General features: G+C 29.8%; 1 protein-coding gene and 2 long non-coding RNA genes across 9 annotated transcripts; 1 reads left to right on the top strand and 2 right to left on the bottom strand.

Annotated features, from left to right (window-relative positions):
• The first annotated feature begins 16,183 nt into the window (after positions 1 to 16,183).
• rsh (Rap GTPase activating protein radish) lies at positions 16,184 to 239,586 on the top strand. 5 transcript variants are annotated; one of them, XM_071893236.1, is made up of 27 exons: positions 16,205 to 16,396; positions 21,940 to 22,017; positions 45,785 to 45,968; positions 104,439 to 104,785; positions 117,863 to 118,070; positions 148,646 to 148,798; positions 182,870 to 183,043; positions 184,683 to 185,044; positions 193,647 to 193,775; positions 193,986 to 194,073; positions 194,642 to 194,900; positions 200,403 to 200,523; positions 206,170 to 206,238; positions 220,853 to 221,128; positions 221,186 to 221,594; positions 222,376 to 222,701; positions 222,762 to 222,901; positions 224,038 to 224,199; positions 224,254 to 224,498; positions 226,706 to 226,942; positions 227,020 to 227,184; positions 232,600 to 232,757; positions 233,780 to 233,889; positions 233,941 to 234,123; positions 235,193 to 235,386; positions 236,492 to 236,642; positions 236,707 to 239,586. In XM_071893236.1, exons 4-27 carry the CDS (start codon positions 104,485 to 104,487, stop codon positions 236,872 to 236,874), a joined length of 4,788 nt encoding a protein of 1,595 aa, XP_071749337.1. In that variant the 5' UTR covers positions 16,205 to 16,396; positions 21,940 to 22,017; positions 45,785 to 45,968; positions 104,439 to 104,484; the 3' UTR covers positions 236,875 to 239,586. The 5 variants fall into 5 exon arrangements, with proteins under 5 accessions (XP_071749339.1, XP_040580854.2, XP_071749338.1 ...); XM_071893239.1 differs by having other exon boundaries at positions 184,683 to 184,810; XM_071893238.1 differs by lacking the exon at positions 45,785 to 45,968 and having other exon boundaries at positions 16,184 to 16,396; positions 184,683 to 184,810.
• On the bottom strand, positions 153,651 to 171,596 carry LOC121129219 (uncharacterized). Of its 2 annotated transcripts, XR_011783468.1 has the most exons (3): positions 171,457 to 171,596; positions 171,069 to 171,115; positions 153,651 to 153,786 (listed from the first exon to the last, which is right to left on the bottom strand). It is a non-coding gene; the product is annotated as an uncharacterized lncRNA (long non-coding RNA). The 2 variants fall into 2 exon arrangements; XR_005868371.2 differs by lacking the exon at positions 153,651 to 153,786 and having other exon boundaries at positions 170,991 to 171,115.
• LOC139907126 (uncharacterized) lies at positions 172,144 to 175,156 on the bottom strand. 2 transcript variants are annotated; one of them, XR_011783467.1, is made up of 7 exons: positions 174,722 to 175,156; positions 174,235 to 174,625; positions 174,021 to 174,162; positions 173,876 to 173,963; positions 173,528 to 173,642; positions 173,027 to 173,321; positions 172,144 to 172,970 (listed from the first exon to the last, which is right to left on the bottom strand). It is a non-coding gene; the product is annotated as an uncharacterized lncRNA (long non-coding RNA). The 2 variants fall into 2 exon arrangements; XR_011783466.1 differs by having other exon boundaries at positions 173,538 to 173,642; positions 174,722 to 175,152.
• Positions 239,587 to 288,358: the final 48,772 nt, after the last annotated feature.

Consider the following 288,358-nt stretch of genomic DNA (forward strand, 5'->3'; position numbering starts at 1 on the left):
TAATGAACAATTCCAACATGTAAAAATTAATAAGATAACCATTTAAGCCATAGATATAAACCAAAAACTGTAGTGACATAAAATATGCAAATTTGAAAAATATTGAAATTTTGATCCTTAAATCTTGTCCATTTTTTTAAATCTTCTTATAAAATTTAACGAGGAGTTAAAATGGTGTCCCGATCAATATGTTAAAAGTAAACAACTCTGAATTTTCTATTGTTCTCTCATATACAGTTGTGTATCTATTTACAACTATTTGTAAGTATATCTTTTACTTGCTAATCTGTCTACTAGTAAAGAGTACTTTAATATGAATACTGTCAAAGGACAAAAACCAAAGATACATGTCTCATCCTGTAAAAAAAATTTAATTCTAAATGAAAGAAAAAAAATTACCTTTCAAACCCAGAGGGACATTAAACTGCCGTAACATTTACATTTTTCATTAAAACATGGCAAAATTTTAACAATTACTCAAATATTAAACAAACAATAAGAAAATTAAATTATCCATGCATGAAAACCATATGATAGGCAGAATCTTGTTTTATCGAGTTCCAAAAATGACATAGTTTGAAGACTATATAGCAGGAATACAAAGTCCTATGACAAAATATTTTTTTACAAATTTTAGAGATCCACTATTATTCTTTCTAATAATTTAAAAATATCTTAAATAACATGAAAAATAATGCAACGGCTTATGAATGAAAATATGGGACACCAGTGTCCCTGTCGATGCAAAAGGATTAAAAAGCGTGGTGGAAGTCAAACATTAGTCGTATAACCTTGTATTTTTATTAACCATGCACACCCATATAAATATATAAGAAATCGAGCATCTCTTATTAAGGTTAAATTATTTCGGATCTCTTTTTTTTCCCCTAATTCCCGAAGAACTTAAAGTCTTTCCGTCTTTAATTAATGAAGATCGAACTAAGCAAATGAAAAGTATAACTAAACTTAAAAATTTGTCTCTCTGTTTACTCAAATGTTTTTAATATATTAAAATTTTATGACATTTTCTTATGTAAAATATTCATGTTCTAAAAATACCTAATCTTTTACATTATTATATTTACATATCCCAACTCCAGTCTCTTATTTGATCCATTTAGAATTGTAAAAATCAATCATATGAAGATAAAGATATCTCAGACAAACTAAAAGCAACGCAAAATATAACTTTTAAAGTAGATATATTTTAATTAGATATATAATATCTACTTCTTTTCATTTAATATTGAAATGATTGTCGGAATGATAGAAATAAGATACTATAACTATGTAATACTATATTTTTAATACACATTAGGGTGAGGTAAATAATAAGACTAAGTAATGGAGAGATATATTTTTGAAAGACTGCAGGATTCAAGTACTTTTATTTGTAAGTCCCAATTTGATATCCAAATACACGGTAGTAATTTCTAAAGTGATAACATATTTTTTGGAGTAGTTTAACGTATTCATATTGCTCCATGTACCAAAGAATATTATCCCTTGCGAACATAGACAACAATTCACTTTCAAAACAATTCCTTTGAATACATTTTTAGGGAGTTTCTCAAGGTTTTGTGAGGACCAAAGGCAACTTTCAATGGAATTATATTGATTGAAAACCTTTTCCCAACGAAAGAGTTTGCTTTTGAGATACTGCAGATCACAAATTTGCTTAATCATTTAACCTTGTTATTAATTCAATTCAAAGGGTCTTCATTTCCCTATTTGGTTTATAGGTTTGCTTGGGGCCCGCAAATATGATATATTACCGCTCATTCCCATTTAATCAGAAAGAGTCAAATGACAAAAACAGTTAATTATAGACAATACATTGTATTTTGTTTTATACCACACATCATTACATCAAAATACAAGAAAATAAACTATATTTCATTGTCAACTGTTGGCTCTTCTACATCTTTTACTCCTATCGGTCTTCTGAACGTGAATCAGGCAAACTCGAATAAGCTCTTAGTAAACTCCTGTAAAAATTCCCCACAATTAGTGAAAAACTAACTCTTACCAATTGATTTGACTTAGTTTTTTCTGTTCATTATCAGAGAAAAGGTTCTGAAATGCAATTAATGTAACAACATGCTGTACGATTGAGGAAGTATGTACTTGATTTTCTACTACTTTTGCAAGTTTTCCCTCTGATAGAGATTTTCAATTATATTCAAGCTAGACCATGACCCTAAGTTGCTTCTTCTTCATCCCACCCCCTTGTTATTAAACCTTTATGGGTTGGGTCATTATCATGCTGTAGAACTCATTTCATAACCAATTTAAGTTTGTCGTCCAAGATCCTCCCTTCAATGCGGTAAGTTTGTCCTTTCTCCGTAGCAGAGAAACGCTCCCAAAACATAATGTTTCTACACCAATTTTTGATTATGGGATGTTGTTCTAGGAGTTATACACAGCATTTTCATATTTTAAACATATTTTTTTGTTAATATAATGCCTTTCACTGTTTATGAATGTTAACCTACCATAACAATTATAGATCCTTCCTTTCTTTCTTTCTGCAAAATCCTAAAAAAGTGGCAAGGGATTAAATGCTTATTTTCTACACAGTAAATAATATCTGAACCATAAATACAAGGAAAATATTTTTGGGGAATACTGTTTTACCTATTGTTTTTCCTTTTCTTTGAAAAATATCCGTCATAGTTTTGAATAAAATAACAGTTTTGTTAACCACAATAGAAGCCAAGAGAGAGGCTATAATCGAGGAGTCCTTAACGGGCAAATATCGACCAGCTACCTTGAGGAACCTGAAGAGCCTGAAAGTTAACCCCATGCTCATCAAAAGAAATAATGAGAGGTGCGAGGAGTCTCAATCTATCAAGAACAGACCCAGATAAGGCACCCATGGTCAAATAGGACGCCCGGAGTCGTCAAGGCGGGGATTGCAAGAAATCGCAGGAGAAAACTCACCAAGATGGCCAAGGATTTCAACAACAATGAGAGACCTTATCCTAGATGACCTTGGGATGTATCCCTACAATCGAAGAGGCAACAGCACCTGTCAAGTACGGTCAAGGCTAAACGGCTTGAGAGGAGCATTGTCATTCTTCAGAAGCTGAGACTGGCTAGGCTCCCAACATTTTGTCGAGTGATTATAAGTTTTCCACTGTGCAACAGGTTTTTAACCCCCAAATGGTCGGATTCTGGCTAGAAAAGGTAATCTCTGTGACTATGGAGTCAACAGAGTGCAGTGCAGAAGGCACTGTCTGTGATGGTTTGTGTCGGGGGGGACTGAGACAGGAATGCCCCCCTTGGTGTTTGTGGAGAGGCTGTGTGAGAATCAACACCAAGGAGTACATCAGCAGCAACATCATGGAGGAATGTCTTACTCCCTGGGAACAGTAGCACTTCCATATTGAGCCATATACCTTCCAACAGGGTGGTGGCCCCTCCCACACATCCAGAGAGACGAAACGGTGGTTTGAGGGTACTTTGAGTGGCTTCAAAAACAAGACAGTCTGGCCCCCTCCAGCCCGACCTAAGCGTCATGGAATACTCAACGTGATCCATTCTTGAGAACAGAGCCTGTTTGACCCCTAGCAAGAATTAGGAGGATCAGAACGCCAAACTGGTGGGTGCCTGGGACTCCATCCCCGTTGACATGGTGTGTGCAGCATGTAAGTATATCCAGAGAGACTTTGGGGTGGGGGCAATGCTAAGGTACTTGTTATGGAGAGAAAGCAGTGATTCTTGGCATACTGGACAAACCACTGTCCATCAGCCAACTTACTTGTCTTGTTGTCATGTTACCACATCATAAGAATGTCTTGATTCTCTCTATTTGCTCTCACATATGATTCCTGAGATTATGAGTCATGGGTTTTCACTTGTACAACCCGTGGGCCAATGCATGTCATTAGCTATTAGAAAAGATCCTTAATACTCAATGAAGCGGTGGTGATGTCTAATGACCTACATTTTTGACCTGCGTTTCACTTACAGTTATGTTATTATAAACCGTGTATTATAGGATATCAAAATGGATTGTATATGCTCAGGCGAGTGGTGGTCCGGGTGTTCAAGTGAATCCCTGGTCCCATAGGTGGATCATAGCCCACCACAACCATTTCACCTCACAATGTAAATGAAATTAAAATGAACATTGTCCACTCTATTCATTTTATAGATTGCTCGGACATTTTGCACATTGCCCGCTCTGATGGGCATTTTGAAAAAGGCTTAATGTTCGCATTGCCTATAACATATACATACATACCTAATCATTAAGCAAGTACCCCTTTTGCTGTTGTCCCATATTGTGATTAATTCGTCATTGCCTTATTGGTCATGATATTTACGATAATTTTAGAATATTATAAAGTGTAATAGTAGATCTTAATAATATTTCATAATAGGACTTTATTTTCTTTCAGCATAAGTCTTCAAACTGAGTCATTTTTTGCAATTCGACAAGAAGCATTGTAAACATACTCTTTTCATGAATAGATAAATTAATTTATTTCGCTAATTTAGTATTTTCTAAAATAAGGAATACTTGTTGAAAATTTTGCTTTGTTTTAATTGTAGTATTTGAATTCTTAGACATGAAAATAAACAACAATAAGTACATAGCGGCAAAATTCATTAAAGTGTTTGCCCTTACACGTTGGAATTATCTTCTTCTTTACAACTTCTTATTTCAAGTATTACATTACATGCAAATTAAAAAACTTTTTGTAACTGTTGTGTTTATTGAATAGCAAAATATTTTTTCAAAATAATTGATTGACGACAAATATAATACAAGACGACTCTTCAGTAGATCTATGGGCTATATTCATCCATATATAATATATTATATTTGTATTTAAAAATAAAATATATTTCGTAAATGGAAAAAATTAATTGACATTTACAAATAATAAATTAAATTTTATTCACAACTGATATAGTAGTAAATGCATGTATTTATTAATCTCTGTTTATTTGCTAAATATGTTTGTATTGTCCATATTACAGGAGTGTTCGAAAAGTAAATTAACTTTGTATTTTTAGGAAAAAATATCTATTTATTCATCAATATTTATTGGTGAATATCCAGTGAATATTGTGGCTGAGGCATGATTGTGTTGGTTTTTATTTTTGGGAAAAAATCTCTGAAAGGCAAAGATGAGTGAAAAGGGACATTATCGTGATGCAAGAGCCACGGATCGTTTTTTCACAATTCCTGACGTTCTCTTTGTATTTCTTCTCGCAAGCCGTGCATAACTTCAAGAGAATACTCGTCATTTACCGCACACATATATGATAAGACCTCCTGATGCACTACGCTACGGTAGTCTAAAAAAAACCAAGAGATTGTAACTTTGATATTTGAACGAACATGGCGCGCTTTTTTTGGTCTTTGCTCATATCAGCTTTTTCCATCAGGCTTTGGTTTCGATATCGTAACCATATACCTGTGATTCGTCACCCTTTGAGCAAATTAGTATTATCATTGACTTTTGTCAACAGCTCAGGAGTGATGCTCACACGACAATTGTTTTGGTCAAAATTGAATAGTTTCGGAACAAACTTTGCTGACACTCGTCCCATACCCAAAAAGTTTGAAAAAATTATATGGGACAAGCCAACTGATATGTCAATATCCTCAGGAACTTCTCCGATAGTGATTTGGCGGTTTTCACAAACCATTTTCTTCCCGACTCAAATTTTTCATGTGTTGATGACGTGCTTGGGTGTCAGAGAAAGGCTCGTCATTGACATATTCCCGGCCATCTTGGAAGAATTTGTACCACTTATAAACATTTTTTTTTAACTGAAGAGTTTCACCGTATGCCACTTTCAATATTTCAAGTGTTTTGGAGCACTTAATTTCATTTTTTCACAAATTTTGATTCAAATTCTTTGATCCATGTTTTTCATTAGCTAAAAAATCGCCAAACACACCAAATCTTTTAACTGTCATGCCTCTCATGAATAAACTAAACATATTATTTCGATAAAACAGTACATATATGTTTATAGCGAGTGTACTAACATAAAAAAAAACCGAGCAGACCCAATTTATGTTGCCCAATAAATTTGAAAAGTGACTTTACTTTTTGAACATACCTAGTATGTATGTCTGTACATAAATGGACCTCATATTGCAAATTAGGCACTTCAAAATTCAGATAATGTTGCGTATTAGATTATATGTATTAGGGTAGTTACTATGCCCCATCCTCTTTTGATCTTGCTGGTCATTTGCATAGTATTGAGCTTTGATATACTCAGGCTAAATTAGCAATTTCACAAAAACTGGCAAATATCTAGTCTTGGCACATTCTAATTTTCGATAAGTTTTGTTATGCAAAATATCCTTTGTTCTGAGTTTTTTTTAAGTGTATTTTTTCAATAACAAAGGATTATTAGCATTGTTGATCTAGTAATCTGTATGTACATAATGGAAATACAAAGTGCTAAGATATTTTATTAGAGTGTTATGGTGAAGAGCATGTATATCTTAAGGGATCAAAAATATCAAGCTATAAAGAAGTTTTGGTAAGTAATTAAGCAAATGTGCAACCCCTTAAAGTTGAAAATTTCCTTTCAGTGAACGAAAAAGTGAAAAATGAAACAGCTCAACGTGTTGCAAATCAGATTCAATGTTTCTATGATAAAGCAAAAATACCAACGATCAATAAAAACAAAATTCTTCCCCAGCTATGACAAGAAAATTAGGCTGAACAGTCTGAAGAAGACCAAAAGAACATTTACCTTCGGACCAACAGACAAAATTTTTGAAGCTACTTTATATTTACAAAATGTGAGAAAGTTGTCTGAGAATTTGTGAGAAGAAAAAAGAATACCGTCAGGAATAATGTTTCAGTCACAGCCTTGATGAAAGTAATGCCATTATTGAGCGAACCAAGCAACGCTGACGTAAAGAGGATAAATTAAAGTAATGCTCAAGCCTACAAATATTGTATTGAAACAGTTCCTGGAAAACCCCCAATCTATTATGAAAATGCAAAGGGATTAGAAAGCTCTTGGAAACTCTACAAAATCACATTTGATTGGAAAACAGATTATTCATAATTGTTTCGTGAAATAGAGGAGTGAAATTACTTGTTTTTTCCTACACTATCACACAAAATAACCAATATACTCCAGGGATAGGGTAACTTTTTTTAGTGTTACCCAAAAAGAACTTGTAGTAAAATTCAGGTTTCTTTCCCTCACGTAAAACATACACTCGCATTACCCCCCTCCCCCCCCCCTCCCTCAAAAAAAAAAAATTAAATCACCCCATTTGGGGTAATTTACCCAGGTTCCCCGACTATTGACCTACTCGGACAGAGAATTGATAAGACTACATTTCATTTATTGAGTGATTGGAAATATACAGGATTTGCTGGGGCAATGGTTTATGACACAACTCCATTAAACACCGGAAAACTTTGGATATTGGAGAAAGATTAGGAACATATTCTGGGGATTTATTAAAAATTAAAGTATATAAAATTCCTCAAGTTTCTTTATTTGAAAAATTTAAAAAAGGCCTTGAAATATTATCCTACGGAAAAATTTTCAATTCATAGAATAAGAAAAGAAAAAAAAACACAAAAAAAATATAGTTTTACATTGCAAGCAAAATTTTTGGAGTTTGCCTATTCAAGTGGGGATGTAGATCTTAAGGTATTAAAAGCACTAAGATCTAACTTTTATTCCAATTATGGAATGAATTGAATTGTTTATTGCTAGAAAAGGTATCTGCTTTAAATAAAATCAGATTGGTATAAACACCAAATTTATCATTAAACATGTAGTCTTTCTACTTTTAATTCTACCTTAAAAATATAAATTTACTGAGAATATTAATTATAAATAGGTTTTATAAAACAAAAAGGTTTCAGGTTAAAAATATATATATATATATAAATTGGTTAATGATAAAATGTAATTCATTGGCATAGGTGTTCAACATGAGAAAGATACGCCTTTTAACGGGAGAATACAAAAACTTTTTTCCTTTCTTCTTCACCCCTTCATATTTAGGTATGAAGAAAAAGAAGAAGATAGCTATAATATTCTTGTCACTACAAGGACAATAACGAATTTATCTTGCTCATACTCCTCTATCTGGGTGAGGTAATTCTGAAATGAAAAAAAAAAAAAAAAACCAAACCTACAGTGCTGCCTAGATAAATCCGGACAAAATTCATAAAGTCACTCCTAGGTTTTTGGCAGGGTTGAAGAGGACCAAACCCGATGATCCATCCTTGAATCAGCCAACTCTGGCTAGGAGGCAGGGTGTGACTCGTAGTACCATCCAAAAGGCATTGAGAGAGCTTGGTATAATCTCCTACAAGTTGTTTGTGCGTCATCTGTTGACTGAGAAACAGAATTAGGTCAGGTTGGCACATTGTAAGACTCTGCTCTCTAGGCTCAAGACGTCCAATGCAGGTCACACCATCATTTTCTTAGATGAGTAAATATTCACTATTGAACGTAAAAGGAACTCTCAAAATGACAGATAGCTCTTCACGTTCTAGAGCACCAGCTCCATCATGGTCTTGGACATCGTCACCAGCACAGGGAAAGTCATGCCACTTTCTTTTTCAAGAAGGGAGAAAAGGTCAATTCTACTGTGCATATGGAGTGCTTAAGTTCCACTGTGCTTCCATGGGTGCAGGAAAACATCCTTGAGCCCTACGTGTGGCAACATGACTCTGCTCCCTGCCACACGTCCAAGATCATCCAAGAGTTCAACAGGACCAAATTTTACGATTTTTGGCCCCGCAAGACCTGACCATTCAACTCTTTCGATTGCAATCTGTTGGATTATTTCTTCCAGGGAAAGTTGGAAGGGGAGGTCTGCTCAATGCACCACAACAGCGTGGACAGTCTGAAGGCAACCATGAAGAAGCTGTGGGTGAGGATATCGGCATCAGATGTGGAGAATGCCTCCAAGGGCTTCAGAGGTAGGATTGAGAAAGTGATTGCCGCTGAGGGTAGTCACATTGAATAAAATAATACACAAATGTCAAACAAATAATTGTTTTCCACAATTTTAGAAAGAAACTTTTGAATTTTGTCCAGGCTTATCTCGGTAACCCTGTAGAGCTCTCCACAATGCTTGCTGCATAGCAAACATGTTATACTCAATTAAAACGATAACCCTACGAGGTCAAATTTTCTAAAGAAATTATGTTCTACCTGGTACAATTTGAAAAATTAAAACAATTTGTACATTTCTTTGTATATTGTAATATTCCTTGTTAGATAATTGCCCAACTTCTGCTCATTTAAATGATTTTAATCTAAGTCATATTGTCCTAGAATATAAAATGTAGAGCCTATATTGTCAAGAGTTGTTGCAAAAGCAATGAGGTTGCATATATTGTCTTGACAGGAGAATTGGTTATATTAGGTTATATTAGTATTGTTTAGTGAGTCTATCAATAGCGGCAAGAATGAGAAATAGGAGCAAAATTATCAAAGTAAAAATCCATTTGGAATGCTTAAATAGAGATGGAACTGGATTGGAAAACCAAACTTTACTCAAATACCTAAAAACATCCATTCATTTCAGTCCTGCATATAATTCCTAAATTTATAAAGTTCGGTTTTTCCTTTATGACGTGACTAAACTATATTTATTCTTTTTTAATCAATTATAGTACTGACAGCCAGAAGGACTGACGGTCTTAAAAAACGGTCCCAAGAACTGTTAGGGCCGTTCCTAAAACAGGACTGACAGGACCAAATAAGTAAGGACTGACACATTGTTATTCTTGTTTTGTATCCAGGATTCAAAGAGAGATGTCTTTACGTGTCAGTTTTTTCTTTCCTCTTTTCCTTCTTTGGAAACATGAAAGTTTCCAATAATTAAATTTAAGTTGTTTTCTTTCTTTAAGACATTTTGAAATGGTCATATAATGATTTTATAATATTAAAGGTATTGATTCTCGCTTCCATTATATTGCTGTATCCTTTTTTCTTCCATTTTCCTGGAAGTATGCCTTTGAGTACCAGTAAGGCAACCCCTCGACATGGGTGACTCCAATTTCCCTTGCATGTTTTAGTTTAACAAATATTATACGTTTGATTTAATTCGTTGGAACATGAATTATTCATTATCACCGTATCTGAGAGGGCTACTATCTTAGAATACTTTTGAACATTAAGAAAGTCACAAAGTACGAAATTCTAAGAACATTTGCACTCAGTATTTGTAAATTATTTAGTCTTCATCTTTGGATGTCATTATATGATTCTTCCCTTGTTTCATCATTTTAGTTAATTTAAAATAAAAAAAAATCCTTCTTACATGCAATTTTTCTCTGTTTTTTCCTCTGAGTCTTCCACGTGGAGCAATTTAGTTCCAATTTCTGTAGTCTTCTCATCTTAAGTTCTAGACAGTCTTGATCGCATTTGGTAGACATTTTTATACAATTGCCTTCACTTATTATATGTGCCAATATGGCATTAATTTGAGCATTGCCTTGTTTGGTTTGGGTACTTTATATCAAAAATTGTTGTGTCTATGTAGCATCAGTTGACAGGTTTGTCAGTTTTTCTTCTACGGTTATTCATTGGTTTTTCATTTTATTTAACTTTTTAACATTTGTATTAAGTTTTTCTGAACAAAAAGTACTCTATGGGAAAGATGAAAATTACATTATCCAGCGGTATGTAAAAATAAAAGAAACCAAAAAAGAACGTAGTTAGCCAGACAATTTTGAAGAATTTTTTTAAAGATGAGTAGTTTCTAGCAATGATATACACAGAAATGACAACAATAGGGATCCCAAATTCTACTCCGAGTCCAACAAGAACTTACACCTATTTCTCCACAACAAATCCTCAGTGTTATTTTTCGTATTTCACGTACAAGAAATACATAAAATTATAAATCCAACTCCGTACATAGCAAAAACATAGGTACGGATTGGAAATACTCCGTTGTCGATCCTCAAATCCAATCCGAGTCCAGAAAGGACTTACACTTATAACTCCCAAGGAGAAACCCCTCATTGTTACTCTCTATCATTCATGAGCAAATGCACTAGTTATTTCGTTATACTTAGATGTTCTCTCCTCAAGAATGAAATAATAATGATAGCAGCATTGGAAAATAAAAAAATCTGTTTAGATTTTTACAAGACATTTTATACTTTTCTGGTAATCTTGTTTATATCTTCACTATTTATTGATATGTATTTGATAGTGTTAATATGCTAAATAAAAATTACTGACTATATATATATTAGCATTATTAGTTGATAAAAAACAACCAACAACCTATATAAATATTTCCTTGCTCCAAATAATTGAATGCCGAATTTATAAAAAAATAATTGTACGAATAAGAGTCAACTATTGGCTGAATAACTCTTGTGTATAGTCGTACTGCATAGCTACTTGATTTCTATGGAATCTGTGATTTTTATTAATCAGATCAAAAGATAAATCAAATGTTCCCCATCCTCGATTAAGAACCACTGTATTAGCTCTAAATAATAACTTGATAAAGTATGAAGTAATTAACTAATAATTATGCGTTTGCCGAAAAAAATAGAAAATAATATTTTCTTTATTTGATTTTATTCTGTTTAAAAGATTAACAAACGAAAAAAAACCCAACTATGATGGGTTATTGCTCTTAAATATGAAATTAGATGAAATCCACATCTATATAAATATATTTGTAAATTAGAGTTTCTCATTTCCTAGGAAATATCAGGATCCTGTTAGAAAATAATAAAAACTATTAAAAATAAATATTCCTATTTATATTTGAAGCAGAAGGAATACCTTTTAAGCTAGTACTTACCATCTATTCTCGATATCCATCCTCACAATTAGTGTATGGTGTGTTTATTTTTAAAAACTGCGTGTCCCAATTTTGTAGATTAATTAACACAATCCGACCTGCAACAAAAATACTGGAATATTAAGTAATTAATCATTGTAAAGATTTTCTTAGAAATCAAAGTTCGAAGAAAAGAGGAAATATCGACTTTTGTGTTTTGAAAGGATCATATATAGGCAAAAGGTCGGAATAGAATTATATAAAGAAGTTGAGGACTTGGTTGGAGAATACACTTGAGGGAAGATAATCCAACGTAGGTTTAATAACAGAACAGAATACTTAAAGGTCTAGAGAGTTCTTCAAAGAATGGAGAATGTAAGATAAGAGGATAAATATTCAAAGATTATGTTCAATTAACAAAGTAGGATCATTGAAGACGCAAAAGAAATTGCTCCAAATCTGAAAGATTACTACGAAAGCCTTTATAAGTGTAGAAATTGTAATGAAGATACTTTGCCCCTGTAATGTAAGTTCAATACATCAGATTTTATTGGAAATATAACTTATTATATGGCTAGTGATGGAATCCTGAATTTAAAAAAATTATTGATACCCAAATTGGCACGGAGGAGATTTTGAAAAATTATGAAAAAAAGAATAAGTCACTTGTAATTTGAGGGGTTCATATGGAGTTTTACAATACCTTTAGATATTTTATAGCTCTAATAATGAACTGAATAATATTTTAAGAAAGGACACTTTCCAACATTTACTGGAAACTTTAATATATTTAAATGAAAAAAGATCCCATGTAGATACAAATCTTAGAAAGATTACTCCTTTAAATAGTAGTTATAAAATTATAACGAAAATTATCATTGAAAGTTACAGAATGGTTTTAAGCAAAATTACGTATCAAAATTGGAAGAGTTTGTCCTCTGTACACATATAAAAGACGCAGTGAGGAGTCTGTGGAGAAAAAATAAGCTACTGGGATAGCAATCGAATTTGAAAAAGCATTTGACTCGGTTTCACACATTCACATAATCAAATCATTGAAATGTAAGAATTTGGGATACATTTTTATACGGTATGTGTGACATTGATTTCGAGAGTGTAATCTTGTAACTTTGTCAAAAGTCGAGAGACATTTCAAGATCTTACGTTTTGCAGATAAGTAGACCCTTTTTCTGCTTATCTGTTCATAATTGGACTAGAAATTGAAACAATATATATTAGTGACCAAATTTGTGGGATATTGGTTAGATACATGAATGTGAAGACGGAAACAAAAACCTTTGCAATAAAAAGAAACATAAATTATATAATTAATAGAAATTCTAGAAGGCTTTGGAAGAAAAAGTGGATTACAAATAAATACAAAGAAGACTTAAGTGATCACTATGGGAAAAGAAACGGAAAGACTACTCATACTAAACTATTAGGTATAAAGGTTCGGAGATCAAGTCACCTAAACTTTGAGAAAATTGAAAGTAGAATCAAACAAATGTGTTTTCACTTTCAAAATTACCGTTTGAATTTGCCTGGAAGAGTACTTATATGGAATCAAATGATCGTGTCAAAGATAAGTCATTTAATGTGTTTTGCTCCATATACTGAAGAAAAAGAAAAAAATAATCGATGAAGAGAAGTGAAAATAATCTTTGATGTGAAAGTCAAGATACATTGTCATGTAACTAGACTTCCTGGGAAAAGTTCTTGTGGTGGTTTGCGACTAGTGGGTACGAAGAAATGTTGGATTATGAGTGTTTTTAGATGATTCAAAAGATGGAATGGGAGTCAATGTACATGGACAAGCATAATAAAGGTAGATCTGAATAAAAAAGATGGTTATAACCTTCATGACTAACCTGAATATAGATATGACTTTATGAAACTATTTAAAACGAAAAGATAAGCTTTTAGAGTGATATAGGTGCTTGCAGGGTCGAACATTTCTGGAGGATTCGTCTAGAACATTTTTTACTGGAACGTATCCACCTTGTATGTATTTGCTTTGAAACGCTTTTGCTTTGTGACATTTTTGACTTCTTCTGTTTTTACCTTTCTAGGTTTTCGTCTAATCATTTTTTACCATAGATAATACAAAAGGCAATGCTAATTCTCTTTAGTTATATATCCCATTATAGGCTTGGTTCTGGAATGTTTACCATTTCATTTCACCAATGATAAATTTGACACAAAGAGATAAGCAAGCTTGACAATCACAATTCTTCAAATCTTAATACGTAGATTGCAAGGCATTGGGAACTCCTACTACGATACGTTACAAAAACAAAAAAAATCATTGGGATTTATACAAAATCCATTTCTTCATCAAAATGGGCTGAACAAAATTTATATTTAAGCTTGTAATTTGATCAATGATTGTACTAGAGTAATAAATCAAGCCATGAAAGTATGCCTACATTTGTAAAAATGAAATATAATTTATCTAAATACTATATTAGCTTACATATATATTATGCATATTTTGTGACTCTATGTGTGAACCAACTCGTTTCTTTGTGGCAATTAACCATCTTCCTATTCCTGTGAGGATATTAAATCCAGACAAATGGAGGACAACATAGTTTCAAGACCCTATCAAAATATAATCAAAATGGAGGATATTAATTTTTGTCAATGAAAATATAAATTATAAAAATAGAATCAAGTCTAGTGTGTACTGATGAAAAAAGTAGGTATTAAAAAGTTTCAATAGTCAAATACCATATTTTTAACATTTTAAATTGAATTTATCTTTTTGTATTTATTGTTTTATCCTACTATGCAAAAAAATACTTAGTGTGTCAAAGATATAGATATATGTAGATAATAACTGTTTGTGTCATAGGGTTGGCTCGTGGCAGACGTCAGGAACTTGAGTTACAAACTGTGACCACATTACACGCTTTGAGCTGCAGGAGTTAATTATCATTTAATGAGGCTCATGAGACTATCCTACATTGATTGTTGGTGACCTTAGGGAGTGAGTGAGGAAACAGTCTGGTTTTTAGTTCGATCCGAAAGTAGACTAACTAGCTTTTCGAGTGATTGCTGGAGTAAGAGATCGAGGTGTCAGGGAAAGGTCCCAACTAAGTTTTAACCTCCTAAATATGGTACCTACAAGCCAAGTTCCACCTCCACTGTCTGATGAATACACCAAAGATAAATCACCAACTACAACTAAGGGTATTGTTTAAATCAAACGTAAGAAACGGCACCTTATGATGAAGATCGTCACAGGAATGCATTCTGCGAGGTTCTCAAGAGACTGGGGCTCTTCTTAGAGTGTACAAAAACAAACAAAAAAGATCTATACGTTACTTTTGCATTAAATTTTTTTGCCTGTCCTTAATAGCTTCTGTGAGGATAGTTGGGTTAACATCAGTCAAACTGATTGAATGAAACGGGTGTTTTTTAAGAGTAGCTTAGAGCAGAATAACAAATACCTACGATTCATTCACACGTAACTCTGTCAAAAACTAACCAAGAAGACTACAATCAGAATCTGCTGCATTCGAATACATACATCTATGACTTCATCAGAGACAAAAAACTATAAATATACCCAAAAATTACTTAATAATAAAATTTTGATTTGCTCATCTGAGAAAGAGCGGCAGGCTTTTGTAGTTTCTCTGGTGTTAAAATATTGTTAGGAATACATATTTACATAAGATCATACTAAAATTTACGCACTCTTGCGACATAACAACTATTTGTACCATTTTCAACCTAAAAATCCCCTTTCATTTAATTCAATTTTGAATAAAAAACCATAAATGCAATTCAAATATCGTTTTTTGTGTTGAAAAGGAAATGGAGTAGTTTTCATAAATATGACAACTTTTGCAGCAAAGGTGTTGCAAAATAAAAATGAACCCCATAATTAATACAGGGGGAGGTGGAAAAGAAAATTCCTAGATGCGCTTCAGAAAGTCTTTCGTCAAGTCAGTTCTACTCCCTATTTTCAAATGCAATTTTGTGCATCTAATGCAGAAGATATTTCTTAATAAAAACAAATTTATAAGCAAAATCTATGATTTTGTCAAATATAATCTCCTCATCCACTGTAAACAGATGTGGAAAATACTAAGCACTCTTCAGATTGACAACTAGATAAAGTCTCGCACTCGTCTAAGGTCATTTATTTTTACAACTCTATGCATAAAGGTAACCATCTGTAGATATTCTTTATTATTCATCCACAGTCTCCTTTCTCTTCTTCCCCTCCGTATTTTTTTCTCTCCCTAGTATAATATATTTTTCAAGGAAGATTTTGGAAAAAAATGAAGAGGTAGAAGAAGGAATAGGAAAAAAAAAAAAGACACAGCGCCCCCAATGTACCTCCCCCTCATAACCACTAAAAAGATAAAAAAAAGCTCAAACATTGACGCTCTTATACTACAAAAATCCTCTCTCAGTAGAGTATTTTTAGCTTCAAGAACAAGAGCCCATATTTTTTACAAAAAACAATATCGAGAGGCGTACTAAATACTTTAACAATCATCATTAAAGGAATATATTTCATGTTACTGGGTTTTTATTCTAACTCTTATTTATTTCCTACTTCGTCGTTAAGTTAAATCCTTCGAATAAAAAAGAAGACAAAAAGTAAGTTACCTTTATAAAATATTCACTTTCAACAAGTACATACACAATATGATCCCTTGATTTGTGCATTAAAGAAACCCTCATTTTTAATTATTTCTTTTCATTATCATGAGGTATATTGTGAGGGATGTAAGCAATTGATATCTTTAAATGGCATCCGTATATGAGGAATAAGTATGTACATGAGGAATTTCCTATTAATAAGGCTTGTAGTCACGTTGGGTGTATAATGACAACTAAATTTTAAGGACATTTTAGTTGTAGAATTTATTTCTGTATTCTATTTTTTATTTTATTATATGTATTATATAAAACAACAATTATTTACTTTAAATTAAAGCGTTTTTACTTATTTTTAAATTGTAATAATCAATTAGCAAATAAAGGAATATGAATACACTTGTACTTTGCTTCACATATATCTCGTGGTGTGACAATTGAATGTTGTGGGCTTGTATGGTTTAAGCGTGTTTTGTTGAAGGGTTTGATTTCACTTACCTATACTCACCTTTGTGTAAGCCTTCCTTGATACATAAATATATTATTTATTTGATATGAAAAAGATAAACTTTTGTGGCAGAGTTATAATTTATTTTTATTTTGGAGTTTAAATGCTTATCTAACAATTTCCCTTCATATCGTGCAAAACAAAAATGAATATGGTTTTTTAATCTCATAGAAAGATTCAAAGAAATTTTTAAACATGAATAGTGGTAAATGAAAATAAGAACATTGTTGGATTCAAATATTACTCCCACCCGAATAAAAAATGAACTTAACAAAAGTTGAGAAATTTTTTGAGAACTACTTTATCTATCTTTAGATTACCTGATAAATTCTCTAAAAATTAATAACTGAAATTAATCCAGTGGTAAAATAATTGACCTGTATCTAGATGATGTGACTCTTATAGTAGAGGCTAAATCAGAAAGAGCAACTCATTAGAAGGGTCGAAGTTATCTTTTAAATTCTAGGAGAAGTTTGAGATAAATTCTGGTCTTGTAGTGAGCAAAAATAAAATTGTATTGCTACCAATTGGTAAGTTGACTCGGATATCTTACACCCAAGTTCAATCTTATATAATACTAGAAAGCTTATTGACTTATATAATACACAAGTATTTATATAGATCTTGTATAAAGCTGCCTTGTCTCTGATAATAAGAGTGTATTTGATTAGATATGAAAAAAATTGCTTCAAAAGTTATTTTATGAATCATATATTCCTTCATTAAATAGGAGCAACTTTGAGCTGGACATGACAGGTGTTCTACTATCTTGCCTAAAGTTTACGAAAAGATTTTTCGTAACTTACTTGAACACGGATCTTGGTTGGAGGTCTAGTATTTCCTAGAGCTGGATTTTGGAGTCTTAAATTATCAGGTGGCTCCATTTTCTTCTTTTATTGACGCATCTCATAGAATTCCTTGGATGAACGATGTGGTTTATGACTCGAGCTTAATAATCGTAAAACCACATAAAAATGTATCAGAGAATAATATAATTTTGATTCATGATCTTAAACAATAACGATACTTTCCCAAAAGGGAAGCTATTCTTTACTTTGCCAAGGAAAACAGCAACACCCTATCTGTTGACTTCTTAGCCTATTGATTCATTTAATCATTGCTTGTAGGAAATATCTCCGTATTTTAAGTATAAAAGGACGAATGAACGCGCTATATAATTAATTCAAATAATAATGTTTTTGCCGTTGACAAGGAAATTCATTGCCAAATTTTATGTGGCTACGGCTTCAATAGTATTTAATGATTATTGCTAAGACAATAAATTCAGTGGTCCATGCTTTTGCTGAATGTCCGTTTTTGGTTTTAATATGGAAGTTTGTAGTATATTTTTTATAGCATACAAATATTCTACTGTCATTAAAAAGTGTGTGTGTGTATGGGGGGGGGGGGCTTTATGTTATCGATATATACGTGTTAAACATTAAACCTTAGATGATCCTGAGACTTTTTTGTATTTGTCACCTGTACAGTATTTTTTTATATTTTACAAGGATGCTTTTTTATTCTTGAGGAGTTAGGATCGAAGTATACAAATTATAACACTTATAATTTATTTAAGAGTTATTTTTATATTTCCTTGTTGGAGGACTTGGAGTAGAATTGAGGATCGGCAAAGAAGTAATTCTTATTTGGGTTCTAGCTTGATACAGACTCAGATTTGTATTGATTTCCTTCTTTACCCTCTCAGAGTAGCTTCCAGTTAATTTAATAAAACGTCAAGACAGCTCTTTTTCCAACTATATTTCAAAGAGTCTGGGTTACTATGTTCATTTCCGGTTTCTTTGCTTTAAGTACACTGGTAGGTTATATTTTCTAAAACACTAGTTATAGATCAACTAATAACGGAAGTTGGAATAAAAAGAATTCACATAACTCAATCATCAATCAGTCGTCTACCCTTGCAATTTAGGAACCTTTTCATACAACTTTACATTTGTTATTTATTAAATTTTGTAAATTATAAATAAAAGTTAAATAGAAAAAATAAATGGAAATTGAACTTTACATTGACAGCAAATCCTGAACTTGTAACACGTATAAGGTTTCAATTTTATAATATGATGCAAACATTTCCATTTCACATAGAAAATTGTGTGGTAGGTTATGTTTAGGTAGTAACATCTCTTGGAAGAACACACCCCAACTTTCAGCCAGATTAGTCAATTTCTTTCTGGTTGGTATACGTTTGAATATAGGAATCGGTTATAAAGATTATGGCGACTGTCATATTCATAGAAATATACAGGTACAAAGTTTTCTATATCGGGATCCTGAGAAACCTTTTCTCAGGGATTTCTCGGAGTGTGACAGATACGAAAATTGAAATTTTATATGAAAATTTACTAAGGATTATAAATCTTATTTCTCAAAATGGTCACCATTGGCCTGAAACACACTGCTGCAAGATCTTATTGAAGCCAGAGCACACTATCTGGACTAATTCATTGGACATGGTCTCCCACTTCCGATCCACATCAGCCTTCAGGGCATTTACATATGTATAGGGAACCCTTCCTTTCTCCATGTCAATGGGCCCACAGAGGTCGAGGGGGGGGAGGGACATTTTATCCTACCACAACTCTACCAGGTTTTTAGAAAGCCAATTTTGTGTCTTTTTTGCTGGGTGGCTGACAGGATGGTTATTTAGTCTCTAGCCAGGACTTCACCTTTGTCCTCATCACTTAGAGGTATTCCTCAGCCCCTATTCTGATCCTAATGCTGAACCAGTTGGATGGTATCCTCTTCATGAAGTCAAGGAGGACCCCCGAAGAAGTAGTTCAACGCTTCATTTGGCCTCATACTGGGGCACAGTCTGGGAAAATATCCTTCAGTGAATTCCCACAATCTTAGCGATGGCTGAAGATTTCAATTAGGAACAGAAATGATCGATAATCCTCTGTTGATTGACCTCTTCAATATTTCCCATTGACAAAAGAGGAAAATTCAACTAGTAAATGTGTTTTCCTCTCACAAGAGATTGTAAATGTGTCTCAAGTAAATGATTTGTAAAATGTTTTATTTTTGAAATATAACATAAATAGGGGGGTTTGAAGCAGTAGGAGATGCAAAATTGTTATGGATATCTCATATTTTGTTCAGAAAACATGGATTGAATTAAGATGCAAGTTGGCTTTTAGACCAAGAGTCAGTTTGTGTACAGAGGGGGGGGGGCAGTATAATTCAGTTATAAATTTATCTTCCCTAATTTTGATTCGAGGTTTCATTACAACGACCAACCGACAACTAAAACGCAAAATCCCAGCACATGTCCAGGATCTGGAAGGAACTCTGTAATAGGAGATTCTCATCAAGATGAAAGCCTTATTAAAAATTTTATTCAGACTTCATTTGGCATTGATTTTTATTAAAAACAAATGATTGGTTTTGGAGAAAATTACAGGGTCGCACCCTTTGTTATATAATCTACAAAAATATTTTATGTAGAAAAAACTTTTGGAAATGGTCCTTCCATAGTATTGACAACCCTACATTCGAAATATGATCATTGCACTATTAACAATTAAGACAAACATAAATAAATACCTATCTTCAATATAAAAAATTTATGATGAAACTTGTCCTTTGGACAAAAAAGATTCAGGACCTTTGTTCAAATATATGACAGAGGAAATTGAATTAAAGAAAATATCTCTTATACCTAGATAAACACCCGCTCAGTTAAGGCGTGGTGATAATTTTCTGATTTTTGATATCAGAAAATTTGTTCATTGCTAGGAACAAAAAATATATTCTTATTAAAAAGGTTCAATTTTTTTTTTTAAATCGAGATTTTTGAATATTTGTTTAGAAATACAGTTTAAAAAAATTAAAAATAACTGACTTTTCTTGCTGATTGAACATAAAATGAATGGCTGTCAACATATAACACCTCTAAAACTATGTATGTCATGTGGTAAAAATCCCGTGGCTGTAGTTGTTTTTTGATGAGGCAATCCACTTTTAACAAGTCAAAAATTTGTATGAAGAAAAAAAAATGAAAAAGCTGTGATTTTTATTGTCATTATTCTTGTTATTATTTTTTTTAACCCATGTAAGAAATGTGTAAGGATTGTGTTAAATTCAGTTAGAATGTTTGTTTTTGTTTCTCAGATATATAAATAAAAGTATGCCTGTTGGCTATAAAAAGAAAATGAAAAAAAATATTGTTATTCCTTAGGACAGTCATTACAGAATTGTTTGAAGTAATTTTCTCCTTGATTTTATAACTATTTTTTTAAAAGAAAAATTAACCTTAGGATGGTCAATAAAAGAGTACTTGTTCCATGTACAGAGTAATCCATAAAAATTTACACTGTGCTTTTAGTTAACTATTGATTCCTATACTTTATTATCATATCAATACCCTAGAACTTGATAAATATAGCTCGAAGTCCTATTAAATAGTAAAGATATCCCTAATACTCACTTAACTAATATAAAAAAGTCCTTAGTTGTTCAAAAAAAAAAAAAAAAAGAAGGTAAAAAAGTGTGAGTGCTCCATGTACAGAACCAATAATGAGTTCTAATACTTTCTGGAGGACCACAAGCTCGATTTTCCAATCTTTTTTTTCTAAATCCCCATACATTAACTTAAAAGGACCATAATAATATAATTTTTAGTAATTAAGTACATTTAATTACCATTAACTTATAATTATGGCTAGTCAGCAGAGTTACATTCATTTACTCATGGAATTTTTTGGATTGTAAATTTTATCCCAAAATGGAAGAGTTGCTTAAACGTGTTGTTATAAAATTACAACTATGACAAATATTATAGTCTTTAGACAGTTCAAATGAGTTCACCAAGTGGAATTTATCATCAAAAATTATGATTTTCACCACAGCAGGTTACTTGGTTGGAGCTGATGCTTCTCCAGATAGTATTAAAACTAATTAAAAGAGTATTCCTTGCTTTAATTAATCATAAATATATTTTTTTTAAACAAACCATTTATTCTTGCCTGTAACATATTTTATAAATGAATTCCTAACTTTCAATATTTTATTTCAGTGATACACACCAGAGGAAGATATTTCATGGCAAGAATTACAAATTGAGGCTTTGCTACATATATTTAGTTATATTTGGGTGAGTTTAAAATCCGTATACGAGCAACAACTAAGTTACAAAAACCAAGAAATGTTTCTCATATTCGTAGTGCATGCAAAATTTGATTTAAAAATATACAATTAGTATAACAGAACGTAAAGTGACAAAAAGGGCGAGTTGACAATTCGACGTAAGGTAAAGTCGCATGCCGCATTCTTTTGTAGGCTTCGTCAAGCCCATAACTTATGTTCAAAAATAATGAGGCCAAGGAATGTGTTGCATTTGTACATGGTGACACCGACTACACGTCTCATTGAATATATAGATATATGTTTAATCTTTCATTACTTCCTTGTGCGTATTCCTCCACCCCAGGGACAAATGACTCCTTCTCTTATTTTATTTGGTATACATCGTAAGGAGAGGTGAAACATTAGTCAATTAGTTAACTGATGCATATACATCGAAGGTATCATGTTCAATAACCACAAAGAGTAAATACAGTTTAATATTGGGAAAATATCTGTTTGAAAGTTCTCGTGTTAGGATTGAAAGGGAAGTAACTGAGAGTTGATGTAAAAAAATATAAATGTATATGCGCATTTAGTTAGCTATAAGGTGAAAGTACCCATAAATTACATGTGGATTTTGATGACGCCTGATAAAGCTTTGCTATGCAACTACTTTCCTTGCATCGTATTGTAAATCCCGCTTTTAGAGAAAATAATACATAAAAATAAATAAATCAGTTTGTCTGTTTCTAGCTCAATATATATAAATATTTAGGAAATGATTCAAAATTTCTTCTAAAAGTTGTCAAACTGCTTTTTTATTAAATTTTTTATCTATCTCTTTCGTGTAATGACTTGAGTAAAGACTAATACAATAAATGGCCATGAATAAAAAAAGAGGGAACTGCTTTCCTAAAGAGCCCGAGTGACCAATGTTTTTATTTCTATCGTCTCTAAAAAAACCTTTATGTAGAAAAGAATGTTAGTTTGTTCACTAGCAATACTTTTTTATTTCAATAAACTTTGAGCGAGCTGAAATTTTCCAAGAAGTATTATAATTTCCAAAGATGGTTATATGCGTACTTTTGATCATAAATTTGCATTAATAATGGAAAAAAGAGCTATAGCCAAGAATTGAAGGGAGTTGGAGAAAATTGAATTAAAATGTAATAACTTTCTTCAATGCTATAAAATAAATGTTGTGAAACGGCATCCACGTGATCCTTTTGGTTCAAAATGTTAAGTTACCATAAAAATACTTTTTTTGACAGGTCTCATTCAAATGCAAAGTTTTATAAAAAGTACTGCTGGTATAATAAATTAATATAAAATGTAGATTCAATTCACACCGCAACATATTATGAGGAAAACAGAACATATATACAAGGTTGTAAAAATATTAACTTAGACGAGTCTTTTTTTGGGTGAGGGGAGAGGTATATATATTTGGGTATATATATTTTTTCAATCACTGCAAAGCCCTAAACGGTGCACTGCAAATCCCCAGTTAGGAATAATTAAAACAAGGAGTAAAACTTCATCCAATCAAATTTAATGAAACGTCATTACTTTTCTGATTCAGTTTTTAAAATGTTCCAGTTTTTTATTTGTAATGCTAGATATCTATCCATTTTGGGGTTGAGTCCAAAAATATTATTATTCCAGAATGTAACAAATATAGCTAATTATCTAAATAGAACAGGAGTAGTATATAACTACTTTTGTTAGAACATGTAATTGGGAGTATATAAAGAAAGATATTTAGTTTATTTGAAATACAATTTTTTTTTCACAAAAAGTACAACTAAAAATTGGACTATAAATATGGTAATTATTATCCATGTTTTAAAAATTTGGATTATTTCTAATGAAAAAAATCAATTTGGATGTAGTAGTTTGTTCTCTTTTTAATACAAAGATTTAATAATTCAATAATTATCTTAGTAAAAAAGTTCCTAATTGAAATATAAACGTAAACGAAAGCTGGTCGAAAAACTTTATTTAACCGTATAACCACCGATCTCAACAAATTTCCTACATAACTTTATTTTATTTTTATTTTCCTAAATTGAATATAGATTTATTACTCATGTAGAGTGCAACAAACTCAATTTATTTCTCTAATAATTATAATTTAGATTATGTAAAAATGTGTTAGTTCCTCGAGAGAAACTTGTCTTGGGCTGAACTTTCCTTGTGGTGAGCTTGCTTTGTGATAAAGTGTTAACTCCGACTTTCCGCTTATTTTAATTATTTTTCCTTATTAGAAATTAATCACCTAATTATGCTCCTTAGATGGAATCAACCATCCAAAATGATTTCCCTTAATGATTTTTTATTGATTTCTACATTTAATACTTAATGAATGCAGTGATGATGGATGATGTGTTGTTTACATACACTCTCTTGGAAATTGATTTCTTACTTCTGAACAAACTCTTTTAATGTTGAACGTGTCCATATGTCAATAAAAAAATCTCAAATAAATATTATCTTTTCTACCCCCTCCCCCATTTTTGTTAATATTCTATATTCTTTGTACTAATAAAGTACAGATATTGAAATATTCTATATATTTATAGATATATTAAATTAATTGATTGACTTGAAAATATGGATAATTTCTACAACTGCTTTTTCAATATTTTTTGATATATTTTGACATTTCTCTATGTTTTCAGGGACCTATTTGTGTTGAGTTTTAGTATGTAAATCTTAGATCAGTCTATACCTTTTTTTTTTTACAAATAATTCTTCAAACCTTTAGCCCGTCTCTTCAAATCCTTATAGAAACATTCTTTAGGGTTTTTCAATATTCTAAAACAAGAATGTGTATTTTAGATAATTTAGTATGTATTCAAAATAATACATAATTGATAATTACTTCTTGAATATTCGAGAAAAAACTAGGATATTGAATAATGAAGATACGTTTCTTTTGAAAAAGATAAAAAAAAGCGTCGTTATTTTTTCGTCATTTTCGTAGTCTATACAATAAAAGCCAAATAATAACGGAACAGAAACCACTGACGTATAAAAACAATATTTGGAGTCATCCGACGCATGATTTTCTTGCAACTATATGTAAACTGAGATATAATGTAACTCCTCCAAGTAAGTCTAGAAATGCATTAAAAAAAAAGTATAAACTAAAATTTTAATAAAAATTACAAAGTCATGTAATTCTGCTAAAATATGCCACATTGAAAATCAAAATTGGTGTCTTAAAATATATAAATAATTCTGCCATGGCTATTGAATTAAATATTTGTTTTTTTTTCGATAGCATAAAAATATTGTATGATAATTTGGTACACAACAGCAGTAAACACTGGACATATAATTGGGATTGTAAGCGTGTAAAAGACAATACCAAATGGCTTTTAGGGCCACAATATGTTAGTTTCAACTGTTGGAGTCTACTTAGAGGCGAGCTTTATAAAGAACTGTTGTGCAAAGTTCTGCGCCTAGCTGGAACTGGTCATTAAGGCAAAATGTGTCTATTTTGATTGGGAATACAATTAAGGTGTCCCTTAATTGTATTTATGAATTAAATTTTTACAATTTTGATAATAGTTTTAGAAGTATAACAATTTTTGTAATTTTCAAAAAGTATTGCATTTTAGAAAAAGGAGCCTGAATTTGTACTTATTGTTATTTTCCTTTGCAAAGTAGTCGTACTATCTTAGATAAAAGACATGATTTCATTTATAATTCTTAATAAGATGATTGTTTTTGACTCAAATTACAAAAAATCAATTTCAATGGGATTTTTCACCTCTTTTTTCAAAATTTGATGTGTTTGGCAATACGGAAGCCTGAAATCCTATTGGAAATTTGAGAAGTTCAATAAATGACATTCCCAGATAAAACCAAAATTAGGAAGATGTTGTGAAACTTATGGATGTAAAAAAAAAAAAAGATTTTTTTTTAAATTTGAAGTTCATTTGAAAAAATCATCTTGAATAATTTAATTTTTTTATTTAAAATCGTTCATTTCTGTTATTTATTAAAACTATAAAAATAGAGCTGAATACACGTATAGAGGTATATGTTTTTTATAAATTACAAATTTTTACTTCCCATAAAGTAATTTATATATATATATATATATATATATCAAGCCAGTCCTTTGTTGTAAGTGCTTTCATAAAAAATAACACACATGTCGGTGTGCGACGCCATAACCTTCGTTTTACAATAGGCAAGAAAACTAGTTTTATAAATCAGAAAAGTTTTTTTTGGTATATAATAATAGTACTCTTTCAAAGTTTTGTTTTACATAGTTTTGAAAATCATATGAGACAGGTGACGTCCCCTATTGTCCATACATTGAATAAACCGAGCTTCTATATTATTTTTTTAATGGAGTTGCACTAAGTAAGCATAAGCAAATATAATAGTATTAGAATTACTCAATCTGACCTAGGTATCTTCTTTGAAATCCATATACCGGGTGCAGCAAAAAAATCGTTATACTTCGTTTTTTGTGAATGCGGTCAAATTGTATTTATGAGATGTTTATATCAGTTAAATAATTGGTCTGACTAATTCATAATCAAAAATGAAAGTTGTGTTTTTGCTTAATTTGTTTGTTTGTAAAACTAGTTAGGAAGCTTATAAATTCTAACAACACAACACATTAAATTTTGAGGGTTCAAAGGTCAAGGCCACACAAAAAGTACTCATTTTTGTAAATATTATTTGAGGATTAAAAATAAATTTATTTACGGATTTTGATAAATTATTGTAGGAAAATAATATTTGTCAACAGTAAGAGGCCATATCAGTTAAGAGGTAAGGATTCATGGCCAGTGATAAAAACACCATGACATCTAAGCAGCATTTCTCTCAAACATTATTTAACTTGTCAGAATTTCTGCGTTATTTTCGGATTTTTATATTTTTACACACCAGTACGACATGTTTTATGCATCACTAGTTTCATAGCATTTTTCTACATGCATTTCTTGAGCTGATTTTTAATCTGATTTTTGTAATAGCACGTAGAGTTTTAAAAATACAGTGGTTTGATATTTTATCGATTTTTTGAGATTGTTGTATAGTACTTATATCAAATTTGGAACAAAATGTCTAATTTTGGGAAAACAAAAAACAATTTTCGCATACATTACTCAAGTCTTTTCCAAGCATCAGTCAAGTTCTTAACTCCATCTTTATACACAGACGACTTGTTTCAAAAAAAAGTTTTCACATGTCCATTTGAAATCCAGCCAAGCATTCAATTCCATTGGACATTCGGCTTTATGAAATTCAGTATCATTTAAAACCTCCCTTGTTTCTGGCAAAACACAAAATCAGTAATAGCTAACGTTAACATTTCGTTCAAGATAATTGTTTTCCTTCAGTATTGAAGCAAGAATTTCTAATTTTTCTTAAGAAAGACACAAGTCTCTAATAAAATCATTCAACTGTTCTTGGCTGAGGATTTTAGGCTCTAAAGCTGTACCTTTGTACCAGATGATCTGGAAACAATAGTTTTACATTTAGGACTTTCCATGTCATCTATGATAGAATCTGACCGGTCATCTGGGGGATTGGACTCACAGTAAAGTAGTAATCATCATGTTTTAATGGTTTACGTGCTGACTCCAGATATTAAATCTGGTGTTTTTTTCCTGGCAAAACCCATTAAGTTCTCACTTCTAAAAACGTTCAGATATTTTTAATTTTTTATATTATATTATTATTTAGAAGAATAAAAGGGTGGAAATTTTGAAACAATTTATAAATTTAAAAAAATATATTTTCAATATAAGGAGTCTTAATCAAATATATTGATTTTCCACAAATAAATAAGAACAATTATAAAAAAAAAAATCAGTTTCATAGTAGAAACTATACGTACTAGAAGAAATATATAGATAGAAGACTCGGAAATAAATATTTTCCTATAAATGGTTGTTTGTCACTTCGAATCCTTGTCACTCCTAGAGAAGGGAATTAAATACATATAAATTCCCTTTAATAGATTTTTGTATGTCAGATGAATTAATTGTATACTTTAATAATATCAAGGGATGGGCTTTAAGTTGAGACATAATACATTGGAATGACGTAGCTCAATGGACAACGCGCTTGGAAGAAATTAGTCTATTGAACTCATTTTGTGTAGGTTCGCGCTCCTGCAGTTCTTAAATACATTATGTATTTAGACTTCAATGAAGATTCTTACGTCAGATGGAATAAATGAGATATTATAGGGTTATCATATACATAATCACTGCAACTCCATCTGACCAATTAAAAGAACATTTAAAAAAGGCAGCTTTGGACTCAGCGTCAAAAATGCTGTAAGATACACTTTAAAGTATTTGTGATGAAAATTCTATGTCGATATGTGTAATTAGATCAATAATATCTACTTCCTTCGATTTAATATTGAATAGATTGTTTGAATTATGTAAATAAGATACTATAACGATGTAATACTATATTTTCAATACACATTAAGATGAGATATATAATAAAACTAAGCAACAAAGAGATAGATTTATGATCCACTGTAAGGTTCATGTCCCTTTATTTGTAGGTAAAGTAGTATTTTATTTTTTGGAGTAGTTTAACGTATTCATAATCAAACAGTATTGCTAGCCAACACCTACTTTAATTCACTTTAAAAAAATCCTTCGAATACGATTTTTTGAGTTTCTCTAGCTTGTGTGAGGACCAAAGGCAACTTTTAATTTAATGAGATTGAGCTTTAAAAAGGACAAATTTACTTTATCCTTTCACTAAAAATAAATTAAGATAGTCTTCATTGCGCTATTTGGTTTATTGTTTCGCTTCGTCCAAGCAAATATTACGTATTAATACAATTCGGAATTTAAAAATACGGACAGTCAGTTTTAATCAGAAAAAGTTAACTGACAAAAATAGCTATTTATCCAACTCAGTATTACCTTGAAAAAACAATAATTATTAATATAACTTGTTGTCAACTATCGGACCTTTTACTTCTTCTCCTCTTATCAGTGTTCTGAACGTTGATTAGGTGAATTAGAATTAGCTTTGGTTAAGCTGCTGTGAACAATTCTCAACAACTATTGAAAAATAACAAAATGCAATTTTGTGCCCGTAGTGTGAAACACACATTTATTATTGTGATTTAAACCGTAGAACAAAAAAATGACTATTAAAACGTTCAACCTTCACAGCTTTTTGCCTTTAAAGTATTTTTTTTTACATTAATTTTTTGTATAACTACTATTCAGTCACATATTTAGACATAAAATAACAATATAGATTAAAATCAAAGTTAATAACAAATTGATACGAACATTACGGCATTTGAAAAATGAACTAATTATTACTTTATTTAGACTACAATCAATAAAACATGCATATAAGCACTAAAAAATCGAGTAAAATCAAGGACCTTACAAAGGTTAATAGAAAAACAATGTTAGACTATCATATAATCGGGCTTTCTAGAATTTGCAATCTGACGTATTGCCCCAATTGCTGGGCAAGATAGGCAAATTTTGACAAAAAACACAACCACTCATAGTTTATGACGTCAATATTGCTAGAATTTTCAATTTTATTGATCGCACAGACTGCTGGGCAAGAAAAACAGATTTTGACAAAACACGCAAAAACTCATCTACTATGACGTCAATATTAAAAGCGTGGTGGAAGTCAAACATAAGTCGTACACGCGTTATGGTATAAACTTGTCTTTCTATTAACCTTGGGCCTTACTTAGAAGCTAGTATATATTTTCTTTTTCTTTAAGTGCTCTACATCCTAGCTTCTGAAGTTATACAATATACCTTATATTTCAATTTAAATAAATTTAAAATTAATGAGCTGGTTAAGTTGTGTAAATATGGATTACAATAATCTTTTTGGAGGAAAAGTTGAATCGATGATCACTTTATAACTTTCAATTAATCAATTATTTTGAATATGAAGCATCTATAAACTTGTTTTAATCCCATTACATCTAAATTTTAAATTTATTATTAATTATTATTTATAAACTAATTAACGATTCAATTTTTTCCGATTTATTATTGTAATCTATAATGTTCTTCTGATCGAAATAAGGCACCTAATTGTAGTTATACCGTAACAACTTTATTTAAAAATCGGCTTTCAAGGGTAAACCTGTGAATATTGGAAGTTTTAATGGTCATATTCGTGTTCTATGTCTTAAACAACAATAACAAATCTAGGTTTCAGACTGCGGGCACTCCATAAACTTCATTTTGTTGCAAAGTGTATTTCAATACTTGCAAATAATTGCCTCGTCATTTTCTAACTCCAATCAACAGAATTCTTGCTTTTTTTTTGTTCCTTTTTGGAGAAAAGGTTAGGGGTACACTGAGAATAACCACGAGCTCTTTATTGGAGAAAATAACTATTAGATTCCTTACAACTTTTTAAGTTTTTCCACTAATAAAGATGTTCTATAACATTGAGGTTAGGCCACTCCATGACCTTAATTTGCTTTTTATTGAGTCTAAGCCACTTCATGATCTTTTTTTGCTTCTTCTTGAACCAACTTCTTTGTTGTCATGACGATGGGTTGTTGGGCCATTTTCATTCTTTCGAACCAATTTAACGACCCATTTTCTGTTCTTTGGCAAGTTGGTTGACCTCCAGGATCATCCCTTCTATGCGGTAAATTTGTTTTTTCTTCGTAACAGAGAAAAATAAGGTTTCCACTTTCATACACAGCATACCATGACAATTATAGAACCTTCCTTTCTGGACAACCCTATAAAAGTGGTAAGGGATCAAATGCATTTTCTCCACGGTAAGTTATATCTGAACGATAAATACTTATAAAATAGTTTTAGATTAGAACTTTTCCTTATAGTTTCTTCCCTATAAAGATATTAATTAATATTGACAAGTCAAAGGGATTCCAAGTGTTGTAGGAGACCTATATGTAATATTGAGGATATGTATATTGAATGTATACATACATATTTAGGTATGTATATATTCAATCTTATTATTCATTAGTTTACAGCATATGAATAAACTAACATGCATAACTTTCCTCTGAGTCTTTTATTAATATGTACAGTCTATATTCTTGTTTATTGGATATTGTTTGTTCAAAGAGGAAATTCCTGAAATGTTTGATCTGGAAGGTAGGGGAAAGGAAATACAAGATCTTCGATATTACGAGTATTTTCAAAGTGAAATCCATTGTTTGCTACTTTGGAAAGGTTTCATTTACTAATAAATAATTTAACAATTTTTCCCCTTCAATTTGAAGCTGTCAGAGAAATAAAAACAAGTAATTTTTGAACAATAAATTTCTTCATTTGACAAGGATGAACTAAAATGAATGCAAAAAAGAAAAATCCTTGATCAGAGCTTCCTGACACCGCAATGAGTTATGATTAGTTCCCTTGCAACGTCCCCTATTCGAAAATGTCCCATTACCATGATTAAAAAACTGAAGGACAAAAACAAGACCCTTGAGAGAAACCGTAAAACTAAAAAACCTCAGAAGTGTAGGAAAAAATACATGGCGAATTTTTGGGCCTAGTCAATGTGACCTCCTTCCTCCCGAGACTGCAACCGTATTGACTATATGCTCTGGGGTTCCATAGAAATGAAAGCTTGTGCCACCTCCCATGTCATTATGGATACCTTAAAGGGTACCGCGGAGAAGGAGTGCGCTGACATGTCGGAGAAGTACAGAAAAAAGACTTGAAGGCCTTCAAAAGTCAATTGAAAAAGTGTTGTCTGATCTGAAAATATGGAGATAATAAAGCAAGATAGATTTCAATAATTTTCAATTTTGTCAAAGTTTTACAGCAATAATGTAAAATTCCATAATATTTCTATTTTTGTTAAGTATATACAGCTGAAAGGACAGCTCTCTTATAAAAACATATAATGGTTGCGAATACGTCATACAATAAAACTACCCAGAATTGTAATAAATGAGTACGTTCTGTGTCAACATAAAAATGATCTTAAACAAAAAATACAAATGTGAAAATCCTAATTTATTTTTCTAATTATAGATACATAGAGACAAATATTTGATAGACATATATAGGAGTCAATTATTGGGACTGTATCAAAATGTGGAGAAGAATTTAAATAAATAAAATTGTTTTTAAAAACTATACCAATGTATCACTTTTAATTTGTTATAATCATTTTTGGTGTATTTAAGTGCAAATTGCGGTGCACACGAAGGGTTGATAAGAACAATTTAATAGTAGAAATTGAGGATCATTTGTCTAAGAATACAAAGTTGATTAACACTCAATCATTCTAAATTGCTTTTGGATTGATGGGCCACATATAGGTATCACGTTTCTTAAGTTAACAAAGAACAGAAAAACAAACATATCCTATTAATTCGAATAAAGAAATGGGAACAAAGAATATGTAGTAAATCAATGCAATGGAAGCTATCTAATATAATTATGTTTTAAATGTACAATGTTCATCTACACTATGTCCAAAAATTGAGGGTGGTTTAAAAAAAAAATCATGAAATAACCTAAATAAGTGATTTTTTTGGTCGAAAAACTTTATTTACTTCCCAATATGACGACCTGTAAGCTTGATAAACTTTTTTATGGGTTTGTCATCCCTTCATACAGATTATTCATAGTGTCTGGATAAATTTTTTCCCAAGCTTTTGTCAGTTTTTTTTAATTCATCCTCTGAAGTTGCTGGCGTATTTTCATTGAGTTCCCTCTGGACCAAGGCTCCCAAATTTTCAATGGGAGACAAATCAGGACTGTTGGCAGGTCATATGCCTTTGCCCCAGAAAGAATCCAAGTTGTCTGAAAACCCCTTTTGTGCCTTTTTGTAGTGGTGAGCAGGGGCACGAGGAAAACCTGATCTGTTTGGGGATTTGAGGGATGAAATAGCTCAAATGGACACACATCACTGAAGAGGATACATTTCCAGTCATCTGCAGTGCAGTGTTTCTACTCACGACAGAATTGAAGCAGGACCTTCCTTTGGTTTTCTTTTTGGGTGCAGACGAGGTTTGTATGGCAAAGTATACAAAGAGTGGCTTAGGTTGTTGTGGTTAGATGACTTGGATATTGGATAGCCCTTTGAAGTCAATCTTACTACAAGTTACGTTGTGGATTGCCTCTTTTTGGTCAAAGATTTTGAAATCCCCAGTTTGGGAACTTTACCCCACCAATTTTTGGACATACTGAATGGAAAAGTTATGGCCGTTAAAAAAATTCATGATGTTAAAAGATGCAGCAAAAAATCAACAAAGACATATTTATACAAACGTAAATGTATATACAAATAAAGAAAGTTATTTCCGTTCCTAAAACAACAAAAATTAGAAACTTTTATCGAAAAACAACAACAACAGCCTGACATCAACATTATCTTACATACATCTACATTCTTATATGTACATATATATATATTATTCATTGATGTAACGTTTTTTCATTCAAGATATAAGAAAAATGGATAATTGCATGAGAATAACATATTATTGAACCTCTTTTACTTCCTTTAAAATCTTTACGCAAGTACTCCCCTGGGATGTTGAGTAAAATGACTCGCTTGAAAATGAATATGCCATATAATTTTATTTTTCCAATATTTTCAAATTCTAAGTCGAAAGTTAAATTGACTTGGTCTGAAAAATTGCTACGTGATAAAATTTGACAAAAGAACAAAGTTTAGGTCAATCCGACAAAGTTTTGATGCTCTGGAATAGTTTATAAGTACTATTTAGTTGGTATTAGTTTTGTAATATTTCTTTTACAAATATGTTTTATACACAAATGTCTTATTATTTTATGTTAAGTAAGGTACATGTTTTCACGAGTTAAATCATACTTTTCAGTGATAATTTCCGGACGCAAATTAATTATAATTAGACACAAAAACTAACTGTGATAAGGTATTTTGAAGCTGTATATCTTATAATTTGAAGTCATAGTACTAAATGAAACTTAATTAAAATTATATTTTTGATAAATAAATGGTAGTATTTGAATTCTTAGTCAGAATAATAAATAAAAATATATAAAAAGGGGAGAACATTCATAAGAGCTGTCGCACTTTTTTCTTGGAATGATATTCTTCTTTTGACTCTTCTGATGTCAGGCGTTACTGTGAAATTAAAAAGTTCTATAGAATGGCTGCGTCCATTGAAAAGAAAAGTTCTTTGTTAAAATAATTTTTTGACAGTTGGTAAACACAAGATGACTCTTCCTTAGATCTTTGGGATTATTTGTATATCCATTTTTACAAACCATTATACATTTTGTAATTTGGTTGAAAATATTTCTACCAATAGCTGCCCTTCTGCCTCCTTTGACAGATCCAAAAAGAAAAGCCAAGAACTTTCCCACAAATTCAAACTCCCTAAAATCTTTGTCCTAAGCCTTCTAAAATCCATTGTTTTCACACAATCCGTACAAAAGGTTTATTATTTGGTGAAAATATGAAAATTCGAATCTTTTTCTATAAGATTGAAAATAGCAGAATCTGTTTTTATATATAGTAATAATTTTTGATTCGTAGACATTGACAAAATTTAAGAAATTATTTTGTGAGGCACACTTTTGTCTAGCCACTCCAATATTTAAATGAAATATAAAACTTTATGCACATAATCATCTGTGAACAAAACGAATACTTTTGTACATTGATATCTTATAACTGTAAATTCATCCTAGTTGAAGAAAAAAGGATTAAGCTTTATAGATTGTAGAAAATAAACTATATCTTAATCAATAAATTAATATAACATATTATACACAGACACTCCACTCTACTCCCTTTTCATCTCTCTTTTTTATATTCATCGTAGTGGTAGAGAAATATAAAAATGCATAAGAAATATTCTTTGAAACTTGGACAATTAGTTCTAGAATTTGCAAAAATATATAGTTATAAGATAAATTTAGTTAATTTGTTAATTTAAAAAAATTCTAAACGTAATAAAGACACTTAAAAATAGCTTTTAAACCTTTCGACCAAAGGTTGTAAATTATATATTAAAATCCTTTTTGTTATTTCTATCTTCAACTGCTTAACAAACCTTTGAATGATTAAAATAACTAAAACCACCAAAGACTTTATATATCTTTTTTTAAAGGCTTTGAAAGTGATAAATAAAAATTGGGGCTATATTTGGAATTAGGGATCAAACTCTATGAAATTGATCTCATGGCACAAAAAAAAAGGTATGACTTTGTTAAAGGTGGTTGATTATTAGTCGATTGTTAGCAAAATTTGCAATAAAACCACCCTAATTTGGGATCATTTACCCGTACAAAATATATATTTATCCAAATAAATGAGCTTTCTTAAATATTCTACATCATAAATTTAAAAAAATAAACTGAAAATAAGGCAAAGTAATTTAAATTTTACAACTTTCTAATTTTATATGACCAGTCTTTGCTGTGATAAATGCCTCGATACAAAGGTGGAAACTGCTAAAATCCTTCTAAATATTTATCTCAGAAACCTTGTACTAAAAACAGGTAATGTCTTTCATGAAAGACTCCTAATTGTGTATTAAGAGTAGGATTAGACCCTCTCTTGACGATACTCCACCAGAAGTAATCAAGTACGTTGAAATAAGGAATGATTGAAGGCACTTATTCGAATGACAAGATTTTCCTAACTCGTCCAGATGATTGGGTCGGACTAAATTTAGTCTTCATCTTGGCACTGAAGTTTGCTTCTGTCTACCGTTTTGCACAGCAAAGTCTTTACACGGACGTCTACAAACTTACTTTGGTAATTTTTGGCCATTCTCGTATGAAGGAGGTCTGAGGTTGTCCTTCGTTTTGCTTTCTGCTTTACCCATCAATCATTTTTGAAAATAATGTACTCAACTAAATATAAAAAATAATAATTACAGCTTTACATACCCGTTTCGAGTAATAAGCATAGAAATAAATTACTCTCAAACATTTTGTAACGAGTGCTTACAAAAGTTATATACGATTATTTAGTATTTTAAGGTACACCCTGTATGCAGTAGCTTAGTTCAATAATTTATTTTGTTTAAAAGTATGTTTTTGATACATATATATATGTATATATAAATGTTATTTAAGACGATGGATTCATTCAATCATAATTCTATTTACAAATATAATTTATTTCATAAATGGATTGAAATGCAGAAATTAATAGACGTTTACAAATAATAAATCAACTTTTATTTGTACATATATGTATTCATTATTCTCTGTTTATTTATTCAATATTTTTGTACATATGAATGTCTGTGTATAAATTGACCTCATTTTTCAAAATAGGCACTTAAAATTCCAAGCAATTTTCTCTATAAAAAAAAAGTAGGTAATTGAAAGCTTTTTTGATTCTTATAAGAAACAAAAACTTAAAATGTTATAATTTAAATGAAATTAAATTTTTCAATTTTTTTTGTTCGAAAAATTTAATTTTTGTAAATAGCTATGAATTTTTGAAATTTTTCTTCACAAAATGTAGTATTTGAATCTTCTTTTTCCAAAAAATTAATTTTTTGTGAACAACAGTAGATTTTGAAATTTTTTCGAAAAGAAATTTTATTCTTCGATTTTTTTTCCAAAAAAATTTGTATAATAAACTTTCTGGGAATAGTTATTATTTTCCAAAAAATTTAAATTTTTGTGAATAGCTGTGAATTTTTTGTCCAAAAAAATAAAATATTTTCTAAACAGTTTTTTTAAATTCTTTGGACGTTTTTTGAAAAATAATCAAAAGAAAAAAGGCCCCCTCCTGAAAAATATAATGTTAGGGGCGCCCCTGATGTCTGTATGTAAATTTGTCTTATTATCCAATGTAGGCACTTCAAATTTCAAACAATATTGCTTATTATACAATAAATAGGTAATTGTGTGCTTTTTTGATGTGTATCTGTTTTCAATAATCAGTTCTAGTTCAACAAGAATCAGGCTTGGAAATTGAATGGAAAGACGTACGGTGTTCTTTTTTTCCATTCATTTTTCGAACGAATAAAGACGAACGGGGAAAAAATATGAATATTTTAATTTTTTTCCTAAGATTACTACATCTTTTTTTCTTGATTATGGGTTTAATTATAATTATTGTCTTTGACTATGGCTAAAATATTATTTATTTAGTCAATTTTTTTTTTCTAACCGTTGTTTTGTTTCATTGCACCATTCATTGGAAAATTAGTCATCTTAAGATAACCTTCAAAATCACAAATATGTTGTAATTGATCAAATAAAAGGTATTATGGACGTTAATGCATTTATTTTTTTAGTATTTTTAAAATAACTAATTTAATCTGTTTATCCGAAACACAAAAATATTATACCGACATTAACACCTTCAATCTTTATTACTCCTCAATATGAAAGTACTTTGTCTTAATTTTTAACATCTCCTTTTTTTCATATACATACTTGAATTTCTTATTATATAATTTAATAACAGGTATTTAAAAGTATCAACTTTTACACAATACTGTACTCTCTAATTCCTGAAAATTTAATTATATTCTCTTAATGCTTAAGAAAGTTTTGTTGTTTTGTTGAAATATTATATTTTATTAAATCATAGATTTTGGTGTAGGAAATTCGGGTATACAAATATGTTCCAACGCACTGCAGACTAAAAATGATCATTATTGAAAGAAAAGAAATGTTAAAAATGAAGATAAAGTACTTTCATATTGTGCAGTAATAAAGATTAATGGTGCTATTGTCGGGTTAAAATTAATGTATGTCTCAGTTATTAATTAAATCGAAACTTCACAAGATATTAGATAAATAAACGTTTTTTATACATTATAACTTTTATTTGATCCATTACATCCCATTTGTAAGTTTGAAGGCTATCTTAAAATGACTTATTTTCCAGCAAATGACGCAATTAAACAAAGTAATGGATTGAAAAAACAATTATACTCCGTGAAATATTCAGAATTTGTCTAGATTATATAGAACTGACATGAATTTGATTTCTATTATTTAAATAATGAATGGAAATCCCTCAAACCATTATATACTTCCGTGCACGCCTCCTGCAAGTTTTTTCTCTCTCCATAAATCGGCGTTTTATAACATACTTACCTAATTTGCTCTATTTTTGGAGAAGGTAATACATATGATTGAATATTACATTTAGATCTTCATCGAGATGCAAGGTAATTAATTTACACAAGCTCCAAAACACTAAGAAATCAAACTGTCAATAATTATTAAAAGAACTTTCGGAGAGACATATGTTTTTAAGACCCTGCAACAAACACAGCTTGATGAATGGGCCTAGTAAGCCGTGGAGGATTTATTATTTACAATATTAAATTCCAATCATTGCACTCATTATTTTCATACTAAGAAATGCAGTTATTAAGTGGTCAGAGTAGTGCATTCACGTGGGGGGCAAGACTAAAATATAGAAAAGTGAATCGGGCTTAATTTGATCCTCTCACACGTCAAGCCCCCCCCTACTCCAAAAAGTATTCCATCAATGTCTCTAACAATAATTAATAATAAAATCTACGAAGGAGGGTTTCGCTTTTATTAACACTATAGGCAAACTTTGGGTATATCAGAGATGAACTCACAAGAGAAATTTAGAACTTTTTGAAAAATCAGCAAAGCAAATAAAACCGATCAGAGGCCCCCCCCCAAAAAAGCCAGAAAATAAAAACATGAAATCCAACTGGGCCTGACAATTAAAGACAGACCACACCCTAGTTCTATGGGTATAACTTGACCCAACTATAATGTTAGAAAAATTAAGCTCCCCCGAACGTTGTGTTAGGTTCCGGGTACCTTTTCTTTTCTTTTCTTCCATTACGGCACCCCTGAATGAACAGCACACTTAGAATTTGCCTATATTGTCAAACTTTCCATTAAATAAGGTAACTCAGAAAAAAAAAATGTCAGTTCAGCTATTTTTTAAAGGAGGGAGGCTCTTGATAATAAATTGAAGGTTGCCTTGAATAAAAGTACTGCCATTTTTTTGAGGATATTAAAAAACTAAAACAACTTGAAGAAATTGTACACCATCTTATAAAAATTGAGAATATCATTTTAGGACACTTAGGATTCCCAGTTTTGCTTTTAGTTAGCTACGTCCTTCAGGCCTATTTTTATATATTACGAAACCAAAAGGGCTTTATATATTAATGGTTATTTTTTTTAGGTTGGACTTTTTACAATAGATTAATATTAAATAAAAATTCAAAAATGAATGATTGAACGGAAAAATTAAGGAATGAACGTCGAACGGAGAGTTTTTACAAAAGGAACAAACGAATGGAAAAAGAGTGAAGGTGTACAAGGCAGACAAGAGATTATGTATAACTACCGAGAAAACCCTTATTGTTAATCCCTGTCTTTCATGAGCAAACGCTCTCATCAGTACTTTATAATTACGTGTTCTCGCCTCAAGAATGAAAAAATAATAATAAGAACTTAGAAAAATAAAAAAATCTTCACGGTTTACCAACAACAAACTTGCACGTTCAAAAAGTACTTAAGATTTACAATTCTGGCTATCTGTTGAAAAATTAGTGTTTTCCAATTGGGGGTTTTAACTAGAGTAATGACCACTTTTGTAATTAATTACTTTGGTGATGTAAATTGGTTGTTTTTATTTAGAGGGACATACTTATTGTTTCGTAAAAATGATTTTATTAAAATTACGTAAATAATTTTAAAATTTTGGAGTTAAATAAATTTCTTCATTATTTGTCCGTCCATTGTTGGGTTGACTCCGCAAAAAAAACTTTTTTAATCACTAGGGGTGTCGAAAGTACTATGATTGTTATTCTATAGCTAACTTCAAGAAAATCTATACAAATGCACTCTTTTAATTAAATATTAAGAAGGTGAATTATGTAAAAGGGCACAGAAAATTGCATACATCATAACAAAAGACGTTATGTATTATTATATATAGTTTCTCAAAAGTGGCATCTTGTTAGGGAAAAAGTTTTCACGTATTCAAGGAAATATCATGAGGCTATAAGGGTGTTTCATTACACGGTTAATAAAATGAAATCAACTATTTGATTATAATTCAGAATGAATTTTTTTGCAACTTCATGTTTATTTGCACCATCTCTAAAGTATCAATCAGAACAATTTATAAATAGAAATGAAAGACCATTAGAATAACGAGAGTTGAAATACTTGTAGTAAAAAAACTACCTCTGAAAATCAGAAAAAGATTAACGGTAGGTGCGTTTGCATATTCATCCTTTCTTTTCCTTTCGTGTTAATTTATCGCTCTTAATTAAGCACAAGAAAGAATTGACAAAAATCTACTATTTGATGTTTTTTTTTGTTTTTGTACGATCAAAAATCTCCGAACAACAAGCAAAACTGTTGAGGGTATGCGATCTCCTCTGTGTACAAGTCGATCTCCTACAAAAAGATCTTCAAGATTTTTGTTGTTCTGAACAGGAAAAATAATCGCTTCTTGGCTAAATCAAGAGCTCAGGTCCAGGAAACCTTCAAGACCATACATCCAGCTCAGGCCATGATCCTCGACCTTGTGCCATTTAACTGCAGCAAGATATCTCCATACTACTTCAACACCAACGAGAAAGTCAACAATGACGTCTACTAAAAGGTCCTCAGGTACCATGTCTTGCCATGGTTGAAGAGCACGTTCCCCTGGGTTAAAAGTGTATTTATTCAAGACAACGCCCGGCACAAAAGTTTAAGAAGGTGCAGCATTTCTGCAGAGATAATATGGCTGTCTTCTTTTTCCCTTCTGTTCTTCGTCCTCACCCAACGTGAATTCCTTTAAAGGAACATTAAAAAAAAAAAAAAAAAAAAAACCTTGTACTCCACCGTTTGGTGCGTCTTGGAGGGCAAGACGAAAAATAATTCTTATTCAAATGTTAATGATCTGAAAGCTATGATCACGGAGGAGTTGAACAACTTGTCTCGAACTACATCAATGTCATTTGTGCTTCTGTTCGTCTCCGTATTGAAGCCATCCTTCAGAATAGAGGGAGACATATCAAAAAATGTGTTGAAAATTGTTAAAATACCAACTTTTGCTGGAAAAGTTTACCATAGAAATGGTACAAAATAAAAATATGTAGAAATGAAAACGACTTTTTAATTCTTGAGTCCTCACCCTGTAGTTTTTAAAAAAAATGTATAAGGCTCTCCATTTCAATAGCATTAATTCATTTTATCCCCCTAAATCATATAACAGACAGCTAATATTTACAGGGTACTTAGTTCAGGAGTACCATATGTAGGTCTCGCTCCCAACTTCTCCTCTAGGTCTTTTTTTCTTAACAAATCTGTCAACTCTAGGGATAAATATAGTGAGCTATATTCATTTTTGAGAACAACTCTACATGTTTACTTTCCTGTTGACAGACCTCATAATATCTAATTAGATGTTAATTTCAAAAGATTTACCTTTCACGTTAGACCAGAAAGTTTAATTAAAAATATCTCCCCCACAATCTTTTATTATAATTAAAGCATTGTATATATGTATTCAAACCAATAACTGGTTTTATATTCCTCAAAAGTGCATTGAATGAATGCATCTTTTTTTCTTCTTTTTTGCATCCATTTTATCAAATTGCCTCCTTTATTAGAATTAGAGTTTTGATTTAAATCCCATATTTACAATGGTATTTACTTTGACAAACATCGCAAGCTTTACATATATAATTTTTCTCTTGCTAAATTCCCTGTAATTTTACAGTTTTGATACGCTCAAAAAAATATGCAATAGAACATTTATTTTTCTACATAACAAAAACGACATAATATTTTCCATATTTGAATATTGTATGTAAATCCGCCCAAAGATAGAATACAATGCTTATCCACAAAGATGTAAGGAGTGGGGAGTAAAAAATAAGCTGTTCATTTATTTTTAATACTGTGTGAAATCCACTCTGATGGTTAAACAGTTTGTTTTGAAAAAAATAATTTCCGTTGAAGGAGCTTTTGTTTCGTGTATTATACATATCACTACGATCAAAAATGAACGAGTAATAGACAGAAGGGTACCCAATTTCTTTGATAACCAAGTAAGCCAAAAGGCCATGGCTAAGCTTTCTGATGTCAATGTCAACACAGTCTACCGTATCTAACACGTTAAAACACCGGTTGGGCACCAATAGATCTCCAGGATTTTGTGGCTACAAAAAGAAAGATGATGCCTTCATCAACATTCTAATGGTATATGACATAACAACGTCAACCCTAAGACCATCAGGTTGATAATTTGTGAGGTTTTTGGCCTTAAATCCTATTTTCGAAGACCTGGACATCTCCACAGACAAAAAAGTTAACGCAGAAGAGATTCAAAAGTTGCAACCGCCCCGTTCCCCAGACCTCAACCCCTCTACTATTTCTAATGGGATGCCTTTAAGAGGAAGACGAATGTGACCCATCCCACCAAATGCCTCCATAGACAAAATTCCAGATTTACACTAGCATATGTGAACAGTGCTTTAACAACTTTATATCAGCGTTGTTCTGCTAATGGTTGAACTTTATAGGTAACTATTTAGATTATGTTCGGCATATGAACGCTATCTTATATTCATTAGTTTTTTGCTGATAACTTTAACACAATAAAGTTGTGCTAGCTAGCATTTTAGCTAGACATAAGCTCACATTGAGGATTGAAATGTTTGTTGGATGTATAGAGAGTTGGGTCTCAAAGCTTACAGCAGCATTAGACTATGATTTTATCCGAGTTATTTACAATTAAAAGGTTTCAAAACACAACCAAATGAGAGCTGAAGCAAAAATAAACATGTTTTTCCTTCTTTCCCATGTACCTTAATGTAAAAATATTGGACCGGCAAGAAAAAGGTAACACATGTGCAATCCCCTCTGCAGCGGTTTCACAGCCAAGAAGCACCTATGGCATCTCTATCCAGACAACAACGTGAGGAAAAACTGAGTGCCAATTGTCTATCAAGGTTGTCTTTATTTCCTTTTAAAAAATATAACTCATCACTATAGTTGTAAAATATGTATATAGCCTTAAACGAGTGCCTTACTTTTTGTGAGTGCAACCTAATTACGCTTATTATTTTGTCATAATATTTTTTTTCTTCAATAATAATATAAGTATTTATATCATTTCAGTAATAATCTACACATATACTATGCTCAATAGTGATTTCAAAATTTTATAATGTGACTCAATTATAATTTTTTTATTAATTAATTCTTAAATAATAAGGAATAGAAAAAGGAAGAAGAACTGGTATACCCAAATATGATCTCAAACAAGTCATAAATGAAAGATGCCTATGAACATTTTTCTCCCTTTTAATCTGCCCCTCCAGAATTACGAATACTCCTTGCTCAAAAACACCATTGATCCTGATTTATATATTTTTTAGCTTTTCCAGAACTCCAGGCATGACTGAGCCGTATATATTATATGGCCTTTGAGATTATTGCCTCAATCTTATATCAATCTTTATCCCTTAGACTGGTGGCCACAATCCAATTGCAACTTTTCCCCTCAATCCCATAGGCATCTGGCATGCGTAGTATTCCTTATGTGAGCTATGAATTAGCAATTACACAAACTATGCATTTCTTTAGTACAGAACGAGCACAGTCTTTCGTCCTGATTTTTTTCAATTTATTCTGGAATAAGGACGACTATTCATTCCGTACTGAATTTTTTTTTTTTTCAAATTCATGATGAGGGTTCCCCTTAAACAACATTAAGGCTATTTATCACGTCTTCGTTGAGTAGGAGCTCGTGTCTTTGATAGCTGCTATCATAATTTTTCCATTCTTGAAGAGATAAAATATAAGTATGAAGTAATCCTTAGTGCGGAAAAGACAATTAGCATTGGCATTCTTAAATTATTATTTAATTTTCTCACCTATATTTTCTCAGAGTTTCTTAATTATTTAATTTATCTACGACTGCACAATGTTATGTTACGATAATAATCAATGAATTCATCTCAAACACTTAAAATATGCATTAATCAACGTATTAATACATATAATTATCATTGAATACTTCATATTAACATATTGATAATCAAACTTGATATCACAATAGGAATTAGGGGTCTATACAGTGTGATTAGCATTCCTGCGTTGGTTGCCCATGCCTAACAGGCTCAAGGCTGTAACTTCTTAAGGAGGCAGACATTCAGTAGTACTCATACTATACCTTAGCTTTCTAATTATAGAAAAAAAGTTATATACGATTATTCATTTTACAGGATATTAAACCACGTTTATCGATTTTTTTCCACACATGAAAAATACATCTTCATAACTCATTTATTTTATATTCTTGTCCTTATGAATCTGTGGTTAAACATTGAAGTTGCTCTTTCGAAGAAAGACACTATCATTTAAAAAAGAAGATAAGTTTTCAGTGGTTTTATATATAGTTTTATTTTCATGTACATAGTTGGTTCCATTATTATAACAAAAGAAAAGTTACGATATATTTTAAAATTTCTTTGCTTTTCTTTTTATTAAATCATAATATACAAATATATTAACGTAAATGTATTTTATTTTGTAACATTAATATATTTGTCAAAAAGAATTTATATATTTATGTATGAAAAGCCCTTTTTTGAAAATGAACATTTTTTTACTCAAAGATTTAAGACAAGAACCCTTTATCACGTTAAATAACTCTTGTGTAGTTTAGTTATTAATGCACTGTATCATATCATCGTAAAACAGCATTATTTTTTTGTTGATTTTTCAAACAAAAGATTAATAAAACATTAGAGGTTATAAGTGGAGATGCGAGAAATGTTGAGATGAGAAGAATTGTGAAAAAGTCTAATGTGCCGGTATGTAAAAAATTAACAACCCTGACAATTTGAAGAATCTTTGTGAGAAGTGCAGCTTACCAGCCAGGAAATTTTATTAGAGAATGGAAATAGATACAGGTTATACTTAAGGTCATTAGGAGGATACATCTGTAGGAATTACTCCGATTTTGATCATCAATTCTACTCCAATTCCAAGAAAGACTTACTCTCCTAACTCTCAAACAAACCATTATTTTTACTCTTTATCTTCAATAATAATAAATAAAACTTACTCCCAAATTTGAAAAGGAGGGTTTGTTTATGCTAAATGCAAATGTCTGTGTGTGTATATGTGCCTGGAAAAACTCCTACTAAAAAAATTAATGGATTCTGCTGAAATTTTACATATGGCTTCTGAAGGCTCCAGAGATTGTTTTGGCAATTTAAATAATTTCTAAGAATGATACCCTCCCTACCTCCCCTGAGCTTGCCCCAATCGACTATTTCGACTAACTTACTAAAATACCTTTTTATATAATAATTTAGCCTGTGGTATATGTGGTAATTTTTGCCTCAATGAGATTTTTGCCGCATAAAATATTTGCCGCTTCTTAATGTTTTTACATATATATTATCGGTTCGAAATCAATATGTAAATCAGATTAATTATGTAGCTCACTAAGAGAAGAATAAAGAAAGGACAATTGTATCAATATGATTTACTTATGATTTATCTACAATGGATTAATGAATTGTATAGTCAGCCCCGTTTTTATTTGATTTTGATATGTTTTAAATATCACCCCAATATGAAATAATTCCTTAAAATATCACAAGATGTTGATATAAAATGAAAAGTAAGACATATACTATCGCATTATAATTGAACAAAGTTCAACAAAGAGTTGAACAACAAAAATTTCTCATCAGAAATGATGTTTTTCACTAGAACGGATTGCGTAGTTGTAGCTATTGCACCTTCCTCATGATAGTATTATAATTCATTGACAATTCATTTTTCATTATTATTTATTTCCCTTTTTTCTTTTTCTCCTAGTCATATAAATAATCGAAAGAAAAAAGTAAAGTTCGAGCCGATGATGTAAAAATATAAAATGGAGGCCAATATTTCATGTGGCAAAATCTCTTAGAGGAAAAATAGTCAGCCCCAAAAATGAAGGCGGAAAAATTACCGGTCAAGATAATTTAGTATTATCATTCACAGATACTTTAAAAAAAAGGTAAAAAACAATTATTTTATTGCATTAAGTAAGGTGGTATTCAGATAAAAATTTGATATAAGCACTCTGTATATTTGCACAAATAACACGTTATTATGAATTTTGTATTAGGAAAATGAGGCAGAGATACGGATATTCGTCTATGTTTGTACATATTTTATATATGTAAAGATAGAGCAAAGAAATAAATTGTAGCTTATTAATATTTATTAAATACAATATAATATATTCTGCACACAAAAAATTTAGTGATAAAAATACCCATTATCTAGTTTCTAACATCAAAAGAGCTAAATTATATATCTCAATATTGCCTTTAAGTAAAGAAAGGGATGTATTAACTGACTATTCCTTTTCTTTAGGTTCAGCAATGTCTTGTATTATATTTTTATTTTTAAAAGAAAAATACAGAAAATAAAAATATTTACTTCTTCTTATTATACCAAAATAAATTTTTATTAAAAGCAGAGACATAAATGAAATACAAAGTCACAGTGCTTAAAAAATTAAATAGTTTAAAGATGAATGACAAATAAACCGTAAATGTTGAATTAAAACAATACTTAAATTAACCATGCACTCTGAAAATTGAATAATCCAATTTAATAAAGTCTCAATTCTAATAAAATCAGAAGCTAAATTCAAAAAGTAAAAAAAACCTTTTTTTATTTTCATAACGAGAATGACTTTCACTAAAATATCAGTACAAAAACTATGAGTGGAATAAGAAAATACTAAGTTGGGATGTGAATATTGTCTTACTTATGACAAAAATACAATTTAACTAAATGAAATACAAACTCTAAATATATATGACATGGATAAAAATAAAAAGGAAAATAAAACAACACTAAAAATCATTTTTTATTTGAACTACTTTTTAAAAGTTTTTAAAAGTCCAAGTTAACGACCATTGTCGGAAAAATATGCCAAAACGTAGAATTCTTTAGCAATTACACATTTCAAATTTATTGGGTTTTTATAGTTATTTTACAATTTAACATTAGGGGGGGAGGAAAGTACTTATTTTACAAGTCCAAGTCAAGTCTTTAGTCTTTTTTCACATCTTAGAAATATTATAACAAATATTTTCATTGAGTTAAATTTTAGTCCTAAAATATTGTTATATAGTCCGGCTCGAGGCCTCTAATTTCTTTTTGAGCTTATTTCAAATGCAGAGTTATAATTTATAAAACTATATAATACTCACACATCCGGCATGAGGATAATATGAAAGTAGTGTTTGGTTAAAAAATATAAGTAGAATCAACTTTATTTTTTAATCCATTCTTTAGAAGGAGAAAATATGAAAAACTAGCTAAGCTGCCTGCGTTATGCCTTTATTACGCTGACAACCTTTTCGAATTCATTGGGAGGAAATACTCGGATCACCCCATAGTCGGAATCAAAATAGAACTCCATAAGTTATCCAAATAGGATGCAAGCACTCTCAGAGAGTGTTTACGAAATACATACATCACATTAAAAGTATCTTAAGTGGGAATTCCCAAACAGAGATTCCACTTACGACATTGGGGTTGCAACCATTGTTGTTGATTTTTGCTGCCAAAACTTATAACTCAATTAGCCTAATTAATAAAATGGGGTTTAAACGGTTCCGAGTAATTTTTGGAAAGTTTGTACAGGTTCCCAGACCCGCAGCGCCTTATCAATTTGAATTAATCTCTACAACTGCTTCTGCAATGAGGACAAACAATCAGATACAAATATTGACTCGTTTCAATACTATTTAGATCCAAGGAAAATTAACCTCTCCGTCAAGAAAGGTCTGAGTGTTTTCAAAAGTTCGCTTTTGTCTTCAGCAGATAAATCGCTGAAGTACCGGATTCTTTCTGGTACGATTTTTTTATCGAAGAAAAACGAAAATGTTCTTTTTGTCGAATCGTTGATAGACCAAGTGGCCATTTTATATTTGATTGTACCACACTTGGACCTTGGTTCAAAGCCGTTGTTAATCTTCCATACGAACATTGCGACTCTTATTATTTGAAGAGAAACCATTTTGTAGCCTTTTATATGGAAATGAAGAAAAACTTATAAAAGCCATTATCATAAAAGTTTACCAGATTTTATACCCAAAGCGGAGCTCCTAGGACAATGACCTTTCTGGCAAATTATCTGTTGTGAAGCTATACATAAATGTTTTTAATGTTTGTATTACTTCTATATTTTTTCAAACGGATCAAACATATAACTATATTTCTTTTTTTTTTATTATTCTACTATAATCATATATCTGTTTATAAGATTCTAGTTAAATATGATCTTAGTTTGATGTGCAGCTTTTTTTTGAAGTATTATTTATATTTACGTTATTCCTGATGTTTGATTTTAAAATTTGAAATATAGATACGCCTACTGGCCAAAAAAGAAAGAAAGAAAGAAGCTGCATGTGTGATTAATCCATGTGAAAGAATACAATAGCTAAGCTTACCAATTAGAAAAGGAAAACAAACGGTTTAATGCATGGGCTCTTTCTTCCTTCTTGTTCATTATTTAATAAGTCGGGGGGTTAACATCTCCCACTAAAAGAAGAATACTTCATTATCCTTGATATAAATTGTTTTAAAAATGGACATATATAATATAAATATCTTCCCTGCACTAATTCTATTTTAAATGTAAAAGGTTCCCTTTTTATAGCAGTAATTCCTTTTCTGCCCCCCCATTATATAACAGGCAGCTGATATTAACCAAGATCTTAATTCAGTAGTACCATATGTCTCACTCCCACCTTCTCCTAGTGCTGTTACACAAATTCCATCTCTATCCCTATGTCTATAATTCCATTCTTTCGAGTCCAATTATGTCACGAATCTTAAAAATATGGACTTTTTTCAAAGTACTCCCCCAAAAAAAAAAAAAAATTAACAAATTGCGACTTTGTCCTGTTCTAACAAGAAAAGTTATTTAAAAATTATAAAAAACATTTTGTCAAAACTGTAAATGTTTTGTCACAAAGCCACCATTTAGAAATTTGAAAGTAACGGCCCTGAACTCCGGTATCATTATTCCTGTATAGCAAACGACATTGTGTAGTAACATATACTTCTGTTTCTTATTGCACCTCAAAAAGTGCTTTAAATGCGAGTAATTACACAAGTAATTAATGTGATTGTTTTTGTTTTTTTCTATGTATATTGATTTACTCATTTCATTTCTCACCTATTCAACCGAAATAAAAAGCCTTTGAAATATATCTATATCTTATACGAAAAATACTATGCTTAAAATAAAAACGTAATTAATGATTAGGGTAGACCTGAAAGTGTGGCAAAGGTCATTTTTCTCGAATATAAATAAAAAAAACTAATGTCACCAAATTGACATAAGAACTGTAAATTGTAATACCATTGAATGCCTCATGTATTATTGTTGATGAAGTCATAAATCACAAAAATGATTATTAAAATTTTCCATGGAAGTAAATTTACTCTTTAACACGTTTTTAGAGTATACTTTTGATTCAGAGCCATATTTCTAATTAACAACTATATTAATAAAAATTAAAGATATTCGGCAGATAAAATAGGTGTAAAGTTATCTAGAATAAAGTTCCTACAAAATATGTCTTATCATACAAAAATCAAGTAAAATGATGACTCTTATTTTTTGGATATTTTTTTCAATTGCTTTATATATTAAGTAAAACTAAAGAAACTTAAAACTACAACTAAATCAGATTTTATGTCCAAAAAAAATAGTTCGATTTTTATTTCAACTCTTAGTTTTTTTATTGAATAGTTAATTAACAAGCAATGTCAGATTGCATAAAAATATTCCAAAATTAAGTATAATTGAGACGATTATTTGACTAATTGTAACATATTAATTAATATTTAAGAGGCAGAAAGATTAATCACAATTTAAACATATTTCAAATCAATGAATTTGAAGTGTATTTATTAATTGGATGTAAAGCCTCTAACCAACTTATTTTTATTCATATTCAGAGCTTTTCACACAACCTTTTTTATTGTTTATTTATTTAATATTTCATAAGAAAATTAAAAGTTAAACTAAAAAAAATAAATTAAAAGTCGAAGTTGACTATTCAGCAGACAAATTAACAGCTAAAAAATACAATTTAGATTTGTATGTTTATCAATAAGGCTGTGGGTACTATTGACTAAAATAAATATTATTAGTATTAACTTGGAATGCCTGTTATATAATAGCTATAACCATAGATTCGAATAATATATTTTGCTGCTATGGTAAAAAATAGAAACCAAAACTTTACTTGGTCACCCAGACAATTAGAAACATATTTGGGGTGTAAAGCAGTTTAGCTGTCATGAAGTTTCATCAAATTTGCTGCAAGAAGCTGTGAGATAATGGCATTTATGCAGAAACCCATATCAAGAAAGAACTTAGGCAGAAATTACTCAGATGTCAAGCTCCGCACAAAAAAAAATCATCTTTCATGAACTGATTATTATTTTATGCTTATTGTTCCCTCTTCAAGATTATAAGAATAATGATAGCAGCCTTGGAAAATACAAAATCATCTTCAGGTTGCAATTAATAAAAGATTGCAATCTTCCATTTTTATATTGTTTTAACTTAAACCCCTAGACACCCATAAAATATAACAGGCGCCGAGGCTCCAAAACTTTTTTATTGCCTATCAGGTGCCTTTATCAAAGGACTATATTATCTTATTTCCTTTATGTTATATTTTTTCTCCATATTTTTAATTACTTTTCACACGCTAAGTAATCTGTAACTATTATGGTTCTTAGTTACTAAGTTAGCTTATTTGAGATTATATTAATCATCAAAGACATATTAATTAAAATTAAAACTAATATTATAACTTGTATGGATAAGACATCCTTATATATGTATGAGCACATAAGGTGGATCTTATTTTAATTAATACATTAGAAGTAAATTGAGAAAATGTTTAATTAAGAAAAAAAAAATCCCATCAAACTATAATAAAAAAGTTTGATGATAAGATTCCAGAGATACATTTACCCACATATATCTTTGATGTACTGTACCTACAGAAATAACTACACAACCATAGAGCTGTAAATTTAAAGAACTTTAAAGCGTGTGAGATTTTGTGCTGTGTGGAATTTAGATATTGTTTTTTATTTTCCAAAGCTGTTAATTATTCTTTGATTTTAGTATTAGGGAACATTCAAGTACAATGTGATCTTTGACTGAGTGAGCTCATGAAAGGCTACAAATAATTCTAATGATACATTTGAAAGGTGAACTTGTAAAAAATATAAGCTATCGGTATATACAAATTTAATAAATCCAAAATTAAAGAGGCAAAGGCATCGACAGGAATTACTCTAATGTCAATCCTCAATTCTACTCCCAATCAATTAAGAACTTACTTGTATATCCTTCCAAACAAATCCTAGATTTTTCATGAGTTTACGCACTATATACTATATAAAGAAAAAGGATATCAACCTTGAAAAATAAAAAGCAATGTTCAGGTTGCAGCTACAAATATTATCGCAATCAACTAATGGTATATTTTATAACTATAGATATTGCTCTAAGTCATTCTTGGAATCATGCTATAATTGGGGATTAACATCGGAATTATTCCTACATATGTTCATTCTATATACGGAATGGCATTTCTGTTTATTTCTTTTTAGTTATAGCTCCTTCTAGCTATATGTCATAAAAGCTAAGCTGCTGTTCTTAAAAGCACTATATAAATTTTTAGGATTACCACATTAATTCCGTTTCTTTTTTTTTTTTTTTTTTACATACAAGCAATTCGTATTTGCTACAACCCTTAATATACAATTCTCCTGAAAACAATGTGCGTAGGTTCGATATCCGGTTGCTTTTTGAAAAATAAATATATATAGAGTACCACAGGGAAATTTTCTGGGATCTAGAAGCAAAACTAAAACCTTAATAACTTTTTATTTGAAAAGTATAATGAAAAGTTTTGTTAATAAAACTTTTAGCAATCAATTATGGCAAAGAGTATTCAATATGACCACATTCAGCTGCTGCACATATCTTTCCAACCTTGCTCTCTAAGAAGCTCCACACACTAAAGTCTTTTGATTGAGATCACGACTGGAAGAGGGCAGAAGGTCATTTCCAAGAAGTCAGCAAAGTGTTCATTGCAGAAGTTCTGTGTCTTGAAGGCTGTATGCTTGGAGCACCGTCTTGGGCCCACACATAGTTGTTCTCGGTATATTTAGCCTTCAGCCAGGGCAAGATTTCCCAACTCTGGAGCTTATATTAGGCATCAGTTCCAATTTTCTCATTGGCTTGAAGAAGAATGATAAATTTTCTTCCTATCAGAGGCCACGACTCCCAACCACATTGTTTGGGCCGGACATTTCTTCCTGGTGGTGCCCTGGACTTATCCGGTTTAAAATGCTATAAATCTGTTGTTTCTGCGGTTCAAAACCCGGCCAACTGTGAAGATCTTCTTGTCTGAGAAGACCTTCACAGTTGACAGATGACTTTTCCAGTAATTTTGAACTATTTTGCATCTATCAAGCCTTAAGGCCTTCCTCCTGTTGGTGTGGAGATATCTGGGAGTCCTCAAAAAGCTCTTAAGGCCGAGGTCATCATGAACAGCCATCCTGGTTGTGATCTTGTCCATGTTGAACTCGTCAGCCAAGCAGTGCATTGATGCTTTTGGCCTCCAGGGACTTGAGAAATGTTTCTTCTCGATTCAAAACATTTCCTTCACTTCTTGTCTTACTTTTGACTCTTTTTTCATTCTCATTGGCCACTCTGATGTTCCAGACTGTCCTCAAGGTCACGCAAACAATGTTTGATTTTTTTTTGGATTAATATCATCGTCAAGAATATTCGAAATCCATTGCCTTCTTGATTCTTGTTTACTCATTTTTTCTCCCATTTTGATCAATTCAAAACAAGGCATAAGAAAAAAAATGCTAAACTTCGATTATTTTAATTTGATACATAGAAGGGAGAATAAAGATGAAGAAGAAGAGAGAAAGGGAGGAGCAAATATTAATATACACAAAGGAAGTCAAGAAAAATAAAAAGGCAAAGAAGGAATACGGAAGAAAAATAAGGCCTCATAAAAAGAGTTTAACATTCAATTTTATGGGTACTCAATGCAAAGATAATAATTTACATGTATTTTCATATGAGTATTATTATTACTTTTGTTCCTATAGTCAAATAGGATACTAAAAACACTTATATTTACAGTCAAGATAAACCTTTGTTCCGAATAAAAATATTTTTTTAAGTATATCTACAAGGTTTGGTGCGTTATGTATTTGAGCAAAACTTTTAATCTCCTGATATAAAAATTAGGCAAAACTCTTTATCAGATCAAATACACCCTCAATGAAGAGCAGTTGAAAATCTACATGGGTATGTAATAAATCACCTCTTCAAATATTATTTGATTCTGGGATCTTCAATAAATCTCAGTTTTACGATAACAACGTCAAAGAGATAATGGAGACTATAAGATGTGGTCAGTTTGTAATCTGGGAAACGTCTGAAAAGTGAAAGCTAATACTGATAGAAACCCTTACAGTTTTATTTCGGAAATGGTTTAAGGAGATCGCTGTATCAATAATGTGAATAACTCAAATCGGTCATCAGGCCAAAAACTCGTTCCTTTCAAATTTTGTTTTAGAATGATTGAAAAACGATATTTTATAAATAGCTTCAAGATGGAAAGAATCCGGGAAAGCCGTTTACATAAATATTTTTCGTGTGAACAGTGTAAACGTCAATTGTTAAAAACAATAGTATCGTATCTCACCAAATTCGTTTAAAATATACGCATAAAAGAAACTAAACACTATTGAAATTTTGCACGTGGAGAAACTCATTGTGTTATCGAATGAGAAGAAATTGAGCCTCAAAAAAAAAAAAAAAAAAAAAGGAAGGCCTCTGTATACAGACAGATGACTACATATTCGTCTTTTAAAACCTGTAGGCCTTCACAGGCTTGGAAAAAACTCTACTCGCCCAAACAACGATGATCTATCAAAAAATAAAGAGCTCCAATACAAACCATCGTTGACACCCAAGATTGGCTTAAAGCACGTATTCCTTTGTGGGAAAAAATCAAGGGGTTGCCGACTTGGAGTTGAGATTTGATCCTCCTAGACCTCCTTGTGTAGGATTACACACGAGCTGAAGATCAGATTCCGCTTTTATATTTAAATTTGAAAGATCTTTGTTTAGCTGATTAAGTTGAAATGGGTTAAAGTTTTCAAAGGCATATGGAATATGTGTTGTTTAAAACTCGTCTTCTGAATGTATTTTATATCGAAAGTGGCCATGAAAATACCAATTTAGCTGTTATTGTAATTTTGCCATCAATTAATTCATTACTGTTTAAATTAAAAATAATGAGAAGAGTGACACATAGCACAGTGGACAACGCGCTGAGGAGAAGATATTCTTCTGAAAATCAGTGTGTATAAGTTCGAATCCTGATAACCCCTAGGGAAGGAAATATACATATTATATGTATATCGACTTCAAAATCATTTTCAATTTAGATGGAAATGATTGTAGTACTATAATTTCTAATTATAGGTAAATAATCGATGCAGCTTCAATTGACGAATCAGCGTAAAAAATTAAGATGTTTAAAACATAGGGCAACTCCTTTAGATGTATTTTGTGTTCATCATAGTGTTTTAGGAGACACATATTTTGGACATTTAACCTCTTGTACTAGCATGAAAAACTCACCCATGATGCACTCATACGGAATCGGAATGCTCTCATTGTAGTGCACAACACTGTAGTCGTCTACGGAAATTTCACCGCGCTCTTTTTACTCCCGGAAAGTTAATCCCAAAAGAAGTTCATCCCGAGAAAAATTCATACCCAACAATATATATACATATATTCGGAATATATCTTAAAGAAAAAAGTCAACTTTGATGTTGTATTTTATTCTACTTTTAATACAAATGTCTAATAGGTCAGTCATATAATAATAATCTTACATAAAAGTTCCTCTCATTAAAGTTTGAACTTAAATTTCTTTAGCTTAACGAAAATATTTATTAAGCCCTTGACCTCCGATCTTAAGAAATTTGCTACCTAACTATTGTTTTATATAATTAAATATGGATACATATATTACTATTGTAGAGTACAACACGCTCATTTCATCGTCCCTAATAATTATAATTTAGAGTATATAAAAATTTAATAGTTCCTCGAGATGAATTTGTCTGGAGATTAATTTTCCTCGGGATGAACTTTCCTTGCGGTGAACTTACCTTGCCATAAACTTGTTTGGGATGAACTTTCCTTGCGATGAACTTGTCTAGGAATGAATTTTCCTCGCGATGAAATTGTCTAGGGATGAACTTTCCTTGAGGTGAAAAAAGGGAAGTGAACTTTCCTGGGGGTGAAAAAAGCGTGGTGAATTTTCCTTTAACCCACTGTCGTACCATTTCAAGTATGGTAGTACCCCAGTATCACCATGGTTACAATAACATTATTGTGCAATTACAATGTTTGATTCACTCTAGCCAGTAATTATACTCAAAAAAACAAAACAAATATAACAAAAAAGTATACTTTATTAAGCAATTGTACGTCAAAATAGCACTTACCAAATTTTTTTACTTAAATCTTACTCTCTTTCAAAATTGTATCCCTCTATTGCCTAGTTTTATTTATATCTGATCATAAAATGTATTAAAAATATGTTACTGCATCGTTATATAATTTTATTTTCATAATGTATATATGTATTGTATAATATAATATTATTCATGATTTATTTCAAAAAAGTAGACAGATGCAGATTTTAGACATTAAATAAAAGCTGTTCAAAATTCTGAGTTACGTTCCTATGGCTATGTTTTATTCTGATCAGACCATACCAAACTCCTGGGGTCTGGAGGACAAGTTAGTTTTTTCTCAAATAAGTTAATTTGTTTTTAAGAAACAAAATGGATTCCCTTATCTCAATTTTGTAAGATATAGGTCTTCCATTCGATAATCCAAAAAAAAAAAAAAAAAAAAAAAAAATCGATTGTACAACAGAAAAAGGGAGATCGTATATTGGATAGAAAATATAAAAGGGAATTAAGTAAATGACTATAACAAGGGCAGAAAATGAATAGCGAGTTAGTCTTATTAAGTATCTTCATTTTGATGGAAGAAAGAACATATTTCTAATTATTTTATTAATAATGTATAATTGACCATAACTATTTTGAACACATTGAAATGCATAACTTCAAATTAATGTCATTTTGTAGGTAAAACGAATAAACCAAATATATGATAATAATAAGAACAAAGTCAAAGTCTATTTCACACTTAAAGTAAACAAATTTATTTGAAATTCAAACATTTGACAAATAACATATAGCAGAAACTATTGTTAATTTTTAAGGAAAAATATTTTAGGGCTAGGTTTGTGTTCTTCAGAGTGCCGATTCTAGTTAACCCTAGTTACAAGCTGTAATTTGTATAAGTTGCAATATATAAAATGAAATTATTAATTTATTATTAGTCACTTTTCAAAATATGTAAGGAGATAAATTTTAATTTATGAGATTATTAAATTAGAAAAAAAACACAACAACTTTAAACGAAAGTTATTTTTGTTTTTTCCTTTTGTATTACATCCAATCAAAATGAAGAGTATGTAAGTCTTTGATATATTCAACAACACATAGCCAAATTTATGTTCTTGTTTTTAAAGCTTTTTTTGCATTATTTTTGTTGGAAAATATAAATCTGGAATTATTCATATATTTCTCAAAATATATGATCGATATTTACTTGTATATTGTAAAAATAAGATCAAACATTTTGATTGGATCCCCCTATTTTATTATAGAAATATATATTAGAGCTAATTACCAACTATTAATTGATACTATCAAGTTATTTTGAACTATTTAAATTACATGTTTCTTATATAATTATAATAAATTTATCTGTGGGCATTTGAACTTATATTTTCGTAACTTGTGTTGAAATAGTCAAAATTTACAATATAGTTATTTATGTATCATCATAGCGTATGCAGTTATTGCATTATACTTCCATCCAAGTACTGTGAATCCTTCATTTAAAATTATTCATCTCATTTTTTGGTTGGATCACAACTTGTACACAACATATTTAAATACAACTAAAATATTTTCCTGTTCATTTTATATCTAAAAGGTTCTCTTTTTTATAGCAGTAGTTCATTTTCGCTCCCTAAAATCATTTAACAGACAGATGATGTTAGTAACAAGTTTTAATTCAGTAATGCTGTAAGTCTTGCTCCAGCCTTTTTTTCGCTCTCTTCATAAATACCATTCCTACTCATCTGTAACTTTTTCACATTATATTAAACTTTTGAGGGTACATTCTAATTAAGGCTATATATTTAAAAGTTCAATAAAAAAAGGTTCTACCTGAGTAATATAACAAGTAGATGATGTTAACAAAGGTATCCAGGTAATAAAGGTGGTTTCAAAAGTACCTAAGTTATGCTCCTGCCTTCTACTTGTGCTCTACAAGAAACCATGTGGTATAAGTTATACTTATTTGCTACAATCCGACACTATTATGTAAGTATTGTACATCTTCCTTTTTTACAAGAAGGTCTCAAATTATATAAGACATTCAATAAATATTGTATAATGTCGTATCACCCTATCTAATTTTGAGCCATTAATTTAATTTCTAAAAAGGAGACTAGATGTTGTTGGCAATATTTCTATCTGTCACATGGGAAAATAAGAAAAATTGGAGGAAGAATGACTTTTAAAAATTCCTTTTGGGTATACTTAAAAGAAATACACTATATATTCCTGTTTGTGACATGAATGAATGGATTTATAGTTTATAAGGTATTGAATATGCGATGAAGAATATTACAAAAAAATTGAAACCTCATAATTTGGACTTTCAAAAAGACAGAGGTTTTAAAAAAGTATAGTGGGACATTTAATCAAACATATATCGCGGGCTTATCTCACTACTTTGTTATAAGCTTTCCATATTGTTTAGCTGTGAGCAAGTCCCCATTATAAATTGAAAAATAAACCAATACTTAGGAAGAATTGATTAACTACTAAGGTTTCACATTTCCTAAGATATATGTTTGAATAAAATACTGGGAATTTTTTTTAAGTAACAGAATTCTAGCAAATATTGGGATCCGTTATCAAATAATAAATACCCTTAAATTGAAGTATTTTTTTATATATTTAGAGAAAAAGGAATAGTTTATATGTTAGACTCACTCATTTAATAAAAATTCTTCATTTTATTCTTTATTCAGTCTACCGGGTGTAGAAAAAGTACTGAGACTTGCTCTAAGTAGTCATTAAAATACTCATAATTGATTAGGATGATGTTGTACATAGAAAAATCATTTTATAACTTTTTTTATTACATATAACAATGCACATATATTATTCATCTGGCCACCATCAGCCTCAATCACAACCTCCAACCGCCTCTAGAACCCTTTGCACACATTGGCAACGTATTCCATTTTCTTATACATTTCAATTTTTTCCAAACTAAAGGTCGATTATACATTTTTAATAGGTAAATGGCTTTATGAATAAAAAAAAGCCTTGTCACCTGTATAGAATAATACTTGATGCTTATGATAAAATGTGTCATTTAAATTAAATCATTTTAGTTTGTACATAAAATACGAATGAATTGGCTAGATTATTATTATTATTTTTTGATCAATTAGGATCGAGAAAAGTAGGATAATTAGATAAAAATATTTTATAAATTATTGTTAATAATTCATTTTTATCCAAATAGAATATGGAAATAAAATTTTATAACGCTTTTTTAAAAACATTTTAGGGTGAAATAAAAGTAAAACTAGGCTATTTAGGGAATATTTTTGATAAACTTTAAATTTAAGTAAACTTTATTGCTTGGCACCATTTCGACATCCAATAACTCACTATTTTCTTTACTATTATTGATAAAAATATAGTAAATATAGTTATAAAAATTTGTTTTTAAGCCCCCAAATTGATTACCATCAATACGCTTTACATCTCAAGAAAACACTCAATAAATTAAAAAAATAACATTTGCTAAGTGTAATAAAACGATTAGGTTTGTAATGTGTTTTTGCCCTCCTGACAACGAAAAGGTTTATGTTTTGATCTATTTGTTTCTAGAGTTTAGTAGTACATGATTACTGACATACATAAAAGGGTATAAATTTTACTAAACTGATATTGCTACCGGTAATTAAAATACCATTATTCCATTCCTAAAAATTGGCTCTCCAATGATGTAACCACACAAATTTCTAAACATTTACCAAAGGGAATTTTTCTTGGAAGTGCCTTTCGTAATTATTGTATGGCTTTTATATTTTTATTAATATAGCAAAGAAAAACAGTCAGAGGTTGCATTGTATACAGTACTCCTTAATATATATCATAACATTTTGACCAATGAAATAACATTGTAGTACTATTAATGAAGTGCTCTCTGATGTATATCATATAAATAAAGTTGATCTTAGACATACTGCCGGCGTGTGCTTGTATAAAAAGAGTACTGTTTCTGTTTGTTACTAGTATGAGCCTGCCTAGAGTACTCATAAGTCATCCCATTATATTCATTTATTTTTTAAATTCTTATTATCATTCTTTTTTCTTGAGGAGATAACACATATGTATTGATATAAGTATTGAGCAGTTACCTGTGAAAAACAGAAGTGACAATGAGGATTTCCTGAGGAGTTATTTTGTATATTACTAAAGCAAACATTTTCAATTACAGGCACTACCTCTAGTAAATAATGTGTCAAAATTTTAGTTTAGCATAAATTATATAGATTTAAAAAAATATTTACAACCAGACCAATGTTGAGCTGTGTAGGATTGCAGTTCCAATCAAGGACAAACACACTACTTCTTATTTTATTTTAAAAGATTATAAAGCCCTTTTTGGTACCTTGATTATCCTTTGAACTTTTTTTCTGCAGTTTGCAAAAGAAGAAAAAACTACAATAAATCATAATAAAACCATGAAGCAAAAGTTGTAAATAAAAAAGGGTACCCATAAAGAAACGTAAAATCTATACTATAATGGGTATAAAACTAGTTTTAAAAGTAGTGAGACTGCAAATCAAACGATAAACCGTAGTTTTTAAACACTGTGGATATGAAAATCAATAATAATAGTTGCATTTATATTTTGTTTATCAAAAAAAAATATATATACAACTTTTTGTATTTTATATAATATTTTCGTCTAATAAAATTTGTTCTTATATGTAAAAAAAAAAGCCTGTTAAATATAATTCTGGATAAAATGAACCTAAAATATTTACATTATTACAAACAATACCAAAATACTTATTATCTGATATAACAACATAAAAACAATCAAGAAAATGGAAAATTCCCATTTTATTTTTTCACAAAATAATATATCCGTAAAGCCCAATATTTCTGAGTCATATTCCCCTACTTAGCTTTGTATTCAAATTTCTGGGAAAACTTGAGTTATCCAATACTATTAGAGTTGTATATTATATAACCCATACATGATTTTTAAAACTTACTTTGGCCAGATATGATCTTTCAAATAACTTATATCAATCTCTAATTATTTCATTGTGACGATAACGTTTACTAACTTTAAAAACAATTTGTGACACAATCAAATATTTTATAAGAATATTTTTTTATGTGAATCAACGATACTGAAGTCCACAAAAGTTTACCTTTGCAAGAATCGTTTAAATTCTTCATTTAATTCTAGTAGTACATAAAAAACTTATTACGAATATGGAATTAGTTCTTTTGTATATATAATTTTGTTTTTTTCATAATTTTCGATTTGAAATCTTTGAGCATTTTTAACCCGTTAATATTTTTATAAAATCATGATTAAACAAAACAATCTTGCAACTAAACAAGATTCTTAGAACGTAATAAACTTTTTGTAAATATAATTATACATTGTTTTACTTCCAATGACCTCCTTTAATGAAAAAAACAATTAAAAAACTAAGGCTCATTTTTTTTAAAACAAAACCCTTTAACCCCTTGCTAGACCGTTTGGTAGAGCACATCTTGAGTCACCATATCTTCGATATATCCATAAAAAATACATTTTTTAGTTAAATGCATAAAAAACATGCACGTTCTTTAGAGTACACTTTTATCATGAATCGACATATGTGTAATAGAGGCCTATAAAAAAACCTTTGGGATATGTTAAAAAAACAACATTGATTGTTTTTTGTTTTTGTAGGACGTTCAAGGGTGAGTTTTGAACATGTAAGTTACATTTTTTGAGGATGGAATGATTAGATATAAATTATAAGTACATATTTAAAATCACTTTACAATTTTGCAAAAATAAATTAAATTTTATTTGAATTATTCATTTGCCTCGTTTCCAAAAAATGTGTTACACCTATTCAAATTAAAAATATCAAAAACTGAATGTTATATGAAAACACGAATTTGTAATCAATGCGTCAAGTACTACCAGAAATAAATTTGTTATTGAAAAGGTTATTTTTTTCTTGGTTTTTTATTTGTGGAAGCATACAAATTTAATCCAGTCTCCGTTTTAAGACAATTAAGTTTAGCTTACTTTTATATTAATTTAATTAAGATTAGGACTCTGATATTTTTTTATCTTTTAAAATGATACCTGGTATTTTCGAAGGAAAAGTTTGTATTTTTTAGTACAAGTATTTATATAAAAGAAATAGTTAAAATGAATTCCCTTTACCCTCAAACTAATTGTTTTAAGTTTATTTTAATCTTTTTCAAAATGTGAAATCTTGTAGAAATCGATTGCGATATATATACTATTTAAAAGTTTTTGCTATTTTTTTAAATTTTTTACTGTTTTTAATTGAAAGTTTTTCAGAAGCAAAGAACAAAATAGTTGAAATTATTTTATTTATTTCGTTAAAAGTTTAGATTTAAAAAATATAATTAATATTAAAAAAGTCTGTTAACACTTTATTTCCTTCTTTTTTTTTTCTTTGAAGCTTGTTAACGTGTACAGCAGTTGTCAAGTTAATATTTAAAAGGCAATGAATAAAAAAAAAGCAAATCAAACCAAAACTCTACTTCATTAAAATTTTTAAATGATTTCATGATATGTTATGTTTAAAGTTGATGTACTAATTTCCATTTTCTTTTCTTTGATTGCATACAAACAATATTGCAGTTTTACGACAACTGCCTGCTGTTTTAGCTTATTTTTAGATCTGAGTAGAAAAATCCTCTCTTTCTAATGACCTTTCAAAATTACTTTTAGCTCTGCTGCCAGTTATCATATTGTTTTGGCCATAGTGTTTTACATTCATATAACAGATACTATGATGTTTCTTTTTTTTTTTCTCTGTAAAAGTAGGAAAGTGTAACGTTACTTAAAAAATGCTTCGTGGTAAACGCCTACGTATGCCTATGTTGTAACTTTTGTATTTTATATATTTTTTTTGAAATTATCTAAGCCTAAATATTATTTATGTGATAAAAGAGACCACTTACGACGATATGGCGCCTTTTAATGGATTGTGTCCACCCAGGGCCAGCTCAAGAGTATAAATAGTGTGCCCCACTCTATTATGGTGTGAACCTCAATATTTGAATATTACTTATTAATAAAAGTACCCAAAGTTGATATTTTAGAGATTAAAACACTCAATGTATTGATTGATCTCATTGTTAAAAAATTTCCAGCCACTATGACTGCTGAGGTATCATCTACACAAGAATAAACGGATTCAATTTACACATTCTTATATTTTTGAAAACTTCGTTATCCTTTATTTGTAAAAATATGGGACACACAGCAACTATTGTAACTACGGGATCCCTAGCTTGCATCATTCACTTGGAAAGAATGATAAGAAATTGATAAATTTTATTAGAAAAGGGCCATATCGGATCTTAATTTAAATATATGTTTTAAACTATAGTAAATGTTATAGATAATCTGAAGTTATCCCACAAATTTAAATAAAAAGCCTTTAATGGACTCAAAAATATCTATCAAATATTGGAAACTAAGTATATTTGAAATAAAGAAATGTATTAGGACTTTCAAGATTGTTTTATGTTGATATATGTACATACCTGTTGAATTATTTCATACATATTCTCTACATCGAACGTGAACTGTTTTTTCTTCCTTTTTTTTGACAAGCAAAAGTTGATTGAATTAGGGATTTGAATAATAACAATTGTCTAGTAGATGTCTAAAGGAATATACATTTTTTTTAAATCATTGCTCTGATTACACAAAAACAAATAGATCAACTTAAACAATTATTAAAGCTATTTAAACTTTCATTATCTACTTGTTTTATTTCAATTCACTCTTTCATTCAATAACAATTCTTATCTAAATCTGTATTATACTGATTACCTTTAGTTGGTCAAAAAAGGAGAAATAATTTTATTTTTTTTTAAATCATTTCGATTAAGTCAATGGGATTCTGTGTATATTCAGGCAAAATAAAATGAGGAAAACGCAAATTATTTATTGCTTAAGGCTTTCACAACAACGAAGCCGACGTTTTGTTAGACCTAAAACGATATTTCTCGAAAACAGTCCTAGAATGGAATAATATGGTTTATGGATTGTTGTGTGGACATTGTACATCGAATTACTAATTTATTATAACCTTCGTTAGTGAACATCATTTTTACTTTGTTAATGAACCAGGAAATAAAGTTACCTCAAAAATGAAAGGAATTTTTATGATATATAGACAACATAGACTCAAATTACGCTATTTAAATTTGTAATATTTACTAACTACTAAATCCATTTTGCACTTGTAAATAGCAATTAAAGGCTTAAAAACAAAATATGATTTGTGATTATTATAATAAAAATATAAAATAATATGTCTCATAAAAACTTCAATGTAACATTAATTATTTTTAACAAATTTGAGATAACAAAAATGTATTCAGCAATTGTGAGGAAGTTATTATTCAAAGAATAACCGCTGATATTATATTAGTATGTATCAGTGTGTATACCTTAAATTGAATAAATAGTAAATAGAATGTGCAAAAATACGAATAAAAAGTTTACAAATTTATCATATCGTCAAACTTTATTTAAAAATTGACAAAGTGTAAAGGAATAAATCCAAGAAAATACAACTTTACTAGAACAAAGTGCATATTTATATTTATGGCAATAAAATATTTGTAAAAGGGATTTTTGCAAAATAAATGTAAAAATAGTGTTTGGCACAATTTTTATTCAATATGTGATCTCTCACCTCTAAAAAGGGCCTCAATACTAGACTTAAATTCATTTGCTTGCCTTTACTATGTAGTAAGACTCGACCTATGCCCATTCCTTTTTGATATAAATCTCTATAGACTAAAACACCTATTAGGAGTAGCACATACCCTCTCCTCCAGATGGTCCTAGATATGTAGTGGAGGAGGGCAGCCACATGTTGAGGTCCCAAAAGTCCGGAAAGTTGTACCTCAGGAAGGCCTGGATCATAGCTTTGGAATGTCCCTGAGCTTTTGTCTGATCCAAGATAGAACTCTTTTATACAGAAGTTTAATGTAAGCATTTGCATTAAGCAAATCCTTCTTCTCAGTTCTTCTCTTCTTCAGTTTTGCTTATTCCAAGTGAATCAATGGTGACTTTTTTCACCAGAAAAAGGCAAAATATTGCCGGAATTTTTGTTGGCTTTGAGAAAATTTAGAATCTTCTTTGTTTTTTCCAACCGTTTCAGCTTTTTCTGTCATAATCTTTTTTTGTAAATAAATACTTCAAACCTTTTTCTCGAACATAAAAAAATAAACCTTCACAAAATTTACATAACAATTGTATAATATCCACATAATTATTTTGAAAAACTTCTTAACAATACACTTTCTTTATAATTTGCATCTGAGACCTTCAAGAGCTGCAACAACAAGCGGTTGCAAACAGTCCCTTATTTTTTTAACCCCAAAAAGCTATAAGCACAAAATTTACATTACAATTATATTAAATATATAGTAGAGATTACTGTGTAAAAAAATCAATAATTTTGTGAGCTTTTCTTCTGAAATATTTAATAAAAACGGATTTGGAAGGGAAAAAGTAATTATTGGAGAAGCAATATTTTATAATCATGCAGTGATTCTAATTTTTTTTTTTCGGAAGAACTTATACTTGAATTATTGATTATCTTGCAAATTTTGATATAATTTTATCAAATAACCCTTATTGTTGTGGAAATTGAAATCTTGTAATGCTTAGTAAAAAAGGAACAGTTTTGCAATTGTTACAATTTCCAGGATATTGTTTTTTTTATTTAATATTTAAAATAGTTATGTTTCATTATAAGTGGGCATACTAAATCTAGAAAAAACCTAAAAAGGGTTGTGATTGTGTTTTTATTTGATCTTAAATACTCATCCGTGATCTATAATATAAATATTAGTGTATCCTAATATGTTATAATACATAAAATGTAAATAATTCAGCAACTTAGAGGGTCAGTAATTTACATTTCAAAAAGTATTATTTAGTCAAAATTTCTAAACCACTAACTCAAATTCATTTTTCAATCAGTTGCACTACAAAGACAGATGCAACATTTGACGCGTACAATTTGTGACTAAATAAGAGACGAATGTAGTATCTAAATAACTAGATTCGAACCATAGCAAATTTATGTTGTTCTGTTAGATAAATTTTACTTTGTCGAATCAGTCCAGCTTCGGGTAATTGATCTACTAACATCATATTATATTATAAAAATATTACTTTCAAATATTTTTGTAGAGTTTGCCGTACCAAAATTAGTATCGGTCTTTCCAATTTTGTTTTGGCTAAAAATGTAAAAAAAAAAGTAACATACTCCTTTTTAATGATAGGATTTTTTTGAGTGGTTGAGGGGGAATGCTAGTTCAGAAATTGGAAGTCTTTTTGAATATAAAACAATTTTAATTACAGGATTTTTTTTTTGGAAATTTGGAAATTTTTTAACAAATTAGGGAGTTACAGAATGGTTATTTTGGTACTTATATTACATAAAAGAGGCGTTTTCAGAGTGTGGGCTGTAGCAAACCCCCCAAAATAAATATTTTTTTTTTACTAGAATTTTTTAGTCAGGATGAAAAAAATTACACGAAAATAGGGTAAGTTTTTTTTAAAGATTTATTTTCTTAAAAAAGTTATGTTGGGAAAATGATGTTGCAGAGCAAAAAATTTAAAATTAAATTTTGAAATTTATTTCAAAAAGTTAAAAATTTTTTTTTCGTAAAAATTAATTTCTTGTAAACAGTCTTGCATTTTTAATTGTTTTCCAAAATTTAATATTTGACATGTTAATTCTCAAAAAAATTAAATTTATTTAAATCTTTCATGCAAAAAGGGTAATTTTCTGTGAATATCTATGAATTTTTGAAATTCTTATAACATTTAAAAAAAAAAATTATTCCAAAAAATATATTTATTTTTGAACAGCTGTAGATTTTTGTAATTCCACTGTCATATTGCAGGGGCACCTGTAGGATTACATTTTCAAGAGGGGCTTGGTTTTGGAATTTTTATGAAATAAAGTCTACAAATCTATATCGATTCACAAAAAAATTGAAAAAAATGAAATTTCAAAATCAACAGCTGTGCCAAAAAAAAAAACAATTTTAAGCAAAAAATTACGAATATGCAATTTCGAATTTTAAATTTTTTCGCTTTGCTGTTATATTTTCCCCGCCTAATTTTTTTTAAGGAGGTTTTGTCTCATGTAGAACCAAGGGCTGTACTAAGGAGGATTTGTTGGGAGTTAAAAGTGAAAGTACTTGTGAACTGAGAATAGAATTAAGGATCGAAGGCAGATTATTTCCAGCCTATTTTTTTGCTTAAGATGAATTGGGACTTGTGTATACTTCTTTCATCACACTGGTAATTTGATTAAACGTCATGAGAACTAAGCTTCTCTTCTTTTAAACATTCTTCATCTGTAATTTATTTAAATGTTCCTTTAATTGGTTAGATTGAGTTGTACTGAATAATTATAAATAAACATGATAGTATTACATTTACTCCATTTCACCTAGGAATCTTTTTGGTGAAATCCATATATAAAGTATATTTCTTTCTCTATGAATCGCTTGAGCGTGAACACACATTGAATTCAATAGAATAACTTCGCCCGAACGCGTTGTCGATGAGCTACGGTGATTCTATTGTTATTTTTAGAGGGTTTTTTACATACCAAAAATGCTTACAACTTTAATCAAAATATTAAGTCGATGCATTATTTTTCAATAAAACCCCCATGTCATGATAGGAACATAGACAAAATGTAAAATAATGATATATTGTATGGAGATTACTGAGTAAGTATTTTTTTAGGAGGTGAATCACGCCTACGTGTATTGACATATATTTTAATTTATTTAAAAGCAATACATGTATGCATTTATCTATGCTTATTTTAAAAGAGTTGAAAAATTTCTCTTTGTAAATCAGGATAAGCATGAATCAGTTGTATTTTTTCCGTGTTCTATTTTTCAACATACATATATGTTGTAGATGGAATAAATTGCTTTATATTTAGGCATTGCATCGCCGTTCATAGAATTTAATATATATATCAATACGAATTGGTCGTCTTGAGATTAACGGATTTAACCTTTCCGTCAGAACTGATTTTCCTTGAGATGAGCCTAGGGTAAATGTCCTGAAACTTTATTTTTTATAAAAAAAATGAATATTTCAAAATCGTAAATATAATACAAGAGTGGGTCGTCACCAGTGTCTCCCCCTCAAATCCAAACGTAAATACTTTCATAGGGATTTTTTAAACACCCAAACATAATAAGTATTATTATGAATACCTGTAAAATGACTTTTCCTTTACAAACATTCTACATAAATTTAGATATGGTTGCATCAACAAAAAAATAATCTTGAACAAAAGAGAAAAAAAAAAGAAGATAATTTCAATAATTCATAGACATATTATAGGCATTGTATTCAGATTTGTGGGAGAATGTAAGATACCCAAGAGTTTTAGCTATAATTTCAAACCTGTATTGGATGAAGAAACTTATATTGACTCCTATATAATCCCTTTCAAATCAAATCTATTAATTGCTCCTTCGTTTATCGTGATGATCAATTTTGGCTACTGAAAGTGGAATTTGAGGTCTCTTCAAAGTATCAATTAAAATAATTTTTCATAATTCGTCAAAAAATACAAAGGTACATCATATACCATTTTGAGAAAAAATATTTTAGCTTTTTTTTTTGTGTTGACGGGCCACATATGCAGACTGATGAACACTTACACCATTTTAAACTTTGTATTTACTCTATTTTTTGACTAAAATGCATTTTAAATGATGTTTATAATGGTTTTGAATAGAATACTTTAGTGTTTTTAAAAAAAAAAAAAAAAATAATAATTACATATTAACCTTTGAGTTAAAGCTTTAATAAAAAAAAGAAAAAAAAGATGAATAAAAAAATAACTTTCTAACTTATAAAAAGTTTTTGTGGTCATTACTTTCTTTGTTTGTAGTAGTATTATTTCATCTTTCACAACTTTTGTGTAATCTCATTATTCTAGATGAATTATAATATAAATTTACATTGTTTGTATAACATGGATGAGAATGTGACAAAATAATGAATAACACAACTTTACTAAATATTTTCTTTTTGACTGATATGGTATATTTCCTATGGCTTATACTTCTAAAAACATGAAAATTAACTTTAATACTCAAAATTTATGATTTTTGACCTATACTATCAATAAAGTTCAATTGTTTAATAACGTTTTTAAAACTAAGAATCTAAAATAGTATTTAATTAATTTATATTAATTATAAAAACGTAATATCTTTTTTTTGCAACAAAAAACGATTTGTATCATTGTGATCAAAAATTAGAAAGTTATCAGACTTGAAAAAAAAGCAACATTTTTCATTTACCTTTTCATAATTAGATAGTGTTTTCTCCAAATCAAAAAGAGATAAAGAAATAGTTTTGTAAAATATGAAGTTGCCAGCATGTACTTACAAACTTTACTTGACTGTTAGGTCTTTTATTGATATATAGTAAGCCAAAAATGACATTCAATAATGTCAATTTTATTATTAAAAAAAAACCAACCTTTGGAGGCAACAAAACACAAAATTTGGGATTCTAATGAACTTTTTCATACTAAAAGAAAAATCTGCAAAAAACAACATTTTATTTCAAAAGCAAAAAAAAGTTTAAATGTTGTTTATTTGAAATATTTTTTTTTTAGAAAATATTGTTTTAAGACATTTATTCAATTTTACAAAAAAACATTATATAATGCCATTATATACTTCTAAAACTTAAGAAGACGTATGTTTGTGAAGAATGTCACAAGCCCATTACTATTCTTTTTGAATGCCCAATACATATCAAATCACAACATAATGATTATAAAAAAAGTACATGCCCAACATGAATTGAAATTAGATATAATTAGAAATAAACATTTTGTTTCATAGTATTTGAATGAATTGTTTTTAACTACATAGATAAATAGTTATAAATCCAATGATGAGTTTTGAAAAAGTAATAAATGTCGTTCCAGAGTTTCTTTTGCCACAAATCCTGGCAGAACCTAACGTCTTTTAACTACTAGTCCCAAGAGGCTCTGCTCTGGCTTGTAATTAATTATTTTTTTAAAATCAGTTACATGTTTATTAAACCCGGATATAATGGCAATTTTATACCAATTCAATATCCTTCTCATCTTAAAAAGTCCAATTAAATAATTATCATTCTTAGAATTATTTGCAAGATGTATATTTTTCCTGCAGTTCAAAAGTTAATAATAAACATGTCTTTTCAAGCTTTGTCTATGTGGTAGAGGTCATTATGGAAACAGTCATCTTGTTTAGCAAGATATTTATCCAAAAATACAGATAATTTTATTACAAATTATACGCTTGAAATATGATTGAAAGGCCTTGATAATGCCCATACCATTAAGCAATTTTCTAATCGGTAAATATCTCAAACTCAATGAAAAGCAATGTATTTTCAAATTTTGAAAAATATCATTTAAAGAAACCAAAGAAACTATATTATATTGTTTAATTCTTTAACGAGGTTTTTGTAGGTAAAAATGAGCAAAAATATTATGTAAGATTATCTATCACATGAAATATATAAAAATGAATTACAATCACATAATTTTTCAATACGTTAAATTCATTGAAATGAACAATCGAAGAGTTTAATTGATCAATTGATTAAAAGTATGGTTAAAAAATGATGAGTCTTTCCAATTTGAACTCTTATAAGAATGGAAGGCTATTATTACGAAACCAAAATAATTTCTATAAAAGTGATTGAATCGTCAATAGTTAATGGTTACACAAGGTAAAAGGGAAAAAAACCATATATGGTAGTTTTTAGGTAATAAATAATAATTAATACTCTTTGGTAAGAGCTGTTTGTGATACAATTTTGGAGAGAGAATAATCAGATGTACTATATTGAAGTTTGGAAAATATTATAGGCAACGAGGTACCTAAAATCGTTTATTTATAGCTTGTCAGGTATTTTTTATACAAAGATGGCGACTGGGCTCTTTTCAGCACTAGTATTTATAAAGAAAATGTGGAACTTATATCGTTCGTTATCAAAATGAATCTACTTATAAAAAAATATGTGGACAAAGAGTGCACCTTTGAGGTGGACAAGGTATTCATCCATATTTCTTGCATCTCTAAGTGGCACACTTTGAACATTTATAAAACACATCATCTTAGAACGAAGTATTCATTTTACAGGATATTATTCATTTATGTACCTAATTTAATTTAAAAAAAAAGAAAGTCATCAAGAACTGAATGGTTGTTTCCCTAATGAGTAAGCACATAAACAAACAAGGATATACACATATTTTGAATGTTTAACAAAAATAGAGCATAAAAATAAATTCATGATGAGACATAATTTTCTAGTTGATCATGCCTAAGGTAGGAACTTTAAACTCCTTCATGGAATCGCTGTAGCTCATCGACTACGCGCTCAAGAGAAGTTATTCTCTTGCATTCAATGTGCGTTTGCGCCCACGCGATTCTAGAGAAAGAAATATGCTTTGTATATGGATTTTACCAAAAGATTCCTAATTTAGATGGAGTAAATGTAATACTATAATGTTTACTTATACTTAATCAGTACAACTCAATCTAACCAATTAAAGGAACATTAAAAAAAAAAAAAGTCCTTTTTTTTTTGTTGCTTTAAATGATACATTTCAAATATACACCTTTTCTATAAATAATGACATTACATTTATTCAATTCAACTAACATTGTTCCTTCCTACAATAGACTTTAACTCATCTTTTTTTTTTTTTTTTTGATATAATTACGGTCTAAATTGGTTTAACCCTAAAAAAATGCACTTCTTCGATGCTGTATTGTCTTGAATTGTTTTTTGTCAGCATCTCCTTTGAACACAAAAATGGAAAAATCAAGCATTGACAGATCAAAACTGCATGGTGGCCAATCATTCGTAACTTATGTTACCACATCTATCATGCCTGTATACCAACTTTACGTTTTAAAATATTGACCCCTCTACAATTCTCCCTTTCAGAATTAAGAGGTTCCATGGTTTGCCATATTTCTTGTTCGGGGAAGCGAAAATGCTATGTATTCATTTTTCTTCTACCAAAATTTCAATTACGCTCTCCAACAGCAAAAATGGTACAAAAACAGTATATGCTTTATTTAATAGAGTTTAATCCCCTGATTCCAAATAAGGCCTTATTTTTTCTCTCAAATCCCCGTGGCCTTCAAAAAAAGGCCAAACATTTTTTCTTATTTTTGGCTATTTTTAAGGTTAAAAGCTGGTTTAAGCCCTCGGTGTTGAAGATAGGTATAAATTATCTAAATATATTTTAAAGCTGAATGTTAAAAAATTCTAAAACCATTTTTAAAATGTATGCATCTTACTTTTAACTCGAGTTATCTTTGTTTAAAGTGGAGAATAGGTGCTTTTTGTTCAGAGACTCATAGCTTCAAGACAAATAGATTCAAAAGCTTAAAAGTATTACATTTGAGCTAAAAGTATGAACTTTAATTTTTTTAAAAGAGCCTCTCCACTAACACTTGATATCGTTGTCAATTTGAGATAAAGCCACGGCAATATTTCAAGGAAAAAACTCAATTTTGAATTGATCTGATAATAAAAGTCCATAAGTTTTCGTATGCCCCAGCTAGAAGAGATAGAAACAAAGACAGAGCAGAAGAAAAGAGATAGAAACAAAGCTTCTGAATAAAAATCACCTATTTTCCACTTTACACAAAGATAATTTGTATTTTCACTCCTAGAAACAAGGAACATTAAAAATTAAGGAGTATCTTTATTTTGAGGAGGAGAATTAAAATTCTAAAAAAGCTTATTTAAAATAATACCTTTCCTCTTTTTACTCGCTCAAAAAAACAAATAATAAAAATAACACAAATAAAATAAAAAAAGTTTGAAATTAAACTCAAATATTCAAATAAGAAAGCCAGAAAAGAGTTATACTTTTATTCTGGTCCCTGGCCGACTTACCCTAAAACTTGTCCTAAAGCCAGTTACAGTAAAAAAATATTATCAAGGGCACCAAATCGAAAGAAGATCAAAAATGGATCTTCTAAAAAAATAAAAGATAAAAAATTCCTCGAAAAACGGAGGTTATTAAAAAAAATATATTTTTACAACTTTAAATTAATAACTGGGAATATTTTTTTGTTATGAAGGTTATAAAATATTACCTTTAGATCTGTTTAGTGTGAATGTTTGTATATGAAATAAGTAAAAAAAAAAAATCATCAAAAAACAGAGGTAATAAAAAAAAATATATATTTTTGTAAATATGTAGCATATGACGGAAAAATTTACAAATGACATCCCAAAAAAATCATATGGATTTGACGCAAAAACTGTCCCTTGATGGTACAATATTTTCTAATCACTTGATAATTACTGAAATCAACTAGTGACACCATTGCTAGTTCAATCAATCACAATTTTTATAAAATTAATAAAAACATTATTGAAACCTTAATATAGAAAATTAATTTGTGTACTTTTTTTTCTAATAGTTGTATTGGAATATATCAGTCTAAAAAATGTTTACCCTGCATTGAGTTGGTGTAACTTTGATAGAATTTACTACAAGAAACATACATAAAAATGACCTTTATAACCCAAAGATAGGGTTATCCTTTTTGTACTTACAAGGTATTTTCTCCGAGTAAAAAAAAATATACAGGGTTTTCCACTAAGAGGTGTTATTTTGGTATTCAAAGAAAAATTGCATTTTTATAGATAAATGATCGGATGTTAATCTCTATTTAGAGAGAAAGCTATGTCAAAAATAATGCAAAAAATAATCCAAATTCCCGCCAAAGCTATACTTATAGGACCGTATCCTTTATATGCAATTTTCGATCACCAAATCGCAAAGTGGCTGTTGTATGCCCTCAAAAACTCTACGAATTTTATTTTTGAGGTTTTGAATCGACGTTGGGATATTGGCGTAGACCTGTTCTTTCACCTGGCTCCAAAAGAAGAAGTTACAAGGTGTTAAATCACAAGATCTCGATGGCCATTAGCGATCACCTCTTCTAGAGATAAGAACGTAAAATAACGAGGGTTTCTGTTCTTGTGTGGCATGTGGCGCCATTTTGTTGAAAGAAAACGTAGCCCAGATCAATACCATCCAATTCCGGCCATAAAAAATCATTTATCACCTCTTGATAGCGCAATCCATTCACTGTAACACTTTGGGCTACCGCAGAATTATTTTCAGTTGTTCTTGAGCGACGTGCAGGGGTTTTATTCTTCACATCACTAACCTTTCCCTACAGCTCGAAAAGGTGCTTCATGACGACCCAAAAAAAATTTGGTTTTACAAACTTTTTCTGCCATGTTTTTCCCATTTTTATAGTGAATTTGAATAATTTCAATGCGTTGTTTCAATGTACAATTGTACATTTTTATTGTATTGTACAATTTTTATTACGGGCATAGTGTTTACCTGTCAAATGTAAACAAGTTAGAGCTTCAAAAGTGAAATCTACCCAAATATTAGGCTATTAAAAATAACACCTCGTATTGGAAAATCCTATGTAAAGAAACAACTAAAATATTTTTTTTAATTGTAAAACATTTTCCTTCTAAATATATTTAATATTTTTCAGTTTTAATGTAATGCTGATGTTAAAAAAAAAATTACCTTTTTAGGTCCAAAAAGTAGGAATTTTTTAAATCGCAGTAAAAACAATCAGGACCACACAATCTTACCCTATGACGAATTCTTTTATCTATTCTTTATTAGTGCTATTGTTAAATACTATGGAATTGAAAAAGAAAACATTAATGATATTTAACATAAATATACAAAAAATTGAAATATTAATAAGAAGGGAAACTTTTTCTTTACAAACACATTTTGAAATCTAATTCATCACTGCATAGGTACAAGGGAAAGTAAAAATACAAAAAACTTTATTTATATACAGACTTTTGGATCATAATTTGCTTTTGTTTCACCCCAATATAAATTATAATGGTTTTGCAAAGAGTTACACAAAGTATAGTTATTTATATGTCAAAAAATATTAATTTGATCTATTTTATATTAATGAAGCAAAGTCTTTTATTCAAAATGAGAACATTAAAATAAAATATTGTTTTTTTCGAATAGAAATGAAGTAAATTATTTATTTAGAAGAGCCTTTCATTAAACCATTCCACCCCCTCTTCACAAACAAAAATTCTAGCACCGTTTTTGATCGTAGAAATGGGTTTTAATGTCAAATTCTATTATGGATAGCCTTTTCTATATCCTGATTTATTTTACAGGCATATCTTTATTTATTCCACTATGTCATTTTAGAAATGTACTTCCAAAGCGGACAATTAAATTAATATCCCCCTTCAACTCCCATTTAACGCCTCCACGACCCATCTTAAGCAGATATTACATTTTCACTGATATCATAATTTAAAAAACAAAACAAAAAACACACCATCTCCTATTCTAAGTCTATTAACTCATCAGTGTTACTTTTGGTCATTCATGAACAAGCCCATACTCGTAATAACACTTAATAATTATATGTTTTCTTCTCAAGAATGGAAAAAGTATAATAACAGCTAATATTGGTTAGAGAAAACTAAAAACCAACGTGGTAATTTTGACAGTTTGAAGAATTTTCGGGGAGAGAGAAGCTTAGTTGTTATTTCATTTAATTAAAACAGCTGCAAGCAGCTGCAAGAAGAAGAAAAATTACACAAATTCCAATCTGTAGAAAGCAAGGGCATATAGAATTAAATTACTCCCGATTTCGGTTCTCAATTACAAAATTCATCAATGTCTTACATTTAAAACTCCAGAACAACCCCTCATTAATACTCTCCGTCTTTTATGAACACATGTATTAGTTATTACTTTTTATAGGGGTTTCCAATAAGAGGTGTTATTTTGATATTCAAAGAAAAATGGCATACGGCCCGGAAACTTTTCCCGTAAAATAGCGATGGTTTCATTACTTGTGTGGCACGTAGCGCCATCTTGTTGAAAGTAAACATTGTCCAGATTAATACTATCCAATTCTCCCAAATAAAAAATCAAACTCTTGGTTCCGGTTAGTGATGTGAAGAATAAAACCCGTGCACGTCACTCAAAAACAACTGAGGATATTGCTGCTATAACCCAAAGTTTAATGATGAATGGATTGCGCTATTGGGAGATGATAAATAGATTTTTATTGGGGGAATTGGATGGCATTGGTCTGGACAACGTTTACTTTCAACAAGATGGCGCTACGTGCCATACAAGAAACAAAACCATCATTTTTTACGGAAAAAGTTTCTGGACCTTCTTATCTCTAGAAGAGGTGATCGCTATTGGTCACTGAGATCTTGTGATTTTGCACCTGGTAACATTTTCTTTGGGGCAGATGAAAGATAAGGTCATACCTTTGTCTTCACATTGAAATAAACATCCAATCTTTTATCTCAAAAAAATGTCATTTTTCTTTGAATATCAATATAACTCATCTTATTGGGAAAACCCTATACTTAGACGTCTGTTTTGAAGAATTAAATAACAATGACACCATCTTGAAAAATAAAAAATGTAAAAATGTGTAAAAATATTATGTAAGATTATCTATCACATGAAATATATAAAAATGAATTACAATCATTTAATTTTTCAATACGTTAAATTCATTGAAATGAACAATCGAAGAGTTTAATTGATCAATTGATTAAAAGTACGGTTAAAAAATGATGATTCTTTCCAATTTGAACTCTTATAAGAATGGAAAGCAATTATTACAAAACCAAAATAATTTCTATAAAAGTGATTGAATCGTCAATAGTTAATGGTTGCACGAAGTAAAAGGGGGAAAACCCCTATATGGTACTTACTATATGTAATAAATAATAATTAATACTCTTGCTGTTTGCAAGTACCTAATTTTTGAGTAATACAAGTTGATAACTATATAGCAACGAGCACGTTTGGGTATTTTTTAGCGTTTTACATTTAAAAAAAAGGAGGGTCAACATATATTTAGGGCTATAAACTTGTATTGAGTAAGTAGGAGTAAGTGTGTTCATGAAAACAGGAAGGACGACCAGTTTGCCTAGTGGTAAATGAGCTCCAGGGAGTAGTGTTGAGATAAAAGTCCGAATGATTAACTCACTACAGACGATAGTTATTTATTACATTTAGAAACATTATTGGGATAAAGTTTATATACATATATTTGAGTTAAATAAGATAATTAATTTATAAAAAAATCTCAAATTATCCCTGGGACCCCCATGGAAGATCGTTTATTTATTAACCTATCGCCAGTACCAGTATCATTGAGATATAAAAAAAGGTTATTGTAATTAAATAAATAAAATTTCATCCAAAAGTATCATAATGAGTAGTATAATTGCTATTATTTGTGATAATTATAGAAGCCATGTGCAATATTGTATCTGAAAAACCAAAATTTCACCTTTTCCTTACACATTGGAAATTTGCAATGTCTTAAGTAAGGGATAAATCTAATAAGGGGAAGGCCATTTTTGATTCTCAAGTTTTTTCAAGGGGATTCTCTATTAAAAAATTAGATGGGAACTCGGCAAATATGTATGATAAATTATAAACATGACCGATATACATACATTTTTTCTAGCTTTCATAAGCCTCCAGTCTTGAACAGCAGAAGTAATATTGACCAGTTAAATATATGCCACAACCTATTCCTTCGTATAATTTTCCCACCAAGACAGCTGCTATTGCATCCATGAGATCAACTCCTCCTATTCCCTTCCTATATTTAGAAGCCCTATCAGAAAATCTCAGGTTCCTATGCTTTTTTAAACTCTATTCTATTCTTTTTGCTTACAAAATTGAATACTTATGAAATTATCTGTAAAATTTAATTAACAGTCAGGTTTTTCCTATGAACAACATATATTCTTATAAATCAGTATGCTTAGCCTATTTGTGAGAGTCTAATTATTTAACCACCCCATGCCAAACTGAAATGAAATTGTAAAAATGGAAAAGATTAAAATTTATTTTGGAGTAAAATCAAAAAATTATAGTAACATTTCCATTGAAAATTAAATATATAAGCCTTATCCTTTACTTAATATTTTCCTTTCCACAGAAGTCAACATTTTCATTTAAGTAGTAACACTCTCAATTTGAACTAGACTCTTGAGTAATACGGTGCCCCAGTAACTTAATTTATACTTTTTTTAATATATAACATTAAGTAAAAGACTTCAGATTGCAAATCAACAAAAATTAATTAATAAGTATTGAATGTAGATTGAAAAATGAAAACTTTTATTTAGTGGTAAAAATTGACGCTGGAAATGTGTCTAGATCGAATAAGAGGTTCTTGGCATAAAATTGAGATAAGAGTATATGGAAGAGTCTTCAAGGTTTAATGTCCAAAAAAGTGTTTGAGTGACCCGGGTCGTACTTTAAAAAACGAATACACTTGTAAAATAAGCCTTTATAAAGCTAAATAGTCCCCTAAAATTGGAGAAATTGTGGAAGAGGAGGAAAATAAGTGGTCAAAACAAGACTTCCATAGGTCATAATTCCTGTTCTGAAAGACCCAAAGGTCAACTTGAAGAGGAAAAACACCCAAACAAACTTTCCTTTATATATATATATATTGTTGTTTGAAAAAAAGTAAAAAAAGCAAATATCAAAGATAAATTGGGAAAATAGCGGAGAGAGGCAAATCACTTCCGTCTCCCTTCTAAAATATAATGTACATTTTTTACATTTATGCAAGTAGTTGCATCCAATTTGTGTTATAATATATTGAAACCAATAAAATAACATCTTACTTTATACATTAAAACATATCCATTAAATTAGGCATTCTTTCATGATATTATATTATTTTTTTATTTCAAATCTAAATTTACATCTAAAAAGATTATATTCTTATGTATAGAATTTTATTTACATATAATATACATATATATGTAAATTAACACTTTTTTCCTTCTCTCAATCCTAATTCTATTACATTACGTAAGTACAAGGGTGGTCTGAAAAGTGTTCAATCTAACTAAGATACAAGAATTTTTTTTTTGAATTGATTTTTTTTCAACATAGTCTCTTTGTAACTCTTCCCATTTCTTCTAGCGATGCGTCTATCTCTGTAACCCATCTAAATAGTACTTGGCGTTTTTCTCTGCAAAATAATTATTTACGGGACCTTTTTTATGTTTTTGGCTAAATGACTCCGAGTTGGATTGACTTAGACGCGTCAAATTTAAACACAAGTCTTTATTTTTCTGACTTGTTTGAATTTATTTATAGATTATAATTCCAAAAACCAAATTTTATGACAGCCTGGAACATTAATTTTGCCCATTTTTACAAAAACACTCACTCATACGATTGTTACATAACAACTACGTGGCCAAAATGGTTGAGATATTAGTGAGTAAATGGCAACACATGCTGGATAGGCGTGACTAGTTTTTATTTAAGAGAGATGCTATCTTCATGTTGAGGTTTTAAACTTTTCAGACTATTCTCGTAGATACAAAGTATCCATCAGAAAAAAAGTTATTCGCAAATAGGTTATTCATTGTGCCTGGATAATTTGTTGCCTTTTATGTTTTTGTTGGGGATGTACCACGAGTTTAAGTTGTCAATTGGTACTCGAGTTGTATGGTGTAAAAAACACTATGAAAATATTCGAGCCGAGTTTTTGGTGTCTTTTTTTGTGGTTCAAAAATATTGGTACCTAGTAAAATTAGCAAATAATTTTACTAAAACCTTTTTTAGCATGATTGTTAAAAAATTTCCATGAGCTTCACAAAATTTTGAGCAATTGTCAAACGCCAAAGTATAGCCCTGGGTGAAATCTATAAATCGACAAGGTATTAATCCATATAATAATAGGAACTTGCAATCAAAGGCTCAATTGTGCCCGATACAAAAGGGTTAAAAAGTGAAATATATTGAATTTAAATAATTTGTAAAGATCATAACTTTTCTCTTATAAACAAGTAAAAAAAGATTAAAAAATTAATTTGTAATTATGACATTATTATTAAATTAGGTGACATTTTAAAGTTTGGTGATTTTAATTTTACAATTTTATGAGAATTGTGATTTTTCACTTTCGCAGGCCTCTTCTTTGATTTTTGTATTTGATTATTATAATCTAATGTTTTTTTTTCATACCAATATTAAAAATAGCTTAAATAACTTAATGAAAATATTTAGAAAACAAATAACCTTCCAAGCTAGTAACATCTAAATGACGAGGCTGATTTAAAACAATATAACTAAAGCAAAAATCAAACACAATTAGGGGATGGGCTGATTTTAATATTAATAAAGATATTTTTTAATTGGACATTACAAAACTAAAAACTTTATGTACAAATATCACAGAATATTAAAGTAAATCCCTTTGAGGAATTAGACCTCTTATATTCACTTGATTAATAAATTATTGATGTTCTTTAGCTTCTATAAGTTCCCCAACAACTTTTACAATTTGTCTTGTTTCTTATACGCTTTGGTATAACATAACAAATTGCCATCATTATATTAATATTCCAATCTATGATTATGTCCATTAAGAACTCAGACAATTCAAATTCAGATTTATATATTTATTCTTCTTCCTTTATGAATGCTCATGAAAGATTTGTTTTAAGTTATTGAAATTTCGTTTCGAAAAGGTTAATAAAATTCTGAGTCAAATATGTTTTTCTGCATTTAAAATATCTCTTACGTTCATAAAATTATTTGAGCAACATAAGCTTTGGAAATTTCAAAAAAAAATTCTCGAGCGGATCTGAAGGCATTCTTTCAAGAAAGACATACTTAAAACAATTTTCCTGCAACAAATAAAATTCTGTTTTACCCTTACATGTTTGTTTAAGAGACAAAAAAGTCTCATTATATAACACTGGATGTGATCCTTTAGTAGACAAGTACCATTTATCCATGAATCACTATCTACAAAACCTCTGAAGCTCACCTTTTTCCTTTAGTTATTCAAAAGTTTTTGTTTATTACTGTTGTGATTCTTTGGACTTCGGATAATCTCATTAATTACATATTTGAGACTCGTAAAAAGGAAATAAGTATATTTATGAACAGCAACAACACGTCAATAGTCCTAATTTCTTCATTGTTGTCATATGGGATTCAAAATGTCAATTTTTTCTCCGAGACAGCAAGTGTATTTACTTATGGTTGTAGATGATACTGAATATCCCTCTTCTTGGGGAAGGACTTTCTGGAAAGGAAAATAAAAAAACACCAAACTAATCCCTCATCAATTGGAATGACCTTTCTGACTGCCCATAAAATTAATAGGACGCAAATTTTCCTAATTTACATCATACGAGGGATTGACCAAAGTATATTCCAGTTACTGCAACATATATCTACGATATGTTTATAATCACGCACGCTGAGGTTTTCGAGGAAGAGTTATCACTTTCAGCTTAAGTGCACGGAAATATGGGGATGCATAATATATGAGTTGATTTTTTTTTTGCCAAAGAAAAGATACTGAAATCATTCTGGAAGAATTTGGATCTATAGTGGTTAGCTTCAACTTTTATTTTATAAACAAAAATCTTGTCTTTTAATATTTCTTGTGCAAATTTATATAAGATATCAATATAATTTGAATACTTAATATTTTATTTTCATTTACACTGTTTTCATATTTTGGCTTCAAAAAGAAATAAGATTTAAGACTTTAAAATATGAGCCCTTTAATTCATTACAAGAAGGTGAATAACCTCCTTCATAGGAACTCTCAAATTTGAATTTTAAATTAACTACTTTGATCAAATGGAATCCAATTATTGAAGATCTAACGAAAATTATTTACAGTTTTTGATAAGCTAGATGTTATTTAAAGGGATAGTCTAATTTTTTTTTAACTTATTGATTTCAAAAATAGACTTAATAACTTCTAATTCTTTTCTCTATACTTTGATAATACCATTTTTAATTGCTAAAATACGTATTTGAAACTTCCTGTTTGTTTTGTTTTATAGTAAATGTATAGGTAATAAAGACATTTTATGTTTGAATTTTTACAATTATTATTGAAAAGACGTAATTACTGCTTTTAATATGTTCAGTAAGTTGAATTATTTTTACATAATTTTTAATTATTAACTTCATTTTTCAGCCAAATAACTCAACCTCCTTTTGGAACGCAATCCAAATCCATTATATTCTTCTGTTCCGATAAAAAGGAAATATTAAAATACTCTTTAAAAAATGTAGATATTTAATCAAGATTATTTGTTGTTTTCCTTACAGTTCTTCAGCTCAAAAAAATAAGATTTTCCAAGTTAAAAGCTTATTGATGAAACTAAATACAAATTTATTACAATTGTTATATCTCTTAATTATTTTTTTTTTTAACTTTTTTTTTCAAGTAAGTTTAGTCTTTTGAATCTTATTCGATTCTATATTGGAGTGTAATTATATAAAAAATTAAGAGCAATGTTAAAATGAACTTACAAAGCATATTATTTCGAGATATGATGGATCTGTATTTTTCAAAAAAAAAAAAAGTCATTTTTGCTAGAAAACGATAAACAGAAGCCTTTAACATCTTTTTTAGCAACTTTTCTATGTTCACAAAATGGAACTATGCAAGTGGATGGGATTTAGATTTTAAAAAAATACTATTATTGTAAAATAAATTGAGAAGATTTATTCAGATACTTATGGTAGCAAGACCTAATTATAAGGGGGATTTATTTTAAGTGCCGCTACACATTATGGCAACAGGCTCGGTTTTATTTTTATTATCTTTTTTAATTACAAAGTTTTCCAATGTAAGACTTTGAGCTCACTTAAAAAAAAAAATCATAAATACAACTGTTTCTTTATTTCATTAATCAATATTTTTATGTAGAACTCTGAGGTATTCTTGACTTTTAAAATTTTTGCTCATCCATCTCTATAATAATTCATGTCTTATTTAACCAATTTCATAAATATGTTCAATAATTTTAATTATATTTTGAAAGATGATAGAAACTAATGCAAATTTCGATTCATTTGCCCCAAAAATAGAGTCTTAAGATTGATTATTTCTTAATATTTACAAAATGTTCCTTAGAAGGGGAATGATATTCTTAAAGTGAATATGTCAAAAATTAGTACAAAATTTTAGCCTTTCAATATTAGATCGATGAAATACTGAAGGAGATTATGATACTATAGTTTTTCTATATAAGATGAACTAATTTAATTTTCCTTTAGTTTGTGAGTATATTTGGCCAATTTTCTACTTTCTATTTTGTGAAGTTCAACAATATGTTCAAACGGGGGTTGTCCAATAAATGCATCATCAATATTGGGGTAATCAAATATTTTTCTTTTGAAAAAAATATTAAATATATTTTTAAAATTATGAAATGGATTGAAGAGTAAAAACAAAGATTGTCAATATCTAAAAGATGAGGTATTGGCACTTAAAGTAAACCACCACACAGAGATGAATACAAACTTCTATTAACTCCAAGAACAAAATTGGCAAAACGTAATTGATCATATCTATCAGACCTTCTTCTTTTAAATTCTACACGGGAGTCAATGAGACCCCGTCCTCATAAGATACGACGCAATATGGTTGTTATCATAGTTTTGGTCGTTATTCCATTTTTTCGTCTTAAAATATTACCTCCGTGATATTCAATCCTTTTTTCTTTATACATGTCATCAAGTATAAGGCGTACAGTTTTTTCACATTCATTTAATTCTCGGTACCTTGCCTGAAGGTATGTTACATTCTCTTTATTTTCCCCAATATTGGCATTAATAATTTAAGATATGTTATTGATGTATTGTCTAAAGTGAATTCTTTTGTATACACCTATATAAATTGGGAAAGCAGTTCGTACATAAACTCCCAATTACAAATAAAACTTGAGGAATATATCCTTCAAAATTTAGATTTTTGAATAAGTTCTATTTGATGGTTTACAAACCCAATTATTCATATTTTTTCTTTACATAGAAAATCTTCAATGTAAACGTTACGAAAATATATCACCACGGCTGAAGATAGTTTTCCTTCTGAATTATTATATAGAAAAGCCATCCCGCTGAGAAAATCACTTATAGATAAAAACATTTGAGATTTCATAACATATAGTGGGGCTTTTATATATATATATTTTTAAATGACACAGCGCAGAAAAAGACATATCTATATATTTAAAGACTAGGAGTTATAGAGGGAATTTTCATTCAAGACTCATTGATGAAAAACAGAGCATAGTCCTTATAAAAAACTAGAAAGAATATCTTCTGCAAATTTCATATTTTTTTAGTTTCAATTTGAGTTCATCTGATGATGAAACAGAGTCAATGTGTTCAAATTGATAAATTTGTCAGTTATTAAATAAACTAGCTCTTGAAATAGCTGAAGTTTTTACAGATTTGGAAGAAAATAATCATCTCTTGAGTGCTTGAAAAAAGTTGATATCTAAATGAAGGGGCTTAATCTTTGGTTGTCCAAGGGAGTACTTTTTTCTACTCATGTAACAGTTGGGGTTCTATTCCAACTGAGGGGAAATTGTACAGAGATACATATTCTTTCAAAAAAAATTCGTAAACTTTGTTACTGTCAAGAGAACTACACTTCTTGGTCATTGGGGGGTACTTATGTATTTCTCACGAGCCAGAAGCTAAAGTAGGAAATCTCAGCTAGTCTGCCCTTTTGCTGTAGGTGCGCTTGAGCATTTGCTTAGAGGGTTCTAGTATTAAATGATTAATCCGACCTTATACCGCTTCTATTTTTAACCCTAATCTAAAAACAGTTAAATTATGTAACACCTATTTTGAAGACACGATTAACTGTAGTATTCTTTTAATAAATAAAGTTAGTACTAAATCGGTGTCCAATAATTGTCATTTTGTCATTTCATACCTAAAATGCGGTATTTACACGTAACTTGTCTCAGCTTCGGATTCCCTCTTTTTATACTTTTAAATGATATAGATCAAAACAACTCCGATGTCGGTCTTCAATTCTACTCTGAGTCAAATAAGGATCTACAATTACAACTCTGTAACAACTCCTCAAGCTCCTTCATGAGCACACACGAATGTTCAATCAGTTTTTGGATAAAATCGAATAAAGTTCATAAGGAAGTTTACAGCTCCAGAGTTAAATATTAATGACAACAGCTCAGGAAGAGAAAATTTATTCTTCAGATTACCAATTTAAAAAAAAACAACGGCCTTCCTAAAGAATACCTATACAAGATTAATATCACTACTTATAACTCCAATTGTTACTTTCCGTTATTCATGAGCACAGACTCAAGTAAAAAATTTATATATGGATTTTTTCTCCTCAAGAATATAAGAAAAAAGATATCATCTATGGAGAATCAAAATAAAATTTCTAATGGACAAATTGGAAATGAATCTTGCACGCGTTATAGGTCATATTGCATACAACTTTATGTATATATAGATACTTTAAATAATATGTTCAACTCAAATTAACCCTTGTTCAACTTTATAAATCCTTAATGCTAACGTTTTATCCAAGCTGTGACGTCATAAAATAAATTTGCTTATATAGTTTTACAGATTTTTAATAATTAAAATAGTCAATAACACTTTTAAATTATTTCAAGGCCCTTTTAAAAAAAAAAAAAAATAGAAAAAACCCATTACTAAGTCATGTGTTATATATTGTTTCTTTTATTTTACATTTTATTTGTATATAGGTAGTGCGTTAACATATAAACAATCTTGACAAAAAAAAAGAAAATGAAACTTTCTTAATCTACTGTTTGATATAATTCTTATAAACTCATCGATGTTTTATTGACTTATTTTGGTCATATATATATTCTAATTTATGGGAGGGTATGAGATACTCAGGAATTTTATTTAAAGTCTACATTCTTCATTTAATAAAATATGAGACATTTTTTCAGCTCCGACATGAGCTTCATATAGAATATCATTTCATTTTTCTATAATTGATGAATAATTATAAGAATTTTGATTGTCTAATTTTTTTAATTAAAATTAAATACTTTATCTTAAACAATATTTATTATTTTTATTAGAAAAAGACAAATCTATTCCTTTTATAGGATAATAAATATGATGTCACTATTTGCTGGATGTCACAATTTGAAGAAAAAAACCAATATTATAATAAAAATAAATTTTAACTTTTTTGTCAACAATTCGATATTGAATTTAATAATAATCAAACCTGTTTGAGGCGATTGACAAATTTTACTTACAACTTTGGAAGATTTGAGTTTGCAAAAGAAAATATACAAAGGTGATGTTAAATGACTATTTGATGATCTTTGCCAAACGCTTTTCTACAGCTGTTTCTTCTGCGTTCTTGTTTTTAACCCTATTTTCAAAGTAATAAGAAAAAATTGCAAATGTTACGATCTTTATGGCCCCTTCATACGTGAATCAATACATCTATAATATTTTGAATTAATTAAATATGGGTTCAAAGTCATATTAATGGTAAAAGGCGACATAAAAATATAACTTCTCGTAAATGTAGTATTTAAGGATTTTCTTAGGATGTTCCATTTTTAGGGTGATCTATTAATTTGATACTTTATTGTATTTTGGTGACAAAGTTATGTTTCTAAAGTTTAAGTCTTCGGAGGGAGTTTTTATGATCTCTTTAGCCATTCAAAAGTGATTTTTTTTAAACATTCTATATTTGTTCAGAGGTTATGTTGCTGTGTATCAAAAATTTCAGTAAAGCTTCCTTTTCTCAAGTAATACAGAAGAATATAATTCTGATTTCCATAATAAAGAAAAACAAGTTATACCCGAACCAGCCACAACGTATACTTAAACGATCAAAAACACTGTAATGACTTCCAAATAGAATCAAATAAGTATCAAAGCTTAATCTTAAAATTTATTGCAAGTTGCTGAAGTAATCAAAATTACTGTTATGTTGAGTATCAAAATTAAATGTACACATAGTTGATCAATTCTTACAAAGAAAAAGAACAAATCATTAATATTTTTTATAGAAAAATAATTCAATATTGCTGAAGGGTATCAAAAATATCATAATGAGGTTTTTTTAATATTCTTAATGTATAATTTGGAGATTTCTTTAGGATTGATGTAGCTATGTTTAAATTCATTTCCCTGATGGTATCCAGATTGATTATGAGTAAACGTGTACAATCTACATTAGGGTAATGACAATTCTTTTATTTATGGTAAACCACTCACAAACTAGGAACTTTTACATGTAGTTGAAGAATATTAGTAGCATTTCTGAAAAAAATGAAAAAATCCCCCTTCCGGTAAAGCAAAGGAATTGGATAAATCTTTCATTTCAAATATTTACTAAAATATACACGAAAATATAGCGTTATTTTTATTATTTATAAATTTTTAAATAATTGATTTCAAGTAGCAAAATTTACATTATTTAAATATATTTTTTTCTATGAGCATCAAATTTTAACATTTTTCTATTTTTAAACTTCAATATATATCTCCTTTATAAGTTTCACAGAGTTTTCTGGATTTTGGTTCAATCTGAGCGTATTGTTCACATTTTCAATGGGTTTTCAGGCTATTAATTGCTTTATCTTGAAGAAATATCGGTCAACAATATGTATATATATATGAGGTCAACAATTTCATATATTTTGATTTATTGTAACTTCGTGTTTAAAAACAACATACTAAGTCTATATATTGCACGTGAATTCCATCGTGTTGGACATAAATTCGAAAACATCTTCCACTTGATTTGAGGCCAATGAGAAATACTTGCATATTGATGGTGAGCCTAGAATAGTTCATATAAGTAGTTGAAATCATTTCGCCATCCTGGGTTTTTACTTCTGTTAGTTAGCTTCATACATTGTTAGTTGGTTATAATCTCTTAGAAGGGACTCGTAGTGCAATGGTGTATTTTGAATAAATAAGTAGCTCAATTCATGTCTGGTGGATGGCTCGTCATTCTATGTTTTAAAAATATTTGGTGTTGACATCCAATATATTGTGGTGTATCAAAGTCTTTATATATGAAAATGTCATGTATCACATTTATATACCCAGTATTTACTACTATAGTGTTATAGATTATCATGCGAATATTTTCTCAGGCATCTTAATTTTCAATTAATTAATGCAATTAATTACATATGCCCTTGGCAAGGCTATTTTCACATTTTAAGAACACAAGATTGATTTCCAAAATAGCGTATCTTAACATTACATGATATCTTTTTCCTCATAGTCTTTTACCATCAAAATGAATTCAATAATAAACTCCACTCTATAATTTTTGAACAAAACCATGATTTTTATTTTCTGGGATTCTCTTATCACTCGTGGGGATACATTTGATCTCGTTCGAATATAGTTGCAAAAACATGATGCGTCTTTTAGGTAGAAATATTGTTACTGCGCGTCAATAAACTTTCTGTTATGGTTTTGCTCTTCCTTTATGTATTTTGTATTGCGGAGATGAAGATAAATTGATTTGGACGTAGTCAAATAATCATCGCCAGGCTCAAAGACAGTTAGTTGTAAATACTGAGTTTGGATTTTTGGTTTGGGTAGGTGTATTGATTTTAAAGATGTTTCTTTGACTATAGAATAACCGAAATTGTCTCAACTCTTAAGCTGAGTCTAGTATTATACCTATTTTTTTTTCAAATTGAGGTTCTTTTTTTAAATAAGAGCTTTAGAGAGAGGGAAATCAAGAATTCATTTCCAAAGAAATTCTGAATTTTTAATTATAATTTTGATGCCATTCTGTATCGTTTTTCACTGCTAAATAGATAAATATATTTTCCAATAGTTTAACAATTTGTAGGCGTCTGATCAAGATTTAAAAGTTGATCAACCATTGGAATATTAAGAGCTCTTTTTGACTTCGAAAAAGAAGATTTTTTTTTTTTCCAAATTGACGAATTGGACATATTTCTTCAATAATAAATTTAATAAATTTTTTATCGTTTCTACAAAAAAATAACTATATTTTTATATATTCTATCTTTACTAGTTTATTAAAAATCATACAATAACTTCCATTTAAGACTAACGCTGTTTATTTGGTGTATATTAAATTTCTGAGTAAATTACTTTATTTCAAGATATTGCTGCCATTGCAACTATTACATATTATATGAAAAAATAATTTAAAATCTTCAAAAATGGGTGGAAGTTTTTGATATGTTCAAAAAAAGATATCATTTATGAGATTTCAAACAATTATTCCTCGTACTTAAGGGGTTTCATTTGCTAAATAAAAAATATGAATTACCCCAGTGTACATAAATTGGCGGTCAGAATTTACACACATGCTTCTCTTCTAAAAGAATTTATATTTACCATAGGAATTAAATCATTCAATGTAAAATTTGGATCATGATTTCAATGAATTATTGGTTCCAGTTGATTTGTATTCAACTTTAAATGCGCAAGATAAAGAATCTTTCAAAGTTGTCATTTCATGATAATTTCAACTTCGAATGACATCAATATCATGGAACTTTGCAATTGTATTTAGTAATATTCACATTAGTTTGTTTAAGAAATTATTTAAAACATTTCTGAAATTCGTTTGGTTAGATATAGTTAATATTCTAATCACATCAAACTTTCCAATTCAAAAGACATCCGTTCTATGTCAATGTAATCCTTGGGTTATTTTTTTGGGTAAAACAATAACTTTTACAATTCTGTTTGAATTAATTGAAAGGCTGACTGAGAAATGTTAAGAAGAAATATAGGTTTAATTGTTTTCACATTAAGATACAGTTCTTTTATTTTAATCATAAATTTATTGTATTAAATGTTACTAATCGAGGAAAAATTGCAATAAATAGACGTCTAACAATATAGAATTAAGTAGCAAAACGTGTACATGTAATTAATGTTAATTTTCCAAGAAATGTTTTTGTGATTATTGTGAACCATTCTGGTTCAGCCATCCTTTATGGCTATAACAAACATTTCGTCATTATGACTGAGAAAAATACTGGGAAGGATAGCATCTCAGATCTTCAAGATTCTGAAGTTGAGGCGGCGAGAATTATGGACATTGTGCAGTGATCCAGGAGCCTGGTTTTCAGGGCGGCCAAGATGAAAAATGATGAAGATCTCTCCAGCAAAGGAGGAAGTGCATGGAACTATTTAAAGAGAGATCTGGAGTTCCTGCTAGCTTGGAGAAGAAGATCAAGGAGGACCACGCCAAATCGACGAATCACCCAACCAATAACTTCTCCATGACTTTTTTAAGTGAATAATGGTACTATTGTACTTTCGTTATAATTGCATGATGTAGGATCTTTTTAAGGGACGTCAAATCGAAAAAGTCGTCCTCAGAACTTTTCCTCCAAAAGATTATTCCACCTCTTTGCAACGACAATAAAAGCTGCCCGGAGAGCTTTGCAGTCATATAAATGTGAAATGTAATTTCCTCATCTACCGTACAGAAAAAACTCCACTCCTCTGGTATCATAATAGAAGACACCTCAAGTCTACCTTTACAGACTCTGTAACTAAACTACTTTTCAGCTGGAGACAAAATGGGGTTCGTAAAGCCTCGACAAATTTTCTTTCCAATCATATTCAGACCTCTTCGTCTCCCAACACTCTCGATTAATTTGATTTCAGACCTTTTCCGCAATGACCTCAGATCTGATACTCTCAAAAAGGAAAGAGCATTTCTAAATGTACATTCTTTTTTCAGATGTAATTTATTGGGGTTCATCTTCATGTCAAAAATGATTTTTTTATGCTGTATCTTAGCCAAAAGCCCGTTACATTTTCTAAGATCCCCTACGGTGTTAACATTTGGAATGTTTTGCAAAGAATTAGGAATCGGTAATGTTGAGCCTCTCAGAGGTATATTTTGACCCAGCGATAACAGCTTCTGGATGGTCTATTGAACATCACAAAGAAGGGAACTTAATAATTCGTGAATGATAAGATGCTGTATGATTGGTTGTATACCATCTTTAGCATTATCCTATCCTAAGACCTCGAGATGTACTGAAATGTTCCACAAGTTTTGTTCTTTTATACATTTCAAAATCCATTCCGCCTGAAGTGCCCTCCAAAAACCTCTAAAATCCCCAATCCTTCAAGTCCCTTTGAGTTATATATTCGTTTGCAAGAAATATTTCTCTTTTTCTCCAGATCTAAAAAGGATTTCATGTAACCATCAACTTTTTAGCATACCATTTCGTCAAAACCTGTTACTTTGATAATATGAATGACTTAGACATTATATATCTATTCTACTTGTCTATACCTTCCCCTCAATGAAAGCCTAGACGTTATATACTTGTGGTGTGGAAGTATATCTTTTTTAATAGTTACTTTGTTGATTGAAGAAGCCCCGTTACCAATTGTTACTCCTAAAACACTGATGTCAGTTTTCACCAAATGACAAAAAGTTTCCAAAATAGCACTGTTTTTCGAGACAATTTCTGTCTTATATTTATTGATTTCCAGACCCGAGAGTTTTCAATCCAAGACAAGTTCCTAAACATTTCTATAATTACGGCAATGGTGAAGACTCTTCCAGCATTAATGATGGCTGCAGTATCATCAGGATAGGCATATTTTGATTCTCTTCAACGTACTCTGGTCTTATGTCTTAGTCTGTGACTGCTTATAGTCCTAAAAAAGGGATCTACTGCAATAATAAAGAGAATCGCTGCAACGAGGTCTCCCTTCTAACGTCCACTGCCAACGTTAAAATTGACCGTACTATAATATCTCCAAAATATTTTGATTTCAATGTTTCTTTAACATGGCGATGAGAAATGGTGTCGAATGCCTTTTTAAAATCAAGATCTAAAATAGAAGTCTTCTCATCATTTAGCAAGACCATTTGAAGATGAACAATTATATTTTCAATTTTTTCCACTGTAACGAACCCCCGTTGAGAGGTATCTAATATGTCAGGCAGTATCTCCTTTAGTCGTTTAGTAATGACATATGAGAAAATTTTGTACAGAGTATTATGAAAAGTTATTGGTCTAAGGTTACTAACAAATCTTGTATCCTTGTTCTTTTTTGGAAAAGTTATGAGTAATCCATCGTTGATATATGTCAGAAATACGCCTTCCATAATAATATATTCGAATAACTCTTTTAAAATAGGCGCAAGTTCTTGAGCAAAGATTTTGTATAATTCAAAGATAATCCTAGACGGTTCTGGAGATATTTCCTTTCTTGCCACAGTTTTGGATAGAAAATACTATTTGTGCGTCAGAAATATGTCTTTCTGTGGTAGATACTGATTCGGGAATATTGTTAAGTGTATTTTTAGTGCAAGTTACTGAATTTTTGCATTCTCTGCAACAATAGAGCTCTTCGAAATCATCAACAACTATATTGTTGATCGTTGAAAGGTTCTTCTATAGTTTATTATTGGAGTACCGTACATTCAATCGCCCAGATCCATAAAAAAAAATTCCACAGTTCCATTCGGAAATTTTTGCACTTTCTTGCCAGTTCTATTTTTCTAAAGCAATTAATGACGACGCAAATGTTCCATTGGAAAACATTGTTAAAGACTATATTAGATTGTTACTCCTTGTTTAACAAAATATATATATTAAGCTTCTAATTTTTATTTGGTTGTTTTTAAATGATTTTTCTATTATCACGTATTTATTAAAGATTATTGACTGTTCTTTAGGTTATCTTTGTTAGTTTGTTAAAGTTGTACAGAAATAAATGGTAGTTTTAAAAAAACTTATCCATAACTGTTGGAGCCATCAGAGGGTCGTGGAAAGCGATTAGGGATTGTTCATATATACTCGGACCCTACGCTACCTTCTGATAGACGTCATGAAGGACAGGAGGATCGAGAGCTAAAGAGGCAAAGAGATGTGGCCTCCTCCCTCACCATAAATGAACACTCTAGACTTTGCTGTGTGGACACTTTGGAAAAAGAAACCAACAAAACTCTACGCACAAATACTGTCTCACTGAAAGGTGCCATAGTGGCTCCTTGAGACAAATTGTCGGAGGTGTTTGTCATCAACTTATCCAAGGCCTTCCAGCGACGTGCAAATCCTATGATTGATGCTGAAGGTGGCGATATTAAATGACCAAGTTAACTAAATTAAATTGAAATTAAACTTTAAGTTAGCCAAATTTGAGTGTCACAATAAAAGAATGAGAAATTGATAGTTTTGCTTTCAATAGTCATATTGGGGACAATAAAATAAAAGTTTTAAAATATAACTAAAATTCTTAGGGTTTTCAACTATTCTACTAAATATGAAAACAAATCTTATAATTAACTCAAATATGTAAATGGAATATTGACATGTATGAAATAAATAATTAATATGGATTTTTATTATACATATGTGCGCGTCTAATTCTAAACACTCTGAAATTTTTAAAAATAGTTAAATAATTCTGTAATTTTTAAAGTGGTAGATGAATTAATTTATTTAGCATGAAAGATGAGAGTCTTAGACACATTCAATCTATTCAATATTGCCACCCATGTTCTCAACTACCAACTCCAGCCGGGACTGGAACTTGCTGCATAACTTGGCGATGAATCTCTGGTTGAGGTTGGATCAGGCATTCTTGAGGGCAGACTTCATCTGTTCCTTGGACTTGTATTGGACTCCCGACAGCATCCCGTTTAAACGCCCAAACACTGCGAAGTCAAGCAGCGAACAATCAAGCAAGTGAGGCCTTTTTCTTAAGCATGTTGAGAAGAACTTCGACCTTGCAAGTCGTTTTTCCTTGTCTACAGGCTTGAGGGCTTGACGAGGGATTCTCTTTTAGACCTTAAGGCCAAGATCTTTCTTAACTAGCCAGTCTATGGTCCTTCTGCTGACGTTGAACTCCCTGGAGAGGCCGCAGACGGTGACCTTGCCTCTCTTGGCCTCGACAGACTTTTTCACGGCAGCAACCATTTCGTCCGACTTTCGAGGCCTTGACTTAGATCTTGTGGTCGCCTCAGGAGTACCTTTGGCTACCAGGCTGTAAACGGTGGTGCGGCTGGAGTTCAGAACCAAGACAATTCTAATGGGAGTTTTTCCCCGCGCGGAAAGTTCCAAAATTGCGACTCGACGTCTCTCTATATTATCGGCTGTTGTTTCACCGTTGCTATTTAGATTTTGCTGGTGTTTTGTTTATAACTAGTCAAGCCCCTTGCCTCGAAGTATAATCCGGATTCAACTCAATAAAATCACGAATATGTGCATGGCGTAAAACTTAAAGGAGTGTTCAGTTTTAGATGCGTACACCATTTTTTTTTTTTGGCTTTCATTATTGTTGCAGTAAAAGTTGTTAACTCATTATAATAAAAATTTTACATAAAATTAATTACTAATAATTTGGTATTATTATTTAAGAAAGTTAAATATATATTTTTTTAAATTTTTAATTAAATACATAACAACTTCTTTAAATTTTAAATACTCGTATATATTAAAATATATGTTAATACTGACTTAAAATTAGAATAGACAAGGAAAAAAGTACGTTCAGTATTCAACAAAGATATAAAAAACCAAAAAAACAAAAAATAGAAAGCCCAGTGAGTCTCTAAAATGATATCCCATTTTTATAAAAAGACTAATATGCTTACAAATTCCTGATATAACTGTCATTTAATTCTTTTTCATAGAAACGTTAGATAAGGATATTTTTTTCTTCTCTAAATATGAAAAAAGTAGAATAAAATTTATAGTTTGTATTATATTTTAATTATAAATAGATTGGGCATAAAAAGATATAAATTATGTTTTTATTCTTTTCATGATAGGCTCAGAATAATAGGAAATAGGAAAAATTTCAAAACAAACCATATGGGTGAAACCTATTCATATTTGGTATACTGGAACTTTATTTTTTCTTACTTGCAAATTGTCTTATTTTTTTGCTTTGTATTCTTTGTTAAAAAGGATATCTAAAGGTATAGACATACCCTTTACAATTTTTGTACTCGAGAATGTCATTAGATTAGCCACAAGCAGCTATGAGATGTAGGAAATGAACACAAACCTTTCCTCAGTGATTCATAGACAAAAATTACACGGATGTCCAAAAATCACATCGAGTGGGTTGTCACATTTATCATGCTTGTACACCAAAAAAGATAAACAAAGAACTAGAGGAACTGCATGTCAGCTGAATGAAAGGAGCGAACAACGTAAAAGAAGAATAAATGACATACTTAACACATCAGTCAATAAGTACCAGACCTGACTACCAGATGGCGCCACTAACAAAAAAAATTTTTTATTTTTTTTCGGAATTACAAATATTCAAAAGGTTACTATCAAAATTGGATGACGTTTGATTTATTATTTATCGAGTTACAGCGGTTTATGTGACACTACTTTTGTGATTCTTAAAAAACGATGGATTCAAAGCCATTTCGTTTGTTGATTTATCATTGTTTTTTGATGGGAAAAAACACCGTTCAATCCCAAGCTTGGCTTGAAAAATGTTATCCAGACTCTGCCCCATCGAAAACAATCCTCAAGCGATGGTTTTACCGATTACAAATGTTGTTGTACGCACACCAATGATGTTGAACGCCCTGGTCGGCCAAATGAGGTGTTACTCCGGAAAGCATTGAAAAACTCTGAAAATCACAATGTACAATCGCAAAGTGAAGTAGAAAGAGATAGCTGACACTCTGAAGTTATCAAAAGGTAGTGTTTACACCATCATACACGAACATTTGGGTATGAAAAAGTGTTTTTTTCATATGGGTGTGGCACGTCAGAGCAAAAGTAACAACGAGAACATGATTCAAAGAGCTGTTTGGAGATGTTCACACGAAATAAGAAAGAGTTTTTGCATCACAATGGATGAAACATGGATTCTCCACATCACTCCAGAATCAAAACGGCAGTCTGCTGAGTGGTGTGCAGACGGAGAAACCGTCTAAAGACTCAAATATTGGCTGTGAGGGTCATGGCCTCTGTATTTTGGGATTCGGATGGAATTTTATTCAATGACTACTTGGAACATACCAAGCACCTACCAAAATGAAGAGGTTATGTGATTTAAAATGTGCCTTGTTTGGAAGTACAAAAAAAATTTCGTTAAATTTTCTTTACACCAAACAAGAGACTGTTTAAATCACCGAACCTTTTAATTTTGAGAAAAATAGTTGATGATGGGGTTTGTAGATTGTAATAAACATATTCCTTATACATCACTCCCCAACAACTCTTAAGTACTACTTTCTGCCATTTATCTGAATACCAGCTTGATACTTAGATCTCCCTCTGCAAGAACCAAACAAAAATAATAATAGCTTTAGAAAAAAAGAAACTGTTTATGCGGCTAACAATAAAAAAACACTCTAAAAATTCCTATGATTTACATCTCTTTATATAAAATAATGTATATATTCCTAACAAAATGTATGGATATCCATTTGTATACCTAACAATAGAAGAATAAAGTTAGCAAGTCATTTTATATTGAGAAACTTTATCAAAATAAAAGTAGAGGAGAAAGTTGTGAAAATCAGAAAAAAACAATATCACATCCTATTTTTATGTAAATATACAACTCTTTGACTTAGTTTTTGAGACTCAGAATATTTGCTAAGTACATATATACAAAACTAAATTCTCGAAAAAGAAATATTTTTATTCAAAGTACATAGATTTGTATATTGACATATATAAGACTATTTCTTAAGATTGTTTATTTCTAAATGTTTGGACAACCATCCAGACCGTTATGTGCCATGGAGTATTTAAGCAGCCTTTTAAGACTTGCCTTTTGAAAAATGAAATATAACGTTTTTCAGAAAAAATATCATTTTTTCAAAAAAACGTCATGAAACTAATTATAAACAAAGTCTATAAAAATTATTACTTTTTGTATTATATAAGGTCAAAAATCCCTAAATTATATATTAAAGAATGTTAATATAGTATTTTTGGAAACAAATTTAAAATGCTTAATCTCAATATTGGCCCATGGGACGATATAGTCCAAAAATATTAAGTTTGCTTCAATTTGAAGAAATATAAATTTTGAGCCATATTCTAAATTTTGAGAGGTTAGGCAGGGTCTTTGGGGTTACTAAATTTCATTTTTTTCTTTTATAAAATCCTTTGCACCTAAAAATAATCAATCTAAGTCCAAATAGAGCAATATTTAAAACTTAGCCACTTTAGATGTGTAAACAATGATTCCCAAAAGCCTAAAAAATCGTTTTCCTCTAAAATAATAATTTCTAATAAGAAATGACATACAAATTATTGATGTACCATGTATAGAAGAGACTCTTTTTACATGAAGTTTTTATAACTTCAACGCAACATCAATATTTCGAAAAAAAGAACCATTACTCCCAAAAACCTGAGCAGATTTGAAGCAACAGATATTAAATCCTTTCTGATATCTCTTTTGGTGGAATAGATTATAAAATGTTTTAGAGGAAATGATTTTTGGAATTCTACTTTGTCTTCACAGTGTTTTAATCTTTTATAATCCAACTATGGGGTACTTTCAATAATAAGCGATAAATGGAAATTCAAATATTAGAGCTCTTCTCTTAACACAGTGTGGGACACTTTTTATATTCTTTAACTGACCATGGGTGGTTACACTTCACTAATAGGTGCTTCGGTAGAAATTTCCGCTTCTCTCCAGAAAACACCACATTCTTCTGGAGGCTCTTTTTCGTCAGAAAAATAATCATTTAGCATTGACGACACATACAAAAATCTGTAAAACGCAAACATTACTACATATACATAGTTATGCGGTTAAATTCTATCAAAAAAGTACCAGGAATCGTTAATTTAAGTTGCCTGCGCTGAAGGCATTATTTTTCTGGGTCGGCAAGACTGTCTTTCATTATAATGCCAAGTTTGAGCACGATCTCTAGACTAGTTTGCTTGCAACAACTCGATAAAGCAGTCTACCTCATTAGTGCTTCACGATTTTGAAAAAGAAAATAATTATTGAAAAAAGAGTTTGCTTTAAATTTTGTGTTGCGAACGAAATTTCATGTGGTGACGCGTTGAGAATGTTAGAAAAGCTTTCGGTGAATCAGTTTTATCAAAAATTCTTGCATATTTGTAGTACAAAGTGTTCAAGGAGGTCAAAGTCGAAGTTGCTCAAAAATCAAGGCGATTGATGCTCTTTGTTTCCTTTGATATCCGCGGTTTGGTGCATCATGAATTATCTCCTAAGGGACAAACGGTCAATAAGGATTACTATTTGGACGTACTAAGGCGTACCTAATTATGGAATAACAAGTTGTGGAATTTACACGACAATAACGTGCCATCGCACGGAGCCACGATTGTGTGCAAATGCAAAGCTAAACACGCAATAAATACCATCAATCAACCACTATGTATATCCACCTCATGGAGCACCGTGATTTTTTTTTTTTGAATACATAATAATTTATACTTTAATTAGTATTACTAAAATGAATTACTCACTCACCTAATTTTTGTCACATAAAGGAGTGGAACATTAAAATCTGAACAATTTGAATTGTATACCTTGACAAGATATAATTTATTTATTGACAATATAATTTCAACAAAATTAATACGATAAATATATGTGTGTCTGAGCTCTTTTAATTATAAATGTAACCACCATTAACGGTAATTATGGCAGTGTTAGAAGGCCTTGTACCCGCTGTTCATGTAGTCCCTTGTCATGGCGTTGTAGTGCTGCCTGAAAGAAAATTTGAGGGCCTGTGTATTTGGATGAAGAATACTGCAGGCCTTTCTTTCAACATGCACCCAAAAGGTGTAGTCGAGGTTGCTGGCATCAGGATTGTAGGGGGAGGGCATAAGTGTCAAAAAAGAGATCATAGGAACTCAAAAGAGTCTTACAACGGAGGAGATGGGTTTCATTCATTCTTGGTGTCAAAAGTCACCATCACAAGGCTATTTTTTGTTATTTCTCTGCATAGTCTGGCTTAAATTCCAGATATCTCTTGAATGGGCCTAATGGCCATGATGGATTTGGTCTGGGCTATTTTCTTTAACTCTTCCGTGTCCGGTTTTACCTTTTTGACATAGTTATTATTTCTTTCCAATTTTTTGGACATGCTGACAGCGAGGAAGTTGGTACTGGAGACGCCAAATACTTGGAGTGCGCGAATAGAAGTTCGTCAATCTCGCTCAAGTATTTTTTTCTTTACTTTTCCATTCGCTAGGGAACTTAGGTCTGTCTTGTTTTGTAACTAATCCTTTAATATATCGAAATATAAATTAATTTCAACTACTCAACACTAATTTATTATTTAATTTGTAAGTATTAAGATTTAAATGTATTTATAATCAACTTATTTGAAAAAAAAAAAACTTTTTTCTTAAGAATTTTAAGTAATGGATTTTTTCCATAGCATGATTAAATATGGAGTGTACTTTCTTGAAATAAGCTCTTTTTGAGTAATATGAAAAACAATGAATGTTTTTATTATTAATAAGTTAAATGATTTCCCATGAGATTGTATCAATGTGAAAAACAACTTTTATAAAAAAAAATATTTTTAGAAGAAGGTGTTATCACTTTAAATAATAAGAAATGTTTTTACTAGGAATGAGTTTTGTGTATTTTTTTTGCAACCGAGTGGACACAGGTAATTGAACTTTGGAATAAAGCATAGAGTACCGAATATTTACCGGGGTAATGTAATACTCTCAAATTTTCTTTATTACAAATCTACCATTGTAACTAAGTAATACTCATAAGTGACTTTTGAGTGATAGATGTCAAAATTGAGGAGCTATTGGCCTCCAATTTTTGGAGGATAATAGCAATGAAATAGTGTGGGATTATGTTGGGATTAATATATGACGCCGTTTTTATGAAATTAACCCTCCTCTATCCAGCTTTGAAATTGTTACAACCAAAGCTATAAGTTAAATACTCAAGCAGAGCCCAAGTGATTTTTTTTAAACAACTAAACCGAAATTATTTATTTTAATTAATTATTTATGTTTCATGAAAACTTAATGTCTCTATCAAGATTACAAATGAAATTTGCATCAATTCCTTTGTTTTCAAACCCATCCTCCAACGGAGTCTCTACTAAAATATACATATATCCTTAAAGCAGATTATATATTCGCATTTACAGTAAGATAAATTTTTCTATCCTTAACAAAAAATTGATCCAAAAATCTTTATCTTGAGTGGAACTTATCTCTGACTTAATTTCTTCAACTAATAGCTCATAAGTAAGACTTTGAAAATAATGAGCATAAAGGGGTGGATCCCAAATAAGATTTACAAATAATTCTGAAGATTTAATTTATAAATTACATTTAAAGGCGTGGACTCGAGACGGATAGATCCACAATCTTTCATCCTTTATATTTTATTTGTCTATCTGAAAGTCTTTTAAGGGAAGTGACTGTCCAAGAATCCAAGTTTTTATCAATTTTATATGTTGACTACGAAAATACTTTCTTCTACTAGAGTTGCTGAGGGATTTAACTATAGAGCATCCATATATTCCCTTGAAACCAACAAGGCAAATTCTGCGAATGTAAAACAAAATCGCATATTTCAAGATAATAAAGATTTTAGTAATTATTTTTTTAGTAGTTAAGACATTTTGACAATATAAAATTATTTTTTTTCGCTTTGTTTTAAAGCTTTGGTTGGCGATGAGTAAGAGTGCAGGAAGCAAATAATTAATAATCATATTTGAAGTAATTGTAAACATTTCTTTCTGAGTTTTCCAAGCAGATAATTACGTCACAAACAATTATACATTTCGTTTGCTAACTCATAACTTATATATTATACATTTAAGAGAAGGACTCAATATTTCAAAAATAAATGTACCCAGAAATGTTTGTATACAAAAAAGATAAAAAGCTTAAGTATAAAAAGAAATACATAACCTTTTAAACTATCAAGGTCACATCTTTCATTGCTGTTAATTTTCACATGTATTGGTTCATTCATTTCCTCCAAAGTTGAAACAAGAAATATATGAAATATGTCCAAGAAAGCTGATGCAATTTTGTAGTAGCAATCTGAACAGAATTTTATATATTTCAAAGCTAATATGATAATTATTTTATAATTGAGAAAGAAATATTAAAGTATAAATTATTAAATAGTGAATGAACTCACTAAAGACTAAGAATAATTTTGTTGGACCAATTGGGATTTATTAGCGTAAATCCTTGATGGACTAACTCAGAGTAGAATTGAGCATCGACATTGAAGTCATTCAAGCCTATATGTTGTTGCTATATAAGGAGTAAGATTTGTGCTTATTTCCTTTCTCTCACGGCTGTTTGCAGAAGATCTAATAAAACGCTATGACAGCTTATTTGCTTTCCTCCGAAATATTCTTCAAATTGTCATCTTATAACGTTTATTTTCAGATTATTTTCTTTTTTCGTAACTGCCAGACCTCTTTTATACAACAATGTTCAGAAATTCCTTGTTTTTATATTTGGTTTCTCTTAAGGCTAGAACAAAAAACAAGTTATTAATAAAACATTACCAATCTTCCCATACTACGCACATAACCTTAAAATCTCATCAAATGATTTAATTTTCCGATAATAATCGACATATTCATCAATTGTCAATCATTTTATTGATATTTTTATACATTCTATTGAATAACCCTTTCATTTCACTAAATTATATATAACTTTTTTTATATTTCAATGTGGAAAAGTAAATTAATTTTTGAAGCGACATAGCTCTATAGACAAAGAGCTTGATAGAAATTACTCTCTTGAACTCAATGGGCGTAGGATTGATTCACGGTCGCTCCGACCGAGGGAAATATAACTATCGCACTATTTTTTCAAAGACAATTTAGGTTAAATGAAGTTGTTATATTACGATAATATTTACTTATACTTAATCAGTGCAACTCCATCTGACGAATTTTATATAGCATTAAATAAAATAAGTAATTTTTATAGCTACAAAACTTTATCAATCAATTCTTATATAGCACTAAAAAATAAATTCTTGCCCTTGGTTTGAGAAGATATGTCCTAGATGGATTTTACCCCAAGAAACATACAAATAACCTTTAAGGCACAAAATTTCAGGGATGCAACATTTCATATATGAACAATAATACTTGATATTTAAATAAATACGCAAAAATCTGTTTTCAAGCAACCAATCAAAATTATAAATAGAAAGATATTTTTTAAATTCTATATTACAAAGTCTTCAGTATACGACAAATTAGCATTTTTGTCTTTGTAAACAAAAATAAATTTTTTTCAGTGTTTCAAAGAAAAAGGTCAAGTTTTTTTTTTTTTAAATTGTACTTACAAAGCATTTTCTCCGATATAGAAAAATATACAGATATACTCCCAATTTTTTCTCATACTTCATGTTTTTGTCTTTTATTTATATCTTTCAAGGCCAAAAATAACATTAAATTATGTATATATTGGCAAAAATATTTTATTTTAAATTACATTGAAGGGCAAAAGCAGAAATTTCGAATTTTAAAAACATTTTATGTTTTTAGAGGTAAAAGCAATTTAAAAAATACTGTTTCCATAAGAGTGTTCCAAAAAAGTTGGTGAAATAAATAATTGTTGCTTTTTATAAGCTTCGAGCGAGATATCGTACCTAAAAATGGTATTGCAGAACAATTTATATAGGTTAAAAAAACGTCCACTGTTGATGCCTCTTCGAAAAAAAAAAATTATATTTATTGTCTGAAGTTAAATTATATTTTTAGTTTTTTATGAGAGGCATAATAGTTATAAGTATTTAATGCGTTCAGAGATTTTTTACTATTGACAAAACATAGATCACAGAATTTGCATGACATTTTGTGTAAAAAATAAAATGAAGTCCTTCAAAACATTTGAAATGTTGATAATGGCATACCATGAAACTGCACTGAGTAAAAACATATATGTTTATATGTACTATAAACTCTTCCTTATGGCTAGAAAGATGTCAATGACCAGGCTTGCTCTAGACACCAATGCACTTTGAAAACGTTAAATCAGTAATAACAACAATTTAACAATAATCCATCATCTTTTGACTACAAAAATCTGTATTATTTTAGATTATAAATTCAGATGTATAAAATATATCGGAGGAAAAGTATGCTATGTGTATAGTGATGTTTGTAGTATCATATGCGACAATTGGTGAGGATAAATATACTTTTATATTGCTAATTTTTATATTTCTATACTATACTTTTACTCCATGGAAGCAATCTCGATATGATTTGAAAAAAGGGTTAAAAAAGCTTAATTTACTTCATTACAAAATGTGATATCATGATGAACAACTTATAACTGTGATGTCAATCTACATGATTAAATATTCTGTTGTATTGTGGGGTATGAAACAGGTATTTAATCTATGGGTACATGTAATAAAAATATACAAAATGAGATTTAAAGAAGGAGTGAGAAAGGAAAAACCTACGCCATTTTTTTTTTAAACAAGAGTAATTTTGCATAAGTTACTTGTATGTAGATTTAATTAATCTTGTTTAATATTCTTCATATTTCATGTTTATTATAATAAAAGCATACTTAATATGTGAACTTGGTTCATTGCTAATTTATTTTACTTTCCTTTTGATTAAATTTGCATTTAATTTTATTGTTGCAAATTTAACTTCCTAGAAACTCTTTGAGTTAAATTAATGAAATTAATATATATGAAGAATAAAACATAATTTGTTCGCAAAAACTTTTACACTGTGTCCAATTGGGCTTATCAATTACTTTAATATGCAATCTACGACGTCATTTTAAACCATCTGATAGATACTTGAGTAGTAAATAGTTATAAAACTGTATTAATTAAATAATTGTGGAAAAATTGAGTTCGATATTTTTTTTTGTAGCAATAAGAAATGTGTTTTTAGATATTCTAAAGATAGCTAGAGTTTTTGTAGTTTCAACTTTGACGGGATTTTTTATGTTTCAATGCCGTAATCATAATTCTATAATTTTTGAGGAGGGATCGTTTAAAGTATTTAAAATGATTAAGTTCATGAATGATGGATATTAATACTGATGATTTCTTAAAGACATACCTATAATTGTAAGTCATTTTTGGAAACAAAGTATAATTTTTGTTTATTTCCTTCCTCTTAAAGTTGCTTGCAGCTTGTGATGTACTATATAGGTATATGTTTTGTAATAATATATAAGTAGTCACAATCTGATCTTATATATATGTTATAGTTAGAAGATACTTAAAGAAGAAAAACTAATTTTACCGTTTAGAAAACGAAAAACGGTGGATGTGTGTGTTCTATCCTCTTTATTGTAAATTATTTAAATAAGTTGTGGTGTTATAAAAGAAGAATTCTTGCCTATCCTTGCTGTTAATTGATTTAAAAATCCATAATAAAATAATTATATAAATAGACTAACAATGCTCCTCATTCAGTAATACCATATATCATGTTCTCACCTAATCCACTAGCTCTTAGACAAATCCCATCCTTAAAGAGACTACAGCTGTGGAATATATATATTAGAATAAAGACCTATATTCATGTATCAAATATCTTCCACAGCTAATCTAATAAACATCGAGCTGCTCTCCTAGAAAACATTTTTTATATTGTCGCAGTTCCGTTGCAATTTTTTGGGTTCTTTTATTTTACATACCGGAGGTTCATATTTTATTCAACTCAAAAATGTATGTTTTACACGTAACTAATTAAAATACTTATATTGCATTATTATCTATTAACCCTATTTTGAAAAATAGACTTGAGTATGAAGTATAATTAAAAAGAATTTTACTCAACTAATAATTCCATAAAGAACCAAATTTCTTTACTTCAATATTATTGGTGTAAGATGGTGCAACTGTACTTGTCTATCTAAAAAGCTACTATCTAGGTCCAATTGATTAATTTATAGTATTATCTTGATTCTTACCTATTACTCCTTAATATATATATATTTTTCTTTCAGATTAAAATTCGAATAGTTTATATAGATTAATCTCTAAAACATCGAAATGACCTGCTTTGTGTGCAATTTACCCATACTAAGTCATCAAGTAGGACTTGTTTGGCAGGGTTCAAATGGCGTGGATGACATTCTTCGTGATCAAATAGAAATGGATATAGTTCAAGGACGTCTTGGAAATAATGCTGGGAAGAGAGATTCCATTGCACAAATCACAACCATTGAATCTCCCTTTGATTGTTATAATTCCCCGCCTGATGGTCGATCTGGAAAAAAGAGAAGATCCTCTTTGGCACATCTTGGAGATATTTTTAGAGATTGGAGTCTCAAGGATCGTGATAAAGGAGGAGGTTTGGTCACTTTACATTATATTTATTTATGAGATTGCTTATTAGTTACAAAAACACAAATTTGATATAATGATTGTTTTAAAATATTATACTTGTGTTAAACATATCATTATATTTAATATATAAGTTCAGGGTTTCTTTGTCCCGAATTTGCCAATTTTAATAAGTTTACAAGCCGATATATGACTCCTTCGAGACAGAAAGATATTAAAGAAACAATCATTTTCTATAACTCCAAACAAAACTATAAATCTATGTGAAATATTTATAACTTTGGAAGATGTCGCTTTTAATAATAACGTATGTATTTTTTTATTCATTTTGCAGTAATAGCCTTGTTAGTTCAATTATATACAGAAAAACCCAAGAAGACAAAAAAAAACCTCATGTAGAGTGTAGACCACTCCTTTGGGCAAATATTAACCACATGATCTTTGTTTTACTACTTGCCTCATGGTTTTACTATCCACAAAATGAAAAATATATTCAATAAAATTTATATCAGATTTTTCCAAAACATATGCTACAATACTAAAGATTGCTTGTAGGAATTAAATTTTGTAAGAAAAAAAAGCTTATTGTGTTAAGGATGTAATATATTACTGCTAAAAAGTAAATGAATAACAAAAAAAGTTATTCTATATAACTTAATTATAGAATTTGGATGAATACTTAGAAATTAAACTAATTTTCAAATATTAACAATATTCCTTTATATCCAAACAATTTTCTAATTTTTGTCTCTTGGAAACATTCACGATACAACTCTAGAACTAACACAAGTCAATAGAACTTTTCTTTTTCAGTTAAGCTTTTATTTCAAAGCCTGTAATTTTTAATATTCGACGAGGGGTGTCTGAAAAGTTTCTGCCCTAATAAAGAAAAAAAAAATTATGAATTTTTAAGTCATTTTTCAACATACTCTCCGTGTAACTCTAAACTCTTCTACGGGAGATGCTCCCATTTTTGTTACCCGTCTAAATAGTACTCGGGGGTTTTTATCTGCAAAATAATTGTTTTTGAGAATCCTTTTGTTTTTGCCTCAATTACTCCAAGTCGGATTGAATTATACACGTCAAATTTTAACACAACCAGCCATTATGTGACCGCTATTGTTTCAATCTATTTAAAGGTTATATTTTCAAAATCACAGTCTTTACACGTCACCTGAATACCATGCAAGAGTTGATGACAAACTTCTCTGACAAGTTGTCCCATGCACCCATTATGTGAGATATAGCGGACATGTGAGAGGGTTAGCCGTGCTGAGTCCACAAGTAGTTCCCCTACTGTTAATTTGTCTTGGGCCATGGCAAGAAGGTGTACCTAAACATTTTATAATAGGCCTCATGCCCTATTTTTCTGTCCAGCCTTGAAAAAGAAGGGAGGCGTATTTTTTCCAGCAGAGGCCATCAGAAGACTATTGTTGGGAACGGATATTTGGTGTTGTATGCTCCTTGTGCCTCTTCTTTTGTTTTCGCAAACCAGAAGTCGTTCCGGCAGTTGTGGAATTAATCAACTGTGAAAATTTTCTTGTCTGAGAAAATTTACACAATTTACCCATTTACCTTCATCCATGTGATGATTTGTTTGCACCTCTCGAGCCTCTTGGATTTCATTTCCTCTTTCAGAAGGTGGCGTAAGGTCCTTGTGAAAGAAAATAATGCCAAGTTGTGCTTTATAGCCTTTCTCACGGTCCTATGAGCTACAGAGAAGTCTTACGGGATCCCACTTTATATTCTTCTTCAAACTTAACAAAAAATTCGTATCCCTTATTAAAATATGCCATCCACTTCCTGACATCCTGGAGAGGTATTTTCTATAATATTTCAACTTGCCCAACTTAAAAACCAGGCTCCTATAACACTTAATAATGTTTGTAATCTTCATCTTATCCCCTCCAGCATCTAGGAGATCTGAGATGCATTAGCTTTTTGCTGGTTGCTCGCTCATGAAGATGAAATTACTTAATGATTAGTTTAGTTTGTTTAAGTAAAAGGACGGTGGAAACAGAATATAAAAAAGAATAACTAAACATTTTTATAGTAATGAAAAAATAAACATTAATTAATAGTCTATGTCTTGCTTCCCTACCCTGTATATTTATTAACATTGTAGTAAGCTAATCCAATCTAAAACCCTGTACATTTCGTAAAAACATAAATCAAACTAAAAACACATCTAGCATCCATTTGAAGAATGTTTAAATTTTCCTTTTACCTTGTTTTAGACTGGTACTGTAAAACAAATAAATATTTGGTTTTGAAATTTCAAATTATATGAACTTTTTACACGTGTAAAAAAAATAGTATACTTCTCACTCTAATTTGAGGTTGATAACTACGAATCTGTTATTGATTTTCATATCAAGTCTGGTTGGTAAGAATTTTCAATTTGAATTGTTAGATTATTTTAAATCTTTTTATGGTTTTGAAACAACTTTTGAATTGGTCAATAAAATCAATAGTACATCAGAAAATACAACCTTAACTTTGCAAAAATGTATAACATCTTTGCAAAGAGTATTTATATTTTATTTGGGATTTTTTGAAAGTTTATTTTCCTCTCACATTCTTTAAAAAAAATTATAATCCATCAAAAAATAAAATTAAAGTAATGTCTAATCACTTTTTTTTATTATATTCCTAATTATTATTAAAAAAAGATTAATTGATTTTCAAGAGACTCATAACTCGCACAAACTGAAATGTGTAGCTAAATCCGCTATAAATATATATTTTAAAATCAGTATTTAAAAATCATTTTCGTCCACTCTTAATATTGACTTTAAAAAAATTAAAAAATATATTTTTTTAAATATCAACAGAGCAGTTATGGATTTTTTATTTACAAATAATCCCTATATAGTTTTAAAAATTACAAAAATTCCGTCACCAGATATATTTTTTAAGTATATATAGATGTGGTATGATTTGTTTACAAAGTTATACAATCTGAGGCAATATCAGGATGGACAAGGTTAATCCAGAGTAACTTTAACGGCTAATTATGAGACCTGTAGAGACCATGTGATAAAAAATTCAAAATTTGCGACAATTTAAATGTGTTCGCTGTATAATTTATTACCAGTTTTTTTATTTTATTATCTCGTCGTCCAACTATGAAAAAAATAAGGAGAATTTCCATCTTTTCTCGCTCGCCGCCCGAGACACTCCACACTAATTCCTTCTTAAAATATCCTAAATCAACAGTTAATGACGTGATTAAGGCCTTTAAGGAGAAAGAAGAGATTGAGAGAGCAGTACATTCAACAAGATCTGATAAAATTGGAAATAAAAAGGTTATTAGCTGCAGAACAATCAACAAGATCTGATAAAATTTGAATTAAAAGGTTCATAGCAGCAGTATATTCAACAAGATCTGATAAAAATCGAAATAAAAGGTTTATGGCTGGCTTAAAACGATGAATTGATACACATCCAGACATGCCCATCGCTAGGTTGGCCAACGATCGAAAAGAGATGAAAGGGACACCAAAAATCCCATCAGGATTGACCTAGGTTATTTGTCTAGAGTCAAAGTGACAAAGCATCTGCTAACAAACCTGAATAAGTTAGACAAAATGAGCAAATGCAGGATTCTTATTCACAAAATGAAAAGCAAAGGTGGTTAAGTTTTTTTTTGTTTTTTTTTGACGATAATTCATCACCATTGACGCCAAAAATAACCGTAGAAACGATAAATTGATCAATCTGGACCCTGGTGAAGACCAACCAGTCATGAAAACAAAGAATGCGGCTTCGGTTATGGTCCTGGTGGGCATCAAGACACGACAATGAAGGACTTGGATAGGGACAAGGAAAAAGGGCATTTCAGGCGCCATGTATAGATCGTGATCAAAAAGGAAGGCTTTCATTATGAATAATTATTTTACATTTAATGTGGCTTACAAATCAATAAAAACTATTTTTTTTATCTCTTATAGAAATCTCTTAACAAGCCGTTAAAGTTATTTCGGATTTACCTTGTCTACCCTGAAATACATAGACTTGCTTAAATTTAGCACAGTATACTTATAAATATTTGCTATTGTCCGGATATATTGAGAAATTATATGAGTCAAGAATTTTTTTATTACATTACTTCTAGTTAGTAAAATTAACAAATTTAGTTAGGTTAAACTTCTGTCCAAATATTTTTTTAAATGCTTTTGACAATTCATTTTTTTACGTTTCTTAAAGAACCATAAAAATGTCTAAATGAAATGTAGCATCTTTGCCTATCTGTCGGTTCACCTGCATATCACAGCCAATGAGCAGCTACTGATATCTACAAAAATTTCAAATACGTTTATTTACTTGGATTAACAAAAAAAGTGCCAATTTTGACTATCTTAACCTTGATGACCTTTTTTAAGAAAGAATATTTATATAGCCAAGCTTTATGAATTAAATAAATAAAACATGTAAAAAATATATATATATTTCCATGAAAACTTAGTAGGACCTAATTTTATAGAAAAAAATTACCTCCGAGGTCATTGTCCACAGTGTGTCCCTACGAATTGTGAACGAGTTTTCCCAAGCCCAATTTTATCAAGATTAACAAAAAGTACAATTAGTAAGACAATGATACTTTATATATTTATTTTACATCATATTAACTATTAAAACCCTTGGCCTCTACCATGGCATTGTTCCTAAACCTGAATACAATGCAGGTATTCTTCACGTAATCCTCCAACATTTAAGCTCACTCCTTTTCCACAGAAGCCATTAGCATTAACTTGGGAGGTATCATAAGCCGTCTTTTCGATTGCACCCTAAATCTCATAATCAGGAGAGTTGCAGTCTGTTGAAGACCAAGGCAAATTAATATGTGCCAGAAATTCGCCACATTTGTCTTAATACCACTTTTGATTTTTTTTTAAAAGCTCTTGTTATGGTCCAACAGTTTTTTAATCTCGGTAAAGAGACACTTGGAGCAAAGTACCGATGCAGGAGATCTAGACATAAATCAAGAGTCCTGATACTCGGGTTATTTTTGTCTCTATCTCCGTTCACCTTGTCTGGTGAGGAATTTTTTTTTGAGAATAATTGTTTTCATTGCTCAACCAGCCGATATTATGCAACAAAATGAGTAAAATATTTAGTTAATAAATAAAAATTTCATTTACGATCCGCTGGGACAGATTTTGATTTTTTTTTAAACCCACAATGTTGGAGAGAGAGAAAGTAATATGCGGTTAAAAAGATCTACAAATTTCATATGTATATGAAAGGAGATGAATTATTACATAGAATTTTATCTAATTTCTATCCATCTTTGATTTTGTTATATAAAATATTCTGAATGTATTAGTAGCTTTTTCTATTAACTTATAAGAATATTGTATTTCCATAACAAATTATTTACAAGAGTATCTTAAGCATTCTATGATATAAATACGTATACAAGTATTAACATTTGTCTGGAAAAAAATAGTTTTAATATTGTTATTCACCATATTAGTTGATTTAATATTATTTTGTATATAAGTTGTAACTTGGATAAGCAAATTGTACAGTTGTAAACATTTAAAAGATATATAAATATACATGAAGACTTTAGAGTATAATGCTATAATTGAATATTTCGTGGACAATTAACATATTAGTAGTTTAATTAGAAATTATTTAAATATAAGTATTATATATTGTATAAGTTTGCCCAAACGTCATATTTTCTCTTTCTATCTCAAAATTAGACAAAACGACACTGGATAGTTAATATTCAATCATTGATACCTTTTAATTATAAGGAAATATTATTATAATTACAGGGTACACCTAATAGGTGTCATGGAGAGGAACTTCTAAGCCATCAAATCCATTAACTCTTACAACTGAAAATGACTTTAAACATACTATATAAAAGTAAATAATCCAATGATATGCTAATCCTAACTTTAAACATGATTGAGCAATATTGATGGATTGAGTCTCCTTTTACTACAGTAGTATATTCTTTGCTGTACTTAGCCCCGTTATTTCCTTCTTATTAAAGGGTTGCAAGGATTGAATTTATTTTGCTATCCGCTGTTGTACTCTGAAATTTCGAAATGCAAATATGAAGTGCGTGAAAACTTATACAATATATATGTATTCTGGGGTACATTATAAAGTTCATATATCTGGGGTTATAAATACATAATAACCATGTAATTTGATTTAATAAAAATGAATGATTAAATCCTACATTTTGAGGCGAAAAAATAACAACTTGTACACTTTTCTTATATAAATTCCAACTTGAAGACCCATAATAACTTGCACAGAGCATATAATAGTTTTTTTGAACAGTATATCTACATTATCAGTCAAAATAGAGAACCTTATTTAATCATTTCTAATTTAAATGAAAAAATAATCTATAAACAACTTTTATACATTTTCCCCTAAAACAAATATTTCTCATAAAAAATGTTAAGCAAAGTATTGAGGCATAGCGTATTGTACGCACTTTTTGTACATTCTATGTATAACTTAAAATCTAAATTTTATTGTACAAGTGTTGTTCAACGTGAAATTTTTATTGAATATATATATCGTATAATATTTACCCATGATGGTGCGTAGCTCTGGCTGTGGCTAAATTGTATTATTTTTGGTATGTTTCCTCTTTAAAAAAAATGAAAGATAGTACTAAAAAAACCTACATGTAATGTAACCTCATAGGCTTAAGTAATTAATTACTGTAATATGAGTTACTCAATACTCATCTATGGAATTACAAAAAGAAGTACAACTTTCAGTTTTTAGGAACAAATAAAAGACGTGCTACAGGTAATACAATAACAATTTATTTATCCTTTTTTATAAGAAATAATCATTATAGGGGAAAACTTTACTGCAATTTGAAAGGTTTTTTATGCATTTAAATAATTGTTTAAAATTAATATTTCTTCAATTTTTAGTCAAATGAATCTTATTACTATATCTTCCCAACATTTCAAAAAAATAAGTTAATTAAGAAACATTACAATATTAATGTTGTTAAGTATGTGGCTTTGTAGAAAAATAACTTGTTTTCTTTCTTTCATTTACTTCTTACTTTGTTTTGTAAACTTACAAAAATTAGACAAAACAATTATAAACATATTTTTTATATTTAACGTTGATGGAGTATACTTAAATTATTTGGGGATAAAAAGTAGATTCAATGGAATAAGAAACATTTTGTATTAATCTTGGAGTGTATAATATCCTAGTTCATTATCTGAGGGTTAAAAAGATTGGATTTTTTACAGACTGCAAGTCCTCCATCTTTGGAATTCTGCAACTTGATCTAAAGCGCTTATATAGTCTACTATAAAGAAAACACATAAAAATTATTTATTTCATGTCACACATACGTCTTATCGAATACTTTTAAAAATATATATATGTTTAATCTATCAAATATACCAATTCAGTATGAGTAAATATAATAATAATAAATTTACCTCATGTGACCTGGGAAATGTCTTTCGAGTCAGTATATGTCATATTAAGAGGAGTGATTGTGAAACGAACCTTGAGTACATTTAAATAACTTCTCCCGAGTGCGTTGCCCATCGAATACCTTTTTTATTTGAATGAACTTAATTGAAATTTAGAAATTTATTTATCAAAGCTTTGATTTCAAAATTTAATATGTTTCATGATAAATTTGCCGTTATTAAATAGAGTCTTTGGTTTCCTTCCCCCAAAAATTCATGTAAATTCTTGTCCAACAAATGAACGAATCTGCCACCCTTACGCCTTATAGTGAATTTTAGTATGTATTAAAAAGAAGTTCTAAAATCAAATCAAATATATCAAACTGGTCTTACAGTTTCATCTTTTAATTGTGTCTCTGCACGAAGTGGCAATATCCAGTTTTCAAATTTAAAATTGTTCACCTGCACTAAGCAGTTACTTTTGCAGCTTCTCTAGCTGAAAGCTGAATTAATTTTACAATGTTTGGAAAAACATTTTTCGACTTTCTTACGTATAGTGTAAGACTTGCAAGCCATAATGTCATAGAAATATGACATTAAACATATTTTTTTTTAAATTACTACGAAAGAAAACGGATTTTGTTCTCTAGAAGCGACCGAGAATTGAACCAACGCACCATAGAAAAAAAAACATGGATTACTCAACATCTGGAAAACTATTCACTTTTAAAATCATGGAAACTTTCTATTAGAAGTATTTCTGTTTTGATTCAATAAGCTATATAAATATAATCTTTTATCGTGAATTACTTATAAAGAAATATTATTTTGTATAAAAATTTATTTTATTTCAATACGTAAAATCTGCCCTCAAATTGTATGGTTCCTTGTTGTCACATAGGTCAAAACAACTTATGGAAAGATAATATGTATAAAATTCCAACCTCAAACATGAAAAGACGTATCTTAAGAAAAAGTGCTATACTATCTTTAGGATTAAATACAAAAGTGGCAATTAAAGAAAGGACCAATGTAATGCTAATGGCTGAGTTGAGGCGTAAACGGATAAATGATAAAATATAATTAAGGGTGCAACAATTTTTAATTGAAGATGATATTTCAAATTTGTTGAAGCTCAAACAAAAATTAGGTATCAATTGTGTGCCTACAAAAATAGTAATACATGATAGGATTTTCAAACAAAATAATAATTATAGAACTGAACAAGAAATTAGTTTATTTGTTACTTTATAGGCGAATTACTCTACATCGAGGGATCTATGTAATCATGATTTATTCCATTTAAAAATTATTAGCATTCATATTTATATACATTGTAGTATGTAGTAATACATCAATATCCAGAAGGAAAAGTTGAAGTTGCTGCCATATTAAATTATCAGAATTAATTTGAAATGAAATAAATATCAACCCAACTTCATTAAGTGCCGTCTCTTCAGTTTGAGTAGTTGCGACAATAACGATTTCTGCCATTAAAATAGCCAAAATATGAACGAATTAATGCTTAACATGTTGAATAATCCACACTAAGGTTCTTTATCTATAATATAAGATTAAAATTCCTGAGGTTAAAAGTACATATTCAAACTGACATCTTCTATATATATATGTACAGGGGAGGATGAATCATCCTGGATAATAAACTCTTCAAAAATGAACCACAAACATATAACCATCTAAGAAATCCAATCAAAAACAATATTTCCAACATCTTTAATGAATTAAAAAAGGGGAATCAAATCAAAACACAAGAGGTGAGACATAAATTATTTAATGTGAAGTCATCCATTGATGAAAACTGGTTAATCAAGAGACGTTTTTCTCCAATATAAGAGAAATGTGATGAACTACACAGGAACTACGCTTATAACTATGTTATGGATATTCCTTCAAAAATGTCTTCCTTCGATGTGGTTGAAGATATTCTCACTAATAAATGCAATCTGCAATTAAAAATTAGATCTGAAAGGAATAAAAGAAAATCTGGTTTAAAAATTATCTCTTTTTTTTAATATAATTGATCATTGCTTTTGAAGGACTCCTTCAAGTTTCACCACCAAAAAATTAAATTTTCTTACAAAATATTTTCCCAGACGATCCATAGTTCCATGACGGAGTACTGAAATCACTAATAGAGGTTTATCAATGAACAATCGGATATCGTTTATGATTCATCACTTTTCAACAAGGATTAGGTATTCTCTTCTACAAATGTCATTTTATAGAAGAATTCTTTATTTTAAAAGTATTAATAATGAGATTGCGTGGCCTGTGTCTATCCAGATGTTAAGTAATCCATATATAGAGACGACAAGTTAAATTAGAGGCAAGTGAGGCAAATGAATTTTTGAATTTAAATCTTGTGTAGAAGAATTCAGTTGCTATAAAACGAACAATGTGTAGAAAGTCCTAAGTAACATTTTACTGTTTCTTCCTTTGTTAATAGCTGAAATTTAGAAGAATATATATTCAAACTTGTTGTCTCTAAATATTTATTTATATATATTACGCATATTTAGTTCAAAAGAATTAATATATTCCTAGGGCAATGTTATTATAATTATTCAAACGATTTAATGGTAATTGTATCATTCTAATGGCTACAAATACCAATAAAATGAGAAAAGTAAAGATAATTTTCTGTATGTGAATGAGAGCCTAGGGGTATGATAATAATACGTAAACATCTAAGCCATACATTACACAATACTACCTACATAATATGCAATAGCTTTTGAAAAAAATATGTATATACTAAATGTATTCCTGTAAAGCAATTTATGTTGATTACAATTTTAACTCGAACAGGCACACGGTAGAGCGCAAACTTCAGTTAAAAATTTAGAACAATTTAAGTTATATATTTATATTTCTAACAAACGTTGATTTAACATTTTTCGTAGCCTTGAATTTGATTTTTTCCTTTAAATAAATTAATGTCCTTGAACTGCTTACGTGTGCAATATGTCAGGAAATTGATGTCCTCTTTTTCAAACATACATTAATGAAAATAAATTTAGCATTGTGCCATAATTTTATTTCCCAATATATCCTTGCTTATGTTTTATACATTTTTTAATGCATTTGAGCATACAATCAATTAAATTTGCTCACAAATCATCACCGGTGTAATAGTAGAGTTAAGTTTCATGAATATGATAACGTTTTGAAGCAAACAATTTCAAGAAATAGGTCTACTAAGGCCCCTAGAGGCATCCAGGGTGTCAAAGGGAGATATATTGGTGGGGATATGCGAGGTAAAAATGTAACAGAGATTGCACATGGAGGTTCAGAAGAAGTCTGGAGGAGCTCAGAAGCGAAGGAAGAAAATAAAATAGAAAGTCCAACGAAGGATTTATTAACGGTGGAAGACGTGGATACGGCAGTGTACAATCCTAAATAAATAAATGGCGAAAATGATTTAAGTACCTCTGAAATTGACACTTGTGAAGACAATACTGAGAAAACTAATACCCTATATGACATGTATCCTGATTTTATAGATAGAAGTAGAGAAGAAACGCTCGAGGTTGAAGGGGTTCAGATTAGTACAAATACGAACAATGAATGGAGGGATGGGATAATCTAAACTCCACTGGAAAAAGATCAGGTGAAGATATTACTGTGAAGACTTAAAATATGTAGCAACATTCCTTTGAATACGATCGGCAAAGGAGAAGATGTGAATAAAACCTCTACCGAGCGTTTTCTTTCTTTTTGGAGGCAAGGACGAGCCTAATTCACAACACAAATTAATTAGTGGACTGTAATTCTAATTTTATGCCACGGTCTTCAACACACACAACGACTACTAATATATATATATATACATATAGGAGCGTAACTCGCTCGTGTACATAATAAGAAAAAACGACACCAATATAAAAAAAAAGGAATATAAATGATACAGTGAAAAACCAATATAACGAATTAATTGTTACAACTTCGCTATCCAAGGTGAAACAAGAGTTGTAATACAGCTACGTAAACCTTCAAAACCTTCTGCAAATCCTGATTTCATTAAACACAAGAGGAGGAAAAACCCGTATTTCCCGTCACGCCTTAATGATAAGTTTATTTCGTGATAAACCTGAAATTATATGCATTGAAGATGTTAAAGCTCCTACATCAGCACCTTGTACTTTGAGAAGCCCTATTTCTATTCCTTATAATTATCATTACTTTTCACAGGCTCTGAAATAGGGGAATACTTTCCCTTATTTTCAAAATCAATCGAAGAACATAAATGTGTTAAAGAATTATCAAGCATTGGTGATTGGCATAAAATTTTCATTCTAACAAAAAGTGATGGTTTCTATTTAATTAAGGTATATGGGCCTACTGTGAAATGTCCAGCCTTCTTTCAATCTATTGTAAATAATTGTAAGAATGACTTTTATCCCCTATCGATCATTGGAGATTTAAATGTTGTTGGTTGAGTTTCTTACCTCTTTGCAACTTAATGTCCTTCATTTCCACAGTAAGAAGGTAACGCAAGGTTGTTGATAGCCCCGGCCACTTACCTCTTACTTATGTCTTTATGAACCTTTTGAGCCCAGCCAGGAAGTGACCAGTCCCCTTCTTGGCTTTCTGTTAACCAAGCATGGAATGGGAGAGCCTTTTATCCGCATTCAGACACTTGCAGACCTTATAAACGGCGTTCCTGGCATATTTTGTACTTTTATGATTGCTTTAGCATCGTTGCTGGCCTCAAACAGTTCTGAAATCCCTTAAAGTTAAGTTAGAGCTTAACAAGATAAGTGTACTATATTTAAAAAAGACAAATAGGAATATGTCCGGAAACCTTTGAAAACCCCTGTACATTCATAAAGCAAATTTTGTTTTGATGGAGGTTTTTCGTAACGAATGTAAGAAAAAGAAGCCGTAATGTAAAAATAAACACGTCATTATAAAAAAATGAAGAGGGGAAATCATATTTTTACTTTAAAAAAAAAAATTATGTTGTCTAATTACTCCGAGCAATGTTGGGTACTCTCGCCACTATATTACTATATAATAATAACAAAAAAAAAACCTTTGTAAAACTTCCTTACTTTTGTATTTTGACAGAAAAGTAACGGTTTATATCTAATATTCTTGATATCGAAAACACGAAAATGGTGATTCTGATACATAGTCGATTCTTGCGTGAGAAGGGCATAGACAAAGACAAACGTCCTTTTCTAAAGAAATATCTTCAATTATTGAAGGATGAGTAAACAAGAACAGTTAAAAAAATATTATCTAGCCAAATCAGGATAAAATAATAATAGAAACCTCATAAATATATAAATCAATATATTAAATTCGAATGTCTATGTTTGGGTGTGTGTCTTGTTACTGCCTTTATTGTTTGCTATATATGAAGTAGAATAATTTTAATTTAATTTTAATTTCTTAATGTCTCGGGCAACGCCAGTTGATTATAAGTGAGACTGCTTACCGTTGCTACATTCCCTTCCCCCCAGATCAATAAAAGAAGAAAAAAAAGCTTCAACTTATTTTCTTCTTTCCCCTAAGAACCTTGGTCGATAAAAATTTTAAAATTTGTTTATTTTTAGGATGACCCATATTGTGGAAAAGTCACTTCATGATGTTACAACATGATTAATAATATATTTATACACATATTTCAGATTCTAGTGGAACGTCACAGCAACGCCGTGGTACATTGGCTGATCTTGGTCGAACTTTTGGAGGTGGTGGTCCTCGTAAGAAAGGCAATGATTTGGATTTTTTATCTAAGATAAGTAAAAAGAGAAGAGAGTCATCTGCTGATATAACAGTGTACAGAAAGGCTTCCCATGCAATCGGAAATCCAGACTTGAAAACGGAGATGAAGACGTAAGTTACATGATTATATATATTTAGTCCATAGGCTGTGTACACTAAGTCGTCAAAGAATACTCTATATATTCAACACTCACTCCTTTTTAACTTCCTTTTTGTTACGAACTAAGGGCTATTTTGTAGAATAATTTAATTATTAAATGAAAGGAAAAATTGTACTATGCATGTCTAAATATTTAATCTATATATTAATTTTATCATATCAGAATAATGATAAGTAAAAAAATCTTTTCAGTCCTTAAGACATTCATTACAAAATTGTTGTAATTCATTTTCCTAATTCATTTCAAAATTATTTTACTAAAAAAATAGCCTATAGCCTGTCACAAAAATAGAAGAGAAATAAAGAGTTCCAGCTCCATAAATAGAATATTACTTGGATACACCAACATTCGAGTAGAATTATAATATGGAATTACAGTTGGAAAGGGGATTAGAACATATTGTCCCACGATTTGGTGGTTACAAATGCCAGTTTGGGAAAATTAACACAGGATTCTTAAAATAAAATATAATCCCTCTAAGTACTTTGATTATTCATACAAAGTTATTTCTATTCTGGCTCTGATATCCTCAATTAAGGGGTTATTGAGTCCAAGGGCTCAAGTAAATTAGAACTCTTTTTAAAATGTAAAAATTATGACCTTAATACGTTCATATCGTCAGAGGGATTTTCAAAGGTGGTGTGACATTCCAATAGATTATTAGTTTAGGAGAAATAGATATCAGTCCCTAAAATTTTAATTATAGATGTCATGACTATAAAAAAAGTTGATTAAAAAAATAAAATAAAATATTATTTTGATAAATACTACTAAAAAAATATCAAAAAAAGGGTAAAGCAAATTTTATTGGACCCCAAAAGAAGGATTATAAGGTTGGTCTTTTATGTCAAATAAATCCATAGATTTGTTCTTAATTTATAATACTCGTAAAATTGAAATACTCAGAACTTTTTCTATACAAAAATATTGAATTCCTTAATTTGTAGTTGTGAGTTTGCTAATAGCTTCTATTTAGGAATAAGCATCTTAGATCTATAAGGTTGAATAACTTATTTATACGAAATATATATATATATATTTAATCTATCATATTCCATGTGCTCATATGTACAAGACAGGATTTACCCTTTGTTTGGGAAATTATCTTTGAATAGGTTCCTAGGAAAGCAATTTTTAAGGAATGGGATCCCCTGTATAAATAATAAATAATTTGAAATTTATGTTTTTATTTTAAGAAGAAGAAATACATTTTGAGCTAGTCTTAATTCTTTTCGTATCTATTCGAAATTTCCATTTTGATCATTATCTTTATAATGATACGCTGTTTGTTACTTTTTGGAGACCGGAGGTCCCAATTTGTAATTTCCGTAATCATGATTGAGGTACTTACTAGAAGAGCTGCAGTTTTTTTAATTGATAAATACACAACTCCACTTGCAGGCTAAAAGTCAACTACAGTCTCACTAGAATCCTTTTAACAGTTTTATAAAAATATTCTGAAATGATTCCTTTTTACAAATCATTTACATGACACATAAGTAACATAATGAATTGATTCCCAGTCCTTGTATCCTTTTTCCGTGTATTAAACGTGCATTGTATTATGTACATAAAATTATCACTATTCAGGGTGCACAAGCTATATGTGACGCAAAAAAAATCTTATTTTAATCGCAATTATATCTCCAATCAGTTATCAAATTAAAAAATAAAACCGAATTAAGAAAACTTGAAAGATTCTGATGTACTTTATTAAAAAAACTACCTCCCGCCTCAATTACAATATCTATACGTGGACGAAAGTACAAGTAGGCCTTCGCACCTTGGCCCCTTTTCAAATCATGGAATTTCTTCTTGATCCATCCGATAATTTCGTCCTTGGTGTTGCAGGGGGTTTGGTTGGCTTGTCCGTCAATTGTGCCCCGCACATTAAAAACCATCAGAGTTTGAAGGCCAAATGTACGGGAAGAAGATCTTGTCAAATTTGTTTTTTGAGTAAAAAATACTATTTTTTTATGTTTGGCAGGGAGCTAATTTCTGTGACCACATGTAAGATCTCCTATTAGCAACCATGTTGCTGCAAACTTCCCCTTGGTCTCTAGCACGTCCATGTAGGGATCAGAGTTGACCATGAGTCCCTTGTTGTCTGTTTACTTAAAATCACCTTTAGAGGCTTGAAATTCCCTCTGCACCTTGTGAACGAACGTTTGGCCGAGTTCCAGAGCTCAGACAATCATTATATTGAAATCCCGCCCAGATTCCAAGGAGTATTCCGTGGCTTTTCCAAATATTTAGGATAATGATTTCGTCTAATGATTCTGGGTTTTGTTTTTCCAATTGGTGCAGGTTTGAATAATCTATCTAAAAAAATCAGCTTGCGGTAGTGCCTGTGTTTGCTCAAGAGAGCACAACAAAGTTACTGTATAGACAACCAGTGCACCCTGTATATATTATAAAAAGAAAAAAGTGTTTCGGAAGTAATAAGGATTGTCGTTCTGGTAAAATTCCATTATTGGGAATTTGTTGGTACTTTGTTTAACATAAAAACTTTAAACCAAGTTATTCTTCAATATGCACTATCGTTTAATTTAATGAACTATAAATTATTAAGTTAAGAATACTGAGGGGTTAAATAAACCAATATATCTGAATGTAATAAGTTTGATATTGTCTTTATTTATGTTCATATTGGACCTTTTATAGTAATTCTTTTAAAAAATACAGTACTTTAAAATCCTCCCGTCTTAATAATAAAAAGGTTTAATTAATGAAGAAAAACGAAGGGAGGAAGACAATATTTGGGGATGGAGCTGTTTCGCGACAGGTATATAAAAATGAAAATTTAATAAGTTAAATTGATTAAATTTAACATTTTAATAATGTCAATTTTTATAAAATATTGTTTTAAATATTTTGTTGAAACGATGACAACCATTATTAACTCATTTAATTTTCAAAAGTTACATACATTTTAAAAATTGTTTGTATTTATTTTAATTACAGCTTAACAAAAATTATAAATTAAGTTTTATATATATTTGAAAAAAAATACAAAACTATAATCTATTCCTAGAAGCCAGATCTCATTTTGAAACCATTGGAGTGATGCTTAATTTATTTGTTAAGTAAAATTTGATAATATTAATGATGAAAAAGTATTAGATAAATTATGTCAATAATAATAATGTATATTGATGAAATTTAAAAAAAAACAAAAAGTCTGTAAACACATTAGCCTTGAGTGTTATGTAAAGCAGGTGGCATCATAACTTCCTTCTTCCAAAGTATTACTGGAAAGTTATATAAATCAGAAAGTTGTAACTTTGTTTTATATTAATGTTATACATTTAAAATTTTGGTTAAGGCAATTTTAAAAATCATATAAAGTAGGTGACATCCTTCATTGAACGAACCCAACTTTGGTATTTTATTTTTTGTTTAATCTTAAATAAATTTCCAATAAAATTTTTTAGAGAAATTATTATTTTTATACAAAAAGATGCAAAACTAAATTAAAAGCAGATCTTATTTATAGTTACGGATAATTATTTGATTAAATAATACGTATTTGGTCAATAAATTTGGATTTTTGGGTATACATCTTGGTGACAATTGCTCAATTTAGACAAACTGCACCAATTTATAATTTGATAGAATAGTATCAAGTAAAATGTTATGGGTAAAAACTATGCTAATCTGCTCATAAAAGTTATTTCACAATGGAATTAACACCCTTTAAAAGCAGACTCGTGAGTCTCTTTGCAATGTTAATAAATACTATTTTTTTACTTTTTTGTGCAAAAGTAATGCATAAAAGTTTTTTGCAATTTTCTTCGCGAATTTATTTCATTTTGGCCTTCTCATCTGCACAAATATTTCATGGATTATTGTTGGTGTATTAATTGAAATGTATAATTTTTTTTTTTTTAATTCATAATAATACATTTTATTTTGGTAACTTAAATTTAATTTTCAGTACACCCAAAAGTTCAAAACAAATGACTTTGTGTAAAAAATTGACGATAGTTTGTTTAAGAATATATAATTTGGTACCTATTTATTTTGAGAAAAATTATTTTAGTTTGCTTTGATGTTGACAAGCCTCGTATATATGCATTTAATTTTATATATTTAATAAATGTAGCCCCATATTTTTGCAAACAGAGCTTTCCCCCAATTTTTCTACTTATACAAACAACATTATTATTCGTTGAAACCGTTCCTAAAACTTTTGAAGGTTGTTTAATATTCCTTAATATTTATATCTATCAGTTTTGAAAATTTAAGAACAATGTATTTCGTATTTTTTGAGAAAATTGATATCCAATGTCAAATTTTCCATTTTTTATTGGCTCAAGAAAAAGAAATTTGACCTTCAATAAGCCCTCAAACAATTCGAACTTTGATACATATATTTAAAAGTGAAAGTGTAGAACAGTATTATTACTTATTGTCTGAAAAGCTTCAATAAAAAATAATCAGAAAAGTAAATTTAAATATGGTTTTGTATTTATTTTAGTTACTTTTGTAGAAAAGTAATTTTTTGTATAAAATACAAGAAAGTCAAATGCACTTTTAAAAAAAAATAAGTTTTATAAAAGTACACAAAATTTGTCATTAATATGCTTATGTTACTCCCTTCCCCCCTCGAAAATTACTCCTTCCTATTCAAAATAGGAAAGCAATTATGTACACGCTCTACATGTACTTCGTATGTTACGCACATTTCTGAAGATTTACTTTAAATATGTAATAGAATAATTTTGGAATTCAGGAAAAAGGACTCAGAATATATTTAAATTCTATATTCTAATTATATAATTTCATTTTTATACTTGTTTAATTCATAAAGGACAATTTGGATGGGAAGGTGGGGGTTTCAGAAATTGAGGAGTTACGTCATCGGTGGGACTATTTTTGGTATGGCGTAGTATTTCTACAAGATCCTTTTTTAATATCCGTACTGTTTGAATTACGTCAAAATGGCAGTCTTAGCGTTGATTCCAGGGGCTTATTGACTCTATAATTACGATTTTTTTGGCGATTACCAGGAAAGTTTATCATTTTTTTTATTTCTTGTCTTGTTCTAAAACATGTGCAGTATATGTAAAAGTTTATGATTTTTTTATTTTATAATTCATTCTATTCGAGTTCAGTTCAACATATAATAAATCAAATGGTAGCCAAGTCTCCAAGCATTCTACCCAAAATGTAAAAAGCTAATTGTTATTTAAATGTAGCTAATTTTCTAGTTAATTTAAAATTGGCTCTTTTGGCAATTCCACCTACATCTAAAGACAAGTGTTTCAATTAGTATTATGTCGGATCTTATATACGAGCAAGGGCCGTGGTTCAGTCCGGTCTAGTCCTAATTGGTAGTCCTTTAAGAAGGAAAAATCGATCCCTTGTGACGTAATTGCGGAATTTAATCGTTTTTTTAATTATTCTGTTATGCTAGTAAAAATATACATAATATCTTCGTATGATATTGTTTAAAAATAAAAAAATAATATTCTTTAGAAGATTAGAACAATGCTCTCAATAAATAGTTGAAATTACTTTTTTTATCTTAATAAATCAACGACATTTTGCAAAAATATTCAATATACCAACTGTTAAGGACTGGTCCCATGGATCAACGTTCTTAAGGACCGATAAGACAGGTCTTAAGACTGGGGTGGACTGGATCAAATAAAGAAAGGCCGACTCAACACTAATTTAATCATATATGCTTTGCTCTTTTATGAAGAAATTTTTAGTAAATATTATAAAAAAACTGGAATAAATGAATGTATGTAGTCAAAAAAAAAAATTCCTTTTATGCTTTATCAGAATGATCAATTCTCAAGAATCCTAAAAAAACAGATCATTTATCAACACAACCCAGTACCATTATATCACGGAAGATACGCAACAACATTAATTTAGAGAATATAATCTAAGAAAATCATACATTTTAACTTGTTAAATGGGTTTCTTTCTATAAAAATTGTAGTTTGAAGTTTTTCAATTTTTTTTGTTCAAGCAAAAACTGTTTAAAACTTATAGATAATTTAAATATATGTACATTATAAGTACCAAACCACACTCAACATAATTATAAAGAAACACTTCTTTCCAATATTTACTCAAACTAAATAGTTGTTGATATATAATTAATATTACTCAAATAAAGTATAACTTTTAATGACAAGTATCATTGACTAGACTGTCTTTTATTAGTTATTAGGCACTTAAAAGTGTATACATGATATGACAAAAGCAAATTTTATTACTTTTAATATTATCCTTAAATTTTGTAATTTTGGGAGTTGTATTCTTTTTCCGTAAGACGACTCCTCTGTCTGTCACATTTTTTTAAAACTAAGAGAAGTGTGGTCTAAAAAGTTTTCTACCTCAAGATGTCAGCACTTGTAAATAAAAGCTACTTTCATCGGTCTAGTATCTGTTGATAGTTGCTCAACAAAGTTTCACCCATTTTGGTCCATCTATGTAACTTGTCCAAATAGTATTTGGCGTTTCTCTCTGCAAAATATTTGTGCACACGACTCTTTTTTACTCTGAGTTGGATTCACTTACACGGCTCAAATTTTTAAAGGCAATAGGCCTTTATAGGTCTGCTATTTTTTGAATATTTTCAAAGGCAACACTTTCAAAAACAAATACCTAATGACAGCTCGATTTTGTCCGTTTTCACAAAAACAGTCACATCAACTCAATCAAACGACTGTTACATAACAACTTAGTGTCCAATTTTTTTAAAGCAATATATATATATATATTGTGTTTGTAATACACCTTAAGGAAAACTTAAGGGGTGTCTGTCCGCACCAAAACTGAAATATCAAGATTTATAAGAAAACTAGTTAGTAAATTTTTTTCAGTTCCAACATGAACTAGGCTTTTTATTTGGTAAAGCTTTTATGAAAATTCGTTTTTGTATTCAGTTTTAATGGAATGACACTTTATTAATTTGAGAGTTATTGACGAATTTCATAATTAATTATTTAGGAATTTTTATAATGTTTTTTTTTGCGTTCTTAATATTTATTTACATCATATAAAAACATAAAAAGGGAGATGTATGCAAAGTGCAAAATGTCTTATTCTGTACAAATCATGTCGGGTGTGTTAATAAAAAAATTCCAAGAAATTTTTAAAAACAAGTCAACAAAAGAATGATTTTCAATTCCATATTCAATTATAATTATAAATCCTTTTAACAAATATATGTTTGCAATTTTATTACTAAAAATATCGATAAAATATAAATATTTAAAAACCCCGTTGTTTATCTAATTTTATTTGAATATATTTTTTTTCATTTTTTTATCCAATATTAATTTTTTTTTCGACCAGTCCCTTTAAAGTGCCGATAATCAAAGCCTATAACAATCAACTTATAGTTAGTATTTATAAAATATAAATATTACCATTTTTAGTAAAAGTATAATCTCAAAATAATATGTCACACAAAAAAAAGATTTAACTAAAAATTGCTTGAAGTCAGCCTCACTCCATAAAATTACAAATATTAGCCAATCAATAGTAAAAAAACTATGTTTGAAAATGTCTAGATTTGGTTTTGAGATGTAGATGGGTTTGTTATCAAAGAGTTTCAATTCGTAGAAGAAATATAGCTTTTATTCATTTATGGACATACAAACTTGCCTACAATAACATATGTAGTTTTTTCAGGTAAAATCAACAAATTCTCTTTTCTGTATTGTCACAAAGTGTTTTTACTACTTTTTATGTGTCAGGCCAAAGAGTTACATAATTATTTGATATAAATTGACGATAATCCGACGAAGATTACAAATGCAAACCACACTCAATTTTGAGAAAAATTATTTTAAGTTGTTTTTGTGTTGATGGGCTGTATTTTCAAAAAAAAAAAGAACAAGGATAGTGAGTAAACCTCTCAATTCTTCCCTAAAGCATCTTAATGAATGGCGTGCTTAATTAGGAAGTAAGATATGAAATTAAATCAATCAAGACTTTAAGAATATCAGATGTACTCGAATAAGAAAATCAATCAATCTTGATTATAATTTATTATAAATCACTCTAGCGCTCAATCACATGTAATTATTTAGTAATTTCATTTATTTGATCATATTGTTTATATATATATATATATATTTAAGCAAGTAACAAAATTATTTTAGAATATATATGTAAAATAATTTTAAAGAATTTGAATTGGAAACAAACCAAACACATAAGTAATATTTAAATAAAATTAAGAATGCATGAATGAGTAACTATGGCTCTAAAGAACACCTTCTCTAGATCCAAATATCTCAGGGAGGGAATTAAAAGCCAAAAAAACTGAGAAAGTCATAATTTTGTATGAAAAATAGCTTGGAACATAACAAGCAATGTTTGTTTCATCACACATTTGTAAGCTACAAATAAATTTTTAAAAATCCGAACAAGTATAAATTGTATAACGGGTGGTCCATTAAAATCTGAACACTATCGTCTTGCAGCTAATTGCATTTAATATAATAATACATTATGATAGCTAAGATATTCTCCTCTTAGCCATTTTTCAAATTCTCAGAATGACCGTGTTCAATTTTTGTGTCCCTTTTTTTATACGCGGCTTTTTCCCTTTGTCAATCTGAAAAGAGTTTTTTTTCTTCAAAAGCTGTTACCATAATTATGTTGAAGACAACACATCTAAACATCAATAAATCATTTGTGTTTTGCTCATGAAAGATGAGGTTTGCTCGGTATTTATAAATGTAAATTCTCGTTCGATATGGAGTAAAATTAAGGATTATCATAATGGATTTTCCTACCTACATATATCATTGTCTTATACTAAGTGGAGGTTGTGTATATTTCCTTTATATCAAGACTGCTTGAAGCTAATCTAATGAAATGTGATGATAGCTAAGCCTCTACTTAAACATTCTTTCAATATTCAACGTGACTACATCAATTTTCAGTCTCTTTTTTATTTCAACATATCAGTGTTTCATTTTACTTGAATATCTTGTTAACAATTAGTTCGTTTTATTATACAAGAAAACAAAATTTCAACTTTTTTTTCCTTTTGATAGAGATGTTGTGTTTCTGACTGATTTTACCCCAAGAAAGGTAAAAATGATGAATAAATTGCTAATAAAAAGATAATTGATTAAAACTCATAATTTAACTTTGTTTGTCGTATTTGATTTGCCATTTATCTTGTTGAGAAAAGTGTATGACAAAAGAAAGCTATTTGATGACAAAGATATCATAAAATATTTCATTTAGCAATTATATTGATTATAATTATTTCCATCACTTCAACTTTACTTTTTTGTACATATAAATGTTAAAAAAAAGGAAAGATACACTCCATATAGAGAATCATCTCGATGACTTTCATTTTTTTGTAATCAATATTAAGTCCTACCTCCATATTTACCTATAGCATGACTAAATATCTGTTAAAACATACATACGTGTATAAATAGAAAGCAGCAGGATAATTTCAAATAGCAGGAAGGAAAACGGCACATCCATACTTTTAATATACATATACGTTATTATATGGAGGAATGTGAAATTTAATGTAAAGTAGTTTTTAATGGCTGTATTTCCCCTTATGTGGTCATATAATGAGAATAAATGGTATGCCAACACAAAACAAGCTCTCATTATATTTGACAAAATTGGGTCTGAGTTACATTTGTCTTCTTCTTCTATAAATTGTCAATTTCCATCAACGTATTATTGTAATGAATCCTTTGTAGTTACCACTAATACATCGTCACAATGAACTAATTAGAAAATGATAGATTATATTAGAAGGAGCCGTATGATCCAGGCCACATTAAGAATCATATATCAAATGAAGCCACTAAACTATTGGTAACATTCTTGAGTATTTGATTTCATCCTAGGAATGTGAATATTTAGTATATTATTGCCCAAAATATATTTATAAATGAGATCTATTTTTCTTCCATATTTTCTAGATTGTTTTTATGTTAACCCACCACATGTACTTGTACTAGTATATTTGATATATAATCAATTTACATATAATGAAATATAAGCTCCATATACGCTTAGTTACCTTTATGCAACACTTAGGCACTTTTTTAATGTGTACATGCATATATTGATATATATATAAAGTTTGAATTAGAGAACGCCTTGAAGAAATAAAAGAAATTATAAACCTAAGAGGAAAAATTTGTATTAACAATGCACATACTTTGTGCTAAGGAGAGACAGGAATAGTTTCAAGAGTTTTTTTGTTTTTTCTCATTCAATTATCTAACGCTGGTTTGGCTTTGATTTGCGAAAAATTAACACTACACACCTGTACCTGTTATTGATTGAAGTAATTTAAAAATTAAACCATGATTTAATTCTATCAGAAATTGTACTTTAATACTATCCGATAAATGTTAAAGTTCTAACATTATTTTTTTCAAAATCAATTTTGAAGCTTAACCCGCTTTTTTTTGTATTAATGTTTTCAAAGTATTTTTTGCGCATATGCCATTTTTTTATTAAATATGAGTTATGGCTGACTCAAGTTCAAAGTTCTTTCGAAAACTCCCAAACGGGCCCTTGCGCCTTTTCAAGTTTAAAATGTTACAAATCTTGCTTCTTTGATAGATAGACATCCTGACAAAAAGTTATCCAAATCGGTGATGGTAGGAGAGTCTGCACACTTTACATGAAATGCCCCTCAAAGGAAGTGTGTGACATTCATTTTAATAGAAAAAAAATATTACCCTCAATTCGGATAGATTTACAATTACCTTTCAAATCCAATGTTCATTTTTTGTCGTACGTTATTGTTAAAGATGAAATTTTCCAAGAAATACATTCTAGTTGCATTAACTTTGCGCTGCCTCATCCCTATTCATTTTCTAATTTTTGAGATGTGTAAAGGAATAAATATAATTAAAATACTTTTTTTTTTATTAATATAATTTCACCTGGAGTACCCAGACTTGTTCAAGAATTTCTTTACATTGCAACAGTTCCAATAGTCAAGTTTGAATTAAAAGTAAAGAAGTTTATACAAAATAATACTTTTTTGGTTAAACAAACAAATATAATTTGGAAGGTGATTAATTATTTACTTTCAATGTGTTCAAGTAGTTTAAAAAAATTACAGGGTCCAAAGTAAAAGCCGATGGGCGGGGGTTCATTAGGAGGCAAGGTTATTAAGTTATTACAGTCAGTCGCTATCATGCATTGGAATAATAAATAAAATGCGTAACCCGTTGAAAATAATTATAGCCTAAAATATATTCACAGATATTTGTTTAAATAAAATTGTTTCAATTTATCTTCTAAGTTTTTATTCTTGGGATATATGGAAATCAGTTAATTGCTTCAATTCATAATAAACAAAAACTATTATTTCAATTCATTTTCATAATTTGACATTTTGCAATTTTTTTAAACACAAATCATTCCATGGATACTAGAGAGCTAAAATGTTTGACATAAGATCAAATATCATGCAAAAATTCTAAATAAATACAGTTGGTCTATACCGGGTAAATGGTACCGTATTTATTTTGAAAAAAAAAAAAAATTTTATTAAGACCTAGAAAAAATCGCCAATAACTAGTTACTCTATTAACAAATTAACCACAATTGAATATTAACATATGTTTCAATTAAATTTTGCATGTTTTCGTATAAAATAATCATCCCTCAAAAATTGGATACGAAGGCACAAGGCCTTCACCCCCTGGATATATTGCACTTGAAGCTGTTTCTAGTAAAATTCAAAGAGAGGCCTTCTCCAACGCCATGCAGCGGTTTTTACCCATAAATCTAGGGCGAATCCGGAGGATAGAAAGTGTTTCTTCTAAGAAGAACACAGATACATAGTTTCATGTTATTTACTTTTTCCAAATGGTTGCACCTATGTTGTGAATGGTGGAGGACATAGGATGGCGCCATTTCGGAGTGAGACTCGCCCAGCTGGATTGATTGGCTTGTTGTCGAGTCACCTTCATATGATGAGTGTCTCAAAATAGAGAATAGTATTTCCAAATTCCAGGAAATATTCTCCACGGCAAAGCACACGAACGGGATTATTCCACACGGAATCCAAAGCTGCGTGTCCGCCTTAATTAAAATAGACTCCTTCTCATGTGGAGGCACACCACAAGCCACGTAATAATATTTCATGATAATGTTTAGAAATAGAAACCGCTCAACGTCGTTGTTTATTAATCTTGACCTTCATCTCTATCTCTGAGAATTTTAATAGAAGATTTACTTGTTATAAGCCTCTTCAAAAGAGGGGGGGGGGATAATAAAGACATGGAAGTCCTTAGAACTGATGATTGATATCTTTTTACTATAGTTAATTATATAAATATTAGTAATTTTATACTATAGATATGCTCATAAATCATTTTTTAATGGATATTTATGTACCAAAAAAAATCCCCGGAAAATCTAAAATCTTTATATAAAAAGTAATTTAAGGAGGAAATAACCATCAAATATTAAAACCCAAACTTTGGTTTGTTCAACAATGTGAGAAGTTTATTATCTTTTATGATTATTTAAAAAAAAAATGTTTATTCATTCTAAACGATACGTATATTTATAAAAGAACAGAAAATGAATATCAGGACGTTACAATGAGCCAATCCAAAGGACTCAGTTTCGCCTGAAAGTTTATTTAGATTTCTTTGATCCGCATCATAAGATCAAGGCAATTTTTTCTCATTCGTAGAATAAATGTAACGTGGTCTCCATACCCTATTCCTTATAATTTTAATGATTTATCAACAAAAACATAGCTGTTATAAATAATAATTCGGAAGATAAAAGAAGAAGACCTAATTACGAGAAAAGTTTATTTAATAGCTCTTGATTTTCCTTTTCTTTTATTTGGTAGACCAAAAAAAAAAAAAAAAGTAGAAAATTTATGGGCCATTATAAAAAAGTTTTAATATACTAATGTAGCAGCAAAGACATAAAAAAAATTATTAATTTTTATTCGAGATATCTTATAAAGGGTTGATTCTATCTAGTGGTACACATTTTTTTTTTTTTTTTTTTCAAAAGTTAAATTGAAACGAAATGTTTTGTAAGGAATATATTTATTTAAACAAAATCATCTGAAAATAGTACTCAGCACAACTTTTATTTAATATTTAAGCCTCAATGTGAGGCATAAATCCCTTGCAGACCTTTATTATGTAGTCAAACTCGAGATTGCTACACTCTTTCTTGATGGAAACCTCTAGAGACTGGGCACTCCTTCGAGGAGTTGCATATCCCCTCTCATTCAGACCCCTCTAAATATAGTAGTGCATTCTTTTGTGTCTGGAGTGGGTGGCTACCATATGTTGAAGTCCTTAAAGTCCCGAAAGTTGTCTCTCAGGAAGGTTTGGGTCTTAGCTGTACAATGCCACGGAGCTCTGTTTTGAATAAAAACAAAGTTGTCCCTGAACTTTCCTTTGTTCTATACCAGAAGTTCGATGTAAGCATCTGCATTGAACCACTCCTTCCTTTCTACAACAGGAGGGTAGACTTTGACGTAAGTGGTTCATTTTCCGCCATTGCCAGTCACAAATCGCTTTAGAAATGACGCGTTTTTCCCTTTCCATTTAGTCAAAATGTAAAATATGGCGAGTTTTTCTCTTTGAGGCCTCCATACTTGTCGCACGATAATTTACGACTGAACGGGCCAAGTGCAGAACTGTCGAAAGGAATTTGTAGAATACATTCATATTTAAAAAAAGGCACAATAAGGAAAGGCGAAATGACTTCTTCTCCAACCTAATCTTAATATTATACTACTCTGACATTTACGATCCTGTCAGAGTATTTATTGTTTGAAATATACTAAGTACTAAGTCATAAATAAACATAATATGTAAAAGAAAAACGAAAAAGGAGGATTAAGAGTAAATATATAACACAAAAGATGGTAGAAACACAAAAGCTCTTAAAAAATTAAGAATTTATTTTATTTCACAAATTCTTCAAGTACTTTTACAACTTTTTTTAAATTTCCGTTCGAAGTTAAAGCTAACTCTTTTACTCACAGGGGACACTATTGTTCCATAAGTTCAAAGTTTCTTACTTCAAATTTTCTTTTTTTTTGTGTTTCATGGCTAAGATAATAAACTATATTTCATATTTCATAATGATTCTGATAAGTAAATTTTGAATATTTTGTAAACATCTGAATATCATCATAATCTTACATTTTTGAAACATTTGGATTTACGATTTTTTTGATTTAAATTGAATAATATCAGTATGATCATGGAGATCTTTAAAAAATCAACAATACTTTGGAGTACCTCATGGTTTGACTTTTACTCAATTTATGTATATACGTTTATTTAATCAGAAAAACACAAAAATGTTAGATATCAGTCCACTATCAAAATCGTGTTCATATTTACTTTGTAGTATAATGTGAACAACATATTTATTAGAGATATGACAATGATTGGAATAGCAACGACGTAAAAAAAACACAAAAATGTATTTAAAGTTTGTCCTTTTGAACAATTATAGAGTCAATTTTCAAATTAAAAAACAAACACTTACTTGATATTTTATGACTTAAATTATCAAATGTATTCCATCTATCCTTTCCTCCTAAGCAATTTCAAAAAAGGATGTCTTTTATTACTCACATGTATAAATTAGTTTTCCCTCAGTTTTTCTCGTATATTCCAGGAGTTTCTATCAATTAATTATTATTAACTATAAAAGCAATAAGTGGAACTAAGAAATAAGTATAAATTGATTACAAATGTAGAAAAGTTTTAGATTGTGCCCTCAACAATTATTCTTTTTTCTTTAGTATAAGAAAAATTATATCTCCAATTTAAGTAGGTTTTGAGCAAATTAACAACCATAAAAGGTTTTAAAAAGGTCTGTGGTTTTTACTCGGTTACTAGAGTATTTTAAAGGGCTATATCATGTGTTTTTCTTTAAAGTAAAACAAAAACTAAAAGAATTGAAACAAATGAGGCAAAGGGGGAGTGTGGGACTAGTTGTCATGACATTTACTTAGTAAATTGTAAATCTTATGTCACTGTGACAATTGTTGCTCTTCTTTTCGTAATGAAAATTCTGAAGGATTGATTTAGGAAATTTAGATATTAACATTGGTAACCCCGAAAACTTAAAATGGCTTCACAATATCTCATTCTACCATTCCAGGAGGAGATGTAAATAAATTTACTTTTGTCGTCCCTGAACTAGGTACGTTTTCTTAAATATCTATATCTTATTCAGAGAATAGGGACTGAAGGATTGAGTTAGACTTTAGAATTAGATATTTTTATCAAATTAAAGCAAAATATAATTTGATGGAATCAGCTACGCTAAGTGTAGTGTTAGCCAGGGTATGAGTGGTATGGAGTGATTTGGTGGGCAAGGTATATGGCATTGAATAAAAAATTTCAAATCTGAAAATGGTAGATAAAATTATTACGTCCCTGTGAAATCACACCTTCTCAACGAAATCCAAAAAATGTTTGGAGATATAATAATATTCATTCAGACTTCCTATAATATATTATATGCCTGTAGAAGTGTAATTGAGATTTGATTTGTTTCGTATTTTTAATGCTTCTTTTATTAGTCAGAGGGAGTTGTACTGATTAAGTATACATTTTAGTATTACATTTACCTAATTCGACCTAGCAATCTTCCCTAAAGTCTATATTGATAAAGTATATTGTTTTCTCCAGAACCTACGTACATTGAATTGAAGAAAAATATTTCTCCAGAGTGCGGTGTCCATTGAGATTCGTCGTTCCATAAGTTTTAAACCATAAGCAGTATCTTATACTAATTTCAGAGCATTGTTAATGGTACTTGAGTTGTAATTTTAGTTTTATTGTTGATGGCATCGGTATTTATTATATCTTAAATAAGAGTAAAAAATATTGTTGGGTAATAAAAAGTATTCGAATTCGAAAAAAAAACAACTTAAATAATCTAAAGCCATTTTTTTTCAAAAATACTTTCAGTCACCCTATATATTTTCTTGTGTAGAATTTTACCTTACTTGCCCTGGACATTAAATCAATTCGAGTAATGATGAGTCAAGTGTCTAGTATCGTTCAAAAGGATAGAGAAAAAAATATAACAGTCTATATTCTTATGAAAATAAGATTTGATATATTAAAAAAACGAAATCAGACATTGAAATTCTCAAATTTGACCCAACTTTACAATTAGTATATTGTTTTAACACGGATTCCATACGATGCAGAACACAAGAACTAGAACTCCAACCAACTAAAAAAATTTGACTCAATTCCAACATAATTATTCTTTGTTAACAAAATATAATGTAACCAAAAATATAATTTATATAATTCCTGATTATCACACAATTTTCAACATTTCAATTTCTACGGTTCTATGATATATCCCTCTTTTACATCTTTTTGGACATGTTCAAAGTTGCCCAAAGTTGGGAAAACTAACAGGTACTAACTTGGCCCCAGATCCTCATTGAATTCAATCTCATTCATCTCACTAATTAATTAACTCCATTCAACTCTTAAATTAACCCCATATATTTTATCCTCCATTAAGGATTATTTTTTCATAACATGGTTATTAAACTGGGTAAAATAGAAACGCAAATAATAAAAAGTAATAAACAGTTAAATGATTATACTAACTATGTTACTTACATTTTGTATTATTTTTTTTTACTAATCCATTCATTTTGTACTTTTGAATATCAATTAAAATTATAAAAATACCTGTTTAAATAAAGGGGGTTTCAATAGGAACGCTCACATTTTACGTCAATTGGTTTCGAAAACGACGTCATATTTGTTATTGTTTCTTTAACAACTGTCCTCAGAAATAATTGTAGTTTTATCATGGAACAATACACACTCGAGCAACGCTTGCAAATTATTCAAATTTATTACAAAAGTGGTGAGTCTTTGATCCAAACTTTAAGAGCGTTAACACCAATTTATGGTCAACGTAATCGACCTGCAAAATCAACAATTCAACGTTTGGGGAAAAAAATTGAGTTCAAATACACGCTACATAATGTTCCTGTGCCAGTGAGACAAAGAAATGCACGAAGTGTAAAAAATATTTATGCCGCAAGCGCATCAATTCAAGATGACCCAAATTTGTCTCTTACGCGCCGTTCTCAATCGTTGGGCATCTCTGTGACATCGTTGCGGCAAATTTTGCGAAAAAATCTTGGCCTACACCCGTATAAGATCAAGTTGACACAAGAACTGAAGCCGCTTGACAACTTCAACGGGACTTTTACGGGAATTCGTAAAATGGGCTGAAGGAAAATTCGAAAATGATCCTGATTTTCAACGTCAAATCATTTTCAGCGATGAGGCACATTTTTGGCTAAATGGCTTTTTTAACAAGCAAAATATGCGCTATTGGGTCGGAAAAAATTCATGAGGCGCCATTACATCCCCAAAAAATTACTGTTTGGTGTGGATTGCATGCTGGCGGTGTCATTGGGCCGTACTTTTTCGTCGACGATGACAATAGCCACGTAACTGTGAATGGAAATCGTTACCGCGCCATGATAACCGATTTTTTTTGGCCTGAATTGGAAGATATGGACTTGGACAATGTGGTTTCAACAAGATGGTGCCACTTCACACACAGCAAATGTTACAATAGATTTATTGAAGAGTAAGTTTGGTGAGCGTCTTATCTCCAGAAATGGACCAGTCAATTGGCCGCCTCGGTCGTGCGATTTAACGCCTCTAGACTATTTTCTTTGGGGTCACGGGAAAGCCCTGGTCTACACCAATAATCTGTCGACGTTAGAAGAGCTCAGAACAAATATTCAACGCGAAATTGCTGCAGTTTCAGCCAATTTATCCGGAAAAGTAGTCGAAAATTGGGTTCAACGATTGGACTTCGTAAAACGTGCACGTGGGGGTCATTCAAACAACATCGAATTTCATTCATAAATTAACTTGAATGTATTTTAACGGCAAATAAAGAAATCGTCGATATCTCTAACAGTTTTCGTCTTATTTAAAAAAAATTGTGAGCGCTGTTAATGAAAACCCCTTTATAAAACATTGAGAAAAAATAATCTTCACTTCATGAGCTTAGAGGATTATTAAATTGTATTTTTGATAAAAAATTATATTAATTATAAATAAAATTATGCCAATTTTTGGATACCATTTATTATCACATATTTTTTGATGAAGTTGCGTTTATTTTATAAAAAATAGGTACAGTATTATAATTTTGTAGCTTTTGTTGTTGTCTTAGTCCTTACATGAAAAAAAAAAAAAGAATTGACTTTTAAGTGAAACAGTTAAATAAATTAATTAAACCACGATTAAAAATATCTAAATATACGAATAAAACCTAAACAATGCATTATCAAAATAAATAAAGAATTGCAAATAGTCTGATTTATTGTTTTAAGGGCATACTGAAAAGTATTAGCGATAAAATTTAGATTCAAAGAAATAAGAAGTATTGTCATAAATCTTGCAGTGTGTGATATCATAGTTTACTAACAAACAGTTAATACTCGAGTTAAATAACAAGAAAAAAATTACTCTTGGCATGTAAATTCAGAAAATATATCATGGCTCAGGATTGGGTATACTCAAGGCTCCCACAAATCTGTAGTTATGAAGCACAAATAGGTAGTTATCCCACAAATATGATGACAAACAATTCGTAGAAAAACTTGATAGACAATTGAAATTTGTCAAGTTATCCTGTGTGCCAACTAGCTTTCTACGTATCATCTTTCTTTTTCGATTCAAATGAATCAAGGAAATACTGAAAATCCATCAAAGTTATTTATTGACTTTATTTAGATAATGAAACTCTACCTCATAAATCTTCATGCATCTTCAATGCACATTTAATTTCCGTTTTTTTTTATAGATGTAAGACTATGAAGTCAGAGTATGTATTTCTAATAAATAAGAATAGTATCCAATAAATACTTTTAAAAAAGTATTAGGATAAAAATCATATTTAGAAATATGACACTAAGGGATCTAGTCGTATCTAGAGACATTAAAGGATAAGAGTGTGTAAAAGTAGGTGTAGTTTTCAGAGAAGTTTATAATAAAGTGGACAGCTGGTAGTATCCCGTGCACTCAACAACAGATGCATAAAACGAATAATGGTCTTGTTAAGTTTTTTGATCCGGCAATTTGATATTTATATTAGTTTGTATAATAAAAGGTTGCGTGACGGAAAAATACATCGCAGAAACTCGATAAAGTCTTCAACTGTTTAATTTATATCCATATTTAGCTTGTAATGATGTCATTTGTGTGTCAACATATAATTGCAACAATAGATCTTAATGTTCTTAAGTTCTGTTCCAAAGCAGATCACGAGCAAGAGAAACGAACTTTTAAGAACGTTTTTAAGTTTGGAATAAAGTTTTTGATAACTTTTCAATGAAGTATTACTGTTTTTGATAACTTTTCAATGAAGTATTACTGTTTTTGATAACTTTTCAATGAAGTATTACTGTTTTTGATAACTTTTCAATGAAGTATTACTGTTTTTGATAACTTTTCAATGAAGTATTACTGTTTTTGATAATATCAGTTATCATGGAAATGCTAATTAACTTCATTCTTAAGACCTTGAAACTAAGAGTAGGATTGAGTTACACATCCAAAATTTCATATTTAAATTAATATGGAGCGACAAAGTACTATGCATTACAACTTGATCGTCTAAATATTTATATATCAAATATTTTGAAAAGAAATAAATATAGATTTTCGCGATGGGGTGACAAAATTGGATTTGGAAAATAAATAATCTTCTTCAGCAGAACTTCATAGGAATGTATTCCCTCTTTTTCCTGAGAGCTACAACGATATTCGATGGGTACAAAAAAAAAGTAACTCCGGCATTTGGGAATCAAAAAGCTTATGAAATAAATAAAGATATTATTGTTAAAATACCCATGTCCTTAAAAATATACCTATCAATTGATGAGGTTATAGATGTAAATGACGCAAAATATGATCGAACAGTTACTTAATTATACGCAGTGATATGAAATGATTCAGTATAGGCCTTCATCAAAAGTTGGAGTTCCTATAATTTTGAACATAAATATAGATGTTTCCAAACTTTTAAGCATTACAAGATTGACTTTTAAGAAGTGTTTCATGTTTTAGAAGAAATTATCATTACGGGCAGCATTGCTGGATAAGTTGTTTTTATCACAAAGATACAATTAAAATTTTCAAAGATATATAAGTAGCTTTGTATATTTGTTTGCACCATTGCATTATAAATTTTTTATTTAATAGATGTGTGTGACAAAGGATTTGGAAATTTTTTCTAAAATAATTATAACCAGATAATCAAAAACCTAATATTATATGTCAGTTTTTTTTTTACTTTATTTCAAATTCTTTTTTAAATGTTACATTCATCTGATTAAAGACAAGTATGCCACGTTATGTTGGATAACTTGTTGCAACGAGAATCCACCTTCATAATGCCCTCGGCTTCACGGGTTAAGAAGCATTAGCAGTCCTAGGTAGTCCTAGTCCTAGGTATCAATGCTGGATTCTCATGAGGTCACTCCTGCCAAAGCAGCCAGCGCCATATGGCCAGAATTAGCAAGAGAGGTGAATTTCATTAAATGTAGCTTTCAAATAATACTAAAAAATATGGTTTTACCAAATCTAGTTCTTATTTATAAGCCTTTAAAGGGTTCCCAATTTATCTGGATCACACTGTACAACCAGCCAAATATTTATAACACATATTGATTCTATTAAAGACTTATATTCAAATTTGTGCGATGAGTTATAACACCCAAAATTATTTAAAATTGCTTAGAAATTTTTATTTGATTTAAGAAACTTTCTTTCAAGTGAAATCTATTAATTTCTAATTTTTGTTTTTGACGATACATTTTTTTTTACTTGAAGAACAATTTGCAGCCCCTCAAAAAGTTTCATAAGAATAATTTATTCATAGAATAGGCGACAGTTTGTCAAAGAACAAAAATATAAGAAGCACTCAATTTTGAGAAAAATAATTCGAATTCAGTTTTGTATTGATGTGCCACATATATATGAAATGTTTTCCTTTGTTTTTATTATAAATTATAGCAAAAGTTATACAACTATGATCAATTAAGTCCCTACATAATCTCTGATAAATAACTTTATAATTAATTTATAAATTCATCAATCACTAACTAAAAATAAATTTCAATAATGGTATTTTAAAATTTTTTTCTTAAATGTTAGTTATGAAATTTGATGTCAAAGCCAAACAAAAATACATGACTGATAGATTCTTAAAAATACAAAAACACAAAATTTATTTTGTTGTGATACTATTAATCGGAGCTCTCAACAACTCGGATTTATCTCGTACTCCTGTTTTTCAAAAAAAAAATGTTTGGATTTTAAGTGTTAGTAAGATTTCCCTGTATCTATTGCGCCTTACAACTACGGTCATTTAAAAATAAATTCATACTACATATATGACACTATGCAACAATATTTTCTTCCACCCAATAAAACCTACATTTATTACTGTTATTTAAGCCATAGAACAAGAAAAAGACCATTAAAACATTTAAGCGGATTACTTTTGCCTTTATAATCTTTTTTTAAGATCATATTTTTAGGATATAGTTACAATTATAAGCAATTTTTGAAAATGTATAAATAAGATGAAATATAAATAAAAATTCAGGAGAAAACCAATAGATTAATAAATCATTTGAAAAATGCAATTAAGGTGGGGGGGTCTAAGAAAAGGAAACAGAAGAAGGAAATTATATCTTACATCCCCCAATTTGTTTTTTCAAATAATAACTTGTAGGATATATTTAAATTTCGTTCTGTGTATGGGTATTTGTAAAAAATTTGGGCATTTTTCAAATTTGTATCTTATTTATTTTTTTAACTCAAATATTTTTTTTTTTTTTAGATAGGAATATGGAGAATGTAATGAACATGATATTTACAATTGACATATATTGCTATATCTTTGTATCTTTCTAAAAAATAAATAAGAGTTATTGGCACTTATAGAAAAAACAGAAAAAAATCATTCGAAAGATGCAATATTTTAAAAGTCATATTGAATAAAATTCCTAGAAAATGTGTCTAATCATAAATACAAAAATCCAGTATAATGAAAGGTCTTAGTTGGAAGCTAGTAATTTTTGTATATTTTTTCAAAGTGCTTAATATTATTGATAAAACAACAGAATAAACGATTTACTACAACTTCATAAAGATTTGCCATTCAAAATTTTTTGAATTTGATTAATTTTTTCCGATTATTAAATAATAAATGTAAAATTGTTTGAAAAAAAAAGGTTCCAAAAGAAAATTTAATTAAGCCGATTATTAGACTAATTGTAAAAAGTAATTAAGGAGATTAACCCCAATATAATTATGTTTCATATCCAATGTATTTGAACATAAACAGATTAAATGTAAGTTCTATCGACTTATTTATATTAAATTTTGAACTCTCCATGCAACCTTTTTTTTTTTTTTTTCTTATTCATTAAATATTTCATAAGAAACTAAAAGTTGAACTGAAAAAATTAATCAAAGGCAACTTTTCTTTGTGAGCAAATCTTTTATCAATATTAATATAAAGTTGTAGTTTAAAATTTATTCTTTAGTTATAATATTAAGCAATTTAATAAAAACGTATGCTTCCAAAAATGATCATTCATTTTACTTGGCTTTTTGTATGATTAGACAATTTTGTAGGAATTGTAATCAAAAGAACAAAGAAAATAATTTATCTCTTGAATTCTGGAATGTTTTTATTAATTATTAATACCATTAATTTTCATTTATATAGTTACTTAACTTTGAAAAATAACTCTGAATTAAAAAGTAGTATCTAAAAACGTAATATTTTACATCAGGTTTTCAAGGCTAAGCCTATTGTGGTTGAAGTTATTACTGTACATTTGCGTATTTCACACCTTAAACAAAAAATGAATGTTAGTTTTGCTGGAGGGAGTTCCAAAATCTGAATTTGTTGCCTTCTGCAATTCATTAAATTCAACGTTAATTAGATCTTAAATGATGATGTTATATAGTTTTTACTATTAGTTTAATGCAAATGATAGAATATATGTATTGTTAATAAATGATGCCTAAAAAGCATTACCTGCAGGCTCTAAAAAAATACAGTCCGCCCACTATTAGTGTTTGATAAAATAAAGAAAATGAGAATTGATAATACAATATTGGTAAAACTAGTTAATACAATATGGGTAAAACTAGTTCTAAATGTATTATTTTTCTTAAAGTATTAAAAAAAAAAACACCTCAAATTCACAGGATCTTAAAATGTACAAAAAATATTTCAAATGATTCCGCTTAAAAATTATTTCCCTGGAAATAAGAAATGGAACTAGAAACACAAACTATTGATGGAGATCCATTTAGTTTTAAAAAATATATCCCATTACAATTCTTGTCTGATATGCTTGAACCAATAATTCTCGAAATGGGAGCAAGGGGTACCAAAAGGATGTCTGTGACTATGGGAATTAAAAGTGTCACACACCATTCAAAATATTAGATTTTATAAATAGAAAAAATCATTTTGTATTTCCTTGTTTCCATAGTTATATAAAATTACGATGTAAGGTTAGGATGTTTTTATTATTTTTCTATACATGAAGATAAACATATCAAAATTAGTGAAGTTGTGCTAACAGGTACATGTTTAACTTTGATACAAATAACTCTTTAAAAATTTCAAGTTATTTTACATAAAAATTTTCAAGGTCATCGTCTTAACAGACCAGTTATATATATATGTATAGAAAATTATACATTTTTTCCAGGAAACTCCGAATTTACTTTTTTGCAATCAAATTATTGATTTACGAGAGATGGAGTTCTTTATTTTTACCATATTTTCTGAATATAACTTAAGTTTTAAAAAAATAGAAAATAAAAGCTATGTCCAACATTATAAACAAGTGATATACTATCAAATAATCCTCTTTTTTTTAACTTTGTTAACTTCTAATCAAAATTATAAAGTAATGAAGTTCATTTTACTTTTTTCTGTCTATATAATTCATAAAATGAGTTTAGAATTTAAAAAAGTGAGTTAAATTGCCCAAATTTCTGGAAAAAATTAACATATTTTTAAGATACCGCTTTGGAAGCTATGATAAAAAAAACACGATTTTTGGCAAGGTGATACTATTACTTATTTAGAGAATGTTACTAAAGTTTCATATTCATCAGAGCTGGGATTTGTTTATATATTGCTGTTCAAGTACTTGCTAGTGTATTTCAAATTTTTTTTGGGAACCAAAATTAAGATCATAAGATATTTAAGTATTGTATTTTCAACTTCATTTTTGAAATCCTCACACTTCAAAATAGTTAAGTACCAAGTTTCAAGAGATCAGCTTTTTTGGATAAAAAAATATACAAGAAAAAGTAGTGTTTGATAAAATAAGACAATTTTTTTCGTCTGAGACGGGTATCTATATCTTAAAAATGACTTAGAATTATTTGCTGAAATTTTACACACTAAATTTAATCATGAGTTGGAGCTTGTGAGTCATCATCCAAATCTGGGAGGGTCGGTGACATACCCATGTCAATTTGACATGGAATGACACCGCTTATTGTTATCTAGGTCAAGGAATTCAAATGGAACTGTTTCAGTAATTGTGGATGTATATAAATTGAAGTTTATTTAATTAGCAAAACAAAATGGTGACTCCTAGAAGATAAAGTAGTATATTTTATCAAAAAATAAATAATAATCTCTGAATAAACTGTTTTTTACGTGTGCACAAAATTCAATAAACAATGTTAAACATAACAATAGACTGGCTTCATTTTAAAAAAAAAACAGTACTTTTAAGTTCAAAAATTTGTGATAAAGAGTTTCGTCAGAAAAGTCAAAGCTCATAACTTCAGCCTGGCAAAAAATAATTTTTTGATAAAAGATAGCAAATTGGCCTGTAAAAAAAACATATGATCTTATCTTTTAAAGTAAAATAGCTAATAAAAGAAACATCCATTTTTATCTCAGCCTGCGTTTTTTTGGACACGTCACATATGAAAATGACTTTTTACAAGCTTTTAAATAAAAGTGCAACATTCTCAATCATTTTGAAATCCTCTTCTAACGTTTCTTCAAATTCAAAAATACTCATTAATCCTTAAAATATCCTTGTATGAAGGAAAGAAAAAAGAATCTGCTCAAATTTTATTTTCTGACTAAAATTCAGGAGCCTCGTAATTAAAAGACATTTTTCTCATTCTATATGAATTATTAGGAATAAAAAAAATACTGTTTCCCATAAGACCAAATCATTTTATTTCAGAATGTAATCAAGGGAAAGAGGATTAGTAAATTATTTCTTATACTTAATTATAATATGAACAAGATTATTTTTTAATTATATGAGTAAGTAACATACATATTTATAAAATATTCTTCATTAATATTCATCTGTTGTTCTCATAAATTAATTAACTAGGGACTACAATATAAAGTTAAGTCCTTTATTAATCAATAATAGTAATATAATATTTTTCAGTCACGTTAAGTTAAAAATAAGCATTCAAAAAGTAGGGATGACTGGGTACAATAGTAACACTATTCGGTACGAGGCGCAGTTCACCTTCACGGTACGCTTTTTGGTACATAGGGATCCTTTCAAATCTGAGTACTTACTTATTCAATAATTAATGAAGGTTGAGTCATTAAAATAAATTTATAATTCGATATATGAAGGTATAAACAATTAGTTAGAAAACAAAACAAACTTGAGCTGTTTACCTTACGAACAAGTCTAGAAAGCGACACTTGAACGTGATTGAAGAATTTCTTTCGTGTACTCCAAGCAGTTAGACTTCACACGTTTACACCACCCAGAAGTGCGAAACATTGTAGAGAGAAAAGAGATCTCTCAAAAAGGACGAAGTGGATCCGGAGGCCATACAAGTGATCTCGGGATTGACACCAGACTGTCCATTCAGCTATCAAAAGAGCGTGAGAGTCGAGAGGCCACTTTTGACTTCAGAAATGAATGAAACCCATCTCCTCCATTCCAAGACTCTTTTGAATGAGTGTTTTAAGTTCTTTTGAATTATTTTTTTTTTGACACTTTTGAACCCCCTATAGCCATGAGGCGAACCCCTTCGACGGCACCTTTTTGAAATGCCTGTACAGACCTTCATTCAAACACCTAGACCCTCAAAGTCACATTCAGCCAGCAGGGGGACGCCACAACAGAGGACTACATCTGCAGTGGCTACCATACCTTCCACCGCCACCTGGAAGCCATCATTGCCGCTAAGGAGGCTACATTAATAAATAAGAGAGCTCAGATACACATTTATTTTTTGTATTAATTTTGTTGAAATTCTGTTGTTAATTAATAAATAATATGTTGTTGAAGTTTGATATTCAAAGTGTTAAGATTGTAATGGACCACTCGGTATAATAGTATAGTTTTTTTTAAAGCATTAATGCAGTCTTTTTAGGTTTTAAGATATTTTATAATTTATTTTATGTATAAACAAATTATTCCAAAATATACTTAACTTCTCTAGAAAAATTAACGTTGATATAAAATATACTTGGGTTACATAATATTTATAAATTTATAAACTGTTTTACAAAAAAATGACCTTCTCTACATTTTCCAGTAATAAAGAAGACCGATTAGGAGTCAAAGTAACGCTAGCTGTCAAAAAAATAATCGGCTATGTCTAGATATACCCTTAGTTGCGAGGTATGGTGATGCTAATTTAGAAACTTTGGGAAATTTATTTAAATTCTCCCTCCACCATACTTCTAGTCATTATCTCTTCTTAATATTTTATTTCTTTTGACTCAGATTAGTAAGTATCACCAATTATTTTTGTCTTCAAAACTTTTAGTGGGCGGCAATCAATCATTTATTTCACCCAGGGGATGGAATATTGTTGAATTGACTACGTCGGATTTTGATTGATAGATCTTTTTAATAAAAAAATAAATACATAAATTATTTCAAAAAAATAAAAAGAAGCTTTAGGATTAAAATCTCACTTCCGTATTTAAATCTATTAATAAAAAATTTCATAATATCAAAATATTTTATAAGAGATTATATATTATATACATACTGCTCAAAAAGTTAAAAAACGTACCAAACCGAACTGCTGTACAACCTCGCATCGTAGTACCTAACCCTAATATTTTACATAAATTGCATTTAGATAAATGTTGCAATTGTTGCCATAACTAGGCACGGTTGCTACAGTTAAATACAACTAAGTTTGAATTAGAAATGAAGAAAAATAAATAAATCATATTTTGTTAGGAACTAAACATTTTTATATATTGAATTATATTAAAATAACAACCAGTTCTTAAGTGTTGTCAATATAGTTCTTGATGTAGACCTTTAATTTTCCCATGTAGTTATATAATGTTCACAAACTTTTCCCTCCAATTTGCTCTAGCTTAATGGTTCTGAACTTGGTTTCGATCGATCCCTAGGGGTTCGGTAAGTCAGTTTTAGGGGTTTGGGGGAGGTCAAAATACATATAATTTGTAATAAAACAATCTACTTCACCCATTAAGAAGGGTTCCATGAATATTCACTAGAAACTGGTTGGGTACAGTACCTCCAACAAGATTAAGAACCAGTGCTATAAATAAAGTAGAAACAAACTTTTTTGGCTTCTAAGAATATTTAAGACCACTAAAAAATCAAAAAAATGTTTGTTGAACATGTACAATGTTCTTTTTTCTGTATGAACTGGGGTTGATTCCTATCGAAACAAATATTTTTATGTGATACCAGCAATATTTTAAGGCTTCCCCTTGTCCTTCATAACTTTAAGTACACATCCGTGTTCAGAGTTTTCTTAAGATCAAAATTATGGGGTGTCATAACATGGCCTTCATTTCTGACGACTCCCAGTGACTTCGTGGAGACTAAGCTCTTTGTTATGAAGATACCAGGAGCTTAAGTCTTGGGATTTGACATCCATAATCTGTCATTCTGACGGTTGAATATTTGATCCAAAATAGACTTTTTCCCAGCACTGAAGAACACCAATTTTCTGATGTTTAAGTCTCTTCAATACCTTTGTTGAAATTTGCATGTTGGTAATTGAAATGAATAAAATTCTTGATTGGCAAGCTCAGTAAGGATGAATTCAGTATGCATATCAATTGAGCAGACCAGCAAGAAATCTCAAGCTCTGACTTGTGTCTCTTCTTACTTACTGGACTTCTTTTTTTTTTTTGAAACTCTGCCTTACTCATCAAAGGCCTTAACAAAGTCGCTTACTGCCTTCCCGTAGTATTTTATTAGAGCTTTGATATGAAGAGGATTGGTTGTCCAATGCGTGCAAAGTTTGCATATTTTTTGATTTGTTCCATAAATACAAATAATTCTTCACCATTACATTTTAGAAAGTTGAAGTTTATGGTATTTATAACCTCACATAAAAAAATAACCATTATTTAAATTTATCGTGGAAACTTTTATGTTACTAACATTGTGTATGCTCTATATAAACGTACCCTATAGAACTATCCACGAACTCCCCTATCAATATTCAATTTTGTCAACGTATACTGATCACCAAATACGATCTAAAAACTAATTTAAGTGATGTATTTACTCTATTCTATATTATGTTTGACAAGTAAAGAACATTGTTTTTCATTCATTGTGTATTTATATAATAACGTGATTACTCTTGTTCATTTTTTTTATTACTTATTCTTGGAATGAATTAGAGATTTGTAGCAGAGTTGTTTATTCAATTATCTAATTCGTAGTATAGAGCCTTGATTGTACGCTATTCCCATTTTTGTTTCAAAAACAGGGAATACAAATTAAAATATCTTTATTAAAATTGTTAATAAAGTATTAATTAAATACATTAATCATTCTTACCAACGAAGCTGAGCAAAATTTTTGTCTAGGTTTGTTTCTTAGTTTTATTGTGTGTTGTTCACCAGGAATACAGGAAAAGTTATAGACCAATATAGGTAGAACTTTGCGCGAAGATTCTATATGGTCATGGTAAGAGGTCATTAAATTTTATGAAGAAAAAGTCAATGTTAAGGTAGCAAAAAACGTAAAAAATACATTATTGATCATAATTTTTGAAGATATTGAGGTCACAAATTGGTGTCCTTATTTAGACTTTATAAAGATGCATCAGAAAGTAAAAAATGTAGTTTAGGGGAAATTACCATTGACAGAGGTTTACGTTCTACCAAGTGCGAATTCTAATTGATATTAAATTAAGCTTTGACAACTTTTGTCCACCGATTTCACAACAAAAATGTGCAAAAATGCTTAGCTAATAAATTGATGGAAGTTTGTAAATTGAGAAAATAAATCATAGCTCAGGACTGAATTAGTAGTTATAACCAGGACTGTTACTAGCTTTCATTATTTGGGAGGGGGGGGGGGAAGAAAGACAGGAAATGGGTTTAATTTCCGTCAAAACAGGACTTTTATTCCCTCAAAAGCCCAAAAACTAATTTATAGGAACATACTTGATTATTTTATAGGTCTATTTTATAAATTTTAGACTGATCCGTTCGACCATATTGGATTGATTACACTTATAATAACACCAAAAACAGACTTATAAATATATATAGTATATGATAAAAATTGTAGGGAGACTTTAATAACTGTTGGGTGGGGGATCAAGCCCGTCCTCCTCCAAAATATTATCGAAAATGGTAATTGGAGACAATAATATTAAAGTTGGTAGACTATGATGAATTATTTTTAAATGTATAAATCATTATGAAATACTACATCCACTCATTTTCTATCTCTCATTTTCATATTCTTGTTATACTGGTAGATGAGTTATATGAACGCATAAAAATCATCTTTTAAAACCTTGTTCATAAAATTCCAGAATTTATTAATTACTCATGAACTCTCTCATTGCAAAAGACGATGTGCTTACAAGACGTAAGTCACTGAGTAAGTGTATCCACAATGTTTTCCAAATGGTGGGCAAGCACATTAAATACAATAATAGTCAATTGTGGAATAATATTAAACCTGTTAAACAATTTTAGGACATTTTCTAATACGGATTATAATTTGTCAGTAATTTAATTTTTTGATAAGATAATAATTTAGGACCACCCTAAATTATGAATTATATGAACGATACTTTATTTAAGATCATTAACAAACTTATATTATTATTTGTAAATTCATATACGATAAAAAATAAAATAAACCATTTTGAGCTACTATACAGATTCATTCTGTTGCATTAGGGAAAACTGTGTTACTAACATGTGTCGTTTTTAAGGGTGTTAAGACACAAATAATAATATGTGATCAATTATTATTATATTTCTTCGATACTGATAAAAAAACACTTTTTTTATCAATATTGTTATCTAATGATAAAATATAAATCTTAATAAAAAACTATATAGATCTAGCACAAAATAAAAAAAAAGTTTTTTTATTATTAATAGCAAAAAAATATCTGATATTTGAAAATAATAAAATAAATGAGCCGAATAAAAAAAAATGTATACAATTCATTACAGATTTATTTCAACCCATCGGTTTGCAACATTAGATGGAGGAAGTGGGTTTTTTGGAGAGTCAAGCTCTGGAAGTCGTAGGAGCTCTTTGGAAATCCCCGGAACGACATCCAAACATGGGGGACCTCTGAAACTATTCAAGCGAAAGGAGTCTAGGTATTTATTCCAATCAGGTTTGAAGTTAGAAATGTATTGGTTCTTAATATGGAACTGCTATTTAAAACGTCTCAAATTTTTAAGTACCCTTTACAAATCATCATTATTACGAACATTATAATGCAATGCGCTTTAGTTTAATAAGTGGCATTATTCTAGTAAAGTTTTAAATATCAATGATAATCATTTTATTCTTCATTCAGACCAAATTAAATTATGTATTATTGAAATGAATATTGATGATGATACCATTGAATAATTTACAAATACTTGTATAAATACGTAGATCATTTACAGTTGTTTATAAAATGGGTAATGATTGGAATGGTATGTATGAGGAAAAATTATATTATAAGTTTGGGTGTTTTCTTAATTTAATGAATCCATTTTTGGCTTTTTGAAGAACAATCAATATATTCTAAATTTAAAAAAATGAATATGATTACAGAATATAACTTCAATTTGCCACTAGGGAGACCTCCAAAGGCACATCGAAGGTTCTACACAAGCTGATAATGGAACGGTCTTCCATGGCTGCCCATTGCTTATTAACATTGGCCTTCAATTAGTCCATATTTGGTTAATTGGTAGCACAACCTTTCTTTTTGATTTTTCACCATACACTGTCGTTCCAAGGTTTCAGACAAGGAGATTGTGGGTGTTTATGAACATCTTTGTGTCCTTGATGATTTCCTTACCCAATTTTCCTGTGTAGAGAAGTTTGGTAACCATTTCACGTTTTACGTCGTGGTTCATGATAAATGTGACTTGATTGAGGTTACGAAAAAACAAAAATAAATTCAAGTAATTTAGCTAATCAATGGTTGTGAAATTTATTGATTTAATAACTTATTATCACAATCTGAACCCTTAAAGATTTGTCCACAAATTAATACAACTATTGGTATATGATAATGTTATTTATTATAAATTTTTATATGAGGCGGCTTTAACAACCAATTCCTTAAATTTAGGAAACATCTTTCGACTAATACATCCCAATTTGTAGTAAAACTAATTAAACAATACGTATTTCAATGTACATAGTATTTTTTTATTTTAACTACAGATATAACGAATCATTATATCTATAGCATTTACTTTACATATTTATAAATATCAATTTTCATATATACATATTACTGACTGGAAAAATAATTAATAATTAATAATTGTGCTTTAAATGTTGGACGTTTAAATTGAAATTTTTTTTGAGTAAGAAGTGGTAGTCCTTGTTGGACTCAAAGAAGAATTACAGACTGGCATTCGAATAATTTCTGTCTATTACCTTGCTAGATACAAAATATGTGATTTGTGTTTATTTTCTTGTTGGCATAGCTTCTGGCAGCTGATCACATAAGAGGTCATAACAACAAAGTTGTTTTTCTATCAAACACTACTCCTATTGTCAGGGTCACTTTTCATTGTTCAATCTCTTTTATTTTTACATATTTTATAGAACTCTAAATATGCTTTTACGTAGGTGACATTTTTATTGTAGTTGGAAAAATAAGAATGTTCTTTATTTTCAAAAGATGTTATAATTATTATTTTTAAAGCAATAACATTTTTCAATAAATTAACCATTTGTGAAAAAATAATTAATATACAAATATTACATATATATATTAAATATATATATAATATTCAATTGTATTACTATATAAGTTATAACATTTTCAACAACGTATTTGATACATCATTAAATTATAGGGTTGATCTTTTCTTGTAGTAACCATTGTATCTTCTCGAATTTGTAAGGAATAAAATTTGAACACAAGGTTTTGTGAGGACATTTATCATCTGAAAAAAGTGCTTGGCCCAAGTTTTATTCAATATGTGAGCCATTAGCTCTATGAAATGCATCAATCTGAGGCCTAAATCCAGTGGAGACTTGACTATGTAGTCAAACTTGAGCTTGGCCTACTCCTTATTGATTGAAACCTGTAAAGACTGGACACTCCTGTGAGGAGTGGCACACACCCTCACCTTCAGACGCGTCTACATAGAGTAGTCTATGGGGTTAACGTCTAGAGAGGAGGGCTGGCACATGTTAGATGATGACACGGAGCTCCGTCTTGAGTGAAAACAAAATGGCCCCTGACGTTTTTTCTGGCCCAAGGTAACCCTTTCTTATCCAGAAGTTCGTTGATTGAGTCGCTTCTTCCTCTCCACAAAAATGGGAAGGCAGACTCCACAACGCTCAAAAACATGGTTGCGAATGCATTTTGTTGTTCTGGAGAAATGTCTTACTCCAGCAGAAACATTGTCTGGGTGTTTGGTTGTGATGTAGCGGTTGTTCTGTTTATTCAAATTAGCATCAACGCTGAAAAAATTCCAACCGTCACAGCTTGCTCCGTTCAGAAATAAGATGTCTTGTTGTCCTTCCTCCTTGATTTTCCACCAATGCCATTCCGAATTGAAATAATAAAATGTGTAGCACTAAATAAGATAACCCCAATAAATCTGTCAATATGTAATATGCATATAAAAACACATATGGATAGTTGTTTTTTTTGTTGGATTTTCAAAATTCAATAGAATTCACATACAAAACAAATTGCATATAAAAAAAATAAAACTTTAGTCAATAATGATTAATATTTAAAAGAGAATTACTTATTTTGCACATATTTGGTCGAAAAAAATTAAAACAATCGAATTGCAAATGAAATGGAAAAATAATTATTATTGGAAAATTAATACTCTTTGGTAGTTTTTATTTATTGTATGATATGTTCCAAATTATACACAGTTATATTGGTCGTGTTCAAGGCAAAATGCAAATATAATTGTAACTCATTCATTTATTCATAACTATTGGAAGTTCCCGTCATTGGTTTGTGCTATTTGTCAAATATAAACTATAACATAATAATTTTCTATGCCCTTGCTACACACATCTATTGTGACGCCAATTGAAAAAATTTAATTTTTTCATATTTATGCCGAATTTTAAATTAAGCCATATGTTTAAGATTTATAAATGTCTTGTAGAAAATTTAAAAAAAAAATAGTTTGGGAGCATTTATTTTTCCTTTCAAAATTATTAGAACAAGAAGTTTTAATGGCAGTATATGCGAAGGTATTCCGAATATCTGTGTCGACTTAAGAAATTCGACATTTGTATCCATAATCTCGAACCCACTACTAAATTATTATTATGATTAGAGTTTATGATTTTATTTACGATCTCGTGTGAAAATATCAAGAAGATCAAAAAACTAGTTGAAAAATGTTTTTAACATTAGGCTTTATAGTTTATTTTTCTTCCACCTGTGTTCCTGATTTGATTATTGTATGATTTTTATTTTCATATGAACTCATATTAATAAAAGAATTCAATTAAATGTTTAAATTATTGATCAATTATATATAATATCAATAGATCATGTAAAATTTATTTATCTTCGATTATATCTACAGGGTTTAAAAGCAAAAAAGTAAAATATTCGCCATATAATTAACGAGCATTATTACGGAAAAACTGGACACTATATAATTTTTTTTAATTAAGTTATCCAAAACTTCAACTCCAAAGAAATTTAAAAGTTCAAGTTGTCCACAATTTGCAGCAACTCATGCTCCCAGACGAGGTCATAAGTTTCTACATGATCTTACATTTAAACGTAATCAATAGAAACCCATTCCAGACATTCCGAAGTTTTTAAATCAATGAGATGACCGTGGTGGGTCCTACAGGGCTTCCTCTCAATAAGGCTACAAAAGTATTCATCTATTTAACTGTGTTTAATAAATCTGCACAAAGTCAAAAGTTCTTTTTACAAGAGATTAATTTAGATATAAAATTTATTTTTTGAAATGCTCCTTCCCCTCTTTAGTCAACACTCTTCCACGAATAAATGACAAAGTCTAAAGAAATAATGACTACATGAACTGTAGTTTTGAGATAGGCCACATTTTTGTGAGGAGTCCTACAGAGACATAGTGAAAGGGCGAAAGGTCAGGTGATGAAGAATCCCAGAATACCCATTTCCAGGATGCACCAATTGTGGAGCAATGGTCTTCTGTATAATTCAATGGAGTTTTGATACCAAACATAACTGTCTTCTGGGTAGTTCGTGCACATCAAAGAAGCTTAGAGTTCCTTAGCAAGGGTTAGTATGTTTGTCATTGGATTGGTCTTGATTGTCGTTCATAAACTCATCAGTGCGTATTTGTTTGTTCTCACACTATAAGGCCTCTGTTTAAGTCTACTCCTTAAACTTTTATTTTCTTACAAAAAAAGTATCGTCATTTTTAACAAAGAAAAAACACAAAGAATATGAAGAAAAATAGGCTACAATAATGATTAATGACACAACTCAAATTACACATTACCTACAAACATTTAATTATTATCATGATTATTTTAATCATAGAGCCATTTATTCTTCTCAACATAATATTCACAATATTAGAGTTGATAAAAATTTTGGGACTAGGGTTAAAAACACCAAAGAAGAAAACATAACATAAATAAAAACCATCATTAAATTCAATATACATATGAAAGAGATGAAAGGTTGAGTTTACGTATAATAATTATTTTCTCTTCCTTTCCCTCTTTGAATATACATTATATAACATATAAATACTAACCGGTAAATATTACCACGTGCCTGAATAGAAGAGAGGACCTCGACCCAGTTCTCATAACAATTATTTATAACTCCATCGTTCAAAACGGCTCCAGCCCCCTCAATTCTCCTTCAATGAAATCATCGAGTCCTAACGTCCTTATTATAGTCTATTATTAGTCTAAGTGAAGTATAAAATGCAGATAACTTTCATGATGACTACTTAAGCTTCTTCACAGTTGCAACAAACCTCCTTGGAGCTGGGAATGATATGGCTAATATTTAAAGTTGAGATTTTTGCATGCAGAAGATCTGACACATGCTGTCATGCTTCTTGAAATGAAATGTGGATAGGAAAAACGTTGAGGAATCTAAATCATCAAGTTTGATCTCTGTAACACCTTCATTCTATAAGAAAACAATCGTTAAAATAAAAATTATAAATATATTAGTACTCAAAGGGATATTTTCCCTTTGCTTACCAAAACTATAGAATAGAGAACATATAACGACATATGTAGGTTATAATGAAGGGTTTTTCATGATGTAAAAAGTTTTGACCATTGTGAATGTATTTATATAAAGAAAAGACCGTATCTATTTTCCTCTTCTTTATATTCAATATATATAATTGTACATAACTACTTCAAAATATAGGCAACATTGTACATACGTACAGTAGGGTGAAGACGATATGCCTTTTTTCAAACAAACATGTTTGCTATTGTGTATAAATCTAATTAACACAATATTAATACTGAATTTGAGCCTAAAACCAATTAACTTTTGGACAAAAAGTAATTAAAGCCAGAAAATCACATATTGAGTTTTTCAACGTGACTTAAATCCTTTTCACGATAAATATATATTTGGTATTAAGATACAATAATTAGAAAATGTATGTTTCAGAAAATCACATATTGAGTTTTTCAACGTGACTTAAATCCTTTTTATGATAAATATATATTTGGTATTAAGATACAATAATTAGAAAATTTATGTTGTTTTTTTTAAATTAAATTTTATTACCAAAAAATATCAAAATTTACTTCATCGACTGTGCTCAATGGGTTTTTCTTTTTTTTTTACATCCTTTTAATAAAATCTTAGTGGTGTATGTTAAATTTTACAACATTTTTAACAAATTTTGTTATATCTATTTGTAAATTTCACTCCAATATGTTTCAAAGAAGTTGCACAAATTTGTTCATTTTGTCTATACATGGTACCAAAAAAAAGAAAGAAAAAATGTATCCCTCAAAATTAAGGAATTTGTTTTCACCAGTGTCACCCTAATATATGTTTATATTTACTTAATATATTCTTAGATATATATTTTCCCTAAATACGTAAATTGATTTTGTTATTCAGAGTTGTACAACGTACATACATATATTTTGAAGATACAAAAAATAATTTATTTCATTCCATATATCGATATCGTGTGCAAATATAATAGATTACAATAATTTGCGTTCTTTTGACATTTTTTTGAAGTACCTTGGTGCATTAAGAATACTAGTGAACTGTTGCACTTCGTCGGACAAAGAAATTGTTTCAATCATCTTCAGCAAAACAGAAAATAATAACTAACTGTAGTGAATACATCATGGCCTTGCTGTGGTCGTTATATGAAATATATATATATCATAGAGAAAGGTTGAAGACAAATCATTGGTTTAATATAGTTGCTTATTAAAATCGTGATGTACATTATCATTGTGGGGCAAATTTTTTTTGAGTATTATAATCGTGAAGGATCATTATGGTACGCAATATGATCATTTCATTGCAAAACAATTTTATCGTGTTCAATTTCATTGCCATTAATAAACATGTTATATTCGGGTCATCAAACTATTGAATGATATAGAAAATTCCATCGCAATCACTTTCTTGGGCATCAGGGACCCATTCTAATATACTATCATACATCCCGTCCCACAGGATATGCAAATAAAATTCGGGGCCCGAAAACAATGTAAATTTCTTTGTTGCCCTAAAAATCAGGAACCCTTCTAGTATTCCAAAATACACCCTAAACCACAGGTTGTGCAGGTGAGTCACTGGACTCCAACGTCAAACCCCTTTATATATCTTTAACAAAACTTTTTAATTTTTTTTACCTTAAATTTATTCATTCTCGGTAGATTACATTCAAAACATGTATGAATAAACATTTTAATTTATAATTAGGTCTAAAAAAAATAGTTATCACTATAAAAAATAATATTGATTTTTGAGAAATATAAATTACTTGACTAAAATATATCTATATAGGTATATTTTAGTCAAGTAATTGCATGTCAAATGTACACACCCTTCTGCCATCACCATCACCGATTTTGATAAATTTTGGTCAGGATGTTTATCCCAACAAAGAAACAATATGTCTAAAATTTTAGACTTGTGGAGGTGCGAGGTCCGTTTGAGAATCTCTCAAAGTATTGACGCCTTCGAAAGGCCTTTGTACTTGAGTATGTCATTACTCCATTTAGAATAAGTCGATTTTATATTTTTTATTAAAATTTTTTAAGAGTACGAGCTTCAATTTATATTTTATACAAAAATAGCATATGCTCAAAAAAAATTATGAAAATATTATTGCAAAATATAAATAATAGGGCCCCAGCCATGCTTCAGAAATGATTCAGCCAAATTTTTGTAAGAAGTTTATCCTACTAATATTCTATATGGGTGCAAAGTGCAAAAAATTAGAGTGGGATCTCAATGGAATCATCTTTAATCAGGCCTATAACTGGAAAAGGTCAAAATCCCCATACTAGTAAATTCTGTCTTATTTACTAAAAAAATGAGATAAATATATTATCTATACAAGTTTTGTAATACATATAAGTCTACTGAAACTTTTCCAACTTGTATAATTGTAACAAATACACGTACTTCAGTGGGTTTTCCTAGTCTTATCCTGTTTGATTATGATCTGGTTCGATGTATATCGTGAATTTAATAATTTATTGGAACACATGTGTTGAAATTAAGAGAGTACTTGTATTTTCTTGTTGATATATATTTGCATTTTTTGTTCATTACATATTGACTCATTCGTCTTTCAAATTTAGTTATAAAGTATATTATTATATAGATTGATATAAAGTGATTAATTTTGAATAAATTTGTGGGAACTCCTTTGTAATTTTAAGGATAGTAAATTTGCTTCTCTCCGACCTTTAGAATGCGTTCTTAATGGTGCAAGTGGGGCACACAGTATATGTGTTTGTACTACTCGCCAAAGTGTAAAGCTTATGATCATGGGATCGATAATGCTGGATATAACTGAATATCACTCTGACCGTCACATTATAGCTTCTATAGTTTACTCACTGTCGACAATACACCCCTGGAACTTTTATTACAAAAAACAAGAAAAAAAATCTTTGCCCTGACTCATTCCCAGTTATTTCCGACTATAACTGTCATGATGTCTTTTCAGTACATTTGTTCCAGCAAAAAATAATAGGATATTTGAAGGCACGTTCGGATTTATAAAAAAAATGTATTACTTTTCCGACTGTTGTGCAGGTCAATACAAAAAATGTAGAAAAAATTTAAACCTGATATGTCATTAAGTGGATTTTCATATCCCTGCTGGGTGGGATATCCTAGCCACTAGTAATGGCAAAGTGCCAGTGGATGGAATCGGAGGAACAATTAAAAGGAAGCAACAAAAGAGAGCCTTCGCCGCCCTTACGATAATCAAATCACTAAACCGATTCATTTGTTCGGGTTCGTTTCTAACCATTTAAAATCAATGAAGGGTGAATTTTGTACACATACTGACTACAAAACTGAGCATAAATTAAGTTAAGCATAAGTTAAACAAATATTAGGAATCTTGATTAAAAAGGATGAATATTTTTTTGCTCCAGTAGCAATCACTACTTTTTTTAGATTTTGGACCCTGATGTGCTCTACTGTATGCGTCATAAGTCCTTGTACACTTTTTACTTATAGGAAACAAAGAGAAAACTTGTCTTAATATTAATGATACAAAAAAAAAAATATATTGAAAGGGAGATGTACGATATTTTAATGTCTATTATTTTTCAAAAATTCAAGGCGGGATCGAAACTTAGGATATAATTTCCTGTGGGAGTCTGCCAGAATGTAAGACCATTCCTCCTACACCTTGGCCTTCATGACCTCCACGCTATGGATGTTGTCCTTACTCTCTACGGCGCTCCATACTTAGTAGTCAAGTGGGTAGTTGGGTGGCCGCATCTCCTTGGACCAAAATCCGTCCGCCCCTTATTTCTTTGTCAAATAAATTTGGGTGATCTTGTAAGTCTGGCACAGTGCTCCATCCTGTGTCCATCCCCAATGTGCAATGCTGTAAGTTGCTTTGACGGCGGGAAGCACCTTCGTAGCTAAGATAATTTTATATCCATTGGCCTTCAAGTTCACTTTTATCCAAAGAGGTGGAAGCACTTCACCATCTGAACCAATGACACCGAATATCATGTAATTCACTGGGTGTTTAGAACACCCAGTGAATTTTAAATCGGGAAGGGCGTCTTTTGGGGGTTTGGCGATGTACGGAAGGATGTAGGAGTTGCTGACTGTGTCAACTGTGAATTTTTTTCATACAAATGCAATCATGCAATATTTACATTTTCTACAATCAAGCTTTTCAAGATATAAATTGCTTGTTTAAATACTCGATTTTTAGCATTAAAGCTTTGCAAAGAGAGTCGAAATAACAATAAAGTCGTCACAAATTTTTCTTTAATAATTGGAACATTCAGTATGATGAACTTTCTTACAATTTTGAGAGTTGGGTAACTGGCAAAAGCATGAATTGTCGAATTAAACAGTTTACCAAAATCCTTTTAGGGAGCCTCAAAATAAATGCAGCTTGATGAAGTTTGAAATATATCCATTCATTGTACAAATCTAGTAGCTCATATATTCTGCTTATGTTTGATACGAATAATTCATTAGCAAGTAGCACGGTACAGGCTCTTTTATGTGGGAAGGTAAATTTTCTGTTACTGGACACTGAGCCATAAAAAATATTATGAATTGAAAAAATAAATCTTGATACAGGCCCAAATTCTAGCTTTTGTTGGTCTACCTTATTTTTAAACAAAAACATTTTTCACAATTCTGACGCACAATGTCAAGTGTTGAGAAAGATGTGAAATTCTGAGGGACCTTCTAAATAATTCGATGATTAGATTCTATGAATGGGGAATACATTAGAATCATATTATTACTCAAGTCAGTTTCTAACATCAACCAATTACAAATTGGGGTAGAGGAAATGTAATAACGCCATTCTGTTTCCGCTTTCTTTGATAAAACAATAAATATTTTTTCTTGATATACTTTTGCTATAATTCTGGACTGCATGGCCATTAGCTAACCCACTTCTTAGTATATGTTAAGTCTTTCAGAGCAAGTAAGTAGCTCCAGTGAAATAACTTATTCACCCAACAATCTTCTTCTTCAATTGCCTTCTCAGCGAGGAAAGGGAATAGCTGTGGCCTTATAGAGTATATTAGGAATAATTAGGAAATTATCGAGGTCAATCCTCTTTTGAAGATTGAAACTTCTCCATTGATAAATAGAAGAACCCGCTTACTTTTTCAGAATGTCCAGTTTAAATAACAGGCACCTTTTGTATCCTAAATAATTTCAAATATTTCCTCAGTGTCCTTAATTAAGCAACTGTCAATTTGATTATCATTACAAAGGCTCGATTTTCCAAGAGTAAGCACAAAGGGTTTTTTATAGTTGACTATCAAATATGAAATAATTTCAAATCACTTTCATTTGTTTTGTTAATTGACCCTCAGATCTGGCTTCTAACGTCAATGTGACATCGTTGGCAAACATATCAATTATATTTCACGAGATTCCAGAATCTAATTAGTTAAATTTTTTTTTTTTTGCGCCCTTGCCAAGGAATTTAACATATTTTTTAAGCCTAGTAGTTCAACTGCACTACCCATGTGCGGAGCTAATTTTGTTATATTAAACATGATCCTTGATGCTTAGATAACAGCTGCAGATAAATTTAACATGTCTCAGAAACCAAATACTCGACACTGGTGGACAGGTAACAAGGTCTACAATTGAACAATTAAGATGGGGCAAATGAACAAAGCAGAGTAACAGGGATAATTAAAAAGTTGTATAGATTTAAAATTACAAAGTATATCATCATTCACAACAACTATAAGCACTTCAGTAATGGACATCGGACGATATTTAGATGAAATATAAAAAAAAATCTTCAGGCAATTTCCTTCTTTACGCAACGGAATGGCTTCTTTCAATGTCATCAAAAGCGGTTAGAAAAGATATCAGACTGGCATCTCCGTCATAGACTACAAGGATAAGAAGCAGAGCTACGTACTATAGATGAAGACTATTTGAAGACCCTATGCTTGAACACGGGTACAAATAATAGACGTCTACGCGAAGAGTTTCTCTGTCAATGTGATCCAAATTATGATAAGCTAATCCAGATAGCCATGGCCTAGTAGGTGACTTCATTTATGGAGGAAAAAATGAAAAACAAGCAAGTGGTGTTGTACTTTCTACTTACAAAGTCAACAACAAAATCAGACCACAAACAAGAAATATCATAATCCACCCAAATTATAAAACCTTCGAAAGAAATTAATATGTCCGGGATTCCCCTATTTATCCCTATTTCCCGGGTTTGGAAGGAAAGTATCCATATCAAACAAGAATCTTTTTTTTTCTTATTCTTCAAAGTGAATTTTTTTTTACAGTTTTGAAGTTTAGATCTGCTCAACATATTAAAACTTTGTTTCCAAAAAAAGTTTATAGGACCGACCCCAACTTTTCTAATGTGTAATAAGTTTTTTATGGCACTCAAAATTTACTGACATAATTGATTGAGACGTAAAAATTTACTTACAAAATGAATGAAGAATTTACTATGTATGTTTGAGATGTATACATTACGTTTGCACTTATTAATCGACCACAATAACAGAATGGATAATAAATTACACAACAAACTAAAAAGTGTCTCTGCAAGAGAAAAACACAAGTTAAGGATAAGGCAGTATGTGAAGTGACTTGTATCATCCTCTTCTAGAAGCTAGAAAGTAACTAACTGAGACACTGCACAGGGCTATTTTATAACAGGTTAAAAATAGTATGATGAACTGTTGCTATGATAAATAAAAAACAAACCATGAATGAACATGTTCGACCTGACCACTTGAAGAATATTTTATAGAAGAGCGGCATATCTTTCTTGATGTCTTATTAAATTAACTGAGAGAAGCAATTAGATGGCGGAAATAAATACAAGCCCCACTCCGTTACGATATAGGCAGGAATTACTCGGATAGCGAATCCTTGTTTCTACTTTGAGTCCAATAAGAACTTATAAATATAACTCCACAACAAAGAGTTATTAGTGATTACTCTAATCTTATCAGCTCTATCTTCAATAATAAAAGAATATGGATAACAGCTTTGGAAAATTAAATAAAAACCTATTTATTCACATAGAATTTAAAAAACCGCTTCATCTTCCATGATTATATTTTTTCATTTATGCGTATTGGTGATATTCAATGTGCTTGTTTAAGCTGTACCTAATATTTATTAGAAAAATAATATATGTACATCTATCAGCAGATTAAATGGTAGCCAATCATACTGTATATCCGTTCATCGTTAGACAAGATCCGTGATTGTTCTAAATTTCGCTTCCATAATACAAAGGACTTTTATGGAGTATAAATCAATCCTGAAGTGATATATCATTATTCTAAAAAAAAAAACACCTTATTTTGAATGAAACTGATTTATCGATAAACATTATACAAACTCATTATAAATAACACCATTATTCATTACCTAATAATCAGGTGGAGTTTTTACTATTTTTATAACCTGCAGTTATAATAAATCATTTTTGATTGCAGTACTTTAGTATTTTTTCATCTACTACTTATTATGTCACTGTTGAGGATTAAAAGTTTATGAATAATAGTATCAAGTTAAAACAGATCTAAATCTTTGAAAAACTTACTGTTTTTTTTCTTTTCTTTCTTTAAAAATTCTGAACAATAAAAAAGAAACAACACAAAAAAAGATTTTCTAATTTAATCTGATAATTGAGCACTATAAGATAAACAATCCAACAATTTGTATTATTTTTATATCAGCCATAAAAGACGAAAATGGCTGTTAATCTTTGCAATAATACTAGCTTTGGCCTTTAAAGCATTTTAATACTTGTAATAGGTTATTAATATCTTAATTCAAGGATATTAATCACAATTTAAATATGTTTCAAATATAATGTATTTAATTTGTATATATTGATTATATGTATTAAATGAATTAATTTTTTTAAGTTAATTCTTTCTCCCATGAATTAAAAATAAGTTAAACAAATAAAATAATCTTCATTTTTTTTTTGCAACGGTTTGAGCTTAAGAAACATATCCCAAGAAAGAAAAAATTACGAAATGTTGACACATTTTGTAATTTTTTTCAAAATGTTGCAATACTATGAACCTAAGATCCATAATTGCTACAAAAATAAAATTATTTTATTTTAACATTTAATAATAACCATTATTCTATTAATTTATTTCATAAAACTCAATTTTTATCCTTATTCTAGTGATAAATAATTTACTAACAACTTCTTCGACATAATTATATAAAGGTTATTGAAACTGAAAGAATTGAAACAATTGTAAAACAAGTAAAGTCTGGTATTTCCGCTGCTGAAATCCTTTAATATTTATCCCTAAACACATATTAACACGATAATTCTTGCAGTAGAATTATTTTTTTGATATTTTGGCTAAGAGAGACTATTTTCTGAACTGTTGTTCCTAGCAACCTTCATTACTTCTTACAATTCTTCAAATAATTGACTTAATTATACTTAATTTCAAAATATGTTCACTCAACCTTAAGTTGCTTGTTTATTGAATTATTTAACAGAAAATTAAAGGTTAAACTGAAAAAATCAATCAAATAAGAATTGTGGGGGATTTTTTTTGTCTTACGAATGAATTTTAGTAGGTAGGATGTTATTTGTTTCTGGGAAGTAATTAGTACTTATTAGGAGTTTAATTATCTTATTTGTAATTGTAGGGATTGGTATAAGTTAGGATGTCTATCAAAGATTAACCGAGTTCTTCTAAATTGCATTAGAAAAATAATTGTGAGCAAGAGGGAAAAATTATATCATTCTTTCATAAGTCCTTACGATAATATGTATACAGGAATTAATGTAATATAATATATATAAAATGAAGTAATTTATTACTATTATTATTTATTAATTTATATTAATGAATTACTACGAAATGATATTCCTATTTAGGTTAATACTTTTATACATATATTACAAGGTATCAACAAAATTTATATGTTATTCCAAAGTTTCGTAAAATTATATTAAATATTTACGGAGTTGTTTAATTTTAAAAGTTTCATTGAAGAGTAAAGTAAAAAATTACATTTATTCTTGAAAAAATGAAGCGAAAATTAATAATATGTATATTCTAAAACTACAATGGCACCATCTACATGAAACATTAATAAAAAGTAGAAAAGGATTAAAGCATGTTTGTAAAAATGGACGATTTCTCGATTAATATCTTACAGATCAGTTTTTTTCTAATAACATTTTAAAAATGGAAAGAAAATACATTTTGTCAATATAATTACAGACTTATAATTGAATATTTTCAACTGTGGGTAAGAAATCGCGATAGCATTTTTTGCAAATTAGCATTGCGTATTTTTATACTTAAATTATGTGTGCATCTATTTAAACTTAAACTTAAAGAATTATTGGTAAAGCTAAACCTTTCCTACTTGTCTTTAAAAAATATACAGAGCTTAACTAAAAATTTGCTGTAGCATAAACAAACATATCAGCGTTATTTTTAATCACAAGACTTTATTATGCTCTCTAAAGAAAGCTGAGACCAAAATAAACTATTTTTTTTATCTCTCGTCTCTATGTGTAAAAATGTTTGTAGGAACAGCAGCAAAAATAGTAACACGTGTGCAATTTCTTCCTGTTAGAGAGTGGAAGAAGGCCCGTGGTATTTCCATCTACCAAAAAATATGACCAACGTCTAGTATTTCTCCATGTTGCCCTCCTTCCCCCCTGATGTCAACTCCCTGGACTTTGCAGTTTGTGGAGTCTTAGAAAAGAGTGTATGCTGTACCTCTCATCTAAATTTGGATCCACTCTGAGATATCATTATGACAGCATGGTACTTACGCGGGATTCATCAACAAGGGTTGTTGACCGGCGTGTCAAGGCTGTTATTCCTTATGAAGAAGGATATATCGGATAAAAAACAAAGCCAAATATATATATATATATTTATTTTTATTCACGGTCCTTTTATATGTACAAAGCAATTACATAAATAAATATACATAAATAAACATTTTAGTTTAAAGTAATTGCTTCATATAAAAATTTCGAAAATTTCTATGACATAGACCAGTTTAGAAATAAAACACAATATAGCCCATTTCAAGCAGTCAGTGTATTCTAGTGGGGGAAGTTAAATGTCATTGATTTAAAATTTAAAAAAAATGAAGCACATCAATAATATTAAGTAAAAAAACATCATTAATAAAACACATTGATAACTGATACTATATAAAAATAATTGAAACCAAAATAAAATCTGGAAATCAAGAGACCAGGTTAGAAATTCTAAAACGTGTGAGGATTGTCTTTAGTAGCTTCTTATGCTGGAGGGATACTGATGTATAGAATTTTACATCTTTGCCGCCAGGATTCAGGACGTGTCATCAGCATTGGGGATTTTCAAGGAAAGGGTAGTATATCTGGCAGCGGATGCCATAAAAATTGATTTAATTTTGGGAAGGTATATTGGCTCATAGGATGTAAACCTTCCAGCAATTAATACCTTAGAGTTTAATATAGCAAAATCAATGGCTTTAGACTTCTGTGTATTTTATTTAAACATATCAGTAACTGGTTTAGAGTGGATTTGTATTCTTGATTGATTCCATAAAAATTACATTTTTCGTAATTTTGTGTCCCCACCCAGTATTTTTTCAAAAAGTAAGTTTTTTGAATTCTTACTTTTATTTTTTTTTGAGATTAGGGTCCCTCTAAAATACAGATGTATATAAAAATTTATTCTTCATTTTTCTACTCTTATCTATGTCATGAATGAATAAAAGTTGAGTCAGCAATAAATAAGTACAAATCTATTTATATTTGTCATCTTTATTTCAATATTACTCAATTGAAGTTTCTTTGTCACTTAAAAAAAATCTTTTTTTTAGTTCTTCAAACTTACATAATTAAATAAAAAGGAGATATATATTTATTTAAAGGAAATCTTTTTGACATTAAATGAACACTTAGAATATAATACTTTAACTTTATTTTGACTAATCCCTGAAAATGTACAATACTATAAGTAAATTAATTCCTGACATTTTTCTAGATCATTGTACGCCTAAATTAACTCTACAGAATTGACAGAAAAAGATGCAAAATTTAACATTTTTAAAGTTTGGCATAAAAAATCACCAAATTGAAACTTTAAAAAAATATATATAAATAGTATATACATTTTATATAATTGTATTGGCTTTACAACGGCCTAATATGAGGTCGAAACTTTGGCATACCTGGATAATTTCTGTTTTTGTACAGTTGGACCAAGCATCACGAATGGATGATTTTAGGGTCTCGACTTTTGTCTATCTGGTGTTGTTGGACCTACTTTTCACTACTCGCCACCAATATTAGTCATCGGGGTCAATGTTTGGGTTTGAGGTAGGCCACTTTGACTTGTACCAATAAGTTTAGAATTGGTGGCATAATAATTCAAATGTTTTAACGACAGTGTGACAAAGGGAATCATTTTTTTGCAATATATAGTTTCTTTTGAGGTTATTGGCCCGATTTCAGGGTAAAACAACAAAATTGACAAGGTACTATCGGACTCCCCAGCTCCAATTTTAGCTCTCACCTTAAAGAAATATAGGGAAAAAACTTTTCCATATAACAATATTACTTCAGGGACCATTCTATTTTAGAAAGATAGCCAGGGACTTATCTTCTTTATTTTGAAGACCATTATTCATTTTTGTGGTTGTGATGACGATCAATATTGACATTTTTTTCGGACAGTTAAATCTCAAAAATTGTATCTTCTAAACCGAACATTTTCTTCCGACCTGAACCTATAAACCATTATATAATGTCTTCCGAATCCATATAATCCCGAATCACCTTGTCAATTTCATACACAGTTCCAATGCATAAGTCAAAAATGGTGGATATTTTTTAAGGCACTTATACGTGAATCATTTTGAGGAACCGTCACCTTTGATGATAATGCAAAAAAACTCTTTATTCAACGGATAAAAGTAACCCCTTTCTTAAAAGTTTATATACAGGGAGCGGGGATCAAATTGTCGCCTACTTTAAACCTTGATAACGACATTATCAAATAAAAAACCGGTTACCAAATAGGAAAGCTATTCTTATCAGCTGACGATACGCAGTTCAGTTAGCATCATGCCGTCATCATATGTTGAAATAAAGAGCTATAAGTGGAACGAGGAGCTTTCGAGGTCCGCCGTAGTCATGGCATTGGTTAATAATGGAGGTGAAATCTCCAATTCAACGATTGTTTCAACCTTAGGAGTGAATTTACGGACTGTTCAGCGTATCCGTAAGAAGCTAGAGGACACCTGGGATGTTGATGCCATCTTAAAGAGGGCACCCAAGGAACTGTTATGACGTCGTAACCAAGGATTTGTGGCCTCCTAACTCTCCCGACCTTAATCCTTTGGACTATTTTGTCTGGGGCTATGTCGAGAGACATCACCATAGCACCAAGGCCAGCCTGATGGACTCCATCAAGGAGGTATTCGGCAACATGGACAATGAGATGGTGCGTCTTAGAGAGTAAGGCTGAGAAGACATCATACATAAATGTGCAGGAGCTCAATGCCAACATTAAGAAGCAATAGGCCAACCTGTCCGCCTATTATATTCTGGCAACCTTCACCAAGTTCTGACCTCGTTTGGAGGCTGTAATAGAAGTTGGAAGTGTCTATATTGAATAATTCTTGCCAATATTGATTTCTAAAACTTTTTACAGAAACATTTTTCATTATACTTTTCTAATAAAAAGTTATTAAGGTATTCGTTTTCCCTTTCGTATATAAACTTGGAATCTCCACAAGCTCACTAAAAATGTAAATTCACAAATCTATAGATTACTTTTATAAATGAATCAAGGTGCTATAAGTGATAGTACGATATGATCTTGAACAATTTTATATTTCTCAATCTTTTCTCTAAAAAAAAATGAGAAAAAAGGGACTAAATCTGTTCGTGATACAATTTGCACTATTTGTTATATAAAATCAAAATTAATCATGGATTAGTAAGCAACAATTTGCATTAAATGTTCATATCTTTTCTAAAAGACAAATATATATACAAAAATCAAATGCATATAAAAAATACAGCATGAGTTTTCATAAGGCTGTGATACAGAATTTGAGGAACACGTTGTTCTTGTGATAATATAGCATTTTTACTTTTTGTAAGATACACTAAAAACAACACCATGTTAGGGGCCTATATTTAATATATTACTTCAAAAAGTACAAAATAATCGTGAACAAACTTCATAAAATGGATTTTAAATGCATAATATAAGGTAAACATTTGTATATAATACAATTTGATTGATGGAAATAGTGAATTTATTGTCTACATTCCATATAAATAACACTGTTTAATTATGTTTAAGCATCTTTTCAGTACATAGTAAGAACCTATCATATAAAAAATTTACAATTCAACAACAAGAAAATCTTCCAAAACTACCTATACAGATTAAATAGTCTTGAAACTCTTTCGATTTGAGTTTTGGAAATATTTCAAACCTTTTTTAGGTTTGAAACAACTTTTGCATAAGAAAAAAAAGTAGTAACCAAGATGAAAGTTGTTGGGAAAAATTTAATTCTAAATAAAAATATGTGGTTATATTTTACGTGCAGTCATCCAATCTTGATAAAATGCAATTTAAAAGTTAAAAAGTCACCATATTTTATGGGTTTTCAATTAAAAAAAAAAAATACGCCACGGGTTTTCAATTCTTTTTATATCAAATTAATCTATGTAAAGAACGAATAATGAAGGTTTCATTTACTAAATAGTGGCTGTTTCTTGGAAGCCTATTTCCTCATTAATGTGGATTTGAATTTATTATTTTGAACCAAAAATTTGTCAAAATTAAGAGCTGAAATTTTTAAAATCCTTTGATCAAGAATTATAGTGTCAAAAAAGAAATTAAACATTTTCAAAGGAAAATAAGTTTAACAATACAGTTTTTTACATTATTTAATAACATCTTATTGATTCTTACTCAATAAGTTTGGTATGTTTAAAAGTCTTCATATTTCGAAATACTGAAACTTGACATTCGTGCTGCACAATAATTTCGGGCACAAAAGTTTACGTTTGGTGGTTTAAATATTCTATATTTTCTGATGCCCTAATTTCTACTATTATCATTTATTTTTTGTAAAAAATTTAGAGGACCCTTTATCATTTAAAAAACTATTGAGGGTCCAGTGGAGTAGCTTACACATTTTTAGGAGGCTCAAGTATTTGTGAACTTTAAAAAAAATAAACTCTTCCAATTTTTTGTTTCCGACATCAAAGCAAATATAAATAGGAAATTAAAGCATAGATACATAAAAAGTTCTCCCATACCGTAATCACTCATGTACATCCAAAGTCATGATTTCTAGGACTTATACATATACCTAATATTATAGGTATATATATTGAAAGTGATGAATGACTAAATAATGTAGCAAAACATTTTCGTAAAAACCGAAAGAAAAGTTAGAGATAATATGATTCAAACGCCTGAACGGATTCTGAACAAACATCATAAACTTATTTATCACCATATGTTATCTATTATTTTGTTTGTAGATGGGTATATGTATTAACATCATGTACAATCTCAACTTCTTCATTCCAAATATTTGCTTTGTATATCCTTAAAAGTAATAAAATAAACATTTTTTTACATGGACAACATAGCTCTTTGTTCCAATTAATGGTAAAATTACTCAATATTTACTTTAGGATAACCTTTAACCATATTGAACACTTACATAGACAGGAGACCCAAAACTTATAGTAGCATGACAAAATTACGAATAACGTGATTCTTATAGAACCAAAAAAATTGAGTTGAAAACCAATTTGTGAAATACTATATTTATCTGTTTTAATTAATTCAATATATCATCCTTCAAAAGCAATATCAACATTGGAACGCAGAAAAACAAATTAGCAGTACTTGTCGATTAAGACCGTGTGCGCGTAACACACTGTCTTCATGGTAACTCGGACTGAATCCAAAGTGTGGCAGAGATTCGTCTCTTAGACACTAAAAACTTCAAAGTCATGGGGGGTTGTCAAGGTGTAGTATGGCCACATGGAGGCCAGCCAGAAGTGAGGCATATTATTTATATAGATGTTTTTGTCCTTGTTGGCTGCATGGGGTTATAATTAATTACTTGATGCTCTAAGCAGTCCAGATGGAAATAAATACGGTATTTGCAGCCTTCTGGACACTGACACCAGAAGAAATCCCACCCACGTTGTCTTTTTTATGTTTCTCCGACATTTTTACACGTATGGACACGGAATAATAACAAAATTTGTATATTTTTGTTCCAGCTGTCGTTTAAAAGCATAATATAAACTGGTAGTTAAAAATAACGGTGTTTAAATTGTTATTAAATACTACTTAAAGTTTTGGATTTCAGCTCTATATCTGTAAAAGACGGGTAGGAAAATCTTAGCGATACCAATAATTCTAACTTTACATTGATATAATTTTTGTTAACTGGAGATTGAAATGGTTTTAGTTTTTATTACTGAAATTATCAAATTAGTAGTTATGAGTGATTTATTTACTGCAATAATTTTCAATATTGAAGAAACGTTTAATTTAAATCAAATTCAAAAACTTAAAGATTAAAAAACCTTAAAAATATATGTAGTGTATAAGTATATTTATTCAATACTTTTTTTGGAAAAAAAATGGAATAAAAATACCTAAAATATACATTTGAAGTTGAGTAACAAAATATGATCCGGTTGGCCTTGGTTGCTGTTGAAAGTAGTTACCATGTCGTTATAAATAATACACCTTCCCCGAATCCTCCCTATACCTCCACACAGTCCAATAACAGACATTGAGTCTATGTATGCTGTCCCACCGACTTAGTCGGAGTGATCGTGGTTTCCACGTCTTCCAGGATCCCTATTTTCAGCCGTCTACCTCTACTAGGGGACTTTTCAAAGCTCTTACCTGATGCCACCATTCCTTTAATCTTGAAAAAATAAGACTCTGGGAGCACCCTACGACATTAATGATCTACTCGGCCGTGGAAAAAATCAGACACCCACGTATTCTTCGCATCCATACTTTTTTGAATTTTGCAAGTTTTATTTTATTATTTATTAACTGGAACAGTCCAACCTTTAAGAAACACAACCTAGTATTTTAAAATATTTACCCTAAAATAATCAAGATTGATTTGAAGTCAAGTTAACATTTTTACCTCTCACCCATTCGATATTTTATAATATTACTAGGCTCAATTATGTGCTTGGAAAAATGAATAAAAGTGTGTCACTGATTTAATATAGGTAGGTCATAGAGAGTTGACCAAAAAGTTTAAATATAATATTATTCTGCCTGCGCTGAATATTTCAATGTATTAAATTGATACTGGATTCGTAGAGATCCTATTGTAAAAAGGTTGGCTAATTGCTGAGATTATTTTTATTTGATGACTATATTATAACTAATTATGATACTTAAAGGGTCAAAAGATTTGTATTTTATTTTGTATTATGTGATTATTAAAGTTTTATTAAAATAATTACAATGTTATTTATATACCAACAGAAATATTTTATATAAGCTAAAAAAATCATTTTGAAATCATTTTATGGGTGACGTTTTTGCTTAAACTACTTTCATAATCAATATTATATAAATTGTACATTCATCTTACTTAAAAATTACTAAGGATATGAGGTTATTAAAAAAGTTTTACATTATTGTACATATATTGAAACAGTTTCTAAAAGTTATACACTTTTCGAATAAGATGATGGAAGATTATATATTAAATTTTTCTCAGTGAGAAATCCACTGCCTCATAACAATATTGTACATAAATATACGTGATAGTATTCCCCTCCCAAGGGTCACTCAGAAGAATTTTTATTGCATATGAATATATTTTTATTATCTATATTCATATCATATATGTATATATATACAATACATAAAATTATTATAATATGCATTTCTTGGAGGAATTGCATTATAATAACATAAATAAGCATTTTAGCTGAAAATGAGACCCTCTATCAATAACTACAACTAAAAATATCAAACATATATAGGTATTTTAGATTTTTTTTTAAATAAAACCATTTCACACGTCCTTACTTTCATTGTACTTTGCAACAATTGTATCAAAAATAAACAAAAAAAGATCTCAAATCACTTGGCAGTTACTTTTTATAAAAATTTGTTTCAGTTATGATATTATTATTCAATAATTATTTATATATTACTCACACCTCAACAAGTACGAATTCGATTTCCCCCATTAAACTTTTACAACCCTGATAAGAGGGGAGAAAACAGAAACATCAGCATCTTAGAACAATTTAAAATGTAAATTTGTATGTTAGGTCATTCCGCCAAATATATACTAAAAAAATTCGATTACTTTTCGAAAGTCATAATTAAAACAGATGGTCGTTAAACCATGATATGCAAGGATTAGTAGATATATATGTAGTAGAAATATTATATAAATTAAAATTTTCTGAGAGATGATTATATATATATATATGTTGAAGTTTGATTTGATCAAACTTCATTACTTCTTCTTTTCCTTCTTGTTATTATTATTATTTATCTAGAATATAATCAGTAGATATTTGAACTTTAAATACTTTACATTGGTGACTCCGACGTTATTCGAAAAATGCCCCGAAAGCAAACTTCACCACTTGTGTCTCCCCAAAAACAAACATGGTCGATTAAAACGGAAGAGGCGAATTTAGCAATGGCCGTTGCGGAGCTCCACCTTCCTAGGTTCTGTTATTCGGATGTTGAAGACTAGTTCCGGAGAATTGAACATGGTTTTGCGTTGAGGGGGATTTGTCATACAAAAGTTAAATATAGTCTTATGGCGTCAGCATTGCCGGGTGAGGTTTTCAATATTATTCCTATTAGTGAGGAGAATCTCACTTATGAGGGAGCGAAGAAATCCATATTAGTCCGATATGGGCTATCATCTTCCGCAAGGATAAAAAGAGTAGTCGACATGATGGTTGATACTTCCGGGCTCTCGACCATGGAGATAAAAGATGAGACCGAACGTCTTCTGGACGAGGAATACCTAAAGAATTTACGTAAAAGTGTGATTAAAGAGTGCCTCTTATTAAGGAACGCTCCAAAGGAACAACAGGGATATTTAAGAGCACAATAAACACTTACAACTAAGAATTTAGCAGAAATGTGTACGGCTGCGAAGGAAGTCAGTAACACTTCCATTTCTACTGTCGAGGATCCATCTTCTTCTCCCACTGTCACACCTTTGATTAAGAAGATACCTAGATGAGCTTTTTCGAAGTACTCAACATCTGCAAAATTTAAAAAAATTTGTTATTATCATTCAAAATTTGGGTTGAATGCAACTGTGTGCTCTGGTCCTGATTGTCATTTTAATTCATTGATTCAAAAAACACTAAATTGTCCTCGGTTGCATGGGACCGAAGCATTAAATAATCCTTCAAATTCCTTATTAATTGAAGACAATATAAATTCAATCCTTTTTCTTGTAGATACGGGTGCCCAGGTATCCGTTATATCCCCGACGAATGGTAAAGATTTCATTAATGTTAAAATGCCAACTATCTTTGGTTATGGAGGGAATCCAGTAGAAGTTCTCGGTACTAAAACTCTAAGGGTGCAAATAGAAAATCTATGAACTTTCCAATGGAAATTTATTGTTGTATCTAGAGGCCGCCCTATTTTAGGGGGTGATTTTCTTCATTTCTACAAAATTAATATTGACTTATTCAACAAGAAAATGTTTTTTAATGATCCATGCGTCATTTCAGAATTATGAGAAGCCCAATAGTTTCAATCTCAATACCCTGAAGTTTGCGATGATAAAAAATTCGCTGAATCTTACCCAGCTCATGGAGTTGAACATCACATCGAAACTAAGGGCTTTGCAAAATACCGCAAGCTGGATGGTGTTAAACTCAATTTTGTTAAAAACTAAATTGATGGACATCTAGAAAAGGGAATAATTCGTCCATCTCCTTCAAATTTTTCATCCGCGATTCATGTAGTACGTAAAGCCAAAGGAGGCTGGGGAAGGTGTGCAGATTATCGTCAATTAAATAACATGACGGATCTAGATCGGTTCCTCTTCCAAATTTAAGGGATTTCGTGGCCAACCTTAGAGGGATGAAATTTTAGTAAAATGGACTTGCAGAGAGCTTACAATCAAATACCCATGAGTGAAGACTCCACCAGTAAAACAACTATAATTACCCCATTTGGGTTTTATGAGTACTTGAGAATAACACTTGGGCTTAAAAACAGACATTCCAACGACTCTCCGATTCTGTTTTGAGGGGAATTAAAAATGTCTTCGTGTATCTTGATGATATATTGATTGCTTTTCGGAGAAGGGGTGAACATTGGCAGCTCATAAGTGGGACTCTGTTGAGTTCCTCGGACATTCTATTTCACTGGAGGTGTTTAAACCTCTTAAATCGAAAGTTGAAGCTATTGCAAGAATTTCATCTCCAAAATCGAACGATGATTTACAGATATTTTTAGGTATGGCTCAATTCTATTCACAATTCATCAAAAATTTGTCAAAATGGACAGTGATGTTATATCCAATTTTTAAGAAAAAATTTAAATTCATATGGAATGATGAATGGGAAAGAGCATTTCAAGGTAAAAAACACAGTTGATCTTCAAGTTCTCAATTTTCATTCTTGGACAACTCGTTACCTTTAGCCCTTACAACAGATGCGTCTGATACTGGAATGGGAGCCGTTCTGGAACAGAAAGTGAATGGGCGCTGGCAACCACTAGCATTTTTGTATAAAGCCTTATCTGAAACGCAAAAGAAATATTCAACTTTTGATAGGGAATTACTTGCTATTAAGGAAAGCATTAAACATTTTCTGGTTGGACAAAATTTTAGAGTATTCATAGGTCATAACCCTTTAGTGTCGTCGATAGACATCCACAAACCCTCCTGGACTCCAAGACAAATCCGTACATTTGCATATGTAGCAGAGTTTAATTGCAGGATTGAGCATGTTTCAGGAAATTTAAAACCTCACCGCGGGTATTCTTTCGAGAAATGTCAACAACATCAAATTAGTCCCAATTTTCTTCAGGATGTCATTGAAGATCAAAGACTCCATGACCCTAAATTGTTAAATTTTAAAGTTAGACCTTATCTCAAGTGTGTTTTAGTAACTTTACTTGCAGTCTTCGGCAACGAAGACTTATTTCGTGTCGTAGTGCCCTCTCCAGAACTTCTCCGACGAATTATTCATTCAAACCACAAAGATAATCATCCGGTATTCTAAGGGATTAAGAAGGGTATCACTTTTCTATGCTTGGCCTAAATTACGTTCTGATATTAAAAAATTTACTGAAGAATGCATCGCATGTCAAAAACGAAGCCTTTTAGAACCTCCAAGCCCACTTCCTTTTTCGATCCACCATCAGCGAGACTTGCCTTCCTCCACATTGATATAATTGGCCCGTTCACACTCGTCAAAGGACAGCGCTATGCCCTGACTGTGATGGATCAGTATACAAGGTGGCCGGAAGTGATTTTAATTCCATTCCTAATATCACCTCTAGTACAGTGGCTGGAGTTTTCTTGGACGGTTGGATATCAAGATTTGGAGTACCTGACATCATTGTGTCAGACAGGTACGCAATTCACAAGTGCAATTTGGACGTGTGTTTGCAGGGAACATGGAACCGTTAATAGGACAACCACATCATATCATCCTGAATCAAACAGGCTTATTGAACGGTTCCACAGATCGCTAAAAACTGGGCTCGTTGTACGAATACTAGAAGAGAAAGAAAATTGGATGAATGATCTGCCTGTTGTTTTGTGGGTATTGAGGAATTCAGTACCAATGGATCAAAGATCTAAAGTTACATACTGGTAGCTCTGGATCTTTGGCTTCAGGCTTCTTCGATTTGTATCCTATTCCTAAGATAGATGCCGATGTGGGGCGCCTCTTCGAGACGATGGAGAAGGTGGCTCACGTTCCCCCACGAGTAACCCAGAGAGAAACGTTCGACAATCGTCTGAGAAAGGCTGACTACGTTTTTGTTAAAAATAAGCCAATCAGAGAATCTCTTTCTCCAACCTTCTTGGGTCCTTTTAAAATCCTTGGAAAATACGATCGTTATTTTAAATTGGACCTGGGCGGCTAGGTCCAAAAGATAGACTCCGTCCTGCTTTTGGAATCGCCAGGATCCTACCAGAATTTCCAACTGTGCTCGTTACAAGATCCATTTTATAAATTAATTACTCTTGTTTTTATGTATATATTGTTTGTGTGATCTATTGTTTATTTTCTTTTGTACTAGACAATGAGAAAAAAAAATTGTTTTTTTTTCTTCTTCTTTTTCTTTCGTCCAAGGGGAGTACTGTTGAAGTTTGATTTGATCAAGTTGATCACTTCTTCTTGTTATTATTATCATTTATCTAGGATTTAATCAGTAGATATTTGAACTTTAAATACTTCATATGATGCACAATCACGGGAGAGTTACAACAAACCCTTTTTCTCGTAAATAAAGCAAATCTACAGCCACCACTTACTATAAATTTTGTAAGATTATTATCATTTAATGTTTTAAAGGAATATGCATTATAATTGAGATTACTGAGTTGTTCATTAAAATCTGAACACTTTAAACTGCAAAAAAAAAAATATAATTTATATATTAACAACATTTTAACAAAATTAATACTTTAGATAGATGTGTGCTTGAAATCGCTTAATCATTAATGTAGCCACCCTTAGTGGCAATGATGGATTCTAGACGGTGGCAGAAAGTCGGGCACCTGCTACAGATGTAGTCATCTATCATGGCGTACAGTGCTGGATGACGGTGGTTTTGAGGGCCTTGGCGTTTGGATTTGAACAATAATGCCCTTCTCCTCGACATTTACACAAAATTTGTAGTCGAGAGATTTGTAGTCAGGGTTGCAAAAATTGAGTTCTAAAGAATCATTGAAAACCCCAGGATTCTCTGGGGCTGTTTTATTTCATTCCGCCAGGTCAAGTTTGGCCTTTTTGACAGATTCCATCTTCCTCTTTAACGGTTTTGGGCATGTTGACTGCGTAGACGTAGGTCCTGGTGACAGCCAACTGCATTGTGCGAGTGGAAATTCTTTGATCACGTTCAAGTGTCAATTTCTCTACTTGTACGTAAGTTAGAGAGCTTTGGGTTGTTTTGTTTTGTAACTAATGGTCGATACTTTAATATATCGAAATATAAATTATTTTAAATCACTCACCCCTCCTTAATTATTGAATTAATAAGTGGTCAGATTTCAATGAACCACCCAGTATTGTGAAATAAAAAAATAATTTTTGTCAACTTTTTCTCGATAATTTGAATATAAATTATTTTGAGGGACGATATTTTGTAATAATGAAGAAAGTTAATCATTTTGTCGTTGGCGATATGATATACAAACAATTACATAAAATGTGAAATCATCAATAATATTCATAGTTACATTTAAGTCGCCCAAAGAGGGATCCCAAAACTTCTCCAAATTATTTCCTTAATTTGATTAAGGAAATACCTATCAAAGAACATAAAATTTGCAACTTAGAATCAGAGTTTTTATGTAAGACCATATCTTCTTCTTATATTTTTGTGAATATTATAATTATTAATAATGTTACAAATATCAATATAATCAACTTTTTAGAAAGAATTAGAAGGACCATAAATGGTTATGATCCAGAACTGGAGACTCGTGCTTGCGACTCAAGTAGTATAAAAGTAAGAAAGACCAAGAGTACTTGCAACAGGCTATTTTTTCGAGCATTAAAAAAGTTACCCTATATAGCAAAATTACTTTGAAGAAATTCATCTTTCTTTGAAACACAAAAACTTATTTTATTAGGTAAAAGTATGATTTGAACAACACTGGGTAATCTAAACAAAGAAGTCTAATAAATAAATACTGTTTGATCATTTATAAATACTTGAAAGATACGACTCAATATCATTGAATTCATATCGAAAATAATCTAAGTCTGGGATGATTGAGGAGCATATGTATTATTATTTTATTGTCAAATTGACAATTAATTCATTGATAAAAATATATGACGTGTAATTTTGTAAATAAGTAAATAAAGTCCTATATAAAAATTGATATTCGATGTGCGTGTCAAAATATCTTATTTTTATACCAAGGTGATATTTTGAGAAGGAGGGGAGGGGAGAGATGAAAAAAATAATTTTAAAAGAGTAAAAGCCTTTCCAAAATGGGAGAAACATAGCATAACGAGAAAAGTTTTAGATTAAGTAATTAAGAAACATTTTATGTCTGTCTGATTACATTTATCTAGTTTTATATTATTATACATTTACAGAATGTACACCGCGCTCTTTTTGCCCCTGGAGAGTTCATTTCCCTCTTTTCACCTAAAGACAAATCCCTCCAGATTGTTGGATCATTCCTGGGACTGATTGCCTAATCAATCTTTCTTTTTATACTCTTATGTTTTTTATTGGTTAGATCTGTTTCACTATTCAAGTTTCCGAAGGACTGATACCTTGGTTCTTCAGTCTTACGGTCCTAGCTATCTCTAAAAATATTCTTTAATCATAGCCAAAGAAATAAAAAAATAAAAAATGATAGCTGCAACTTATAATAATTAGTTCTAGCCACACACCTCCTTATTTAAGAATAATCTATCTAATCTTCGAAAGAAGTTATGTTGAATAGCTGAAAGGAAATTGTTAGAAAGTACGTCATTTCAGCTTTTATAGTTATTTTAAATACCGATAAGGACTGGTCGTAGGACTCAAAAAAATTTATCAGGACCAGACTGATATATCATTTATATCTGAATGAAAAAAAATCAACTATGATGTACCTCGTATTCTATTATAGTTTTTAATACAAAGATCATTCAATAATTTACTCATTATCCTAGTAAAAAAGTTATATATTTAAATAATAAATTATTTTTAACGAAACACTCACTTTAACCCTTCACATCTGATACGACCATTTACTACATAGCATTAGGATATTTGTATTTCTCTAAATTGAATATATCAATATTACTTATGATATAATTACTCATTTTGGCGATTTCTCAAATTATCCAGACTTTTAATTAATATTATTTTTTAAATTCATTTTGAACTCTACCAGCAAATTTTCTCATTTTACTGCTTCTAATAATTAAAAAAACATATTCAATAAATATGTGACCTTTTTCTGTGATGTACTTATTTTGGGATCAACTATTTCTCCATGATTTTTTATCGAGATAAATTTGTCAAAGAATGAGTTTTCCTTGTAGCAAAAAGGGGGACGTAAACTTGGGGGAAGGGGGGGGCGAGAAAGCGCGGTGAACTCTCCTATATCCCTTATTTGGTAAAAAATATATTTATTTAAATAATTTGTCAAAAAAGAGTTCAAAAGAACTCAAAATACTCATTCCTAAGTGTATTGCAGTGGAGGAGATGTTTTTTTATTCATTTATTCATATGTTATCTAAATAACACTGTGAAAAGGTAATCAAAAATAAATGTGATTGAATTATAATTTGCAATTTAAAAAAAAAAATCTCTTTAGTTTTATGAATCAATCCAGCAAAAATTATGAATGAAAGCTTATAACATGATTGCATTGAACATATGTGAACAAATAAAACTCGTTTGTAATGTAGTTAATCCCCAAGTCTATTCGATCAATTAAAATATTAACCAGCCAATAGTTACAGTACAAAACAATTTGTTTCCGGGCATACGTGTACATATACATAATAATATGTAAAATATCGAATCAGAAAATATTAGTGATAAACAAACTTTGAAGTGAAGCAAAAACAATTTATGTAACTTTTAAACGTGTCATATTTTAAGGTTCAAAGGGCACTTTTATACTATTTAATTTTAATCACTCTATTGTAGATAGAGAATGTTAGAGAAATATCTTTCTACAAAATAATACTCTTTGGTGCATGCATTTGTATAAATGCAGAAAAAATATGATTAATATTATAGCACAATGTTGTTCATACATATTTATAAAACAAGAGGGATTGACATTCAAATGGTGTTTAATGTATGTTTAAAATTCATTTGTAAGCATGAATGAAGTTTAGTGCATTTTTCATTATATTCATGTGTAAGTTTTCAAAAGTATAAACTATAAAAGAGGATTTTTTATTTTCATTACTATGGTAATATATCTTTCAAATAGGGGAGACTTGAGATAGTTTTAGCACATTTTGTTTTTAAGTCAATTATCCGGAGATGGATTGACTCAGACCCAGACATAAATAATATGTACCCTATGTGTCATATTTCGGTTTACACTGATTCTGATTTGCAGCATTATTAAAAAATACTTCTGGTAGACAGTATGAACAAAATTAAGTATATTCTCATTTATTTATAACTGAAATCGACATTTTGTATGCAACATGGCCTCCCTCAGCCTCAATGAGGGATGGTGTCTTGTACAAAGATTGTCCATGCCTCTTTGATGTCGGACACACAGATCTCAAAGACCTGCGAGGTTTGTTGCAGACAGCTCCATCAACCCTTGCCTAGATGAAATAAACCAAAGAATTAGATCAGGGGAACTGGGAAGTCACATGTTATTAGAGCAAAGAGCCTCAAGTTAACTTTAAGAAATTTTGGGCCTTTTGGCTCCTGTGATAGAGAACTCCATCTTTTTGGAACACTATACAAACCCCTGCATTCCTTCTTGATCCATGGAAATACCTGTTTCCAAATTAGCGTGATATAGACTTGAGAGGTGACCTTCTCGTTGTTCCGATGGGTGGATACTTCTTTCCATCGGACCTGAAGACCTATCATCCACATAATATATTAGAACTATTCAAAAATATACTTTTTTGAATTTTGATATGTCTCTGCATTTTTTACTATGCTTTAAGATTTGAGAAGCTCGAAAAAGATTTTTATGCCTGTAATAGATCTATTAGTGCATTGGCTTAGCATTCTCTTGTTGAGCTGCAAATCACTAGCACTCCCAACAGATTTCCTTGAATTTATCTGGGTTGGATCCATGAAAATATCTCAACATTTTGAAACCCCAGTGTAGTGCAGAATATGAGGAAGGATCTCCAATGAATAATGACATATAATTTTAATTAATTTCATATCTTGAGATAATCCTGTTTCGACGAATAGTTTTTGTAGATACAGTGAAATTATCTAAGTCAGCCCTGCCGGATTTTACACATCTAAAATTTTAGTCTTCTTTGACCTATCCATCTTAAATAAATGTTAATTTGCATGGGGGAATAGTCCTACAAAAAGGTTAGTCATTTGACATCAAAATATGTCCAAGAAATGGCACAAAAAGCCATTCAAAACATATTAATAAATATTATGGGTAGATGGATTCAGTTCAAGATATAAATGGTGACAAAGAAACTACAAACGCATTAAAAGCCCAAGAGATTGATCAACTGATTAAAAATTTACAGGATCAATTTAATAAGTCTACAAAAAAATCAAGGTCTTGACTATCGTTTTGCATATTTGGTCTATAAGGAAAATCCATCATACTTTCAACAAAACATATCCATTTGTCAAGAAGTTAACCATGAACAAAGGAATTTAGGTGGATCCAAATCTAAAAAGGGGCTACATAATTGATAAACATGCTGTCTAAGACGTGATCAACCTTTATAAATCCGAAGATGTGAGCAGGATAATGCCAGTATTAAAAGATACTGTGAGTGTTTATAAGAATGGAACGAAGATCATGAACAAAAGCACCTCATATTATGTAACCAACACGAGGCTCTTCACCTCTACAAACAAACATATCTACAATATTAAAAAAATTGGTTGTGGAAGTGTGCAAAGCTTAGACATAATGAATGTGTGTAGTCGGAAGCTCTGTGACGCATTCTGTATGCCTTTGCCAAATTCACAAAAATATGAAGGTCATTCCATGGAACTAATTTTAGTAAATTGTGTTGGATGTAGAAGTCAGAATATCATAATGTTAGACTGCAATCACTCGATGATTTCATCATTATTCTCCAATGTAATCCTCCTTCTATAGAATGCTGACTCCGTCAAAGTGGATTGTGGGTTGGCAAAATTAAAAATATAATTTTGCAGATTTTGGAAGATAATATGATTGGTAAAATAGCCTATAGTAGATGGACTCACACAAATAGGTCAGAACTTGAAACATTAGTTAAGTGTTGACGAAATTTCGCCGAAGATTGATTAAAAGAGTCGATAGTTTTTCCAATAAATTGCATTCAAATACGACCTCTGGTGGCGTTGTACAACTTTCACAGGATATATGTGATATATGTAAATTTTATCGCCCCTACATTACAGATTCATAACAAAATGATCCCAAGGGCCCTCCTGTCACTTGGTCTCTGAATGCAATCCAATAAATATTGTAACTGTCTTCATAGCCAGGGAGCAATAAATAAATTATGTCCATTTTATATTTTTTAAATTAATATTTCTTTTAATCTTTTGAAATGACCTTTTTTATCAAATTGTATTTTAAGTGTATATATTTAAATTTCTAGAAAGTTATATCCAGTGCGGGACTTTATTCAAGAGCAGGAAAAGTGTTTTCAGTCTGCATTCCTATAACACCGATCCTGTTGCAACTGTTTTTGGTCTTCTCTGCATTTGTATGTGTCCCTAAAAGTCTCAGAACAAAATAATGCAATATATTAATGTTTATCTATATCCATTATTATGAATAATCTCAAATACACATGCTACGAGATAATTATTCTTAGTAAGATATATGGATACTAGGGAATACAATTTAAGAAATCCTGAGGTTTCATTTTCCCTTGATTTTTCTGGGTTTTTACAATACGGGAATTTCCGAGAAAATCCTACATTTAATTATTTGATAATATAAACTTGATTTAATTATTATAATTACCATATAAGATAGATTTAGCTTTTAGCCTGCAGTTTGAGTTTTGAAATCATAACTAATTAAACTATTCCCAACTCTACCAAAAATTTGCTATTTCATCACTTACTATTTAAGTTTTTTATTGTGGGTGGGGTTACATAATCAAAAAAATTAGAACATGAAAAAACCAAATTATTTTTGATAATGATAAAATGAGAATGAAAAATAATAGGCGTAGTAAAAAGAAATCCCCTATTTTTCCGATAGATGGCTTTAGTAATGTATATCTCATGTTGTATAAGTGCGATCTGTTCTTCTCTAGATGGTGCTACAAAGATAAGATTTCCCAGAAAATAAAAACATTTTTGTGATTGTTTGAGGGTGCATCAAGGATGGACACCAGCAAAGAGAAAATCCGGCATATTGTACAGATTTTATTCGATCAAGTGTTAAACACAAGGCAGGATAATTAAAATTTGAATATTGTTTATGTTCCTGATATTGTGACAACCAATCATGCACAATTTTGTTATTGTCGAATCGTTCCGGTAGTTTTTATTTCTAAGATGCACCACGCTCTGAAAGGACAATTGTCGATACTGTGGATAAAATAAGAGAAATTGTCGGGCCCGTCCATCATGTAAGCACAGTTTTGATTGCCAAGGATTTAAATTTAATGAATTTGTTTTTACCAAACCTTGTGTACGTATGTATAGCACAAATCAAAAATGTGTTCAATTTTTTATACATATTATAATTAATACTTTGTATAACAATTGTTAAGACCAAAAAAATTGGTCAATAAATTGAGATCGAAAAAAAATCAATACATAAAGGGGTACCGAAAAAATCAGTCCATGGTCTGGACCGAAAAATCGGTTGAGAAAAAATAAATTAAGGCCAAACCGAAAAAAAAAAAAAGTCAATCTTAACTCTAATAATTATGTACATATATTTATTAATTGAACAAATTAGTGAACAAAATTTAATTATTTTTTTGTCCTATATGAAAGTTAATCTGCATATTTAATTTCAATATCATTTTAATTCAAATTGTCTCTCAGCTTCTTACTCAGTAGAGTACAAATAATTCGATTTTACTTCTTCATACATTAATATTAATTTATTCTAAATATATTTTGTTCAATTACAGGGGCACCCTCAGTCCAGTATCTCCAGACTGTGAAATAATTACAACAACTAGTCCCACTCGATATTCAAGTTTAGGAGATGAAAAAATACCTTATGCTCCAGAGGAACGGAACAAATTTAAATCGAAACACTCTACTGATGAATCTCCACAAACCCCTTCCCCACGAAAGGAAAGGTAAAATGAATACTTTAAAAAAAACATTTGACAGATTGTAGAGGTGGCGATCTTGTACGAGTTGTAACTTGTATAAGCAGATTGCAGAAGCTACAATTTCAACATCTAAATACGCTGTATTTCAATACAACATTCATCATGAATGTGTATGAGTATTGTTTACTTATATTAGTTAGAGCTAGTGTGGCGCCGTCTTGCGATAAATAATAATACAACTTGCTAAATGATAATATTGGTTCAATAATTAATATAAGGGATACCAGATCTAGGGCGTAACCTCATCCTTTTTATGGATAAAATAAAATGGCAGGCTCTTAGTCAATATATACCTACTGTATATTTTATTCTTCAACACATCCTTGTTTCTCCTATATTTATAAATAAAGTCGTATAATAAATATTAACCCAAAATCATCATAATTTTAATCCTAAAAAAAGTACATGTTGCAATCGTAATATATACTTGTACTTTTTTTTCAGCCTTTGCATGACATATATTCTTCAATAAAGATTTATGCATAAGTAGGGTGATTTATACGATGAATTTAGTAATCACTTTTTATTTTATTTTTCAATTAATACTATGGACCTTCACAGATTCTTATTAGTAATTATGTTGAGTACAAAGTATAATTAATATATTATCTGTCTCTTCTACTACTTGTAATCTAAAGTTTTACTAAAAGTCGATATCTCTTTATATATGAGATATAATGAAAGATTTGATTTGGGATGCTTCTGTTTGATTTTCAATGTTGAAATAAAACAAATATTTAAAATTAGACAAAAGTATCTTATTTAAGTATTTCATTTGTTATGACAAAAAGTATTTGTTAGAGAAAGACTAGAATTAAGGATTGACTTGGAAGTAATTCCTGCAAATGTATTAATGACTCTATTTCACTGTATTGAAAGAGTTGCTCCGGATATTTAGTAGAATACTTCTTCAAAAATCAATCCCTAAACTCATCTTATAAAACGGATTTTCTGTTATGGGATTATTTACAAAAATTATAAAAGATCATATGTTAGCCATAAGTTGAAACAATCATTCAAAGTATCTATTTTAATTGAAAGTTGTTCTTATTTTAGTATTGAATTTTGATGATTTGGCGTAGATACACATTTTGCTACGTGGCTTATAAGACAAGGAAAAAAAAAAAGATTTATTAAATAAGAAAATAAATTGTATATATTGAAAAAGAATCTGCCTTCTTATTTCCCTTAATTGTATATTTAAGCTATTTTTTGGCCAATTTAATAATGTGAAAAAAAAAAAAACCGTCAAAATTTGATTATGTTATTCTTGATTTTTTTTTCTAAGGGTAGCTTTAGTAAACAACTTTAAGAATACTTTTTATAGTTAATAACAAATGTATATCAAAATTATATAATGCAAAAAAACAAATATTACTTTTTTTTATACGTATTGACTAAATACGGAATCTTTGCATTTTTTCTCAAACTTTGATCGTAGAACAATGAAATTTTGCATTATTTATTTTCTTACCAAATGATAACTTTCTGCAGAAGTTGTAAACGATTTTTTTTTTCAATTTAAGAACAAACCATGCTAGTGTATAAAATCCAAACTTGTTAACTACATTCATACATTTATTTTCTCTAAAATTTACCAAAGCCTGAAACCTACATCAATACCAAACGATCCAGAATCGGCTAAACCTATAACAAAACGAGGACTTCGTCGTCAAAGTACTGCCTATGATGAAATACTTTCAGTTCGTCCTCCATCGAACGGTTTAACAGGTAATAATTTACTTCCAATTTGGGATGATGAAAAGGAAAATGGAATTCAGGAAAGTGTAAATGTTGTAAATGATGTTCGTGATGAACTCATTGTCTTTGAAACGAATGGAACAAATAAATTCCTACATCCTCCTCCTGATTACCATAACAATTCCAGGAGCATAAGTTCAACCTTTAAAAAAAGACATGAACCTTGGGCACTTAGCGTTAATGAATCTCTGGAAAAGGCTAAAGGTGAGATCAGGCATGACTGAGATCCCTTAAAATGATTATTTTATAAAATAGTTTCTTTGTTTAATATATTTATATAAAACTTTTGTTTTGGCCACGAGGTTTTTCTTCGTTTTCCTTTATGTCCATCCTTTGAGCAAGCAATTACTATGACCAAAAGAAATTTACTTATATATGCTTATATAGAAAAAGCTGTAACCTATGGATAATTTAGGGAAATCCCTCTAAAACCCAGTTAATCAAAAAAAAAAAAAAAATATTTGATGACACCAAATCAGTCCTGGCCAAACTTTACTTTTTTTTTGATGGGGGGGTAGTGGAAATACAATTCCCCATAAATTATAGATTCACAAAATTGTGTACCTCTTTTATAATAATTTTTTTGGATAAAATGGATCATATTTTTACTTTAGAATAGATCAATTTCGACAAATGAGGTTTAATCCTCACAGAAGATACGTAGCAATAAAAAATAAAAAAATTATTGCAGTCGTTAAAGAAATAAACATCTATTTTCAGGGTGCTTTGATTACTTTTGTTAACAATTTTGTAATTACTTTTGACCTTTTAATTAAGATGGTGCCAACATAGTTTTTAGTTGTATTTTTATTTATTGAAAAATCAAACATTTTCATAATTCCGTCATACCTTTTGCCCTGAAAAATCATAAAAGTTCTTAAAAAAAGATAAATAAATAAAGTTTCTAGATTCAAAACAATATTTTAAATATATATGTATGTATATTACTTTGAATCGTAGAATATGACTTCTAAGTAGCTAAAACTAAGGAATAATCTGAAAACTATCCAAATACATTAGATATGAAATACATTTAGAATGGCATTAATCTTCTAAAATATTATTTACTCATTGCAATTAGCAATATAAATTAGTTATATTTAATTTGGAAACTTTAGTCCCCCAATATTTATTATTTTTATTGAAGATTTTTAGGATAGTTTTGCTTTCTAGGGCTTCAATAACAATAATCAGTGTAGATTTAAGCGTTTTAAGATTGGAATTTTGTTGCATAGGATAATTTTTACTTTCTAAAAAAATATTTAATTGACCACACAACAAGCAACAGTTCCAAAAACATTTTTTGAATAAATTGAAAATTGATCAGGGTCTATAACAATTAATTTTCTTTTGAATGCACTTTAAGAAAGTTGAGGGGATGTCCATCACCCACAGAATATGTCTACATACGTATATATAAGTACAAATAGTTTAATATGCTTGCTCTCACTTTGTCCAATCTTTACATCTGTTTTTCAGCACTATTTTATTAGAAAAATAAAATTATTTTACATTAACTGTTAATGAATCAATAATGTGAGTTATTCCTAGGATCTGTTTTTTTAATTCAAATACATTTTTTAGTTCAAATTTATAATGAGCGTTTTCATCAGCGTTCAGCCGTCTAAATTTTTTGTTTCAGCCATCTTGAGGGCTTAAACAAACACAAAAATATACATCCTTTTTCTTTTATACTTACACCTTAAACCTCTATTAAAAATATATGTACTAAAACATGTATTAAGCGATCAGGCAAGGGATTGTTTAGTGTATGTTACCTCTTAAACCGGATTTGGTATTTTTAAATTATTCAAAAGTTGAAAATAGAGGATAAATTAGGCTGTAATGAAGGAAAACATTCATTTATGTGTATACAATATAAATTTATGAAATTGTCAAGGGAGGGTCTATAAGTCTATAGCCGATCTTTGTTGTGTACTCCACAGTCTATCTAAAGTGGCCATTCACAGGTGCATCTATGAACTGAGGCAGAAGCTACGTGATAGTTTGTTTGACTTTTGGCCGCAGATTACCGGACATACTTTACCCTCTGCTATTGATAATCGTTTTTTATAAGGCGGTTTGTGAGGTGTGTAAGAAATAAAATGTATTTAATTATTTAATAAATAGTTAAACGATCATAATAATTACGTCGTTTAAAATTTGTATCATTTTTTAAACTATTCTATCCATTTTGTACTCAAAATATTTTTATGAGTATAAAATTTTTATAAAATAATCTTAACTACATGAGCTTTTTACTAAATATAAACTGTCATTCTTATAGCAAAAACAATTTTTTTAAATTTTTGATATAAATTTCTATGATGTATCAATTATTTTATGGAAATTTGGAGAATCAAATGAGTAGTTATCAATTTGGATGAGGCTGGGTGTATTATGAAAATAATAGCTACAATATTTTTTTTTACCTACAGTATTTTGGATCAGTCCTCACATTTAATCAAATAAATAATCCAGGCAATCAAAAGACAAACAAGGGAATGCCTTTTAAACAAAACTGTTAATTAAATTGAATGCCCCAATATTTAAAATCGCAAAAAATACGAATAAATCCTAAACAAAGCTTGATCAAAATAAATAAATAATTGAATAAAACCAGATAATTAAGGAGCATACTAAAAAGGATTGGTGACAATATGAAGATTCAAAGGAATGAGAAGGATTTTTAATTATTTTTTGTGTGTGTACGAATGTGTTCTTTTGGCGGACTCATTCATACATAAGTATTGAGTGATAATTAATATTAACTCATTAGGAAGGTACAAAAAATGTATTTAATTATATGATAAACAGTTGAAGGATAATAATAACTACGTCGTTTTAGATATGTAACTATTCCTTCCAGCTAATGTATTCAACCTTCAGTCCCAAATAAGCAGGGGCAAGACTTTTTGTTGAGCGCGAGGAGAAGGCGGAAGCGAGACTTATGACATTATTCAATTAGTACCCTCGTTAACATCAACTACTTGTAGTATGATATTTTTGGGGAAAATTAATTACAAATATAAAGAGGAGTACCATTTTAGATTTATAATAGCATTAGTTCAGGTAAAACGAGTTATTCTTCTATATAGAGGGATAATATTATCTACTGGTACACATTTTATTATTTTCAATCCGGAATTATATTGGGGCAAAATTACAAAGAGGAGAACAAGACGTTTTATTTCTGAAAAGCTAAGACACTAAGATTATAATTTTTCTCAAAGCCCACAAAAATTCCGGCAAAGTTATCCCCTTTTCTAATTAAAAATATTTCACCATTGATGCCACTGTAAATAAGCAGAATAGCCGTTACATCACATCTGAATATCCAAACAATGTCTCAGCTTCAGTGGGACATGTCTTCAGGACAAAAAATTGTGCCGAGCTTTATTATCAGATGATTTTGTGAAATAAATGTCTTTATAAAACCTCTTGTTTCAATTTATTTCTAGAAAGATTGAAAAAATAAAATGTTTACTACTAGATAAGATCAACTCTTTATAGATATATATATATATATAAGGATGGGATTTTTAGAGAACACAAGAAAAAAGTGGTAGTAAAACTTATGGTATTCCTGAATGCAGACCTTGGTTAACATCAAATTTTGTTAAGAGAAAATGAATTACTGCTTATTAGGGAAACCATCTACATTTTAATTAACATTTGTGCAGGGAAAATAATATTTAAATATAAATGTATTTTTTAAGGCATTTTTAAAACAATTTATCTATCACATTGTGGATCATTCTTCGTTTGGACGGATATAATATCACCACGATGATCCATTGAAGAATGAACAAAAAATAAAATAGAGCACACGGACCAACCATTTTTCTTTTTGAATGAGAAATTGTATTTTTTTATACAAAACTTCCATCCCTAGATATATATATCAAATGATTGTCTTTATTGTATCTCACAACCTTTTATTAAAAAATAGGCTCAAAATCAGTTGGTCGTTGATAATTCTTCCAAACTCTTATGGAATTATTATTTTACTAGCGGACTACCTGACATTGCTCAAAGTTATTATGCATCCACAAACAAACTTTGCTTTAATAATATAGATATGTACTTTCCTTTAACAACACATACTTGCTGCTAAATTGTTATTTCTTAAATAATATACATAGGCAAGTATTCTATGATTTTCAGCGCACACTCAAAAACAAGGTTTCGACAAACTAACGAATTTGCATTATTAATCACGATAATTGTAGGAATTTGCTTTAGAGTTTAGTGGCTATTTCCTTTAAAAAAAGTTATAACGAAGATATTTTTATATTAATAAATTATATAAGATCTCAGTTAGACTCGAATGCTATTAATTTCTTTGATTTTTCGCAGAGTATATTAGTTGTGCTTCTCTATTTAATTCATTTCAAAGAGCAGCAGTTTTAATTAAAATATGTAAATTCACTTAATCCTTTAATTTTGACGTATTTTTATGTTTTAAATTATATATGAGTCTTTTAAGATGTGAACCATGAATTTTGTTCATGTGCTTTATGTAAAGAATGTAAAAAACTGTAATTTTCATCAGAATAGTTAATGATATTAATATTTAAAACATCTAAAACAATTGTCTGGTTATATACCTTTAATGGAATATTCGACTTTTCTTTGAAAGCTCTTCATTTCACTTTTACTTCTGCCTATTTAATTTGAGCAATTTGCTTGTAAATAGAATGTAAACATTTATAGAATATTTGAAATAGTTAATATTTAATACTGTAATTCCATGAAAATTCATGTAATTGCTCTTATAGCCCTTATAGAGTTATATTTAAAAAAATAATTTAATAACAGGGTTCCGAAGCTAAACGTAGACTGAATGACTAATAATTTTGAATTTTTTTCACAAAATTTTGAGACACAACCTTTGAGAACATGTTCACTCAATATGGCTTCCTCAGCAGTAATCACAACCTTCACACGGCGGCGGAAAGCCTTGTAGGAGTTGATGATGAACTTCTCGGACAAGTTGCTCAACTCCTTCTCAATGGCGGTCTTCAGGGAGTCCACGTTCGGGTAGAATGTCCGGTTAGTCTACTTCTACAAAGTGACCCACACAGCAAAGTCCAACGGGTTCCAATCCGGCGAAGATGATGGCCACATGTCCTTGTCCCAAAAATCAGCCATGTTATTGCTGCAGAACTTCTGGAATTGGGCCGATGTATGTGAGGGTGCACCATCTTTTTTTTTTTCAGGCTCAATTTTCTGGAGAGGGTTTTGATGGTTTTGCATACAGTCTCCTTTTCTTCAGAGTATCTGTCAACAGGTGGCGTGGGGGCCCTTGTGTAAGAGGACACTCCCAAGTCCTCCTTCACAGCCCTCCTGATTGTCCCCTCGTCCACGTCAAACTCGTTAGAGAGGCGATTCATGGATTTTGCCTCCTTGATCTTCTTCTTCAGGTCCCCCAAAAATTCAGAATCCCTTTTCAAGTTGTGTCCCCCACTTCCTTCTTTGCTTGTGAGGTCTTTTCCAATATTGATTTTAAATAGTCTTTACAACAAGTTTTATGGTTTTATACAAATATAATTATATAATATAAAGTAATTACTTTATCGAAATTATAGTAATCAAATGATTAAGTTTCATTTTTGTTGAGTTTGCGTGTATGAAACAAAAGACAATATTACGTATACCTAGAGCGACTCAGTTTTAGTGGCAAAAACCCTTCGATATTGAATGCTAAAGTCAAATAATTGGTCAAACAAATTCATATAAATACAATGTAGGCAAACAATGGACTTCATAATTAAAATACAATCAAAACAACATTAAAGTTTCGATTAGGACATTTGACTTTGTCATGAAAAATAACCCACATATTTATAAATTTATTTATTAAATAAGATAATCTTGTCGAATCTTCTTTCTTCATTTTGTAGTCTTACAAATAGAAATACTGGAAAGAAAAAGAAACATAGACCATGACGATTTAAAAAGAAATAATTACTATTTTTAACTTCAGAACGGAACCGCGTGACGTCGGTGAAACATGATGTTTATATGTTTGTTAGATCTTCATTACTTCATACTTTATAACCAAATTAGTTTATTTACTCTAATTTGTCCAAATCTCTTTAAATAATCAATGATCCTTCATCCTTACGGTCTTAGCTATGTTTATAGATATTTTTAACTCATAGCTAGGATTGAATTATATAAAAACGATAAACAAAGAAAAAATGATGGATATAGCTTATCAATATAAGTTCTAACCACACAACTCCTACTTAAAGCAGTGTCAGGAAAGAAATGGGAAGATAAAAAATGGAACAGAAAAAAAGTGGAGGGAAAAAAGGTGTTAGAAAAAAAAATGAAAAGTGTCTAAATGGAAAAACAGGCAAAATTCTTCAAACTCACATAATTACTATCACCAATATAATATATATTGAGATAAAAAAAATACGACAGCGGTTCCAATGGAAGAAGTGTCAATCCCTTAAATCTCAGTTAACAAATATAATATTATTATAAATGATGGATTATTCATATTCGACAAGACTCTTGGATTGACGAACAAACATTTGCATAATACTAGGAAATCGATGCTCCTGCTATTTTTTCGTCGACATTTTTCCATTGTCCTTTTTTCCTAAAATCACTTTAAGCATACTTTATCTCTTTTTATTGAAAGAGATTATGCTGAGAACATAGTTAGAAACTACGTCATTTCAGCTGTTGTAATTACTATAAAATACCGACAGAACTTCCATTCTTTAGTTTTCTTAGAGCAATCTACCACTAAAAATAATACATCTAGCTAATTTTGCAACCAAATCTTGGGATTTCAATACAGGTTCAAAGAATTATATTTTCATTTTATTATTTAAACCAACTAATTTTAGATTATAATTTACCTTTCAAATATGCTTAGAAAAAAACTACAATATACTTTAAATTGTTAAAAAATTAAGATTTATTCTACTCTAAAGTTTATTTTTATTACAAATGTCACATTGGAGTTTGACCAGTTGTTTTTATTTAATATAGGGTACTTTTAGTTATTATTAAATATACGAAACATTGGGGGAGGGGGGCAGGGATAAACCTTTTAATTTTTTTTTTTTGCTATTCTACAGGCCTTAGAAAAGAAGAAACATTTGATTTGTTCGAATTTCCGTCTTGTGTTTTCATTTTCTAGGGATTTCCCTTGTCCAAGAGGATTTTGTTCCATTTCAGAATGATTCAATGAATGAAATTATATATTTTTTTTAAATTATGACTTATGATCGGTGAGTCTAAAAATTGTCTGTCTGATACAATAGTTCTTGTTCCTCGTAAAATGTTTTGGGTTCCTCCTCTATTTCTGTTATGATTCTTTTTTAAATAATCTCTAGGAACCTTTAATTTACAATACATTTTGTTAATTTTTAATATTCTTCAGTTATAAATACTTTTATAATTATTATTTGTCGTTTATTCATACATAGGAGTAACAACATTTTTTTTCATTTTTAAGGTTTTAAAGTAATGATCAGGTATTTTGTGTACAAATGTTAAGACTTATAGATCCATTTTTTATTTAAAAGTTACTATTTTAATAAATTAAAATTTATAAAGTCAGAAAATATTTTAGATTCTTTGCTCTAATGGGTTAAACTTTTATTTTTAATATTCAAAACCTATTCATATAAAATTTGTAAAATAATAGTTGAGTCTGGATTAGATTAGGTATCAAGTATTTTATGATTACAATATATTTTTAAAATTTGTCAATTGAACTAGAAAAAAAAGAAGAAAAAAATAAACCAAAAACCTTTTCTGATTATTATCCTCGTCCTTTCATCTACAAATATGGACATTCCTTAAATCCCAAATACTCATTGGCTTTATACATTAATAACATTACTTTTGTTTTAAACTCTTGCCTTTACATAAAAAAACAAAAAACAAATAATATGTTTAGATTATATATGTGGTATGTCAATAATAAGGCAAGCTAGAATGATTTTTCTCAAAATTGACTCCGAATTACATTTGTATCCTTTCCCCTGTGCTGCAGATTGCACTGAAAGTAGCTAAAAATATATCATTCCTATAAAAAAATGATAAATTGATATATTTATTTAAAAAGGGCCACATAAGACCAATCCTACCACTACTTTAAATCAAATAAAAGATCTAAACCATAAACTCTGTTGTATTTGAAGTAAAAAAATTAATGGGGATTTCCCCCTTTTGTAGATTTTAGTTCAATATTGTTTTTATGTCGACGCACCACATTTGTCCTCAGTCACCCCCTGCTTTCATATCATCTAATCGATTAACTCACAAAAAGTGTTAGTATACAAAAATGATGTACAATATAATTTGTTGGATTAATCGCTCAGCCTATTTTCACTGTGATTCAATTAATTTTAGATTTTATTACAAAACTCACAGAACCTACATATTTCGTATATGTGCTCACTAATTCTTATTTTGCTTCTTTTACCATCTTTTCATTTACATAAATGCTTCTACAAAAGGTTTGTATACTATTGATATACCTTTGTCTCAGTCTAAGTGTTTCCCTCCACAATCCTTTTATTTATAAATAACGTTTATACCATCAATTTACAAATATCTTTTTTATGTATTTGTACCAATGTAGAAAGACATCAAATCCAATGTAATTAATTTTTTTGATATTAAATTAGAAATATTAAAAGTAATAAAAGAATTAAAAATATATTACTAAAAAAAATTATCTTCATTCACGGAATATTTTTTTAGTTACTCGCACAACCTTTCTTATATTTTCTATTATATAGATGATTTTTTTTATATATTCCCTTTTTAGGTGGTGGGCGAAGGGGATCGAGGCCATTTCTATCACCTGATATGACTGTAGATGTAGATATGAAAGATTATAAATATCGACCAACACGAAGAGACTCCCTTTCTCCGGACTCTGCCTCTAATGAAGAAGGTTTGAAATAAATATTTTATTAAAGGAAGTTGTTATATACGCTATGTACATTTCAAACAAACAAAACATAATAATTTTAAAAAACAAGCGTAATTATCATTATTAAATTTATGGGACACAGGTGCTCCCGTGGTGCGGAAGAGTGATTGAATATTTCATATTTAGAAATTAAATTTTTGATACTTAATTAAATTTATTTATATTTAATAGGTCGAGGAAGCAAACGTAATTCAAAACCTGACTCTTCAAACTCGAGAGAAGAATCTCCACGTAGAAGGACTGGAGGTCAATTACGAAGGTATTACCTAGTATAGTACCCTAATAACTAGAGCTGGAAATTCTAAGCTCTTGTTAAATGTCTTTTAGCTTGAAATATGAACAGTATGAAATATTTTTCAAAAGCTGTTATTATTATTTTTGAACTCTTGAAGTGAAAACATGATTATGTTCATGATATAAGATGAATACCACTGAGGAACTCTTCTGAATTTATCATTTTAAAAGTCCTTATTGGACTCAAAGTAGAATTGAGGATCAACAGGAGAGTAATTTCTACTTATGTCTAAGCTAGATACGGAGTGATATTTATGTTTAACAAATTCCTGTCATATAAGCTTCACAGTGACTCTAAATTCTGATTTTGTAGATAATGACAATTGCCTATGTATAAATCTGGAACCACTGCTTGCTTATGACTCATCCTATAATAAATCATACCAGCTAAAGTGCTCTTCTTCCAAACATTTTTCAGTTTATCAGAGTTGTAATGATGACCTTTTTAGGTTTTTTTTTCATATCTACAGTGAAGCTTAGAATTTTCAACTTAAAACTAATACACATCCTTTAGTAGCTAATACTATTTTCAGGTCATCATGCCTTAGTGAAGATGGAGCGAAGATCCACTACAGATATAGAAACCATAATTCACCTGAATCATCTTCCGCCCATAGTTCAATTGAGCATTCGCCTAAAGACACAGAGAGTCGACCAAACCTTAACTCAAATAGATATCAAATGAGACGGCAGTCCACAACTGAGGAGATTCTTATTGCACGTGGCTTTCGAATGGAGGCTTCAAATGAAGATATGCTTCGGAGGCGTAACTTCCGCCGCCAATCGACTCAGGTTAGCACTAAGATCATACTACAACGTATCAGGGTTGTTTAAAACTTTTGGGAACATATTATAACTACCGATGGAAAATATTTTGAGGAGGGGGAAATATTAAATTACCCATCTTTCAACGTCATACTTCATAAAGCTACATTTATGTTACAGTATAATGTTAAAAATCTATCAATTCTCCTTTTCTAATTACGGAGGTTGTGTGACTAAAAATGTTAATTGATTTGGAAATGTAGGGTTTGATTTGTACGTCAAAGAAGGTATAAAATAGTGATGGTACGATTTATAAAAAAAAAGAAACAATTCTACTAGAAGGGTCATCCACTTGCTTATATTTTAGGGGTTTGATTTATGCAATATTTTGAAAAAGATTTGAAAAATTTAATTTCAAATATACAATTTTTATAAAAAAATTAAGGTATAAAATTTGATATCTAAATTTTTTTCAAAAATCCACAACTTTCACAAAAAATTAAATAAAAAAAATAAAAAATTTACAGATTCCACAAAAAATTCAATTTTTTGTTTAATTAATAGGTAAAATCTATGTCAATTATAATTTATTGCTGATTAAGTTTTTATTCATATGGAAATGGTATTCTTATTAGGGCTTCCTTTAATCCTTAGTAACTCTGTAGGAATACTGAAATTGATTTTCTATGAAAATACTTTTAGTTACTTATAATCAATATTTTACTCATAATCTCATAAGAGTAACTTACTCAGCAAAAATCTTAAGGAGCAGAAAATAATAATAAAAATATGATTTTATTGTTTCATCTTTGAATCACGAAATTAATTTTGTTTAGAGTTTTATCCAAATATAACTTCATATTCAATACAGTTAATCAGTTACATACAATTAATATTTATCCTCAATTAATATAACTGATTGTCCAGAGTTACCAGGTACCTTATAAGTCTTTCACTACCTTACATAATGTATTTAATTTTAATCTGATTGAAGTCAAACCAACTCAAACATGGTAGATATGAAAGATATATTTATTCAATATATATAACAGAAGTGGGACTTATAACAGCTTTCAATATTATTTAAAGTTGAAAATTTGAAAATTGACTATTTGAAAAAAAAAAATATATAAATATTTTTTTTCTTTCAAATTCTTCTTTTTCCTTCGACAGTCAAGGTAGGTTGCCTTGGATTTGAATGCTTTAAGTGTATCACCTTTGCATTGGATACTACAGTGTTTTCTTTTATAAGCAAATACTCTTTACTGCTCGCGTTATTTACAAATTATATGCTTTTTTCTTTTATTTGTATCCTTCCGGCTCAAAAAAGTAGCAATATATAATATAGATCAGGGCTATTCAACTATTATAAACAAAGGTTCCAACGTATACATAGGTCTTTAAATCTATTACCAGGGCGTTTACCATATATATACTCAACTATATTTTCTCCTCCTTGTCTCCTTAGATAAAGTACTTAGATAAGTACTACTCCAATGAGCTAAAATTGCTGATTTTAAGGACTTCTATTAGTTTTATAACTACGAAAAATTCCCGGCAATTCTTGCATTTAATAGTAATAGCTTATTTGAGAACTTACACCATTTTATATGGTTTTTATCCATTTTACGTCATTTCACTGACGGATATGCATGTTGTCACTGAGATAAAATATATTTGATCTATCACTTTCTGTTATTTATGTAAAATCTTAACGCAAATACTGTCCTGAAGTGTTTAGTTCCCCCCCAAAAAAAAAAAAAAAAAAATAGGATATTAAAGCAATATAAAACTATATTTTCATTAAGTAAATGTTATAATATGCAATAAATTTCAGATTTTGGAACATCCACCGGATAAAACCTACAGTCATTATTGTTATTTAAGCCATAGAACACAAAAATTATCTTTACAATTTTCAATAAAATAGGTTTGGCTGTAAGAGCCTTTTTTTAAATCCCTATTTTTGAGTATAATTTTGATTTAGAACCATATTTCGAAATGAAATAACTGTATAAATTAAAATTAAAGGAAATAACAATTGATAAAAAACATTCAAAATTCAAAAGATAAAAATTTATAAAGTTATTTTGAATTCATTTAATAAGAAATGTATCTAATCATACAACAATCAAGATAAACAAAAGTTCTTATTTAGAAGCTAATAAATTTTGAATTTGATTTATATTATAGCTAAAAATAAAGAATAAACCTTGTATACAATTTAAAAAGATTTGCCGTCTAAAAAATACGATTTTGATTGATGTTTTTCGTTCAACTTATAATTTTCTTATAGAATAATTATTATGAAGTTAAAGGTTCGGTAATTCTTTTTCGAAATTAAATCAATATTTTACTAATTTATAAATTGTAATCAGTATTTTACTAATTTATAAATTGTAATCAATATTTTACTAATTTATAAATTGTAATCAATATTTTAGAAGCAGTAAAAGTTTAGAAATGAAATATATATAAGTGGATTAGATTACTTAGTCCAATCAATAAATACTATTAAAATACATTGGATATGAAACCAATTTAAATTGGGGATAGTTTTCCTACCTCTAAAATATTAATAACTAATTATAAATTGCCTAATAATCTGCGTGTCATAAAGATCAAAACTTGAAAGGTTTAAATTATAGGATATGTTTCCTGAAGTGGTATTATTTCCCTTAATAAGAGAGAACATCTGTTTAAATCAATTATTATAATTACTAAAATGAAACTTTTTTGCAACTTCAACAATTCTACTGAATTGGACTCCTTTGTTTTTTTTTTGTGTTTAAATCCGCATTTAAAGGCTAATACTGATCCCAAATCATCAAAAACTTGCAAAAAAAATTATAAAATTCAATGAATAATTTCTGTTATGTATATGTTTTTAGTATAAACAAATACTTGATTTAAATCAGCTAACCCTTTTACAAAGATCCATAAAAATTGCTACCCTAATGTTTTTTCTCTCTTAATAATGGTGAAAGTTGAGAAATGAACTAAAGTAAAATAAATTTCACAAACTTCAAAAGTATAAATGATGTATTAAATTCACGGAAAATATTTCATACTATTTATATTGATAAAAGGTGAAATATTAACGCACAGCCACTGTAGTCAATTTTTTCAAAACTTTTAATAAGTAAAATATATACATAAGGGAAAAGTCATTCTTTTTGGTTGTAATAGTATTCTTCAATATTTCTTTGTTTTCCCGATGTCCTCAGGAAACCCCATTAATATTTATATTTTTAAATATATAGTAAAAAAATTTGTAGCAAACAGTTATTTTCATGGGGTTTTTTTTGCAACTAATTAGTTATATTTGGAAATTAAACCCCTTATAACAGTAAATAGGGTATAAACTTTAATTCGTGGCAATTGAATAAGATTGGTTGTGGAGGAACCCAAAAAATTTTATTATACTATTTAAAAATGTTGAAACATTTTGTATTATCTTATCCTTGGTCCTATCATGGTTTCGCCGCTGATACATAGTGTGAAACCAATCATTCTTTGCCCAAAGAAATTGTTACCGTATATGTTTACATACATAACTTGAATATGGTTAATTTTACACTTGATTCCCCATCTTGTGAAATATTTAGAAATGAATTAGGAAATTTCACTCTTACTTAATTTAAAAAAAATAATTTCATACAAAACCATTCCATAGTCAAATGATTTGCAAGTGGTGTGCTTTGAAAAATTTCATGGAAGGTAATCAATTAACGCAGTAATTATATTATTTTTATCTGTATATATATAGATACAATCGGAAATTTACACTCGATTATTTTCTTTTCATCCCATTTCAATAAAATTTCTTACGCTAAATTGCTTATTCTTGCTAACCTAAAAAATAGAATTTTAAATTAATAACTCAATCCAACTCTGAGTTACTTTTCATAATGAATTTGATCAAAAATTGTCTTTTGGACAGTTACATTTTGGGTTGTAGTTCGTAAATCACTCATCGAATGGATGCATATACAGAGAACTTCGCAGGAAATAGGCTAGAGGGGTTGTAGCCCCACCCCAAATTAAGGAATTTTTTAAAGAAATTTTTTTCGCCATGTTTCACGAACAAAATCATTCGTCATAGAAGTTGATGTTGATGTTTGTGGCCTGGTGTTGTCCTGATGGGAAGACAATTCCTCTCCTATTTGGCATAGGTGGCCTCTTTTGGGCGATGGCTTCCTTCAGACTATTCCATTGTTGACAGTACAACTCCAAATTAAGAGTTTTACCAAAGGGGCTCATAGTAGATGATTCCCTGCCAATCCTCCCTAACATACAGCAAAATATTCCTGTTATTTAATTCTGGCTGGGACACCGTTTGCGGTAGCTCACTGGTATTGGAGCACGACCGTTCACTTGATGTTGTCCTAAGTGACCCACTTTTAATCACCAGTAACTATCCGCTTCAGAAAATGATTGATTTTGCTGTAATTAAGCAGATAGAAATTTGGTCTATGAGGTTTTTGAGTGAACTCTTGTGGCACCTATACATCGAGGTTATTTTTTAATCCAGCCTTATTAAAGTGGTTCAAATGGGGTCTTCTGCAATTTTTTTTTCTTGGGCAGTTGAAACAACGAAATAGATGATGGTCGGTTTTTCATAACTTTATTAATATTATTGATAATTGGTCTTCCAGAGCGTAGTGCATCTTTAATATCAAAATTACAGGAACGTAATCAACAAAGATGTAATTGTGCATGATTGGCTGTTACAGCATACAGCCTATGAAGATCATTTATATTTTTAGCGCCTGGCTTGCGTTTTCGCCTTTATCAAAGAACATTGTAAAGTATAGTGGATTATCTCTTTGTTTGTGTCCATCTTTGATGTTTGATTAAAAAATATAGTGAGTCAAGCAAAAATTGTGTGATAAGAACTTTTAATACGAAATCTTTTCTTTCTAATCAAATTTAGCTTAACAGATCGTACTTAAACAACACGAGATCCATATAACTAAAGCTATCTATATGAAAAATAATTGATTTTTTTACTCAACTTTTTTATTAATACATCATTTGATAGCTGTTGGGAATGCAACAAATTTGTTTTGTTATTTTTTTTTTAGATATCTTATGAAAAATATGGTTGAAAATTAATTATATAATTATGTAAGAAGAATTTTGTATATTGTATAATAAAGAAAAGATAAAAAAGAATATATGTAGTTGTCTAATAATACTAGAATATACAGAAAATAATACTAGGCGATTTAACATATCAAATTTGGTTCAAATCGATGTAAAAAATAAAATCCAATATAAATTTGTCATATACATATATGATATTAATAAAACTAACAAAATACATTAGTATATACTGTTTTACATATGTCAACACCCTGATACAATATTCTGCAAGGATATTTTTGTCTCTCGGTAGGATAAATACTCTATAGAAGTAACAGGGGGTTAATTATCTAAACTTGAGTCCTTGTAAAATTTATGGCAAACAGGATATCTATTTTATTTATCGCTTTTAAAATAACATTTTATCCAATATTTTTTCAGATAGAACCACCGCCTCGCACTCGGGGACGAAGAGACTCTTGTACACAAATAACAGACGGCCTTGTTGAAACCATGACCATCGAATCAGACAAATCTGCGTATGACCAATTTTCTCAATCAGGTAAGAAAATCTATTTGCATGGCTCAATTAGAAAACCCTAATGATCCACTTTAATTTACATATTGCACTTATTCTTCGAGAGTATGCTTTTGGGTTATTTATTGATACACCTGTACATAAGTTTGGATGGCTATGCATTTGAATACATAATAACCATAAGAGCATCAGCAAAAAATACAGGAAATAATGTATTCAAGCATATGCAACAGGAAAACCCCTCCAATAAATTTGAAATGTATAATCGTTATAGAGTTCGACGTTTTGGCAAATTTCTTAGACAATAGTTGTTACCTCAGACTTTTCAAATATTTGAATTGTAGTTATCTAACAGATTTTACTTGTCACATAGATGTAGGAAAATCAACACTTTTAATTTTGTGAATCATTTTAATTAAGTATGATTAAACTTTCAATTATGAAAGGTAGGGGCAGAAGAAAGAAAAAAATTATATTTTTATGTTTCTTTAATTTTCTATTTGTTCTTTCCTTTTGTCAAATATGTTGAGTGACTGTATTTTATTTAGTTAATTTGTTTTGTTATTGTCAAAATTATGAATAAATATACCCTTAGTAGGCTTTTTAACAATTATAATAATTTATCAATATGAGATACTCGATGCTAGGTAAATACGATCCTATAATCTATTTCAATGGCTCAATTAAGCATACACAAATGATCAGTTATAATTCGCATATTGTTATTACTTTTTATTAAGGTCTTGGATTAGTTATTGATAAGCTTATATATAGATTTGGGCTGTCATGTAAGTGCATAAATAATGTTAATGAATAATAATTAATTAATTATTAGTAATCCAATGTCTTTCATCATTCGATTAATTAGTCGGAAATATTAATTTGTTTTTTTCCCCAGTCATTCAAATATTAATGAGATAGAGAGCTAAAACTTACATTTTCTAGAAAGTTTTACTCTTACGAAAGGATATGACTAATTATACCAACTCCATCAATTATTGTATATTGAACTATCATTAATGGAAACACAGGAAATAATTAAGTTAATTTTAATTATTTATTAAGGTTAAGTAATGGTAGAGGGGAAATATTTCAATTATAATAAAAAAGTATAACTATTCGAAAGGGGAAGAGAAATGAGAGGATTTACAATATCTAGAGCTACAAACTAAGTCACAATAATGTGATTGGCTGGACCAATAGGGGAAGTCGGATAAATAATCCGAAATGGACCCTGTTTATATTTTAAGAGTTAACTTATGTATATCCCAAAATACATAAACATTTTCCTATTTTTTTGTGATAAAATAATAAACCTCATTATTGAGTGAAACTTTCTATGAAAAAAATGGTATTTTTAAAAAAATGCCGAATTTAAGTTTGGCTAACATTTATCATTGCTGATTGCTCTGGTCTAGGTAAATTGAGTAAAAAAAATTGCCTCAATGTATATTTTGCCGAGTTACCATTTAGAACATTTGACCCAAAAATGGTATTTAATATATTTATTGCGATTGCATATAGGTATAAGAAATTCGTAGTTCAAATATAGCTCGAATTATAATTAATTGATAATGAATACTTTATTAGCACTTCTTACATTGGAATAGCGGTCGTGTTTTTTTATTACTTAATTTATTTACTGGGCGAGGGCTCAAAAATTAAAATCCTCTTCGAGGCCTTCCCATCCCAGTTCCAAAGGTCTTACAATTGTTTACTTGGCACCATTCAAAAGAACTGATAAAAAGCTATAATTTGATGTTAGTTCTGTTTTTTTGCGATCAAAAATGTCTTTGCAATAATGAAAATGGCAGAGTGTGTGTGATCTCCTCCACGCACAAGTTGATCTACCACAAGGATATCTCAAACATTAGACGCTGTCTGAACGAGAGAAATGGTTGCTTCTTGGATGAATCAAGAGCTTGGACCGAGAGAACCTGCATCACCAAACATCCAGGACAGTCTATGGTCCTCGACATCGTGGTGTTCGACGGCAGTCCGATGCCTCCCTACTTCTTCAAAGCCAGCGAGAAAGTCAGCATAGACGCTTACTACAAGGTCCTCAGGTATCATGTCTTGCCATGGCTGAGGAGCACGTTACTCAAGGACAAATATGGGGTTACCCAAGACGGCGCCCCAGCACACATATCGAAGAAGGTACAACATTTTTGTAGGTAGAATATGGCTGCCTTCTGGCCGGTTGACTTCTACCCTTCAACCTCACCCGACATGAACTGTTTTGTGTTGCTTAGAGAGCAAGACAATCAAGACTTCTCACCCGAATATCGATGCCCTGAATTATTTAACATGGATTGACACATACATTTCAGCAAAAATAATAAAAAACTACCTATATTAATACAAAAATATTGTTGTTTCAATAAAATTAAATTTTTCCAGGAAAATCAGTTTCTATTGACAATCTCAGAATAAAGTTGGGGAAAAAATTAATATTTAACTGTTCCATATATGATATATATGAATATATCCATATTCAATAGTGTTGATTACTTACATTAGTTTTTTTACAAAAGGATTGAGGGTGGCACTTTGTCTTGCGGCAAAATAATACAACTCCCAGAATGATAGTATTAATAAAAATAATGACATTTCCTTTATTATATCACAACAACTTTCCTTTAAAAATACAGAAAGAGAGTTGCAAAATCAGTTTGGTAAATAGCCCATTCTAAGCCACTTCTTCTCCAGTATGTAACTATTATTCAATAATAAGTAGTTGGGTATTTCTTTCAGCTGAATAAGTGCTTATTCAAATTCAACCAGTCCACATTCAGAAAATGATAACAGGAAAAGAAGCAGATATACCGACATCTGACGGCAAAATACAGAATAATTTTTTTGTGTTAGCTATGTAACACTTTAATATAAAATAATGAATTTTTTTAAACACCATCTCTTCTCAGCTCTATAAACTTAAAAAATGTTATTTTTGAAAAAAAAAAATATCAAAAGTTATGTTTTGTTGCTTTAAAACTTCCCTGAACACATATTCATAACTTTTGGACGAAACATTATTTGATAGAGTCTAAACAAACACAGATTTATAATGTCTAAATTTTCAGTTAATGTACAATGTATCACACTTTTTGAAATGCCTACAATGTCTACTAGCTTGTGTACTTTCATTTGACGACCAATTAACGCCGTTTTTTTATATTTTCTTATAACGATATGGAATCGTCTCTTCATTTAACTGATCCCTGAGATGCTTGTCTTGGTAGCTTTTTTGGCCTTGTTTTAACTTAACTATCCCAAATTTTACTTACATATACAAAGGAACAGACTCGCCCAAAGTAGAATCCAAATCAGTTTTTTATTGTTTAGTGTGAGGACTATCAAATAATGGTATCATATCACATAAATATGATAAGTTTTATCCATTTTCACAAATTTAATTTATGCGTTACCTATTGTTTCCTGCCAAACAATTACCCTACTAGTTATGGGGCGCCTTCAAACATGGACCATATGCTTTCACGATGTGTAGTTTCTAATGCAGTAAAAAAAAATAAAAAAATAGATACTACCATCTCCTATTCACGCTGGCTAGTTTTTGGGACTACTCTCACACCACATACTGATTGATACCCCCATATTATGGTTTACTCCCATTATTTTATTTAATATACACAAAACCTTTGCCAAAAATCAATTACTTTATTTGCACCTTTTTCATCATTTTTGGGTTTTTTTTTCTTTCAAGGCAATCTTCACTAAACAAGTGTACATCATTATATAATTTACTTTTTTTTATGACTGCATCACTTACAATTTATAAATTGACGGCGTTAATGTAGCTTTGATAAATAAGTATGATTAATTTTTGATAATTCAATAAAAAAATAATTAAAAAAAAAAATAATTACCTTAGTTTTATTATTCATTACTTCACTTATTAATTTTGGTTTTTATGATGTACCTTTTAGAATCATAAATCTATGTTAATATTTTCACATAAATCAATTGAATTGAATTTAATATTAAAAAAAATAATTTATTTTTTTAATTTCATTTGTTGTGTGTATTGATTCAATCAGTTGATTTAATTAATCGCAGTAATGATCGATTAATTAACTGCCATATTTTTTATTAGTGAAGTATACCAAGGAATACTCTACTGGGGGTTAAAAAGGTAGTGACACCTACCTTGTACTTAATTTTAAAATGATTGAAATAGATCAGGAATAAGTTGCACTTGAAAAAATTTATTTTATAAATAATTAACATCATATGTGAATTTGGCGGCCATCACCCTGAATTACTGCCTTCCATTGCTTTCAGACCATCTTGTGCAAATTGATGAAACTAACTGTCTTATGGGCTGTCCAGCTGAAAAATACAATTGACCTTATTTTACTTATTCATAGCCTTGGTGAACTTTTTGACCCTTTGTCTTTCAAAAACATCGATTAGTCGGCCACTGATCATTGATATCCATCATTCAACCAAATTGTAGATATTTTTCACTTAGTTAATGCCTCCACCCCCTACTCCTTCAAAGATACTTTTATATTGGTTATTGTGCTGATGTTTTTGTTGGCATTGCCAAAAGATACCACACGATAATTCAGCTTCTTGTACAAAGGATCAACAGTGAATGTGTTTTCATCAGAGAAGATAATTGCCGCTCTCTGTTGTGTTTCAGGTTTTTCAAAATTCGTTGACATCATTTCTGAGAAAGTTTTTCCCGACGTTGGGATAGAAGTTACCTCTCAATTCAGAGACATTCCACCGGTAGACCGATATACCTACTTCTTCTTGATGTACTTTGAGATTGTTATAGTCGTGTTCTCCTCAGACATCTCTCATGTTTTGGGGCTTCATTTTGTCGGTTCTCTAGAGCTTGTCCTTATAGGCATTACAAATATTAAAACGATTTCTGATCCGATGGGCAGTTATGTTGCAGCCGTTGAGGATATTCATGATTACAGAGGTGGTCCTCCCGGTGCAAATTTAACTGACAATAATAGATCTTCTTTCCACCATTTTTATATGTATGTATCAATTTTTAAAATATACAGACCAATCAAAATGCTTATAAGCTATGTTTTTCATAAATAGCCGCAGCTTTATATTTAAACAACACACCTATTGAAAATATCTTACTATATCATTACTTTTTCTAATCCAAGCATATGATCTCTTTTTCATTGTCTTTTCCCCCTGTAGTTAGTCAAAATAAGGGCGATTATATCATCTGAATTATAATTAATAAATAAAGTTTATTTATACAAGACGACATTCATTGAACAATTGTTTTATCTCTAGTTTCATTATTATTCTACTCTTAGAAAATGAAGAATAAATCAACTATAGTTAGTCTAAAATGAGAAAGAGAAAAATATTTTTATGTTCAATATATAGAGTATTCTTTAAGTAGACGGACTAAATCAAATTAAATTTAAAAGATTACGAAATTTGTACTATAAATTTTTCATCAAATCTGTCATAAGCTGTTTTTGAAAAACACGAATCTAATTATTGATACCCTAGGGACAATATTTGTTACATATTTTGAGAATTATCATTATATCAGGCATATTTTATTTATACTTTTTATTATTAAAAAAATCCTAGTCTTAAGAATAATTACATTGTATTAATATTTATATGTAGACAACAATTGATAATTATATGCACCTTTTACAGAGAGAAAAAAGAAAAGAAATTCGATGCCAACAGAGTCTGTAGACGATGAAACTAATACGAAAGCCGAAGGTATAGTCCTTTTTTTTTATTACTTATATTTATATATGCACATTATACAGGACTCACTAGTATCAACCAGTTCTAATAATATATATTGCATTTCTCACGCATAGTCTAATATCTTCAAAAAAGTTACGTATTTCATGTGTAATCTAATGTCGAATCTGCAATCAAATATCAACTGAATTGATTTAAGAACCAGGGAGCTCAAATAATAACTTACGTTGTTTAATCTAAGCATTTACTCTAGTTTGAAATTTTTGTTATTGGCAATATAGAACAGTGTTTTTATTTATTTATAAATCTGTTATCATTATTCTTGAGAAGAGTACATCTAAATGAAAAGTAATCAACTTAATGATCTGGTGAGTGATTCTGAGGATTTGTTGGGGAGTTATAAGTGTTAGTCGTCCCTGATGGAATCCAAGTTGAATTGAAGAACAAAATTGGAGTCCTTCCTACATATATCATCCTTTCGTAGCTACTCACAGCTTATCAACCGAAAGTTACAAACCGTTTAGCTGTTTTTCTCCGAAAAATTATTCAATTTCTCATAATTCGTTTAAATAAATTAAAATTACTTGGTTATTATTTATTTACAACTAGAAAAATTATTAGGACTGCAACTTTATAAACATGCAACAAAATACTTATCATACTTTTTTTTGATATAAATATTTAAAAAAAGTACCAATATATTTTTGATCTCATTTTTTAAGATGTATCCTGTACACTTTATTTATACATTTGGTGTACACAGTACATACTCTTTGTATATAAAAGGGTTTTCAAATAAGAGGCGTTATTTTGATATTCAAAGATTTTTTTTTTCCTTCAAAAAATGAGGTCTTGAATCGACGCTGGGATTTTGGCGTAAACATTATCTTTCACATAGTCCAAAAGGATAAATTTGCATGTTTTTAAATCTGAAGATCTCGGTGCCTAATTGTGATCACCCTTTCGAGAGATAATACCGTCCAGAAACTTTTACCGTAAAATAACGATGATTTCGTTGCTTGTGTGGCACGTAGCACCATCTTGTTGAAATTAAACGTTGTCCAAATCAATACCATCCAATTCCAGCTATAAACAATCTTTAATCATCTCTCGATAGTGCAGTCCATTCACTTTAACTGAGATTTAACACCTTACAACTTCATCCTTTCGGGCTATGTCAAAGATAATGTTTACGCCAAAATCCCAGCATCGGTTCAAGACCTCAAAGATAGAATTCGTGAAGTTATTGAGGGATCACTTTGCGATTTGGGCACGGAAAATTCCATAAAAAGGATAAGGCCCGGTTATTACCTCTTATTGGAAAACCCTTTATTTTTTAATACTGTTCCTGTAGTGATTTTGAAGCGATCCAGCTCAAACCTCTCCTCTCCTCTGAAGACTTTTTAATTCATTGTTTTTTTTGTTAATCTGTATAAGTTTGTTGTATCTCTAATTTCTTTTTTAAAATAGTTATTCTGTTAGTCCAACATAGCATCTTGATTTGGAAATTTGCTCTAAGCCAAAAATTTATCGAAACGTTATCTTTTCATGCGCTGTTTCACGATTACCTTCTACACTCATATTTATAATTGTAAATTCTAAATATCTTTAATAGAGTGAGTTTTTTTGTTTAAGCAAATTGAACTGCTTTTTTACCTTTGAAAGCTAATATCAATATTCTTTCATTCTTGATGAGAAAACATTTATTCATGTAAGATGGAGAGTATACTGAGAATTTGTTGGTAAGTTATAAATGTACGTCGTTTATGTCATCTAAGTAGAGTGAAGAATCAAACGCGTAGGTTTCCTTGCCTTTTTCCTTACTTGATACAGAGGGAGACTTGCTTTTATTTCCTTTCCCTCAGAACGGTTTTTTTTTGTATACCATTTATAAACCTGCTCATAGTAAATTCATACAATTATCAAAATAGTGGGTTAAATTTGTTTGTGTGAATAATTATCTTCTTTTTGGACTCAAGACTGACAATAATTTTCCATAAACAGTCAGTGTGTGGATTTTAATATTTTCAAGGACTATAAATTCGATTCTAGAGTAATAAATTTTCGTCAACTTTTCTAAAACTCGTTTTATTTAATGTTCATCAAATATAATAACAAATATTAATTATATAAAAATATATTAGATGATTGATGCACTAATTATAGTCTCACAATATGTCCATGAATATATTAAATACACTTGCTTTAATAAATTCAAATTCCTTTAGAAACTGGGAAGATATATAAATGGAACATTTATTTTTATTTTTCCTTTTCCTGTTTGTTGGTCACCAGGATTATGGCAAGAAACTATGGTAACTAATCCATTTTGATCTATCTTGGTACGAAGATTGTATATGGTCACAGTAAGAGACCATTAAATTTTGAGAAGCTCAGGAATGGACACAAAACTTGGACTGTTTTTTTTTTGTTTTTTTTCTCATTACTATGAAAAGATTTAGTGATAATTTTTTGATACTCTGTTACCACCTTTCTTTTTGCATCAACAAACTGAGCTAATCATTTAGTAATTTCATCATCATGAGCGAGCAACAAGCAAAAAGGCAGTGCATCTTAGATCTCCTAGATTCTGGAGTTGATCTGATGAAGATTACAGACAATGTTAAGTGTTCTAGGATCCTGGTTTTTAAGTTGGCTATGATAAAAAAAATGGAGAAGACCTCGCCAAGGTATAAGGAAGTTGAGGACATAATTTAAAGTGGCAAGACTGGGGTCGAATATATATAGTAATGTTATAAGTGCCCTTTTTGACTCCCCTGCGTTGACTGTAGTTTGGGATTTTATTTTACTTAACCATGGCTACTTAAAAGATTTTGAACGAAATTTTGCAAAGGCTCTTTTTCTGATTGGTATTTCTACTCACCAGTGGCGTGCGCTGCTTTTGGTAACTGTAAAGCTTTCATAACCCAACGTATTACGGAGGATAACGGGATTGAGGAGATGTATCTGAGAGCTATTAATTTATGCTGCTGCAACTTTTTCTTTGAAGATTCCCCAGCTGTATTGTACTTCCTGGAATTACGTTTCGGATCTTATAAAATATTTCCCATCTTCTTTACAGAGATATGAAAAGACTTTAAGAACCATCATCAATATGTACAACGGACACTGTAAGAACATCACAGGCTAAGATGTTGGGATTTTTTTATGTATATATTTTTTCATATTTTGTCTCACTATGAGTCCTTTTAACTACCATTTTATAATTGCTTAGGTTAGATACTATGTTTTCTGTTGGGGTTTTCTTTCCCTTTATTTTTTATATCTGTTAGATTTTAGAGACCTAAAGAGAAAATTAATCTCAAACTATAATGTTTATTTAGGTTTTATTCTAAACACAAATTTTCTTTTATTCATCTAACAAATATGTACATATTTTTTATTTTTTTTATTCAATTCCCTTTTTCATTTCATAAATATTCTACTAATAGAAGAAATGGCCCTTAGTTGGTCTAAAAAAGTAAGAGAAGAAAAAATTATAATTGCAGGTTCCATAAATGAAGTTGTGAATCCTAAGCATTTTTTCGCGTCCCATTTTTGTTGTTTTAGACTACCTAAACCGTGTTGTTTTTCTTTTCTGCTTTTTTGAAATGGACCTGGAGTAAATTGATGATTCTTTGCCGATGACGTTCTTCCCTTTTCTTCTTGTAGTTGACTTTAATCAAACTACTTCTTTATCAAAATCTTAAAGGCTCCATTATGAAATAAAATTGTTTTCAATTAATTTTGATTATAATAAAGAATTAAAAATAGCTATAAACCAAATTGAAAATTTTATAGCCACTGTTTGGATCGTGTATAAATTCGGGTTCATAGCCTGTAAAATTTACAAATTATACCTCTTATAATGTCATATTTAGTTATACCACCAGCTATTTTAATTATAAACTATACATTAATAATATCATTTCATTTTGATCAATGAAAATTATTTATTTAGTATGTATTAATGAATAATTTCTAACTTTAATACTTTCATCAAAAGGTCAAAAATTATAGCATTTTTATATCGAATAGCTATTAATACCATTTATTATATTATCCATATTATACTAATTGTTCAAGCTTGTTGTTTCAACACAAAGCTAGTCTTAAATCAATATCATCGGAAAAAAATATCAATATATTTTTTTAAGGCATAAATGCAAACAACCTAATACTTCATGATCATTTGTCGGTATTTTTGGGGATTTTTATTCAAATTTCTGGGATTAGATAAAATACCCAACAAATTTGACAATAATTGAAGTCATTCATATGATTTATCTAACTATATTTGACTCCAATATGGCCATTCAAAAAAACATATTATTTTCTGAAATCATGATATGGAGTTATTGCAACATTTAAGTTTAATTTTCAATATCTTCAAAGAATTCTATATAATATTTTGATTGCAAAAACTTTTGATACTTATTAGTTGAAGAATATAAATTTAAAATATACTCAACTTTGTAAATTCCTTTTTATATTCTTTGACCCATTAGTGCCGATATTCTTATATAATTTACAAGTCTCCTTCTACTGAAATGATCATTTTTTAATGAAAAAATAATATATCTGTCCTAAAATTTATACAAATATTCCTTCACTTTTCCCATAGTAGGAAATAACACTAAAACTACAAAAATTATTGTCCAAAAATCTCATTTTATTAAAATTATATTTTTGATGATAAAAAGTTGTTTTATAAACCTCAAATTTTGTACACTTATTATCAAACTACTCGAATAAAAAATAAAATAAGGTAAAATATGTTTGTATAAAATAACCAATAATAATAACAAGTATCCTTACTTCTTCTTATGCATCATTTTTTGATTAAGTCCTTTAAATATAGCTGCAAATATCCAATATAAAAGTACTTAATTTACAAAGGAGAACAAAATGAGATCATTTCTAGATTATCATGATTATAGATTAAAAAAATTATATAAATTGACGATGGTAATCTTTTAGTAAATACAATCTAAATAGGATTTTTTTTATTTTTCATAGCTGTTATCATATTTTTTTTTTTAATTCTTGAAGAGGAAACATGGCTGTAACTTCTGTCTATATTATTACTAGATTGGTATTCCTTTTTCTCATCCAATAGCTCCTCACTGATAGTTTAATGAAACGTCATGACATGCTTCTCTCGTACCAAAAAGATTTTTTTAATTGTGTGGATGACTACGTTAACTTGAACTATCTTTTAACATAACAGCATTTTATATGATTATGAATCTCGTTAGCAAAAAAAGAAATAACATTTATAGATGTACGTTCTATATAATATATAAACCAAATAAAGAATGTTGAAATAAAAAAATAAAAAAATAACTAAAGAAACAATATAAATATATATATATATATTTTTTCTGTAATTGGCATCGGGAAATTAATGTTTGATTTGCGATTCCGATTCTTATTTGTTATTACTTATTACTGTTATTGAACTATTTATTAGCTATAAAAAATTATTCCCCAACCCAAATTAAGAAATTTTTGGATTTTTCTTAAAAAATTTAATCTTGGAAATTTTTACAAAACATTTACTTTTCTCTGAATAATTATGTGTTTATGAAAGTTTTCCGAAAAAAATGCAAAATTTGAATATTTAAAAAAAAAAGTTTTTTATTATAAATCTAATTAAATTTTTTCAAAAAAATTCCAAAGACCCCTTAAAAAGATATTTAGATATTATATATATAATTTTGTATAAATACCTGATATCAAAATGGTATTTTTAAACTATTAAAAAAGCGTAATATTTACTAAAATTTCATTGGAATCGGCATTGTGATTTTATTTGAAATCTTGCAATCCCTAATTTTCATGGATAAATTTGATTTTTTATTTACTTTGAATATTGAGATGTTTTCAGTTCTTATTTTAGTGGACCACAAGTAGTATTGTAAATTCGTTATTTACAATATTCAGTTTCACTTTTTTTTCCTTTGTAAATTGAAAGTTACATATTTCAATTTGAACTCACCATGAAATAGACTCATGTACCCAAAATCAAGTAATTTTACCTTTCAATTAACTAATAACTAAATGATTAATTTTCCTTCATCTCCACTGATCATTAAAACAAACACTCTTATTGATCCTTCTATGATGCCGTAATTTTTTCTAATAGGTTCCAAAAAGGCTTTATTTGAGCCTTATAAAGTCTCATAAATAAAGTGTCATATGTTTCTACAGAAAATAATATTTTTGGGTATCTAAACCAGCTCCATAAATTTGATTATTGGCATAATTGATCGAAATATGTCAATGAATAATGAGGTGTTTAAAAAACTTAGTAAATGTTAAGTACAATACCTACAAGGCATTATATACTTTTTTTCCAGTTAGATAAATAGATATAAAAAACCCAAAGTCTAAAAAAAAAAAATATATAAAATAGAAACTTCTTTATACAAAAAAAAAATATACCTACTGGCTTTGCTGTGATATCAATCACTTCCTTACGTACTTAATTATGTTCAAATATCATTTTTGTTCTTTGGAATAAAATAAACATGTTTTAATCTTTTTTATGTCATTTTTAAAACAATCTTTTGATAAAAATTAATATATCATATACTGTAAACTAGATTAAAGGATCTTTGATGTCAGTTTAAATGCTTTTTGAAGTGTTTGATTTACATATTAACAAACGTATGCACAGGGTTTTTCTAAATGAGTTAAATACATAACTTATCATAAAATATTATTTATATCTAGGCAAGATGAATAAGTTTAAAATGTTTAGCAAACATTTAATAGTAGAGTATATTAAGATTTCTTTCGAAATGACCACTGTTAGCCCAAATCAGAGTCCAAAACTTTATGACAGAACTGACACAGCTAGTACACATCATATCTTTCGAACATCCCTCTGTGCAGCCTTAGCTTAAGATATATGCTGGTCCTTATTGAAGCAGCATTCGTCTTCTGTTCCACCATCACCTACATTGGTATATTTATAATATTTTTTCAAAGAAAAACAAGAATATGAGGAAAGGAAAGAGATAACTAGAGACAAGCTTTCGAGAATATACACATACAGGGGATCCCCTCATATTGCAGTTTTTAGGAACAAGAAAAAATATTAATTATAACTCAGTATTATACTAAAAACCAAAAAAATTAAGTCTATTTATCAAATCAAATACTAACAGGGCACTCCCCCTATACATAATTATACATTTCTATATTATATAAGCATCAAGGGTGACCGCCAGGATTACATATATATATACATATATTTCTTGGTAGGGAGTAGAGTTTGGTTTTTTGAATTATTTGCATAACTTTCTATTATTAAAATGTTTATCTTTTTTAAATAAGACATCTTTGACAAAAAAAAGACTACTCCTGTTTTTCATTAACTTGTTTTTTTCTGCAAAAGCAATATTTTTTATAACCTCATTCCTTTATTTGGAGGGGGACTACAGGTCCATTGACCATTCTTCCCCTGCAGATAACTCTGCACATAGTATGAACAAAGTCATAATGACTGCAAAAATGTTAGTTACCTCAATATATAGTTTTTTTTATATAAAAACGCGACATGAGGGTAATATATCGTTCTATAAAGCACTTTGTTATGTGAATTCCACGGTGTTGGAAACTGTGTTAGGTGGGGACCTCCTGTATCTATACGTTTATGTTTCTCTATGTTTCTGTCTCAATGTATATCTATCTATCTGTATTACTTTATGACAGTGTGTGGGATACACACTCTTCTCTTACAAGTATTATATTATAATATACGAATTATAATGTGTAAGCCTTGCTTTTTGCTGTCTCTTGCTATCAATGCTATAGAGTGAATACTCACTCTCCTTTCACCCTTTTTTCTTCTCTGCTTTTCTTCTTGTTCTCTTCTCCTCTCCTATGCGCCATACCCTTGCAAAGAAAAGGGCAACTTTAATCTTGGTTATATTATATATATATATAAAATGGTAAGAAAACACGCACGAACTTTTACTCAATTTTTTTACTGTTAGTCGACTTGTTGCTCTTGTAAAGTTAGAGTGATCAAACACATCGTATTTTTATATATATAATTACTTATATCTACAGCTAAAGCCCAAATAAACCATTGTTAAACTATAATTCAACCATTAAACTATTGACTTCTCCCTATGTGTGCCGTGATCAGCATGAGGAATGTTCGCCTTAAAATCCTCATTTTCATCATTTAGCTTTTGTTTATTTATCATTTCTTCTACGCTTTCCATCGTTGTCATCATCCAGCTTGATTGCGAGAGCTGCGAGAGATGATTGATCCAAGGAATAATAATTTGATATGTAAAATAGATGGAAATCTACGATCTCCAAGAAATAATAAACCACCTTCATTAGACACCATTTTGGGTTCGTGGAAAATGAATTGAGTTTCTAATTTTAACTTTTTTTTTTTTATTCCCTTTCTACGTATGTTTATTCTTCTATCTCTCTTATCCCAACTTTTTTTTTTTCACTCTCTCTTGTGGTTTTTTTAGTGTATAAAATATAATAATAGAATGTTATATTATTCAATATTTGAGTGACAAACATATATTTCAAGGTGTTTACATAAGTTATGGTCATAAAAAAGGCTTAAATCATCTATATATTCCAATGATTCTATGTATTGGGATGCTGTTCTGTTTACTATAAATATGTATTAGGTAAATAATAGAAGAGGGGGGTGAGGAAAATAAATGAATGAACCATTTTCCTTTTGTTTCTACCTACATGTTCTTCATAGACTATAATAATAACTATGTAAGCAATACTCTCTTCCTCTCTTTATGGGTTCTTCTCTCTCTCCTCCCTACAAACTCATTTAACATACAAACACTCTTTACCTGAATTCCTTCTTTTTTAAAAAGAAAAAGAGTTTAACCCTTCCATTTAAATCCTAATACATATGCTTCTCTGTTTTGTTTACCTTACCACCCAACAATAATATATATTTTTGTATTATAAAGTTATTTATATTATTCATTTTTGTCATTCCACGCCAAAATGTACTAGAATTACAAAAAATATGTTCAAAAAATCTCCAAAATTGCTATTGGTAAGATGTAGTTAAACTATTTAATTAAGCACTATAATATTTTAAAAAACAATTAAAATCAACATGATAAACTTGGCAACTTGAATAATTTTTCGGAGGAGAGAAGCATGGCTGCCTTGACGATTAATTACAAACAGGATATAAAGAATGTCCCATTTTACATACTCGTGGTATTGGTAGATTTATAATCAGAATGAATAGATTTTTTTTGAAATCTCCATAGTTCATTTCAGAATTTGTGAATGACTTAGAAACTAATGAAATACTACCCGAAAGAATTTGATATAGGAAGTTATTCAATAAATTTTGAGGTTTTATTGCAGAAAATTGAGAACACATATTATACACTTAGGATATTACAAGTATATTTTAGTCTCTGCTGTAGATAAGACCCCCAGAAAGTCACAAAGTGTTAAAAATGACATTAATTTAGTGATTTGATTGGCATTAGACGACTTTTTTATCTACATACGTAGTACCTCTTTTGAATGAATCTGAGCGCTTTTCACTTTATTTTGACAAAAAAAAACAAAAAATAACATGCTGGTACAACTCGACGATTCCCATTATGTTATCAACATTTTCGATGATTGGCCTACCAGATCGTTCCTCATCTTCGATGTCTATAATACCAGAATGGAATTGTTGGAACCAACGCTTTTTGTTACCTTCGATACTGTATTGTTCCATAAACAGCACCATTTTTTGACAGTTTCCTCAGACTTTTCACCTTGGACGTAGGGATACTGAAGACTAATTAAAATTTTCTCTTGTTTTACTTCCATTTGGGAACCCTGCATCATACAACTGGCTTCATATAACATAAAACTCTAAATTAACTTTTTTTAAGTGTACGGCTAACCTTTAACCATACTCTAAGATATTTTTACACAATGTATTGATTGTAAGATATGCTCACTTAGACATCTATAGAAACAGTAAAAACTTTTTACTTGAACTAATAGTATAATTCTCATATTCAGGGGGGTCTCAAACTGTATTACAAACATTGTGTATCACATGAGAAAATATCAAGATATCGCCAAGTATTACCATTATTAAAAACTTTTGAAATTTGACAATTTTTAACATGATGCTACTTATTTCAATTCTAGATGACCTTTGTGTATATAAAAAAAATGTTGACATAAACCAAAAATAAGCAAATACCAAAAAAAAACAACAAACATTTTTGGTAACCATTTTTTTATTAAAGTAATCCCCTCCTACCCAAGCGTTCGTATATCACTAATAGAGAAAAAATGCTCTTATTTAATTATTTGAAAGAATTAAGAAAGGAGCTTATTGATTTATATTTTGAAATGGTTTAGGCACCTTTCCATGGAAACACTATTTGTATTATAATGATTACGGGGGTTAAGCCACCTCCAAAACGAAAATTGTACCCTCTTCCAAATAAAAATATTAACATAATTTAAAATATATTTTATTAAAACTGAAGAATCTTGATTACACCATTGATTTTTTAATATAATAATCGTTTATTAAATTAAAATTCCCCTCTACCTCCAACTCCAAAAGTACTATGATAACAAATAGGAGTAATATTTACACAAATTTTAAATAAATTGTTTCTTCTACAAAAACAATAATAGTTTTCACACCTATAATACCACAAACCATTTCAAGAATGAATAAATAAATAAAAATGTCATCATAAACTAGCTTATCCCCAAAGAAAAATCCTTGTAAAGGCTATGCTTTACTTCTTGCTCCGATCATGAGACCCTATGAGGAATGTCTCAAAAATCTTTTCAGTAAAGGGCACCAATGACAAATCATATTTAGATAAACACAATTTATTGAGTTAAAACTTATTTACAAATTACTACATATAAGCTCCTGTAATTATATTGTGAATGATCTCTTTGGTATAAAATAGAAAAGCTGCTTCAAATGTCTCAGACTTGATTATTTTCCAAGATGTACTCAATTGACTATAAATTTTTGGTTAATATTTGATTCCCTTTTTCATCTCCTGTCTAAGAAAATTTAACAAATTTTTATTGCAATAAAGATCCCATCAATTCCCAGACCATATTTGTTGTGAGAAATATATAAATTCGAGCATTAAATAACTTTTGACGTATTTTCAATGTTTTTCTGCAAACGAACTTGGTCTGTAAGGTCTTCATTTTTTTTAAATGTTAAAAGGGTTTATTAAACCATGTTCTCTTATTTGGAGGGTTATGCGCCCATGGTTTATTTTTCTCGTATAACAAGCAGTTTGAATAGTTGATTGCTTCAGAAACATCCATGATCTTTATGTAAATTTTGACTATGTTATTATCAGGAACTATGTCCGTAAACGTAGCTCAAATAATGTAAATTTTTATGAGTTGTTGCATATATCTTCTTATAAATCTTCTCAGAAAGATTATATTTCAATTCTGTTCGACTTATTGTACTTACATGATTGAGTTAAGATTGATGTAACTCAGATTTGTTTCTGTTTCAATAACTCAATTTAGATATTAATAAAAATGTTTGATTTTGAAATTTTATCTAAATGAATTACTAAGCCAAAGCCAATTTGGGGAAAGTGATTATGATTATTGTAACACCCTTAAATTAATTCTTAGCATAATTTCCCCCAATAATTAACTGAAAAAAAAAATAAACGTAAAAAAAGCAAAAAATACTATTTGTATAAAACTCAATATACTTGCCCTATCAAAGATAGTTAAATTGTACTTAGCCTTACTATTGACTCTGAAACTATCTCAGTAAATTTAATTTCAGAAAATTATCTCAGATACTAACCAAAAACTTTTTACCTGATTTCATAAGTAATAAAAAAAGATAGAAGAATTCCAGGTAATCCTAAAAAATGTATCTGGAAAAATATTAAACTTGCCCTATTAAACATGCAAGTAAATTGAACTTTCATCATGTAGTATTTATTGTAAATCCTGTCAATAACAATAAAGTGCTTTAGTTTCCTCTTCAGTCGATTTTAAATGTTTTAAATATCAGATTACGCTGTTTTTTAATAGTTTTTGGCTTCTTTCTTGATATTTGTATATATTTGACTATATGACAATTTGAAACATTTATTTAATTATCTTATTTTGGTAAATAATTGAGTGACGCATTAACCCTACTTTGTCTAAGCAAGGTAAAAAATAAATATTCCTATCATTTTTTTATAACTTCTATCGAAACTCAATTGTGTACATAGTATTGGATTATTTTTAATTATACTTAGTTAGTGCAACTCCATCTGGCCTACTAAAAGAACATAAAAAAATATCTATATAGATTTTGTAATATTGTAACGTTTTATTTTTGACTGTAAGTGTCTACGAGTTGATCACTGGAATCATAGATAGTCAAATCTATATAGCAATTGGCAATATGAAGACCTCAAGATTAAGAAATATTTAATTATTTGTTGTTGACTACACCACAATTTATTGCCAAAAGAGTTTATCTACTAAGGTATTATAATAATAGATGATTACTTCGACTTATGAATTTATATATATCATGATTTAAGAGGCATAAACACTATATTAATACTAATTGGAACTTGGGAGTCTTTAGAAGAAGTTTCAAAAGTCGTAACCCCTCATTTATAGTTAAATTTTATGTTCTAAGAACCTAAGACTTGGAAACCTTCCTTAAAAATTTGATTAAGTCCTTGGAAAAACAACAAGTCAAGTATGTGTTGCAGGCTTTAACTATCTTTGCGAGTCAAGAAAAAAAAATCATACAAATAATTTTTGACTAATTGATTTTCTAAATTCAGATATGAATTAGAAATAAAAAACATTCGTTAATGCATTATTTAGAGGAAAGTTAAAGTTTTTCACAAAAATATCCTAAAAAAAATTATTTTTCCAATATTTTCATTTTTTTCGGATTATAGAACAAATTGAGAATTAATGTATCTAAAAAATGACATTTGAGGGGAAAAAGTTTTAACGTGGCCTAAGAAATTTTATCAAATAACAAACGTTTGTGTGACTTTTTTTTATTGCTTGCGTTAGAAAGAAATATAATAGTTGTAGCAGCAAAAGTTTAAAACTACCATGATTATTCAGTTAAGTTTTTGATTAGTAAGTAGTTATTAAATAATGTGAAAATAAAACATTAAACTTTTAGTAATAGAGTAAAACAAATGTACCTTTTTAAGACAAAACAACAGCGAATATGTTTGTTCCTATAAATGTATGTACAATGTAGATATATGCATGGTTAAAGGCATAAATCTATGACTTGACATTCTGAATCCTTAACTATCAATGTTCCCTTCCATAATTACAAATGTATTTGCTTCCCCCTTTAAATACATACATATATGAGATTAACTTATCCTTGTTTATACATATATAGTGGAATGATTTTAATAGAAAGAGTAAAGAATGTCAATCTGCCAATCAGATATATATATATACTAAAAAGAGAGGTATTTTTAAATCAAGAAAAAGTTTAGACCTCAATATCTTGGCAACCCCAAAATCTATGTTTATAAAAGTGTGCCCATCAGACTCAACCCACAAAACTTTTTAAGGAAAATTAAAAAATCTTTTAGATGTCCTTCGATTACGAGCCCCGTGTGTACCACCATGCCGGATACACGCCTAAAAAGATCATTGAATTTACAAAGTTCTCAAATCAACCGTTTATAAAATTGCCAAGGTTAGGAACACTGGCATGGAAGACTCATGATCGCTTTGAGAAGAAAAATGTACTCTAGACTTCCTGAAGCGAATGGAAAAAGTAATGTAAAGCCTTTGGACTACTATTTGTGGGTATCTTGGAGAAAAAGTCAAATAAACACGCATATAACATTGTTGACTCATTACAAGCTTTCATTCTCAAGGTAGTGACAAAATGGACAATCCTCATGAAAACCAAATTGAGGGCCATGTTGTAGGCTGTGGTTGAAGCTTTATGGTCTGACTGATGTACCGACTTATCTGTAAAAACAAAATATTTGTTAATTTCTGAATCGATTTCAGGAATGACATTGTAACATACATTATGATTAAATTCTTCGGATTTAAAATCATCACCCTGCATATATCAATACAAGTACGCACAGATCCATAAAATTGTAAAAATATGTTCAAAATAGAAACTCAAAAAAGGTATGATAATCCTGAAAATTTGAAAATGTTAGGGACGAGATCAGTTTCAATATGATGTCATTTTATTATATAAGCTGCAAGCAGCCGTGAGATTGGCATTGCTACCCTCCATCATTCATGACCAGATGGACCATCATATATTTGGATGTTCTCTCCCAAAAAAATATAATAATAAATATAGGAGCCTGTCAAATATAATAAAAATACTATTAAGATTGCGAATTACAAAAAAAAATACATGCATAAATGAGCATGTTTTTTAGAACTCCTGATACATATTAGTATACTCTTATGTAACTTCTTATAATTTCTCACTTATGGGATAATGTTTTTTTTATTTTATAAATGCTGTACATCTTCCCAACTGTACGTAAATTATGTATCCTCCTTTTATCTATCTAATGTTCTTCTTTTTCCCATCTCCTCTTTGATTTGCCCCCTTTAGAATCTCCAAATTTGTACCAAAACAATCAATACCATGAAGAATGCCTTAAATGTAACTCTTGCGGCTTGAACCTGACTGGCCCTAATCAAAAAAGGGCTCGAAGGTTTAAAAACCAGGTCCTCTGCGATCTTCACTTTGCAGACATGGCCCTTGTGGAGAGTTCGGATTTTATGCAGCAATTACGTAATTTTAAACCTCAAAGCTTGGGCTGTGCCGTTGCAAGGCGAAAAAGTTCGACGACGCTTATATTCCCTCTACCTCCTCAAGCATGTTCGGGTAAGATATACAAATTAATTTTCAGATCCTTCACTTAAATTTATGACTGATTTATAGATGAATTTTGCGAGGGCTATCCTCATAATTTACTTCCAACTCCTGGTTATTGGATCGAATGCTTACGTGCCATTTCCAACAGAGGCTCTGCTTGGACTATTGACAATCAATATTTATCTGAAATCGATGAAGGAAGAGCAAATTCTACTGAGTCGAAGGATTCAGAGGAGCAACAACATTATGAACAAAATATAGGAGTATTTCCCTTTAATCGCTCCCATAGGAAGACACCTGTTGAAGAGCTATGGGAAAAAGATGGGTCCTTTGGTCTTACATCAGTTGAACAAGAGACACATGAGAAATACTTTTATGGAACTGAGCATTGGAACTATTTTACAAATGATGAGGACCTTGGCCCTGTGATACTCTCGCTCAAGCAAGAAAATATTAACGGACGGGATCAATTCAGGTATTTTGTTAGCTAAGAATTAAAAAACGGAAATGATTTCTTTAGTTACTGTGTTTTGTCCGTTATGCATGAGCGTAGCTTCTAGGTATATATAAAGCTTTTTTATGTGACGTCATGATGGTTAATGTAGACCATTTTTGGGCCCTGACAATCAAAAAACTCCCTTTTTTCATTCAAAGATGATAGAAAATAGCTGTGTATATTGATGTCAAAATGGAGCAGAAAAATATTGAACTTTAAGCTTTATTGTCTTGTCTATCTAAAACATACATTAAAATCATTCTTTATTAATATATCAGTTTGCTAATATGTATTTAAATACGTTATTTTATAATTAGAATTAATTCAAATGTCACTGTTTTTCTGTGGTATCTAAAAATGCTCGATACAGGTGCTTCGTCTCTTCAAATTTTTAAAACTATTTAATGAAGTTTAATAAAGATTTATTATAAGTTTTTTGTTTTAAATATCAATTAAAAGCAATTCAAGATGGCTTCACTTTTAATTATGATGTAATATGTGACGTCAATCAAAACGCTCTATACTAACAGTCGTGTTTTTTTTAATTTTATTTTTTGTCTTTTTAGAAGGATTGAATTGACAGTTTTTTGTCATTTCTATTCATTCAACTTTACTATTCATTTTTTAATATTATCACATAGATGTGAAAATTATATTGTGTAATAGTTTTATTTTTGGAAGTCTTTTATCATTCTTAACTCTACAGCACTTTATTTTCAAATTCAAATAAGTCTAATAAATATTTTATATTTATTTACAGAATCCTTGTTCGAGCTGTAAGCTATACAATCCACGGACTAATCCCCGCGAGTTGTGTTTTCGCAGATCGTTATAATCGTGAAGAAGTTGTTGCCTCCTTAGGAAGAGAAATCAATTTAAATCCTCCACTTACATTGGGCCAACTACCAGATACCTCGGAAGAGCTGCTTAAACTTGACCAAGTTTTCATCAAGTCCGAACTAAAAGTTGGTGTAATCTACGTAAAAGAAAATCAAAGCACAGAGGAGGAAATTCTGAACAATAACCATCACACACCCAATTTTGATGAATTCCTCTCAATCATTGGTGATAAAGTCCGTTTGAAAGGTACACATCTTTTTAGAGAGATTTACTTTTTGAGAGGTCGATCTTATACGTATTTTTTAGGTTTAGATCGATATAAAGGTGGCCTCGATACCGTCCATGATCTCACTGGCACACATTCAGTCTTTACTCAGTGGAGAGGAATTGAAATAATGTTTCATGTCTCTACAATGTTACCATATGAAGAATCTGATAGTCAAAAGGTTGGATCACTTTACGAGATGTGAAAATTGTCGATATGTACATTATTAAAAGATTTTATGTTATTATCATACAAGATATTAATGAAGCATTTCTCCCCATTTCAAAAATTCAAACCAAAGCAATAAATCAACTAAATTTAGTAGATCTCTTGGCTACGTGAAATCTTTTCCGCCCCAGATAATTTTACTTTTTATTAGAGTAACACAACTCTGATAAAATAATTGTCCTTTACAAAATAAAAATCTCATTCTTGCCTTGTTTTATAAAATCTTACAATTTCTGAGTTATCCCGAACAAAGAACTTGTGGAAGGTTCTGTAAGTATATGGGAATTGTTCTAAACCATACAACCCTACCTTTGCTATATACAAGGGTGTAAATTATAAGCAATTTTGGTGTATGAAAAAATTAATCTCAAGAAATAATATTGTCACCCCAACAATTTCAAGAATGTTTAAAATAAAAACATTAAATTAGCTGCAAGCAAATATAAAAGAAAGAAATTAAACACAAATCTCACTTCATATCTAGCAATGAGATAGGCTGGAATTATTCCGTTGTTTACTCACACTTACTCTAGTCTATGTGGGATTTACGTTTATAACTTTATCATTCTCACTTTGTTCTAATATCTTCTATTCTCAAAAATGAAAGAATAATGATAACAGCTGTATAAATTAAAATACACTGTTAAGGTTGCCAACAACAAAAATAAATGTTCCCTTAAATTGTTTAGGATTTACAATACTGACCATAGTGATGCCATGGTACTGACGCTTTTAAAAAAGTATTATACCTATTTTTTTTTCTACATAAGTAGTGGTAGCACCACTATGTCATTAAAAATTCCACAGTGTATAAAGGAACGCCCAAAATGTATCCCTCCATACAAAATTGTCATTTTTAAACAAAAAAAAAAAAAAAAAAAAAAAAAAGGATAAGAATAGTGAAATAGGATGTTTTTTTTTGTATTTTATTCATCTTAAAAAAATCATTATCAAATGTTTGAAACAAAGATTTTTCATGGACGTGTTTTGATTATGAAATATTTCACAAATAATCTTTTTGTACCGCGTATTACGCGCATACATTTCTTGTGTTTTGTTACCAATATATTTTTTTAAATTATCTCATAGCTTCAAAGGAAACGCCACATTGGGAATGATATTGTGTGTCTCGTATTTTTAGAAACAAATGAAACTCCCTTTTCGCCATCCTGTATTAAGAGTCACTTCCTACATACTTTCATAGTTGTCAAATGCTCTCCAACTCCAAGGAAAAGACCCAATATTTATGAAGTGATTAAAAATTCAATAATTTGGATTATAATTACTCATTATTTATGTACACAGATATCCGTCGTTACTCGAGATGAGGTTGGCGCGTATAAGCCTTATTTATGGGAGCAGTCTAAATTTGTAAAAGGACCCATGTTTCGAGAGTGGCTCCTTACCAAAGTTGTCAATGCAGAAAGAGCCTCCTACTCAGCACCCAAGTTTGCTCGAATGCAAGAAAGAACCAGAAGTCAAATGTTGGAAGATCTTGTTGCTAATCTACAGAATCATACTGAAACGGGACAAATACCAAAGCCCTATAGGTAAAGTGATACCTTTATCTATTACACATTAAAATATTAAATAATTTACAGTTAATGCTGTAAATAGGCATTTATCCGGTTTAGTGTTGATTTAATCCTTAACCGTTCCGAGACTCTTATAATTTTTGTTGAATAGAATCAAAACTATAGATTTAGTGGCAAAAATTTGTGTGACAACACATCTGTTGACAAAAATAACTATGGTTCCTTGTTAATATGTTTGAATCAATGCTTTATACCAAGTGTTAAAATAAAGACCGCGTGATTAATATTTCCTCAATAAGTAGTCTATATTTTACTTTTTTTACGCTTAAGGTGTAAAATATTCTTTATTTATAAATTTCCCAACAGCTTGTATTAATTTACTCTTTTAATTGAACAAACAATATGCATTCTGCAAAGGTAAAGAAAAAATTGAATTCGTAACATAGAAATATAATTAAGGAAAACAAATTAAGTATAATAAAATCACGTAGCAAAGGAAACTACTCAATTTAAATTGCAATTCTTGGTTGATAGCAATTGATAAAACTAATACGGTATGGAAGGATCACAAGAAAATTTTGGTCAATGTCGGTTCGACTAAAAAAATTGATATCAATTTCAGTGTAGACCGATTTTAAAGATGAATTGTTGATAACATATGAGTATTTCAAAATCCTCACAATAACTTTATATTCCTTGCTTTAGGATAAAAATGTCCCGTTTGGTCAATTACAAAAATTATTTTATCTTTTATGTTCAGCTTTTAATGGAAAGTATGTGAAAATAAAGTTTTGATCACTTTTATTATTGCGTTTTTATCAATGTAATAATATCTTTACTGACAATTTCTTTATTAACTACAACATCAATTTTAAGGAGCAAAAAATCTATTTTATCTCTCCTGAACACTTTTTTTCCAGCTGGAAGTATTAAGTAGTACTTTATTTATATAAAGTACTACTTAATACTTCTAACGAAGGGTCAATCAATGAATATAGGCACTTCAAGATCCTCATTAATTAGATTTATTTAAGATTGTCCGACAAAGTCATTATCAAAAGCTGAAAGAAATGGGGCCGTTATAGGAGATAACGCCTAGGCTGAAAATTCTTTGATTTTGCAGTTAGATGGTGCTATTTGTTTCAAATAAACCTCATTTTCGATTTGTACCATCCTTCGAAATACAAATTTTCATTAGTTTGTGAGTTTTTAAATTAGTGTGACGCTACTTTTGATGTTTCTAAAAAGAATGGATCAAAAAAAAAAAAAAAAAATTTACACTGCTTCTTGATGGTGTATAAATAGAGCTTAGTCTTGAAAAGTTTTATTGAGACTCTGAGCCAGAAAGAAAATAAAAAATAATTATAATTTAAAAAATAAAAATTTTAAGAAGCCAATTTTAAACAAAATAAAAAAGACTTGTTTTTTTTTTTGTTAAACCCGGGACTTTTTAGCCTATGGGTAAAAAGTTTTTTATGTTTTGATCTTTTTTACTAATCAACGTTCCTAGCTAGCTTTATATTAAGGAGTGAAAAATATAAATACGAAGAAAAAAAATAAATGATAGCTATAACGTATAAAAATAAGATCTAGCTATACTAATTTTGACTTGAGGTATCTTGTACTTGAAAGAGGTTATGTTGAACAGCTGAAACGACATAATTAGTATTTTGTCAATTCAGCCATTGTAGTAATCATAAAAACCAACAAGGACTAGTTCTCGGACTGATAAATTTTATTAGAACCGGTCCGAGAGGATTGGAGGGTTTTTAGTTTTTTTAGACTAACCCAACACTATTTATATGTCATAATTAGGGATGTGCAAATTGTCTAAATTTTTATGAAAAAAAAAATGAAAAATACAGTTTGTTAACTTTCATAATATTTCTTCCGACAGTGATAACTATGAAAAAAATAGTACTTCTTGTTTGCTAGTACGTTTTAATTTTTAAAATAAGAATTAATAAGAGCACTAATATCCTTTAGGTTTCTACATCCTTTGTCATAAGTCTGTTCAAGTTATTTACTCTTCACGTACACTTTTTTTTTTTTCTATTTTTATGAGTATATGTACATTGTTGATATTAAACACACCCAAATTATCCTCACTAAAACTTTGAGTTTTTAATTATGTACAAAAAGTAACCAACAATAGACAAAAAAAGAAGATATATTTATTCAAAGCTGAAAATCAATTAACTTTTGTATTTGTTTGCTCATAGGCGTGGTTCATGGAGACCCATTGGGCATATGAGACCATCAAGTCCATTATTAGACTCTGTAAGGGATCTATTTGAAGGTCAAGATCAGATGGCAAGAGATTTTGTAAAAGCTTTTTACATTCCAAAGAATAGAGAACCAGAATTCGTCAACTTGTTTGACATCACTTTCCATGTTGGGCAAGGGAAAATAAAAACGAAACTTTATGGCGTTAGAGCTATTTTAGGGGTGAGAAGCAGGTAATAGACAACAAAAAGGGAGAAATGAACATTAGGTTAATGATTATTAATAAACAAAATTTGTATATCATATATAGAGTTTTTCAAGAGCTTCTGTATGGAATATCAACGGGATTTGGCTCACCTCAAGTACCTGTGGCTGAGCTGCTAGCAAGAGCAACACCCAATTTAAATCACAATCAACAAAATACCAAGCCAAAGAGTAGTAATTTTCTTCAAGTGCCGGATATTGAGGGACCACGGTAAGCTTCTTTACAACTATTAATTTTATGAATGTGACTCGTCATCATACAAAGAAAGATTGAATTATTTTTCTCAAATTGATTCTTGATTAAATTTGTACTCTTCTACAAGCCATAAATAATTTATATTTGTTTTTAAATCGAATTAATCTTTTGGATGTGCAGATAATTTGCATTTAAATAGCAATTTAAGGGGTCAAATTAAGTCTCATAACAAATAAAGGATCCGTATTACTAATAATCATTATTGAGTTGTTCAGCGGATAGCAAAAATATGAATAAAAAGACCCTAGATCACTGAAATATACAAATTAAATAATACGCTATGTGTACCTATTTAGATAATTTATAAAAAAATTTGAAGATTTCTTCTTTTTTTTCTTGACTTTCGTTCTAGTTTGTTTTTGCGTTAACTAACAACCTACATATATTTTTTAGCTTGGTTGAACTTAAAGGGATAGGTACCAGAGGGAACCTATAAGACAAGCAAGTTTTGGTGCCTCAAATCGTTGTTCCTTTATTGAATCTCTCAACATTTTCTTTTGAGGAAACAGAAAAAAAGGCACAAAATTGATTAGTAACAGATAGACAATTCATAACTCCAACAATGCAATTACTATTTAATATTTGTTGGAAGTTTTTAAGAGCTGCTTAACCAGAGCTAATTCGATTTCAACCAATCAATGTTAAAAACACTTATCTATAAGGTGAAAATAAGTAGTAAAATCGCCAGTTGTAATAATGCAATTTTGTATGTAAAAGAGGTAACCACGCCGTACGTATCAACGATATATGACGCGTTAATAGAAAATTATAGTTTTGTGTTGGTTTGAGGAGAGTTGAACTGAGCGGTTTAAGAACGACTCAACTTGATAAATTAGAAAAAGCCAAAAACAAGGAAAAATTATTTTTTTTCATATTAAATAAAATACTTTCTATTTTTATTTTTTGTATTATTACTGCGATTTATTTTTCAATATGTACATTAATAAGCTATAAAATGAAATAACTGCGAGATGAAACTTTTTGTTAACAAAACCTTGGTATATGTTGAATCTGTATCCTCAGAGACTACCTTTATTTCATTAGAAATTTTGATTGAAATTAGAAAATCAATTTAGCATATGATCAGTTTTATTAATAAAATCATAGTACCAACATTTCTCGCTCCACCTTCTTTTTATGCAATAGTTAATTGATATATAATAATCCATAAAAGATTTTAGTTTGTCACTGAGATAATCTATGTTCAATAATTCTTTTTTTTTATTCCTTATTTTCATTGAAACTTATTAATATAATACTTATTTGAATTAAAAAAGCTGTTTCAAAGTTTCCCGGTCTAGCCTATTATTATTCAAATTATTTTATATATATTAATAACAGTCAAATGAGAAGGAATAACAAATATTTGTTTATGGCTCAATTACTATGAGTTGATATGATTTAAACGTGGCAAAGTTTAACACAACGTACTTTTTTTAAAGTTATAACAATCTGTCTTTTTTCAAATTAATGCAATTAAATGCAATTTACCAAATGTTTAACTATCCTTGTAGACACAAACAGCTGCAAAAAAATATGGAATTTGATTTAAATTTAAAAAAAAAATACTCACTAATATATTATGATGAATAAATAACTGGATCTTTCAAGTTCTCGAATACACGTACTAACCGTGCATTACAGTAGATTTAGATATTAAAAATATTAATATTAGTGAATGGAGAAATTCACTCTCAAAAACCTCTTCAAGGCCCTATTTTTGGCAAAAAACATGCACTCGTTGGAACTGTACTCTTTCTACTGAGCGTTACTATATTTCAAATTTCTCCTCACTGACTGATTTTTGCATTTTGATAAAATGATATCGTTTTAATCATTCAGACCTCATTCAATATCAGATACAATAAAAAAACAACCGAAGGCATTATTACGAAGATCCTCAAAAATACTACATCTAACCTTCAAAACAGTTTTCAAACAACATCACGAAGAAAAGCAAACACAAATTATTGATTTTTACAACAATATTTTGCATAACATTTATATAAATTTTATGTAAATTTTATGATTACCTTTGCAAAAAAAAATGTAAAATATATATATATATATATTAAATTGGACAAAGTCAAGTATCAATTTATATTGTCTATTGAACGTTTTATTTTTAAATAGATTCAAATAAGAGCTTTATTTAAAGGCTTGTTGTGCTAAAATTTGACGCGTCCAAGTCAATCCAACGCGGAGTAATTGAGCCAAAAACCAAAATCGTCTAGTGAACAATTATTTTGAAGAGGAAAACGCTCAGTACAGTTAGAAGGGGTTACTGAGATAAAAGCATCACTGGAAAAGTGTGCAGAGTTAGATGGAGACTATATTGAAAAATAGAAATTTATTGTATCTTAGTTAGGGCGGAAACTTTTCAGCCCACCTTAGTATGGCATATACGTAAATTTGTTAATGTTATTTTGTAAAAAAATATTAAAAAAAAAATTAATTATAATATTTAAAGGTCATTATGTAAACATAAAACAGTAGTATGGGATTCGAATATAGTTCAGATCTTCACTGTTGTTCTACTTAAGTATGTTAAATAATAAAAAAAACAGAACAGGAACTCTAATGTAAAATTTATAATGCCTGTTCGTAATTCGATGAATATTTTCCCGTAGGAATAATTAGTCCATTATGTTAAATGATAATCAATTTTTAATTAAAAGGGATTAGGAATTTTTCTCAATTGAGTTTTGATCGTGTTTATTTACTTAAAATACTACAACAATAAGGATTTAACCTTTATTCGAACCAAATATAACTGTGTTGTGTTTATATAATGATGAATAAAGATTATAATTTATCATTTTAATTTGAATTAAAATATACAATTGTATATATCAATACATCAAATATCATTTTTTTTTCGCCAAATGTTTAAAATGGTACTTTGGTCAAATGTCTTTTCGGCAAATTATTTTTCAGGAAAATGTACATTCGGAAAATCTTTGTCAAGTTTTTGTTCTATTCTTAATCTGTACAGTTTCACAATGAAGCAGCGATAGGACAAACATAACATCGAAACAAACATCCCCATAGCTCCTAGTGATCCCTAAACCTCTCTGTGAAGAAAACAGGTCCTGCTTCAACAAAAAAAGATGCATTGAAGGCCTGCTCAGTCTTCATGCCCCGTTTACAGTTGATGATCAACGCATATTGAATTATAAAAGAGCTACTCGTTTAATATAATTTTCATATGCTATAAATGTTGTCTTAAAATACTATCTACTATTATTTAAACTTACCTGAAAGTATTGTTTAGATACTTCTGCCCTTCCCTCATATTTACTTTTCTATGACTGTAACCTTTTAAATGTTCAAGAGAAAGGAATGAATGCAATTATCACACATTGCAACTGTCCTCGGCCCCTTACACGTTATTTAATTTTATAATTTATACAAAAATCAAAGTTATTGACAGGGAGTGAAAGAGAAACGATTGATTTGAAGTAGTGCAATCCTAATACATCATTTCAAGTCTACATTCCAAAAATATCTTTATCTTATTTACTTACCGCCACCATTATGTATGTATGAGGTAAACACATTCAATCCTCTAGGGATCAGTAGTATGTATGTAGGGATTTAATTAGATCTATACCTTTCATACATAACAAGTAGTTCTTTGAGCCCTTGGCTCTCATTGGACTTGTTTTGTTTACATATATACCAAGGGTAAATTTCAACCTGATACACTCTAGGTTGCATTTTTGTATTGATCTCTTAACAATACTTGAAAAAAGGTTCGATCTGTCATTAAATATTTGTTATTGAAGTTTTACCTTTGAATAAATAGCAGAAATATAAAGGATTGTTGTGTTAAAATTTGACTTGTCTTAGTAAATCCAACAATTATTTTTCAAAGAAAAACAAAAAATATTATTTTGACATGATACGGAGATGGGAGCATCGCTGGGTGAATTACGTAGACTCTGAGGGAGACTATACTGAAAAATATATATCTAAAAATTAAGAGAACATGTTTTGTATATTTGTATGGTAGCGAACTTTTCAAACCACCCTCATATAATATACTAAGAAAAATTTAAAACTCATCTGGCCTTTAATTTTGAATCCCTTTACCCACAATAACGTGCATCAAATTTCCTATAAGTAGAGATATATATTTAGTAGAGTACGGGGAGGTCAATGGGAGCAAGACTTGGGGTACTACGGAATTTAGACCACTTATAAAATTAGTTGTATTTTTAGGATTTTTGAAGGAGAAAAAGTATTATTGCTTAAGAGAGGAGAATCTTTAATGATTAAAAAAACCTGCGTTTAATTACAATATTGTTAAATTATAATTTAAAAAAAAAACTATATTTTTATTTATATGCTTTTTTTTTCAAAATTCAAAAGTAAGCGGAAAAGTAACACTGATAAATGAAAAAAAAACCCCAATGATCCATTAAATCATGGAAAAAAAACAATATTCCCAACAATTTTCTTCTTATCTAATCCGAAAACAATGGACCTAGGTTGCAATGTGGATGGCCCACTCTTAAAAATATATTCACTTAATCAATATACGTAGGTTCAATACTCGGTCGCTCCTATAAAAGAAAGTATTCATGGTGTATTTGCCTTCAAATACACCTCTTGGGTTATAAGGAGTAAATAAAGTACTATAATGTTGATTAATACTTGGTCAGTGCAACTCTATCTGACCAATTAAATGAATATTTAAAATAATTATGACCTTAAAAAAGTTGTTTTTCTGTGCGTTTTGACCATACTCATGAAATCTGAATAATATAGTCTCCAATTATCATTATTCCTCAACTAATCATTCTTTGCGTACATTCTAATTTGGTACATGTTAAGCAGAGGCCCTGCCCTCAATTCTTACCAATATTATCTGATCAAAGGGGTTTTGATGAAGCACAAAAGTGCTTAGGCAAATAAAAAACATTTTCATCAAAAAATGTATGCTTTATCTTAGTATTACAGACAGGATCCAAGGTCTTCTGCTCTGATAAGACATTATTTAATTGGTTGTAGAGTTGACGAGGATCTGTTTATTCATACCAAATTTTGTCACTCTGTATTTTTGTGCAGTTTGTCTAAGTTTTGATTGAAAATTTCGTTTGATGTCTTGAAGATATAACGAAATTTGTGAAAACGTTTGTTTCTAAAAGAAGAACAGTAACAGTTTTATTATAATTATTCTTTACTAAACTTTTGGATTGCGATTTATCATAGCCCTAAAATATAGTCATTTAAAAAAAATGTTACACAATTATTTGCATAACTTCAGACTTCATTCCCAATTGATACCTTTAACATATTTAGATTTCCCCCTTGTTTCTCTTTATTTCTAACGGGTGACTTAATAGTATTTTTATGTTGACACAGTCCTAAATCAGTTCCAAATTCACCTAGTATACCTCGAGCTTTCTCCAATCTTCGTAATCAGCTTACAACTGCATGGAATTCTACTTCAAAACAAAAAAAACAGGATCGGTTGACTGGGGATGACAAAAAGAAGTGGCCTAGTGTTCATGACTGTTCAGGTAAGAATAACTATTCACATATGTACATAAATATTTGGGCTTTGACGGTACCCAAAATCCTCACTAGGATACGAATTACAGTAGGGTCTGATATGGCAGGGTACACATTTAAAATTGATTTTTTAATTTGTAGTTTAGAAAAGTAAGTTAATGTTAATAACATCTAGCAATAATTTGCTAGTTAGATAAACTTACACAAAATTGTAATCAATATTATTATTTGATTAAAACTTTAAAAAATATATCATATTATAATAATAACAATTAACAAAGCATTTGGCAAAAAAAAAAATGCAATGTTATGTCTTCCTTCTGAGGAAATGACCTTCTCCACATTGCCAACACCAACCAAATATACCTCCTCGGTGTCACAACGGTGATGAAGTACTTCAATACACTTCTACAGTTGTGACTGGCCCTAAAAACCTTGGCCTCAATATATATTAATCACAAGGATTTATATCATAGGAATGAGGGGGGCAAGTATGTGTGCACCAAAAATGGGGAATGTAGCTTGAGTCCATTTTTTGTCCGATATTGATGAATTGGATATTCATTTTATCCTACAAGTAACCTTGAAGTTGCTGATGATATTGAATACAGTGTTTATTTTACATTTAATGAGTTAATTATGTCCTTAGACTCGTGATCCGCATGGAATATGTTGAGGACGGTCTCTCATTTCATTTGGGCTAATATTATTGTTTGAATTTTTGTGCCCAAAAAACAGTGGACAATACATTTGAAGTCTCGCAATCTCATACAGAATGTACAGTTTCAGATTTGTAGTTAGCTCAATGACAATTAATGAAAAAGTACATTATGTCTAAAAATTGTATGAATATCCACCCGAAGCAGAAAATATTATTTATATAAACTATTATCAAAGACTCCGTAGCGTACCTTGGAATCATGCGTACGTTCTTTGTGCCTTGCCAAATCAGTGTTTGATTCAGTATTGTTCAAGCCCTAATAAATGCACTCAACCTTTTCCATTAAAGCACAATTTAATCACTCTTAAGGTAATGAGGTAAAGGATAGGAGAGCCAATCATCCATCGTTGAATGTGCCTCGTCTGAGTGTATGTGCGGATTCTCATAAAGTGGATCGATCCAAATTAGCTCAAAATGAGGTAAGAATTGACAAATATTAAAAAAGAGAATATTAACATATTTCTTTGCAGTTTAACATTATTGAGTTTGATGGTGAAACGTTTCGAATACTTCTATGTTACTTGCATACGGGTTCCTGTCCTCTCTCTTGTCTGAATATTCCGGGTCTAATATGTTCTGCAGAACACTATGATCTACCTGAGTTACTTCAAGCATGTTTTCATCATGCTAAACAATTCATTCGAACTGAAGTGGTAAATAAAGTATATTTTATTCCATTTTTATCTAGCATTTTTTAAGTATACATAAAGAGAAAATAAAGCAAAAAAGCGTAGAAGAATAAGATATTTTATTATTATTTATTTTGATAATCCTTTTTCATGAATGAATTAGATAACTTGATTTGTATTGCTTTCTTTATCATTATAGAGTTGTAGAAAATTGAAAATATGAATTTAAACCCGTAAATATTTGTTATAGATGGAAATCTGCGAAGTGTTTTTTTTTTTTCAGCAACTTCAATCATTTTTCTTTAACCCTCCCATAATTTCTAAAAAAAAAATTAAAATATGACATTTTATCAATAATAGTTTATCTTAATAGCTGTATATACACCATACAACAGTAATTTGGCCGCAGGCTGAAACCCACATTTATTACTGTTATTTAAGCGGGAAAACACTAATATGATTATTTAAATTTTGTAGGGGATATTGGTTTGACCTTTAAATACTTTAAACAAAAATCAAGTTTTAGGGTATAACAACAATTCAATTACATATTTCGACATTAAAGAAATAATTATATGAGTCAATTTAGTTTTTAATATTTATTAAAAAGAATTAAAAATAATAAGGTGGTTAGGTTGCATGAATATTATAATTTATACTAAAAAAATAAATAATTTAGAAGAAAAGGGATTAAAACAAGCTTATTGATGCTTCAAATTCAAAATAGTTAATTATTTGATAGTTATTAACTCATATGCGATACATTTTTACCCCAAAATATTATTGTAATCTATATTCATGCAACGTAAACTCCTCCTTATATTGGACTCATAGTAGAATTGATTACTGACATCAGAGTAACTCTTTTTTTTGTCCTTGTTAGACACAGAGTAGATTATATGTTAATTTTCATCCTCATATATTAGCTCCTTCAAACTAAACGTTTGACAACTGAGCTGCTCTTCTAGAAATAAATATTTAAATTATTAGGGTTACCATGTTATGTTTCGGTTTCTATTTTTAAAGAACCGATAGGTAATTTTGTATACTATTCAATTACAGTACCTTTATATATTTTTCTTTTATTGTTTAGGCTTGTCAAATGCTTAGCTCTCTTGAAAACTACTATTGGCGCTACACCTCGGCTTCAGAATTAGTGAACATGATCCTTGTATTTATTGAAACACGAGCTTTACCCGTATTTAGCAACCCCCATTTCTTGGATCTGTCAGAATCCATGGTACAAATGATTATGAGTCGAAACTTGGAAGTCCAGGAAGTGGCAAAGTAAGTAACTAAATACTTGTGATGGTGTTTGGTCTGGAAGTTCTAGACCTGTCTCATACCGGTCTAACATTTGGTGCTGAATTAGTCCTTTAAGAAGTTCCATATGGACCAAACATATTGAAAAACTCAGTCTAGATTGATCTATAATAGTTTATATAATTTAGAACTCATATTAAGAGAGCATTGTTTCACAGAGTGAAACCAAAAAAAACAAAACAAAAAAGCAGTCCAAATCGGTCATGAAACAATTAGCTAGTCTTATAATGACCTAGGTTTAATTTCTTTTAAATGTTTAAGTTCTAAATTTGAGCTATTTGATCATTTTTTGGGTAAAAAACTTCATAGTTTGATTGCAAATACATGATCATTGAATATATTCGACAGAAAAAAATGCAATTCGTTTACTTTCGACCTTCTAATGGTTTAAAATGATTGGCTCATGAAATAAGTGAGAAAACCACATTTAAAAAAACAAAAGTTATATTTAATTTCAGAGGTGATTTTTGGAAAGAATAATTCAAATTTTTATAAGCATGAGGAAAAACAGTTGGATACCCTTTGAATACTAACTAAGAATTGTGAAATCCTGAGCAAAAGCTAAAAAGAAATAAAAAAATGAATGGAATTGCTGTAGCTCATCGACAAAATCGAATCGCTGTAGCTCATCGACAACGGGCTCGGGAGATGTTATTCTCTTGAATTTGATGTGCGTACATTTGCGCCCCGGTGATTCCTAGAAAAATAAATATACTTTATGTATATGGATTTCACCAAAAGATTCCTAGGTCAGATGGAGTAAATGTAATACTATAATATTTACTTATACTTAATCACTGCAACTCCATCGAACCAATTAAAGGAACATAAAAAAAAAAGATTAAAAAATATATAAAAACTCTTTGATTTTAATCGATTTTCAGGAAAAAAAATAACATTTTGGAAAATGTCAAACCTTCTAAATTTTTAAAAATCTGAAATTACTTCCAGTCATTAATTTAGTGGGCATTATGGCTGAAAAATCAGTCTCAGACCAAGAAACATCACTAAAAGATACTTATGTATTACATTCCTATGGCATTGACTTATAACATATATGATATTCCAGATTCGAAGCCATGTTGAAATGGGCCCAACATAGAGTCAAAACAAAGTCTTTTTCAAATCGAGTAGATGCAAAAATCGAGTTCAGATGTTGTATGGATAGACTAACACGTGACCTGAAATTATATCGAATAGCTCCTTTGGATCTTATCAAAGTAATTTTGGATTTAAAAAATTGAGCAAATTGACTTTCTAATTTTTGTTTTCTTTTTTCCTTAGGTTGTTTTACCAAGTAAATCAATTAGAAACGAAAAAATACTCGAGACCCTCATGGTACAAGCCAACTCGGGAAAATATCGGATTCAAGATAGTTATTTTGAGGCTTGTCAGAAATTTCAAAAGCAGGATTCGCATACAAGCGAATGGGAATCCATGGATTATAGTTAATACATTGCAAGTGGAGAGGGATGAATGCAATTTTTTTCGTAAACAAACTTATCTAATCCCTTATCACATGAACCTAGAAAATGCTAAGTAGGATAGATCAATAGATTTGAGATATTTATACCCAATAAGCAAAAAAAAATAATTGTTCAATTTTTTTTTTAGAAATTCAACGGAATTATAAATAACTGCATTTAATGCTTATAATTTTTTAAAGAAAGATTATTTTGTATTGAGAAAGGCTTTAGATTAAATATTTAATGCTGGGTTACTCCTCTTTATTCTTTTTGTTATTATAGAAGAATAAGGTCCCCTAAACCCAGGCCCTTCCCTTATCCAGTTGTATTTTATTAGATAAATAATATAATCACAATAAGAAACCGAGATTCTTCTTGCTATGAATATTACCTCCTTATATTATTTGTAAACATACATACTTATAAAATACCAAAGATGTACAAAGGAAACAAAATAACATTGCATATATTTGAAAACGACTCTCACGTCTTTAATAATTTCCTCCCGTGCATTTATGAAAGTATAAAACTGCTTCTAAGTATATTAAACATTGGTTTGACTTTTGCTATGTAAAACAAAATTGACCAACAATGTGGTAATTCTCAAAATTTGAAGAATGTTATGGAGTTAATCAGCTATAAAATGAACACAAATTACAACCCGTATTTTGCAAGGGTAAAGCTATAAATTACAACGCTGTCTATCCTCAATTGTACTCCGATCAAACAAGGGCTATGAGAAATAAATCAGCATCAATTCATCAGTGTTTCTCTCCATTGCCCATGAGTTCATGTATTATATACTTAGATGTTCCCTTTTCAATAATTAGAGGATAATGATAACATCTCTGGAAAATAGAAAACACATTTTTTTTATGAAGCTGTGATCATTATACTTTCCTTCTTAATGAATAAACATCCCAGTATTAAGTACACACACGAGTGTGTGTGCTCCTAAATAACAGAGAACAACACAAATGGTTTGTTGGGCTGTTTTAAGTTTTATAATCCCTGTTGAACTTGAGATATAATTAAGGATTGACAATGGAGGCATTCCTGTCAATGTCATTCCTTGATCCGAAGTCAGGATTACTATATTAATTATTGTCCTTTTATAACATCTGGAAAATGCTTAAATTTATTTTGTTGTGTAATAGTAGCAACTAGTACATAAAATATATTCCTCAACTAACAATCTTTACATATCATTAAGTAAGAAATATAAATTAACAACAATTAATGGATGCATAATTTAATTTTGATTCATTAAACCCATAAAACCTCTAGTAAGTTAATTCAGCCTTAAAATCCTTCTTCATTTAAAAAAAAATTGAAATCGGTCAAAATATTGGATAGAAATTGAGGTTTTTTTAAACATTAAAAGTAATTGACGTAGTTTTTTTTGTTGGTTTTCATTGAAATATACAATCTACGAGAACATCTCTTAGATTAAATAACAATTGTTATTTTTGATAAAATTTGAATTCAGCTGTTTTTTACGATGATACTATGGGTTGTTTGCAACATTGGAAGGTCATAAGTATGACATTTGGATTTTTATAATCAATTATCCATTGATAATTTGGACAAAAAAAAATTCTATCAAAAAAAAAACATCATCAAATGTAAAAAATTAAAATGATGAATGTAATATATAAGAACGTGACAAAGTATTAACCTTATAATGTGCCACAGTCGCGTTATCTTCGTTACAAGTATTATCAATTCTTTATTCATCATGTTATTTTTGGTTAGAACCTTGTACAATTTGTTCATAAAGGATATAAGTTGTCCACCAGAGATATATATATGTACATGCGGTGTTCAATTTGCATTATTGTACAAGTTTCAACTAAAAAAAAAAAATAATAATTATAAATAAAGTACTTGGGATGAAGATAATTCAATAATTGATAACTCCTAGGATGATTTACGAAAATATGAATGCTGACAATTTGGGCTATTTTAGTACAAATTACTACTAAATAATTGATAAGTATTATGTGCCAAATTATAAAATTCAAATGCCAACAGTTATATATCTCATAAATACATAATATCCATGCCATTTATATAGCATACTAGTATTTCAAAATGAAATTAGATGAATATTAGCATCAATTAATAGTTGTAAATTAAAAAGCAGTTTGATTTTCACGTTTTTTTATTTTTTTTTAAATTTTGATCACTTCTATGGGGAGAAGTTGCCATATGATATGGAAATTACTTATACAAAATTGTATTGCCCATCTTTAGGTGGCACATTTCGATCAAATTATGAAGAAAAAAAAAACCCAAAAACTCTTTACTTAGTGAATGTAGATACACAAACGATATTTTTAGTTATTTTGCATAAAATAATGTTTTATAAACAATTTTTTAACCTATAAAAAGTAATGAAAAATATTTTTACTAAACTTGTCCTATGGACAAGAAATGAGAAAAAAATGAGGAAAATTTGATAATCCGCGTATAGCGCGCGCATCCTTTTTTTTACATTATCAGAAAGGAAAGATTAAAATTTTCTTATTTAATTCTCTTTCTTTGTTCCAAATGGTAGCTTTCAAAAACTTTTTTATTGTTTTTTTATGTTAAAATAATTTCTACCATAATTATTCCTGAATTAGCTTAATCTTTATGAACGAAATGACTAACTTGTGTCTCTTTTCGTAATTGAAATTCCAAAATAAAATAAAAATTGAAAGACAAACCACCCTACTATTCAATTTAATCGTACAAGTTGCGACGTGTACACAACATATATACATAATTATAACAATAAAATATTCGACATGCATTCAGTTTGATTAGATTCTTCCTTTCCATGAATCAATTATTTTTTCCCTTGATCGTGTGTTTGGATTTAAAATTTTTCCAATGTCTTATCTTTGTCATATTTATAATACCTTAAATATCTGTATACAATATACTTATTTTTTTAAATCTAGGAAGAAGAGAGAAAGAGGGATTATGTTGTTTAACTAATAATAATTTATTTATAACATTTCCTCAAACTAACTTTCACAAAATGCGCTTAGCTCTGTTATCTTTCAACTTTTGCAAATGAATGATTTTATGTATAACCATTTTCTTGTTGTTGTCGTTTTTTCTCGTTAAAGTCAATTTTCTCCTTCTCTCTTCCTCTCTTCTATGTTTGTCATCACCTTTTTTTCTTCATTTAACAGAGTAGAGTTTCATTAAAGGATAAATACATGTTATATAGAGTAAAGACAGACAAACATACATCTTTGTGATAGATAGAAGTATTAGACACTCTTTATAAGTCCATAAAATAATAATTATAGAAGACCTATATAACTTTTTATAAATATAATATATATATGTATATATAAGTTACATTTAATTTACATTTAAAAGAAATATTATAATGTGTTATGTGAGGAACAATTGTATAAGTTTAATGTATCATTTTTGTGGTTTTTTTAAGGTTGTTGGTCTACTTATGTGTGTCTGCGTTTCTATAAATTTATGAATATTTTTGTTTCAATTATCCTAGCACATAATACTCACGATACGCTTATGTCAACTACTATTTATATAAAATATAAAACCTATAATATCTGATATAATATAATAGTATTTATAGTTATGTATATATTAATATACTGAAATACATTCATGCATTTATTATTCTGACACATAGATGGCGCTATTTTTCTTAATTAACCACATTTTCCTTAAATATCGTCTTTCAAAGACAATTGTCAAAATTTCAAGAGAATCTGTTATTAGTTTGTGGGGTTTTGAGCTCGTGTGACGCTACTTTTCTTATTTCCAAAACAATGGTTCAAAAACAATTTTGTTTTTTTGTTATAAAATTTATTTCTTGATGGGAAAAAGTAATGTTCAAGCTAAGCAATGGCTTGAACAGTGTTTTGAGGACTCTTCTCTATCAGAAACAAAAATTTAAAGTTGGTTTGCCGACTTCAAAGCTGGTCGTAAAGACACGAATGATGCAGAACGAAGTGGACGTTCAAATGAGGCAGTAACAACAGAAAATAGAAAAATCAATAAAATCTTTTTGAATTATGGGAAAGTGTTGCCTATAAATTGGAAGTACATTTTTCCATGAGAAAGCTCTGTTCAAAGTTGGTGCAGCGATTGCTCAGTGTTGACCAAAAACGTGCTATTGATTCCAAGCAATGTTTGGCCATTTTTAAATGTAAAAAAACGGAATTATTCCGTCTTTATGTGGCAATGGATGAAACTTCGATCCTTCACAGTATTCGAGAATCAAAACAATTATCAAACAATTGGACAGCAACTGGTGAACCTCGTACAATCCGTTTGCAAGCACAACTATCAGTCTGAATAGTTATGGCCTTGGTATTTTGAGATTTGAACTAACATCAAAATTGAATATTATAAAGCCTTATTAGAGTGTTTAAAGGACGAAAACATAAGAAAATGGCTCTTTTGAAGAAGAAGAACATACTGTTTCACCAAAAATAACGACCCGTATCACTAGTCAATAAAAATAGTGGAAAACCTTCATCAATTACCTAAGGAATTGATTTTTCATTCACCTTACTTGAAAATGTTCAACCTGCGCTGGAAAGATTCCATTGATCTTGATGGAGATTATATTGACTTCACGCACTCTTTTCAAAACAAAGTGCGTTATTTTTATTTACTTATCCCTGCGTTTATATATTTAACGAATGTATCGGCGTAAGGATCATTTTTAACATTTCAATGAATTTTAAATCCCCATACGTCAATATATGTTCAACAAAGTAAATAATTGATGAATGAAAATAACATCTCAAGTGATAGCCCAACCCTGTATGGCCTTGTTCATTTTTGTATCCCAACCCGGTTAAAATCATGGGGGAAAATGTATTTCGACTTTATATCTTCATTCTTTTCGTAGCAGTTAAATAGTTTTCTTGTATTCCGGTTAAGAATTTTTAAAGTTAAAACATATTACTTATAAATATATAACTTTGAGTTTTTATAGTCGTAAATATTATGTACATCTCCACTAGCTCTATTTCAAGGTCTATATTAATGGATCAAAGTGTGTAAGTTTATCGATGCCTTATTCTTGAGTGTGTGCTTAATATCTTACAACTACGGGACTACTTTACTATACAATGGAATAGAATAACGTGTGTGTGTAGCTAAAGCCAAGTACATCATATTAAAAAAGAAAAGAAAATGAATGTAAAAATATATTAACAACCGAAGTGTGTCCGTCTTCTTGTCGACATCTAATAAATCCGTGCTAAGCCGGGTACTCCTACTAGTTAATTAATATGCATAGAAATTGAAACCTAAGAGTATTATGGATCTTTGGGGAGTATTGTCAGAGGAAATTGAGACAAAGAGTGGGGTGATATATAAGTTATAAGGAGTGATAAAATGATGGTCTCATTTTGTTAAGTGCTTACGAATTTTAGAAAAATGCGTCGCTGATTTTTTGAAAGACTTGTGGGTGCATTTTTCTAATATAATATCAAAAAATCACACATCACCTACCTCATCTGGTTTCAGGATTATCAAGAGCTTAAGGAAGAGATGGTGGATTAATAAAATTTCCAAGGTGATTGTAAAAAGTATTCATAGGGTTGTTATTTCTCATAACACATTATGGCTCAATTATAAGATCATTAAGAATTATCTTCCTACAATTCAATGTGTTAAAAAGAACAGTACAAGTATTTGCGGGTCGTGTGTGGGGAGAAATAAGAAGATGATATTCATTTATTCCTAAAGTCTCTTTATTTACAAAATGGAAGAATGAGACTTGGACACTGTTTAAACCCCTATAAACCTAGGAAACATTTAATTTATAGAAAAATAGGAGCTTTGAGATCCTAATAAAGTATTTTAAAATAATAATTAATGTGCCCATAATAAAGATACGAAAAATAACAAAAATTTGAAGCACATGTATATATTTAAACATATTAAAAAGGAATTCTATTTTTTTAAATCACTTCAATGTACAAATATTTCTTTAAGTACGCGTAAAAAAATAATTTGAAAAGGATGTTTTACTTGGAAACAGCATATTTAACCCTGTAAAATAAAAAGATCCCTTCTTCCATCTAGACAAGATCCGTTTTAAAAATATTTCACCTATTTCCGGGGACGCAACTTTTTATTCATTTTGTAAAAACCATTATGCTTTGATTTTACGTAGAATAAATTAACTTATGATATCTTTTTCTTTATTGTACAACTGAGTAATTATATGTATTTGTAAAAATGCAAAATACATTTTAGCACGATTATATTTATTTATTTTTATCTATGTATGTAAAACAAATATTATGTGTCTAACTTTCTAGTACACGTTGGAAGCATTTTTTTTTCGTGTAATATTGTTACGCAGAACTTTTTAATAAAATGTTATCAAATATATATGAGAAAATCAGTCGTTATTTGAACATTATTTAAGAAATGAGTCGTATTGGATCATATTTTATATCATATTCATGATTACAACCCATAAATCAATATGTATGATATAATATAGCTCAGATACAGATAATTAATTAAATGCATAATGTGAATGCTAAATGTCTGGTCTGATAACCAAAAGTTTAAAGGCTTATAACATTTTATTAAATAGACGTATCCCAATAAAATTGGAAATTGATATATTTAAAAGCAAAATGTATTTAATATTTTCTCCACTATTGTAAATTACAGCCTCTTTTCTGGGTATACACCTTGCAATAACTAATTACAAATTAATATGATGTGTTTATTGATAGAAATTATTAGAAACATGTTACATATTGTACATATCGAATATAGGAATCTTAAGTAAATATTAGTGCAAATTCATATCCTTTGAATCAATGGCTTAATAGGGGATTATAAAAAAATAGACACCTATCAACATGCCTATAATGTATTTGAAGAGTATGTTTCTAAAATTACTTAACTTCAACTTATGTTTTTTCTTCATTAGCAGTGTGCAATATGTTCTTCTTTTTTACTTCGTGAAAACATTCCTTTAGAAGTTAATTTTCCGTTTACAATTTTTTTCTTTTAATTCTTTTCATTTCTTTTTTTTTCATGTTCTTCTTCAAAATTTTATGTGTTTTAGATTCAAGATAAATATATTGAAATAAATTTGTATACAGTATACCTAAAAAGATTTAAACTCAAGATTTCATGTATTACGTGATAAACAGTCGACATAGTCTCAAAATTATGTTACTTAAATTTATATTATCTCATTAAGAATTCCATTCATTTTAAACTTGTAAATATTAACTGAAATACTTAACAACTTCCTTTTTTTAATTTATATAAACAATAAAATTAAATTTTTGATTATTATAGGTTAAACATTATAATTTGGATTATGAAGAAAAAATTAATTTAGTGAAGTTGGGTGTGATACAAAGAATATCAAGTTATATTATATCAGTAGCAACACTTATACCTTAGGAAAAGCAAAAAAACGACGAAAAAGCGTCAAAATTAATCAAATTGTATATTAAAAATTGCATAATTTAGAAATAATTCTAAATAAATACATTTTTACAACAATAAAAAGTAAAATATATTTTGAATGATGCTTCAGGACCATAATAAAAGTTCTGGCAATCACATCTATTTTGAAATTATTTGAAGTAATTTGATAAAATTTGAGGTACAGAAAATCTCAGTTCACTAACAAAAGATCAAGATTAGTCATATCTCAGTTAATTAAAATTCCAGAATTGAATAATCTATAATAAAATTTAGTGATTGGTCGCACTAAATCTGTATTTTAACATTGCTATAATGATTGTTGATAAATAATTGTACTTTTTTTTATATAAGCTTGGTCTTTTTATGACCTTTGATCTGAAATTAGAGCCGTGGATGAAATTTAATCTTTATAAAATTGGATTAATTATTATTTCATTTGCTATAAAAGTGTTGAAATAATGTGAAGTTAACATTTTTGTCTTACATATATTTTGATTTGAATTCGAAATTTTATAATTACAATTTTTTTACTATGATATAATAAATGTTTTTAATTAATATATTTAGATATTAATATGATAGACTCTAAATCATTTCGAATTCAAAACGAAATATCTAAAAAAAATGAAAAATTAATAGACTCTGAATTGGACTAGAGTAAATTTCTTGTTTACTATTTCTTTGATGAGAAATATTTTTATTCTGGTTCACAAAACTTAATTTAACCGTATGTTTGACAATCCTGACCTTCATAAAGAACACAATTTCTAATTTCTCGTGTTTTTTTAAAGCTTTAGCCTTAAATATTCTGCATTATCCCTATATAGCTTCAAAACTCTGGATCAATGATAGACTTACATGAAAGTTTCTGGGATAATCTTATTTATAGTGAATCCCTCTATTTAAATTATGGGGTTTAATTTCGTTTCAATATTACCCCTTTATAATAAAAAATTTATCATATCTTAATGATTTCATGGTGACAACATATTTACGGCGTTTCCAAATTCTTAATAAGAATATGTTTGTATAGAAATAAATGATAATTGCTTGTAAAAGAGTATATTAAATAAAAATATCCTTAGTAGCCTCTCTTTTTGTTGACAAGTAACTTATGTAGATTTCGATAATCTTCCTTTCAATTGATATTTTTCATTGCGTTTCATATAATTACTCACCTTTTTTAGCTATATATTTTTTTTCTTTTGTTAAACTGATATATTTTACACCCCCAGATTTACAAAAATATTAAATCTTCTTTTCTGCAATTCATTCAGTTTAGTCAATAATAATAAACTATTTTCTAGAAAGTCGTTCTTTTTTGTAATTTAATGTTTTTCAATAACAAATTATATCTTGTAAAATCCAAATTCATGTTATTAAGATTATGTTGAAATATGGATTTTTTTTTGTTTTCAATTTATTATGTATTTATAAAAGTATTTTACGCATTTTAATTTAGATATACGAGTTTAAAATGGATGGAATTGATTAAAAAAATGATACAAACTTTTAATGACGTCAATAACTTTATCTTTCTTCAGTTTACAGTGTAATACAATACTTTTTATTTTTGGGGTTTCTTTTTTACTTAGTTCAAAGCCACATTATAAAAATGATGTACAAAAACAGAGGGTTGAAACAAACTCCTTTCTTTTCAAACGTTCAATTTCTTGCTTAGATACTAACATTTCCAAAGAAGTGTGAACAGTGGACATAACCACATTGTTGGCTTATTAAAGGTAAATGGACTGCTCAACTTCCTACGCACAAGCCAAGACAAGAACTCTTAGAAACATTCTCAAGAGTCCCACAAAATTTAATAGATGCATATAAAAATAACTAAAAGATGATTCATATTCGAATTAAATTCTCAAACACGTTATTCATTTTCCTTACCTCATGACTATTCCTTTCAGCTGACCCTTCCTTCACATCCCACAAAATACTAAAATATTTGAATGATAACAATAATGGGTTGTTTGTTTGGTTGTATGTAGATGGGTATAAAAGAATGCTCGCAATGAATTGAAAAAGGAATGTCAGAAATGTTGATTGAATGTAAATAGGTACTCATTCATTTATATATTTTCTATGAGGATCTTCCTATCCTTGGAAGGGTAGGAGAACCTCATAGCCCATAGCTATTGCCAATTTATTCAAATTAACGATTGAATAAAGAACTTTTTTTACCTTTAATATTATCTTACAGCATTGAATGAACCCAATATGCTCTTGAGATATACGAAATGCATCACAGATGCTTGTAAGCAAAGCCTTTACTCAGTTACAATTCAGCCAAACTATATAAAATTTATGCAAAAGTTGTGGGAGATATTTGTTTAAAATTCCATAAAAATAAAAACAACAACAAAAGTATCTTGCCCTTCTGTAAAGAAAAATGACCCCAATCTTGTCAAAAAATGTTCATGCTAATTTGTACCGGGGAATGTATGTATATTGGCAGGAACTTTCGAATCCCCGTTGAGTAATTCAATTCCTCTAAAAAGAGTCTAGGGACGCCATTCTCATAACAGTAACAATAAGAGTGAAAGGACAACAGTTCCAAGCCTCACAAAAGAATGAACAAACTATTTCAAAATAATGTCCAACTATTTACATCGGCTATACTATAAATTAACAATATTTCTTTAAATTTTTCTACTTTTAAGCAATATTATCAAAAACTGTATTTCATTTTTCTTTTTTCAGCTTATTTAAATCATAAAATAAGTTTAAGATATAAAGAAGTACGTAAAATTGACCGAATTTCCGGGGAAAGTAAACATAGCTGTGAGGTCTTACCTTGAGAACTATGATAAAAAGCCAACACAATTTTTGGCACATTTACCACAATTTCATATTCATTAAAGTAGGGCCATTTTTTTGGATATTGTTTAAGTATTTGTTAGTATATGTATATTTTTTTTTAAATCAAAATTAAGGTGATAAAAAATTTAAATATTCTAGTTTTGACTTGAATATTTGGAATCCTCACACTTTAAAATAGTTAAGTACCAAATTCAAAGGGGGTAAGCTCTTTTGGATAAAAAATATTGAAGAAAAGTAGCATCCTGTAAAAAGAAATTAAAGTGATGTTGAAAATTTTGGTACAAAAACACACTGGGACGAGTATCTAAATCTCAGAATTATGTGCAGAATTTTGGCACACTTAGTTTACTCATGAATTTTAGGCATCCTAAGATAATGCTGCAATAAATCTGTCGGTTCTGCTGTTCAAAACCAGGTCGACTGTGAAGATCTTCACAGTCGACGGATGATTTACCAAGTAATGAATGACTTTTTTGCATCTCTCCACCCTTAAGACTTTCATTCTATCGGTGAAGAGATGTCTGGAGTCCTGACAAAGCCCTTAAGGCCGAGTTCATCATGAACTACCCTCCTGATGGTGATCTTATAAACGTTTACCACGTCAGTCAAGCAGCGCATTGATGCTGTTGAATCTTCTTTGATCTTGGCCTCTGCGGACTAGATAAATGTTTCATCTCACTTCAAACCATTTCTTCCACTTCCTGCCTTTCTTTTGATTCCTTTCCTATTCTCTTTGGCAATCTTGAAGCTCCGAACTGTCCTCATAGTCACACTGGCAGTGTCTGAAACTCTTTTTGGATCATCCTCCGTGTCGAGATGATCCGAAACTCTTTGCCTTTTTGATTCCTGTTCACTCATTTTTCGTCCAATTTTGATCAAATTAAAACAATGCACAAGAAAAACAATATTTGTATCAGAACATTGCTTGAAATGTCACCTGAAACCTTAATTAGCACAAAAAAATATTTCTAACGACATGTAAAATTTCCCTGTTTCACTTTGTACAACATCAAAAATTCCAATAAGGATAGAAATGGTGTTAAATGGCCAACAAGAACAAAAAAATTTATAGCAACAATATGACTAAATTCTTTTCTGCCTTCATGTGGTCATTCTCTTGTCCTGATATCAATCCCCCAGACTTTGTAGTTTAGGGCACCTTAAAGAAGAATGTCTGCCGCACATCTCATCCAAATTTCTATTTACTTCTTGGTGATATCATGACAGCGTCGTAAGGCAGGGACACGGCCTTCATCGTCAAGAGCTACAAATCTATAATAAACGAAAACATAATGTACCTATTTGAATAACTTTAAATTCACGAACATTTATAATATCGAAAGCTGTTTAGTATAGCTTGGGGTAGAAAGAGACTCTAATGAGCTTTTCGATAATTTTTTTTTACAATACGCAGAACACAAAAATTGTTACAGAGCATAAGCTAAAGCGCACAATAGGGCTTAGTAGAGATTTAAGGCAAACCTAGAAACACAAGTAAAAATATAAGATCACTTAAATAGCGACTATACAAATTCTCCCTTAAATTTTTAGCTTTAAAAAAGTGAGAATAACTATAAAAAATATGCCATATGAATCATCTATTAAATTTAAAAAAAAATTGTAACTTTTTTTAACCACATACGAGTATAAATATTGAATTTTTTATTTTTCTATTATTACCATAAATAGTAGGAGTTTTATTTTCATTTCAATAAATAAAGCAAAATTATTAACAATAAAAGACTACCTATACTTGATTTAAGTTAGGAATGTATGGTATATTTTTGATAGTATTGATTTTTTTCAAAATAACTATCAGGACTTAATAAAAATATATTTTAAAATTATAAACATTTAACTGTAAACACCTATGCTGTAAAGGTTCTTCTGTGTAAATGAGTGAGGAAAAAGAATGCAATGTATCAAAGTCTTGTCTGAATTTATTTTCTTCTAAGTCAAATAAGAGTTATATTCTAGCCAATTACGAGTCTCAAACAGAAACCTATCGTTATTAGTTATTCAAGACACTGTCCATTACCGGAATAAAATTTAGGTTACTCGTGATTGGAAGCAAAGCCAATCCCAGAAGTAGGGAGACCCAAAAGAGCATTATCCTTATACAGAAATCCCATGTCTCAAAGAACAGTCGACTAATTTCACTGGTATGACTAATAGATAGTTTTGTAAATCGTGTGATTATTTTAGCGGGCTGTTTTTTGTTTTGTTTTTTGAATTGGTAATCTGAAGAATGACTTTGCTTTTCCTTTTCCTTGTTATTACTATTTAATTTCTGAGCATTAAACTTCCTATCCTAAATGGATTCAATTATTTTTTTAAAATGATTGAATTCCATGTGTGCTTATAAAAGGCAGGAGAATAACCTTGAGGATTTGTTGGAGAGTTATAATTGTAAATTTTTGTTGGACTCAGAGTAGAATTTGGGATTAATTCTTGACAATGTCCTTGTTTATTTCCTTGCCCCCCCCCCTTGTCCCCCCTGTAATAGTTGATTGTTGCTGATCTCTTCCAAAATATTTTTTTTAATTAACAGCTTACCATATTGTTTTTAGGTTCCTAATTTTTTAACATTCTCATTATACATCATTACAAATAGATTTAATAAAGTTGGAAGTGCCGTGTCATTTCCCTCCATGAAGGAATGTCTGATAACGGTCTAAGTAAAGATCTAGGAGTAATGTCTAATATGTTCAATATTCCTTTCGCATGACGATTCTAAATTAATTTACCATCGGCCATTTGGTAGAGTAATTAAATTTCTTAACTCATGGTTCTCTTAGGTACAATTCCGATTTTGATTCTTAAAAATTGGCGAAATATAATAGACCCAAATTATATCTTGATCTTGTGGAGTAGGGTTATTGCCCAATTTTGCAGCACATAATAATAATAATAATTCACTTCCCAACACCCTCAATCAAACATGACAATAAACAAAGTAACAAAGACACTTAAATACAATAATGTATTTTAGGCCTAGGTTCGTAGAAGTACACATAAAAAAGGAAAACAGCACTATTTTTCTTTAATATATATAATTTTTTTTTGAAAGCGGAGAAGAATCATATTTTACCTATATAACATCCTATTTAAAAAAACACAATGAAATGACTGGTTTTAAATACTTTAAAATACAAAAAAACTTAAATCAAAAGATTTAATTAACATGTCTAAAAAATAAAAAAAAATAGAAATATCACTAATATGATTAAAAAGAATAATCCAAACCATGATAAAGGAATGACGTAGCTCAATGGACGACGCATTCGGGAGAAAAATGCGTAGGTTTGCACACAGTCGTTCTAAAGGATCGAAATAAACTTTATGTATGTGAACTTAAAAGACGATACTTGGCTTGAAATCAACGGTATAAAGAAATGCTCCAAATTTCTAAGTCGATCTAACTTCAAAAATGTTATATCGCCCTCAAAACTATAAGTTAAGTGGGGAAACAATGACAGCGTGATTAATAGTTGTACGAAGTAGTAGTGGTCCTAGTGACACTTTTTTGTCCACTAAAGCCATTTAATATATTTAAATATTACTGTATAACTCAGAACATAGCCTCACAGAATTAACAATTTTACCTGAATAAAGCAATGTAAATTCTGCTAAGGAAGAAATAAATATGTTCCTTACATCATGAGGGAAAATAAATGACGTCATTTGTGGTCTCATTAAATGAAAACATCTTGTATACGACCAAAGATATCATCAGTAAGACAATAAATGTAAAGAACCTAAAGGGAGGATACCACATCTCCCCTGTGTGTGCACGTCTAAGTGTACATATATACTTATATACATTAGGGCATAGACTGTACCCTAAGCCCACAGCTCGGTAGAAACTGCGGCACACCTTTCACAGAACGAGGTTCGAAACGGTATGATATTACTTTTTAGTTTTTGTAGTAGGTTCAATTTATTTTTATTCTTTAATAATTTATTTTCTGTATAAATAAATTATTCCTCTGTATACTTAACTTAAGGTAAGTTTAAAAGTATACATAGGCTATACAATACTATAATTTATAATATTTTTTCTATTTTAAAAGATGAGGTAGTCTACATTTTTTTGTATTAAAAAATACCGATTAGCAATCACAATATCGATTTTGTAATAAATAATAACCAACACAATTGCTCCGTTTATTATAAACCAAAAAAAGGTGACCAAAATTTTATAATATTTAATACATCATCATAAATATACGTTCCAAACCGAACCGGGGTACAACCCCGTACCGTACCTCCCCTAATAGATATTTATATGTTATATAATTTTTTTTTTTTGCGAGAACAACTCTTCTCCCGATATCCTTTATAAATAAGATGTGATAACCCACATAAACAGGCATGTTTCTCCGCTTTTTTTAAACTTTAACTTTACAAACATAAACTCGGACAATTTTACTAGAACTCAACACTGTAATGTATCTTAAAATATATTTTTATCATCATCATTTATATAGTTTGTCTAAATTATATTTTTACTTAGTAGATTTTTTTTTTCATGATTCGTAATAAATATTTATTGAATGACAGCGATATATTCTAATTTTATTTACAATATACGTAGTAATAATCATGAAAGGCGTAAGATATTTAAACGCATGTCGGTAAAAATACGACGGAAACATTTTAAATATTTTTTGAACAAAATAAAGCGGGATTGACGGCTCATAGAACATAGACAAAGTTGATTCTGATTGAGTGAGCGGAAAGTTTTTTTAGCTTCTTAACATATCAAATCAAAATATTTACGCGATAAATTAAAATAACTTTTATCCTACAGCTAATTTCTTTTTAGCTGACTTTTTTTTCCACAGAATTGGTGGACATAAGATCAACAGACATAATTATTTTTGAAAAGATTTGTAGAATCTCAGGAATTGTATGACTCATCTGTATCAGTGGTCCCTTTGTTCTCATATTGAAATACTAACTTTGCTGCAAAAGAAAATGAAAAAATTAGGAAACAGCATTCCTCATAAATATATAATACATTGTAATTCGCCAGGAAGAAGACGAAAAAAAACTTTTTAATTAACTTTTGTTCAATATATAATGATTTCTGATTGCTAGAAACAATTTACAAAATATCTTAAATTTAGCAGTATAAAATTGAAAATATCTTTGTTCACACAACCTTATACAATTTTTTTCATTTTTTTCTTAAGAATGAAAACAAATATTGATTTTTTTTTAATCTTATATAAAAAATTGTTAATAAAGATATACCACTGCGTTACACCGTTTTTGTTGTCACCTCTCGATTATTATGCTTCATTTTCATTTATCAGTGTTTTGATTGTTAATTGGATTAATTAGAATGAGATTTTATGGAGTTCTGAGCAATGGCTACTATACAACTCGTTAATAGTTATTGAATATTTGAAAAGAATTAGTGAACTACGAACTGATTTTTTGCATTTTTTTCTATTTCTTTTTAGAAGAAAGGCTGTGTTATAAAATCAGGATAACGGAGTGATACCTACAAGGAGGGTTTGAGGTTTAACTTATTTTATTGAGCATTAAAAATTTGATGTTTACCCGCTAAAATAGACAATAATAGGGATTCCATATCTTGGGAACCAATTATCTCATTGCTACTAAAAAAAAAGTTAATTTTTATGATTACAAATTCAAGCCCACTTGTAACATACATTACATCAGACTTTGAGGTGGTTGGGTTAAATTAAGCCTCTTTTTGGTGATATGATAATGACCTAATAAAAAATGCACAATATTTATTAGACATACATCAATCAATTATTGGGCCTGCATTCAAAATTTAGGAGAAGTGTTGAGATACCCAAAATAATTAACTCAATCTTAGAATCCTCATTTTGTCCATGATACTTATTTTTACTCAAATATGACCCTATAAATCAAATCTATCCATATCAAAAAATATATTTAATCCAGATTTACTTTTGAGAAATTATAACTTGCTTTATTGTTGATAGGTCATGATATTTATTAAATTACTATCTCAACATATAATGGAATATCCTTCAATAAAGAAATAAATATGATATAACGTAATCATTCTCTAAGGTACTCATGCCCTTGGCAAATGGATAGGACTATGACGAATAAAAAGCTCAAAAATAGGGGTAAATGTATCATAAATCCATGGGTAAAAGACAATTTTGGTGTGTTTCTTACAATGGATATTTAAATGAGTGACTATTATATGACTATGAATATATTTAGTCAAAAAAAAAAAATATGAAGAAGTAAATGAGTCATCAATAAGAAAATAAAGCAGAAAACATTCTTGACATTCCATTGAATAATTCATAGTCACTATGCTCTTAGATAACACTATTTTTGGAAATAGTTTGAACGTGTATGATTGGCTGTTTAACGATATGATAACTTTTTTCTTAAAAAAATTCCAAGATTTCTTTTAAAAGTCAGCCAAAGTTACAATTAATCTGAAATTAATCGGCATATTCTACCACTTTGCCTATTAATTCGTCATCGCCAAATGCTGCTAATTAGGATTTTTGTGATAATAGTGTTTAAGTGCCTTTACTTTAATACTTGAATGTATTTGCTCAATATAATAAATAATGAAAATGTGTTTACACAGTTAGCTTGTGTTTGGCAATATCCCTCACTAGCTGTAGTATAAACATCAAATTTAATTTTAACACTAATTTTCGGATGCAAGAGCATTTTAAGAACTCAACAAAAAATAACTTTCAATTTTGGAACAAATCAAATCTCTATCCTACCTCAAAAATTACTTGTTTTTATAAATGCTCAATATTTTTTTCCCCGATCTATATATCAAGTATCTATAATTTTGATGATAAATTCTATATATTTAATTAATCACGATGTAATTTAACTAAAGCGTCAGTCCCACAGGTGTATTACTGTTCAATTCAATATTGGATTGGGCAATATTTGATAAACACCTAATATTAATACATAAATTATATTTTGAATAAGATATAGTCTTCCTGACACTATAGCAGACAAAAACAGTTGAACTATTTTATTATCAATATTTTAGTTCTAAATTGAACTATAAATAATGGAATCAATTCAGAAGAATATGAACATAATTTACTGTATGGACTTACCTTTGTGCCGTGGTTATGTACTTTTTACTATACCTTATAGGTATAATTTTACCCTAAATATGGGCTTGGCATAAAAGGTTTTGCTTCTACTGTCAATTGAGGGAATCAATTTTATTTAATAGTTATCTATATTGTTAGACGTATATTTATTATAATTTTATCAACAATTACAACTGTTGGTAACAATAACTTCATACTTAAAATGAAGGAACTACATTTTGATTTAAAGACAATAAATTCTAAATAATTGCCAAAAATGTTCCATCTAACCTTTCAATTTTTCAGACGGAATTGCAAAAAGTAATTACTCTTCTCAAACAAACTGAAGAATTCCAAAGACAGAGGACATTGGATTTGGAAATTTGTATGTGATCAAATAATTGATCAAATCTTACCAAATAAAGTTCAAAATGTATAAAATGATATTTTCCACAAAGAAATTATAGCATTATCAAATACAATTTGAAAGCCCCTTGATGGGGATGTCATACAAAGATGAAACTATTATAAAATGCCCTATTTTTGTTTGATACTATCTTTATCCTGCATATTGATAATTGAATATATTGTGATCCTCTTAAATTTTCCAACCATTTATTTATTTCAGGTTCAGGGACTTTTCACTCCTAACAATCAATTTAAACAAAAAAAATATTTTTTTATATTTGCCTCAAGTATGTCAACTTGCTCCTCAGTTACTCTTTACCTGCTCATGATAAAACTGTCCCTAATAATGCAATGCTAAAACAAGTTTTAGAAAACAGGCAGGCCATGGCCACTCCATTTTTGAGAATGAACAATTATACATTATAGAGTTAAAGTATTTTGATTTTTGAAGCATATTTATAAATTTTGGGGTTAATATCCCAGTTCACTAACAAAAATTTACACTAAAGTGAACTTTCAAATACGGTGACCAGAGACCATCATATTTTTTTTTTCTAAGAAGAAGGAACATCCCAGAGAATCCTAAAGCCCTTTTTCTTATTTATACAAATACCTAATTATAAACATTTCCTAACGCAGACAATATGTAACCACTACATACTCAAATTGATGCATGAAGAATGAAGATAAAGAAAGCCAACATGATGTACTTAGTGCTATTTACATTGACTCATACGTCATAACTAATGTAAGACTGTTATTTTTAAATCATTAGTGACATAGATTATGTATGCTTTCATAAAGTCAATTTCTTTATGAGAAAGTTATAACGACAAAATAGTTTTTATGTATGCACTTACTAACCATAAGTATGTAATATATTCATACTTTTATGTCCTTAAATAAACAATATTGAAATTTGAGGCTAAAGAAATGGGGAGAAAAAAGGTTTCAAAAAGCAAAACATACAGATAATTACTTTAATAACCTTGCCTTTACATTTACGAGTATTAGTTGTATTCCTTACTTACTGTTGTCCCCTCATTGTCATAGTTATTAGGCATCGACAAACAGACATACTATACTTGATTACTATCGAAGCGTACGCCCCTTCATTCCTTGACGTTACTCTTTGTTTTTCATGGGCATATGGAGACGCTATACCTAAGCAATACTTAGAAATTCTCTTCTCAAGAATAACAGATAGGACTTAATACCTTTTTTTTATTTTTTTAGTATGACGAGTTGAGCTTAAACTACCCCATACTCTTTGCTAAACATAATTTAAAATCACATTAATGATTTTACATATGTACTCTCCCAATTTTTTTAAAATATTACGTCCTGTACTTTAGCTGCAAATACATGTTGATAATAAGTAATTCTTAGATCCAGTATTATATCTTTTAAAGAAAATTATGATCCACAGGACTTTGAAAACCCCCGAATCCTTGGCTATTAAAATTTTACACTCCCTGACGAACAGACTATCTCCAAAACTGCCCAACATCTAGGTTGACTGAGAATGAGAGGAGACGGCAACGTCCTTCCGTGTGTTATATGAGCAGCAAGGCACCAACGCTAACATTTCTCCTGGATGAAATACTGAATGAACTTATGCACATCTCTATTTATGTGGAATCAGTAATATACTTTTGTTCTCAGATATTAATTCATTTCTGGATGTTGAGTACATAGGACACACAACAGCAAAATCAGTGAGCTGAGAAGAGGAGAACCTGTAACAAGTAAGGAAATGTCCGAAGATAATGTTACTGTTTCCTTAACAACAACTGGCTTTTCTAATTTGTCAGAATAATCTATTTTCTGGTGTTGTGTTAGTAAAAGTTTCAAGAATTTAGATTAGATTAAACTCGCATTAAACAATTAAAAACAAAAAAATGTGCATGCCTAAAGGGCTCCTTGGGATATTTAAAATTGAGATAGCCTTGATTCATGAAGTGAATAACAACCAACTGTATGAATTAATAAAATAAATTATTATTGTAGTTAAGGATTTGTTTTTTCGTAATTGTTATTCTATATTTTTTAAGGCTAAAAAGTCTAAAAAAATCTTTTTGGAGCTCAATTTCGGTAGGTTTGATACTGAGTTGTTTCCAGAAAAATAAATATACTTAATATAATGGACTTCAAAGATAATTTCTAGGTCAGAGGGAGAAATTGTAATACCATAATGTCAAATTAAAGGAACATGAGGAAAAAAGTTCAATAAAAAACACTGTTTTTATTTTTTGTAAATTTAGGGAAAAAGTCTAATAGTTATTGATTGAATAAATAGGTCGTAACCCTCTTATCTCATACATAATATTTAAAAAAATGAATATATTTATGATTAGATATTTAAATAGAAATAATAATCTATCAGATTAATCATTTATTAACTATAGATAAAGGAATAATTATATGCATTGAGTAAATGAATCATTTCCATTCACCAACAGAAAAAAAATTATAATCCAAATAGTATTATTTGAATTTTAAAAAGAAACAATTTACATATTTAATTTGTGTACCTATTGCAATTTCTGTACAAGTTGTAACATGTAAAATATATTCAACTGGGTTGATTGATGATGCGTGAGAATATCAATATGTTACATGAGAGTGTGAGATGGATTGGAAAAGTGTGAGACTTGAGGGCCTACTTTTTATCTCTATAATCTCTTGTTATTTTTCAAAACTTTCCTTTAATTGGTGGTCAAATTGGGAAATACCGAAGACATACTTCCAAAATGGAGAGTCTTCAAACGAAACTGCAAGAAAATTATGCACGAAATTTGGTCGAAATAAAGCACCTCCCGGCAGTTTGGGGATAAATTTGTGAAGCGTGTGCGCGAAAATGGTTGGTTAATTGCACTCCCTCCAGACTAAAAAAAATATAACTTAGAAGAGAAAAAAAAAAAGAGAGTTACACTGAAAGATTGAAGAAAAACCTTATTGAAGTAAGAATAGATAATAGGGTAGGAAACTCTTATATAAAAGTAACTTCTTACTGAAGCAAAATCAAAGTAACTACTAGAAAAAATGAAATCCAAGTTGACCCCATTCGGGGAAAAGTTTATCTGGATTGGAAAAACAAAGAAAATAAAAATCTCCAGGGATTTATCCCGAAAGTCAGGCATTACAAAAACATATTTGATAAATTATCTATATGCACGGACGAAGTTGTTAGAGTGAATTATTGTAAGAGTGGGGCTGGTTTTATTGTAATTACCTTCAGAAAGCCGACAAACATTATCACCAAATTTAATGGTGTTGTAGGGAAATTTAAAATTGAAGATGGAGTTATGTGTAACTTGAGAGGCTTAGAAAATCTAAAAACTGTACAAAAACTATTGGAGGGATTATTAAAAACGGCTCAGAAACAGATTTAGCTTGTTTGAAAGAGATAATGGCAGAATATGGAGAAATCGTTAGTGAAATAGAAGATGTTCCTCTCTCACTGGAACCGGAGAATGAAGAGGAAGCTAAATATTTGGAAAAATTAAGCAAAATAATGTCAGGCAAACCTAAGTTTAAAATAAAGCCAAAGAAAAAGCTTCACGCAATAATCCCGGTTATGGGTAAGAAAGTAGAGCTACATTCCGAAATGTAGCGTACACAATGCCGTAAGTGCTTGAAATTTGATCATACAAAGTCAAAGGGCCCAGCCTTAACAAAAAAATAAAAAATATGCTGAATTTGAAACCTATTTTCACACGGAATTGGGTTTACAATTACGCACAAAAGGAATGGAGGAAAGAAAGAAAACAGAAAATAAATAGAAAGAGGGATTCCCATTTACGGGAATTTTGTGCTATGCCTAACAATTTGTTCGAGTTTTCAACATATTGTTCCGATGCAGGGTAATAACAAACACACTTACTATGAGGAATATTCATGGAAGTACTCCTGAAGATAGGGTTTGCTTCTTTTGTAAATCTGCAAGGTAAACTGCAATCATTTCTTGTCTGAATGTTGTGTCACAAAAAAAAAATACAAAGATAGAATAATGCAAATAGTATACGAAAAATATAGAATAGTTTTAAGAACTACCCATTTTGCTTTTCTTTATATTGGCCCCTATCAAAACAAAAACAACTATTTTATTTCAAAAGTTTTTATGGTTTTTATAAATTTAAATGTACGAAAACCCCCTAACCGCTTCACATACTAAAATATGTAGAAAACATCAGTTTGATTATTAACCTTGGAGATATTTTAACTTGTTTTTGTTTTTTTGTATCAATGTTTATACTGTATTTACAGAAATTTAGTTAATTGAATAAAGTTGTTGTACTACTGTACAAAAAAAAAAAAGAAGTTTGGGTATTTGAGATAAAAAGCAGAATATCTTGCAGAGGCAGATATAATTATTAACCTTAAATCTAACCTACAAATATTTTCCTGCTTGTTTAGCTTTGATACGATGAGAGCTTTGGCACTTAACGAAGCAAAATACATGGCTTGACTTTCGTGTGACGATTTTTTGGACGAAAGGCCAAATAATATTAAAGCTTTAATTTCCCTGATGTTGTGGGCTTGCCATTTCTATTTCAATGTAGCAATTCTCCTCCAGATTAATTCTATTTGTAGTTCAAAAAATTAATAATCTAAGACGATTTTCATATTTTATTGAATATACAAAATGTTTTCAAAGGAACTTATTTCCAAAAGATTACAATTTCCTCTCCCATAACTTATAAAAATCGATTTATATATTTTTTAAAGTATAACTATATTCATTCCACTAACTTCACTAATCATATTTAACTAGTTGCAACTTATGATAAACATTTTTTTTTAATACCTAGTTTTGTTAATCTTGTTCCGACTTTTTTTTATAAGCAATATAACAATGAATGTCTATAATGTTAATATACATAAGGCAAGAACATTTTTCTGATAAATGAATAGTGAGATTAAATAAGTACAGTTATTGATCCTTATTTAATATTTTTATGGAACAATTAGTCATTAATATGTGAGATATAGATACACTTGTAGAAAATATAATCTGCCGGTAAGATAAAAAAAAGTTAACATTGTAAGTATGCCAATTTGAAGAAGAAGTGGATGTGTCATTAAATTTTCTACGAGCAGGAGCTATGAGAGGAAGAAAATGTACACAAATGCCACTCCGTTTCTACCAAGGATAATTACTGCAATGGTGATCATTTTTCTTAATCTAAGAGTATCAAGGACTTACGGTTATAAATTCCTAACAAATCATCAGAGTCATCCATGAGCACACGCACATATGACTACTTTATACTTAGATGTTCCTTCTTCAAGAATTCAAGAAGAAGAATAACAGCTTTGACAAAAAATGGTTAACTTGTCACTTTTCACCGAGTATACATTTTTGTGTATTTTTATATTGGTCGCTAGATACATATATGTCAAACTAGGGACATCCAGATCTTTTTCTCTTAAAATCAATAGCTTACACATTTAAAGTCTTGTTTCTGCATTGGTATTGAAGATTGTGTAGAACTTTTTTGAAACTTCCAATATTTTGTTTAGGATAAATGAAACTCTAAAATTATGATTAATTTTTTTTTTGATAGGTATATCGATAAAGTTAACTATTGTCCATAAAAATATCTTAGTTTTTTAATTTATTTTCCACATAGACGAGAGTGGTCTGAAAAGTTTCGGATCTCAATGTGAAGATGGCAGCACTTGTAAGTAAAAACTAGGTATATATATATATATCATCTGTTGATAGTTGCTCATCAAAGTTCCTGTCATTTTGGACGTGCAGTTATTAGTTAAATGTCGTTTGAGTTAGTTGATGGGAGGATTTTTTGAAAATGGACAAAATCTAGCATTGAGTAACTGGCAAAAGATGCTAAATAGATGTGGTTAGCTGTTTTTGACATTTTGGACAATCAATATTTAATGATAGCTCGCTACTCGATTTTCTCCATTTTGTCAACAGATGATATATAGATATTACTAGCTTTTATTTACGAGTGCGGCCATCTTCACATTGAGGCTGGAAACTTTTTTAAATCACCCTATTATATAAATACATGTGGGCATGTGGACTGTGTCGGTATAAATGTGAGTAGGATTTGCACTTAAGATAAATCTGTAGTGTTCTTTTATTTCATTTTTTTTTTTTTTCAAATTTGAATTAAATTTAAAATTTTCTTAGCATAGAACTGGGTAATAAAAACCAAAAAATACGTTTTTAATTACCTCATTAATAGTTAAACGATCATAATAATTATGTTATTTATATTTTGTAGCATTCTATAATTTTGAAATTCAATTTGCAGCCATCAATATTAATTAAAATGCGAAAAATATTTTTTTGAATATAAAAAGTTGATAATAACAATATTTTTATTTGAAATTAATCTTGACAATATCAGTTTCTGGGTTTGTCTAGATTTAATTTATCATTATTATAGTAAAAGTGTTATATTTTTATTTATAATAGAAAATTCTGCGAAAAGCTTATTTTTTTTTTGTTGAAGTTGCATGTATTTTTAAAATAAAGGCTATAATTTTAGATTTTTGTAGCACACTTTGTGAGCCTCAGTCCTCATAATTAAAAAAATGAAGAATCCAACAATTCAAGAGTAATAACAAAAAATAACTTTAAAGCAAAACCTCGAAAAAAAACGTTAAGTTAATAAATACATTTTAAATCTTGGATTATGAAGAAAAATAAATAATTATATATAATGTTCTTTAATATTTTAGGAGCATACTGATAATTATTTATTGATAAAATATAGATTCAAAGGAATAACAAGTATTTATGTAATTATCTCAGGGTGTTGAGGGTTAAGAAGTAATTTTGAGTGGTGTTATAATTATATTCATAAAGCCCCACAGGACTTATGAATGAAGGAAAAGTTATAAAGAAGACTGTTATGTATCTTTCAATGATCCCCCCTAGAACATGTAAAATTACATACAATTTTGATAATATATTTCTTAGAGTTTCACTCATGATGATGTATGAATTACCAATCAAGTGTAGTTAAACATAGGTACAAATACATATGTTAACATAATTATGTATAAGTAGGAATATTTGATAAAGAAAATGGAGATTCTGTTTAGTACATTGGCATACATATAGATACAGTATTGAATTCAATTCCAAGAAATCCGCAAGGAACAATAAGAGATCCCGTTATGATGTTAGTATAATCATGTACTACATAATATACGCTACTACGTGGATACAATCAGCTATATATATAATGTGTACCTCTAAAGATAACGACGTCTTTTTTTTGGGAGCGTTCGAATAATGCATGTAGCAGTATCATATGGTAAGCTTTTACCCCCTCATTCAAAGTGAAAACCCTTGAGATGATATTGGTAAGCGTGTTTTTTGGCTTGTGATCCATTGATATTCTCTGTACACATGGTTTGATACATATACTGGCTGTGGTGGGCAGGTGTTTCTTCACCTTTTAAGAGCCTCCCTCGTCACGCGCATTTCCAGAGAAAAACTTTTATTTTTTCTTTGTACAAAACGTATATGAGTCATCCCTCTCTCTCTCTCCACAAGTTCATCCAATCTTTTCTTATTGTCTCTATTTATTCATTATTACAACAAAAATGAATAAATAAGACGCTTTTCCTTCATTTTTTTCTCACGCCATCATCATTTCTAAGATTTATGGACCTAGTATAATTGCTTCTTCACCCAAATTTCCATCATTTTTTCAGGAGTCGTATACTCAACGACATTCCTTTGTAAGTGGAGGAGATTTTAAGAATAAGGAATTTCAAGTAATTGGGGGCTTGAACATTGATGATGCCGAACTCCTACATTTTATTCAAGTCCTTGTGTACAATGCCAAATAAGGAAATGAATTTTGCAAAGGATATAAGCAGGAGATTTCAGGAAAATTATCAAAAGATAAAGATAAATACTTTCCTAACTGATGAACTACGGTCTGCACCCTTGAATGCTTTGAAATATGTGCACAAGGTTAAAAGGAAGAATGTTAAATTATATAAAGAAAAAAATGTTGAATATAGTAAATTTTCAAGTTTTATTGAATGTTAAAAATAATAGATGTTGAATAAAAGTGGAGCTCTTTTATATTTTGAACTGACTTTTTTTAGAAAATATGTTATACAAAATTTAGTTAATAGAAAATTGACCTTGTCCCTTGTGGAACTGTTAGGTAGGGGACTCTTCTTTTCATATATTTAACAATTTAAAATACATCACAAATACAATTGATATATAGAAAGACACACTGGACACATTTATCTATTATTGTGGTCATAGAATTTAGAGGATGCACTTACACTGACCGTAACTTCAATTATATTCTTAAAATGTTAATTTGAAAATTTTCTTCTTTTTTTCTTTTTTGAAAAATAAGCATTTTACACTTTTTTTCAATTAATTTGGTTAATTCGATAATTTATATTATTACATTCTATATTGGCAGATCTAATTGAATAATTTTGAAAGATCAGTAGTATTATATTATTGTTTGTTTGATTAACCTCTCTAAATAAAGGTGGAGTTCCTCAGGATGTTGAATATGGACATTTGTTATATAAATGAATATACTTTGGTATATCGGTATTTAAGTAGCAATGGAGTACGGAAATATCTAAAAAGACACTATACTTTATTAGTATTTGAATTAAGTACTTACAGTGCTAATGGGTCAAATAAAAATGATCGACTAATGTCATAATTCTACGAGGTGGTCATAAAAGTTTCAGACCTCAACGTGAAGATTGCAAAACTCGTAAATAAAAGTTGCCACATCTATTTACCATTTGTTGAAAGTTAGTTACCAAAGTTTCACCCATTTTAGACGAGCAATTTATATGTAACAGTCGTTTGAGTGAGTTAATGTAAGTTTTTTGTTGTGCAAGTATTCAGCTGTCATTGAATATCTGTTGTCCAAAATGGATGACATTTTATCAAGTAACTCTCAACAAATGCTAGATAGATTTGACTAGCTGTTTCAACCATTTTAGAAAACAAATATTTAATAACATACGAAATAGACCCCTGACCTTAAAAAAACGTATGTGCAAGTGAATTGTCTTTAACAGCAATCTAGTATTATATTTTTATTCGAAAATTTATCAAAATATACATAGTAATTTTTGTACTTACTTCTGTATAAAAATATTGGTATTAAGACAACACAAAATCATCCTGAGAAATTGTCTTTCAAGTAATACTAACATGCATTTTTCTTAAGATTTGAAAGTTCAAAATAAAAGTAACTTCAACATTTTATTTTGCTCTTCTGAAGAAATACAAGGTCGTTTAGGTAAATCTGGACAATATTTAACTACATCCTGAATAATTAGAAAGCATTAAATTCAATGTTTTCTCTTTTTCTCCATTGGGTAAATATAAAAAAATATTTATAATTATTTTTTGTAGGCCAGAATAATTAATGCAAAATATTGGTTTATAATGTATTTTAATCTTAATTGACGAAATAAAGAACTTTTGTCTCCTTCCAAACTTTGGACTAGATGTGCTACTTAAAGAACACATTGTACAGGGCAATTAATTTTAGCATAGGTTATTTCCTTACCATACTACAACTCAACTTTTTCGAACTAGTCATTATTAAAATTTGAAAAACAAACCCCGATAATACAAAATCATGGTAAATACATTGGAATCTTGAACACTGAAATCAAAAAATAACTTCGCTTGTGAGAGCAATGTAATATTCAGTAGATTGGGAATCCAACAGGGAAGTCCAAAATCACTTTGGCTAAAAATATCAGTTACTTGGGAAAGTCAAGGTGATCACAGTGACCACACTATATCCAAGACACTAATCTTCTTGATTGTTCCTTCTTACAGCATGTTGAGATGAAGTCATGTTGATAACATCATTGATATTTGGAGTAAATGAAAACAACTTTTAACCAGGTTTGGATTGAAATGGATTTGGAATGAATCCGTAAGTCTAGTGTCTGTTTACGTAAAAGGCTTATTGCTGTATTAACATCCCACAGTAAAAAAGGTGAATAGAGAAATTGGTAAAAGTATTGGAGCTACAAGCTTTGTAAATTCTCAGTTTCCACACGGTACATAGACTTATTGAACTCATTAGGGTGAGTAAACACTTGGATACAAAGGGAAGCTGATAACTGAATCACAGATAAACCTCTCAAATAAAGGCAAAAAACAACTCGGAATACATGTAAATGTATTTAATTATAAGATTTTTTAGAATTATGTATTTACGTTGATAAGTTGCAATTATATTTACAATACACTAACATTTCATTCAAGAACTTGTTACAAAAATAGCTCTCAGAAGTAACACAAACAACTCCCTATATTTTCATACGTGATGTCTTCAAAACTAAGGTAACTTTTCAAATTTTGCATCTGACCTATATTTTGTGTGCTCGATTTTTTGTTTAATAAAACAAAAAATCACATACATAGATTGACGAGAGTATCATTTTTGATAACCATTTGGGATTCAATGAAATATTGTGAGAAACTTCTTGATTGTATATGTTTATAAATTCTTGAATTTTCCTAAATCATTAAAACAAAATTAAAATTAGTAACCGTTTGGTTGGTATACTGAACAGTACCTTGACAGACGTGGGTATCATATATGATATTCAATCATTTTAAGTAATCTTTTTGTTCTACAATTGTGTATGAACAAGGTCAAGCAGGTTCAAACATGAATAAACAAATCTTGAAAGGAATCTTGTACTTTCCTTGTATAAATATAACATATATTTTCCCAAACACTAACCGATATGTTTCCACCTTTTATTGTCCAAGAAAAAAAAAATATCCAGTGAGGAAATAAGGCATTATCTTTTTTTCACATGGTATTCCAATTCAGAGGGTGATGATTTCGAATTGGAAGCAAAAGGAGAATATTTCCAACCACCTTAATCAAGTACATCTCATTCTCATGACTATTCTGAAGTTTTTGAAAAGCCTCTCGTTATGTAATCTTTTAGAAAAACTTTATTAGTTTTGGTCAAAATTATTTAGTTTTGGAAAAAAACTTCACTGACTATCGTCTCATTCCCGAAACGTTCGAAAAAAAATTATGGTAAGATCCAACCAATATGTCAAAATCCTCAGCAACTTCTCTGATAGTCATTTTCTTCACTGTTTCAACGTTTTCATCTGTTGTTGACGTGCTTGGGCGTCCAGAGCGAAGCTCGTCATTGGCATCTTCTCGGCCATGTTGGAAGAGTTTGTACCATTTGTAAACATTTTTTTTACTCAGAACAGTTTCACCGTATGTCATTGTCAACATTTCAAGTGTTTTGGAGGACTTAATTTCATTTTTCACACAAAATTTAAATCAACTTCTTTTGATCCAAGTTTTTCAATAGCAAAAATTCGCCGAACATGCAAAATACTTCTAACTGTTTTGCATCTCACTTACAAATTTAACATATTATAGAGCTGAAACATTATATACATGTTTGTGGCGAGTTTACTAACATAAAAAAATTAAAAAATCGAACATACCAAATGAACGTTTCCCGCAAAATTAGAAAAGTCAGCTAATATTTTGAACACACCTCGTGTATACATATAATAGGTAAGAATGAGTATAAGTACTCAACTTAAGGAATAAATTATTTTTGTATGGTTTAGTATTAGAAGTTGAGGAGTACACAAATTTTAAGTCAATAATAATGTACATATTGCATCAAATATTTATTTCATAAATATTGAATTCACCAGGAATTGAGCATGACTCAAGATGTAATAAATCATTTATGATAGGCATGGAAATCTAAGTATGTATTTACATATATATATATATACATATATTAAGGTGTCGTAGTTGTCCCAATATTATGACAATCAGCAGAACCTAATTTTGGTACTGCAGCTACGGTAGAACACAAATACAAAATTTCAGAAAATTTGGTTAACGTTTACCTCTCAGACAATTGCAATTACTAAACGTCTATGAAGCAAAATTTTTGGAGAATGGGTTTTATAATAAACATGTTAAAAGTAATTTTTTTTGTCATTTTACTTTCCTTGACTGTAACAATCAAAAAGTAATCGTGTCTAGACCGTTTATTAAATATAGAAGACATTATTAAACTTCAGTTAAGAAAATAAAAATAATAATCGTTTTTGCTTTTTAGTTATTTTCTGTTTTACTTATTATCACTTTTACATACTAATATATAATTGTAATTAAATTTCTAACTACTTTTTTGGCTTACTCTTCTTTTTAATTTGGACGGGAATATCTTGAGCCATGCCTCTTGCTGCAAAGTCTTTTTCTTAAAGTCAGTAATTTCTATATCCTGTATATTTTGATGTCATTTCTAGCTTGATCAAAAAACAATGCTAATTGCACGATTTCTTCAGTTAGGTACCACAAATGTGTCGAGAATGCCTTGATTGCTGCATCTACACATGTTTTATAGATATTCATACAACTGATCAAGTGATTGAGTTGTATGAGATCATTCAAAGGTGCTGCTAAAGGAAATGGAGCTGTAAACCACCAAGACAGGTAACCAAAGATACAAAACGATTTAGTTTCTGCTGCTGTCCAGTCATCAATACAGCTCCTTAGGTAATTCTTGAACTATATTTTTACTTAGCAGATCTATCATTATTGGATAAAGAAGCTTAGGCATCCACTTTGCTTTGTGTAGATCACACTTTATGGCTCTCTACGATAGAAGAAATTTGAGTCACAAAAAAAATTATAAAACATCATAATCTTTTTTTGTTCATAGAAATACTTTATTATTAAACAAGTTTTTGATTTAAGACACAATTTTTTTTTTTTTGCTTCATATGTGTTTAGAAATTGCAATTGTGCTGGAGGTAAAAGTTATCTAAATTTGCAAACATTTAGGATTTGTGTTCTAATTACTTAGTTGCACTACTAAATTCGGTTCAGCTGATTCTGACAAGGATTTTTAATTTTGGGGGCAACTATAACATCCTATACACATACACCTATATACTTGGTGACGCTTTAAAATTAACCCTTTGATTTTCTAAAATTTCCAAAGAAAATTTCTATTCTCAATAGATTTCCAAATTCAACTTGTACAAAATGTTTTTATTATCAGCTTATTTTTGACATATTGTCAAAATAAGTTGTGGACATGTGTACCAACCAAATAAAAAAAATAATTTGAGAATAAATCAGTATTGAATTCCAAAATCAGTTTAAAAAGACTGAAGAGGATATATCAAAGGTCTTTATGTAAAATCTGAAATTAAAAACTGTTTTCCAATAGGTTCAACATATTATCACCCAAAGAGATTTGACCGCCCTTATCCGCTTATCTCGGCTTGTTAAGTCAACCACTCTAATTTGGACTCCTTTAATGCCTGGATTGAGTAAGAATAAGAGTTAACTATTTTCGAAGAGATTTAAGGGGATTGTTCCAGCTTCTGTCCCCTGGCTAAAAAAAAGCGTCACTGCCAAAGGCATTGAATAGTATCCCTTAAATTAAGTATATATCTACAATATTAGTATATAACTTTCTAATATTTTGATAGATTGTGTATTTTAATTTTTAATAACCTTCTATTCAAATTTTCAAAAAGCGTTACCGTATATGTATATATATATATTAATATATTTACAAACTGCAAGTACTTTGATACTTTTCATTTTAATTGATCCTGGTTGAAGAGTAATTTGAAATTGCAGTGGGTGTTATATCAGCAGGATGAATATTTTCTTTTTTACATTATCCGGCGTCATATTCATATCATAATGCAATATGTAATGTATAACTCAAGTAAAAATCAAATCCGCTTAGAAAAGGTCCCCCCTCCCTGTTATGTGTAGGCAATTAAAAAAAAAACACATGCCTTCGAAAAATTTAAAAAAATGCCATTCTCCGCCTTCCTTTGCGCTCTTCATGTTTTGCGAAATATATTTGTTTTTTGCGATTTATTATTTTAATATCTACAACCTATGTATATAGTTTTGTTAATACCATAGAGGGCGCTTTTAAATATTTTCTTTTGCGAAAGAGCAGGAAATTTGTTATCAATAAACTTCAAGATGAAAACTGGAAAATAATAAAAAAAATTATAATTTTGTTAAGTATATTATTTTTGGAAACTTTTTGACTACAAAAAAACAAACTATTATTTGACAAAGTTTCATGATGCTGACATAAACCAATTATTTGATATTGTATGTCAAAATATTACTCTTTATAATGAAAGAATTGGAGAAGAAAAAGTCGAAAATTTTGTTCGGAAAAAATCAAATAGCTTCGTCGCTGTCGAAAAAATATGGGAAATATGTTTTCGTAATTGAAATCAAGAGAAAAATCTATATCATATAAAATTAATTATTGCATTTAAATAAAAAAATTACCATTAAAATCTTGAACATGAGTACTTTAACCCAAATCCCATTATAATTTGGAATAATGCAATCATTTTTTTACTTTTTTTTCATTAACTTATGATTACTAACTGTTTTGTTTACAATTAAAATAATTTTATCAAAATTACAAACACTTGAGACATTACAACACTAAGTATTGTAGTTATTTACTCTGCGACAAATATTATTGAGTCTAAGTTTCTTAATTTATAACTCAAATTCGATTGTTAACCTGTCGCAACGGATACAGTTTCAAGACCGTGTATATTGCATTATATATGGGGAAACAATGCGTACTCGTACAACCTCTAAATAAATATCTAGTATTACAAATATATATAAGTATGTTGTGTAGAATTTTGGCATTTCTGTGTCAAATCAGCTCTGGATAAATGAGTACGGACCGAAAAGTCTTACAACTCTCTCCAATTCCCTTTACACTGAGAACAGTTTGTGTTTAATGATTGACAACCAATATATTTATTTAAAGACTCAAAATAACAGTTTTAAATAAATTCATAATATATTTGAAAGCAATTCTATTGGGTCATAATTTAAAAAAAAATACTTTGTTAATGTTAAGTAAGAGGTTTTATAAGAATTAAGATAATATTTAATTCAAAATTGAATAATGAAATAAGCAAGTTGAATGTCAGTGGGATTCTGTACGGTATACAAATGTCATTAATTAATCATTTTTTTGTTCGTTTTTTGCAATTTTTAGAAATATTCGAAGAATTTATTATACATCCCTTCTCTTAGATGAAAGTGCGTCCTTGATATTATCAAAAATATATTTTATTCTTTATATTGACGGAACGGTAAAAGGAATATAAATATAAGTGAATATCTTATTTTTTCCCAAAAATAGTTTTTTAGAGCATTACAATACTTAAATCAATAATATTTACTATTTGGTACCTATTAGGGTCTCTCATTTCTAATAAATAAATTTTTAACGGTCAGGATTCGGTTAATAAATATGCAGTGAAATTTAATTATTATTTTATATTTTTTATGAATAAAAAATAAATTTTAAGGTACTTTAACCTAAATAGACTCTTAGGAAAGAAGCAAAAGATATATCATCGATAAAAATATTGCCTTGAATTCTGATCAGTTTAAAATATTTAAGGTGCAGCTATGTTTATTATCAAACATATGATTTTTGTAGATAAACATTGCAGTTTTTTTTCTCCCCGAGCTCTAAAAATGCCTTATCCCTAGTTTAAATACACTATACACTTCCCAATGTTCATCTTTACACTCGTGTCATTGTTAAAGATGGGATTTTGTAAAGAAACAGTACAGTTTTTTTTCATCGTGCTCTACAAAAGTTCCACTTTTAGAGCACGGGGAGAAAAAAAAACTGCAATGTTTCTCTACAATATTCACATATTTGGTAATAAACATAGCTGCACCTTAAATATTTTAAACTGATCAGAATTCAAGGCAATATTTTTATAGATCAAAACTGATCAGATTTAGCTTACAAAATTGTATAAGAAAAAATACAAAGTTCTTGAGATGTTCTCCAAGTACGAACGCCATACGGCCATTATTGTGTGCTTCATTACGGGGCGCACACCTACGGAGATTATAGAGTTGATAAAGCTGCCCAAACATCTATTACGATGTTGGAAAGGATTTCAATGAGTCTGTTGGATCAAAATACTAGCAAGAAAGACTTATAATCGTACTGATAGAAAAAAAAACACTCCAGACTTCCTGAAAGGAAAGGAAATGTGCTTTCAAAGTTCGCCAGATCTGAACTCATTGGACTACTATAAGTACGCCGTGTTGGAGAGAGAGTAAAATAGACTAACACATAATATTGTTGACTCCTTTTGGGCTTCCACTCTCGAGGCAGTGGCTAAAATGAACAAGGATTTCTTCATCCAGCCCTGTGCCAGGTTCAAGGCCAGTTTGGAGGTTGTTATTAATGCTCGAGGATGGACCTCTTTATGTAAGAACAAAAGATTTTGTGAATAGCGGGTATAATTTTGGGAGATAAATTGTAATATATATAATCCTTACATTTTACAGATTTAAAACCTGTATTTTTATCATTATCCTTCACGAGTCATTTTTTTTAGATCTCAAAGGTCTCGCTTCATAGAATTAAGGTTATATTATTTTAAGAATTTTAATGTTTCATTTTCTATCAATTCATATACTGCAATTTTAAAAACATCACACGTTTTAAGACAATAAACTAAATGTTTATTCAATTTGCAATTAAGGTTAAATTTAATTATTTATATAATTAAATGAATCCTAAATTATGAAATAATTAAAGGCGGTATATTACAAGAATTTTTTCAATAGTTATAAAATCCCAAAAAAATCTAAGAAAACAGGATTCCGAGACAGAACACTGGATAAAGAATAATTCAAAAAGTATAAGATGTGTTAAATAATACAAGGTAGAAACGAATCTAAATTTAAACCATCGTAAAGATTCTTAGCTTACATTTTATCTATGTATTATGTAGACAAGGCTTGTGAAACAAAAATATATAACGGACATTCCTCAAATATTTTCTTTCATATTGAAAAACCAGAGGTGAAGAGTTAATTGAAATTGATGCTAAAAATATATTCTTTCAATGAATGAAATATATTCTTTTTCTTTCTTCAACTATAATTATATACAGAGATAGTCCTTAAATCTTGAATGAATTAAGATTAAAATTAATCTTCTTTTTTTCATTCATTTTTCTGCATCCTTTCCACGAAAAATTATTAGTTTTGCATTGATGACCAAAATGACAATTATTTTGTCAAAGTATACATACATAAATGAAAAATCATATTTTCAATGTGCATCTAGATGTCATGTGATATCCAAAAACCACACACGTACTACTTTCAAAAAAATGATTTGTCATACATACAGGGTCGATGCAATATTTTTGACACTTGATGTTATTGTACATAATAACCGCTAGGTAGCAGAAAATTACTTTAGCACTTTTCCAAAATTATTGAATCACTAGTTGAGAACACCTGTTGCTAACAACAATGGAATCCAACAACTTTAACCCGTCCATCGAGTAGACAAGAATAACTGCAGTTTGATGTTTGGACCCAGTATTAAGGACTGTGACATCATGAAGGGTGACTGCATGGTGAAGAACACAGTGAAGACTATCAGAGCCGAGCTGCTGGAGACAAACAACAATTACGAGGCCGTGATGGAGCTAAAGAACGCAAAAAGGAGGTCTGACTCCTTCAGGACCCCCAACTTGCATGAGAAGTTGCTCACGAATTGAAATACCCTATCTTCCCTGGGACAATCTGGTTCTTCTCAGATGTGCGGAATTTCACTCAGGCTTAAAAGCACAACTCACATAACAACAATTGGTGCTGCTGCAACCCAACAGACGTCCATATTGTTTCCCAGCCCAAGTTCCCGTAGGCCATCATGGTCATTGGCGTAATTTCCTCGGAGTGGGACATCATGCCGAACTCAGACTGAACTCTGAGGGATACGTTACACTGCTGGAAGATCTTCAAGGTTGCCAATTGAAGGAACTACGTGTGGTAGCAGGACTCAGTGCCGTGCCACACGGCCCATAAGTCCCAGATGTGACTGTCCAAGAAATTCAATGACCACACCAGCCCAACATCTGGTCTCCCAATAGCCCCAACTGCAATCTCTGTTAATTCTACCTGTGGGGGGTAGTTGAAGGGTACTCCAATCGAACCTCGTGCAACACAGTGGCTAAGTAAAAGCAGCGCATCATCATGATTTTCAACAAGTTGCCAAGGGACAAGGTTGTGCATGCCTGCAACAGGTTCAGGTCTAGGCTGGAGAAGGTCATCGCCACTGAGGGTGCCTACTTTGAGTAAAATTTGAAGCCAGAAGATTTTAAGCATTATTTTGTAAATTTTTGGAAAAGTGTCAAAAATATCGCGTCCACCCTGAGTAATATGTACATTTGATTTGATTAAAAAAAGTATTATGAATTTAGTGATTAAAGTAGGTCTTTTATTTCACGAGGGATACCGGGGTCAGTTGCAGCAGTTCGTATTTCTCAAATATCAAAAAAGCTACAACCATAGAGTTTATATTAATTTAAAAAATGTAATTTATTAATATTTTAAAGTAATTCTTTCATTTCATAAGGTAGTAGCATTTGAAGTTTGTTGTAAAGAAAATATGACCAGATACGGATGTTAAATTTTGTAGTAAGTTATTTTTTTATTTTTTTTCCAAACCTGTATGGAAAATTTATTTCCCTCTTGAAGTGAGAACATCTAAGTGTGTATTCAGTTAACACTAGTACGTGTGCTCATGAAAGACGGAGAGAAACAATGAGGATTTATAAGGGAGTTACCCACAGATTTTTTCAAATAAATTAATACTACAAATAAAATGTTTGTCTGAGATCATTGAATCGTTAATGTAGCCGCCTTTAAGAGTAATGATGACTTCCGGGCGAAGATGGAAGGCCTGAAACACACTTTATATATAGTCCTCTGTCATGGCATTTCTGTGCTGGCCGACAGTGGCTTTCAGGGTTTGGATGATAGACACTGCAGGCCTTCCCCTTCATATGCACCCCAAAAGGGTAGTCAAAGGGGTTGAAATTAGGATGGTAAGGTAGCCAAAAGTGTCTAAAAAGAGTTGAAAATAACTCAAAAGACTCATTTAACAAATTCTTGCCACGGAGGAGATGGGTTTTATTTCATTGTTGGAGTCTTTCCACCTTCACTAGGGTATTTCCGACCATTTTTTCGATAGCTCTCTGACCAGTCTGGTGTGAAACCCCTAGTTCTTTTGCAAGGACCCTCATGTACTTGAGAGGATTGGCCTGGGCTGTTTCATTAACTCTTGCGGCTACAGTTTAGCCTCTTTGAGAGAATCCTTCTTCCTCTCCAACTTTTTGGACTTGCTGACGGCGTAGACGGTGGTCCTGGAAACGCTTAACTGCATGGAGTGCACGAATAAAAATTCTTCATTGGATTCCATATGAAGGGAAGAGGAAAAAGGTTAAGAAATCTGGCTTGGGCCAGGCTCAGATGTAGTTTACGAGATGGTAGATCAGATAAAATTGCCCCCTTGTCATATTATTGTTCATAAAAATTCCCCTATTTCCTTAGAACTATTAGATAAAATAGAAAAACAAAACATAGGTATCATTAAAACTATTAAAAGAGCAGACATGAAGGACTAGATATGCCCAGCAAATCAGCACTGTCGAAAATGGAGAAGGAGTCAGGAAACCCTTGTATATTGACCAAAATTGAAGAAAAACTCATTCAAAGAACTCTGTGAATGTGTTTGTTGGCTCAAGCTTTCTAGGACGTGAACCAGATGGATCTGTGAACCGACATATTCTATACCCAAATTTTATAACCAATTATTCAACTTATACTAGAGGATTAGACATGTTGGACAACGATGTGACCTACTACTACAGAGTATTATGAAGGACAAGGAAATAATACTGGTCCATCTACTATTACTTCTTAAATGTAATGATGGTTCAAGCTTGGAAACATTATAAAAAATTTACTAACTTGAACGACAACAAAAATGAACCGATAAGTAAAATAGATTTCATCAGGAGCAGTGCATCTTTTTTTATCACCAACATTAAACTTCATTAAAGCCCCTAGGTATGACCAAGTGAAAAAATGTAAAGTTGGCATTCATTCTCAGTGCTTTGAAGCTTACCATACAAAAGCGAAATAATTTATTGAAATATTATCAGAATTATAATATAACGAAATTATATTAGATTTTAAAACAATAAAGATATTAAAGGTCAATTTTATAAAATAACCAAAAATTCCTCAAACTAAGTGTGCATAGGCGAAGAATGATGTCAAGTAAAAGTGTTCGTATGAGGAAAAATCCCTGGAGCTTCATTTAAAGGTTTGTGCAGGTTGGCATTGTCTTGATGAAACATGATTCCTCTCCAATTCGTTTCTTTCGATATCCAGCCTTCTGCAAATGGTTCAAAACACTTCTCAGCACGTGAGTGATGCTACGACTACTAATATGGTGGTCTATCTCAATACTTCCATGATTTTATCGACATTTTCGACAACAGGCTTGTCAGTGAGTAGTGCAGCATTCACCTCACTACAGCAGAACGAAATTGCTCGAACCACTGCTGTGCAGCACCACCGCAAGAGTTTACATCGCAAATTTTCTTGGCCGCTTTCGACTGGTACTTCCCATTCATCTAATAAAGATGTAAAATATAAGGAATTTCTTCCTTTGAGACCTCCATAGTCGACTGAACCGACTAAGCGCAATATTGTCCCAAAAACGTTTCTAGTACACACTAAAAACTACACAAAACTTTATCTTGTGACCCAATATGACGAATAATGAGTAAGACATACTTGTTTTAAAAAAATAATGACTGGAAATACGAAATTTCTTTATTAACAACCTATTCAATTTTAGTTTCACAGAAAGTATATTTAGAAAGGGCAATGAAGCAGGTTGTAAGAGGTAATTTATTCGATTTATAATTTAATTCAAACTATATCATAATCTTCAATGATACCTTAAAGTTAATTATTTAACAATTTGAAAGGTCAATTGATATATTATTCGGGAGCATTAACTAATCTAGCTTTCTTAAGTTATGACTCAAATATGATTACCAACATTTACTAATAAATGTTGCAAATGCCCTTAGCTTCATTTCAATTACAGTTATGTTATAATTTCTTAATAGATTCAATAGAAAAAAAAAAAGATGCAGACATGCTATGTTAAATTTCGGGACAACTAAATTAAACCGACTACCAGTAATTGAGTCAAGAGCAAATGATTTGCAACTTTCTTGGGTCTCACCTATATACCTATTAGCAATTTGTCAGCTTGGAAAGTTTTTAAACTAACACTCCAAAAGTCAGCTTTAAATATAGAAGTAAAAGAAAGAAGAAATATTCACACTGGCAAAAAGTGATACCAACTGAAATTTAATATCCCTCACCATCCATTTTTATACTAAAATTGACGTTTATCACGATATTATCTTACTAACATAATAATTTACAATGTATTATATTTTTGTAGCTACATATGTTTCTGCTTCCCCCTACCCCACCCACTTATAAGTGAGTCCTTAATGTTGAGTTATTGAATTTGTATTATCTCTTGCTAGGCTATGCCCTATTTGGGAAAATAATTTCCATAGTTGCAAAGAATTGGTTAACTTCCGACGGATTTTGGAACTTTTTCTGTAACTTTTTTTATGGAAAGGTTGCGAGATACAATAAAAGTAACAGTGTGTTATATACAGTGTGAGGACTCAAAAATTAGAAAATTTTAAAAGCCTTTTTCCCTTCCACATATTGTGATTTTTGTCCTTTGTATAGCAAACTTTTGACACAAAATTTGGTAATTCAATTTCCAACACTTCTTATTCCATATGTCTCTTCCATTCTGAATTATGGCTTCAATACAAGTACGAACAGAAGCCCAGCTGGCCTTGATGAAATTCGAGGAAAAGTTGTTCTACTCCTCCGTAATTACAGTCTTCAGGCCATCGTCATTTGTGTGGGAAGTCTTATTCGGCTTGCCCTCCAAGACACATAAAACAACTACGTCCAGGGACTCATTTCGGGTGAGGATGAAGTCTACCAGTTAAGAGGCAGCCATGTTCTTTCTCCCTAAATGCCGTACCTTCTTGGACAGTGTGTGCTGGGGTGCCGTCTTGGGTAAACCCATATTTGTCCTTGAGTAAAGTGCCCCTCAACCATGACAAGGCATGGTACCTAAGGACCTTGTAATAGGCCTCAGTGCTGACTTTCTTGTTGACTTTGAAGAAGTAAGGAGGCATCTAGCTGCCGTCAAACGCTACAACGCCGAGGACCATGGACTGACCTGAAATTTTAGTCTTGAAGGTTCCCTCGACTTAATCTCTTGATTCAGCCAAGAAGTGACAATTTTTCCCGTTCAGAACAACGTCCATTGTGAAGATATTCTTGTTGGAGATCAATATGTGCACGGAGGAGATGGCACAAACTCTGGCGTTTTGCTTGTTGCTCGGACATGTTTCATTGCAAAAAAAAAAAAAACATAAAATTTTAGCTTTTTGTCAGCTCTTTTGAATGGTGCCAAGTACAAAAAAACTGAAACTAGATGGCCTCGAATAAATTTCTAAGTTTTTAGTCATCACCCTGTCAATGGCAATCTAATTCAATTATTATGCACAACGCAATAGATACGAAAATACTATCCCTAATGTCTAGACAAATTATATAATTAAAACTATATAGATACAGAAAAAGGTTAAATCTAACAATAGATATGACATATTTTTGTTGAAAAATCTTCTTTAAAAAAAAAAACAACTATGTGATGGCTTATATTGGCTCTCCGCCTACTCGGCTCCTCAATTCGAATATCTAGTCTATCTATCGTCTTTTAATCCAAACTGGAAATTAAATGATTTTAAAAATAAATATAAACTTCTGAGGATGTAAAGATACCCTTTAGAATAAGTCATCCTTCCGTCAAAAATGTATTTAAATTATTACATTATTTACAATTTGATCTTTAAGGTGATTTAATTATAAACCATTAGTTTCTTTATCATTTTTCAACTTTATTTCTGCAATATAAATTGTAATTTTTTTTATTTATATGGTGAGAGTATTTTAATTTTTGGCTATTCGGATTCAAATGTTGATAAATACGATTAATTATCTGAGCAGTGTTACCCTTAAATAACTATTTATATGGAGATCTTAAAAGTCCAGGTGGGCTTCCTTTCCATTATACAGATATTACAAAATACAAAATGGAGAAATCTCGTGATTAAAATTTGTCAATCAGTCTACTCAAATTAATTGAAGAATTTAAAATATTTTTGAATTTTGAGCAACTTTCATTTTATATCTAACATCTGTCTGAGTTTTTTTTTTAAATTTAGAAAATACATTTTAAGTGCAAACAAATTTATAATACTAGATAAATATTGTCATTTAGAGAGTTGCAATGTTTTGCCACAAGACGGCGCCAATCTTTGCTGATTTATTTACAAACTAATATAACAAAACAACGTTCTCACGATCACTCAATTCCAATTTTGAATTATCAAATCTATTTTTCACATATTTCAGCCTTAACTGTGTGATTGGCAGGTAGTATCATCATGTAAATAAATCGTTATACATATTACAAGTGTCCTCTACGCCTTTCCTTCTCTCTCTCTTGGTCTGATTTGAATACCTTTAATACGAGAATCGTTTGAAAAGTTCGTGCAAAGTCCGAGAGATGGCACGGCACTACTGGCGTGTATCAAGATTATGTCTATTAAGTACATCTTTTGCAAGAAAACACACCAACTTTCAGCCAGATCGGTATATTTCTTTTTGTTTGGGATTCGTTTGAATCAAGGAAATAGAAAGATTTTCAAAAAATGGACAGAAAAGGATTTTGCTTGTTGATCAAACATTACTTTTGTAAAAGCAAAACGCCAGAAGAGACTAAAAAGAATCTTGATAAATATTATGGGGACTCTACACCTTCGGTTAGAAGAGTTTATATGAGGTTTCAAAAAAAAAAGTTGTGGCTATATGTAGATATATAATTACATGCAACTATTAAATAAATTAAAAGACAATATTTTGAGTAAAATGATCAAAGATAATTATATATAATCACAACATTAGTCTAAACTCCCGCACTAAATTATGTTCAAATCCGTTTGAATTAATTCTATGATATATAGTTGAAATCAGGTCTAAAATATTGGTGATACAAAAAATAAACTTTGTTTTTAATGGTTTATTTCCAAAAATATTGCCCGTACTATAAAACTGCATATAAGTAAGGGGTCATACCCCTCATGCCCCCACCGTTGTGGTAGACCCTTTAGTATAAATAGCATCTTGATTCATTGAATATATAAAATTCATAATCGGAAATATAAATACTGGAAAAATATGTTGGAAGAAAATAAAAAAAACTACAGTAAAAACTGATTAAATGAACATTTATAGGAAAAAGTGATTTTTTTTTTTTGGTGCAAATTAATAATCATTTTTTTTTTGCAGTCTATAAAAGATGCACGTCCTTCAATTCCATATGCTTCAAATAAAGGTCTAATATTAAATTTGATTTCCTCTCCCCCCTAGTTTAAAAGAATGAAGGGAAATATTTTTCATAATTTTCTGTCGAAAGTTCTTTGAAGTACTTAAGTATTTCAGTACTCATAAGTACTACTTTTTGAAACAAATATCTCTACTCGTGTTTCATGAATACATCAGTATTAAAGGACTTAAGGACATTTCAGTAAAAGTAACAACGTACTAGGCCCCATTGCTGATCAGCATCTAATACAACTATATATACTTAACAAAAAAGGATAAACTATCTATATTTGACATTGGAGATTTTAAGGAATACAATGTTGGTAGTCCCGTAGTCATCATAAATCAAGCAATATTAATTCAATTTTGATAAAAATATGAAGAAAGTTTTTATTTATTATTCCAATGTTGTCTTTAGACATTCATTAATGGATACATATTTTTTTTTAAATAGGGGTATGTACATTTTTATGCTGAGAGTTTTAATAAAATATACAGAAAAAATGTTTATATCCATTGCTAAGAAATAATAGTAGTGTAAGAAACACACATGACCACGAGAATTTTTTTTAATTCTACAAATATTATTATTTTTAATAAAGAATATTGAACATAGAAGATTCATAATTCAAGGAGTCAATATTTAATGAATATTTAATTATTATGTTGCGTATAATAAACGACTTATATAAGGTGAAGTAAAAAAAAATATATTTTCATTATGATTATCTCCTTGGCAAATATAACAGTGCAGAAATGACAGTCGCACATGACGAAGAAATACTCCACTCCACAAGAGTAGGCACATAAAGGCGAGACTGAAGTAAATCAATGACTACAAAGATGATGAATTCAACATTTGGCGCACTGTGCTGTGGTCAGAGGAGTCAAAGATGGAGTTGTTTGGACACAATCAGCATCGGCACATTTGGTGACAGAAGGGCCAAGCCTTCAAGCCCAAAAACACTATTCCAACAGTGAAACACGGTGGTGTAACCATCATGGTTTGGGCTTGTTTAGCTGTCAATAGAACTGGAGAACCTCAGCAAATTGATGGCACCATGACAAATGAAGACTAAATCGAGATTCTTGAAATGTATCTGCATCAATCAGCAAAGATGCTTAAGCTTGGAAGACATTGGTGGTTCCAACACGACAATGACCCAAAGCAGAAATACAAAAAAGTTCAGAATGTTTCAATAGGCATAAGGTTAGGGTCATAGACTGGCCAGCCCAAAATCCTTCCCCTAACCCTTTGGAGAATCTATGAGCTACATTGAAAAAAAAAAATAGTGTGGAAAAGGCATCCAACAAATATCGATGACCTTTGGAGATTCTGTCAAGAACAGTGGGCCAAAATCGATCCCAGTGTTTGCCTCAATTTGGTAAGGACTTATCCCAAACGTATCCAATATTTTATGAAAGCCAGAGGCTATGTCATAAAGTATTAAGTCATTTTGCTCTTTGAGTATGATTACTTATGAAACGTTAAAAAGGATATTTTATCCAACATGAACATTATAATAGTATTCAATATATTATAAATGAATATGCAACGACATCTTCTTATAATGGTCTATATTCAACTGTCCATTTTCTCTATATATAAGGAATAGAACATGAAATATTAATATATAAGATTATCTTGAATGGATTCAAATGTAAGTACATTCAACATGTTTATTTACACGTATTACATATGTCAATATACAACATTACCCTTCTCTTCATGACATAGCCCTATAAATTTCCTATTTCTCCAATACATCCAATCGATCTGAATCTTGTAGCTCCTATTATTACACATCATTATTTTTTGGATGATATCCCACCTCTTTGATATGCTATTTTGAATACGAACTTCCTTCTAAGCCTCGAGTATTGGTAAATATTTTGATCTTCAGTCATAATAATCTTTCGCCTTCACTCTCTCTATTTGTAATGACTTAGCTTCATTATTTAACGGCTTCTTTATAAAATAATTGTGTGTTAGGATGCGGGATCTTCAATTTTGGCCATAAAAAACTTGATTGGGTGAAAATCCATATCAACAAGGTGTATTCCTGAAATCTAATAAACCATCACGAAATTCTTTGGAGTGGATCTATCGGGAGCCGCATTTATTAAGTAGTCTCTTCATATTCTTTGTGGTGGACTCAGCTATACCATTACTTTGGGGGTAGTATGGGCTTGAAGGTGAACAAACAAGTCCATTTCTATTCAAAAACTCTTTAAATTTCTTACAAGAATACACAGTGCCCTGATCAGATCTTAAGTTCTTCGGATATCCAAATTTTTTTGGAACCATCTTGAGAATGTTTCAATGATTTGGTCAGCATTTGGATCCTTCTTATATTTCTATTCCACGACAGTGTAGCTGATAGAGCGTCGATACATACAAGATAAGAATTGCTATTCAACGTAAATAAGTCCGTCGACATTGACTCAAAAATCATGGGAGGTATTGATTCCGGTTCTAAGGTCTATTGGCATTGGCTTGCTCCTTGACTTTGGCACGGTTCATTCAACTCATTCCAAACGGCCTTTAACTATTTTACAAAAAGATTTGAAAATACACTCTTATAACTCATGCCACTCTCAATACATTTTACTAATCTTGGATAATTTTCAACAAGGAGGGCAATTTTCCTCATCATTGCAATAATAGGGTCCATGAATCCAATGATCCTAATATTTTCATCCATTACAACAACTCTGACAATAGCTAAACGAATTAAATCATTCGCTCCGTCCTCAGTCTCCTCCTATGGGTCCTCAACAGGTGCTCTAGAGAGAACATCAGCAACCAAATAATCCTTGCTTTTCTTCCTAGCAGCATAAAATTGATAATTGATAATTTTTCTTCAAAAAAATCCAAAAACCAAGGCATTCCCCCCAAATAAATATATAATCCTTCAACAGCTTCACCCTAATCTATATACATAAATAATTTTACTCATATTGTTGATAAGTAAAGGCATTCAATCCAAAAATAAAAATATTCTATAAATAAGGGATGTGAATCAAAATTTTCACAACTGACCCTGATGTAGGTAATATTTATTGACTTTTATTTGATATCGTATATGGAAGATAAAAATAAATTCTTTAGGACTCCCATCATTCATATCCATTTATTCAACCGGAAATGCTTTACATATCCGCTGGTATTTCTTCGTTTTTTGTTTTTTGTGTTCATTCTGTTTTTGTTATTATTTTTATGACTTACCTCATGAATTGTGCAAAAAAAAAATATATTTATACACAGACTTCAAGAAATAGGCGACAAAGGTTCAAATATATTTATAAATGTGTCTATATTACTTATATTTTCTATTTTACGAAAACAACACTTTCTATAATTTAAAATAATAGATATTTGGTAAAAAAGTGATGGTCTGAATCTATGTATGTCATGTTTAAAGTATATACTATTAATTCTTACACAACGCTGATAATATTTGTCTCGGTAACCATGTTATAATTTTAAACACAAGGGTTAAAAAGGTTTAAGATAAGAGCTTTTAAAGACTTACACTGAATGAGCTCTGTTAATTAGTGCAGGGAGGTCGGAGACTGTTGCAACATGCCATTTTTATCAAAAATATCCAAAGATACTGCCCAACATTTACTTTTCAATTGTATAAAATCAATTCATAATTTTTCCTTAATATTTTTAATTTACTTATCTTTTCATCACAAAATGAACATTTGAAAAAAAAAAAAAAAAATAGTTATAAAACACTAAAATTAACTAAAACCAAACAAATTAATTGAAAATAGTAAAATTTCCACCTTATGAAAGTGATAAGAGTATTTAAAAAAATATTTCAGGAAAGTACTATCAAGTGTTACCGAGTAAACAGTATAACTTTACACTCTTTATTGATGAAGTAATATTTACGGCCATTATCATTGACCTTTCATTTGACCTACAAGTATATAATTCAAGATACAGACAAGGTTTCTCAAAAACCTATCAATTCAATAAATCATTTCAAAAGTCCAAAGGTGGTAATAATAAACTATTGTCTATTCCACCAACGCTGGAAGAGTATGTACTCCAGTCAATGGCTACCCTAGAAGCTGTTTCTCCTCAGTGGGAGATTACATGTATATATATAGGAATTGGAATTATGTTTTCATAGTTTTCCACAATTTTTGTAGAAGACTTGGTAGAAAATGTCGTCTGTCAAAGCATCGACTAAATTCAATGTTATATCTTTCAAGAGGAGTGGATTCCCACAAATACATTTGTACAATTGTATGAAATTTTTAGAGAAATATATTTGTTCTCTAAAAGAAATAGAGAACTATTATATGTTCACCTTCAAATCTACTCTGTCTGGAGATGTACATGTAAATACTGGTCTGATACTTTATAAACTCTATAAAAACTTATTAAAATATGGAATTTTGTCAAAGAATTATCTCACGATTCTTTGAGAGGAAAAATTTATTGGAGACAAAATGGAATATCTTATAAAGAAAGTTCTTCCTTTTTATTGTAATAAAAGAAACAACTTGTCTTAAAATCTTTACAAAATGAAACTAACTTGTCCAACACAGAATTCATAAATATTTTCTGTTAATCAACATAATAATTTCTTCCCTGCGTTCATTTCTTCTCACTGCATCTGTAAATTCATTCAAAAATTAGTCATCCTTTGTAACATCACCATCTAATTATTTGGAAAATGATAGTCCTTCAACATTATCGACTAATTTATTACATCTTATCAGAACATTATGTTGTTAAATTTAATTAGTTTGAAATTTTTTTACGTCAAGCGAGTACAGTTACTAATTTGACAAAATATGTTTTTGTCAAAGTTAAATTTACTTTGTCTTAAAGTCTTTAATTTATTTGACAAAAGGCTTATTTTAATAGTTAAATTATAACATGCTTTGTCTTAAAAACTATATGTTGTTGTCAAATTTGATGCTTATTTGTCAAAAAATGACGCAATATTGTGAAATTTTAATAAAGAAAATTAGCAAAATATTGTTATATTTTAAAAAGGAATATGTTTCCAATGCTTTTGTCCAATTTTTAATTTTTTTTTAATGTTATTTCTATAAGTAAATATGATATGAAAATTATATATTATTATTATTATTTTCAATAAAACTTTTAGCATAGAACAATTTTAAAATATTTTTGTTCAAGATATATTTTTTTAAATTTTAATAATTAGCATGAGTAAAATTTTAATTTTTTAAGAAAATAGTTTTGGAAATATGAACTTTCTAAAAAAATGTTCAATTAAACATCAAAAATTCAAATACATATATATATATTATTATAATTAAAAACAGTGCGTATAGAGGATTCAATAATGCGGAAACTAATCTCCTGGTTGCACAAAATAGATTTAGAGTTATCAAGTCAAAAATTATATGTAAATTCACTATAATTTCAACCTATTAAATAATTAAAATAATAAAACCAAGTGTCAAGAATTTATTTTAAAAATAAATTAAATTCTTACCTAAATATAACAAACATAATTAAATTTATATTAGTAATAAGTCAAAATATCAATGCATAATCTCCTTTTAATAATAATAGTCGACTTTCTAATATTTTATACAAATGTATATTTTTTAATATAGACGATAGTTATTTATTTGGTTTGAATAATAATTATTGAAAGATCACATAGATTATAGATTAGAGTTGTGTGCATAATTAAATATATAATAATTTATCACAAATAATATTTCTAAAATACGAATGAAACCCCTCCAAGAAAATTTCTTTAAGACTCAATTTAAGACGTATTTTGAGATTTTTGTTATTGTTATTTTAACCAGAAAAATGTTTGAACAACATAGCAAGTATTGCATCTTTTTTTTTGTAGTGTGAAAAAAAATTAACTTGTTCTTAGATCCAGTACCAGGATAACAAATCCAAGGCAATTATGTAAATCTTAAATTTAAAATACTTAAATGTGAAACACATAAGTATTTAAAGTTTAAAATAAGTTTTTAAAGTAATGTTTATTTCCTCCTCTAAGAGTGACCGTGAATCAAAACTACGCACATTGAGTTCAAAAAATAATTTCTCCCGAGGGTATTGTCCACAAAGTTACATCGCTTTAACGTATTCAAACTTTATATTACACACAGTACAATTTATAAAGTTTAAATATATATTAAAAAAAACATCCTCATATTTTTTCAATTTGACTACAGAACCCGCAAGCTATCTGTGCTGCGAACAGGAATATTTTTTAAACTCAGTTTTCTCTTCTATCAGTTATTAGATCTATATAAAAAATGGAGCAAGAATCTGAAAGCTTGATGGATTTTGATTTATTATAATAAATCAAATCACTCCAATTACAGCCCTTACACGAGACCAAAAGAGCAAACAGGCCTTTGCAGGTCCACAAGCAAATCTTTAAATTTCTTCTTGATCCAACTAATAAGTTGGTCTTTGATGTTGAAGGGGTTAGGTTGGCTTATCGTTTGATCACATCCTACGCACAAAAAAAAAAACTACATCAGATTCATATCCTGCAAGTTCGGGGGAGGGGGCAAAATTTCGGTGAGATGAAGTCGTCAAAGTTGTCTTTGATCCATTTGAGACTTTTTTTTCGAGGTGTGGCAGAGAGCTGAGTCCTGCTTCCATATGTAAGGCCTCTCATTGGTAGCCAGGTAGATCCAGGGCTTCATCTTAGTCTATAGCACGTGTTATGTTGTCGTTCCCAGCTCGGATTCTAAGGAGGGATCTGTGCCCTTTCCAAATATTTGGGACAACAAATTTGTCAATTAATTCCATTTTTTTCAACTAGTGCAACCTTGAACAAGCTATCTAACAGAAGAAATATGCTGCCTAAATACCAACGTTTTCCCAACTGAGAGCGCCAAAGTGGCACCATAGATAGCTTGCGCACCCTGTATATTATTAAAGCAAAGTTTTATCTGTTTGTCCGATGATTACTCATTTTGAACATCGAGCTACTCTAAAAAGAAAAAAGTACATATTGTTGGGATGAGTGCAAAATTGTTGTAAATCTTAGCTTTATTTTGCAGACTAAACTTGTAAACACTATTCTTACATAATGATTAATGTAATTTTTTAATTTTTTTAAAAATAAAATGGATTTATAACTTCAAAGTCTGTCTGTTAGTCGGCGCCTAATTTCTCCGGACAATTATGGGTAGTATAAAATAACTTTTTCAAGTTACTATATCATATGTATATGATATACCTTAGTATTAATTTCATCAGGCAAAACTAAACGAAATGAAATCACTAAATAATACTTTTTCATGAGGAAGATGAGACGAACCATACGTTTTGTCGAAATATATTCAAAAAATTTACTTTTTGACGAAATAAAGACGAGACGAACAAAAAGTCAGACCATACTTTATCTGATGAAACGAGACTACTTGAAAAAACGATGACGGAATTAACCTTGACATCACTGATTGAAAGGATTGGACACTTTACTTTAAGATTTTATATAAATCAAAAAAAAAAAAAGAATATGTTGTCATCATATTTATTTGTACCTAAATCCTTTATTTTCATAAATTGCTAACTTCACAATCGTTTATTAGTTATTAACAGATGAATCTACTCTAGGTTTTTTTATTCCAAGTCCACCCTTTTGTACCATGAGTTCGTATGGTTTGGTATCCGATCCTCCGTATTATTCTTTTAGATAGAAGTTCTGTATCCTGTATTTCTGCCCCTCTCTATTGTCTGGCTAACCAGTTATAACAACTCTTCTCTTAGAGCTCTGCATTGACTATGCTATATTTATGACGTCATTTATATTCATCCTCAGTTTTATCAGTAATGTGTAACTAGTCAATTCGGTTTGTCGAGCTACTGGACAAGTTTTACTTGATAAAATAATCTACCGAACCTCTAAGAAAGTTTGTGACCCACCATTAATTTTGAATATTGGAGGATTAGAGAGATTAGTCTTTTGCAGATATAAAAACGTTCAATTTGATATGTAAATTTTAGTCCATTTATTATATACCATTTTTAGATAATATTTTAGTTGCATATCGATACGGAGGTGAATTTTTGATACAGAGCCGCCCATCTCTGGCTAATAATAATAGGCAAGAGTTTCCACATAATGTTGAAAATAATATGAAAATCATTTTCTATCATATTTACTCGGAACCGAATAAATAATTGACGCAACACCATATATCATTATTTAAATAGAACGGTATTGGACAGCAGTAATTTTTGTGAATCTGGATTCAAAACAACCCATGTTTAACTTTGGTAATAATGTCTTGAAAAAAGTGTAATGTTATTTTACCATAATCAAATTTGTTGTCGTTGTTGTTTTTGGTAAAGAATGGATACATAAGATTTTTTTGGCATTTAAAATAGAAAAGCAAATATTGTATTATAATTTTTTTATCTGTTAAATTTAAGAAGATTTTCTCAACAGCATCTACTTAAAGTATTCGTACATACACTTACCATGTCTCGTTCTGCTGTAAATACACAAGCAATATGCATTTAGAAAAGGGGTTTAGCTCAGTATTTGAACTTGTCTTATCGTCATCAAAAATTTTATAAGCTCCTTGTAAGTCCGTACTAACAAGTACATAAAAGCTAGTCACATCTATGTAGTATTTGTTGACAGTTACACACTAATGTTTCAGCGATTTTGGACGCGCAGTTAGTATGAAAAATCGTTTGAGTGAGTTGATGTGAATGTTTTTGTGAAAATTGACGAAATCGTGTATAGAGCTCTCATTAAATAATTTTGTCCAAAATGACTGAAACTGTGGTGAGTAACTCTCTACATACGATCGATAGATCTGACTAGTAGTTTCATAAATTTTGGACAGCAAATATTTAAAGACAGCTAGATACACGATATTTCCATTTTCACATCTATCTTAAATCTTTATTATTATTCAACAATATTTCAGCACATTTTTGACGTGCAATTGTCATGTAACAGTTGAGAGAGTTGATGTAAGTGTATTGTGAAAAAAAAAAACGGAATTTTATTTTTATTTCTCAACATAATCTCCTTCTAACCCTATACACGTGTCTCAGCGAAGTTAACAATGGGGTTGGTGACAAAGATGAGAGCATTGCTAGCAGAAGTGTGTAAAGTTACAAAGAGACTATGTTAAAAACGAAAAATGTAAATTTGGAATTTGTTTCCTCAAAAACTTCTACATCAACTCCCTCGACTTGCTGTTAAATAACAACTACAAACCCAAAATGGCTGGAACTTTAGTGAGT

Source organism: Lepeophtheirus salmonis, chromosome 14, assembly GCF_016086655.4.
Source record: "Lepeophtheirus salmonis chromosome 14, UVic_Lsal_1.4, whole genome shotgun sequence".
Lineage (NCBI taxonomy): Eukaryota > Metazoa > Arthropoda > Copepoda > Siphonostomatoida > Caligidae > Lepeophtheirus > Lepeophtheirus salmonis.

Bases quoted from the DNA above. Each gene is read 5' to 3' on its own strand.
- rsh (XM_040724920.2), top strand. From the start codon at position 104,485: ATGACCTGCTTTGTGTGCAATTTACCCATACTAAGTCATCAAGTAGGA. The intron at 194,901-200,402 runs GTTAGCACTAAG...ATATTTTTTCAG, and splicing joins TCCGCCGCCAATCGACTCAG to ATAGAACCACCGCCTCGCAC. The intron at 232,758-233,779 runs GTAAGAATAACT...ATCACTCTTAAG, and splicing joins TAGTGTTCATGACTGTTCAG to GTAATGAGGTAAAGGATAGG.